Here is a 288,358-nt window from a genome sequence, read left to right as displayed (position 1 = left end):
TGGGAGCGGTGGCCATGCTACCGTGGCACGCTCCCATTCACTTGTATAGGGAGAACACTTGGCGATCGCCGGTGACAGCAGCATCAGGAGGAGGCCACTGAGTGGCACAATGACAGCATGGAGGTGGCAGAAAAATCAGGAGGCCACATAGTGGCACAATGACATAGTATAGAGGTGGCAGCAGCAGCAGGATGATGCCACAGAGTGCCACAATGACTATGTGGAGGTGGCAGCAACAGCATTAGGAGGCCATAGAGTGTGGAGGTGGCTGAAGCAGTAGCATCAGGAGGAGGCCACAGGGTGGCACAATGACAGTGTGGAGGTAGTGGCAGCATCAGGAGGCCGCAGAGTGGCACAATGACAGTGTGGAGGTGGTGGCAGCATCAGGAGGCCACAGAGTGGCACAATGACAGAGTGTGGAGGTGGCGACAGCAGCAGCATCAAGAGGAGGCCACAGGGTGCCACAATGACAGAGAGTGGAGGTGGCAGCTGCAGCAGCATCTGGCACAATGAAAGAGTGTGGAGGTGGTGGCATCAGCATCAGAATGAGTCCACAGGGTGGCACAATGACAGTGTGGAGGTGGCAGCAGCATCAGGAGGCCACAGAGTAGCACAATAACAAAGTGTGGAGGTGGCGGCAGCAGCAGCATCAGGAGAAGGCCACAGGGTGACAAGGCGACATAGTGTTTAAGTTGCAGCAGCATCGGGAGACCACGGAATTACTGACGAGGAGCAGTAGGAGGAGGAGCATGAGGACCAGCATATGATAAGAAGGACATACAGCTCCCTTCGGCTGAGGTGGCAGAGCCTTTACTGCCTGAAATCGGGTGTGGGCCACTGGGTGATGCAGCAGTTGTTGTGGCAGGCTAGACCGCCACATCGGAGCCACGGTTCTCCCAGGACACTTTATGGTGACGCTGCATATGTTGATGCAGGGCCGTGGTGCCAACATTGGCACCCTGGCTATGCTTCACCTTCTGCCCACAGATTCTGCAAATGGCCATGTAGGTGAGTAGGCCATTTTACCCCCAACACTCTACACTGACTGACTGCTACCACTGCTGCTTCTGTGAACCCCTGCACCACTACTTTCTGGGCAGTTAGACTCCTGAAAATAGGGTGGTCTACCCTGGACACGTTTGGCTCTCGACCTCTCACTGCTGCCACCCTGCTGACTCTCGGTCACGCTGAAAACTTGCTGGCTCCGCTGCTGCTTCATGGGAAAACTGCCAACCTCCTCTCCCGATGATGATTAAGCCCCTAATTCACCCAAGTGTGATCAGCTACATCATCATCATTGGGTACTGTCAGCATGTCACTGATGTCCTCCTCAACTGTCTCTGGGTCAGGAGCCTGACCGCTTGCAACACCAGCTCCCACACCACTCTCCTCATTGCTAATTGCCCGCCTACCAGAGGCCAGTAGCTGTCCAATATTTGCTCATCCTTGCTGTATAGTGGAGCTGAGCTCACAGCAGATAATACTTCTCTGGCTGAGAGAACAGAAAAGGACAGAGGCAGGTTGAGGACAGGTGAGGGCACAGTGGCTATGTCTGACAAACCCACCGACTCTTGGCTGGGGTGTCTGATGTCATTTGGGACAAAGTGGATGACCGAGTCAAGCCTTCAAGAACCGCTGGGTTGCTGGTCAAGACACGACTGCTAGATGACACCAGGAAATCAGGCCTCTCTCTGCGACTCCTGCTGCCACACCCACTTATTCTGCTGCAACCTGTGCCTGCGCTAGAAACATTTAGGCCTCAGCCGCTCCCCTATGCAGGGCCTGACACTTCTCTGTCTGACATACTGTTAGATCAAATAAATAAATAAAAAGGAAATTAAAACACCTCAAAAAAGTCTGCAATTTTCTTACTTCACCACACAACCGCTAATAAGCCCTTTTTTGTAATACAAGTCAAAAAATACTTTAGAACATATAACTGCATTGCACAGGGGCAAATAAGACATAATATTTCCGTGTAATAAACCCTGTTAATGGCTGTATCAAACAGCACTTGCACCCTAATAAGAACGGTTTGTTGGAATTACAGAGCTGTATAATGGCAATTTGATTCTGCAGAAAGTGCAGCAAGGTGTAATAGGATTGTTCCTATTACCCAGGCTGTAACCTCCTCTACTGAACCCTGTTCTGCTTCAATACTGTGGAAGAATTGCTCCCTATCCTTTCCCTACACTTCTAATGCTCTTTCCTTGAACTTCTATTGAGCAAAATATATGTTTTTAAGTCTTTCCTAGCACTGTCCCTAGCGCCTGCTAACGTCTCTCCCTGCACTAAGTACACTGGAAAATTGCTGAATCCAAGATGGCTGAGGCTATTTAGAGGGCTGTGACATCACAGGGCTAGCTGCTGATTGGCTGCATGCATGGCATTGTGGGTGATCCCTTATTCCCAGAGTTCCTTGCTCCATGACCTAACACGTGCAGCAGCCATTTTAGGAAAAAATGTGATACGTTACCACAAAGCGTGAGAAAATTCGGATTCGGTGCAAATCAAATTTTTCCTGAAAATCGTATCGAATTCTACTTCGTCAACTTCGATTCGCTCATTTTAATTATAATGATCTATTTATCAATATAAAAATGTTGGTGACTAGTCATGTACAGTATGTTTTTCCTAAGTCTGGCAAAGCTGCGTGCCTGGAGCCTGTTTTAATGTGAATTCAAAAATCAATAATAAATAGGCTTACACAGGCTAAAGGTGGATTTACATGGGAGGACTGTGCAGCCGATTGTCAGGAAGTATTCAGTGAAGGAGACCGCACATACCATGTGCCACTGTATGGTGTGAGGCACTGCGGGGGTCATTTACTATACTGAAATACGCCTAAATTAGGTGTTTTCAGGCGCAGATGGGGTGCAATGGTTAGCTGTGCTGCTATCTGCGACTTCTCCCTGCTCACACCAGGTAAGAAAAGCGTTGGCGTAACAGAAGGGGACGGAACCGACAGGCCCATCTCATTCATCATTCTCTATGCCTGTTTTAGACATAGAAAATTGTCTAAATTTAAGACAGCAAGGAAGCTGTCTTACATTTAGAACTGGTACTGGATGCGCCAAAGTTATGGAGAATGCTGCAACTCTACATAACTTCGGTGGATCCACCGCCAGCACAGGGCCATCTCTTGTGAGACCAGTAAAAGGCTACAGTGGTTTACATTACCATGGTCAGGGCACCAAAATTCTGTCACTTTAGGGACCGAAAGGAGCGTAGAAGAGGCCCCCAGCCATCATTAAAGAGGTTGTGTCATCTCAAATATTAGCAGCTTCCACCTCTGGGACCTGTAGCTATCTCTAAAATGGAGCCTGCAAAGTAAAGAATGGAGGCCCACACATGCACGGCCGCCCTCCATTAGTTTCTATTGGAGTGCTGAAAATAGCTGAGAACCAAATTCATGGAGTCCCATAGAAATGAATGGGAAGCGCACCGCGTAAGAGTCTCTAGCACTATGGGGGCCATAGAAATGAATGGATGGTGGCCGCACACGCATGGTCTTCTCTCCTCCACTTTTAGGGCTTTGTTCTAGACATAGGTGCATGTTCCAGAATTAGGACTTTCTGTAGGAGACCTAGCGATATGCCACAAGTGCTTGAGATGACACAACCCTTTTAAGGGCTCATTCAGGCGGCCGTATGCTGTCCGCAAAAATGCTGATTCGTTTTTTTGCGGACAGTTTAGCATGTCCGCAAAAAAAGGATTGCATTCAATTTTTTTGCTGATCCTTAGACTTCAATAGGACCATGTCCTGATTTTCACGGACAAGTATAGGACATGTTTCATTTTTTTGCTGAGCTGTGCAATGGAAGAAAAGGTCCCTATAGAAATGAATGGGAGAATATTTAATCCGCAAAAAAACAGATCCGCATTTTTGCGGACAGCATACGGCCGTCTGAATGAGCCCTAACCCTAATGCCATCAACCATTCATGTCACAGTTACAAAGGTCCAAGAATCTGAGAGATTTGTTAAGGGCTTTCTATTGTACTTCAATGTGTCATCCATGGTTTTTTTTTCGTGGTCAACAGAAAGAAATTATGAAGAAATCAGATTTTGTCTACCCTGTAATTCAGCTCTCCATATTTGATGTCCTGTGAGTGCATCATGAGAAGGAGGAGGGACATGGTGAAATGAGTCTCACCTAAATATTTGGGTTTTCAGTGGAAATTTTAAGTCTTCCCATCATAACAATGACTTGACAGTTTTTTGAGTGGGGTGTGTAGATTGATCAAGCTTGATCGGACTATAAATTATCTGTAGTAATGGGTGTATTGTGTCATATGTCAATGAGTAACTCCTCAAATGTAATAATCAACTCAGTGAACTGTAGATTCTTCTCCCTTCATCCTCAACTAAAAACAAAAAGTTGGCAATTTATTTTGCTATGAAAAACATTGAGCGTTTCAATAAAGTTTAGAAAATATTTTCAATTTCTTTTAATCATAAATAATAATACAAGCCCCATTGCATCATGGATGATAAAAATAAAGCTATAAACCTGTGCATACAAATATAAAATGGGGTTCACCTGTAGTAGAAGATAGAAGGTACTCAATAATATAATATGTATATATACTAGTAGAAGGAACCCAGCTTTGCTTGGGTATGTTTCATCTATTTCATTTAATGTTTGTGTGTGTCGTTAAAAGATATCGACAGTATCCCCCATAACAGTGACCTCTACAGCACCCCGTCCCTTCAACAGTGAACTCCACAGTCCCCTACCCCTTAACACTGACACTCCCTTCCCCCACAATGCCCCATGTGGGGATTTGCTCTGGTAGATAGGACAAGCGGACGCAGTATAGAGGCAAAAACCAGTTTGTAACTCAAAAACTTCAGTGTTTTAGTCACACTTTTGGCAACAAAACAGTATAACAGTCCATTTGTAGTTTTAGTGTTCGTTCAGAGCAAAACAGTTATCTGTTATCCTAGGTGTTAGTTTACATCCGATCGGCATTGCTCAGGATAGAGCAAACCTCCCAAACTCAGGCCTCCAGCCTAGCACATGGCTCAGATCCCAATCCAGCGATTGCCAGAGCTCCTCTGTCAGAGAGAGAGGTAACTAACACCACCTAACACTGCTGGCTGGGTTTTTTATATAGACCAGTCAAGATCCGGCCTGGAACCTAAGGAGTAGTCACCCACCCAGCACTTTGGCTGCTCCCAGTAAGAGGTGTCCAGGATCAGCTATTACAACTATGCTAAATAGCAAGGTTTTAAACAGCAACTGCTGCTGACACATAAAAACTGGCTCTTACTCCACCGAGGCCAGGAACCTCGGTGACACATACTTTCTATCAACGACGGTCCCTTGCGCCTTCCTACATACCTCCCCCCTTTGTTCAACCAGAAAGTGTACCTGGGACAGGTCATCCCCATTTCCCTGCAAGCAGCCTGCCCTGTGTTCCACTGAGAACTTGAAGTTCTGTAATGAGTCCATCTGGTGGCCCGAGCATTCCTCTCTTTGGCCTGGCTCATCTACTTGAGAGGGGAGTGGTCGATCACCAGATGGAACTTTATCCCAAACAGATAATAGTGGAGAGACTTGGGTGCCCACTTGATTACCAGGCACTCTCTCTCCACTATACTGTACCTGGTCTCTGCTGGGGTGAGTTTGCAGCTCAGGAAAACAATGGGATGTTCCTCCCCATTGATTTCCTGAGAGAGTACAGCTCTGAGGCCTACTTCAGAGGCTTCGGTCTGTACCACAAACTCCCTCTTGAAGTCGGGCGTCACCAAACCGATGACCCGCACAGGACCGACTTCAACCTCTTCCGCCTGGTCAGTCCAGCGGAACATCACGGACGTCCGTCCCTTCAAGAGCCCTGTCAACAGAAATGCTAAAGTGGCAAAATGGGGAATGAACCTCATATAATAGCCCACCATTTCCAGGAACGACATTACTTGCCTCGTGGTGATAGGTTGGGGCCAAATTCCGAATCGCCTCTATTTTTTCACTTGGGGTTTGATAACTCCACATCCAATGACGTACCCCAGGTACTTAGTCTTCTCTAACCCTATCGCACATTTCTTTGGGTTCGCGGTCAGTCCAGCTGTCATCATGATCAGTGTGGGGGGAAAACTCCACACTAAACACAGTAAGGAAGGGGAACAGTGACTGGGTCTGGAAACTATGGAAGGAACAGGTAACCTCCTAAGCAACCCTAATCCGGGCCCTAACTACCTATTAATATGAATAGACTTTGAAGGTAGGAATATTCATATGCTGCATACCTAGGCCCTTATATCCCTATAAGGCCCTGAAATGAGGTTAGGACCAGAGACAACCCATTCCTCCCCAGATGGACATATAGAAGTCTCTGTCTCAGGCCCAAATACAAACAACAGGTAATATAACAAACACAATACAATAAGAAAATACAAACTTAGTTGAAAGTAGAAAACTGCCAACTCCAAAGCACCACAGGATACAACCGACCAGCTTGTTAGAAGTCAGGAAGAAAATCTATAAACCTCACCTCCAAGAGTAAGAAGCAACTACTTATTGGAAAGGTGATTTACCAACAAGCAACACCTGAAGCAAGGGGTGTGGCATTCACCAAAACACAGACACAACAAGATCCACAGGGAACTTGTCAATTTTACCCATGAGTTGCCAATCTCTCTGATCTCCTGGTACCTGCCATGGGAACGTCCGTGACAGTACCCCCCCACCTTCTACAGGTGACCTCCGGGCACCCAAGACCGACTTTATCGGTGTGAGATCTATGAAACGCTTTAACCAAACGATTAGCATTAACTTTGGATGCCGGCACCCAATTCCTCTCCTCCGGTCCATAACCTCTCCAGTGGACAAGATATTGAAGGGATCCGTGGAGAACTCGAGAGTCAACTATTTTCGCAATCTCGAATTTCAAATTACCATCCACCATGGCTGGAGCGGGTGGCAAGGAAGATGTCTGTAAAGGTTCCACATATTTTTTCAACAATGACCTATGGAACACTTTATGAATTTTTTAGCTCCTGAGGAAGCTCAAGACGAAAAGCTACAGGAATAATAATGGCCGTGATCTTATAGGTGCCAATAAACCTTGGACCCAACTTCCAGGAAGGTACCTTCAACTTAATGTTTCTTGTGGGCAGCCACACAGAATCACCCACTCTTAGGTCCAGACCATTCATTTGTTTCCTGTCAGCCGCACGTTTATATTTGTTGCCCATATTTTTCAAGTTATTTTGAATTTTTCGCCATATCGATGACAATGATGATGAAAAACGTTCTTCCTCAGTGATACCAGTAGTATTAGATCCAGAAAATGTGGGTGAAACCCATAGGCCCCAAAAATCATTGACTCACCAGTGGACTCCTGACTACGATTGTTTAGGGCAAACTCTGCCAAAGACAAAAAGGAAGACCACTCCTCCTGGTTTTCAGATACACAACATCTCAAGTAAGTCTCCAGATTCTGATTAGTGCGCTCCGTCTGTCCGTTCGACTGAGGATGAAAAGTCGAAGAAAAGGACAGTTGAATTCCCAAACGAGTACAGAATGCTTTCCAGAATCTGGAAACAAACTGAGTACCACGATCTGAGACCACATCAGAGGGTATGCCATAAAGTTTTACAATGTTGTCAACAAATACCAGTGCAAGGGTTTTAGCATTAGGTAGGCCTGGTAATGCAATATAATGCACCATTTTACTTAAGCGATCAACTACCACCAGAATAACTGTCTTTCCTGAAGAACTAGGTAGATCAGTGATGAAGTCCATGGATACAAGAGTCCATGGTCTTAACGGAATGAGTAACAGAAGTAAAGATCTAGAAGGTCAAGTATGTGTCACCTTGGCACATGCACAGGTACTACAGGCTGACACATAGTCCTTCACACACTTACGCCACCCAGGCCACCAGAATCTACGAGATATGAGGTTGGCAGTGGACCTACTCCCAGGATGTCCTGTAATAACCGTACAATGATGTTCCTCCAACACCTTGTGACACAATTCCGGTGGCACAAATAGTTTCCCAGAGGGACACAAGTCCAGTACTTCTCCCTGAGCCTCTAACACCTTTACCTCAAGGTCAGGGTAAAGGGTGGATATCACCACACTTTTAGACAGTATGGGACTCAGGTTTTCAAAATCACCACCTCCAGGCAAACTACGTGACAAAGCGTCCGCCTTAACATTCTTAATCCTAGGACAATAGGTGACAGTGAAATTGAATCTGGTGAAAAACAGGGCCCATCTGGCCAGCTTCGGGTTCAGTAGTTTCACCGACTCCATATAAGCCAGATTTTTGTGATCAGTAAATACCGTGATAAGATAAATCACCCCTTCTAACCAATGACGCCATTCCTCAGAAGCCAATTTAATGGCCAGCAACTCTCTGTTACCCACATCATAATTTTTCTCAGTGGGGGATATTTTTTTGAGAAAAATGCACATGGTTGCCATTTACCAGGAGATGGGCCCTGTGACAAAACAGCTCCTACCCCCACCACGGATGCTTCCACTTCCACAATAAACGGTTGTGACACATCTGACTGCACCAATATGGGAGCAGAAGAGAAGCATTCCTTAATCGCAGAAAAGGCTTGCAACGCTGAATCAGACCATACAGAGACATCCGTTTCTTTCTTAGTCATGTCCGTTAAGGGTTTTACTATTATCGAATAATTCTTAATACATTTTCAGTAATAGTTGGTGAATCCTAAAAAACGCATAAGAGCCTTCAGATTTTCGGGTCGATCCCAGTCTAATACAGAACGGACTTTCTTAGGATCTATTTGAAAACCCGAAGATGACAGCAGTTAGCCCAAGAACTGCACCTCGTGTACCGCAAAAACACAATTCTCTAATTTTGCGAACAATTTATTATCCCTTACGATCTGTAACACCTGTCTCACATGATTCTAATGTGTTTCCATGTCAGGAGAATAAATAAGAATGTCATCCAAATACACGATCACAAACCTCCCCACCAGATGATGAAAGATGTAATTCACAAAATGTTGTAAGACTGCCGGGGCATTGGTCAACCCGAAAGACATGACCAGGTTCTCAAAGTGCCCTTCATGAGTATTAAAAACTGTCTTCCCTTCATCGCCTTCCTTGATCCTAACCAGATTATATGCCCCCTTTAAGTCCAACTTGGAGAACACCTTGGCACTAATAATCTGGTTAGGCAAATGGGGAATCAAAGGAAGAGGATAAGGATCATGGATAGTAATCTGATTAAGTTCACGATAAATACTTCAATTCACACAGTTTTTTACTCTAGCGCCACCTCGACAGTCAAGAGAAATCGGATACTACCAGCAAAAGTCAAATGCACATTCTCTGACTCCCCACTCACACCTCCGATAGTCAGATGGGATTCAGACACCCCTTTTTGTTTCTCTTTTTGCCGCTGAATGCTTGGACATATATTGACAAAATGTCCCCTTGACCTCAGAAAAATATACTCCCTGCTTGTGACTTCTACTTTTGCAAACAAATCCCGGAGTAGCTCCCCCTAATTGCATGGATTCATCCCCAGGTATAAGTTCAGGAGTTTCTTCACCCAAAGAGTCAAAGGAATACGGCACTTTATGTAATAGAATGTTCTGAGAGAGCGGGCCCTTAGATCTCTCTCTCAGGCGTCTATCAATACGTACAGCCAAAAACATAGCGGCTTCCAAAGACCTTCAGCCTCTCAGATAATCCCTGACAAAACTGGCTACAAAGAGCTGGATCATTCCACTCAGTATCCGTAGCCCACCTACTAAATTCGGAACAATAGATCTCTGCCGAACGAAGGCCACGTAATTTTGTCTCGGGCAGGAAGGTTCGGTCCAGGTCATCGTAGATGAGACCTAAAGCTCTGAAAAATGCATCTACTGATCGGAGAGACTGTGATCCGGTTTGCAGAGAAAGACTGGGCGTCCCCTTAAATCAACAAAATAATCACACCTACTCTATGGCTCTCTTCCCCAGATGAGTGTGGACGCAGCTTAAAGTACAATTTGCACGCTTCCCTGAACCAAATAAAATTATCACTCCCCCCCCCTCCCCGAGAATCTATCCGAGAGAGCAACTTTAGGTTCAGGATAGGGTAGTTAACCACTAAAAGGATCATTCAACAGTGGTCTCTGCATCTGTGAGACAGTCATCCACCTCCAGAGACAGCCCCTGTAGCTGTCCGGTCAGTGCAACGATAACATCCATGGCTGAACTGATACAGACAACAAAATGACGGTTATTTGGCGGTTTATAATGTCACGATCAGTGTGGGGGAGGAAACTCCACACTAAACACAGGAGGGAAGGGGAACAGTGACTGGGCCTGGAAACTAGTGAAGGAACAGGTCACCTCCTAAGCAACCCTAATCCGGGCCCTAACTACCTGTTAATACGAATAGACCTTGAAGGTAGGAATATTCATATGCTGTATACCTAGGCCCTTATATCCCAATAAGGCCCTGAAATGAGGTTAGGACCAGAGACAACCCATTCCTCTCCAGATGGACGAATGGAAGTTTCTGTCTCAGGCCCAGATACAAACAACAGGGAATATAACAAACACAATACAATAAGAAAAGACAAGCTTAGCTGAAAGTAGAAAACTGGCAACTCCAGAAGAACCATAGGATACAACAGACCAGCTAGTTAGAAGTCAGGAAGAAAATCTATAAATTGGAGGCTACTTAGTGGAAAGGTGATTTACCAACAAGCAGCACCTGAAGCAAGGGATGTGGCATTCACCAAAACACAGACACAACAAGATCCACAGGGAACTTGTCAGTTTAACCCACGAGTTGCCAGTCTCTCTGATCTCCTGGTACCTGCTACGGGAACGTCCATGACACCAGCCTTCCTAAGGGAGTCCACCACAGCCTGCACTTTGGGTAGATGACTTTCCCTGTCGGTACTGTGGATGACAATATAATCCAGGTGAGCCGAAACATACCAATGATATGGACTCGGCACAATGTCCATGAGCCGTTGAAAAGTGGCAGGGGCGCCATGCAGACCAAAGGGTAACAGCTTATATTGGTACAGCCCCTCTGGTGTGATGAAGGCAGTTTTCTCTTTGGCAGCCTCCTTCAAGGGTACCTTGGCTTGGCCGGGCTTGGCCTTACCTCTCAATAAGCTCATCCACCCGAGGCATGGGAAATGCATCAAACTTAGAGATCTCATTTAGATTTCAGAAATTGTTACAAAACCGGAGTGTCCCATCCAGCTTGGGTATTAGCACTATAGGACTAGCCCACTCACTTCTAGACTCCTCAATGAAGTCTAGTCTCAGCATTATCTGCACTTCCTCTGAGATGGCTTGTCGCTGAGCCTCAGGTACCTGGTATGGTTTTAGCCGGACTTTCGCCTGAGGCTCAGTGACGATGTCATGCCGAATTGTGGAAGTGCATCCAGGAAGATCCAAAAACACATCCGTGTATTGGCTAATAAACTCCATGGCCTCCTGAGCCTGCTTAGAGGAGAGGCTGTCAGCAATTCTTACTGTGGCAGCCGCTTCCCTTGCTTCAGACAGAGGGGCCGAAACCGCTTCCCCTAGAAAACCTGGCTGCAGGCTGTCTTCAGTACAGGTTTCCCTATCTTTCCACGGTTTGAATAGACTCACATGGTACACCTGCTCTGGCTTTCACCTCCCTGGCTGGTGTACCTTGTAATTTACCTCTCCAATTTTTTCAAGTACTTTGTAGGGCCCCTGCCACCTAGCCAGAAACTTTCTGTCCACGGTCGGCACCAGAACCAAAACCCGATCAACCGGGTTAAATATCCAGACCGTCTGCCGATTATAGATCCGACTCTGGGCTCGCTGAGCGGCCTCCATATGCTCCCTGACAAGAGGAAAAACAGTCTCTATACGCTGTTGTATCTTGGTAACATACTTAAGGACACTTTTTATGCGTAGTGGGTTGCTGTTCCCACGCCTCTTTAGCTACGTCCAACAAACCGCATGGATGTCTGCCATATAGCAATTCGAAGGGCGAGAACCCAGTAGAGGTCTGGGGTACCTCTCGCACAGTGAACATGAACTATGGCAGAAGAAAGTCCCAGTCCTTCCCATCTTTAGAAACCACCCTTTTTAACATGTTTTTTTGTGTTTTGTTAAACCTTTCAATCAGACCGTCCGTTTGTGTGTGGATGGACGTCTGTAACTGTTTGATATGCAGCAACTTACAGATTTCATCACGACCTTGGACATAAAAGGGGTCCCCTGGTCAGTCAGAACCTCTTTAGGTAGCCCCACTCGGGGGAACATCTCCATTAGCTCCTTAGCTATAAGTTTAGCCGATGTATGTGACAGTGGCACCGCATCCGGGTACCAAATGGCGTAGTTTAGGACGACCAAGATGTGTTGGTGTCCTCTAGCGGACTTCGGTACTGGGCCTACAAGGTCCATAGCGATTCGCTCAAACGGTACCTTGATAATCGGGAGAGGTACCAAAGGAATGCGGAAAAAGGTGCTGGGGGCTAGTTGCCTGGCAGGTCGGGCAAGACTTACAGAATTCGTCCACCTCCCTAAACACACTAGGCCAGTAAAACCATTGTAGTATCCGGTCCTGTGTTTTCTGTATTCCCAGATGACCCCCCAAGAACATGTTGGTGGGCTAACTCTAACACGAGTTTGCGATAAGCCTGGGGCACCACTAACTGTTCAATGGGTTCACCCCGCAGCTGGTTTACCCGATACAACATATCCTGATGAACCACAAAACAGGGTAACACCGACTCTGCCTCAGCTTGTTGTGGTTCACCATCTACTATTAATGCATTTTCCCTGGCTCAGGATAGGGTTAGGTCCTGGTGTTGTGCAGTACCAAAATTATCCCCGGAGACATTAAGGTCTACCAGCTCAGGCCCCGGCGGCAAGTCCTCCACGTCTCCCAGCATTACACTCAGTGGGGTTATCTCCCCCTCTTCCATCGAAGTGGCAGTCATCCCTACCGCTGGCCCTTCGGCCTCGGGTTCCCAGGGTTCTGGCCTCCCCCTGGAGCAAGGCTACTCTGCTGGGGTTGCCCCTGTTTCATGGGTATCAGTCACTTTCGTAGCAGGCCACAGTGCGGGAAATCCGGGAAGTCTCTCCCAATTATAAGTTTGCAGTGTAAGTTTGTGGCAACTACCACTTCGTGAGTCCACCTGTCGGCCCCCATGGTTAGAGACACCAGGGCGATGGGATAGTCTTTTAATTCCCCATGAATGGACATGACCCCGACTTTCCGGCCAGTATACTCAGCGGACCGTACCAGGGGAGCCCTTACTAAAGACACCAGACTCCCACGTCCACCTGGCACAAGTGATTTACAGTTTCTGGGATAACCGCTGCACACAGCTTCCTGGCATATAACAACTGACGAAAGCCATAGTTTGTGTCTATGGGATCCACCTGATGTGGACAGTCAGCTTGTACATGGCCAGGCTCCCGACACCGCCAGCAGACTATCGGAGCCGGGTCCACAGGGGGTACATTACGGGCGGATTTGGTTGGCACAAGTCGCCGGGTCTAGGGTGGAGATTTAACTACCCCCCTCCCAAAAGAACACCCCTGTAGATTCCGGGTAGCCTCACAGCATTCCACCTGGTCGTTCATCTCAAGGGCATTACCTGGAGAGACCTGGCCAATCCATTGCTGGAGAGGGAGTGGAAAAGCCCTCCAGAGCATATCAGACAATATTCTGTCCAGCATAGCTATGGGACTCAGCACATCAGCCTGTAGCCACTTTTGCAAAAGGTGGAGTAAGTCAAAATACTGGGGTCTCGCTGGGTCAGCTGGCTTAAACCCACACAGATGTACCCGCTGGGCCCGTACCAACACATTAATCCCCAGTCTTGCCAAAATCTCACCCTTTACTTTGTAGTAGTCGGCCGCTTGATCGTCCGGCAAGTCGAAATACACCCGCTGGGAGTCGGATGCCAGAAACGGAGTGACGTCCTCAGCCCACTGGTCTCGGGGTAGCTTCTCCCTTGTGACCACTTTCTTGTACATCGCCAGGTAGGTTTCGATGTCATCTGCGGGTGTCATCTTAGGAATCGCCGTACGAACTGCCTTCTGGGCATTGTGGACGCTCGGGGTTCCTCCTGCTGTCTACAAAGCCATCAGGTGTTGTAGCAGCAAGTGGTTGGTCTATTGCTACTGCTTGTTAGCCTACCGTTGTTGCAGGCTTGTCTCTCACTGCTGCAGATTAGCCTCCATGAGGGCCTTCACAACAGCCTACATTTTGTCATGGGACATACAACCGTGCTCAAAAATGCAAACCAAAAAATATTTTGCGTTCAGGCCAGCCTCACTGCTCTTGCATGCATCCTCCACCAATTGTGGGGATTTGCTCTGGTAGATAGGACAAGCGGACGCAGTATAGAGGCAAAAAACTGTTTGTAACTCAAAAACTTCAGTGTTTTATTCACACTTATGGCAACAAAACAGTACAACAGTCCATTTGCAATTTTGGTGATCGTTCACACTTAGACAGTTCATACAGCAAAACTGTCATCTGTTATCCTAGGTGTTAGTTCACACCCGATTGGCATTGCTCAGGACAGAGCAGACCTCCCAAACTCAGGCCTCCAGCCTAGCACATGGCTCAGATCCCAATCCAGCAATTGCCAGAGCTCCTCTGTCAGAGAGAGAAGTAATTACCACCACCTGACACTGCTGGCTGGTTTTTTATATAGGCCAGTCAAGACCCGGCCTGGAACATAGGAAGTAGTCACCCACCTAGCACTTTGACTACTCCCAGTAAGAGGCATCCTGGATCAGCTATTACAGCTATACTAAATAGAAAGGTGTCAAACAGCAACTGCTGCTGACACATGAAAACGGTCTCTTACTCCACCGAGGCCAGGAACCTTGGCGACACATACCTTCCGTCAACGACGGTCCCTTGTGCCTTCCTCCAGCCGCCACTTTAAAATAGGACCTCCACAGCAGACAGTCCCCTTAACTTTGACCTTCACAGCGGCCAGCCGGCTTCTTTAACAGTGAGTTTCACAGCACCCCACTCCCTTGACAGTGACCTCAGGGGTACGCCCTCTTAACTCCTTAAGGACCGGGCTCATTTTCACCTTCAGGACCAGGCCATTTTGTGCAAATCTGACCAGTATCACTTTATGTGGTGGTAACTTTAAAACGCTTTGACTTAACCAGGCCATTATGAGATTCATTTTTATTTATAAAAACAAATTGCAAATTTCCAAGTTAAAATTTATCTACTTCTATAATACATAGTAATACCTACAAAAATAGTTATTAATTTAAATTCCTCATATGTCTACTTCATGTTTGGATCATTTTGGGAATTACATTGTATTTTTTGGGGATGATACAAGGCTTAGAAGTTTAGAAGCAAATCTTGAAATTTTAAATACATTTTCAAAAACCCACTTTTAAAGGACCAGTTCAGATCTGAAGTCACTTTGTGAGGCTTATATAATAGAAACCACCCAAAAATGGGCACACGGCAGGGCGCAGAAGGAAAGAAATGCCATACGGTTTTTGGAAGGCAGATTTTGCGGGACTGTTTTTTTTTTATACCAAGTCCCATTTGAAGCTCCCCTGATGCACCCCTAGAGTAGAAACTCCCCAAAAGTGACCCCATTTTAGAAACTAGGGGATATGGTGGCAGTTTTGTTGGTACTATTTTAGGGTACATATGATTTTTAATTTGCTCTTTATTACACTATTTGTGAGGGAAGGTAACAAGAAATAGCTGTTTTGGCACCGTTTTTATTTTTTGATTTTTACAACATTCATCTGACAGGTTAGATCATGTGGTATTTTTATAGACAAGGTTGTCACAAACGCAGTGATACCTAATATGTTTACTTTTTTATGTAAGTTTTACACAATGATTTCATTTTTGAAACAAAATGTTTCCATAGTCTGAGAGCCATAGTTTTTTTAGTTTTGGGCGGAGGGGGAACTACAAGAATCTTGGCCTGGTTCCGCCATGGTTCTTGCCTCATGGTGGTCCAGGTTGTTTCTACTGAATTCTGTGTTTGGTGTTTGTGCTAGGTCCTGCCTGGTGTGTGTGTTTGTGCCTAAGCGTATTTCCAGGATCCAGTGGTAGTGGCATGGACGGCTCGAGTTCCTGTTGCAGCTGTGTCAGGTAAGTGTCTATGTTGTTCCTGTTGACAGTGGTGATTTCTGCCTCCGAAAAATTACCTGTCGTGTTGTTCACTGCTGACTGCTTTCTTCCCCTTAGTCTTGGAGGAATCGGTTGTCTCCACCTTCTGACGCCATATTGCAGGGACTGTTATGGTCAGTAGGGCCCAGGTTCGAGAGTAGGAGCCCCCCTACCATTAAGGGAGGCTCATATAGTCAGGAGGTCAGGGATAGGATTTAGGGTGACTTAGTTGGTCTCCAGCTCCCTTTTCCCTGTTTCCAGCCCTAGCTGCTTCCCTATAATGCCCACATTGTACGGTGAGGGGTTTCACCCACTCCCCACGTGACATTAATAGTGGCCCCTGCCCCTTAACAGTGACCGCCCCTTTAACAGTGACCTCCACAGCGACCTGCCCCTTAACAGTAACATCCACAGTGAACGCCTCTTTAACAGTTACCTCCACTTTAACAGTGACCTCCACAGCTCCCTGCCCCTTTAACGCTAGGGCTACATGATGACGTGACCCGCAACATTTTGTCTCAACAATTTTTAGAATGATAGGCTATGGTGTTGCACTGCAACATGTGACAAGCTGCGACTGCGACACAACAGTCACAAAAATAATTCATCCAAGATGGATTTTTCTGCGACTGTCACATCGCAGTCGCAGCATGTCACATGTTGTGCGACACCTGTATCAGTGTAGTTGTGCCCTATGTGTCGTGCGACTTATTGTCGTCGTGTAGCTCTAGCCTAAAGCTGACCTACAGCAGTGAAGAAAAATGCCTGGGTTGTTAAGGAAACATGGATTAAAACTGTGTGTATGTGGAGACTAAAGGCCTGTGAGCTTCTATTGGCTGATAAGGGACATGTGACCGTGTGTATGGCAGTTGGGATATTAATACTTGCAGGCTTGTATTGGCTAATGCAGGTAATTTTTGGGGAATATCTCAGAAATGGTACGTCCTAGAAGGCTGAGACCTGTTCTAAGACCTTCCTGGACACCTGATGTACCTGTGTGCCGAATTTGGTGAAGATCGGTACAGTCGTTTGGTCGCGCATAAAGAACAGACATGACCCTGATATAAAGTGTATATAAAATGTAACTTTTATTCGTGCTGATTAAAAAAAAAACTCTTGTGAGCCAACAAAAGTTAAAATTAGCTGCATCCAGTGCATATGCTATTAGAAATCATGCACTATACAGATGGTAGCCTGCAGGGGATGTGCATTATCCCCCTAATGCTACACAAATGACCATGTCTGTGAAATGCTAAAGTGAAACTGTGCAAGGATCACCAGTTACTTCACTGGCAATTAGACTCCCTAAGGATAATGCAACACCATACACCAGTTACATATCCATTGAGGCTTTTAGCTAAACTATACTGGATGCTAAAACCTAAAAACTTCTAACTGCCCCCTAACATGTTTCGCCAACAAAATGGCTTCATCAGGGGCACGGGCAGCAATGAGGCTGGGTTGCCATGGGGGGATAATAAGGCCATCCAGTCAGAATGTTAGCTTTGTCATCCAATAGAAAATGCAATTGCTGGACCTGTGTATTGAAAGACAGGTGTCAGTGTATCATACATTCTTACACGTATTTATAACAAATCAATTAAGCACATGGAGTGACGTCAGACGCCAGTGGCGGTGCTTAGACATACATGTCAATCAAATGGCTACATAATAACAAACACAATGAGAACAGTAAATAGATTGACTGTACCACTCAGAAGACCAGTCACCTGTGATTCCGAGTCTGTAAAAAGAAATATTCATTTAGTTGCATGTATTAGACAAATAACACTATTACTACTGAGTGATCTCATAATCTCCATTCAACCCCCTAGGGCGTAATGTGCTCAGGGTGTGAATCCAGTAAGCTTTCCTGCAGAGCAACTCTTTTTTGATATCACCCGCTCTTCTAGGTCTTTTGACCTGTTCGATCACCGGAAATCGCAGCTGTGCGATCGAATGCCGAGAATCATGAAAGTGTGCTGGTATGGGAAGTAACAAATTGCCCGTCCGTATTGTCGATTTATGTTTACAAATGCGATCTCTCACAGTTTGCATAGTTTCCCCAATATAAATTAAACCACAAGGGCATTTTATTAGATAAATAACGTTCGTGGAGTCGCATGTAAAATACCCCTGAACACGGAAGGCCCTACTTGCATGTGGAGGGTAAAACGTTTCTCCTTTAATAACATGTGAACACTGTGCACAATGTAAACAGGGGTACGTCCCCGTCTTCCGATTTTTTAGAAAGGTCTGTCGCGAAACATCCCTCAGGGGGCCAATATCTGCATGTACAAGTTGATCACGATATTACGTTTATTGCAAATCAATAGGGGGTTATTAAATTCCACAATTTGTGGATACGATTTTCTTAGCAATGGCCAGTGTCCAAGAATAATGTAATCAAACCGTTTGTTAAACGTGTGAAATTTATGTGGGAAGACTATCCTAGGACTTTTCTCTTTTGTCTGATCCAGTGTAGGGGTATTCACTGCCTCATTAAAAAAATTCTCGGGATAGCCCCTCACTCTAAATCTCTTAACCATTTCATCTATCCTTTGTCCTTGTATCTCTGGATTCGAGACTATACGTCTCACACGCTGGATCTGTGATTTCAGAATCGCCTTTTTTAGCGGTAAAAGGTGAGCACTATCAAAATGCAATACACTGTTCTTATCAGTTTCCTTCCTAAAAAGGTCATATTATATATATATATATATATGGTCATCTTTAATCACCACAGTATCCAAAAAAAATGACCCTCATCTGATCATAGGTCATAATAAATTTTAAACCGTCCACTGAATTATTCAAATGCTCATGGAAGGTCGAGGGACTCAAGTGGCCAAGAGTCCATTCACACGTCCGTGTGTGCTTTGTAGATCCACGGACCGCACATTGCCGGCACTTAATAGAAAATGCCTAATCTTGTCTGCAACTGCGGACAAGAATAGGACAGGTTCTATTATTTTCGGGAACGGAACTGCGGCCCCGGAAGTGTGGATCCGCAATTCCGGATCCAGGCAGCACATTGTGCGGCCCCATAGAAATGAATGGGTCGGCAATTTGCGGAACTAAATTGTGGACGTGTGAATGGGGACTTACTATAACACAATCTATCTGGAGGTTGAAAATCTGTCAGCAATTTATTCCTTTTCTCCAGGCCGTTAGGAATAACAAATAAATTGTTAGTTCACGTACTGGTGGAAGAGTACTGGACCAGATACACCATATCACAATATAAGAGCACTATCACATTCACATATATCAAATCAAGAAAAGAAAATCTTTTTATTAATATTTAATATGTGGTTGGACTGTAGGCAGCGATACGATACATGTTGTATGGGTGCAATTAGGGGACAGAGCCGGCTTTTGGTGGTGTTTCTGCCCACATTTCTTTTAAACGCCGGTGAGTGTTGAGCGATACTTGATTTGAGTCCCCTCGCACCTGAGATACTGGTGTGACTGTATGTGAGGTATGGTTGAGTTGGGCACAAATTTTCAATCTTAACTATATATGGGGAAGAGGCAGTAAAATATGCTGTGGCTTTCTGTTTCTTTTTTTTTTTCTCCACTGTGACAGAAGACTGCTGGACTCCCCCAGGTTGCTTTAAGAAATGTCTGCGATTAAAGATCGCTATAAGCCCGCTATGTATGGTTAATGTGAGCACCAGGTGAATGGATCTAAGATCGTTAATCCTGCCGTTCTCTGTACCCATATTCGGGAAAGGACGCGTGGAGCGCGTGCTCGCTTCCCGATGGCTGCCCGGACCGTGGGTCCCCGACCTCTGCCCTTTTTTGGATATTGACATGTTAAGTTAGATGCTTTGTGTGGCTGCGAGTCCCGCTCCCCTCTTAGCAAGTGAGATCTCCATTTGATTTGTTCTATCTCCATAAGTATGGTTATTTGTATGTAATTGGTACTAATTATGCTTATAAATCAGAAATTTACGGACTTTAGGATTTATAACACTACTAAGGTTATATTGATATTTATTTTTTGTATCACAAATAAAATAAAGTATAAAAAAAAAAATAAAAAAAAATTAATATTTTAATATACAGCATTGTCACCTGTATATAGTCGTATGGAACTAAAGTATAAAATACATTAAGTACTTAACTAGGGATGAGCGAACTCGAACTGTATAGTTCGGGTTCGTACCGAATTTTGGGGTGTCCGTGACACGGACCCGAACCCGGACATTTTCGTAAAAGTCTGGGTTCGGGTTCGGTGTTCGTCGCTTTCTTCGCGCTTTTGTGACGCTTTCTTGGCGCTTTTTGAAAGGCTGCAAAGCAGCCAATCAACAAGCGTCATACTACTTGCCCCAAGAGGCCATCACAGCCATGCCTACTATTGGCATGGCTGTGATTGGCCAGAGCACCATGTGACCCAGCCTCTATTTAAGCTGGAGTCACATAGCGCCGCCCGTCACACTGCTCTGATTAGCGTAGGGAGAGGTTGCGGCTGCGACAGTAGGGCGAGATTAGGCAGATTAACTCCTCCAAAGGACTTGATTAACTGATCGATCTGCAGCTGTGGATCATTGAGCTGCTGATCCTCAATTGCTCACTGTTTTTAGGCTGCCCAGACCGTTTGTCAGTCACATTTTTCTGGGGTGATCGGCGGCCATTTTGTGTCTTGTGGTGCGCCAGCACAAGCTGCGACCAAGTGCATTTAACCCTCAATGGTGTGGTTGTTTTTTAGCTAAAGCCTACATCAGGGTGAAGCTGTCACACCAAGTGCATTTAACCAGCAATAGTCTGTTTATTTTTTGGCCATATACTACATCAGGGGCAAGCTGCGCCCGTCACCAAGTGCATTTAACCCTCAGTAGTGTGGTTGGTCAAGCTATCACACCAAGTGCATTTAACCAGCAATAGTCTGTTCATTTTTTGGCCATATACTAAATCAGGGGCAAGCTGCGCCCGTCACCAAGTGCATTTAACCAGCAATAGTCTGTTCATTTTTTGGCCATATACTACATCAGGGGCAAGCTGCGCCCGTCACCAAGTGCATTTAACCCTCAGTAGTGTGGTTGGTCAAGCTGTGACACCAAGTGCATTTAACCAGCAATAGTCTGTTCATTTTTTGGCCATATACTACATCAGGGGCAAGCTGCGCCCATCACCAAGTGCATTTAACCAGCAATAGTGTGGTTATTTTTTGGCCATATCCCAGTCTAATTCTGTCACTAAATCCATACCGGTCACCCAGCGCCTAAATACTAGGCCTCAAATTTATATCCCGCTAAATCTCTCGTTACCGCTGTCCTGTTGTGGCTGGGAAAGTTATTTAGTGTCCGTCAAAGCACATTTTTTGTTCTGGGTTGAAATACAATTCCCAATTTAGCAATTAAAAAATTTAGTGGTTTCTGCTGTATCAGAGCTATTTGAAATCTATCCCTAAAAGGGTATATAATATTCAAGGTGCACATAGGGTCATTCAGAATAACTTCACACACCCGCTACTGTGCATTTCCAAGTCTAATTCTGTCACTAAACCCATACCTGTCACCCAGCGCCTAAATACTAGGCCTCAAATTCATATCCAGCTAAATCTGTCGTTAGTGCTGTAGCTGGGCGAGTTATTTAGTGTCCGTTCAAGCACATTTCTTGTTCTGGGTTGAAATACAATTCCCAATTTAGCAATTTCATAATTTAGTGGTTTCTGCTATATCAGAGCTATTTGAAATCTATCCCTAAAAGGGTAGATCATATTGAAGGTGCACATAGGGACATTCAGAATAACTTCACACACCCGCTACTGTGCATTTCCAAGTCTAATTCTGTCACTAAACCCATACCTGTCACCCAGCGCCTAAATACTAGGCCTCAAATTTATATCCAGCTAAATCTGTCCTTAGTGCTGTAGCTGGGCGAGTTATTTAGTGTCCGTTCAAGCACATTTCTTGTTCTGGGTTGAAATACAATTCCCAATTTAGCAATTTCATAATTTAGTGGTTTCTGCTATATCAGAGCTATTTGAAATCTATCCCTAAAAGGGTAGATCATATTGAAGGTGCACATAGGGACATTCAGAATAACTTCACACACCCGCTACTGTGCATTTCCAAGTCTAATTCTGTCACTAAACCCATACCTGTCACCCAGCGCCTAAATACTAGGCCTCAAATTTATATCCAGCTAAATCTGTCCTTAGTGCTGTAGCTGGGCGAGTTATTTAGTGTCCGTTCAAGCACATTTCTTGTTCTGGGTTGAAATACAATTCCCAATTTAGCAATTTCATAATTTAGTGGTTTCTGCTATATCAGAGCTATTTGAAATCTATCCCTAAAAGGGTATATAATATTCAAGGTGCACATTGGGTCATTCAGAATAACTTCACACACACCCGCTACTGTGTATTTCCAAGTCTAATTCTGTCACTAAACCCATACCTGTCACCCAGCGCCTAAATACTAGGCCTCAAATTCATATCCAGCTAAATCTGTCGTTAGTGCTGTAGCTGGGCGAGTTATTTAGTGTCCGTTCAAGCACATTTCTTGTTCTGGGTTGAAATACAATTCCCAATTTAGCAATTTCATAATTTAGTGGTTTCTGCTATATCAGAGCTATTTGAAATCTATCCCTAAAAGGGTAGATCATATTGAAGGTGCACATAGGGACATTCAGAATAACTTCACACACCCGCTACTGTGCATTTCCAAGTCTAATTCTGTCACTAAACCCATACCTGTCACCCAGCGCCTAAATACTAGGCCTCAAATTTATATCCAGCTAAATCTGTCCTCAGTGCTGTAGCTGGGCGAGTTATTTAGTGTCCGTTCAAGCACATTTCTTGTTCTGGGTTGAAATACAATTCCCAATTTAGCAATTTCATAATTTAGTGGTTTCTGCTATATCAGAGCTATTTGAAATCTATCCCTAAAAGGGTATATAATATTCAAGGTGCACATTGGGTCATTCAGAATAACTTCACACACACCCGCTACTGTGTATTTCCAAGTCTAATTCTGTCACTAAACCCATACCTGTCACCCAGCGCCTAAATACTAGGCCTCAAATTTATATCCAGCTAAATCTGTCCTTAGTGCTGTAGCTGGGCGAGTTATTTAGTATCCGTTCAAGCACATTTCTTGTTCTGGGTTGAAATACAATTCCCAATTTAGCAATTTCATAATTTAGTGGTTTCTGCTATATCAGAGCTATTTGAAATCTATCCCTAAAAGGGTAGATCATATTGAAGGTGCACATAGGGACATTCAGAATAACTTCACACACCCGCTACTGTGCATTTCCAAGTCTAATTCTGTCACTAAACCCATACCTGTCACCCAGCGCCTAAATACTAGGCCTCAAATTTATATCCAGCTAAATCTGTCCTTAGTGCTGTAGCTGGGCGAGTTATTTAGTGTCCGTCAAAGCACATTTCTTGTTCTGGGTTGAAATACAATTCCCAATTTAGCAATTTCATAATTTAGTGGTTTCTGCTATATCAGAGCTATTTGAAATCTATCCCTAAAAGGGTATATAATATTCAAGGTGCACATTGGGTCATTCAGAATAACTTCACACACACCCGCTACTGTGTATTTCTAAGTCTAATTCTGTCACTAAACCCATACCTGTCACCCAGCGCCTAAATACTAGGCCTCAAATTTATATCCTGCTAAATCTCTCGTTAACGCTGTCCTGTTGTGGCTGGGAAAGTTATTTAGTGTCCGTCAAAGCACATTTTTTGTTCTGGGTTGAAATACAATTCCCAATTTAGCAATTTCATAATTTAGTGGTTTCTGCTATATCAGAGCTATTTGAAATCTATCCCTAAAAGGGTATATAATATTCAAGGTGCACATTGGGTCATTCAGAATAACTTCACACACACACGCTTCTGTGCATTTCCAAGTCTAATTCTGTCACTAAATCCATACCGGTCACCCAGCGCCTAAATACTAGGCCTCAAATTTATATCCTGCTAAATCTCTCGTTAACGCTGTCCTGTTGTGGCTGGGAAAGTTATTTAGTGTCCGTCAAAGCACATTTTTTGTTCTGGGTTGAAATACAATTCCCAATTTAGCAATTTCATAATTTAGTGGTTTCTGCTATATCAGAGCTATTTGAAATCTATCCCTAAAAGGGTATATAATATTCAAGGTGCACATTGGGTCATTCAGAATAACTTCACACACACACGCTTCTGTGCATTTCCAAGTCTAATTCTGTCACTAAATCCATACCGGTCACCCAGCGCCTAAATACTAGGCCTCAAATTTATATCCCGCTGAATTTGAATACAATACATTGGGCCAAATAATATATTTGTTGTTGTGGTGAACCATAACAATGAGAAAAACATCTAGTAAGGGACGCGGACGTGGACATGGTCGTGGTGGTGTTAGTGGACCCTCTGGTGCTGGGAGAGGACGTGGCCGTTCTGCCACATCCACACGTCCTAGTGTACCAACTACCTCAGGTCCCAGTAGCCGCCAGAATTTACAGCGATATATGGTGGGGCCCAATGCCGTTCTAAGGATGGTAAGGCCTGAGCAGGTACAGGCATTAGTCAATTGGGTGGCCGACAGTGGATCCAGCACGTTCACATTATCTCCCACCCAGTCTTCTGCAGAAAGCGCACAGATGGCGCCTGAAAACCAACCCCATCAGTCTGTCACATCACCCCCATGCATACCAGGGAAACTGTCTCAGCCTCAAGTTATGCAGCAGTCTCTTATGCTGTTTGAAGACTCCGCTGGCAGGGTTTCCCAAGGGCATCCACCTAGCCCTTCCCCAGCGGTGAAAGACATAGAATGCACTGACGCACAACCACTTATGTTTCCTGATGATGAGGACATGGGAATACCACCTCAGCATGTCTCTGATGATGACGAAACACAGGTGCCAACTGCTGCGTCTTTCTGCAGTGTGCAGACTGAACAGGAGGTCAGGGATCAAGACTGGGTGGAAGACGATGCAGGGGACGATGAGGTCCTAGACCCCACATGGAATGAAGGTCGTGCCACAGACTTTCACAGTTCGGAGGAAGAGGCAGTGGTGAGACCGAGCCAACAGCGTAGCAAAAGAGGGAGCAGTGGGCAAAAGCAGAACACCCGCCGCCAAGAGACTCCGCCTGCTACTGACCGCCGCCATCTGGGACCGAGCACCCCAAAGGCAGCTTCAAGGAGTTCCCTGGCATGGCACTTCTTCAAACAATGTGCTGACGACAAGACCCGAGTGGTTTGCACGCTGTGCCATCAGAGCCTGAAGCGAGGCATTAACGTTCTGAACCTGAGCACAACCTGCATGACCAGGCACCTGCATGCAAAGCATGAACTGCAGTGGAGTAAACACCTTAAAACCAAGGAAGTCACTCAGGCTCCCCCTGCTACCTCTTCTGCTGCTGCCGCCTCGGCCTATTCTGCTGCTGCCGCCTCGGCCTCTTCCTCCGCCTCTGGAGGAACGTTGGCACCTGCCGCCCAGCAAACAGGGGATGTACCACCAACACCACCACCACCACCTCCGTCACCAAGCGTCTCAACCATGTCACACGCCAGCGTTCAGCTCTCCATCTCACAAACATTTGATAGAAAGCGTAAATTCCCACCTAGCCACCCTCGATCCCTGGCCCTGAATGCCAGCATTTCTAAACTACTGGCCTATGAAATGCTGTCATTTAGGCTGGTGGACACAGACAGCTTCAAACAGCTCATGTCGCTTGCTGTCCCACAGTATGTTGTTCCCAGCCGGCACTACTTCTCCAAGAGAGCCGTGCCTTCCCTGCACAACCAAGTATCCGATAAAATCAAGTGTGCACTGCGCAACGCCATCTGTAGCAAGGTCCACCTAACCACAGATACGTGGACCAGTAAGCACGGCCAGGGACGCTATATCTCCCTAACTGCACACTGGGTAAATGTAGTGGCAGCTGGGCCCCAGGCGGAGAGCTGTTTGGCGCACGTCCTTCCGCCGCCAAGGATCGCAGGGCAACATTCTTTGCCTCCTGTTGCCACCTCCTCCTTCTCGGCTTCCTCCTCCTCTTCTTCCACCTGCTCATCCAGTCAGCCACACACCTTCACCACCAACTTCAGCACAGCCCGGGGTAAACGTCAGCAGGCCATTCTGAAACTCATATGTTTGGGGGACAGGCCCCACACCGCACAGGAGTTGTGGCGGGGTATTGAACAACAGACCGACGAGTGGTTGCTGCCGGTGAGCCTCAAGCCCGGCCTGGTGGTGTGTGATAATGGGCGAAATCTCGTTGCAGCTCTGGGACTAGCCAATTTGACGCACATCCCTTGCTTGGCGCATGTGCTGAATTTGGTGGTGCAGAAGTTCATTCACAACTACCCCGACATGTCAGAGCTGCTGCATAAAGTGCGGGCCGTCTGTTCGCGCTTCCGGCGTTCACATCCTGCTGCTGCTCGCCTGTCTGCGCTACAGCGTAACTTCGGCCTTCCCGCTCACCGCCTCATATGCGACGTGCCCACCAGGTGGAACTCCACCTTGCACATGCTGGACAGACTGTGCGAGCAGCAGCAGGCCATAGTGGAGTTTCAGCTGCAGCACGCACGGGTCAGTCGCACTACAGAACAGCACCACTTCACCACCAATGACTGGGCCTCCATGCGAGACCTGTGTGCCCTGTTGCGCTGTTTCGAGTACTCCACCAACATGGCCAGTGGCGATGACACCGTTATCAGCGTTACAATACCACTTCTATGTCTCCTTGAGAAAACACTTAGGGCGATGATGGAAGAGGAGGTGGCCCAGGAGGAGGAGGAGGAAGAGGGGTCATTTTTAGCACTTTCAGGCCAGTCTCTTCGAAGTGACTCAGAGGGAGGTTTTTGGCAACAGCAGAGGCCAGGTACAAATGTGGCCAGCCAGGGCCCACTACTGGAGGACGAGGAGGACGAGGATGAGGAGGAGGTGGAGGAGGATGAGGATGAAGCATGGTCACAGCGGGGTGGCACCCAACGCAGCTCGGGTCCATCACTGGTGCGTGGCTGGGGGGAAAGGCAGGACGATGACGATACGCCTCCCACAGAGGACAGCTTGTCCTTACCCCTGGGCAGCCTGGCACACATGAGCGACTACATGCTGCAGTGCCTGCGCAACGACAGCAGAGTTGCCCACATTTTAACCTGTGCGGACTACTGGGTTGCCACCCTGCTGGATCCACGCTACAAAGACAATGTGCCCACCTTACTTCCTGCACTGGAGCGTGATAGGAAGATGCGCGAGTACAAGCGCACGTTGGTAGACGCGCTACTGAGAGCATTCCCAAATGTCACAGGGGAACAAGTGGAAGCCCAAGGCCAAGGCAGAGGAGGAGCAAGAGGTCGCCAAGGCAGCTGTGTCACGGCCAGCTCCTCTGAGGGCAGGGTTAGCATGGCAGAGATGTGGAAAACTTTTGTCAACACGCCACAGCTAACTGCACCACCACCTGATACGCAACGTGTTAGCAGGAGGCAACATTTCACTAACATGGTGGAACAGTACGTGTGCACGCCCCTCCACGTACTGACTGATGGTTCGGCCCCATTCAACTTCTGGGTCTCTAAATTGTCCACGTGGCCAGAGCTAGCCTTTTATGCCTTGGAGGTGCTGGCCTGCCCGGCAGCCAGCGTTTTGTCTGAACGTGTATTCAGCACGGCAGGGGGCGTCATTACAGACAAACGCAGCCGCCTGTCTACAGCCAATGTGGACAAGCTGACGTTCATAAAAATGAACCAGGCATGGATCCCACAGGACCTGTCCGTCCCTTGTCCAGATTAGACATTAACTACCTCCCCATAACCATATATTATTGGACTCCAGGGCACTTCCTCATTCAATCCTATTTTTATTTTCATTTTACCATTATATTGCGAGGCTACCCAAAGTTGAATGAACCTCTCCTCTGCCTGTGTGCTAGGCCTAAATATATGCCAATGGACTGTTGCAGTGGTGGCTGACATGAAGCCTGATTCTCTGCTATGACATGCAGACTAATTCTCTGCTGACATGAAGCCAGATTGTCTGTTACGGGACCTCTCTCCTCTGCCTGGGTGCTGGGCCTAAATTTATGACAATGGACTGTTGCAGTGGTGGCTGACGTGAAGCCTGATTCTCTGCTATGACATGCAGACTGATTCTCTGCTGACATGAAGCCAGATTGTCTGTTACGGGACCTCTCTGCTCTGCCTGTGTGCTAGGCCTAAATATATGCCAATGGACTGTTGCAGTGGTGGGTGACGTGAAGCCTCATTCTCTGCTATGACATGCAGACTGATTCTCTGCTGTCATGAAGCCAGATTGTCTGTTACGGGACCTCTCTGCTCTGCCTGTGTGCTAGGCCTAAATATATGCCAATGGACTGTTGCAGTGGTGGGTGACGTGAAGCCTCATTCTCTGCTATGACATGCAGACTGATTCTCTGCTGACATGAAGCCAGATTGTCTGTTACGGGACCTCTCTCCTCTGCCTGTGTGCTAGGCCTAAATATATGCCAATGGACTGTTGCAGTGGTGGCTGACGTGAAGCCTCATTCTCTGCTATGACATGCAGACTGATTCTCTGCTGACATGAAGCCAGATCGTCTGTTACGGGACCTCTATGCTCTGCCTGTGTGCTAGGCCTAAATATATGCCAATGGACTGTTGCAGTGGTGGGTGACGTGAAGCCTCATTCTCTGCTATGACATGCAGACTGATTCTCTGCTGTCATGAAGCCAGATTGTCTGTTACGGGACCTCTCTGCTCTGCCTGTGTGCTAGGCCTAAATATATGCCAATGGACTGTTGCAGTGGTGGGTGACGTGAAGCCTCATTCTCTGCTATGACATGCAGACTGATTCTCTGCTGACATGACGCCAGATTGTCTGTTACGGGACCTCTCTCCTCTGCCTGTGTGCTAGGCCTAAATATATGCCAATGGACTGTTGCAGTGGTGGCTGACGTGAAGCCTGATTCTCTGCTATGACATGCAGACTGATTCTCTGCTGACATGAAGCCAGATCCTCTGTTACGGGACCTCTCTCCTCTGCCTGTGTGTGTGCTGGGCCTAAATATATGCCAATGGACTGTTGCAGTGGTAGCTGACGTGAAGCCTCATTCTCTGCTATGACATGCAGACTGATTCTCTGCTGACATGAAGCCAGATTCTCTGTTACGGGACCTCTCTCCTCTGCCTGTGTGTGTGCTGGGCCTAAATATATGCCAATGGACTGTTGCAGTGGTGGCTGACGTGAAGCCTCATTCTCTGCTATGACATGCAGACTAATTCTCTGCTGACATGAAGACAGATTCTCTGTTACGGGACCTCCCTCCTCTGCCTGGGTGCTGGGCCTAAATATATGCCAATGGACTGTTGCAGTGGTGGCTGACGTGAAGCCTCATTCTCTGCTATGACATGCAGACTAATTCTCTGCTGACATGAAGACAGATTCTCTGTTACGGGACCTCCCTCCTCTGCCTGGGTGCTGGGCCTAAATATATGCCAATGGACTGTTGCAGTGGTGGCTGACGTGAAGCCTCATTCTCTGCTATGACATGCAGACTGATTCTCTGCTGACATGAAGCCAGATTCTCTGTTACGGGACCTCTCTCCTCTGCCTGTGTGCTAGGCCTAAATATATGCCAATGGACTGTTGCAGTGGTGGCTGACGTGAAGCCTCATTCTCTGCTATGACATGCAGACTGATTCTCTGCTGACATGAAGCCAGATTCTCTGTTACGGGACCTCTCTCCTCTGCCTGTGTGTGTGCTGGGCCTAAATATATGCCAATGGACTGTTGCAGTGGTGGCTGACGTGAAGCCTCATTCTCTGCTATGACATGCAGACTAATTCTCTGCTGACATGAAGACAGATTCTCTGTTACGGGACCTCCCTCCTCTGCCTGGGTGCTGGGCCTAAATATATGCCAATGGACTGTTGCAGTGGTGGCTGACGTGAAGCCTCATTCTCTGCTATGACATGCAGACTAATTCTCTGCTGACATGAAGACAGATTCTCTGTTACGGGACCTCTCTCCTCTGCCTGGGTGCCGGGGCCTAAATATCTGAGAATGGACTGTTCCAGTGGTGGGTGACGGGAAGCCAGATTCTCTGCTATGGAACCTCTCTCCAATTGATTTTGGTTAATTTTTATTTATTTAATTTTTATTTTAATTCATTTCCCTATCCACATTTGTTTGCAGGGGATTTACCTACATGTTGCTGCCTTTTGCAGCCCTCTAGCTCTTTCCTGGGCTGTTTTACAGCCTTTTTAGTGCCGAAAAGTTCGGGTCCCCATTGACTTCAATGGGGTTCGGGTTCGGGACGAAGTTCGGATCGGGTTCGGATCCCGAACCCGAACATTTCCGGGATGTTCGGCCGAACTTCTCGAACCCGAACATCCAGGTGTTCGCTCAACTCTATACTTAACCCAAAAAGAAGCCCTGCAAGCATAGCAAGAGCCAGGATGGCGACCAGTGCAATTAGGATGATGCCCCAGAATGGCACTGTAATTAAGAATAATCTGTATAATGAATCTGGCCGTGCCAATAATTAACATGATTTCAAATAATGAGAAATTATAGTAGTGATGATGGTGGTGTATTAATATGGTAAACAATAGCACAGCGCCATGATGTTTCACACACACACACACACACACACACACACAGCCATCTAAATTCCGCTGCCTTTCAGGTACAGGGATGTACACTTGCCCCTTGGGAGTTTTAATCTGTTTCTAATCTGCTAATTTTCTGTTAGAAATAACTGAAATGGCACCAGGCTGGCAGCCATTTCAGGATGAGTTTGGTTACCTAGGCAACCTGTCAGAGTCTGTGTGAGCTGGATGCAGGCAGCCATTTTGTGGTTTAGTTGAGAGCAGCATTAGAGGAGAGAGCTGTGTGGTAACAGCTCTGACAGGACACAGAAATGTGTGCAGGACTCTAGACATAACCTGAGAGCCGAGATAATACTCATTTAGGAAAGGTATTTTTTCAATGTTAAACCCCTTTTGTTTGCATGTCATGCCCTATGTCTTGTCTACTATTTTTTCTGTAAATATTTAATAAACGCATCTTGTTATGACCGACTTTGTTCCATTAAAAAGAACTATTTCTTTTTAAATGTTTCCTTTTGCTCTGAAATATTAACAGCTTGAGAATCCAACTTCCTTCAGGAGACAATTGGTATATTCCAGTGTTATGGCTAAGATTTAATTGTATGACGATTGTAAATGTATGGGGACTGTCCAATCCAATATGGGTCTTCTGAGAGAAAATTATTGTGTCCAGGAAAGTGACAAATAGGTCTTTTGGTATAGCACCCAAGTGTAAGGCTACTTTCACACTAGCGTTCGGCTGTCCGCTCGTGAGCTCCGTTTGAAGGAGCTCACGAGCGGACCCGAACGCCTCCGTCCAGCCCTGATGCAGTCTGAATGGATGCGGATCCGCTCAGACTGCATCAGTCTGGCGGCGTTCAGCCTCCGCTCCGCTCGCCTCCGCACGGCCAGGCGGACAGCTGAACGCTGCTTGCAGCGTTCGGGTGTCCGCCTGGCCGTGCGGATCCGTGCGGATCCGTCCAGACTTACAATGTAAGTCAATGGGAACGGATCCGCTTGAAGATGACACCATATGGCTCAATCTTCAAGCGGATCCGTCCCCCATTGACTTTACATTGAAAGTCTGAACGGATCCGCTCAGGCATCTTGCGCACTTTTTTCTAAGTTATTAATGCAGACGGATCCGTACTGAACGGAGCCTCCGTCTGCATTAATATGATCGGATCCGTTCAGAACGGATCCGATCAAGCGCAAGTGTGAAAGTAGCCTTACAGTGCAATAGGTCATAGGCGATCGAAAAAGCTATCGATCGGCAGGGAGCAAGTTGATGCTTACTTGACGGTAGATTGGCAACTACAGCATCAAAATCTGTGATCCTCAGGTTTAGTGCGGTTCTCTTTACAAACCTGGTGGCAGCAAATATAGGGTGTGAGGAGTTAATGCTTTGATTTATTCTCGGAACCCATATATTGTCACAGCCGTGTTACGTGGACAGGCTCTTTCCGGCAGGCGCCTCTGTTACCAGTAGCAACTGGAAGTGGTTGCGCCGGGCTTAGGCTACTTTCACACTGGTGTCTCTGGGTCCACTTGTGAGATCCGTTTCAGGGCTCTCAAAAGCGGCCCAAAAAGGATCAGTTCAGCCCCAATGCATTCTGAATGGATAAGGATCCGTTCAGAATGCATCAATTTGGCTGCAAAATCTGACTAGAAGAGCTGGACCTTATATGAGGTTCATCAGAATCGCGTTAAATGAAACCAGCTGTATACTGACTACTATTTAACATGAACTTAGATGTGATTATTTACAGTATACTACGGTAATTATGAACAGTGATGGCCAGTTCGCATTGTTCGCCCGCGAACACATGCGGGCTGCCATCTTTTCTCACAAGTCCGGCGAGGCACAGGTAAGCCCTTACCTGTGCCTGTGCGCGAGGCGGTCTGAAGTCAAATGCGGTCCCCGGGAGTAGGCAGTTCCAAGAACAGCCGCCGGTGGCCTTCATCGGGCTGTTCTCGGAACTGCCTGCTCCCGCTGACCGCATGTCACGGCCATGGTCATGGTCGTGACTCCTGAACCGCATGCGGTTGTCAGTGGTTTGGTCTGTTGTCAATCACAGGTGAGGGATGTGGTATTTGCCTCACCTGTGGTTGCTGTTGGCAACAGTATTTATGTGGCAGCGTAGCAGCCTGAGCTGTATTCTTGCAGCTTGCTATGTTGTGCATGCGGTTGCACTTGGCTTGTGTGTTTATGTATGCACTTTGTATGTCTGGTGTGCACGAGGTCTTATGTTAGGTGTGCACTGTGACATTTCCCTTCACTGTGGCTGTCCGTGGCAACGTTTGGTTTATGTACATGTGATGGCAGTGTCTCGGCCTTCTGGCTGACTCCCAGGACATGGTTGCCACCCATGTCGTTACCTGCGGTAACAGCTCCAGTGTGTTGTGCATTTGGACACTTCCCCTTTAAGTGGTTTCACTTCCCTGGTTAGTCTTGGAAGGGTTAATTCCCTCTCCTTGTGTGTCTTTGTGGGTGTGGCCACTTTGGGCTATTAAGCCTCTTTGGATATCAGTTGCTGAGGGGTTCTTCAGCCATGCTTTGCTGGAGACACCCTCCTGGTTATTCAATCTGCCAGTGGGGGCCACCCTTGTGGTCATAAACAAACTGTGACTCTTAGGTTTATGTTGATGTCCACTTGATGTTTTCCTTTGTTATGTTATGCACCTATGGATCTGGGTTTCTGTGTGTTTGTGTGTGTGCTGTGTCCATTGGTGTTTGGGTGTGGACACTTGCTTGTATTGCACGGGATCCAGTCTGTGTGTCTGTGGCAGGTAGGTGTGGAACTGCTTTTCATCCTCCTGCCATATCCATAGGCTGTGTATGTTCTTTTCCCTTTGCAGCTTGGCTAGTGAGACTCCTGTTCCTCTGTGCCTAGGAGGAACAGGTCGCCTTACCCTGCTCCTTGTTCCAGGGCAATCCTGAGGGCTAGCAGGGACCCCAAGGCATACGGTGTATGAGCCCTCCCACCTTCAGGGTTGACTCATATGGTTAGGAGTCAGGGTCAGGTTAGGGACGCGATAGGAGGTGACCTGCTCCCTAATTCTGTCGTCCTGGCCAAGCAGCGCTTAACATCTTCTGGCATCGCACGGCTGAGGGTTTTCCCCATCCTCAGCCGTGACACCGCATTTGTTTCAGACCGGCTCGCAGCACAGGTACAGGTAAGGGCTTACCTGTGCCTCGTCAGACTTGTGAGAAAAGATGGCAGCCCGCATGTGTTCGCGGGCGAACAATGCGAACTGGCCATCACTGATTGTGAACACAACCACATCTCCAGTTATAGAGATTCACACTTATGCAACCATATTATTTTAGTTTTAATTTTATCTCCCCCCCCCCCCCCCCCAAATTATTTCAATGCACTTTTCAATGCAGATTATGGGTTACATTGAACATGGAAATAAATCTAAAATAATTTGTATTGGTCTGTTTTCAAACCTGGCATTTTAACAGGGAATGTCACCCTGAAGTTGCAGGAAATATGCCAATATATGATCTACAGTAGTTTTTCACCACAATGTTCCTTGCTGGCTCCAAATCTCCGAACCCGAACAGTTAAATTCTTATTTCCCCATGTTACCTATTAAAACCTCTTACTGACCATGGCAGCTTCATACTGGACTGTAAATAATTTTACAGTTACTTCTATTATTACTATTTTTATTATATTATTTTGTAATATAGTTTGCCCAAGCAGTTTACTCAACAATCAAAGTGAAGCTATTATTTAATCGCAGAGAACCCTTTCAATCTGCCGTTGTGCAGCCTACCGCAGGACGTGGTGTAAGTTGCTTGTAAAGTATGATGTTTATTAGACTTTTCATTTTTCCACTCACATTATAGTATGAACCTTACAAAAGCCTGCACAACGGAAGCTATAGCCCACATGATGATAAGGCAACTCAATCACAGTTGACACATTACATGACTTGGAAGCCCAAGTGAGCTGAGAGCACAAATGCCTTGTTCCACTTAGCACCAAAACACAATGAAATGTGATGTTCTCAGTAAACATTTAAACTGTGGGTGTAGGCTCCTGGAAAAGAGAATATCGCTGAAGTGGAAAGTAAAACATGCAGGTAATACAATCTGAACTATAAGTAAGACAACTTCAGTGAGAAGTCATCTTTCTGCTACTTGTTTGGGTCATTTTGGTAGGGGGAGCATAATATCATAAGGTACAGTAGTCCTTCTGTTTTTATTTTTCAGGACTCCTCTTGGCATTAGGGTAGGGCCACGTTTCTGAATGCAGTTTTGGAAGGCAAAGAGTGGATCATAAAAGAAGAGAACATATTTAGGACATATACCACTTTTTGAATTCACTCCTGATCTTCCAAAACTACTAGTGTTGGGCGCGAATATTTGAATCGTGAATTTAAATTGCGAATATCGCCACTTTGAGAATTTGCGAAGATTTAGAATATAGTGCTATATATTCGTATTCGCGAATATTCTAGATTTCGTTTCATCTGAACCCATGATCCGTTCCTGCTTCTTGCTTGTGGACCAATGAGAAGGCTGCAATGTCTTTGTCTGAGCTTAGTAACATCCCTAGCAACCAATAGGAAAGTTGCCTACCCCTTATTATATAAGAACCTCCCCAGCAGCCATTTTCTACAGTTTTTTAAAGTTGTGAGAGAGACAGCAGTGTCTTTGCTGTGCTCTGTGCTTTGCTGTGTCATTACATTAGCTAGTTAAATAGCTTATATATAATACAGATAGTTAGTGGGAGATAGTCAGTGTAGGTTATATCCTGATATAGTGGATCTGCTGTCTATACATACATGTTACAGACATAGTTCTATGATGTCACAACATTACTTAGAGCACCAATCAGTAATATGTAGTCAGACCTGCTAAAATGTGAAGTTTCACGTATTGCGCCAAAATATGCGCATCATTACTTGCCGATTTGCGCAATCGCGAATATATTGGAGCACTCTATCTGCATATAAAGCTATTGCAATGTTCTGCCGTTCCAACCATTTTCTCCAGTCTCAGGAAACTTATAGCAGTTTAAAAAATGTAGCTAAAGTGACCCACGCCATACCCGCATATTACATTGCCGATTTTCGCAATCAAGAAAATAATGGCGAAATCTCATATTTGCAAATGTATGACGAATTTTCACCCAAATATTCGCAAAACATCATGAATTTGAGTATTGCCCCTGCCACTCATCACTAAAAGCGACATGCAGAAACCTGACCTAATCTCTAAATTATTAACAGGTCATAAACACTTATTTAAGCTACATGCTTATCAGTAAAATAAGGAGGTTAGGAGCCGTCAGCTGAGCTGACTGACGGAACAGAGTGAAAACAGACAGCATGGTAGTAGAGAATCTCAAGGCTGTATCAAGAAAAGTGCTCCAAATTTTTAATAAAGACCGATTGGAATTTTTCTAGCTCAAGTTCAGTACAATGCAATAATTAAAAAAAGTGTCCCCCAAAGGTGCAGGTTTATCTGAGACAATTAAAAATCTCAGACAAGGCTCGGAATGGTCATAAAAGGGATTCTATGCTTACCTCTTTCTCAAACTTCAACTGAGAGCTGTGTTTTTTAAGAGTGCGATATGTTAAACATGACACAGCAAGTTCCCAGGACATAGGGGTACTGGATACATAAACGATTGGTTCTGTGGCCAGTTAGCTTCTTTTTTTTTTTTTTTTCTGGGAGAGATTACCCATATATATGCTGTAATAATAAAGGTATAGCTATGAATGCATTGTGTGACTAGGAACAACATCTTAGACACGTTGCATCAGTCGACACTGATGGTGTACAGCCCCACTCATTTGTCTTACCCCCTTGCATTTGCTTCCTAAAGATTTTTGATGCTGGGTTGCCTACTCAAAGTTTATGGAATTTATCAATAAATATGCTTTGTTTTCTTTTTACGTTTATTTTTTTTTTGTCATTATTTTTTTTTGTGGCACTAAAGCATCCATGCAGCAGTGGCAGCAAATCCAGACCGGAGACGCATGGAATGGCACTGGAAAAAGAGGTATGCATAGGATTTCATTTTTCCTATTTTAGACCATTCAGATGCTGAGATTTTTAATTATCTTGGACAATCCTTTTAAGTGACTGAACTTCTCTTCCTGGACAGTCACTGATCTGATTAATCACATTCCAGCCTTGTGTGAGTCTCAATGTATCTGAACCACATCCTTCCCTGATAGAAGGGGAGGCCATTGCACCCATGGCAAAAGGCTTGCAGATTAAAGTTTATCCTGTCCTGAAAAATAAAAACAGAAGGACTACCCTACTATAATATGCTTTCCCTTCTACCAAAATGCCCCAAACACATAGCAGAATGATGATCTCTCAATAAGGTTCTCCTACAAACAGTTCAAATTGTGTTACGTGCATGTTTTACTTTCCACTAAGGCTATATTCTCTTTTCCACGCGCTGCTTTGCTTACACCCACAGTCTAAATATTTGCAGAGAGCATTGGATTTCATTTCATTGGAACAACCAATTTGTGCAGTTCAGTTTGGCCTCCTAGTCATGTAAGGTTTCCGTGTTCCCTAATTCACTGTGAGCATAAGGTTCATACTATAAGGTGGGTGGAAAAATGCAAATAATTGCAAACATCATACTATACAAGTAAGTTACAACGCGACCTATAGTAGCTCACACAACTGCAGATTTAAAGAGGTCTCTGTTATAGATGAGAGAATCGAAGCTGACAAAGTGGAAGTCGATCCGAATTCCAGAATTTTTTTTATTGGCACCGAAGTCGAATTTCTTCGCGCTTCGTGGTAATGAATGTCATTTTTTCCTAAAATGGCTGCTGCACTTGTGAGGAAATAGAGCAAGGAACTCTGAGAAGGCGGGATCACCCATGATGCCATGCATGCAGCCAATCAGCAGCCAGCCCTGTGATGTCACATCCCTATAAATAGCGTCAGCTATCTTAGATTCTGCCATTTGCCAGTGTACTTAGTGCAGGGAGAGATGTCAGCAGGCGCTAGGGACAGTGCTAGAAAAAATGTAATTGTGTAAAAAAAAATAAAATAAAAGATTTTCAGGTTCAGGAAAAGATTATTCAAGGTGTAGGGAAAGAATAGGGAGGAATCATCCCACAGCAGTTATGTAGAACAGGGTTCAGTAGGGGAGGTTACAGTCTGGGTAATAGGAACATTCCTATTACACCTTGCTGCACTGACTGGGGATCCAAATTGCCATTATACAGCTCTGTAATTCCAGCAAACTGTTCTTATTAGGGTGCAAGTGCTGTTTGATGCAGGCATTATTAGGGTTTATTACAAGGAAATATTTATATATCTTATATGCCCTTGTGTGGTGCAGTTATATGTTCTAAATAATTTTTTGCCTTATATAAGTGGGAAAAGGGCTTATTGGCTGTTGTGTAGTGAGGTGCTAAAAATACAGCCCTTTTTGTCTTGAATTAGTGGAAAAATAAAAAATATATTTGCCGCTCAGCGGAGCAGTTATATGTTCCAAAGCTTTTTTGGACGTGTATTAGTGGCAAAAAAAAAAAAAAAAAAGGGCTTATTAGCCGTTGTGTGCTGAAGTGAGAAAATTACAGACTTTTTTGGGTTGTTTGAATTTCATTTTTATTTATTTATTTGATCTAACAGTATATCAGACAAAGAAGTGCCAAAGGCGGAGCCAGCAAGTCGCTAGCGTGGCCGGGAACCCCTAAAAATACACTACACAGCAATTGATAATAGAAAAATGTTTATTGTACAATTACTAAATATAATAAAATACATGTATAGGTGGCTTATACAGACACAGGACAAAACACGGACTACATATACTTGTTATAAAAATATAAACAGTGCAAAATGCATAGAGGAGAGAGTCACCAAGGGAGAATCAATTGCTAATTGTATACAGAGCAATGTAGTCCAGGCCCCTGGCGTGGCCGGGAGTCAGCAGGGTGGCAGCAGTGGGAGGTCGGGAGTCAAACGTGCCCGGGGTAGACCACCTAACTTGCAGTAACCTACCTGCCTGGGAAGTAGCGGTGCACGGGTTCATAGAGGCAGCGGCGATAGCAGTCAGTCAGTGTGTAGTGTTGGGGGTAAAAACACCTACTCAGCGGTGTGGCAGTTTTTTTGTTAAGGAGGTGAACATGGCCATATGTAGAATATGTGGAGCGCTGCCAGGGTGCCAATGTTGGCACTACGGCCCTGCATGCAGCATCACCATAAAGTGGCCTGGGAGAACCATGGCTCCCATGTGGTAGTCTAGCTTGCCGCAGCAGCTGCTGCATCACCCAGTGGCACGCACCCGGTTTCAGGCAGTCAAGGCTCCACCACCTCAGCCGAAAGGGAGCTGTCCAGGGGAGTCGCTAGGTTAAAACATTCGGGGCCTGGGCCCTGGATGTTTTGTCCCATGCCCCGAATGTCCTGCCTGCCTGCTAGATACAACTGTATTGCCGTACACAGAAAGGCAATACAATTGAATCTAATACACTGGGAAGAGATGACGGACCTGTGGTGACATCACAGGTCATGTGATCAGCAAAACAGGCTGTGATAGGGTGACCTGGATGATGTCACCATCATGTGACCAGTGCAGGATTGGACCGGAGTGAAGAGGAGAAGGAGCCTAATGGTGATGTCTGTACATGAGGAGAGGTAAGTGAAGGGAGAGGCAGAGCAATGCTGGGAGTTGTAGTTATTTAACTGGGATGTATGTTAGGGCTGAAGGGAGGGATGGTATTGACATGGAACTCTGTGCTTGAGGTGGCTGGGTGAGGGAGTGATGTTATTTACATGGGACTGTATGTTGAAAGTGGATGGTGGGGGGGAATGATGTTTATGCACATGGGACTTAATGTTTAGGCTACGTTCACACTTGCGTTTGGGGATCCGCTTGTAAGATCTGTTTCAAGGCTCTCACAAGCAGCCCCAAATGCATCAGTTTAACCCCAATGCATTCTGAATGGATGCAGATCCATTCAGAATGCATTCGTTCAGCTCTGTATGGCCCCCCGTTCCGTTTTGGAGGTAGACCCCAAAATGCTACAAGCATTGTATTTGTGTCCGCATGGCCTTGCGGAGCCAAACGGATCCGTCCTGACTTACAATGTAAGTCAATGGGGACGGATCCCTTTGCATTGACACAAAATGGTGCAATTGTAAACGGATCCGCCCTCCGTTGATCCGTATTGGGACTTAGAAATTCAAATCTAATACAAACGAATCGGTCCTGAACGGATGCAAGTACAGGACAGATCCGCACGAACGCAAGTGTGAAAGTAGCCTTAGGGGGTGATGTTTACATGGGATTGTGCGTTGGAGGCGGCTGGGGAGGAGGTGATGTTATTTACATGGGACTGTATGGTGGAGGAAGTATTATAACTGCAGGGGGCACTGCAGATCCAGGGGACATTATAGGCTTATAACTACTGGGGGCTCTATAGGAGGGTCTTATAGATCCGCCTTATTTCTACTAAGCGCACTATGGGGGCCTTATTACTACTGAGGGGTCTGTAGGGAGCTTTATTACCACTGGGGGAACAATAGGGGGCTTTATTTCTACTGGGGACTCTGTGAGGGTAGTATTAATATGGGAGGGCTCTTCTAATAATGGGGGCATTGTTGAGGAGCATTATCACGGTTGGAGCAGTGTTACTAATGAGGGCATTCTAGAAGGGAATTACTATTGGTGGGACTATGAGGAGCACTATTACTATGGGGGGCAGTAATGTTTCTTCAGGATAGTATTTGGGGTTTTTTTTTACACCCGCTGAGAAGGAGGACAAACTGAACTACTATAGAAACCATCCTTTGTAGTCAGTTGGCTGCTGCCTATCTGCACCATCGTCCATCCTCTTGTAAGTCTGACTTCGGGGGGCCTCTGTGCTCACGTTCCTCTGCCATGGCTGCTGTGGCAGGGTGAGGGGGTAGGAGAAGTTCCAGCTCCATCAGCAGCAACTTCAGTCTAGAGTCGTTGATGAGCAGCTTTCTGCACCCACCTAGTGAAGAAACTACTCACCAGCAGCAGCAGCTAGACCTGGAGCAGGACCTTACCAGCAGGTGGTGGCATACTTGGACAGCACCCTGCCGCCCCACATTGAATATCCGCTGGACTACTGGGCAGCCAAAATGAATTTATTTGCCCTGGAAAACCTGTCCTGCCTGGCTAGTAGTGTGGCATCAGAGCGGGTGTTTAGTGTGGGGGGGGGCCATAGTTACCCCAATAATAACTCGACTCTCCACCCAAAATGTGGAGAGATTGACCTTTGTCAAGATGAATTAGGCGTGGATCAGCCAGGATTCCCACCCACCAATGCCTGATGAATCAGACGAGATCATCCATGGTTCCACACCACTTTGACAAAAGAGACCGGTTTCTTCTGGCTACCTGCCTTAGCTACTATTCTGATGCTGCCACCCACCTGATGCCACACATGTGATGCCAAGTCCTCCTTCTTTCCCCCTCCATCTTCAGCTGGTACTGTTATTGCCACTCACTTCCCACTCTGTTACCGAATCACTTTGGGGTCTCCTGATGCTGCTGTCACCTCCACACTATGTCACCTTGCCACTCTGTGGTCTCCTGATGCTGCTGCCACCTCCACACTGTCATTGTGCCACCCTGTGGCCTTCTTCTGATGCTGCTGCTGCCACCACCTCCACACTCTGTCATTGTGCCACTCTGTGGCCTTCTGATGCTGCTGCTACTACCTCCACACTGTCATTGTGCCACCCTGTGGCTTCCTCCTGATGCTGCTGCTGTCGCCACTTCCACACTTTGTCATTGTGCCACTCTGTGGCCTCCTGATGCTGCTGCCACCTACACACTGTCATTGTGCCACTCTGTGGCCTCCTCCTGATGCTGCTGCTGCAGCCACCTCCACACTCTGTCATTGTGCCACTCCGTGGCCTCCTGATGCTGCTTCCACCTACACACTGTCATTGTGCCACCCTGTGGCCTCCTCCTGATGCTGCTGCAGCCACCTCCACACTCTGTCATTGTGCCACCCTGTGGCCTCCTCCTGATACTGCTGCTGCCGCCACCTCCACACTCTGTCATTGTGCCACTCCGTGGCCTCCTGATGCTGCTGCCACCTACACACTGTCATTGTGCCACTCCGTAGCCTCCTCCTGATGCTGCTGCCGCCACCTCCACACTCTGTCATTGTGCCACCCTGTGGCCACCTCCTGATACTGCTGCTGCCGCCACCTCCACACTCTGTCATTGTGCCACTTCGTGGCCTCCTGATGCTGCTGCCACCTACACACTGTCATTGTGCCACTCTGTGGCCTCCTCCTGATGCTGCAGCCACTTCCACACTCTGTCATTATGCCACCCTGTGGTCTCCTCCTGATACTGCTGCTGCCGCCACCTCCACACTCTGTCATTGTGCCACCCTGTGGCCACCTCCTGATACTGCTGCTGCCGCCACCTCCACACTCTGTCATTGTGCCACTTCGTGGCCTCCTGATGCTGCTGCCACCTACACACTGTCATTGTGCCACTCTGTGGCCTCCTCCTGATGCTGCAGCCACTTCCACACTCTGTCATTATGCCACCCTGTGGTCTCCTCCTGATACTGCTGCTGCCGCCACCTCCACACTCTGTCATTGTGCCACTCCGTGGCCTCCTGATGCTGCTGCCTCCTGCACACTGTCATTGTGCCACTCTGTGGTCTCCTCATGCTGCTTCCACCTCACCAATATGTCATAGGTCAACTTTGTGGACTTCTCATGCTGGGCCACTAGTTTGCCTTTTGGCCTGGCTGACATCATCATGTATTTGACCCTTCTTCTGATCTGTCAGAAGGAAGGAAAAATGAGACACAAAACAGATCCGGGCTATGTAACTGCATGACATGGTCCCTATTTTGCATCAGAATTGGCTTATGATTTCTTAGCCAAAAGCAGGAGTGGGTACAAAACACAGAAGACATGCAAACATTCCATTCACCTATCATCTGTGTTTTGGATCGACTCCTGATTTTTGGGGGGCTTTATCAATACTGATGGATTACTGACCAAATGCTGACCGAGTGAAGGCGGATGCTCCGCAGATAGGATCCGTTTTTTGGGGGTTATTGTTCTGATGGATCAGAGGAAGAGCTAAATAATCAGTGACGTCAACAGAAGCTTACTGTCGGGGGGCTCTACTTGTATAAGCGCTTAATAGAACAGGTTCTGTAGACATCTATGTGGAATCGGCTGACGAGGGTGTAAAGGAGTGCGCTTCTTCTTGGTGCTAACATCGACCTGTAAGGCTGAGTTCATACTTGAGTTATTTGGTCAGTTTTGGCCCCGTGACTACCCAAATAAGTGAAGTGTGCAGTGATTCTAAGAGCAACGCCTGTCATCTGAATGTAATACTGACTCACAGTATTGTTTCAATACCAAAGCAGACTCCCTGTGCGTGTTACTGCAAGGCACAGTGTTCTACACCTATAAAGGCTCTGTGCAGCCAGGAAATATACAGTTTTTAACGCGATTCGCCACAAATAAATTTGAATCGAACCAAATTTTTTCTGAAATTTCGGCAAACCAGCCAAATGGAAATTTTGAAAAATGTGCTTATCTCCATTTATGATGCAGGTCACACTAGATAAACATGCAGTATGGGCAACATGTCCACAGGAAACAAGGGAAATAAAACTACTTCCTGGTGGTTACTAGCCTGATTTTGAGTCTTATAGGAATGAAGAGAGAAACTGAATAGAGAAAATCATTCCTGCATCTCAGAATGTCTGTCATAAATTCATTCTATTAATCCTTCAGGTTTTAATTAAATGACAAAATTAAAACTGGTGGAGCAAGATGGCATTTTGACATTTTAGACTTTTAATGGAATTATTCATTTGGACAATGTGATGATGACATTGAACACAATTTAAAGGTCATTTCCAGCCATGGAATTTGCATGGATGGATGCAATCAGCATACTAAACTCTTTAGGAGTTAAAAAAACTGCCATTCTTCAGGGTCTCAAAATGTAGAACCTTATTATATGGTGGAGGATAATTGCCTTAGGGTACTTTCACACTAGAGTTTTTGTTTTCCGGTATTGAGTTCCATCACAGGAGCTCAATACCGGATTAAAACTGATACGTTTTATCCTAATGCATTCTGAATGGAGAGCATCAGTGAGCATCAGGATGCATCAGTTCAGTCCCTTTTACGTTTTTTGGACAGAGAAAATACCGCAGCACGCTGCAGTTGTATCTCCGGCCAAAAATACTGAACACTTGCCAGAATGCTGATCCCGGGCATTAATTTACGTTGAAGTGTATTAGTGCATTAAGTGTTTTGGCAAAGCAGATCCGGCTTTTCGGTCTGTGCATGCGCAGAACTTAAAAAATAAAAAAATTATACCAGATACGTTTTTCCGGATGACCCCGGAGAGACGGATCAGGTATTGCAATGCATCCGCACTTCAATGGGGCAAAGTTGTGCCTTGGTCATGTGACCAATGAACATGATGTGACATGACCTAGACTAAACCGAGAGAAGGCCAGGGGGGGCTACTACGCTTGAGCCTTCTTAAACAGCTGATCAGAATGGGTGCTGGGTGTCACACCCCCACAATCAGATTCTGACGACCTATCCAGAGGAACGTGACAGATAAAAATAATGACTAATCTTATACAATCGGTGGCCTGGTGACAACCAGTTAGCGATTTATTTATAAACTTCCAGCAGGCATCAGTGCTCTGTCCATGAAATATTTTCTCCACACAATCCTTTTCGCTAAGGCGAAATCAGATTTTGCTGCTCCCTTGCTAAGACAACCATAGAAAAGTCATGAGAATATGCAGAAACTTGACTTTATTGAAATAAAAAAGTTTGAGTGATATCATCCAAAAGTAGATGCTTGTTTAAAAAAAAATCTTGTATGACAATCGAAAAAAAAATCCACCCCCTGTCTCCATCAATCTAGTGCAGACTGCTTGGTTTTCTATACATTTAAAGAGTTACGTATTCTAGGAAAACAACTGGGTGCTACCAGTGAAGGGGTGGGTTGTGTTACTGCAAGCCTGACACTGGCAGCACTGACTGGAAAGTATCAGACTGTGCAGGAACATCCTTCCCTCCATTTCACTAGTAACACCCAGTTGGATGTTTGTTGGATGTTTGCATTGGCAAAGCACAGAGTCATAAGGGTAGATGTTGCAGCATTGCTAAAACAGATGTGTCAGAATTGGTGATAGATCCTCTTTAATGAAGACTTTAATACTTTAATTAGTAATAATGTCTTTATGAATATCTGTCAAATTATAAAGAAGTCTAACAAACAGCATAAAGGGAAATACATGTGAGTAGTAAGGGACGATGGTATTTGTCACACTCAAAAGTGACAGGTACCACGCCCCCTTTTCAGTCAGTGACACCTGATCCCAATGACCTTACGGCAGGTCCGAAAATAGCTAGGATACTTTATGCGCAGCTGTTCAGAGCCACAGCCGGTCAGATGACTTTCTGTGATTTTCACAGAATCAGCAATTCTCTTACAGTTTATAATTGTAATTTTACTAAGTTTTAACATGTTTAGAGATAAAATCATAAATGAAATCAAGCTTGTACTATAGTAACATAGTAACATAGTACATAAGGCTGAAAAAAGACATTTGTCCATCCAGTTTGACCTGTCATCCTGCAAGTTGATCCAGAGGAAGGCAAAAAACCCCTGTGAGGTAGAAGCCAATTTTCCTCACTTTAGGGGAATAAAAATTCCTTCCCGACTCCAATCAGGCAATCAGAATAAATCCCTGGATCAACGATATCTCTCTAGTAGCTATAGCCTGTAATATTATTACGCTCCAGAAATACATCCAGGCCCCTCTTGAATTCCTTTATTGTACTCACCATCACCACCTCCTCAGGCAGAGAGTTCCATAGTCTCACTGCTCTTACCGTAAAGAATCCTCTTCTATGTTTGTGTACAAACCTTCTTTCCTCCAGACGCAGAGGATGTCCCCTCGTCACAGTCCTGGGGATAAATAGCTAATGGGATAGATCTCTGTACTGACCCCTGATATATTTATACATATTAATTAGATCTCCTCTCAGTCGTCTTTTTTCTAAAGTGAATAACCCTAATTTTGATAATCTTTCAGGGTACTGTAGTTGCCCCATTCCAGTTATTACTTTAGTTGCCCTCCTCTGGACCCTCTCCAGCTCTGCTATGTCTGCTTTGTTCACTGGAGCCCAGAACTGTACACAGTACTCCATGTGTGGTCTGACTAATGATTTGTAAAGTGGTAGGACTATGTTCTCATCACGGGCATCTATGCCCCTTTTGATGCAACCCATTATCTTATTTGCCTTGGCAGCAGCTGCCTGACACTGTTTTTTGCAGCTTAGTTTGCTGTTTATTAAAATTCCTAGATCTTTTTCCATGTCAGTGTTACCGAGTGTTTTACCATTTAGTATGTACGGGTGACTTGCATTATTCCTTCCCATGTGCATAACTTTACATTTGTCAGTGTTAAACCTCATCTGCCACTTATCTGCCCAAGCCTCCAATCTATCCAGATCCCTCTGTAGTAGTATACTGTCCTCTGTAGTATATATATACAGTATACTGTCCTCTGTAGTATATATATATATATATATATATATATATATATATATATACAGTATACTGTCCTCTTCAGTGTTAATTACTTTACACAGTTTAGTGTCATCTGCAAAAATTGATATTTTACTATGCAAGCCTTCTACAAGATCATTAATAAATATATTGAAGAGAATAGGGCCCAATACTGACCCCTGAGGTACTCCACTAGTGACAGTGACCCAATCTGAGTATTTACCATTAATAACCACCCTCTGTTTTCTATCACTGAGCCAGTTACTTACCCACATACAGATGTTTTCTCCCAGTCCGAGCATTCTCATTTTATATACTAACCTTTTATGTGGTACAGTGTCAAATGCTTTGGAGAAGTCAAGATACACGACATCCATTGATTCGCCGCTGTCAAGTCTAGAACTTACCTCCTCATAGAAACTGATTAAATTTGTTTGACATGATCGATCCCTCACGAAGCCATGCTGATATGGCGTTATTTGCTTATTTCCGTTAAGATGCTCTAACATAGCATCTCTCAGAAAACCTTCAAACAGTTTACCCACAACAGATGTTAAACTTACCGGCCTATAGTTTCCAGGCTCTGTTTTTGGACCCTTTTTGAATATTGGCACCACATTTGCCATGCGCCAATCCTGTGGGACATTCCCTGTCAATATAGAATCTGCAAATATCAGAAATAAGGGTCTGGCTATGACATTACTTAATTCCCTTAGGATACGAGGGTGTATGCCATCCGGTCCTGGCGATTTGTCTATTTTAATCGTTTTAAGTCGCTGATGTACTTCTTCCTGGGTCAGACAGGACACTTTTAATGGGGAATTTATTTCAACATTCGGCATGTCATCTGACAGTTTATTTTCCTCAGTGAATACATTGGAGAAAAAAATATTTAACAGCTTTGCTTTCTCCTGCGACTCCCCCCTCATTACTCTTTAACGGGCCGACACCTTCAGATTTATACTTTTTAACATTTATATAATTGAAGAACATTTTAGGGTTAGTTTTACTCTCTTTGGCAATTAATCTCTCAGTCTCTAGTTTGGCCGCTTTTATTTGTTTTTTACATGTTCTATTTTTTTCCTTATAGTTTTTCAATGCTTCTGTGCTACCTTCCTGTTTTAGTGTTTTATATGCTTTCTTTTTGTCATTTATTGCTTTCTTTACAGTTCTGTTTATCCACATTGGTTTATTTTTGTTCCTTAACCTTTTATTCCCATACGGTATGTACCTCTCACAATGAGATTTTAGGATGCTTTTAAAGATATCCCATTTTGTGGCTGTATTTTTATTTGTGAGGACTTTATCCCAGTTAGTTAGGCCTATGGCCTCTCTTAGTTGGCTAAATTTAGCTTTTTTGAAGTTTGGTATTTTTATTCCTCCCTGTACAAACGCTCTCTTGAATGATAATTGGAAGGTTATTACTTTGTGGTCACTATTTCCCAGGTGTCCCCCGACCTGCACGTCTGTTGTTCTGTCAGGCCTATTGGTTAATACTAAGTCCAGTATGGCCATCCCTCTAGTCGGGTCCTGAACCAGTTGGGAGAGGTAATTGTCTTTGGTTATTGCCAAGAACCTGTTTCCTTTATGAGATACACAAGTTTCAGTTTCCCAGTCTATATCTGGGTAGTTGAAGTCCCCCATAATAACCACCTTATTATGATTTGCCTCCTCGTCTATCTCGTTTAGTAATAGATTTTCTGTGGACTCTGGTATATTAGGTGGTTTATAGTAAACTCCTATTAGTAATTTATTATTGTTTTTATCGCCATGTATCTCTACCCACAGTGACTCCACATGTTCATGTCCCTCACTTATATCTTCACGGAGTGTGGGCTTTAGACAGGACTTTACATAAAGGCAGACCCCTCCCCCTCTCCGGTTTTGACGATCCTTTCTAAACAGGCTGTAACCCTGTACATTAACTGCCCAGTCATAGCTATCATCCAGCCATGTCTCAGTTATTCCCACTATGTCATAGTCCTCCTCACACATCACTAATTCCAGTTCACTAGTTTTATTAGTCAGGCTTCTGGCATTAGTATACATACATTTGAGAGGTTTATGTATCTTTTTTACTCTACACCTTTCCTTCTGAACTGTTCTTCCCCAACACAGCTGCCCCTTCCCCATTGAGGTGCAGCCCGTCCCTACGATAGAGCCTGTAGCCGATAGAGAAGTCGGCCCAGTTCTCCAGGAACCCAAACCCCTCCTTCCTACACCAGTTTTTGAGCCACTTGTTAATTTCCCTAATCTCCCGCTGCCTCTCTTGTGTGGCCCGTGGTACAGGTAGTATTTCGGAAAATACTACCTTTGAGGTCCTTGCCCTCAGCTTTTGACCTAAATCCCTGAAATCATTTTTAAGGACTCTCCACCTACCCCTAACTTTGTCATTGGTTCCGATATGGACCATGACCGCTGGATCTTCTCCAGCCCCTCCCAGTAATCTGTCAACTCGATCCGCGATGTGTCGAACTCTAGCGCCAGGAAGACAGCACACTGTTCGGCGATCACGGTCTTTGTGACAGATTTCCCTATCTGTTCCCCTAATAATTGAGTCTCCCACTACCAGCACCTGTCTGGCCTGCCCTGCTCTCCTGGGCCCCTGCTTACCGGAGCTGGCATTCCCCTGACTGGCAGAGGAAGTGTCCGGCTGCGGCAGTGCCATCCCTGGACTGACATCCCCCTCATCTGCCAAACGTGCAAACTTGTTGGGGTGTGTCAGATCAGGGCTAGCCTCCCTGACACTCTTCCCTCTACCCCGCTTTCTTAATGTTACCCAGCTAGCTACCTCACTTTCCTCAGCCTCCTCTCTGTCACCCTCCCCCTCATCTACCCCAAAGAGTGCTTGCTCGGTGAGAAGCAAACTCTTTTGCAAATTGTCAATGCCTCTCAGTGTTGCAATTTGCCCATTTAGAGACTCGATTAGCGATTCCAAACTGGTAATTTGCTCACATCTTGAACAAAGATATGCACCCTTGAACTCCTGTTCCAGGACTGCATACATCATGCAAGATGTGCACTGGTCTGCGTTGTCAATTGTGCAACACATACTAAATGGGGATTACACCAGCAAAGCAAAAAATACAATATAATGTAGTACTAAGAAACTGGCTAATTACAGTCCCCCACTGAAGTCCCTGAATCTAAAGTCACTTAATCTTAAGTCACACACTTATGCAACCACGCGTCGCGGTCAAACTCGCGTTATATATCTCCTTATATAACAAAATATAGATGCAGCTCAGTACACCAGCCTGGTTTGTTTCCCCTCTGGAATCAAAGAGGCTGTGCTGCTCACACTGCTGAGTTTTTATAGTCTCCTAATTAGACAACCACACCCGAATTAGACAGCCACACCCTAATTACTCACCTGTGCAACCCCTGGAGAAGGAAAAAAAAAAGTGTTATCACAGCATACAATACAGTCAAATACAGCCACTCAATGTCCACAAATAATTTAGCTCTCAGATACTCCCTCACTTAATCTTAAGTCACACACTTATGCAACCACACTTAAATCAACCACGCGTCGCGGTCAAACTCGCGTTATATATCTCCTTATATAACAAAATATAGATGCAGCTCACTACACCAGCCTTAATATCAATACATAAAGCGTCAGCGTCCTTACGCATAGATATTATATGTTATTGAATACAGACTTCCCTGACGCGTACATAAATATTTATAATAATATAATATCTATTTATATAAAAATATATTAAATTAATTTTAATAAAATAACATCTATCTCCCATTATCTATATATCACTTCATATATCTATTTTATCTATTTATCTATATAACTCAGACTATCGCGTAGATAAATATTTATAGTAAAATAATAGCTTTTTATATGAAAATATATCAAACTAATTTTAATAAAATAACATCAATTTTATCTAATATCCACTTATCTACTCATCATAGTGTTATCTATCTATCTACTTATCTATCTATCCATCTATCTACCATTTTATCTATCTATCTATTTATATTTGTATCTATATATCTATCTATTTATCTCTATTAGTGATAAGCGAGCATGCTCGGCCGAATACCAGTTCGATTCAAGCTCAACACATGGCAGTACTCGACCGAGTACCGCATGTGCTCGAGCGCCATGCTGGAGTCTCCTACCCGCACATTTCGTGGCTGCTAAGCAGCCAATAAATGTGCAGCTAAGTACTGCCATCACTGTAATGCCAGTAGCCATGTTGGCTGCTGGCATTACAGTGATTGGCTGGCCGGAACGCATCATCGGGTGCTATATAGGTGCTATAAGTGCTCGGATCAGTCATAGTCAGGGAGAGCAGAGCATAGAAAGGAAAAGGCAGTGTATGGAGCGAAATTCACAGTTATTATTCTAAGAAAGCTTTTCAAAGACCCAAAAGTCTTTTTAAGGACTACTGTGTGTGTGTTCCAGAGCAGCAATATATTTTGACCTGCGCTAAATTGATCAGTTTCAGGGACATCCGTGCCGAGGAAGGGACAGATAGTGCAGGGAGAGAAATTTGCTGTTTTTACTACCAAAGGCTTTTCAAAGACCCCAAAGTCCTTTTAAGGACTACTGTGTGTGTGTTTGACAGCAGCAAGATATTTTTCTTTAATACCTATTAGTGATATATACTGTACATCATCCGCAGACTGTGTCTTTTTGCCTAAATTCAATTAATCAGCACCACATTTATTGTCTATAGTGTGCGTTTAGTACACATCCATGACATATACAGTACGTCATCCTAAAAAATGTTTCTTTAGTGTAAATTTAAATAATCTGGGTCTAATCTAATGTGTTGTTTTCTGTGACATATACAGTACGCCACCTGAAAACAGTTTCTTTAGGGCAAATTTAACTAATATGGGCCTAATATAGTGTCCATATTCTGTGAGTTTCTGTGACATATACTGTACTACATCAGAAAACAGTGTCTGTATTGCAAATTCCAATAATCTGGGCCTAGTATAGTGTCCATAATCTGTGGTGTTCTGTAACCAATACTGCACTATATCAGAAAACTGTGTCTGTATTGCAGAATCCAATAAAATGGGCCTAATATAGTGTCCATAATCTGTGGTGTTCTGTAACTAATACTGTACTACATCAGAACACAGTGTCTATATTGCAAATTCCAATAATCTGGGCCTAATATAGTGTCCATAATCTGTGGTGTTCTGTAACCAATACTTTACTACATCAGAAAACAGTGTCTGTATTGCAAATTCCAAAAACCTGGGCCTAATATATTGTCCATAATCTGTGGTATTCTGCAACCAATATTGTACTACATCAAAAAACAGTGTCTGTATTGCAGATTCCAATAATCTGGGCCTAATATAGTGTCCATATTATGTGGTGTTCTGTAACCAATACTGTACTACATCAGAAAACTGTGTCTGTATTGCAGATTCCAATAATCTGGGCCTAATATAGTGTGCGTGACTAGCCCATGTCTTAAACTTAGTGGTTCAGCGGTTTATCAAAACCTACCCCAATTTGCCAAAGCTACTAGTGAAGGCGTGCCCCGTGTGTGCCCATTTTCGCAAGTCATCCACAGCTTCAGCCGGTCTGTCAACGCTGCAGCAGCGCTTGCGGCTTCCAGCTCAGCAACTGTTGTGTGACGTGAGCATGCTCTGAAACTCCACATTCCACATGTTGGCCAGGCTTTGTGAGCAGCAGAGCGCAGTTGTGGAATACCAGCTGCAACATGGTCGTTGCCTTTTGAGTCAACTGCCACTATTCACAAGCGAGGAATTGGCCTTGATGTCCTATGTGAGGTTTTAAAAAACTTTGATGAATCCACACAGATGGTTAGTGGTGATCCCACTGCTGTGTCTACTTAAACGATCGCTTCTAACAATTAAGGACGACACTCTGAATGTGTGAGATGAGGAAATGGAGGAGGACATTACACAGGGTGATAGCCAGCCCACCTTAAGTTTGTCTTCCTAGCGCGAATCGGACCATGAAGAGGAGGAGAAGGAGATGGAGACAGTTGCCTCTGCTAAAGAGGGTAGTACCCATGGAACTTTAATTCCATCTGTTCAGCGTAGATGGGCAGAAGAGGAGGAGGAAGATGAGGTGATGGAGCGTTATCTTGATGTCGACATCGACGTCTTGCCTGTTGGCACACATGGCGGACTTCATGTTATGCAGCCTTTACAGCGACCCTCACGTTATACACATTTTAGATAACACAGATTACTGGGTGTTTATCCTTATCGACTCCTGCTACAAAGAGAACTTCTCATCTCTCCTTCCTGTGGTGGAGAGGACGAGTAAAACGGTGCAAAACCAGAAGGTACTTGTTGAGAGATTACTCCAAAATGTTCCATCTGACAAAGCAGCCAGCAGAGTCCGTATCTCCTTAGGCAACCGAGGAAGGAAGACAAGGGGAACACACAGCAGTTCCAACAAAGGCAGGGCAATACTCTCCAAGGTATGGGACACTTTCATGACACCCCGCCAGCAACCTCACCCTGAAGCGCGGCATACATAGCAGACCATGTCAGCGTCCTCAATGATCCCTCAGTGCCTTCCGACTACTGGATGTCCAAGCTGGACACGTTACACGAACTTGCGCTCTACACCTTAACCCCTTAAGGACACAGGGCGTACAGGTACGCCCTTGTGCCCTGGTACTTAAGGACACAGGGCGTACATGTACGCCCTGTGCATTTTCAATCACCGCCGCGCGGCCGGCGGCGATCGGAACCCCGTGCCTGCTCAAATCATTGAGCAGGCACTTGGGGCAAATGCGTCGGGGGGTCCGGTGACCCCCCCATGTATGCGATCGCAAAAAACCGCAGGTCAATTCAGACCTGCGGTTTTCTGCGTTTCCGGGTTATTCGGGTCTCTGAAGACCCGATAACCCGGAACAGGATGGTGATGGTGGTGTGATTTCACTCCACCAATCACCATCCAGCGATCCTGAGTGGTGATGGTGACATCACCACTCAGGATCGCTTTCTGATTGGTCAGGGGGCGGTGCGGCGGCAGATTCAAAAGAGGCAGGCGCCCCTCTCCTCCTCCTTTTGTGTTCCAGCGCCGGAGGAGAGAGGAGCTGCCTGCTTGTGTCCACCATCGCTGCCAGCACCCCTGATCTGTGCCCCCAGGACCCGATCTGTGCCCCAGCACCCCATCAGGTACATAGGGACAGCTAGGGAAAGTTTGGGATAGGCAGGGAAAAAAAAGGGAAAGTTAGTTTTTTTTTACTTTTTATTGCATCACCCTAGTTAGGGTGTCTGGGGTCCACAGCACAGCTGTGTGACCCTAGACCCCCCAGGGGTGCTGCCACTTGCCCCCCTCCCCCTGCCACTTGCCCCCCCCCCCCCCCCTTTTTTGGGGTGCTTTTTTTTTTTTTTTTTTTTTGAGTTCGCTGACTGTGACCGGCACTTAGCGTCCGGCCACTGTAAGCGCATCGCACACCCCACCGCTGATCAACTTCGGACGGTTGATCAGCAGTTTTGAATTTTTTTTCCTCACTTTTTTGCCCTTTTTTTTAGTTAGTTTTATTTATTTTTTTCTGTTAGTTTTAGGGTGAGTTCGTGAACACCCGTGCCCCCTCACACACGCACACCAAATAAAGAGTTACACACACGCACATATACACGCAGACACACACTCCCCTATGGCCCGCCGGACGTTCTCGGCCGAGGAGGCATACGCCCAGCTTGCCTCCGAGTCCGAGAGTCCCAGTGAGGATGAGGATGACCCCACATTCCTGTTGTCATCCGCATCCTCCTCATCATCTAGCGATGATGATGAGCCCCCAAGGCGGCGGAGACGCCGCCAGGCGGAGCAAGGGGACCGCCATGTTAGGGACCCTGTGGCCCACACTAGTACGAGCAGCTCTGGGGCTCGTACTGGTTTCCCGGCCCACCAGTTAAATCCACCGGAGCACCCTGCCGGTGAACTTGTCTGGTGTAGCCCAGAGCGATACGAGCCCGTGATTCCTGATTTTGTAGGCCAATCAGGAATCCAGATTTCCACAGTGGGCTACACTGAATATGACTTTTTTTGTCATTTTTTCAGTGACTCACTGGTAAATCTGATGGTGGAGCAGACGAATCTGTACGCCCAACAGTTCGTCGCTCAACACCCGGGCTCCTTTTTGGCCAGGCCCGGTGGCTGGACGCCGGTCAGTGCAGCCGAAATGAGGACATTTTGGGGCCTCGTGCTGCATATGGGCCTGGTCAAGAAACCCAGTGCCAGGCTGTACTGGAGTGGGGACGTCCTATATCAGACCCCACTTTACAGTACGGTTATGACACGCTCCCGGTTTGAGGCCATCAGGAAATGTCTGCATTATTCCGATAATGCAGCATGTCCACCCCGAGGTGATCCTGCCCATGACCGTCTGTACAAGATACGGCCGGTCATCGATCACTTTGGGGCCAAATTCATGGAGGCCTATGTACCTGGAAGGGAGGTCGTGGTTGATGAGTCTCTCATTGCGTTCAAGGGGAGACTCATTTTCCGCCAGTATGTGCCTTCCAAGCGGGCGAGGTATGGCGTGAAGCTATACAAAATTTGTGAGAGTACCTCAGGGTACACTTACAAATTTCGTGTGTACGAGGGGCGAGATTCCCGGATTCAACCACCAGAATGTCCCCCCACTCTGGGTGTTACCGGGAAACTCGTGTGGGACCTTATGTACCCACTGCTGGATAAGGGTTACCACTTGTACGTGGATAACTTTTATACCAGTATCCCCTTGTTCCAGTCCCTTGCCGCCAGATCCACGTCCGCTTGTGGGACCGTGCGGAAAAATCAACGCGGCCTCCCTGCCCACCCCCTCCAGGTACCCATCCCCAGGGGTGAGACCCGTGCCCTTACCACTGGAAACCTGTTGCTGGTCAGGTATAAGGACAAGAGGGATGTCCTTATGCTGTCCACAATTCATGGTAACGGCATCACCCCTGTCCCTGTGCGAGGTACCGCGGCAACGGTCCTCAAGCCCGATTGTATCGTCGCCTACAATCGGTATATGGGAGGAGTTGATCTCTCGGATCAAGTCCTCAAGCCATATAACGTCATGCGCAAAACCCGGGCATGGTACAAAAAAGTTGCGGTCTACTTGGTGCAGGTTGCCATGTACAACTCTTTTGTACTATCCCGAAGCGCTGGCAGCACAGGGACATTCCTCCAGTTCTATGAGGCAGTCCTCAAGGCCCTGATCTTTTCGGACCGGGAAAGAGCAGGCCGGAGTACCTCGGGAACTGTAGGCGCCCGGATCGTCCCTGGCCAACACTTTCCAGGTGTGGTCCCCCATACTGGAAAGAAGGGACGAACCCAAAAAAAGTGCAGAGTGTGTCGCAGGAGGGGGATACGGAAGGACACGACTACTCAGTGCGACACATGCCCCGATCATCCGGGCCTCTGCATTGACGGTTGCTTCAGGGAGTATCACACTTCCATGGAGTACTAAATTTATATCCCAATTTAGGACTGACATGGGATAAAAAAAAAAAATGGTTCTCAGACTTGAGACACCCAAAAAAACTAAAATAATTTATTAAAAGTAGACATAGGTATTGCCGCGTCTGTAATAATCTCCTCTATAAAAATGCCCCATGACCTAACCCCCCAGATTAAGGCTGCTTTCACACTAGCGTTCGGTATTCCGTTCGTGAGCTCCGTTTGAAGGAGCTCACGAGCGGACCCGAACGCAGCCGTCCAGCCCTGATGCAGTCTGAATGGAGGCGGATCCGCTCAGACTGCATCAGTCTGGCGGCGTTCAGCCTCCGCTCCGCTCGCCTCCGCACGGACAGGCGGACAGCTGAACGCTGCTTGCAGCGTTCGGGTGTCCGCCTGGCCGTGCGGAGGCGTGCGGATCCGTACGGATCCGTCCAGACTTTCAATGTAAGTCAATGGGGACGGATCCGTTTGAAGATGCCACAATGTGGCTCAATCTTCAAGCGGATCCGTCCCCCATTGACTTTACATTGAAAGTCTGGACGGATCCGTACTAGGCTATTTTCACACTTAGCTTTTTTTTGCTAAAATAATGCAGACGGATCCGTACTGAACGGAGCCTCCGTCTGCATTATTATGGGCGGATCCGTTCTGAACGGATCCGCCCGAACGCTAGTGTGAAAGTAGCCTAACACGGTCCAGAAAAAAAAAAAAGGTGCAAAAAAAGTTTTTTTTTGTCACCTTACATAATAAAAAGCAAGCGATCAAAAAGTCATATAGCCCCCAAATTAGTGCCAATACAACCGTCATCTCATCCCGCAAAAAATGAGCCCCCACATAAGATAATCAGATAAAAAAAAAAATTGAAAATGACTCTTAGACTTTAGAGATACAAATTTTTTTTTAGGGTATCAAAAAGGATAATATAGTCTAAAACCTAAATTATTGTAAAAAAAAAGTTGACTTATTAGGTATCGCCACGTCCGTAAGAATCTCCTCTATAAAAATACCCCATGACCCAACCCCCCAGATTAACACAGTAAAAAAAAAAAAAAAAAAATAGGTGCAAAAAATTTTTTTTTGTCACCTTACATAACAAAAAGTTTCATAGCAAGCGATCAAAAAGTCATATAGCCCCCAAAATAGTGCCAATAAAACCGTCCGCTCATCCCGCAAAAAATGAGCCCCCACATAAGATAATTGGCTAAAAGAAAATTAAAAAAATTACACTTAGACTTTAGAGATACCCAAAAAAAAAAGTTGTATCAAAAAAGATAATATAGTCAAAAACCTAAATAATTGTAAAAAAAAGTAGACTTATTAGATATTGCCGCGTCCGTAAGAATCTCCTCTATAACAATATCCCATGACCTAACTACCCAGATTAACACGGTTAAAAAAAAAACAAAAAAACGGTGCCAAAACCGCTATTTTTGGCACTTTTCCATTTCAGTCCGTTTTTTCCGGTAAGAAAACAAGGGTTAACAACCAAACAAAAGTTAAAATTTATTACCCTGATACTGCAGTTTACAGAAACGCCACATTTGTGGTCGTAAACTGCTGTATCCGTAAAAGGGAGGCTGCAAAAGGAAAGGACCGACATGGTTTCTGGAAGGCCGATTTTGATGGCCTTTTTTATTGACACCATATCCCTTTTGAAGCCCCCCTGATGCCCCCCTAGAGTAAAAACTCCCTAAAATTGACCCCATCTAAGAAACTACACCCCTCAAGGTATTCAAAAATGATTATACAAACTTTATTAACCCTTTAGGTGTTCCTCAACAGTTAATGGCAAATGGAGATGAAATATCAGAATTTCAATTTTTGGTAACCTTACCTCACAAAAATGTAATATAGAGCAACCAAAAATTATATTTACCCTAAAAATACTCCCCCAAAAAATGCCACCTTATCCCGTAGTTTCCAAAATGGGGTCACTTTTAGGGAGTTTCGACTCCAGGGGTGCATCAGGGGGGTTGAAACAGGACACGGTGTAAATAAACCGGTCCATAAAAATCAGCCCTCCAAAAACCAAACGGCGCACCTTTCACTCTACGCCCCGCTGTGTGGCCGTACAGTAGTGTACGGCCACATATTGGGTATTTCTGTAAACGGCAGAGTCAGGGTAATAAAGATACAGTCTTGTTTGGCTGTTAACCCTTGCTTTGTTAGTAGAAAACATGGGTTAAAATGGAAAATAAGGCAAAAAAATGAAATTTTCCAATTTCATCCCCATTTGCCAATAACTCTTGCGCAACACCTAAAGGGTTAACGACGAATGTAAAATCAGTTTTGAATACCTTGAGGGGTGTAGTTTCTTAGATGGGGTCACTTTTAGGGAGTTTCTACTCTAGGGGTGCATCAGGGGTCTTCAAATGGGACATGGTGTAAATAAACCAGTCCATAAAAATCAGCCCTCCAAAAACCAAACGGCGCACCTTTCACTCTATGCCCCGCTGTGTGGCCGTACAGTAGTTTACGGCCACATATTGGGTGTTTCTGTAAACGGCAGAGTCAGGGTAATAAAGATACAGTCTTGTTTGGCTGTTAACCCTTGATTTGTTAGTGGAAAAAATGGGTTAAAATGGAAAATTAGACAAAAAAATGAAATTTGCAAATTTCATCCCCATTTGCCAATAACTCTTGCGCAACACCTAAAGGGTTAACGACGAATGTAAAATCAGTTTTGAATACCTTGAGGGGTGTAGTTTCTTAGATGGGGTCACTTTTAGGGAGTTTCTACTCTAGGGGTGCATCAGGGGTCTTCAAATGGGACATGGTGTAAATAAACCAGTCCATAAAAATCAGCCCTCCAAAAACCAAACGGCGCACCTTTCACTCTACGCCCCGCTGTGTGGCCGTACAGTAGTGTACGGCCACATATTGGGTATTTCTGTAAACGGCAGAGTCAGGGTAATAAAGATACAGTCTTGTTTGGCTGTTAACCCTTGCTTTGTTAGTAGAAAACATGGGTTAAAATGGAAAATAAGGCAAAAAAATGAAATTTTCCAATTTCATCCCCATTTGCCAATAACTCTTGCGCAACACCTAAAGGGTTAACGACGAATGTAAAATCAGTTTTGAATACCTTGAGGGGTGTAGTTTCTTAGATGGGGTCACTTTTAGGGAGTTTCTACTCTAGGGGTGCATCAGGGGTCTTCAAATGGGACATGGTGTAAATAAACCAGTCCATAAAAATCAGCCCTCCAAAAACCAAACGGCGCACCTTTCACTCTACGCCCCGCTGTGTGGCCGTACAGTAGTTTACGGCCACATATTGGGTGTTTCTGTAAACGGCAGAGTCAGGGTAATAAAGATACAGTCTTGTTTGGCTGTTAACCCTTGCTTTGTTAGTGGAAAAAATGGGTTAAAATAAAAAATTTGACAAAAAAAAGAAATTCTCAAATTTCATCCCCATTTGCCAATAACTCTTGTGCAACACCTAAAGGGTTAACAACGTATGTAAAATCAGTTTTGAATACCTTGAGGGGTGTAGTTTCTTAGATGGGGTCATTTTTGGGTGGTTTCTATTATGTAAGCCTCGCAAAGTGACTTCAGACCTGAACTGGTCCCTAAAAATGTCGTTTTTGTAAATTGCTGAAAAATTTCAAGATTTGCTTCTAAACTTCTAAGCCTTATAACATCCCCAAAAAATAAAATATCATTCCCAAAACAATTCAAACATAAAGTAGACATATGGGGAATGTAAAGTCATCACAATTTTTGGGGGTATTACTATGTATTACAGAAGTAGAGAAACTGAAACTTTGAAATTTGCTAATTTTTCCAAAAATTTGTTAAATTAGGTATTTTTTGGTGCAAAAAAAAATATTTTTTTGACTTCATTTCACCAGTGTCATGAAGTACAATATGTGACGAAAAAACAATCTCAGAACGGCCTGGATAAGTCAAAGCGTTTTAAAGTTATGAGCACTTAAAGTGACACTGGTCAGATTTGCAAAAAATGGCCTGGTCCTAAGGTGTAAAAAGGCTGTGTCCCTAAGGGGTTAAAGGTGCTGGCCTGCCCTGCAGCCAGCGTTTTATCTGAGTGTGTATTTAGTGCTGCTGGTGGCATTATAACAGATAAGCGTATCCGCTTGTCCACTGGCAATACTGACAGGTTTGAAAGGCCTGGTTTGCCCCTGACTTCTCAACTTCACCAGAGGAGAGCTGATGATGAACATAAAGGCAACTTCAATCTATCATTTATAATGTACTCAATCTACTGTAGTGTATTCCAATGCACCTTTATCACCACAAAAAAAGAGTATATGGTTGAATCTTATTTTCTCCTCCTCCTCCTCATCCAGATTGTATATATTCCCTCCACTCTAATTTTTTTAATAGGGTCAGCTCAACTGCAGGCCCTTAAGTCTAATATTTTTTTATAGGGTCATCTCAACTGCAGGCCCTCAACTAAATTTTTTTTGTAGGGTCAGCTGAACAGCATGCATTCGCATATAATGTTTTAGAGCATCAGCTCACCTGCAGGAACTCACATATAATGTTTTACAGCGTCTGCTCACCTGCAGGCACTAGCATATAATGTTTTAGAGCATCAGCTCACCAGTAGGCACTTGCATATAATGTTTTATATGGTCAGCTCACCAGCAGGCACACGCATAAAATGTTTTAGAGCGTCAGCTCACCAGCATATAATGTTTTAGATCATCAGCTCACCAGCAGGCCCTCGCCCCTAATGTTTTAGATGGTCAGCTCAGCAGCAGGCCCTCACATATAATATTTTACAGGGTCAGCTCAACTACAGGCCTTCGCATATGTTTTAGAGCAGCAGCTCACCTGCAGGCACTCACATATAATGTTTTACAGCATCTGCTCACCTGCAGGCACTAGCATATAATGTTTTAGAGCGTCAGCTCACCAACAGGCCCTTGCATATGTTTTAAATGTTCAGCTCACCAGCAGGCACTCGCATATAATGAGCGTCGGCTCACCAGCATATAATGTTTTAGATCATCAGCTCACCAGCAGGTCCTCGCCCCTAAAGTTTTAGAGGGTCAGCTCAGTAGCAGGCCCTCGCATATAATGTTTTACAGGGTCAGCTCAATTGTAGGCCCTCGCATATAATGTTTTACAGGGTCATCTCACCTGCAGGCTCTTGCATATAATGTTTTAGAGTGTCAGATCACCAGCAGGGCCTCGCCCATAATGTTTTAGAGGGTCAGCTCAGCAGCAGGCCCTTGCATATAATGTTTTAAAGGGTCAGCTCACTAGCAGACACTCGCCCCTAATGTTTTAGAGGGTCAGTTCAGCAGCGGGCCCTCGCATATAATGTTTTACAGGGTCAGCTCAACTGCAGGCCCTCGCATATAATATTTTACAGGGTCAGCTCAACTGCAGGCCCTCGCATATAATATTTTACAGGGTCAGCTCAACTGCAGGCCCTCACCTAAAATCTTTTACAGGGTCAGCTCAACTGCAGGCCCTCGCATATAATGTTTTACAGGGTCAGCTCACCTGTAGGCCCTCACCTAAAATCTTTCACAGGGTCGCCTCACCTTCTGATGATGACAGCAAAGTCTTGCCTGTTGGCACACATGGCTGACTTCATGTTAGGCTGCCTTTCCCGCGACCCGAACGTTATATGCATTTTAGACAACACGGATTACTGGTTGTTCACCCTTCTCTACCCCCGCTACAAAGAGAACTTCTCATCTCTCATTCCTCTGGTGGAGAGGACAGGGAAAACGGTGCTATACCAGAAGGTCCTTGTTGAGAAATTGCTTCAAAGTTGTTAGGGCAGACATCCAAATGGATTGTCGCTGTCACAGGGACGTGCAATCGCCTAGAAGTTATCTAGAGTCAACAAAGCGGCAGCAGGCCCTCACCTACAAGTCCAGTCTCACTAGCCAAGAGTCTGGTCAACACAATCCTCACCATGATGGCACACTGGGGGAACGTTGTGGCGGCCGGGAGCAAGTTGGCTGCTGGCACAAGACTTGCCCTCCAATAGATCCTCGTTAACGGAAAGTGTACTAATTCCAGTAACAGGGCCGCCTAGGAGTGCTGTATTGTTATTTATCATCACTACCTCCCCGAGTCGGGAGTGGGTAATTGCCACACGCCTGCTGCCATCCTTGGAATCTTGTGCTTTAATAACTTGACCCACCCTCTCTGGGTGGTTCACAATTAGGAAAAAAAAGTGGCAAGTCAACAACAGCTAATCAGATTTCAGCCATTGACCTCCCTTGGATGTGGTATCCCTTTCTCAAGCTCCCTCTCCAGCATCAAACCCTGATTCACCGTTACCCCGTGATCACCATGGTAGGTGCAGAAAAGAACATCAAAAGTTCATAGGGAAGACATCCAAATGGATTGTCGCTGTCACAGGGACGTGGAATCGCTCAGAGGTTATCTAGAGTCACCAATGTGGCATCAGGCCCTCGCCCCTAAGGTTTTAGATGTTCAGATCAGCAGGCCCTTGCTCCAAATGTTTTTGAGGGTCACCAGCAGGCCATCAATCATAATTTTTCAAGGGTGTGCATGATGCCCTCGGTGTTTTGTAGTGCCGATTTCCTTTCACTTTTATTAGTGAGTAGGGATGAGCGAACCCGAACTGTATAGTTCGGGTTCGTACCGAATTTTGGGGTGTCCGTGACACGGACCCGAACCCGGACATTTTCGTAAAAGTCCGGGTTCGGGTTCGGTGTTCGTCGCTTTCTTCGCGCTTTTGTGACGCTTTCTTGGCGCTTTTTGAAAGGCTGCAAAGCAGCCAATCAACAAGCGTCATACTACTTGCCCCAAGAGGCCATCACAGCCATGCCTACTATTGGCATGGCTGTGATTGGCCAGAGCACCATGTGACCCAGCCTCTATTTAAGCTGGAGTCACATAGCGCCGCCCGTCACTCTGCTCTGATTAGCGTAGGGAGAGGTTGCGGCTGCGACAGTAGGGCGAGATTAGGCAGATTAACTCCTCCAAAGGACTTGATTAACTGATCGATCTGCAGCTGTGGATCATTGAGCTGCTGATCCTCAATTGCTCACTGTTTTTAGGCTGCACAGACCGTTTGTCAGTCTCATTTTTCTGGGGTGATCGGCGGCCATTTTGTGTCTTGTGGTGCGCCAGCACAAGCTGCGACCAAGTGCATTTAACCCTCAATGGTGTGGTTGTTTTTTGGCTAAAGCCTACATCAGGGTGAAGCTGTGACACCAAGTGCATTTAACCAGCAATAGTCTGTTCATTTTTTGGCCATATACAAAATCAGGGGCAAGCTGCGCCTGTCACCAAGTGCATTTAACCCTCAATGGTGTGGTTGTTTTTTGGCTAAAGCCTACATCAGGGTGAAGCTGTCACACCAAGTGCATTTAACCAGCAATAGTCTGTTCATTTTTTGGCCATATACAAAATCAGGGGCAAGCTGCGCCTGTCACCAAGTGCATTTAACCCTCAATGGTGTGGTTGTTTTTTGGCTAAAGCCTACATCAGGGTGAAGCTGTCACACCAAGTGCATTTAACCAGCAATAGTCTGTTCATTTTTTGGCCATATACAAAATCAGGGGCAAGCTGCGCCTGTCACCAAGTGCATTTAACCCTCAATGGTGTGGTTGTTTTTTGGCTAAAGCCTACATCAGGGTGAAGCTGTCACACCAAGTGCATTTAACCAGCAATAGTCTGTTCATTTTTTGGCCATATCCCAGTCTAATTCTGTCACTAAATCCATACCGGTCACCCAGCGCCTAAATACTAGGCCTCAAATTTATATCCAGCTAAATCTGTCCCTAGTGCTGTAGCTGGGCGAGTTATTTAGTGTCCGTTCAAGCACATTTCTTGTTCTGGGTTGAAATACAATTCCCAATTTAGCAATTTCATAATTTAGTGGTTCCTGCTATATCAGAGCTCTTTGAAATCTATCCCAAAAAGGGTATATAATATTGAAGGTGCACATAGGGTCATTCAGAGTAACTTCACACACACCCGCTACTGTGTATTTCCAAGTCTAATTCTGTCACTAAATCCATACCGGTGACCCAGCGCCTAAATACTAGGCCTCAAATTTAATTCCCTCTAAATCTCTCGTTACCCACCGCTGTACTGTTGTTGCTGGGCAAGATATTTAGTGTCCGTCAAAGCACATTTTTTGTTCTGGGTTGAAGTACAATTCCCAATTTAGCAATTTCATAATTTAGTGGTTTCTGCTATATCAGAGCTATTTGAAATCTATCCCAAAAAGGGTATATAATATTGAAGGTGCACATAGGGTCATTCAGAATAACTTCACACACACCCGCTACTGTGTATTTCCAAGTCTAATTCTGTCACTAAACCCATACCTGTCACCCAGCGCCTAAATACTAGGCCTCAAATTTAAATCCCTCTAAATCTCTCGTTACCGTTGTCCTGTTGTAGCTGGGAAAGTTATTTAGTGCCCGTCAAAGCACATTTTTTGTTCTGGGTTGAAGTACAATTCCCAATTTAGCAATTTCATAATTTAGTGGTTCCTGCTATATCAGAGCTATTTGAAATCTATCCCAAAAAGGGTATATAATATTGAAGGTGCACATAGGGTCATTCAGAATAACTTCACACACACCCGCTACTGTGTATTTCCAAGTCTAATTCTGTCACTAAATCCATACCGGTGACCCAGCGCCTAAATACTAGGCCTCAAATTTAATTCCCTCTAAATCTCTCGTTACCCACCGGTGTACTGTTGTTGCTGGGCAAGATATTTAGTGTCCGTCAAAGCACATTTTTTGTTCTGGGTTGAAGTACAATTCCCAATTTAGCAATTTCATAATTTAGTGGTTTCTGCTATATCAGAGCTATTTGAAATCTATCCCTAAAAGGGTATATAATATTGAAGGTGCACATAGGGTCATTCAGAATAACTTCACACACACCCGCTACTGTGTATTTCCAAGTCTAATTCTGTCACTAAACCCATACCTGTCACCCAGCGCCTAAATACTAGGCCTCAAATTTAAATCCCTCTAAATCTCTCGTTACCGTTGTCCTGTTGTAGCTGGGAAAGTTATTTAGTGCCCGTCAAAGCACATTTTTTGTTCTGGGTTGAAGTACAATTCCCAATTTAGCAATTTCATAATTTAGTGGTTCCTGCTATATCAGAGCTATTTGAAATCTATCCCAAAAAGGGTATATAATATTGAAGGTGCACATAGGGTCATTCAGAATAACTTCACACACACCCGCTACTGTGTATTTCCAAGTCTAATTCTGTCACTAAATCCATACCGGTGACCCAGCGCCTAAATACTAGGCCTCAAATTTAATTCCCTCTAAATCTCTCGTTACCCACCGCTGTACTGTTGTTGCTGGGCAAGATATTTAGTGTCCGTCAAAGCACATTTTTTGTTCTGGGTTGAAGTACAATTCCCAATTTAGCAATTTCATAATTTAGTGGTTTCTGCTATATCAGAGCTATTTGAAATCTATCCCTAAAAGGGTATATAATATTGAAGGTGCACATAGGGTCATTCAGAATAACTTCACACACACCCGCTACTGTGTATTTCCAAGTCTAATTCTGTCACTAAACCCATACCTGTCACCCAGCGCCTAAATACTAGGCCTCAAATTTAAATCCCTCTAAATCTCTCGTTACCGTTGTCCTGTTGTAGCTGGGAAAGTTATTTAGTGCCCGTCAAAGCACATTTTTTGTTCTGGGTTGAAGTACAATTCCCAATTTAGCAATTTCATAATTTAGTGGTTCCTGCTATATCAGAGCTATTTGAAATCTATCCCAAAAAGGGTATATAATATTGAAGGTGCACATTGGGTCATTCAGAATAACTTCACACACACGCTTCTGTGCATTTCCAAGTCTAATTCTGTCACTAAATCCATACCGGTGACCCAGCGCCTAAATACTAGGCCTCAAATTTAATTCCCTCTAAATCTCTCGTTACCCACCGCTGTACTGTTGTTGCTGGGCAAGATATTTAGTGTCCGTCAAAGCACATTTTTTGTTCTGGGTTGAAGTACAATTCCCAATTTAGCAATTTCATAATTTAGTGGTTTCTGCTATATCAGAGCTATTTGAAATCTATCCCTAAAAGGGTATATAATATTGAAGGTGCACATAGGGTCATTCAGAATAACTTCACACACACCCGCTACTGTGTATTTCCAAGTCTAATTCTGTCACTAAATCCATACCGGTGACCCAGCGCCTAAATACTAGGCCTCAAATTTAATTCCCTCTAAATCTCTCGTTACCCACCGTTGTACTGTTGTTGCTGGGCAAGATATTTAGTGTCCGTCAAAGCACATTTTTTGTTCTGGGTTGAAGTACAATTCCCAATTTAGCAATTTCATAATTTAGTGGTTTCTGCTATATCAGAGCTATTTGAAATCTATCCCTAAAAGGGTATATAATATTCAAGGTGCACATTGGGTCATTCAGAATAACTTCACACACACACGCTTCTGTGCATTTCCAAGTCTAATTCTGTCACTAAATCCATACCGGTCACCCAGCGCCTAAATACTAGGCCTCAAATTTATATCCCGCTGAATTTGAATACAATACATTGGGCCAAATAATATATTTGTTGTTGTGGTGAACCATAACAATGAGAAAAACATCTAGTAAGGGACGCGGACGTGGACATGGTCGTGGTGGTGTTAGTGGACCCTCTGGTGCTGGGAGAGGACGTGGCCGTTCTGCCACATCCACACGTCCTAGTGTACCAACTACCTCAGGTCCCAGTAGCCGCCAGAATTTACAGCGATATATGGTGGGGCCCAATGCCGTTCTAAGGATGGTAAGGCCTGAGCAGGTACAGGCATTAGTCAATTGGGTGGCCGACAGTGGATCCAGCACGTTCACATTATCTCCCACCCAGTCTTCTGCAGAAAGCGCACAGATGGCGCCTGAAAACCAACCCCATCAGTCTGTCACATCACCCCCATGCATACCAGGGAAACTGTCTCAGCCTCAAGTTATGCAGCAGTCTCTTATGCTGTTTGAAGACTCCGCTGGCAGGGTTTCCCAAGGGCATCCACCTAGCCCTTCCCCAGCGGTGAAAGACATAGAATGCACTGACGCACAACCACTTATGTTTCCTGATGATGAGGACATGGGAATACCACCTCAGCATGTCTCTGATGATGACGAAACACAGGTGCCAACTGCTGCGTCTTTCTGCAGTGTGCAGACTGAACAGGAGGTCAGGGATCAAGACTGGGTGGAAGACGATGCAGGGGACGATGAGGTCCTAGACCCCACATGGAATGAAGGTCGTGCCACTGACTTTCACAGTTCGGAGGAAGAGGCAGTGGTGAGACCGAGCCAACAGCGTAGCAAAAGAGGGAGCAGTGGGCAAAAGCAGAACACCCGCCGCCAAGAGACTCCGCCTGCTACTGACCGCCGCCATCTGGGACCGAGCACCCCAAAGGCAGCTTCAAGGAGTTCCCTGGCATGGCACTTCTTCAAACAATGTGCTGACGACAAGACCCGAGTGGTTTGCACGCTGTGCCATCAGAGCCTGAAGCGAGGCATTAACGTTCTGAACCTGAGCACAACCTGCATGACCAGGCACCTGCATGCAAAGCATGAACTGCAGTGGAGTAAACACCTTAAAACCAAGGAAGTCACTCAGGCTCCCCCTGCTACCTCTTCTGCTGCTGCCGCCTCGGCCTATTCTGCTGCTGCCGCCTCGGCCTCTTCCTCCGCCTCTGGAGGAACGTTGGCACCTGCCGCCCAGCAAACAGGGGATGTACCACCAACACCACCACCACCACCTCCGTCACCAAGCGTCTCAACCATGTCACACGCCAGCGTTCAGCTCTCCATCTCACAAACATTTGATAGAAAGCGTAAATTCCCACCTAGCCACCCTCGATCCCTGGCCCTGAATGCCAGCATTTCTAAACTACTGGCCTATGAAATGCTGTCATTTAGGCTGGTGGACACAGACAGCTTCAAACAGCTCATGTCGCTTGCTGTCCCACAGTATGTTGTTCCCAGCCGGCACTACTTCTCCAAGAGAGCCGTGCCTTCCCTGCACAACCAAGTATCCGATAAAATCAAGTGTGCACTGCGCAACGCCATCTGTAGCAAGGTCCACCTAACCACAGATACGTGGACCAGTAAGCACGGCCAGGGACGCTATATCTCCCTAACTGCACACTGGGTAAATGTAGTGGCAGCTGGGCCCCAGGCGGAGAGCTGTTTGGCGCACGTCCTTCCGCCGCCAAGGATCGCAGGGCAACATTCTTTGCCTCCTGTTGCCACCTCCTCCTTCTCGGCTTCCTCCTCCTCTTCTTCCACCTGCTCATCCAGTCAGCCACACACCTTCACCACCAACTTCAGCACAGCCCGGGGTAAACGTCAGCAGGCCATTCTGAAACTCATATGTTTGGGGGACAGGCCCCACACCGCACAGGAGTTGTGGCGGGGTATAGAACAACAGACCGACGAGTGGTTGCTGCCGGTGAGCCTCAAGCCCGGCCTGGTGGTGTGTGATAATGGGCGAAATCTCGTTGCAGCTCTGGGACTAGCCAATTTGACGCACATCCCTTGCTTGGCGCATGTGCTGAATTTGGTGGTGCAGAAGTTCATTCACAACTACCCCGACATGTCAGAGCTGCTGCATAAAGTGCGGGCCGTCTGTTCGCGCTTCCGGCGTTCACATCCTGCTGCTGCTCGCCTGTCTGCGCTACAGCGTAACTTCGGCCTTCCCGCTCACCGCCTCATATGCGACGTGCCCACCAGGTGGAACTCCACCTTGCACATGCTGGACAGACTGTGCGAGCAGCAGCAGGCCATAGTGGAGTTTCAGCTGCAGCACGCACGGGTCAGTCGCACTACAGAACAGCACCACTTCACCACCAATGACTGGGCCTCCATGCGAGACCTGTGTGCCCTGTTGCGCTGTTTCGAGTACTCCACCAACATGGCCAGTGGCGATGACACCGTTATCAGCGTTACAATACCACTTCTATGTCTCCTTGAGAAAACACTTAGGGCGATGATGGAAGAGGAGGTGGCCCAGGAGGAGGAGGAGGAGGAGGAGGAAGAGGGGTCATTTTTAGCACTTTCAGGCCAGTCTCTTCGAAGTGACTCAGAGGGAGGTTTTTGGCAACAGCAGAGGCCAGGTACAAATGTGGCCAGCCAGGGCCCACTACTGGAGGACGAGGAGGACGAGGATGAGGAGGAGGTGGAGGAGGATGAGGATGAAGCATGGTCACAGCGGGGTGGCACCCAACGCAGCTCGGGTCCATCACTGGTGCGTGGCTGGGGGGAAAGGCAGGACGATGACGATACGCCTCCCACAGAGGACAGCTTGTCCTTATCCCTGGGCAGCCTGGCACACATGAGCGACTACATGCTGCAGTGCCTGCGCAACGACAGCAGAGTTGCCCACATTTTAACCTGTGCGGACTACTGGGTTGCCACCCTGCTGGATCCACGCTACAAAGACAATGTGCCCACCTTACTTCCTGCACTGGAGCGTGATAGGAAGATGCGCGAGTACAAGCGCACGTTGGTAGACACGCTACTGAGAGCATTCCCAAATGTCACAGGGGAACAAGTGGAAGCCCAAGGCCAAGGCAGAGGAGGAGCAAGAGGTCGCCAAGGCAGCTGTGTCACGGCCAGCTCCTCTGAGGGCAGGGTTAGCATGGCAGAGATGTGGAAAACTTTTGTCAACACGCCACAGCTAACTGCACCACCACCTGATACGCAACGTGTTAGCAGGAGGCAACATTTCACTAACATGGTGGAACAGTACGTGTGCACACCCCTCCACGTACTGACTGATGGTTCGGCCCCATTCAACTTCTGGGTCTCTAAATTGTCCACGTGGCCAGAGCTAGCCTTTTATGCCTTGGAGGTGCTGGCCTGCCCGGCAGCCAGCGTTTTGTCTGAACGTGTATTCAGCACGGCAGGGGGCGTCATTACAGACAAACGCAGCCGCCTGTCTACAGCCAATGTGGACAAGCTGACGTTCATAAAAATGAACCAGGCATGGATCCCACAGGACCTGTCCGTCCCTTGTCCAGATTAGACATTAACTACCTCCCCATAACCATATATTATTGGACTCCAGGGCACTTCCTCATTCAATCCTATTTTTATTTTCATTTTACCATTATATTGCGAGGCTACCCAAAGTTGAATGAACCTCTCCTCTGCCTGTGTGCTAGGCCTAAATATATGCCAATGGACTGTTGCAGTGGTGGGTGACGTGAAGCCTCATTCTCTGCTATGACATGCAGACTGATTCTCTGCTGACATGAAGCCAGATCCTCTGTTACGGGAGCTCTCTCCTCTGCCTGGGTGCTGGGCCTAAATTTATGACAATTGACTGTTGCAGTGGTGGGTGACGTGAAGCCTGATTCTCTGCTATGATATGAAGACTGATTCTCTGCTGACATGAAGCCAGATTGTCTGTTACGGGACCTTTCTCCTCTGCCTGGGTTCTGGGCCTAAATTTATGAAAATTGACTGTTGCAGTGGTGGGTGACGTGAAGCCTGATTCTCTGCTATGATATGAAGACTGATTCTCTGCTGACATGAAGCCAGATTGTCTGTTACGGGACCTTTCTCCTCTGCCTGGGTTCTGGGCCTAAATTTATGAAAATTGACTCTTACAGTGGTGGGTGACGTGAAGCCTGATTCTCTGCTATGATATGAAGACTGATTCTCTGCTGACATGAAGCCAGATTCTCTGTTACGGGACCTCTCTCCTCTGCCTGGGTGCTGGGCCTAAATTTATGACAATGGACTGTTGCAGTGGTGGCTGACGTGAAGCCTGATTCTCTGCTATGACATGCAGACTGATTCTCTGCTGTCATGAAGCCAGATTGTCTGTTACGGGACCTCTCTGCTCTGCCTGTGTGCTAGGCCTAAATATATGCCAATGGACTGTTGCAGTGGTGGCTGACGTGAAGCCTCATTCTCTGCTATGACATGCAGACTGATTCTCTGCTGTCATGAAGCCAGATTGTCTGTTACGGGACCTCTCTGCTCTGCCTGTGTGCTAGGCCTAAATATATGCCAATGGACTGTTGCAGTGGTGGGTGACGTGAAGCCTCATTCTCTGCTATGACATGCAGACTGATTCTCTGCTGACATGAAGCCAGATTGTCTGTTACGGGACCTCTCTGCTCTGCCTGTGTGCTAGGCCTAAATATATGCCAATGGACTGTTGCAGTGGTGGGTGACGTGAAGCCTCATTCTCTGCTATGACATGCAGACTGATTCTCTGCTGACATGAAGCCAGATTGTCTGTTACGGGACCTCTCTGCTCTGCCTGTGTGCTAGGCCTAAATATATGCCAATGGACTGTTGCAGTGGTGGGTGACGTGAAGCCTCATTCTCTGCTATGACATGCAGACTGATTCTCTGCTGACATGAAGCCAGATTGTCTGTTACGGGACCTCTCTGCTCTGCCTGTGTGCTAGGCCTAAATATATGCCAATGGACTGTTGCAGTGGTGGGTGACGTGAAGCCTCATTCTCTGCTATGACATGCAGACTGATTCTCTGCTGACATGAAGCCAGATTGTCTGTTACGGGACCTCTCTGCTCTGCCTGTGTGCTAGGCCTAAATATATGCCAATGGACTGTTGCAGTGGTGGGTGACGTGAAGCCTCATTCTCTGCTATGACATGCAGACTGATTCTCTGCTGACATGAAGCCAGATCCTCTGTTACGGGAGCTCTCTCCTCTGCCTGGGTGCTGGGCCTAAATTTATGACAATTGACTGTTGCAGTGGTGGGTGACGTGAAGCCTGATTCTCTGCTATGATATGAAGACTGATTCTCTGCTGACATGAAGCCAGATTGTCTGTTACGGGACCTTTCTCCTCTGCCTGGGTTCTGGGCCTAAATTTATGAAAATTGACTCTTACAGTGGTGGGTGACGTGAAGCCTGATTCTCTGCTATGATATGAAGACTGATTCTCTGCTGACATGAAGCCAGATTCTCTGTTACGGGACCTCTCTCCTCTGCCTGGGTGCTGGGTAGTGTTGAGCGCGAATATTCGAAAAGCAAATTTTTTTCGCGAATATCGCAACTTCGCGATTTCGCGAATATTTCGAATATAGTGCTATATATTCGTAAAAACGAATATTCGTTTTTTGTTTCCCCCCCCCCCCCCACAAAATTACAGTACACATATAATTGATTGTTTCCCAAAGGTCCAACAGCTCAGATCTTACTCACATTGCCTAGAAAGTGATTGAGGCGCGAATCTTCGTAAGGCGATTTTATTAGCGCACATGCGAATATCGGCACGTCCCAGAACAGAGGCAAAGGGCTTTGCATTCATACATTAGTGAATTGAGTTGCGAATCTTCGTAAGGCGATTTTATTAGCGCACATGCGAATATCTACACTTGTCCCAGAACAGAGGCAAAGGGCTTTGCATTCATACATTAGTGATTGAATTGAGCTGCGAATCTTCGTAAGGCGATTTTATTAACGCAAATGCAAATATCTACACTTGTCCCCAGAACAGAGAGGCAAAGGCCTGTGCATTCATATAGTATAGCACCATATTCGCGAATACGTAGAACTTCGTAAAAGTCGATTTACGAATATTCGTATTTTTTATTTTACTTTCCACCTTACAGATTACATTGATCTGTACTCTGTCAACTACTGTCATCACCCCCCACTGTATCTCGATTGATTCCCAAAAGTCTCACATTCCCTAGAAAGTGATTGAGGTGCGAATCTTCGTAAGGCGATTTTATTAGCGCACATGCGAATATCTACACTTGTCCCAGAACAGAGGCAAAGGGCATTGCATTCATACATTAGTGATTGAATTGAGTTGCGAATCTTCGTAAGGCGATTTCATTAGCGCACATGTGAATTTTGCATAGCATATGTATTATGCGATAATTCGAATTATCGCATATGCGAAATAATAACGAATTTGAATAATCGCGAATATTTTACGAATATTCTTTCGAATATTCACAAAATTTCGCGAATTCGAATATGGGACATGCCGCTCAACACTAGTGCTGGGCCTAAATTTATGACAATGGACTGTTGCAGTGGTGGGTGACGTGAAGCCTGATTCTCTGCTATGACATGCAGACTGATTCTCTGCTGACATGAAGCCAGATTGTCTGTTACGGGACCTCTCTCCTCTGCCTGGGTGCTGGGCCTAAATATATGCCAATGGACTGTTGCAGTGGTGGCTGACGTGAAGCCTCATTCTCTGCTATGACATGCAGACTAATTCTCTGCTGACATGAAGACAGATTCTCTGTTACGGGACCTCTCTCCTCTGCCTGGGTGCCGGGGCCTAAATATCTGAGAATGGACTGTTCCAGTGGTGGCTGACGTGAAGCCTCATTCTCTGCTATGACATGCAGACTAATTCTCTGCTGACATGAAGACAGATTCTCTGTTACGGGACCTCCCTCCTCTGCCTGGGTGCTGGGCCTAAATATATGCCAATGGACTGTTGCAGTGGTGGCTGACGTGAAGCCTCATTCTCTGCTATGACATGCAGACTAATTCTCTGCTGACATGAAGACAGATTCTCTGTTACGGGACCTCCCTCCTCTGCCTGGGTGCTGGGCCTAAATATATGCCAATGGACTGTTGCAGTGGTGGCTGACGTGAAGCCTCATTCTCTGCTATGACATGCAGACTGATTCTCTGCTGACATGAAGCCAGATTCTCTGTTACGGGACCTCTCTCCTCTGCCTGTGTGTGTGCTGGGCCTAAATATATGCCAATGGACTGTTGCAGTGGTGGCTGACGTGAAGCCTCATTCTCTGCTATGACATGCAGACTGATTCTCTGCTGACATGAAGCCAGATTCTCTGTTACGGGACCTCTCTCCTCTGCCTGTGTGTGTGCTGGGCCTAAATATATGCCAATGGACTGTTGCAGTGGTGGCTGACGTGAAGCCTCATTCTCTGCTATGACATGCAGACTAATTCTCTGCTGACATGAAGACAGATTCTCTGTTACGGGACCTCCCTCCTCTGCCTGGGTGCTGGGCCTAAATATATGCCAATGGACTGTTGCAGTGGTGGCTGACGTGAAGCCTCATTCTCTGCTATGACATGCAGACTAATTCTCTGCTGACATGAAGACAGATTCTCTGTTACGGGACCTCTCTCCTCTGCCTGGGTGCCGGGGCCTAAATATCTGAGAATGGACTGTTCCAGTGGTGGGTGACGGGAAGCCAGATTCTCTGCTATGGAACCTCTCTCCAATTGATTTTGGTTAATTTTTATTTATTTAATTTTTATTTTAATTCATTTCCCTATCCACATTTGTTTGCAGGGGATTTACCTACATGTTGCTGCCTTTTGCAGCCCTCTAGCTCTTTCCTGGGCTGTTTTACAGCCTTTTTAGTGCCGAAAAGTTCGGGTCCCCATTGACTTCAATGGGGTTCGGGTTCGGGACGAAGTTCGGATCGGGTTCGGATCCCGAACCCGAACATTTCCGGGATGTTCGGCCGAACTTCTCGAACCCGAACATCCAGGTGTTCGCTCAACTCTATTAGTGAGTAGTGACTTGAGCTCCCGCAACTTAATCTTCTGCAACTGCCGCGCCCTCGCAACTTCCCCCTTCAAATTCTCCAGCTTATCTATGGGCAACCTACATTTCATCCGTACCATATCAATTACTTTCCCCCAAAAACTCAATTCTGTGACCAGCACTAACATCTTTTCTACTGCCAGTGGAACACCAAATTACCCGATCAATGCACTCAGCATGTGCAACAACTAACAAACGCGTGAACCCGGGGACCCAATACAAAGGAAATCATCCAAGTAGTGAATGATAGATTCACAACCAGACAAATCCATCACCACCTATTCCAGAAAGGAACTGAACATCTCGAAGTACGCGCATGACAAGGAACATCCCACTGGCAAACAGAGATCCACAAAAAACCCCCCATCCCAAAAACACCCCAACAGATTCAAATAATCCGGATACACTGGAAATAACCTAAAGAGCTTGTTCATACGACCATGCCGTGATTTGCGGTCTGCAAATTGTGGATTCGCAAAACATGGATGCCGCCCGTGTGCCCTTTATGGAAATGCCTATTCGAACGGCCCTTTATGGAAATGCCGATTCTTGTCCGCAAAACTGACAAGAAAAGGACATGACTCATCATTTTTGCGGGGCCACGGAACAGATTAACAGATGCGGACAGCACACAAAGTGCTATCCACATCTTTTGCAGCCCCATTGAAATGAATGGTTCCGCACCTGAGCCACAAAAATGCAGCTCGGATGCGGAACAAAACCACGGTCGTGTGAACGAGCCGTAAACGCTGCTTCAATATCTGTCTTTGCTAGTAACACGCCCTTACCAAACTTTCTAACCCACGCAACTGCCGCCTCAAATCAGGTATAGACCACCGAACAAAAACACGGATAAATACCATCATTGACCTATGATCCATTTGGAAAAGACAGATAACGAATAAGGCGGAATTTATTCACCTCCTTTTTTGGCACAACCCCTAAAGGTGACAAACGCAATTAGTGGCGGTTCCAAAAACGAGCCAGCCATCCTACCTAACTTAACCTCTTTTTTAAATTTTTCCGTAACTACCCCTGGATGTTCCAAAGCCGACCGAAAATTTCTTTTAGCTAACACCGTGCCCGACGGAACAAACAGAATCTGAAAACCTGGCAAAAAACTCTCCCGCAACAAATTTGCGGCCTTCTTATCTGGGTATCTATCGAGAAATGGTTCCACCTTTTCCAGATGAACCGGCTTATCCCACATTGCTATTGGACTCACCCCCTCTATGCCTGCTCCCCTTGTAGCAACGCAAAGCTCCATTGGACCCACAACAAGTGGAGCACTCGTGCATGAATTTGCACTTAACTCCAAATTTGCACGCTCCTTCATTAAACAGGAAGCACAATCCCCTTGTGGACGCTGCCACAATGCCGGATTGACCCCCACCCCCCAATTCTCCCCGAAAGGTCTGCCTGACCTACTGACGCCGTCACTTTCAACCACAAAGCAATATCCCACTTCATGTCAGGGTGCACCGCCTTCCTCTGTCTGAACTGTTCATAGTACCGCAGCCATCCTAAACCCCCATACCTCTGATATGCCTTGCCGATAGAATCCAGATAGCAAAAAAGTGGCAAACAATACTCCGGCGATTTTTCTGCGATCACACTTGCTAAAATCGCAAACGCCTGCAACCAGTTTGGAAACGTATGCGGTATCAGACGATATCTTCACTTTTCCTCGTCCTCCTTCTTGCCTTCATCCTTCCTTGTCCTATCTAAATTAAACTCTTCCAAAGGGAGCAGTGAAAAAATTTCCACATGTCTCCCTTTCCAAATTCGCTCCCTCACCTCCTGCTTCAAGTGCGCCCCCAACGGGCCCTTAAAACAGACATAAACTACCCTCTTGCCTTATCGTCCAACCTCACCGCATCTTCCTCCGCTGAACCACCCGCCTGCGTTTGGAGCGACGCTGTGTTGCCACTTATGCCTAACATGGCTCCACCTACACCTCCGGACCCATTGGGGCCTCTTGTAACTCCCCACACCAGCAATGGGGATGCCCCCACATACTCCAACTTGCTAACAAGCCCGCTAGACCATCCAATAACTGCCCTAAACCCCTTCCTAAATCTGTCGAAGGGCCCCCAACCCCCCCAGTCCCTGAACTCGCCACTAACTGCGCTAAAGGTCCCTACGTCATCTCACCTGGGTGCTGTGACCCCATCAGCTGAAGGTCCTGACTCCTGTTGTCCACTCCACTGCGCCGACCATGACGATCTTGAAGAAGGTAATTCCTGCCGCTGTCCCCCGGCTGGGATCAAGCTGGGGACGTTAACACTTGAGTCAGCTGGGACGGAGACATCCTCTCGCTGCTGGGCTGAAGATAAGGGCCTGCTGCAACCTGCCATCTGACTAGCAGAAGCCCTGTTCCGGCCACCATGTTGATCACGCTGAGACTTGGAAGAGGGCCCACTGTCCCAGGTCCGGATTCCCTCCTGCTCTCTGCCTCTAGCTGAGCGGACTTGAACTGGCCCCCCTTGATCTCTGCCTACCATTAGCATTCCTTCCACGCCTGCGCGTGCAGGATTAAACATTCCCCGCCGCCTGCAGGCGTGAAGGTGTAATGACCGGCAACACACAGGGAGGAAAACAGGGAAAGCCCTGCCCAAGGGAGAGGGAAAGGTGGTGACCCCTAACTCACCTTGCAGCTGGCACCTGCCTGCCCTGACGTCCCTAGATGGGTTCCTCACCCGTGCGGCGATCACGTGCCTAAACCCTGGCTTTCCCTGAAATGAGCCCTAGATAATGAACGGGCCGGTGGGATCGCTAGTCCTCACCACTGCACTAAGAGGGAAACACCAGGGAGAGGACAGACAAACACAGACAAACACAAACACCCAGGTGGACGGCAACAATGTCCACAAAGGTCCAACAGGGATCCGGAGGGTAGCGTTCTAAGGCAACACTCAGAGAACGCAGCAACACAGCTCCAGTGGGTCAGAATAGATGTCTAGGCAGGAAGCTCTATATCTGGCAACCAGAGAAGTGTGAGAGGGGAATATAAGGAGGATTGGGAGTGCTGGACAAGGAACAGCTGAGAGAAGGAGCTACGGATCCCTGAGTGAGCCAAAAGGGTTTGTAAAGCAAACCCAGAAAGCTACAATAAGGAAACTTCCCTATCTGACATAGAGCGTGCAGCCAACCGCTGCGACTTCCTGACCCCGGGTACAACAGAGTCAGGCGTGGCTCTCGACACCCTCGTGACAGTACCCCCCTCTCTACGAGGGGCCTCCGGACACTCAGGACCAGGTCTCTCAGGATGAGAGGCATGAAAAATCCGGACTAGCCTGTCGGCGTTTACCTCAGACGCAGGAACCCACATTCTTTCCTCGGGACCGTAACCTCTCCAGTGCACCAGATATTGGAGAGAGCGGCGGACCCGACGAGAATTAACAATTTTGGATATCTGAAATTCCAAACTACCATCCACGACAACAGGAGGGGGTGGCAGCGGTGACGGTTCTAGAGGTGGAACATATTTTTTGAGTAACGACTTATGAAAGACATTATGGATTTTAAAAGTCTGAGGTAACTCCAGGCGAAAAGCCACGGGGTTGATGATGGCTACAATCTTGTAAGGACCAATAAACCTAGGACCCAGTTTCCAAGAGGGAACCTTCAACTTGATATTCCTAGTAGACAACCACACATAGTCATTCACTCCTAGGTCCGGACCTGGCGACCGTCTCTTATCAGCCATGCATTTGTATTTACCTCCCATATTTTTCAAGTTAGCTTGCACCTTCTGCCATACTGATGAAAGAGATGACGAAAACCGTTCCTCTTCGGGAACCCCAGAAGACCCCCCCTCTTTGAAAGTACAGAATTGGGGATGAAAGCCATATGCACCAAGAAAAGGTGACTTGCCAGTGGATTCCTGACGGCGATTATTTATGGCAAACTCAGCTAACGGTAAATATGACGACCACAACTCTTGGTTTTCAGACACAAAACATCTTAGATATGTCTCCAGGTTTTGGTTGGTACGCTCAGTCTGTCCATTCGACTGAGGATGGAAAGCTGAGGAAAAGGACAAGTGAACCCCCAAATGGGAACAAAAAGCTTTCCAAAATTTAGAAATAAACTGGGTTCCCCGATCCGAAACAACATCGGAGGGGACCCCGTGAAGCTTCACGATCTCACTGACGAATACCTGAGCAAGAGTTTTAGCATTAGGTAGTGCGGGTAACGCAATAAAGTGTGCCATTTTGCTAAACCTGTCCACTACTACCAAAATCACTGTTTTACTCGCAGACAAAGGTAAGTCAGTGATAAAATCCATAGACAGATGTGTCCATGGTCTATTGGGAATGACGAGTGGTAATAGAGACCCTGCAGGACGTGTATGTGAAACTTTTGCGCGCGCACAGGTAGAACAAGAAGACACAAAATCCAATACATCCTGACGCAACCTTGGCCACCAAAAACGACGAGACAATAGCTCTAAGGTTGCTTTACTACCCGGGTGCCCAGCAAGTGCCGAATTATGATGTTCCTTTAATAATTCGAGACGTAGGTTCAACGGTACAAACAATTTCTCTGAGGGGCAAGAGACCGGGGCGTCCCCCTGGGCCTCTAACACCTTCCCCTCCAAAGCAGAGTGTACCGCAGAGACAACCACTCCTCTTTGTAGAATGGGTACCGGATCACTCACATTACCCCCTCCAGGGAAACAACGAGATAGTGCATCAGCCTTGGTATTCTTTATCCCAGGACGATAGGTAATCACAAAGTTAAACCTGGTAAAAAATAGCGACCACCTAGCCTGTCTAGGGGTGAGACGCTTAGCTGATTCGAGGTACAGCAGATTTTTGTGGTCCGTAAACACAGTGACGGGGTGGACTGCCCCCTCTAAAAAGTGACGCCACTCCTCAAACGCAAGTTTAATAGCTAACAGTTCCCTATTGCCAATATCGTAGTTCTGTTCTGCTGCAGATAGTTTTTTAGAAAAGAAAGCACAAGGACGCCATTTGCCAGGAGACGGACCCTGAGACAGCACAGCCCCCACTCCCACCTCTGATGCATCGACTTCAACAATAAAAGGCTGAGAGACATCAGGTTGGACTAGTACAGGTGCTGAGGTAAACCTCTCTTTTAGAGAGGAAAAAGCAACTTTAGCGGCGTCAGACCATTTAGAAAAATCAGTCCCCTTCCTAGTCATGTCAGTAAGGGGTTTTACGATCACCGAATAATTTTTAATGAATTTCCTATAGAAATTCGCGAAGCCCAAGAACCGTTGTAGTGCTTTGAGGTTCTCAGGAAGATCCTAATCCAAAATTGCCTGGACCTTCCTAGGATCCATACGGAAACCTGACGCAGATAAATAATAACCTAGGAATTGTATCTCCTGAACGGCAAAAACACATTTTTCAATTTTAGCATATAATTCATTCGTCCGTAGGACCTGTAGTACTTGTCTGACATGCTCCTCATGTGTTTTCAGATCAGACGAATAAATTAAGATATCATCTAGGTATATTACCACAAACCTTCCGATTAGATGACTAAAAATGTCATTAACGAAATGTTGAAAGACGGCAGGAGCATTGGTCAGGCCGAAAGGCATAACTAGATTTTCATAATGCCCCTCAGGGGTGTTAAAAGCTGTTTTCCACTCATCCCCCTCTTTAATACGAATCAGATTGTAGGCCCCCCTAAGATCGAGTTTGGAGAACCACCTAGCACCCGCAATCTGGTTAAACAGGTCAGGAATGAGAGGAAGAGGGTATGGGTCTCGGATGGTTATCCGATTTAATTCACGAAAATCTAGGCAAGGACGCAGGCCCCCATCTTTCTTTTTAACAAAGAAAAACCCTGCAGCCACGGGTGAAGAAGAGGGTCTGATGTGTCCCTTAGCCAAACTCTCGGAGATATAATCCTTCATGGCTTGTCTCTCTGGACCTGAAAGATTATATAACCTGGTCTTGGGTAATTTTGCGCCGGGAATAAGGTTAACCGGGCAATCATAAGGACGATGAGGTGGTAACTTCTGACAACCCTTTTCAGAAAAAACGTCCTCAAAGTCCGAAACAAATGTAGGTAGGGTAGTTATGGAGGCGACTAAGCAATTGCTATTTAAGCAATTTTCTCCGCACGGCTCACTCCACTCCAATATCTCCCTGGCCTGCCAATCCACCACTGGATTGTGCGCTACCAACCAGGGAAGGCCCAGCACCACCGGAGTGGGAAGCCCCTCCAGAACATAACATGAGAGCATCTCGTTATGGTGGTCCCCTACCCGAAGGTGTAAATTATGAACGATGTGGGTGAGGTTTCTCTGAGACAGAGGAGCAGAATCTATAGCAAATATGGGAATAGGTCTCTGTAACGTACAGAGAGACAAACCCATAGTGCGGGCAAAATGGGCATCTATCAAATTTACCCCTGCTCCACTGTCTAGAAAGAAAGAAACAGTCTCTGTCTTCTCACCAAAAACAATAACCGCTGGCAACACAAATTGCGATGTACGTATGGAGGAAACGTATACCCCCCGGCTGACATCCTCCACACAGCCTGGGGTTAGTAGTTTTCCGACGTTTTTTTTGTTTCTGAGGAAAGAAGGACAGACGTTAATGAAATGACCCCGCTAGTCCTCACCACTGCACTAAGAGGGAAACACCAGGGAGAGGACAGACAAACACACACAAACACCCAGGTGGACGGCAACAATGTCCACAAAGGTCCAACAGGGATCCGGAGGGTAGCGTTCTAAGGCAACACTCAGAGAACGCAGCAACACAGCTCCAGTGGGTCAGAATAGATGTCCAGGCAGGAAGCTCTATATCTGGCAACCAGAGAAGTGTGAGAGGGGAATATAAGGAGGATTGGGAGTGCTGGACAAGGAACAGCTGAGAGAAGGAGCTACGGATCCCTGAGTGAGCCAAAAGGGTTTGTAAAGCAAACCCAGAAAGCTACAATAAGGAAACTTCCCTATCTGACATAGAGCGTGCAGCCAACCGCTGCGACTTCCTGACCCCGGGTACATCGGAGTCAGGCGTGGCTCTCGACACCCTCGTGACAGAAGAGTTCTGAGAGGGGCTTCTGGTCCAGCGTCTGAGCCCTGGTGGGTGACTGGCCCAGGCTGAGGCACGCCGTGGCAGCCGGAGAGAAGAAGACTGAGGCGATGAGGATGCCTCAGCCGCCCCCCGCAACAACAGTTGGATCTGCTCTTGCATCCATCCGGTGCCATGAACCGCCGCCACTGCCCTCAGCTGTCACGGCTGGCGGTGGGGAAAACCCCCAGCCGTGCGGTGCCAGGAGAAGGTAGGGTTACCACTTGGCCAGGACCACAGAGTTAGGGAGCAGGTCACCTCCTATAGCGTCCCTAACGCTGACCCTGTCTCCTGTCTGCATGAGCCGACCTTGGTGGTAGGAGGGCTCATACGCCGGAACCTAAAAGTCCCTACAAGCCCTCAAGTCGGCCCTGAACTAGGGGACAGAGTAAGACGACCTGCTCCTCCTAGACACGGAGGAGCAGGAGTCTCAACGGCCAAGCAACACAGGGGGATACAAAAACAGCTATGGCAGTGGCAGGCAAATGGAAACAACTCATCACTCACCTGCCACAGACAACACAACCAGGAACCCATGTGCAGGTGCTGTAAGTACAAGACAACAACGGACACAGCACACACCAGACATCACACAGGAACCCTGGACCATAGGCTGCAATAACACAATCCCATACACACCTAAATAACACCGTGAAACATAGAATTTACTGACAAAGGTTTTTGACCAGAAGGATGGTCCCCACCAGGCAGATGGAGGAGACAGGAGGCTGCTCCAGCCAGCATGGCTGAGAGCAACCTACTGAACCCAGCCAGGGACTGAGGCTTTATAGGCCAAGTGGCCACACCCAACGGTCAGACCCACCCAGTGACTCACACACACTGGGAAGGGAGTTAACCCTTCCTACACCACAGAAGAGAAGGGAAAACACCAACTTAAAGGGAAATAGCACACACACTCACTCACCTGTTACCGCTGGCAACGGCATGCGTGGCAGCCGTGTCCTGAAGAACAACCAGCAGGCCGAGACCCTGCCACCACATGCACACAACACCAGACGTTGCCGTGGACCACCGCAGGTGAAGGGAGGTGTCCAAGTGCATACAACCAACACAACCTCGTGCACAACAAACACACAAAGGGAGTGCACATAAAACATGTTGCCAAGGGCAACCGCACGCATGCGTGTTATCCGCGGCAACCGCACCTGAGGCAAACCACTAAGTGCCCCCAGCTGCGGTTGTCACAACACCAAAACCGCGGGTAACTGCATGCGGCTCCCAAGGAGTCACGACCAAGACCCAGGGTCGTGACATCAGCTCCCTGATAACCTCCTCAAGCTGCTCCATCTTCCAGGCAAGGTACGGTTGCTGGCTGCTGTTCTTTTCACCCAAAATGGCCCCCTCTTCTCCCTGCCTACCTATTTTAACCCCTAACTCCCCGCCCCTAAAATTAAACTTCCCAATCCCTAACACTCCTGGGGTCTCCTTGAACCAACCCCCTGTCATGTCTGCCTCCCCTAAAGCCTTGACCCCCCCGGTCCGGTTATTTCTAGAGTTTTGTAGTAAAAATGATGAATTGGAAACTACTATATATTGTAACTGCAACACAGAAGTCAGGTACACCGGTCTATGATAAATAAAATGTTTGTAAAAAAAAAATTCAACACTTAAAAAAATAAATGTGCAACTGGACATAGTCTACTACTGTATACAGTAACTGTGATGCAGGAAAACATGTCAGGTCAGTTTAACTAGTAGAGATGGCCTTGCGGTTCGCCCAGTGATCGTTTTGCGGCGAACTTTGCGTGTTCGCGATTCGCCGAACATATGGAGATATTCGCGCCCGCCATATTCTTTTACATTGTGAAGAACTTTGACCCATGACACATCCATCAGGTGGTACAGGACAGCTAATTGAGACGTTTCAGCACATGGACATATCCCCTACCTTATAAATAAACCTGATCTGGCCACCATTTTACATTCAGTATTTTGCCAGTGTAGGGACAGGTTCCTGTGTGGAGCAGGGATAGGCTGTTAGGGACACCAAACGCTAGCTAATAGGGCCACAAAAGTCCTTTTAAGGACTAGTATAGGTGTGCTATCGATAGGTGGGATACACAGTGTGGTGTGATATACCTATAATATACTTTTATAATGAGTCAAAAACACATAGATCTATATAGTGATCACCTGGAATTCAGGGGCATAGGAGCTAGGGGCTTACTAGGGCCATTTGTATATAGGGTAAGTTTCCGGACAGGGTCGCTCTTATCAGGGCGGGTGGTCTGTGGTTAGGCTATGAGGGCCAGAATAGCACCCCCCTGTAGGGCAATATCAGGGACAGTTCTTTGCCCACCCTGTCCTTCAATACCACATTATCATCTAGCCCAGGGATAGATGATTTTTGCTTTCCATCCAGGATTCAATGGATGTGCACTGGAACCCCCTGGATTGTGGTAGGACATATGGTTTCTGATTTGGTGCCGCCAAGCACCTGATTTAGTGCCGGCGAGCACTTGTTATTGCCTACCACATCTATGCTTTTTGCTTAACTTTAATAATCAAATTTATTTTCATTTTGAGGGATATCTTTTCCATTCACATGTCCGCAAAATGGATCCGCATCCATTCCGCAATTTTGCGTCCAACACCAGGCGGGCCGAAACCACCGGAGGTCCGGAGATACGACAACCCCCACTGACTGTACTGATGCGGTCTCAGGTAGGCAATCCTCCTTAGTCATCAACTTATCTTCAAAGTTTATAGACCATACGGTGATACAGACACTTAAAAAGGGTTTCTCATTTAGCCCTGTCAGTCAATTTAACACTTTTCAAATTAATATAGATCTTCAGCAATTTTTCTGCAAAGTGAGATTAAAAGCACATTTTTCTACAAAAGAGTAAGTACAGACTGTATTGAATGCTGACACAGATGATGGTGGTGGAATGGAGATGATTAAATTGAGAAGTCTGGGTTTAAGACTAAGCACTTTTCCTCCTCCAAAATCTCACTATCCAGTAGAGACATTTGTATGATCTGGTAGAGACATTTGATCAGGATTCGGTGTGCTTTCTTAATACGGTAGTGATGAAACATGAAGAGGGATATCTCTATACAGATCTCTATAGGAAGACAACTGATAGGAATAGCATATTACACTACCAGAGTTTCCATCCATCGGCTTTGACGAAAGCTATACTAAATCGCAATATATGAGGGTGAAAAAGATAGTGACAGACTCCGAGATACAACAAAAGAGGATGGATGAAATGACATCTAGATTCTTAGACAGGGGTTACCCTAGGAGATTATTGACAGAAGCTATTGAAAAAAATCGCAATACGCGATTAATTAAATCGCATATTATTCGTGATAATTGGAAAAAATACGAATATTCGATTTCGACGAATATAACACCAATATTCAATCGAATATTCGCGAAATATCGCGAAATCGAATATAGCATTTCCCGCTCAACACTAATTTAAAGTCATTTATCTATCCATTTTTGTTTGCAGAGCACTTGCCATGCTCTTAGCCACATTTTGCTGGCATTTGCAGCCCTCTAGCCCTTTCCATGACATTTTTACAGCCATTTTAGTGCTCAAAAGTTCGGGTCCCCATTGACTATAATGGGGTTCGGGTTCGGGGTCAAGTTTGGGTCAAGTTCGGGTCCCGAACTCAAACTTTTTTGTGAAGTTCAGCCGAGTCCATCGAACCCGAACATCCAGGTGTCAGCTCAACTCTACTCAGTAGCCTCCTTATAGAATACATCCTGAAAATCTCTAATAATCCCAGGAATGGAATCCGCTTTCAGACCCAAGACAGCAAACTGAACTGACAGGCAGTGACTAGAACACTGAGCCCCACTTAATCAGCTGTCCTGTACTCCAAATAGAAATTTGGTGAGTGGTTCTTCAACCAGGGTAACCCCAAAACAGTGTCAGCAGATAAATTGTACAAAACAAAAAGTGAACATTTTTCACAGTGGATCACAACCGTCATAACTAAATCAATAGTCTGTAATTCTATAAACCCTCCGGCCAATGGAGTGGTGTTTACTCCAGGCACCGAAATGGGCTTATGTACTTCGCTCACTACAAGACCCAGAGCAGAAATAAAATCCTAATTAACAAAATTTGCAGTGGACCCCAAATCAACAAAAGCACGACCAGTAACAGTCCTTCCCTGTGAAGATAAACTCACAGGCAGAAGTTTTCTATAACACTTCTCGGGAAATGCAAAGAATAGAGGACAGCGGCTTCTCGGGAAATACCTGTGCATCTGAGTGACCTCCAGGAACGTCACTCAGACAATGAAGTTTTCCGCCTTTGTTTTCACAAGACAGGATCATACTAGTAGAATCACAGTCTGTTCTTTTGGCAATGCTCCCTCTGCTGCTGAGATGTCGTAGCATCAACCTGCATAGGATCCTCGGATTCTTCAGGAGCCTTGGATCCGGAAGGTTTACTGACAGAGAAGGAAGAAGAGGGATGGACACAGACGGACCTCTCATGCTTGCAATCTCTAATATGCTTATCAAGGCAAATTGCCTACCCGTGTTGGAGTTTATGTGTTCGCAGCAAACGTGTGAGTTGTGTTTGTATCCTATTCATTTCTATGCTAGCACTGCAATACTGCAATCTCACTGCAAACCTTGGGCGCAACAGCTGTCTCCTTTGCTGAACAGGACCTGTGGTGACGTCACTCCGGTCATCACATGTTCCATCACATGATCTTTTACCATGGTGATGGATCATGTGATGGATCATGTGATGACCGGAGTGACGTCACCACAGGTCCTGTTCCTGTAATGAATGTTCACCACAGGTCCTGTTCAGCAAAGGAGACAGAAGGAGATGCCGGGCTGCGCGATCAAGTGGACTAAGGTGAGTTAAATATTTTTATTTATTTTTTTAACCCCTTCAGCGCTATTTTACTATGTATTCTGTATTCATAATGCTATTATTTTCCCTTATAACCATGTTATAAGGGAAAATAATACAATCTACAGAACACCGATCCCAGACCCGAACTTCTGTGAAGAAGTTCAGGTTTGGGTACCAAACACGTGCGATTTTTCCCACGCGAGTGCAAAACACACTACAATGTTTTGCACTCGTGCGGAAAAATCGTGCGTGCTCCCGCAACGCACCCGCTCATTTTCCCGCAATGCCCATCTGAAAGAGGCCATACAATCGTGTGCATAAGGCCTTGAAGGGGTTGTGCTATCTCATACATTGGGGGGATATCATTGGACATGCTCTCAATGTCTGTTAGGAGCGGTTCACAGAGGTGGGACCTATCTCTAAAACCACACATACATGGCCACCGTCAATTGATTACTACAGGACTGTTGAAAATAGCCAAGTGGTGTGCTCAGCTATTTTCAAAAGTCCCATTGAAATTAGAAGGAAGCACATTGCGCAAGTGCAGCCACAGCTCCATTCACTTCTATTGGGCTGTCAGAAATAGCCAAGTCAGCACTCAACTATTCTCAGCACTCCTATAGAGATTAATGGAAGGTAGCTGCGTAATAGCAGTGTATCATCCTTCACTTTGCAGGCTCCATTTTAAAGATAGGCGCAGGTTCCACCTCTGTGATATGTATGAGATGACACAACCCCTTTAAGGTGCTGATCAACCTTCCTATGTAGCTAGGCTGTGGATCCCCCTCCTTGCCTGAGCTTCAAGGTTTTCTAGCGTCTAGTAACCAGCTAAAGTGTTTTCTATTGAGTTATTACCCATGCAATGCACCCTGCCTGTCCTTATTACCCATGTAATGCACCTTGCCTTACCAATTCTGCTCCTTGCCACATGGCCTGACCTTGTAACTGCTACCTGGACTATGCACATACTCAGCCTATCGCGACTTTGGGATTGGTATCTGAAATACACACATATTAGTTAGTGGATTTCAGGAATGGTTCCCTGCAGCGGAGTCTAGATCCCTGTACAGGGAATTAAAAGGTGAATACCAAGGAACCACTAGGGCAATGTCTTTAGATTTAGTACAAAGTCAAACTGGTTATTTGGCACAGTCCACACCCACTGTTTGTTTAAGGTAAGCTAGGCTCTTCTACTCAAAAGCGTAGTGGTCATCCATATTTTTTTTTTCTTGGCCAAATTTAATTTGGAATACCTTGCAATAGAATTCTCCACATTTATTGACCTGTGAGTGAAGTGTGTGAAGACTGGGCGCATTGGCTGGGCAGCATGGTGGCTCAGTGGTTAGCCTTGGAGCACTGGGGCCCTAGGATTGAATCCAACCAAGGGCAACATCTGCATGGAGTTTGTATGTTCTCCCTGTGTTTGTGTGGGTTTCCTCCGGGTACTCCGGTTTCCTCCCACACTCCAAAGACATACTTATAGGGACCCCCATTGGGGACAGTTGGATGATAATGTCTGTAAAGCGCTGCAGAATATAGTAGCACTATATAGAATGCATAAAATAAATTGCAAATGGAGTCTCACTTGAATATTTGGGTTTTCAGTAGAAATGTTAAGTCCTTCTTTCATGACAGTTATTTAAGAGGGCTGTGTATTGATTGAGCTTGGAATGCCGGGTTATAAATGATCTGTAGTAATGGGTGTATTGTGTCGTATGTCAATGAGTAACTCCTCAAATGTAACAATCAACTCAGTGATACGGTAGATTCTTCTCCCTTCATGCTCAATTAAAAAGCCGCCAATTTTTTTTATGAGTCTCAACGAAGAATGCAAAAAGCTTTTCAATTTACTTTAATCATAAATAACAAGAAAAGCGCCATTGCGTCATCGGTCATAAATTTGTGCATACAAAAATAAAATGGGGTTCATCTGTAGTAGAAAACAGAAAGCATCCAATAATATGAGCCTACAATAAAGTACATGTGATGTTAAATAGAACCATGTGCAAGCATATAAAGCAATCAGATAAGCAATAATTAACACATAGAAAAAAGCAGTGTGGCCAGCACATGAAAGCTGAGGATGTGACGTGCACTCAAGGGCTAGGACCCACCCCTGGGGGCATTGAAGCCATTAATTGTGTCAAGTATTTTTTTCTCATGAATTACACAAGCAATTTTCACAACTATAGGTTGATTTTGCTGTCACACTTTAAATATGTGTTTATTAAATAACTCAACCTTTTAGATATAAAAAAAAAACTGTACAATAAATTAGTGAGCATTTGATTCCCTTCTGGGAAAGTTCTGCCTTTGTCAGGTTTTGAAAATGGCTGAATTTATCCGTAAATCTGTCCAAGATGGTCCAATAGGTGGAATTACATTTTTTTGGGCTAGTGTCACCAATGTTAATTTTATTTTGAAAATCTGCAATGTCCATCTCCAAACCCCTTCTTAGTAATGAGTGATCATGATTGAAACAAATACCAAGTCCAGATTAGAGTCTCGATCAGTTACTTAGGGTTCTCTCCACACTGAAGCCTTGAGCAGAATTCACCACTGCCTTTTAAAGCATCCTCTTGGGGCTCCACCTTCTGGGTCATGTATCGGTTCTCTACAGTTCCAATGTCCATAGAATGTACTGTAGGTGGTAGAGACATCGGAACATGTGGGTGCTCTGTTCACATGGTAAGAATGTGACCTTCGTTTACAGGCTGCAATCTGTATGATGGAGAAACATGCATTGATCATGTTGGAATGTAGATTTCATTACTGACATTGATATGCACTACAGAGGTTATCTGGGTTTAGTTAGCGATAGCGATCAATGTTAAGATTGTAAGATACTTTAATTTTTGAGTCTCATATCCCTTCCTATTCTATAATATACATGATAGAACATTCAACCTTTTAGCAATATTTGCCGATACATCATCATTAGTGTTGGGCAAGCATGCTCGGCCGAACACCAGTTCGGAGCATCGCGATGCTCGGCACATCATGGTGTTCAGCCGAACACTGCGTGTGCTTGAGCGCGATGCTCGAGTCTCCTCCCCGCACATTTGTTGGCTGCTACACAGCCAATAAACGTGCAGGTAAGTACTGCCATTCTCTGCAAGTCCATAGCCATATTGGCTGCTGGCATTACAGTGATTGGCAGTCTGGAACGTGTCATCGTTTGCTATATGACACATGTTCAGCTCAGTATTAGTCAGGAAGAGCTGGAGAGCAGAAGGGAGAGATAGTGTAGGGATTGAAATAGCAATATTTTAGTTTTTATACTTGTTATAGACCACAAAGTCCTTTTAAGGACTATTATGTGTGGCGGCAATATATATTTTTAGCGCAACCTGCACTAAGTTGCTAAAACCTGTTAGAGACCAAAAAGTCCTTTTAAGGACTATAGTTTTATCTGGCAGCAATTTATATTTATAGCGCAACCTGCGCTAAATAGCTAGCAATTGTTTGGCCGCTGCAGACAGCGACATTATCTGCGTGACATCTTCTGCCTAGCGTGTGCGCAGCCTAAAAATATCTGTGACATCCAGTGTATTTTTTCCGTAGACGGTGTCCGCTGCGGACAGTTACATGACCTGTGCTACATCTCCTGTACAACTTTTGTGTATCCAAAATATCAGCGACATTCAGTCAAATTTTTTTGCTGCTGGTGGCAGCGACATTACCTGTGCTACATCTCCAGTATAATGTTAGCGCATCCAAAATATCAGTGACATTTAGTGTCATTTTTTATTATAACCGCTGGCGACATTGACATTACTTGCGCTCATAGGCTTGCGCATGGGGTGTGCCTGGGCACACCCTAATCAAGCCTCAAAATTGAGGTTCTGTTATCTTCGGCAGCTGCCTCTTAAACCCCGCTGGCTGGCGAATACTAATGAAAAGCTTCCATTTTGGAAGAGCTCATTAGTAACAGTGGACCAGGAAGTGTTGAACGTTAATGTACTTGCCACTTCCTGGTCCTCGACTGTCGGCTGTGCAGGGCTGCGCACAGTGTGAGGCGCTTTGTGATGTCACACTGTGTGCACCAGTTCAGAGCGCACAGCCGAGAGCTGACGTCAGGAGGAAGAAAATCGCGGGCGGCGAGGAGCAGGGGCGTCCAGGAGCAGAGAGGTAAGTGTTTTTTTTATTTTTACAAAATATAAGGCTGCTGGTGGGGGCTAATGAGAGGCATAATGGGGGCTAATGAGAGGCATAATGGGGCAAATAAGAGGCATAATGGGGGCTAATGAGGCATATGGGGTCTAATAATGCATATGGGGTCTAATGAGAGGAATAATGGGGGCTAATGAGGAATATGGGGGCTGATCAGCCATTTTATTTACCTGGGCTAGGTGTTCAACCTCCTTGTCTGAGCTTTGGGTATTCTAGTGTTGGCTAGCCTTAGTGAAGGTGTGCTTGTTCCATCTGTCAGCCCATGCACGAACCCAGCCATGTCTCAGAAATGTTTTTTAGTGGCAATTCCTTAAAGGAATTTTCCGAGAGTTTTATACTGATGACTTGCCCTCTGGATACATCATCAGTATCTGAACAGTGTGGGTCCAACACCCTGGACCCACACCGATCAGCTGTTCGAGAAGACAGCGGAGCTCGCATTAGTGCCACAGCCTTCTCTCAGCAAACCAAGGACAGTGCCGTACATTTGACAGCAGCTGTGCTTGGTATGGCAGCTCAGCCTCTTTCACTTCTATAGCGCTGAGCTGTGCCTAGACCGTATGACCATGAACGTGACGTCTCATGGCCTAGGAAAAGTAACAAGACGACCACGGTGCTACTGTGAGCACCGCTGCCTTATCGAACAGATGATTGGTGGGGTCCCGGGTTTTGGACCCACACCAATCAGATACTGATGATCTATCCTGAGGAGAGATCATTAGTGTAAAACTCCCTCATTAGTGTACAACTCCCTGAAAACCCCTTCAACACTTTTTATTGTTTTCTCCAGGCTATAAGAAATAACAAACCAATGGATAGTTCATGTAGGAAGACAATGTAGCAATATAAAAATAGGCATAATGTAGTTTACAGAAAAAAAAACCTTTTAGTAAAGCAGAAAATATTATATTTTAATATACAGTATTTTCATGTATATAGTCATATGGAACTAAACTGCAAAAGAAATCAGATACTTACCCCAATAGGAAGTCCTAGAAGCACAGCCAGGGCCAAAAAGGAGACCAAGGTAAGCAGGGCGATGCCCCAATTCGGCACTGTAATTAAAAATAATTTATATAATGAATGTGACCAAGTCAGTAATTAATAGTGTTCATCACAAATATTCTAATCACATTGTGAATATTGGCAGTTTGAGAATTCGCAAATATCTAATGTATAGTGCTATATCTTTGTAATCGCGAATATTCTAGATTTTTTTTCATCAGTACCCATGATCCCTCACTGCTTCTTGCTTGTGAACCAATGAGAAGGCTGCAATATCTCTGACTTTAGGAGTAGTGTTGATCGCATATTTTATCACAAATTGTCCGATTGCCGATTTTCGCAATCAAGAAAATATTGACTGGAGATCACGAATTCTAGAATTTATGAATTTCAATATTGCCTATTCTGCTCATCACTAGTAATTAACATGCTATCAAATGATCAGATAATCAGAAATTATTCTCGTATCCCTGTGTCATTTCATTCTCTAAATAACGATGAAAAAGATTTGATTTAAAGGAAATGTGTCACCAAATAATTTATCTGCCAGTTAAAACCAGATAGTGACACATCTCCATTTTTCTGATCTGTTTTTATTTTCTGATTATAGATTTTAATATTCAATTTCCTGAAAATGATTATGGGGGCGGCCATCTTGCCTGAGCTGTTCTTAACAGGGTTTAGAAATTGCTTTACGCCAGCCCCATGGCCCATAAACACAGTGGTCAGGAGTGGACCTCATTGACTTTAATGGGTGAGTTTTCTCAGCATTCTCTGTGACCTGTGCAGAAGTCTATTGTGAATGGTGGATCTTATCTATACACAGAGGTGATATAATTACAGGCAGGATTAGAATGACAAATAAGTAGATAAGTAAGGTAAAGTGATCTGTACAGACCAAGAAGTTGAGCCCATTATTAGGCTCAGTAGCCAGTGCAAAATCTTCAGGGTTTTATGGATTTTGTTTAAATATTGATAGTGACATGAAAAATTAAAAATAATCAAAAATTATAATAAAAAAAAGTGATTTAGGCCTCTTTCACACTTGCGTTGTCCAGATCCGGCGTGTACTCCACTTGCCGGAATTACACGCCGGATCCGGAAAAACTGATCCGTCTTCAAAATGCTTTCAGTGTTACTATGGCACCCAGGACGCTATTAAAGTCCTGGTTGCCATAGAAGGAGCGGGGAGCGATATACTTACCATTCGCGCGGCTCCCGGGGCGCTCCAGAATGACGTCAGAGCGCCCCATGCGCATGGATGACGTGCCATGTGATCACGTCATCCATATGCTTGGGGTGCCCTGACGTCACTCTGGAGCGCCCCGGGAGCCGCACGGATGGTAAGTATGCTGCTCCCCCGCTCCCCACTACACTTTACCATTGCTGCCAGGACTTTAGCGTCCCGGCAGCCATGGTAACCACTCTAAAAAAGCTAAACGTGGGATCCGGCAATGCGCCGAAACGACATTTAGCTTAAGGCCGGATCCGGATCAATGCCTTTCAATGGGGATTCATTCCGGATCCGGCCTTGCGGCAAGTCTTCAGTTTTTTTGGCCGGAGCAAAAAGCGCAGCATGCTGCAGTATTTTCTCCGGCCAAAAAACGTTCCGTTCCGGAACTGAAGACATCCTGATGCATCCTGAACGGATTTCACTCCATTCAGAATGCATTAGGATAATCCTGATCAGGATTCTTCCAGCATAGAGCCCCGACGACGGAACTCTATGCCGGAAGACAATAACGCAGGTGTGAAATAGCCCTTAGACAATAGGTCATTTTCTGATGACACATACCCTTTAAAAGGGTATTTTGGTTGTGAGAAATGAATCCCTTATCCACAGGATAGGTGAAACCTATTAGATCAGAGGGGGTCCAGGGACACCCATTGCTGTCTAGAACAGGGACCCTGCATCCCATTGCCACTCTGACCACTCCACCCCTACGGGAGTTCTGCAGACATTCCAGTACATTGCTTGACTATTTCGAAACTCCCATAGAGATGATGAATGTAGTGCACTCCCTGTAATGTCCTTTGATAGCCCATATTAACAGGCTGGTCATTCTGAGAGTTGTAGTTCTCTCCTGTTGTATACCTACCCATGTAATGTTTACCAATGCCCCATATTAACAGTCTGAACATAAAGGGAACTGTAGTTCTCTCCTCATATCCCTCTCCCTGTCATGTCCACTGTTGCCCTATAATAACAGTCTGGACATGCTGAAAGTTGTAGTTCTCTCCTCATATCTCTCTCCCTGTAATACCCTGATAGTTCATAATAACATCCAAGAAATGCCGGGAGTCACCCATGTAGCAGGTGACCCGGCACTGCCCCCCTTGTCAAAATGGATGTTGATGGGGGGAAAACTTGCAGAGCCGGTGATGGAGCCGGAACCCAGCGAGGAGTAACAGGTAAGTATGGTCACTACAGTCAGTCCAGTCGTGAGGTGGCCCCATGGGTTATGTGGTGGACGCCAGATATGATTGTGGGGAAGTTGCTGAGGTGCGGGCCGTTCAAAAATTATCTATGGAGCCCTGTATTAAGTAAAGTTTAATATTCAGCACTACTATGAGCTCTAGACAACCACTAAAAGCCCTGTGAAAGCAATGGTGTTCATGGATCTCCTGTTGTCTACAAGATTGTCCTTTGCTTTCAATGAGTGTTGACTCTGATGTCTATTAGTAGTGAAACCCTTAGTTTTATCTGCTGTCAGGAGGTGTTCAGCAAATAAAGGGGATAAAGACTGAACAGTTCTATGTGACAAGCATTTACATTTTTCTTAAATAAGAACATTTCTGAAGTTATGTATCTACATTCCTTACCTTGTCCAGGAGCAGCAACATTAATAAGTGCTGTGGTTTCTGTAGCAAATCCTGCAGTAGTAGTGGTGGCGGTAGTAGTAATAAAGGTGGTGGTGGTTATAGAAGTTGCTGCTTCACTAGTTTTTGCTGTAGAGGTGGCTGCAGTAGTTGCAGTGGTATTTGCACTAGGTGATGCAGTAGTTGTAGGAGGTTCAGTTGTAGTCAGTGATGTCATTTTGGGAGGTTCAGTTGTTGGAAATGAAGTAGTTGTAAGAAGTTCAGTGGTAGTGGATGATGTAGCAGTTGTGGAAGTTTCAGTTGCAGTTGGCGATGTAGATATTGTGGGAGGTTCAGTTGTTGATGTAGTAGTTGTGGAAGGTTCAGTTGTAGTGGGTGATGTAGTAGTTGTAGGAGGTTCAGAGGTAGTGGATGATGTAGTGGATGTGGGAGGTTCAGATGTAGTTGGTGATGTATTTATTGTGGGAGGTTCAGTTGTTAAAGTAGTAGTTGTGGGAGGTTCAGTTGTAGTCGGTGATCTAGTAGTTGTAGGAGGTTCAGTTGATAGAGATGTAGTGATTATCGTGGGAGGTTCAGTTGTTAGAGATATAGTAGTTGTGGGAGGTTCAGTGGTACTGGGTGATGTAGTAGTTGTGAGAGGTTCAGTTGAAGTCAGCGATGTAGTAGTTGTGGAAGATTCAGTTTTAGTCGGTGATGTAGTTGTTGTGGAAGGCTCAGTTGTTGGAGATGCAGTAGTTGGGGGAGGTTCAGTGGTAATGGGCGATGTAGTTGTTGTTGGAGTTATAGTGGTTGTGGGAGGTACAGTTGTAGTAAGTGATATAGTTGTCGTGGGAGGCTCAATTATTGGGGTTGTAGTAGTTGTGTGAGGTTCAGTGGTAGTGGATGAAGTAGTTGTGGGAGATTCAGTTGTAGTCGATGATGTAGTGGTTGTGGGAGGTTCAGTTGTAGTTGGTGATGTTGTAGTTGTGGGAGGTTCAGTTGTTGGAGTTGTAGTAGTTGTGGGAGGTACAATTGTAGTCGGTGATGAAGTGGTTGTGGAAGGTTCAGTGGTAGTGGGTGATGTAGTAGTTGTTGGAGGTTCAGTTGTTGGAGATGTAGTAGTTGTGAGAGGTATAGTTGTAGTTGGTGATGTAGTGGTTGTGGGAGGTTCAGTTGTTCTGGATATAGTGGTTGTGGGAGGTTCAGTCGTAGTTGGTGATGTAGTAGTTATGGGAAGTTCAGTTGTTGGAGATGTAGTAGTTGTGGGAGATTCAGTGGTAATGGGTGATGTAGTTGTTGTAGGACGTTCAGTTGTTTTAGATGTAGTAGTTGTGGGAGGTTCAGTGGTAGTGGATGATGTAGTAGTTGTGGGAGATTCAGTTGAAGTCAGTGATGTAGCTGTTGTGGGAGGTTCAGTTGTTGGAGATGTAGTAGTTGCGGGAGGTTCAGTGGTAGTGGATGATGTAGTAGTTCTGGGAGATTCAGTTGTAGTTGGTGATGTCGTAGATGAGGGAGGTTCAGTTTTTGAAGATGTAGTGGCTGTAAGAGGTTCAGTTGTAGTCGGTGAAGAATTGATTGTGCGAGGTTCCGCAGTAGTGGGTGATGTAGTTGTTGTGGGAGGTTCAGTTGTTTGAGATGTAGTAGTTGTGAGAGGTTTAGTTGTAGTTAATGATGTAGTGGTTGTGGGAGGTTCAGTTATAGTTGGTGATTTAGAAGTTGTAGGAAGTTCAGTTGTTGGAGATGTAGTGGTTTTGGGAGATTCAGTGACAATGGGTGATGTAGTTGTTGTAGGAGGTTCAGTTGTTAAAGATGTAGTAGATGTGGCAGGTTTAATGGTAGTGGATGATGTAGTAGTTGTGAAAGATTCAGCTGAAGTCGGTGATGTAGTTGTTGTGGGAGTTTCAGTTGTTGGGGATGTAGTAGTTGTGGAAAGTTCTGTTGTAGTCAGTGATGTAGTTCTCATGGGAGGTACAGTTGTTAGAGATGTAGAAGTTGTGAGAGGTTCGATGGTAGTGGATGATGAAGTCGTTGTGGGAGATTCAGTGGTAATAGGTGATGTAGTTGTTGTTGGAGATGTGGTTGTGGGAGGTTCAGTTGTAGTCAGTGATATGGTTGATGTGGGAGGTTCAGTTATTGGAGATGTGGTAGTTGTGGGAGGTTCAGTGGTAGTGGATAATGTAGTAGTTTTGGGAGATTCAGCTGTGGTCGGTGATGTAGTTGTTGTGGAAGGTTCCGTTGTTGGAGATATAGTAGTTGTGGGGGGTTCAGTTGTAGTCAGTGATATAGTTGTCGTGGGAGGTTTAGTTGTTGGAGATGTAGTAGTTGTGGAAGGTTCAGTGGTAATGAGCGATGTAGTTGTTGTTGGAGATGTAGTGGTTGTAGGAAGTTCAGTTGTAGTCAATGATATAGTTGTCGTGGGAGGTTTAGTTGTTGGAGATGTAGTAGTTGTGGAAGGTTCAGTGGTAATGAGCGATGTAGTTGTTGGAGATGTAGTGGTTGTAGGAGGTTCAGTTGTAGTCAATGATATAGTTGTCGTGGGAGGTTCAATTGTTGGAGTTTTAGTAGTGGTGGGAGGTTCAGTGTTAGTGGATGATGTAGTAGTTGTGGGAGATTCAGTTGTAGTCAGCGATGTGGTGGTTGTAAGAGGTTCAGTTGTTGGGGATATAGTGGTTGTAGGAGGTTCAGTTGTAGCTGGTGATGTTGTAGTTGTGGGAGGTTCAGTTGTTGAAGCTATAGTAGTTGTGGGAGGTTCAGTTGTGGAAGCTATAGTAGTTGTGAGAGGTTCAGTTGTAGTCAGTGATATAGCTGTCGTGGGAGGTTCAGTTGTTAGAGATGTAGTAGTTGTAGGAGGTTCAGTGGTAATGGACGATGTAGTTGTTGTTGGAAATGTAGTGGTTGTGGGAGGTTCAGTTGTATTCAGTGACATAGTTGTCATGGGATGTTCAGTTATTAAAGATATAGTAGTTGTTGGAGAATCAGTGGTAATGGGTGTTGTAGTTGTTGTAGGAGGATTAGTTGATGGAGATGTAGTAGTTTTGGGAAGTTCAGTTGTAATCAGTGATATAGTTGTCGTGTGAGGTTCAGTTGTTGGAGATGTAGTAGTTGTGGGAGTTTCAGTGGTAATAGGTGATGTAGTTGTTGTTGGAGATGTAGTAGTTCTGGGAAGTTCAGTTGTAGTCACTGATATAGTTGTTGTGGGAGGTTCAGTCGTTGGAGATGTAGTAGTTGTGAGAGGTTCAGTTGTAGTTGATGATGTCGTAGTCGTGGGAGGTTCAGTTGTTTGAGATGTAGTAGTTGTGGGAGGTTCAATTGTAGTCGGTGATAAAGTGGTTCTGGGAGGTTCAGTGGTAGTGGGTGATGTAGTAGTTGTTGGAGGTTCAGTTGTTAGAGATAAAGTAGTTGTGAGAGGTTCAGTTGTAGTCAGTGATATAGTGGTTGTGAGAGGTTCAGTTGAAGGGGATATCGTGGTTGTGGTAGGTTCAGTTGTAGTCAGTGATGTAGTTGTCAAGGGAGGTTCAGTTGTTTGAGAAATAGTAGTTGTGGGAGGTTTAGTAGTAATGGGTGATGTAGTTGTTGTAGGAGGTTCAGTTGTTGGAGATATATTAGTTGTGGGAGGTTCTGTGGTAGTAAATGATGTAGTAATTGTGGCAGATTCAGCTGTAGTCGGTGATGTAGTTGTTGTGGAAGGTTCAGTGGTAATTGGCGATGTAGTTGTTGTTGGAGATGTAGTGGTTGTGGGAGGTTCAGTTGTCGTCAGTGATGTAGTTGTCTTGGCAGGTTCAGTTGTTGGAGATGTAGTAGTTGTGGGAAGTTCAGTGGTAGTGGATGATGTAGTAGTTGTGGGAGGTTCAGTGGCAATGGGTGATGTTGTTGGAGATCTAGTGTTTGTGGGAGGTTCAGTTGTAGTCAGTGATGTAGTCGTGGAAGGTTCAGTTGTTTGAGATATAGTTGTTGTGGGAGGTTTAGTGGTAATGGGTGATGTAGTTGTTGTTGGAGATGTAGTGGTTGTGGGAGGTTCAGTTGTAGTCAGTGATGTAGTTGTAGTGGGAGGTTTATTGGTAGTGGGTGATGTAGTAGTTGTGGGAGGTTCATTTGTTGGAGATATTGTAGTAGTGAGAGGTTCAGTTGTAGTCGGTAATGAAGTGGTTGTGGGAGATTCAGTTGTTGGAGATTTTGTAGTTGTGAGAGCTTCCGTTGTAGCTGGCAATATAGAAGTTCTGAGAGGTTCAGTTGTTGGAGATATAGTGGTTGTGATAGGTTCATTTGTAGTTAGTGATGTAGTAGTAGTGGGAGATTCAGTGGTAATGGGTGATGTGGTTGTTGTAGGAGGTTCAGTTGTTGGAGATATAGTAGTTGTGGAAGGTTCAGTGGTAGTGGATGATGTAGTAGTTGTGGGAGATTCAGCTGTAGTCGGTGATGTAGTTGTTGTGGGAGGTTCAGTTGTTGGAGATGTACTAGTTGTGAGAGGTTCAGTGGTAATGGGTGATGTAGTTGTTGTTGGAGATATAGTGGTTGTAGGCGGTTCAGTTGTAGTCAGTGATATAGTTGTTGTGGGAAGTTCAGTTGTAGTTGGTGATGTAGTAGTTGTGGGAAATTTAGTTATGGGAGATTTAGTAGTTGTGGGAGTTTCAGTTGTAATGGGTGATGTAGTTGTTGTAGGAGGTTCAGTTGTAGATATAGTAGTTGTGGGAGATTCAGTGGTAGCGGATGATGTAGTGGTTGTGGAAGATTCAGTTGTAGTCTGTGATGTAGTTGTTCTGGGAGGTTCAGTTGTTGGAGACGTAATAGTTGTCAGAGGTTCAGTGGTAGTGGATGATGTAGTAGTTGTTGGAGATTCAGTTAAAGTCGGTGATATAGTGGTTGTGGGAGGTTTAGTGGTAGTGGGTGATGTAGTAGTTGTGGGAGATTCAGTTGTTGGAGATGTAGTAGTTGTGAAAGGTTCAGTTGTTGGGGATATAGTGGTTGTGGGAGGTTCAATTGTAGTTGGTGATGTAGTAGTTGTGGAAGGTTCAGTTGTTGGAGATGTAGTAGTTGTGGAAGGTTCAGTTGTAGTCGGTAATAAAGTGGTTGTGGGAGGTTCAGTGGTGGTGGGTAATGTAGTAGTTGTGGGAGATTCAGTTATTGGAGATGTAGTAGTTGTAGGAGATTCAGTGGTAATGGGTGATGTAGTTGTTGTAGGAGACTCAGTTGTTGTAGATGTTGTAGTTGTGGGAGGTTCAGTTGTAGTCGGCGATCTAGAGTTTCTAGGAGGTTCAGTTGTAGTTAGGGATGTCGTACTTGGGGGAGGTTCAGTTGTTTGAGATGTAATAGTTGTGGGAGGTTCAGTCGTAGTGGGTGATAAAGTAGTTGTGGGAGGTTCAGTCGTAGTGGGTGATAAAGTAGTTGTGGGAGGTTCAGTGGTAGTGGGTGATGCAGTAGTTGTTGGAGATTCAGTTGATGGAGATTTAGTAGTTGTAGGAGATTCAGTGGTATTGGGTGATGTAGTTGTTGTAGGAGACTCAGTTGTTGTAGATGTTGTAGTTGTGGGAGGTTCAGTTGTAGTCGGCGATCTAGAGTTTCTGGGAGGTTCAGTTGTAGTTAGGGATGTCGTACTTGGGGGAGGTTCAGTTGTTGGAGATGTAATAGTTGTGGGAGGTTCAGTCGTAGTGGGTGATAAAGTAGTTGTGGGAGGTTCAGTCGTAGTGGGTGATAAAGTAGTTGTGGGAGGTTCAGTGGTAGTGGGTGATGCAGTAGTTGTTGGAGATTCAGTTGATGGAGATGTAGTCGTTGTGAGAGGCTCAGTAGTAGTCGGTGATGTAGTGGTTGTAGGAGGTTCAGTTGTTTGTAATATAGTGGTTGTGGGAGTTTCAGTTGTAGTTGGTGATGTAGCAGTTGTGGTAAGTTCAGTTGTTGGAGATGTAGTAAATGTGGGAGATTCAGTGGTAATAGGCAATGTAGTTGTTATATGAGGTTCAGTTGTTGGAGATGTAGTAGTTGTGGGAGGTTCAGTGGTAGTGGTTGATGTTGTAGTTGTGGGAGATTCAGTAGAAGTCAGTAATGTAGTTGTCGTTGGAGGTTCATTTGTTGGAGATGTAGCAGTTGTGGGAGATTCAGTGGTAATAGGTGATGTAGTTGTTGTTGGAGATGTAGTGGTTGTGGGAGGTTCACTTGTATTCAGTGATGTAGTTGTTGTGGGAGGTTCAGTTATTGGAGCTGTTGTAGTTGTGAGAGGTTCAGTTGTAGTCGGCGATGTGGTGGTTGTGGGAGGTTCAGATGTTGGGGATATACAGGTTGCAGGAGGTTCAGTTGTAGTTGGTGATATCGTAGTTGTGGGAGGTTCAGTTGTTGGAGATGTAGTAGTTCTGTTAGGTTCAGTTGTAGTCAGTGATGTAGTTGTCGTGGGAGGTTCTGTTATTGGAGATGTAGTAGTTGTGGGAGGTTCAGTTTTAATGGGCGATGTAGTTGCTGTTGGAGATCTAATGGTTATGGGAGTTTTAGTTGTAGTCAGTGATATAGTTGTCGTAGAATGTTCAGTTATTGGAGATGTAGTAGTTGTGGGAGGTTCAGTTGTAGTGGATGATGCAGTAGTTGTGGGAGATTTAGTGGTAATGGGTGATGTTGTTGTTGGAGATGTAGTGGTTGTGGGAGGTTCAGTTGTAGTCAGTGATGTAGTTGTCGTGGGAGGTTTAGTTGTTAGAGATATAGTAGTTGTGGGAGGTTCAGTGGTAGTGGGTGATATAGTACTTGTGGGAGGTTTAGTTGTTCGAGATTTTGTAGTTGTGAGAGGTTCAGTTGTAGTCGGCGATGTAGTTGTTTTGGGAGATTCATTTGTAGGGGATATAGTGGTTGTGGTAGGTTCAGTCGTACTCAGTGATGTAGTTGTCGTGGGAGGTTTAGTTGTTTGAGATATAGTAGTTGTGGGAGGTTCAGTGGTAATGGGTGATGTTGTTGTTGTAGGAGGTTCAGTTGTTGGAGACATATTAGGTGTGGGAGGTTCTGTGGTAGTGAATGATGTAGTAGTTGTGGCAGATTCAGCTGTAGTCGGTGATGTAGTTGTTGTGGAAGGTTCAGTGGTAATTGGCGATGTAGTTGTTGTTGATCTAATGGTTGTGGGAGGTTCAGTTATAGTCAGTGATGTAGTTATCTTGGGAGGTTCAGTTGTTGGAGATGTAGTAGTTGTGGGAGGTTCAGTGGTAGTGGATGATGTATTAGTTGTGGGAGGTTCAGTGGTAATGGGTGATGTTGGAGATCTACTGGTTGTGGGAGGTTCAGTTGTAGTAAGTGATGTCGTAGTTGTGGGAGGTTCAGTTGTTGGAGATGTAGTAGTTGTGGGAGGTACAGTCGTAGTGAGTGATAAAGTAGTTGTGGGAGGTTCAGTCGTAGTGGGTGATAAAGTAGTTGTGGGAGGTTCAGTGGTAGTGGGTGATGTAGTAGTTGTTGGAGATTCAGTTGATAGAGATGTAGTCGTTGTGAGAGGCTCAGTAGAAGTCTCTGATGTAGTAGTTGTGGGAGATTCAGTTGTTTGTAATATAGTGGTTGTGGGAGGTTCAGTTGTAGTTGGTGATGTAGTTGTGGGAGGTTCAGCTGTTGGAGATGTTGTAGTTGTTAGAAGTTCAGTTGTAGTCGGTGATGTAGTGGTTGTGGGAGGTTCAGTTGTTTGTGATATAGTAGTTGTCGGAGGTTCAGTTGTAGTTGGTGATGTAGTAGTTGTCGGAGGTTCAGTTGTAGTTGGTGATGTAGTAGTTGTGGGAAGTTCAGTTGCTGGAGATGTAGTAAGTGTTGGAGATTTAGTGTTAATGGTCAATGTAGTTGTTGTAGGAGGTTCAGTTGTTGGAGATGTAGTTGTTGTGGGAGGTTCAGTGGTTGTGGATAATATAGTAGTTGTGGGAGACTCAGCTGTAGTCGGTGATGTAGTTGTTGTGGCAGGTTCAGTTGTTGGAGATGTAGTAGTTGTGGGAGGTTCAGTGGTAATGGATGATGTAGTTGTTGTTGGAGATAAAGTGGTTGTAGGCGGTTCAGTTGTAGTCAGTGATACAGTTGTCGTGGGAGGTTCAGTTGTAGTTGGTGATGTAGTAGTTGTGGGAGGTTCAGTTATGGGAGATTTAGTAGTTGTGGGAGTATCCGTTGTAATGGGTGATGTATTTGTTGTAGGAGGTTCAGTTGTTGGAGATATAGAAGTTGTGGGAGGTTCAGTGGTAGTGGATGATGTAGTAGTTGTGGCAGAATCAGTTGAAGTTGGTGATGTATTTGTGGGAGATTCAGTAGTTGGAGATGTAGTAGATGTCGGAGGTACAGTGGTAGTGGATAATGTAGTAGTTGTTGGAGATTCAGTTGTAGTCGGTGATGTAGTAGATGTGGGAGGTTCAGTTGTTGGAGATGTAGTAGTTGTGAGAGGTTCAGTTGTTGGGGATATAGTGGTTGTGGGAGGTTCAGTTCTAGTTGGTGATGTCGTAGTTGTGGGAGGTTCAGTTGTTGGAGATATAGTAGTTGTGGGAGGTTCAGTTGTAGTCGGTGATAAAGTGGTTGTGGGAGGTTTATTGGTAGTGAGTGATGTAGTAGTTGTTGGAGATTCAGTTGTTGGAGATGTAGTGGTTGTGAGAGGTTCAGTTGTAGTCGGTGACGTAGTGGTTGTGGGAGGTTCAGTTGTTTGTGATGTAGTTGTTGTGGGAGGTTCAGTTGTAGTTGGTGATGTAGTAGTTGTGGGAAGTTCAGTTGTTGGAGATGTAGTAAGTGTGGGAGATTCAGTGGTAATGGGCAATGTAGTTGTTGTAGGAGGTTCAGTTGTTGGAGATGTAGTAGTTGTGGGAGGTTCATTGGTAGTGGATGATGTTGTAGTTGAGGAAGATTTAGTAGAAGTCACTGATGTAGTTGTTGTGGGAGGTTTAGTTGTTGGAGATGTAGTAGTTGTGGAAGGTTCAGTTGTAATCAGTGATGTAGTTGTCGTGGGAGGTACAGTTGTTTGAGATGTAGTTGTTGTGGGAGATTCAGTAGTAATAGGTGATGTAGTTGTTGTTGAAAATGTAGTGGTTGTGGGAGATTCAGTTGTAGTCAGTGATGTAGTTGTCGTGGGAGGTTCAGTTGTTGGAGATGTAGTAGTTGTGGGAGGTTCATTGGTAGTGGATGATGTTGTAGTTGAGGGAGAGTCAGTAGAAGTCACTGATGTAGTTGTTGTGGGAGGTTTAGTTGTTGAAAATGTAGTGGTTGTGGGAGATTCAGTTGCAGTCAGTGATGTAGTTGTCGTGGGAGGTTCAGGTGTTGGAGATGTAGTAGTTGTGAGAGGTTCAGTTGTAGTCGGCGATGTGGTGGTTGTGGAAGGTTCAGTTGTTGGTGATATAGTGGTTGTGGGAGGTTCAGTTGTAGTTGGTGATAAAGTGGTTGTGGGAGGTTTATTGGTAGTGAGTGATGTAGTAGTTGTTGGAGATTCAGTTGTTGGAGATGTAGTCGTTGTGAGAGGTTCAGTTGTAGTCGGTGATGTAGTGGTTGTGGGAGGTTCAGTTGTTTGTGATGTAGTCGTTGTGGGAGGTTCAGTTGTAGTTGGTGATGTAGTAGTTGTGAGAAGTTCAGTTGTTGGAGATTCAGTGGTAATAGGCAATGTAGTTGTTGTAGGAGGTTCAGTTGTTGGAGATGTAGTAGTTGTGGGAGGTTCATTGGTAGTGGATGATGTTGTAGTTGAGGGAGATTCAGTAGAAGTCACTGATGTAGTTGTTGTGGGAGGTTTAGTTGTTGGAGATGTAGTAGTTGTGGGAGGTTCAGTTGTAGTCAGTGATGTAGTTGTCGTGGGAGGTACAGTTGTTGGAGATGTAGTTGTTGTGGGAGATTCAGTAGTAATAGGTGATGTAGTTATTGTTGAAAAGTTAGTGGTTGTGGGAGATTCAGTTGTAGTCAGTGATGTAGTTGTCGTGGGAGGTTCAGTTGTTTGAGATGTAGTAGTTGTGAGAGGTTCGGTTGTAGTCGGCGATGTGGTGGTTGTGGAAGGTTCAGTTGTTGGCGATATAGTGGTTGTGGGAGGTTCAGTTGTAGTCGGTGATAAAGTGGTTGTGGGAGGTTTATTGGTAGTGAGTGATGTAGTAGTTGTTGGAGATTCAGTTGTTGGAGATGTAGTCGTTGTGAGAGGTTCAGTTGTAGTCGGTGATGTAGTGGTTGTGGGAGGTTCAGTTGTTTGTGATGTAGTCGTTGTGGGAGTTTCAGTTGTAGTTGGTGATGTAGTAGTTGTGGGAAGTTCAGTTGTTGGAGATGTAGTAAGTGTGGGAGATTCAGTGGTAATGGCCAATGTAGTTGTTGTAGGAGGTTCAGTTGTTGGAGATGTAGTAGTTGTGGGAGGTTCATTGGTAGTGGATAATGTTGTAGTTGAGGGAGATTCAGTAGAAGTCACTGATGTAGTTGTTGTGGGAGGTTTAGTTGTTGGAGATGTAGTTGTTGTGGGAGATTCAGTAGTAATAGGTGATGTAGTTGTTGAAAATGTAGTGGTTGTGGGAGATTCAGTTGTAGTCAGTGATGTAGTTGTCGTGGGAGGTTCAGTTGTTGCAGATGTAGTAGTTGTGAGAGGTTCAGTTGTAGTCGGCGATGTGGTGGTTGTGGAAGGTTCAGTTGTTGGCGATATAGTGGTTGTGGGAGGTTCAGTTGTAGTTGGTGATGTCGTAGTTGTGGGAGGTTCAGTTGTTGGAGATGTAGTAGTTGTGGGAGGTTCAGTTGTAGTCAGTGATGTAGTTGTCGTGGGAGGTACAGTTGTTGGAGATGTAGTTGTTGTGGGAGATTCAGTTGCAATAGGTGACGTAGTTGTAGAAAATGTAGTGGTTGTGGGAGATTCAGTTGTAGTCAGTGATGTAGTTGTCGTGGGAGGTTCAGTTGTTTGGGATAAGGTAGTTGTGGGAGATTTAGTGGTACTGGATGATGCAGTAGTTGTGGGAGATTCAGTGGTAATGGGTGAGGTTGTTGGAGATGTAGTGGTTGTGGGAAGTTCAGTTGTAGTGAGTGATGTAGTTTTCGTGGGAGGTGTAGTTGTGGGAGGTTCAGTGGTAGTGGGTGATGTAGTAGTTGTAGGAGGTTTAGTTGTTGGAGATGTTGTAGTTGTGAGAGGTTCAGTTGTAGTCGGCAATGTAGTGGTTGTGGGAGGTTCAGTTGTAGGGGATATAGTGGTTGTGGTAGGTTCAGTTGTTGTCAGTGATGTAGTTGTCGTAGGAGTTTCAGTTGTTTGAGATATAGTACTTGTGGGAGGTTCAGTGGTAATGGGTGATGTAGTTGTTATAGGAGGTTGAGTTCTTGGAGATATATTAATTGTGGGAGGTTCTGTGGTAGTGAATGATGTAGTAGTTGCGGCAGATTCAGCTATAGTCGGTGTTGTAGTTGTTGTGGAAGGTTCAGTGGTAATTTGCGATGTAGTTGTTGTTGGAGATCTAGTGGTTGTGGGAGGTTCAGTTGTAGTCAGTGATGTAGTTGTCTTGGGAGTTTCAGTTGTGGGAGATGTAATAGTTGTGGGAGGTTCAATGGTAGTGGAGGATGTAGTAGTTGTGGGAGGTTCACTGGTAATGGTTGATGTTTTTGTTGGAGATCTACTGGTTGTGGCAGGTTCAGTTGTAGTCAGTGATGTAGTCGTGGAAGGTTCAGTTGTTTGAGATATAGTTGTTGTGGGAGGCTCAGTGGTAGTGGATGATGTAGTAGTTGTGGGAGATTCAGTTGTAGTTGGTGATGGAGTCGTTGTGGGAGGTTCAGTGGTAGTGGGTGATGTAGTAGTTGTGGGAGGTTCTGTTGTTGGAGATGTTGTAGTAGTGAGAGGTTCAGTTGTATTTGGCAATGTAGTGGTTGTGGGAGGTTTAGTTGTTGGAGATATAGTGGATGTAGGAGGTTCAGTTGTAGTTGGTGATGCAGTTGTGGGAGGTTCAGTTGTTTCAGATGTAGTAGTTGTGGGCGGTTCAGTTGTTGTCTGTAAAGTAGTGGTTTTGGGAGGTTCAGTTGTTGGAGATATTGTAGTTGTCAGAGGTTCAGTTGTAGTCGGTGATGTAGTGGTTGTGGGAGGTTCAGTTGTTGGAGATGTAGTAAGTGTGGGAGATTCAGTGTTAATGGGCAATGTAGTTGTTGTAGGAGGTACAGTTGTTGGAGATGTAGTAGTTGTGGGAGGTTCAGTGGTAGTGGATGATGTTGTAGTTGTTGGAGATTCAGTTGTAGTCGGTGATGTAGTGGTTGTGGTAGGTTCCGTGGTAGTGGGTGATATAGCAGTTGTGGGAGGTTCAGTTGTTGGAGATGTAGTAGTTGTGAGACCTTCAGTAGTGGGGAATAAAGTGTTTGTGGGAGGTTCAGTTGTAGTTGGTGATGTAGTTGTGGAAGGTTCAGTTGTTGGAGATGTATTTGTTATGGGAGGTTCAGTTGTAGTTGGTAATGAAGTGGTTGTGGGAGGTTCAGTGTTAGTGGGTGATGTAGTAGTTGTAGAAGATTCAGTTGTTGGAGATGTAGTAGTTGTAGGAGATTCAGTGGTAATAGGTGATGTAGTTGTTGTAGGAGGTTCAATTGTTGTAAATGTTGTAGTTGTGGGAGGTTCAGTTGTAGTCGGCAAGCTAGTGGTTGTGGGAGGTTCAGTTCTAGTTGGTGATGTTGTAGTTGTGGGAGGTTCAGTTGTTGGCGATATAGTAGTTGTGGGAGGTTCAGTTGTAGTCGGTGATAAAGTGGTTGTGGGAGGTTTAGTGGTAGTGGGTGATGTAGTCGTTGTTGGAGATGTAGTCGTTGTGAGAGGTTCAGTTGTAGTCGGTGATGTAGTGGTTGTGGGAGGTTCAGTTGTTTGTAATATAGTGGTTGTGGGAGGTTCAGTTGTAGTTGATGATGTAGTAGTTGTGGGAAGTTCAGTTGTTAGAGATGTAGTAAGTGTGGGAGTTTCAGTGGTAATGGGCAATGTAGTTGTTGTAGGTTGTTCAGTTGTTGGAGATGTAGTAGTTGTGGGAGTTTCATTGGTAGTGGATGATGTTGTAGTTGAGGGAGATTCAGTAGAAGTCAGTGATGTAGTTGTTGTGGGAGGTTTAGTTGTTGGAGATGTAGTTGATGTGGGAGGTTCAGTTGTTGGAGATGTATTGCCTGCAAAAGTTAGTATTAGCCAATAAATATACAATCTTAATATTAAAAACATATCTACTACATGGGAAAGAAACATTTAAATTACAAAAAATGAAATTAATTTCGCTATAGCAATATGATAATGAAAAGTGCAGTCACTGGGGTTACAAACCGGATTCCCAAAAAGTTGGCACACTATACAAATCGTGAATAGAGTTGAGCGAACACCTGGATGTTCGGGTTCGAGAAGTTCGGCCGAACATCCCGGAAATGTTCGGGTTCGGGATCCGAACCCGATCCGAACTTCGTCCCGAACCCGAACCCCATTGAAGTCAATGGGGACCCGAACTTTTCGGCACTAAAAAGGCTGTAAAACAGCCCAGGAAAGAGCTAGAGGGCTGCAAAAGGCAGCAACATGTAGGTAAATCCCCTGCAAACAAATGTGGATAGGGAAATGAATTAAAATAAAAATTAAATAAATAAAAATTAACCAAAATCAATTGGAGAGAGGTTCCATAGCAGAGAATCTGGCTTCCCGTCACCCACCACTGGAACAGTCCATTCTCAGATATTTAGGCCCCGGCACCCAGGCAGAGGAGAGAGGTCCCGTAACAGAGAATCTGTCTTCATGTCAGCAGAGAATTAGTCTGCATGTCATAGCAGAGAATGAGGCTTCACGTCAGCCACCACTGCAACAGTCCATTGGCATATATTTAGGCCCAGCACCCAGGCAGAGGAGGGAGGTCCCGTAACAGAGAATCTGTCTTCATGTCAGCAGAGAATTAGTCTGCATGTCATAGCAGAGAATGAGGCTTCACGTCAGCCACCACTGCAACAGTCCATTGGCATATATTTAGGCCCAGCACACACACAGGCAGAGGAGAGAGGTCCCGTAACAGAGAATCTGGCTTCATGTCAGCAGAGAATCAGTCTGCATGTCATAGCAGAGAATGAGGCTTCACGTCAGCCACCACTGCAACAGTCCATTGGCATATATTTAGGCCCAGCACACACACAGGCAGAGGAGAGAGGTCCCGTAACAGAGAATCTGGCTTCATGTCAGCAGAGAATCAGTCTGCATGTCATAGCAGAGAATGAGGCTTCACGTCAGCCACCACTGCAACAGTCCATTGGCATATATTTAGGCCCAGCACCCAGGCAGAGGAGGGAGGTCCCGTAACAGAGAATCTGTCTTCATGTCAGCAGAGAATTAGTCTGCATGTCATAGCAGAGAATGAGGCTTCACGTCAGCCACCACTGCAACAGTCCATTGGCATATATTTAGGCCCAGCACACACACAGGCAGAGGAGAGAGGTCCCGTAACAGAGAATCTGGCTTCATGTCAGCAGAGAATCAGTCTGCATGTCATAGCAGAGAATGAGGCTTCACGTCAGCCACCACTGCAACAGTCCATTGGCATATATTTAGGCCCAGCACACACACAGGCAGAGGAGAGAGGTCCCGTAACAGAGAATCTGGCTTCATGTCAGCAGAGAATCAGTCTGCATGTCATAGCAGAGAATGAGGCTTCACGTCAGCCACCACTGCAACAGTCCATTGGCATATATTTAGGCCCAGCACCCAGGCAGAGGAGGGAGGTCCCGTAACAGAGAATCTGTCTTCATGTCAGCAGAGAATTAGTCTGCATGTCATAGCAGAGAATGAGGCTTCACGTCAGCCACCACTGCAACAGTCCATTGGCATATATTTAGGCCCAGCACCCAGGCAGAGGAGGGAGGTCCCGTAACAGAGAATCTGTCTTCATGTCAGCAGAGAATTAGTCTGCATGTCATAGCAGAGAATGAGGCTTCACGTCAGCCACCACTGGAACAGTCCATTCTCAGATATTTAGGCCCCGGCACCCAGGCAGAGGAGAGAGGTCCCGTAACAGAGAATCTGTCTTCATGTCAGCAGAGAATTAGTCTGCATGTCATAGCAGAGAATGAGGCTTCACGTCAGCCACCACTGCAACAGTCCATTGGCATATATTTAGGCCCAGCACCCAGGCAGAGGAGAGAGGTCCCGTAACAGACAATCTGGCTTCATGTCAGCAGAGAATCAGTCTGCATGTCATAGCAGAGAATCAGGCTTCACGTCACCCACCACTGCAACAGTCCATTGTCATAAATTTAGGCCCAGCACTAGTGTTGAGCGGCATGTCCCATATTCGAATTCGCGAAATTTTGTGAATATTCGAAAGAATATTCGTAAAATATTCGCGATTATTCAAATTCGTTATTATTTCGCATATGCGATAATTCGAATTATCGCATAATACATATGCTATGCAAAATTCACATGTGCGCTAATGAAATCGCCTTACGAAGATTCGCAACTCAATTCAATCACTAATGTATGAATGCAATGCCCTTTGCCTCTGTTCTGGGACAAGTGTAGATATTCGCATGTGCGCTAATAAAATCGCCTTACGAAGATTCGCACCTCAATCACTTTCTAGGGAATGTGAGACTTTTGGGAATCAATCGAGATACAGTGGGGGGTGATGACAGTAGTTGACAGAGTACAGATCAATGTAATCTGTAAGGTGGAAAGTAAAATAAAAAATACGAATATTCGTAAATCGACTTTTACGAAGTTCTACGTATTCGCGAATATGGTGCTATACTATATGAATGCACAGGCCTTTGCCTCTCTGTTCTGGGGACAAGTGTAGATATTTGCATTTGCGTTAATAAAATCGCCTTACGAAGATTCGCAGCTCAATTCAATCACTAATGTATGAATGCAAAGCCCTTTGCCTCTGTTCTGGGACAAGTGTAGATATTCGCATGTGCGCTAATAAAATCGCCTTACGAAGATTCGCAACTCAATTCACTAATGTATGAATGCAAAGCCCTTTGCCTCTGTTCTGGGACGTGCCGATATTCGCATGTGCGCTAATAAAATCGCCTTACGAAGATTCGCGCCTCAATCACTTTCTAGGCAATGTGAGTAAGATCTGAGCTGTTGGACCTTTGGGAAACAATCAATTATATGTGTACTGTAATTTTGTGGGGGGGGGGGGAAACAAAAAACGAATATTCGTTTTTACGAATATATAGCACTATATTCGAAATATTCGCGAAATCGCGAAGTTGCGATATTCGCGAAAAAAATTTGCTTTTCGAATATTCGCGCTCAACACTACCCAGCACCCAGGCAGAGGAGAGAGGTCCCGTAACAGAGAATCTGGCTTCATGTCAGCAGAGAATCAGTCTTCATATCATAGCAGAGAATCAGGCTTCACGTCACCCACCACTGTAAGAGTCAATTTTCATAAATTTAGGCCCAGAACCCAGGCAGAGGAGAAAGGTCCCGTAACAGACAATCTGGCTTCATGTCAGCAGAGAATCAGTCTTCATATCATAGCAGAGAATCAGGCTTCACGTCACCCACCACTGCAACAGTCAATTGTCATAAATTTAGGCCCAGCACCCAGGCAGAGGAGAGAGCTCCCGTAACAGAGGATCTGGCTTCATGTCAGCAGAGAATCAGTCTGCATGTCATAGCAGAGAATGAGGCTTCACGTCACCCACCACTGCAACAGTCCATTGGCATATATTTAGGCCTAGCACACAGGCAGAGCAGAGAGGTCCCGTAACAGACAATCTGGCTTCATGTCAGCAGAGAATCAGTCTGCATGTCATAGCAGAGAATGAGGCTTCACGTCACCCACCACTGCAACAGTCCATTGGCATATATTTAGGCCTAGCACACAGGCAGAGCAGAGAGGTCCCGTAACAGACAATCTGGCTTCATGTCAGCAGAGAATCAGTCTGCATGTCATAGCAGAGAATGAGGCTTCACGTCACCCACCACTGCAACAGTCCATTGGCATATATTTAGGCCTAGCACACAGGCAGAGCAGAGAGGTCCCGTAACAGACAATCTGGCTTCATGTCAGCAGAGAATCAGTCTGCATGTCATAGCAGAGAATGAGGCTTCACGTCACCCACCACTGCAACAGTCCATTGGCATATATTTAGGCCTAGCACACAGGCAGAGCAGAGAGGTCCCGTAACAGACAATCTGGCTTCATGTCAGCAGAGAATCAGTCTGCATGTCATAGCAGAGAATGAGGCTTCACGTCACCCACCACTGCAACAGTCCATTGGCATATATTTAGGCCTAGCACACAGGCAGAGCAGAGAGGTCCCGTAACAGACAATCTGGCTTCATGACAGCAGAGAATCAGTCTGCATGTCATAGCAGAGAATGAGGCTTCACGTCAGCCACCACTGCAACAGTCCATTGGCATATATTTAGGCCTAGCACACAGGCAGAGCAGAGAGGTCCCGTAACAGACAATCTGGCTTCATGACAGCAGAGAATCAGTCTGCATGTCATAGCAGAGAATCAGGCTTCACGTCAGCCACCACTGCAACAGTCCATTGTCATAAATTTAGGCCCAGCACCCAGGCAGAGGAGAGAGGTCCCGTAACAGAGAATCTGGCTTCATGTCAGCAGAGAATCAGTCTTCATATCATAGCAGAGAATCAGGCTTCACGTCACCCACCACTGTAAGAGTCAATTTTCATAAATTTAGGCCCAGAACCCAGGCAGAGGAGAAAGGTCCCGTAACAGACAATCTGGCTTCATGTCAGCAGAGAATCAGTCTTCATATCATAGCAGAGAATCAGGCTTCACGTCACCCACCACTGCAACAGTCAATTTTCATAAATTTAGGCCCAGAACCCAGGCAGAGGAGAAAGGTCCCGTAACAGACAATCTGGCTTCATGTCAGCAGAGAATCAGTCTTCATATCATAGCAGAGAATCAGGCTTCACGTCACCCACCACTGCAACAGTCAATTGTCATAAATTTAGGCCCAGCACCCAGGCAGAGGAGAGAGCTCCCGTAACAGAGGATCTGGCTTCATGTCAGCAGAGAATCAGTCTGCATGTCATAGCAGAGAATGAGGCTTCACGTCACCCACCACTGCAACAGTCCATTGGCATATATTTAGGCCTAGCACACAGGCAGAGGAGAGGTTCATTCAACTTTGGGTAGCCTCGCAATATAATGGTAAAATGAAAATAAAAATAGGATTGAATGAGGAAGTGCCCTGGAGTCCAATAATATATGGTTATGGGGAGGTAGTTAATGTCTAATCTGGACAAGGGACGGACAGGTCCTGTGGGATCCATGCCTGGTTCATTTTTATGAACGTCAGCTTGTCCACATTGGCTGTAGACAGGCGGCTGCGTTTGTCTGTAATGACGCCCCCTGCCGTGCTGAATACACGTTCAGACAAAACGCTGGCTGCCGGGCAGGCCAGCACCTCCAAGGCATAAAAGGCTAGCTCTGGCCACGTGGACAATTTAGAGACCCAGAAGTTGAATGGGGCCGAACCATCAGTCAGTACGTGGAGGGGTGTGCACACGTACTGTTCCACCATGTTAGTGAAATGTTGCCTCCTGCTAACACGTTGCGTATCAGGTGGTGGTGCAGTTAGCTGTGGCGTGTTGACAAAAGTTTTCCACATCTCTGCCATGCTAACCCTGCCCTCAGAGGAGCTGGCCGTGACACAGCTGCCTTGGCGACCTCTTGCTCCTCCTCTGCCTTGGCCTTGGGCTTCCACTTGTTCCCCTGTGACATTTGGGAATGCTCTCAGTAGCGTGTCTACCAACGTGCGCTTGTACTCGCGCATCTTCCTATCACGCTCCAGTGCAGGAAGTAAGGTGGGCACATTGTCTTTGTAGCGTGGATCCAGCAGGGTGGCAACCCAGTAGTCCGCACAGGTTAAAATGTGGGCAACTCTGCTGTCGTTGCGCAGGCACTGCAGCATGTAGTCGCTCATGTGTGCCAGGCTGCCCAGGGATAAGGACAAGCTGTCCTCTGTGGGAGGCGTATCGTCATCGTCCTGCCTTTCCCCCCAGCCACGCACCAGTGATGGACCCGAGCTGCGTTGGGTGCCACCCCGCTGTGACCATGCTTCATCCTCATCCTCCTCCACCTCCTCCTCATCCTCGTCCTCCTCGTCCTCCAGTAGTGGGCCCTGGCTGGCCACATTTGTACCTGGCCTCTGCTGTTGCCAAAAACCTCCCTCTGAGTCACTTCGAAGAGACTGGCCTGAAAGTGCTAAAAATGACCCCTCTTCCTCCTCCTCCTCCTCCTCCTCCTGGGCCACCTCCTCTTCCATCATCGCCCTAAGTGTTTTCTCAAGGAGACATAGAAGTGGTATTGTAACGCTGATAACGGTGTCATCGCCACTGGCCATGTTGGTGGAGTACTCGAAACAGCGCAACAGGGCACACAGGTCTCGCATGGAGGCCCAGTCATTGGTGGTGAAGTGGTGCTGTTCTGTAGTGCGACTGACCCGTGCGTGCTGCAGCTGAAACTCCACTATGGCCTGCTGCTGCTCGCACAGTCTGTCCAGCATGTGCAAGGTGGAGTTCCACCTGGTGGGCACGTCGCATATGAGGCGGTGAGCGGGAAGGCCGAAGTTACGCTGTAGCGCAGACAGGCGAGCAGCAGCAGGATGTGAACGCCGGAAGCGCGAACAGACGGCCCGCACTTTATGCAGCAGCTCTGACATGTCGGGGTAGTTGTGAATGAACTTCTGCACCACCAAATTCAGCACATGCGCCAAGCAAGGGATGTGCGTCAAATTGGCTAGTCCCAGAGCTGCAACGAGATTTCGCCCATTATCACACACCACCAGGCCGGGCTTGAGGCTCACCGGCAGCAACCACTCGTCGGTCTGTTGTTCTATACCCCGCCACAACTCCTGTGCGGTGTGGGGCCTGTCCCCCAAACATATGAGTTTCAGAATGGCCTGCTGACGTTTACCCCGGGCTGTGCTGAAGTTGGTGGTGAAGGTGTGTGGCTGACTGGATGAGCAGGTGGAAGAAGAGGAGGAGGAAGCCGAGAAGGAGGAGGTGGCAACAGGAGGCAAAGAATGTTGCCCTGCGATCCTTGGCGGCGGAAGGACGTGCGCCAAACAGCTCTCCGCCTGGGGCCCAGCTGCCACTACATTTACCCAGTGTGCAGTTAGGGAGATATAGCGTCCCTGGCCGTGCTTACTGGTCCACGTATCTGTGGTTAGGTGGACCTTGCTACAGATGGCGTTGCGCAGTGCACACTTGATTTTATCGGATACTTGGTTGTGCAGGGAAGGCACGGCTCTCTTGGAGAAGTAGTGCCGGCTGGGAACAACATACTGTGGGACAGCAAGCGACATGAGCTGTTTGAAGCTGTCTGTGTCCACCAGCCTAAATGACAGCATTTCATAGGCCAGTAGTTTAGAAATGCTGGCATTCAGGGCCAGGGATCGAGGGTGGCTAGGTGGGAATTTACGCTTTCTATCAAATGTTTGTGAGATGGAGAGCTGAACGCTGGCGTGTGACATGGTTGAGACGCTTGGTGACGGAGGTGGTGGTGGTGGTGTTGGTGGTACATCCCCTGTTTGCTGGGCGGCAGGTGCCAACGTTCCTCCAGAGGCGGAGGAAGAGGCCGAGGCGGCAGCAGCAGAATAGGCCGAGGCGGCAGCAGCAGAAGAGGTAGCAGGGGGAGCCTGAGTGACTTCCTTGGTTTTAAGGTGTTTACTCCACTGCAGTTCATGCTTTGCATGCAGGTGCCTGGTCATGCAGGTTGTGCTCAGGTTCAGAACGTTAATGCCTCGCTTCAGGCTCTGATGGCACAGCGTGCAAACCACTCGGGTCTTGTCGTCAGCACATTGTTTGAAGAAGTGCCATGCCAGGGAACTCCTTGAAGCTGCCTTTGGGGTGCTCGGTCCCAGATGGCGGCGGTCAGTAGCAGGCGGAGTCTCTTGGCGGCGGGTGTTCTGCTTTTGCCCACTGCTCCCTCTTTTGCTACGCTGTTGGCTCGGTCTCACCACTGCCTCTTCCTCCGAACTGTGAAAGTCAGTGGCACGACCTTCATTCCATGTGGGGTCTAGGACCTCATCGTCCCCTGCATCGTCTTCCACCCAGTCTTGATCCCTGACCTCCTGTTCAGTCTGCACACTGCAGAAAGACGCAGCAGTTGGCACCTGTGTTTCGTCATCATCAGAGACATGCTGAGGTGGTATTCCCATGTCCTCATCATCAGGAAACATAAGTGGTTGTGCGTCAGTGCATTCTATGTCTTTCACCGCTGGGGAAGGGCTAGGTGGATGCCCTTGGGAAACCCTGCCAGCGGAGTCTTCAAACAGCATAAGAGACTGCTGCATAACTTGAGGCTGAGACAGTTTCCCTGGTATGCATGGGGGTGATGTGACAGACTGATGGGGTTGGTTTTCAGGCGCCATCTGTGCGCTTTCTGCAGAAGACTGGGTGGGAGATAATGTGAACGTGCTGGATCCACTGTCGGCCACCCAATTGACTAATGCCTGTACCTGCTCAGGCCTTACCATCCTTAGAACGGCATTGGGCCCCACCATATATCGCTGTAAATTCTGGCGGCTACTGGGACCTGAGGTAGTTGGTACACTAGGACGTGTGGATGTGGCAGAACGGCCACGTCCTCTCCCAGCACCAGAGGGTCCACTAACACCACCACGACCATGTCCACGTCCGCGTCCCTTACTAGATGTTTTTCTCATTGTTATGGTTCACCACAACAACAAATATATTATTTGGCCCAATGTATTGTATTCAAATTCAGCGGGATATAAATTTGAGGCCTAGTATTTAGGCGCTGGGTGACCGGTATGGATTTAGTGACAGAATTAGACTTGGAAATGCACAGAAGCGTGTGTGTGTGAAGTTATTCTGAATGACCCAATGTGCACCTTGAATATTATATACCCTTTTAGGGATAGATTTCAAATAGCTCTGATATAGCAGAAACCACTAAATTATGAAATTGCTAAATTGGGAATTGTACTTCAACCCAGAACAAAAAATGTGCTTTGACGGACACTAAATATCTTGCCCAGCAACAACAGTACAACGGTGGGTAACGAGAGATTTAGAGGGAATTAAATTTGAGGCCTAGTATTTAGGCGCTGGGTCACCGGTATGGATTTAGTGACAGAATTAGACTTGGAAATACACAGTAGCGGGTGTGTGTGAAGTTATTCTGAATGACCCTATGTGCACCTTCAATATTATATACCCTTTTAGGGATAGATTTCAAATAGCTCTGATATAGCAGAAACCACTAAATTATGAAATTGCTAAATTGGGAATTGTACTTCAACCCAGAACAAAAAATGTGCTTTGACGGACACTAAATATCTTGCCCAGCAACAACAGTACAGCGGTGGGTAACGAGAGATTTAGAGGGAATTAAATTTGAGGCCTAGTATTTAGGCGCTGGGTCACCGGTATGGATTTAGTGACAGAATTAGACTTGGAAATGCACAGAAGCGTGTGTGTGAAGTTATTCTGAATGACCCAATGTGCACCTTCAATATTATATACCCTTTTTGGGATAGATTTCAAATAGCTCTGATATAGCAGGAACCACTAAATTATGAAATTGCTAAATTGGGAATTGTACTTCAACCCAGAACAAAAAATGTGCTTTGACGGGCACTAAATAACTTTCCCAGCTACAACAGGACAACGGTAACGAGAGATTTAGAGGGATTTAAATTTGAGGCCTAGTATTTAGGCGCTGGGTGACAGGTATGGGTTTAGTGACAGAATTAGACTTGGAAATACACAGTAGCGGGTGTGTGTGAAGTTATTCTGAATGACCCTATGTGCACCTTCAATATTATATACCCTTTTAGGGATAGATTTCAAATAGCTCTGATATAGCAGAAACCACTAAATTATGAAATTGCTAAATTGGGAATTGTACTTCAACCCAGAACAAAAAATGTGCTTTGACGGACACTAAATATCTTGCCCAGCAACAACAGTACACCGGTGGGTAACGAGAGATTTAGAGGGAATTAAATTTGAGGCCTAGTATTTAGGCGCTGGGTCACCGGTATGGATTTAGTGACAGAATTAGACTTGGAAATACACAGTAGCGGGTGTGTGTGAAGTTATTCTGAATGACCCTATGTGCACCTTCAATATTATATACCCTTTTTGGGATAGATTTCAAATAGCTCTGATATAGCAGGAACCACTAAATTATGAAATTGCTAAATTGGGAATTGTACTTCAACCCAGAACAAAAAATGTGCTTTGACGGGCACTAAATAACTTTCCCAGCTACAACAGGACAACGGTAACGAGAGATTTAGAGGGATTTAAATTTGAGGCCTAGTATTTAGGCGCTGGGTGACAGGTATGGGTTTAGTGACAGAATTAGACTTGGAAATACACAGTAGCGGGTGTGTGTGAAGTTATTCTGAATGACCCTATGTGCACCTTCAATATTATATACCCTTTTAGGGATAGATTTCAAATAGCTCTGATATAGCAGAAACCACTAAATTATGAAATTGCTAAATTGGGAATTGTACTTCAACCCAGAACAAAAAATGTGCTTTGACGGACACTAAATATCTTGCCCAGCAACAACAGTACACCGGTGGGTAACGAGAGATTTAGAGGGAATTAAATTTGAGGCCTAGTATTTAGGCGCTGGGTCACCGGTATGGATTTAGTGACAGAATTAGACTTGGAAATACACAGTAGCGGGTGTGTGTGAAGTTATTCTGAATGACCCTATGTGCACCTTCAATATTATATACCCTTTTTGGGATAGATTTCAAATAGCTCTGATATAGCAGGAACCACTAAATTATGAAATTGCTAAATTGGGAATTGTACTTCAACCCAGAACAAAAAATGTGCTTTGACGGGCACTAAATAACTTTCCCAGCTACAACAGGACAACGGTAACGAGAGATTTAGAGGGATTTAAATTTGAGGCCTAGTATTTAGGCGCTGGGTGACAGGTATGGGTTTAGTGACAGAATTAGACTTGGAAATACACAGTAGCGGGTGTGTGTGAAGTTATTCTGAATGACCCTATGTGCACCTTCAATATTATATACCCTTTTTGGGATAGATTTCAAATAGCTCTGATATAGCAGAAACCACTAAATTATGAAATTGCTAAATTGGGAATTGTACTTCAACCCAGAACAAAAAATGTGCTTTGACGGACACTAAATATCTTGCCCAGCAACAACAGTACAGCGGTGGGTAACGAGAGATTTAGAGGGAATTAAATTTGAGGCCTAGTATTTAGGCGCTGGGTCACCGGTATGGATTTAGTGACAGAATTAGACTTGGAAATACACAGTAGCGGGTGTGTGTGAAGTTACTCTGAATGACCCTATGTGCACCTTCAATATTATATACCCTTTTTGGGATAGATTTCAAAGAGCTCTGATATAGCAGGAACCACTAAATTATGAAATTGCTAAATTGGGAATTGTATTTCAACCCAGAACAAGAAATGTGCTTGAACGGACACTAAATAACTCGCCCAGCTACAGCACTAGGGACAGATTTAGCTGGATATAAATTTGAGGCCTAGTATTTAGGCGCTGGGTGACAGGTATGGGTTTAGTGACAGAATTAGACTTGGAAATACACAGTAGCGGGTGTGTGTGAAGTTATTCTGAATGACCCTATGTGCACCTTCAATATTATATACCCTTTTTGGGATAGATTTCAAATAGCTCTGATATAGCAGGAACCACTAAATTATGAAATTGCTAAATTGGGAATTGTACTTCAACCCAGAACAAAAAATGTGCTTTGACGGGCACTAAATAACTTTCCCAGCTACAACAGGACAACGGTAACGAGAGATTTAGAGGGATTTAAATTTGAGGCCTAGTATTTAGGCGCTGGGTGACAGGTATGGGTTTAGTGACAGAATTAGACTTGGAAATACACAGTAGCGGGTGTGTGTGAAGTTATTCTGAATGACCCTATGTGCACCTTCAATATTATATACCCTTTTTGGGATAGATTTCAAATAGCTCTGATATAGCAGAAACCACTAAATTATGAAATTGCTAAATTGGGAATTGTACTTCAACCCAGAACAAAAAATGTGCTTTGACGGACACTAAATATCTTGCCCAGCAACAACAGTACAGCGGTGGGTAACGAGAGATTTAGAGGGAATTAAATTTGAGGCCTAGTATTTAGGCGCTGGGTCACCGGTATGGATTTAGTGACAGAATTAGACTTGGAAATACACAGTAGCGGGTGTGTGTGAAGTTACTCTGAATGACCCTATGTGCACCTTCAATATTATATACCCTTTTTGGGATAGATTTCAAAGAGCTCTGATATAGCAGGAACCACTAAATTATGAAATTGCTAAATTGGGAATTGTATTTCAACCCAGAACAAGAAATGTGCTTGAACGGACACTAAATAACTCGCCCAGCTACAGCACTAGGGACAGATTTAGCTGGATATAAATTTGAGGCCTAGTATTTAGGCGCTGGGTGACCGGTATGGATTTAGTGACAGAATTAGACTGGGATATGGCCAAAAAATGAACAGACTATTGCTGGTTAAATGCACTTGGTGTGACAGCTTCACCCTGATGTAGGCTTTAGCCAAAAAACAACCACACCATTGAGGGTTAAATGCACTTGGTGACAGGCGCAGCTTGCCCCTGATTTTGTATATGGCCAAAAAATGAACAGACTATTGCTGGTTAAATGCACTTGGTGTGACAGCTTCACCCTGATGTAGGCTTTAGCCAAAAAACAACCACACCATTGAGGGTTAAATGCACTTGGTGACAGGCGCAGCTTGCCCCTGATTTTGTATATGGCCAAAAAATGAACAGACTATTGCTGGTTAAATGCACTTGGTGTGACAGCTTCACCCTGATGTAGGCTTTAGCCAAAAAACAACCACACCATTGAGGGTTAAATGCACTTGGTGACAGGCGCAGCTTGCCCCTGATTTTGTATATGGCCAAAAAATGAACAGACTATTGCTGGTTAAATGCACTTGGTGTCACAGCTTCACCCTGATGTAGGCTTTAGCCAAAAAACAACCACACCATTGAGGGTTAAATGCACTTGGTCGCAGCTTGTGCTGGCGCACCACAAGACACAAAATGGCCGCCGATCACCCCAGAAAAATGAGACTGACAAACGGTCTGTGCAGCCTAAAAACAGTGAGCAATTGAGGATCAGCAGCTCAATGATCCACAGCTGCAGATCGATCAGTTAATCAAGTCCTTTGGAGGAGTTAATCTGCCTAATCTCGCCCTACTGTCGCAGCCGCAACCTCTCCCTACGCTAATCAGAGCAGAGTGACGGGCGGCGCTATGTGACTCCAGCTTAAATAGAGGCTGGGTCACATGGTGCTCTGGCCAATCACAGCCATGCCAATAGTAGGCATGGCTGTGATGGCCTCTTGGGGCAAGTAGTATGACGCTTGTTGATTGGCTGCTTTGCAGCCTTTCAAAAAGCGCCAAGAAAGCGTCACAAAAGCGCGAAGAAAGCGACGAACACCGAACCCGAACCCGGACTTTTACGAAAATGTCCGGGTTCGGGTCCGTGTCACGGACACCCCAAAATTCGGTACGAACCCGAACTATACAGTTCGGGTTCGCTCATCCCTAATCGTGAATAAAAACTGAATGCAATGATGTGGAGATGGCAAATGTCAATATTTTTTATATGTAATAGAATGTAGATGATAGATCAAACTTTAATCCGAGTAAATGTATCATTTTAATGGAAAAATACGTTGATTCAAAATTTCACGGTGTCAACAAACCCCCAAAAAGTTGGAACAAGTAGCAATAAGAGGCTAGAAAAAATAAATTTGAGCATAACGAAGAGCTGGAAGACCAATTAACACTAATTAGGTCAATTGGCAACATGATTGGGTATAAAAAGAGCTTCTCAGAGTGGCAGTGTCTCTCAGAAGCCAAGATGGGTAAAGGATCACCAATTCCCACAATGTTGCGCAGAAAGATAGTGGAGCAATATCAGAAAGGTGTTACCCAGCGAAAAATTGCAAAGACTTTGCATCTATCATCATCAACTGTGTATAACATCATCCGAAGATTCTGAGAATCTGGAACAATCTCTGTGCGTAAGGGTCAAGGCCGTAAAACCATACTGGATGCCCGTGATCTCCGGGTCCTTAAACGACACTGCACCATAAACAGGAATGCTACCTTAAAGGAAATCACAGAAAGGGCTCAGGAATACTTCCAGAAACCATTGTCAGTGAACACAATCCACCGTGCCATCCGCCGTTGCAGGTGAAATTCTACAGTGCAAAGAAGAAGCCATTTCTGAGCAAGATCCACAAGCTCAGGCGTTTTCACTGGGCCAGGGATCTTTTAAAATGGAGTGTGGCAAAATGGAAGACTGTTCTGTGGTCAGACGAGTCACGATTCGAAGTTCTTTTTGGAAATCTGGGACGCCATGTCATTCGGACCAAAGAGGACAAGGACAACCCAAGTTGTTATCAACGCTCAGTTCAGAAGCCTGCATCTCTGATGGTATGGGGTTGCATGAGTGCGTGTGGCATGGGCAGCTTGCATGTCTGGAAAGGCACCATCAATGCAGATTCAGGTTCTAGAACAACATATATTCAGGTTCTAGAACAAAATATGCTCCCATCCAGACGTCATCTCTTTCAGGGAAGACCCTGCATTTTTCAACAAGATAATGCCAGACCACATTCTGCATCAATCACAACATCATGGCTGCGTAGGAGAAGGATCTGGGTACTGAAATGGCCAGTCTGCAGTCCAGATCTTTCACCTATAGAGAACATTTGTCGCATCATAAAGAGGAAGGTGCAACAAAGAAGGCCCAAGAAGATTGAACAGTTAGAGGCCTGTATTAGACAAGAATGGGAGAGCATTCCTATTTCTAAACTTGAGAAACTGGTCTCCTTGGTCCCCAGACGTCTGTTGAGTGTTGTAAGAAGAAGGGGAGATGCCACACAGTGGTGAAAAGGGCCTTGTCCCAACTTTTGGGGGATTTGTTGACACCATGAAATTCTGATTCAACATATTTTTCCCTTAAAATGGTACATTTTCTCCGTTTAAACTTTTGTTCCGTGATTTATTTTCTATTCTGAATAAAATCTTAGAAGTTGGCACCTCCACATCATTGCATTCAGTATCTATTCACGATTTGTATAGTGTCCCAACTTTTTGGGAAACCGGTTTGTATGTCTAATTTTCTTTTTCTATGTCTTTCATGTCCTGGGCAGTATTAATAATCCAGCACTCTGAGGGTTATTTAACGTTGGCGGCACAAGGTACTTAAGTACCAGGTACAGCCTCCCTCTCCTGAACTTAATTGTATTGCCGCCCTCTGTGATGTACGGTAGTTGAAAACTGCAGTGGGACATGGAAGCCGATCGTTCCCTGCTCCATCTACTCTAGTAAGCCTGATGGCTATGAGGCTGTAAATCCCTGGGCATAATCATTGAACCTGCCTCCAATAGGAAACATTGCAACAACGTCATCACACCTAGTTGCCTGTACCCCAGCATCCCAAGCCTGCATCACAGATGTCATGGGAAGGGGCTTAGTGAGAATTATTTTTTTCTTCCCTGGTCACAAGGGGACATTGCTGTGTGGGGACATTACTGTTCGGGGTCTGTGCTGGCACATTACTGGCGGGTACTATTGTGGTTAAAAAAGAAAAGTGCCACAAAAAGCTGCGTGCAACTGCAACCTAAAGGTTTTTGGGTCACCAAGACTAATTTATATAATCATTTGTTACGTGGACCCCTACAGATCAGCTCGTTTTCTGGTGGGCCCTTCTAACAAAGGTGCAGGGGTAAAATAAACATTTACAAATGACATAGCACAATCTCTGCATGATAATTCTGCCCTGTCTGAGACCATATCTGCATTCTGCATGAAATTTCACCTTATATGAACATACTGGGCATGATTTATAAACTATACAAAAACGACAGGAAGACTGTGGCAAAAAGTATAACCAAGTAAATACATACCTGTTTCCTGGGCACCCAGAAAAGAAAACAAAATATATAGGAATAATGAAAACCACAGATGGCAATTCACTAATACATTCCAGTTACCCTGACCCCATTATATTTGAAAAGGGTCAATTTGAGTAATGAGAAACAAGGTCCACTAGCAGTGAGAGAAGAAAACATAGACAATACATACAACTTTTCAGTAATTATGTTGTAACAAACTTGAGCATTACATGTCATGCAGTAGAAGGATCAGTCTATGATGACTGAAAAAAAAAACTAACAGTAGACAGTAGCCTTCTGTTGGCCATAATAAACCATTGCTTGAGTGTAATTGATAGCCTGTGGCATGTTAGGTAATAGCCCCCTGCAGGATCCTTCGCAATTTTCATTTTACATATTTTTTATTTAAACTAGTTTGTAAACCTTTTTACCCATAGCTTCATCATGTCCCAGCATTCTCATTTCATCTTTGAAATATCTTATGCAGTACCCCAGTGCAGGGGGTATCTGCATATAACTTTGTTATTTAATATTATGTGATACATTGTATACTATGCTATGTAATAAACCAAGTATAGTTGTATAGGGATGGCAAACTCAGGATTAATTGTCCTGGCACTTTTAGGGAGAATCTTGACTGGAGATTCAGAGATGAAGGAAGCAACGTTTATTTGCTCCTTCTTCATAGGCCTCAAGTTCCAGGGGCTAGCAGATCTCTGCATGATCCACAGAAAGTGGGAGAGGAAAGAAAAGGAGAACTTGGAATCTGCATGGCCAAGCATAGGCATCTGTAAGGTAGCCTGCTACTATAGCCATTCAGACCTTACTGCAGTGGAGGGATGCAGGTAAGACACTTTTCACACCTGGACACATCCTGGCCAGAACTGCCATCAAAAACCTATATCCCGCAGTGGACACTACAGCCGCCATTGCCTGAGTAGTATTGTCAGCCACAGATCCTACTGAGAGAGACTTTAGAGAGATAGACCAGAAAGAGGGCCATAACTCCTATCCTTGCGTAACTCCACACACTGCTATCTTGGAGAGAATTGCACAGTTTACAATTGGAACTGTGTTTTGCTATAGTTGGATGTACTCCTACTCCTATTTTGCATTTCAGTAAAGAGAGATGTTTATTCTTCTATCTCTGACCTGGTTTCTTGCCTCCTACCACACCATACTCTGGCCATTGTACTTGACACGCCCTGTACTTTCACACATCCAGGTACCTAACATCAAGAGAACCCCCTGCTACCATCATACAGGAGCCCTAAAATCAGGGTGTGCCCTGAGGGAAGAAAGGGCATGCCCTCCTTTCACTGCACGGCAATAGGGAGCAATGGTGTGGACAGCCACTGTGATTGATTGTGACAGCCAGAGCCATTACCACTCTCATCCTCTGCTCCAATCCCTCACAGGATGCTGCACTTATGCAAAGAGGTATCTCCCAAGGAAAAGGACCATCTCATTAGAGCCAACTTGTGGACGTGGCTCCCTATGAGTCAAAATCCAACATTTAACAAGCTTTGGGATTTGACAAGGTCATATAACCAAGCCAAATATCCATCCATGGATAGCTGTTTGGGGGTGCTTGCCCGTTGTCTGTAAGGGATAGGATTTTGGCTGTCTTGGCAAGGAGCAACCACCTGAGACAGCTGTCTATGTATGGGTATCTGGCTTGGCTCCAATTCACTTCAAAACAAAACTGCCCCAATTCCTCTGAAAAGTCACATATGACACTCTACAGTCTCCGATGATGTTATCTGACACCTTTAAAGCTCTTCAAGAAAGCATTAGTAATGTCAAATTGACAGTGTCATATATGGCTATGGGTAAACAGGATGGCGCAGGTGGTAAAAAAACAGCCTGTTTAATAACACACTGCACTGTGGGATATTAAAAGAAAAATCTTAAAATAGTCCCAAAAAAAGGTCCAAAAATTATCTCTTTTTTTTGTGGCAGATGGCTTCTCATCTGTGTACTGAACTGTAAAATGACAGCCATCATCTTGAGTGATGTGTGCACACCGAATCCAAAAAGTTTCAGATTTGCTAAAATCCAAATCTTTCGAGAAATTCATAACAAATTTGAGTTGTGCTGAAATGATCCTGTATCGTTTGTGTCTTCTTTAAATAAACGCTGTCGCATTCTTTTGATCTACCTTAGATGTGTAATTAAGCAATTATTGTTTTAAATAATAACTACATTTCTTTACGAGCAGCTGCCAAATTACATGGAAGCTTAACCAACAGCATAAAGGGAAGAGCAAGGAATGCATTTGATAACTTGACACAGATAAGAATTCTTCAGCATTAACATGGACAGATCTTATAGAACATTTTTTTTTTTCTGCCTAGAAATTGAATATTTTTTTTTTTATTTTACCCGGGGAAAGGGTCAAAAAGGTAACTAAAATAACAAGCAATAAAAAAGAAAACAGAAAGCACTAGGACAATAAATGGAATGATTAGAGAAATTTATAAAAATTATTTGCTTTGGAGAAAACTGACCTACAATTAAATATGTGGAAAAAGTAAGTGGCCAGTGGTGGTGGGGGGGGGGGGTAAGGTAATATTTTTTTTATTTTTGAATTTTCTGACACATCCTGTCAATAAATATTGGCAGAAATTTTACACAAATTTTTTTGTAACATCTTAAAACATGATACAATACATTTCAAATGCCACAAGGGTAGACACATCATTGATGGACTAGGATTTGTAAAGTAGAAAAGCTATCAGTCCACAATAATGGCCGTTCTAATGAAAAAAAAAAAACTTTTTATATGGCAGTCATTTTGCAGTCTTTTTTTTTCACATTTGAGGTAAGTGGAATATTTCTTAGAACAAAATTCAATTTTCAACCTAATTAAATGAACAGTCTAATAAAAATAGATGAGCAAAGGTCACAATAAAATTCAGGAGAAACGTTATTATCATCTTAAGTTTAGTTGGCTTCAAACCAGGCAACTCTTTATCTTACTTTAAGCCAATATTTTTAACCCAAACTTTATTTAAACCTTCCTACAAATATTTTTTTTGTAGTGGTATTTTACACATTTTTTTTGGTCCCTTGACATTTGTTTTTATAGCAGCATGGTTTGAGTGTAGTGTTATTATTCCTTTTAGATGTTGCCTTATAGATTTATTTAGGAAAATAAAACATAAAAAAAAAAGGTGCGACTGAAAATGGCACAAAAAACACCTGTGAAATAAACTAAAGAAATGGCAGAAAAGATACGTAATGTCGCACCCTAAAAAAAATATCTATGTGGTGTCAAAGAGGTTTTATCACTTAACAAAGGCCTTTTCATGGTTATTCTTAATTTATTATACTTACATGCCAATAATAATAATAATAATTCATATTGAATAATTATAATATACAATTAAAAGGCGTTCTCCGGGCTTTTCTTGAAAACCTTGCTGTGTGTTGACCTGTGGAGGGAAGATAATCTGCTTGGAGAGAGTTTCCATCAGCATTCATAATTTTGTTATACTGTTCCGTTATATCAGGGTTTTAACAGAATTTAGGGACGGAATATAAAACGGAACCCTTTAGAAGCATTCTGTCTTGCTCCATTCTAATACATTTCTATGGGCACAAATAACAGTTCAGTTTTTTTCCATCATACATAACGGAACAAAATGGAACCGTTATTTGTGCCTATAGAAATGTATTAGGATGGAGCAAAACGGAATGCCGCTATAGGGTGTTGTATGCCATTCCCTAAATTGTATTATATTCTTTTTTTTTTTATAACGGAAAAGTATAACGGAATTAGGAACGTTGCTGCAAACCCACCCTTAGTAAGTACCCCTCTGTTGTGCCGTGGATTCTGCCATCTGCATACTGAATTTAGAGTGTGCAGCTGAATAGGAAGACCAAGGAACATATCTGGTCTGGCCCCAAGCAGAAGAGCCTGCAACCAGTCCTACCAGTCACATGAGCACAGCAGATTGGAAAGCTCAATCAAGGGGTAAGTGCTGAGCATCTTCCCTCCATAGGTCAGAACTTGGGATGAGTGAATCGACTTTAAATCGACTTCGGATGAAACATCCGAAGTCAATACCACTTGAAACCGAACCAATTTCGGGAAATGTTAATTTACAGTTTAAATCAATTTCTGAAGTTATTGTGCGAAGTCTCCCAAGACTTCGCTAAGTAATTACTTAGTCTCATTGGAGCCAATACATTCTAATATTGTACGGAGCGCTCGTAGTCAATTCGCTCATCCCTAGTCAGTACACAGCAAGATTAAAAAAAAAAAAAAGATAACTCCATTAATATATATGTATGTAATAATTTTACATTTATGCACATTATATCAGGTAATCATGGTTACAATAGTTTACAGTTTAATATTAAATGGAAACAGTAATATTGCAGTGATGTATATTCTACATTATTATTATATTATATAGATAGATAAATACACAGTAAAGAAAAATGCTATATCTTCTATATTATCATTATTATTATTATTGATATTTATCCTCCACAATATCCATTTCTGGATAAGTTCAGGACTTACCAATCCTGGGCAGCATGGCAAAAATCAGCAAAACACATTGCAAAACTAAAAAATATGAGTTCCCCATCATGTATGTAATAAAAGTCTCTTGGTCCCAGAAAGCATGGAAGGAGGATAACAGCAAGTTCAAATGTGCATAGAATTAAATCCGCAGGGATTTTATTGGGGAACAATGTGAAAAAGGGAAGGGACAAACCCATAGGTGACATTGCTCTGCAGTGACAAACTTTTAATTTTCCTCTCTGTGCAATTAGCTGGAATAGCCGAGGAATTCATGTACAGTGAACTGTGACACATGATCGGAATTAGAAATGAGCAATAATTGGAATAATTTCCAGGTATTCATAGACTGGTTTCACACATAAGTTTTGTGTGTTTTTTGGTGTTTTGCAGTTTTTGGTGTTGTTTTTTTTAATTTATTTTTTATAAATGTTGCATGGAAATCTAGTGGAAATATTAAACACAGCACAAACATATATTTTTCCCCCTCAAGGTATATTTTTTTTTATCAAATTCCAGACGGCTCTGGGTCTGGCATTTTTCTTTTCCCTTATTGCTTGATGTTTTTCCCATACACCCCAATTGGGTATTTCTACAGCTTCAAAAATATCAATTTACAACATATGTTGCCTATTTATTGGCATTTATGCAGGTGGTTTTTTTTCACAGATGTTTTTGTTCCGTACAAATCTCCAGAAAAAGATCCATCACAGAGGGGCACATACTACCAACTCTACAGTGGTAAAGTAAAAGCATTGTAATCGCCGTAAAACAACAGAAAAATATAAAGGCTGAAAATAAATAAAACGTAAATTCAATGTAGCATTCAGCGGGGCCCTCGCTACTGTAGCTGATACAAAAGTCCAATAACATGAAACAATATGGTGATGAAGTTATTAAATGTCCATGCAAATTCACTATGCCAACGATACAGAGCTAGTATCAGTATTGGGGTGCATTCACACAAATTGCTTCACGGTATGCAAAACATGGATATTGGCTGTGTACACACATCTTTTACAACACAACCACACAGATACGTGAGCACACTAAAGATGTTAGTTGCAGAAAGTTGATCGGAGAAGGGGGAGGGCGTTAAAAACTTTGCTATGGGGCCCAGCCTTTTCAAGTTATGTCCCTGCACCCAACTCCATATTAAAGCCTATAGATTTAGAATATGAAGTGATCAAAGGTCCCGCACATGTTAGGTGTAGGTGTCCCAATAGGTTTCTCCATAAGGTGTATGTATAGACATGTAGCCTGGATGAGTCAGTTTGATAGATGGCTCAATTATCACTATACATTTTAAATTCAATAAATGTTGAAATAATTGCAAGACATTCTGTAATTACATCTTCTGTATTTTAGAGTAAAGGATCATAACACTCAGGGTGAAAGGGGGCAAACTGGGTTCTGCCTGGCAGATCGCAGAAGGTTTGACAGTCAGGACTCCAGAGTGGGGGATTTCCCAGCTTAGGAGTCCCTGCTCTGACTAATGCATATGTCCATATATGGATTCAATGTTATGAACATGAAAGGGGTATTCCCAAGCATTGTCATTATGCTTAGGGACACCCTGTGTATATAAATCTAATTTAGACTCTATTTTTGAAATTTCTTTGTGGGGATTTGACTCACAACCTTCTATATTAAAGGCAAGAGCCTTAATCATTGTGCTATAGAGCTCAATGCTAAGTCAGTGCTGAAAACCCTCATAGAAGTTTCTCTTGTATAATAGAAGATAAACTTTTATGTTGTTTTCAACAGAAGAGAAACTTCTATGATGTTTTTCATTGCTAAAATAGCATTGAGCACTATAGCCCAGTGGTTAAGATTTGTGCCCTTAATGTAGAAGGTTGTAAGTTCAAATCCCTACAAAGGCTAAATAAAACTTAGTTACACAAGGTGTTCCCAACAGTGAAAAAAATGGAGAAAAATGTAAAATATGATCAAATAAAAATACCCGTGTTAACCTACACCAACCATTTTAACTTGTGTAACCTGTATTTTTTAAATGTTTCTGTGGGGATTTAAACTCACAACCTTCTACATTACAGGTGAAAAACATTAACCACTGAGATATAGAGCTCAATGCTAAGGGTCTGCTGAAAAACCTCATAGAAGTTTCTCTTGTATAATACAAGACAAACTTCTATGAGGTTTTTCAGCAGAAGCATGTCATTGAGCTCTACAGCCCAGTGGTTAAGGTTTTTAACCTTAATGTCAAAGGTTGTGTGAATGAATCCTCTCAGAAACATTTTAAAAATAGAGGCTAAATGAAACTTAAATACACAAGGTGTCCCCAACTGTGAAAAGTTAGATTTTATTGAAAAAAAAATGGAGCAAAACGTAAAATATGATCAAAAAACACCCGTATTAACCCACACCAGGGGCGTCGTTAGGTCAAAACATTCGGGGCTTGAGCCCCGGATGTTTTGACCAGTGCCCCGAATGTATTGCTGGCACTGGCAGGGCCGGCTGGCGCTCTGACTCTCCTGCGCTACACAGGCCCCGCCGCTCGCCACACTCCAAAACTGTATGTTTAAATAATCCTAATCTCCGCCTGCCCTGCCTGCAGACTTAACTTTTAACTTTAATAATCATCCGCCCCCCCGCGCCGCTCATCTAACTAGATTTCTTACTGCAGCTCTGCCTCCGGTAACAGCAGGCAGTGCAGGCGGCGCTCACTCACTGACGTCAGGCGCCTGCTCCTCCCACTAGGTGGCGCAGGCGCGGGACGTCAGTGAGTGAGCACCACCCGAACTGCCTGGAGCTGACTAGCTGAGAGAGAGACTCTTCTCTGAGTAAGACTAGTTAAGCAAAAGTTAAAGTTGCACTTGCAGGGGAGGGGGATCTGTTGTGGATGGCACTGTTATGGGGAGGGGATCTGTGGTGGATGGCACAGTTATTGGGAGAGGGATCTGTGGTGGATGGCACTGTTATGGGGAGGGGATCTGTGGTGGATGGCACAGTTATTGGGAGAGGGATCTGTGGTGGATGGCACAGTTATGGGGAGGGGGATCTGTTGTGGATGGCACTGTTATGGGGAGGGGGATCTGTGGTGGATGGCACAGTTATTGGGAGGGGGATCTGTGGTGGATGGCACAGTTATGGGGAGGGGGAATCTGTGGTGGATGGCACAGTTATGGGGAGTGGGATCTGTGGTGGATGGCACAGTTATTGGGAGAGGGATCTGTGGTGGATGGCACAATTATGGGGAGAGGGATCTGTGGTGGATGGCACAATTATGGGGAGGGGGATCTGTGGTGGATGGCACAGTTATGGGGAGTGGGATCTGTGGTGGATGGCACAGTTATTGGGAGAGGGATCTGTGGTGGATGGCACAATTATGGGGAGAGGGATCTGTGGTGGATGGCACAATTATGGGGAGGGGGATCTGTGGTGGATGGCACAGTTATTGGGAGAGGGATCTGTGGTGGATGGCACAGTTATGGGGAGGGGGATCTGTTGTGGATGGCACTGTTATGGGGAGGGGGATCTGTGGTGGATGGCACAGTTATTGGGAGGGGGATCTGTGGTGGATGGCACAGTTATGGGGAGGGGGAATCTGTGGTGGATGGCACAGTTATGGGGAGTGGGATCTGTGGTGGATGGCACAGTTATTGGGAGAGGGATCTGTGGTGGATGGCACAATTATGGGGAGAGGGATCTGTGGTGGATGGCACAATTATGGGGAGGGGGATCTGTGGTGGATGGCACAGTTATGGGGAGGGGGATCTGTGGTGGATGGCACAGTTATGGGGAGGGGGATCTGTGGTGGATGGCACAGTTATGGGGAGGGGATCTGTGGATGGCACAGTTATGGGGAGGGGGATCTGTGGATGGCACAGTTATGGGGAGGGGGATCTGTGGATGGCACAGTTATGGGGAGGGGGATCTCTAAATGGCAAAGTTATGGGGAGGGGGATCCGTGGATGGCAATGTTATGGGGAGGGGGATCCGTGGATGGCACAGTTATGGGGAGGGGGATCTGTGGATGGCACAGTTATGGGGAGGGGGATCTGTGGATGGCAAAGTTATGGGGAGGGGGATCTGTAAATGGCAAAGTTATGGGGAGGGGGATCCGTGGATGGCAAAGTTATGGGGAGGGCGATCCGTGGATGGCACAGTTATGGGGAGGGGGATCTGTGGATGGCACAGTTATGGGGAGGGGGATCTGTGGATAGCACAGTTATGGGGAGGGGGATCTGTAAATGGCAAAGTTATGGGGAGGGGAATATGTAAATGGCACAGTTATGGGGAGGGGGATCTGTAAATGGCAAAGTTATGGGGAGGGGGATCTGTAAATGGCAAAGTTATGGGGAGGGGGATCAGTGGATGGCAATGTTATGGGGAGGGGGATCCGTGGATGGCACAGTTATGGGGAGGGGGGTCTGTGGATGGCACAGTTATTGGGAGGGGGATCTGTGGATGGCACAGTTATGGGGAGGGGGATCTGTGGATGGCACTGTTATGGGGAGGGGATCTGTGGATGGCACAGTTATGGGGAGGGGGGTCTGTGGATGGCACAGTTATTGGGAGGGGGATCTGTGGATGGCACTGTTATGGGGAGGGGGGTCTGTGGATGGCACAGTTATTGGGAGGGGGATCTGTGGATGGCACTGTTATGGGGAGGGAGATCTGTGGATGGCACTGTTATGGGGAGGGAGATCTGTGGATGGCACTGTTATGGGGAGGGAGATCTGTGGATGGCACTGTTATGGGGAGGGAGATCTGTGGATGGCACTGTTATGGGGAGGGGGATCTGTGGATGGCACTGTTATGGGGAGGGAGATCTGTGGATGGCACTGTTATAGGGAGGGGGATCTGTGGATGGCACTGTTATGGGGAGGGGGATCTGTGGATGGCACTGTTATGGGGAGGGAGATCTGTGGATGGCACTGTTATGGGGAGGGGGGATCTGTGGATGGCACTGTTATGGGGAGGGAGATCTGTGGATGGCACTGTTATGGATGATCTATGGGGTTGCCCAGATGGCTAGGCCTTTCACTGTAGTTATTAACCACATTCAGCAGTCCCCCATTCACTGAAGGGGGGACTGCTGAAAGGGGTTAATAACTACTGTGAAGGCCCCCCCATGAGGGCGTGGCTTCATTGGATGGGGCCGTGGCTTCATGTGGGCTCGTGCCCCGGATGTCTTCAGACCCTAGCAACGCCCCTGACCCACACCAACCTTTTTAACTTGTGTTACGAGTATTTTTTGTTGGGAAAGTTGGCAACCCTAACAGCCCCCCCCCCCCCCCTCTATAGGCCTGCTCACTGCAGCAAGCTAAGCCTCATCAGGACTAACTTAGTAAAACATTTGTTTTTTCATCGAGATATTCTGACCGTCACGTTTTTATAGTTATGTCCACGGAGATGTGTGGAAGCTCATTTTTTGCGGGACGATCTATAGTTTTTGACAATACCATTTGGGTTGTGTATAACTTGATCACTTTTTATTCAGTTTTCTTGGGAGATAAAGTGATAAAAAAAAATCAAAACAGCATTTAAAAAAAAAATTCTGTTACGCCATTCACCATATGGGCTAACTTTTTAAAACTATTTTAATAGTATAGGCGCTTTTGCATGCAGTAATGCCCATAATTCAAAAAAAATGTTTGTTTCTTTTTATTTTGGGGAATGGGGGTGATTAGAATTTTTATGTTTTTTTATATTTTCAAAACTTTTCCCCAAGTGGACTACAACTTACAATCATCAGATATAAATTGCTCCATTATTCTGTATAGAAATAACTTTATCACAGTTCAGTGCTGCCATCCAGTGGCCTGAACTGGGATATATTAACAATGAGCCTGGAAGCCTAGTACAGACTGCAACTCATTGTTAGAACAGGGTGCTTTTCTTGACCTCCTCTGAGGGAAAGCGCGCCTGAAGAGAAATCCCACGCTTCTGGCTTTAAACACTCTCAGATGTCGTGCGTAAGGGAAACTTATTGCTGCAAGGGGGTGGGGTATGTGGCATATTCTGGGGCCATGAGGGTGAAGAATTGTGCAAGGAGCTTTACGGGGTGTAAATCTGTGAGGGAGCGCCGGAATCGACAGAATGTAACTGTATGGTTAGTACATTAGTACAAGATTTGGTGCCCCTCTTTTGATTTTGCACAGGGCCACATTTTGTCTAAAACCAGCCCTGCTCATGCTTCACTTCCAGCAGTATGAGATCCTAAAAAAGTACTTACAGTTTTGCCTTAAATACCTGAACCGTAGTTCATAGGTCTGTGGTGGATATAACATAAACACAACAGTATCAGGAAGGTTCCACCGTCGATGAGATAAATTCCTGTCCGAAACGTCACAATGAAGAAAACAAAAGCTCTCCAAAAAATGCAATGACAAGATTATTGAAAATTACCCATCAGGAGATGGATAGGAGAACCTGCTGGTAGTCATCTTATGGATCTCCACGATTGACCATGGTCACTTTCATCATCATAGATCATCAGTTCTCAAATGCACAATTGATTACATTTTTTTATCAAGACCCCAGAACGGGTATTTGCAATTATTTATTATGTATTGTAAATTCATCATGTTTTATGTATCTCCTGCATGATTCAGAATGATAAGGTATACTTGGCATTAGAAATGAAACTTTAAATTCCATTCCTCCCATCTCGGTGGGAGTGCGCTGGTTTGACTTCCTGCCAGGAGACGGAGTTCTAGAGAGAATTAGCTGAGCAAGCCAGGAGTGAGGGAGGACATCCATTCTGCTCCTGCTCCAAGGACCCTGGGACTGCAAAAACAGCTCATCTAGAAGGTCCACTACTCTAGGGAGACTGCAGGGTCTCAGGCCACAAGAAGAACAGCAAGCTGCAGCATTTACAGTCAACAGGGGGATCAGCACTAAAGCTATACAGACTCTGCTGAGGGTGAGGGGGTAACAAGTTAAGACACCCATCACCACAGTTTAGGACAGGCACATGCAAAAGCCTATAGAGCCACAAGTGCCAGCCTATTGCTGTTAGTGATGGGAAATCAGGATAGAGAGAAGGACCACTCTAGAGTGCTATAGTCTGCCATCTTGCCTTGTACAGATGACAGCTGGATGCACCGTGATTCATCCTTTGCACTCAGTAAAGAAAGATGTTTGATGTTCTTTTATGTCTGCCTGATTCCTTCACACAACCTTTCCACTGCACTAAACCTCAGGGAGCAACGGCCTGAGGGAGTGCACTGTGAAACAGCATCTCATCAAGGCCACTACCACTCCCATCCTCTGTACCAGTTCCCCAGGGGCTCACTACACTTTTCCAGTTCAGTGTTGTTGAATAATTTAGATGTCAGATGTTTTACTGGTTGATACCTGGATGATATCCAGTATTGCTTAGGCTTAGCTTTATATAGAATACATAGAAAGGAATATTCATTTTTTTCGAATTGTTGCTGTTTTGCCTGCAAGTCAGTTCCTTAGACTTTGAATGGGGCAGCGATTCACATGCTTGACCCTGCTTCATCTATATGGGGAACATTGGACCCTCGCTCTTGTGATGGGGAGGGGGGCTCCCAGCGGTCAGCCATCCTGTAAAATAATCTAGCAGTTATTCCCTATCTAATGGATATAGAATAAGTTATTGTAACCAGAATACCCCTTTAACGTATAACTTTTCGAAAAGCCAACTTAAAGCTCTTGGTCTATTATTTGCCATTTATAATAATGTTTGGGTCTAGCTTGGGATCCAGGGTCTGGGGTCACTACCACATAATGTATAAGTGCCCTCAAGATATCCGTTCTGATCTTGTAGGCCAAAGTGCTCATGGCTTCTGTAGAGGAAATAACTCTCTTTGTGCATGAATGGAGATTTATTTATTGTACAGGTTCCTGATCAGGCCGTAACAACTGCTGCCCAGGAACTAAATGTACCAGCAAGCAGACAAAACCAACTGCAAGAGGAACATGGTGGATTTCAAAATCAACATGATCAGTTAAGCTAAAACTTTGGGGCTGGACTGGGAGTGCCTACACTCCAGCAAAAAGTTGTGTCAAGATTTGAAAAATTCAAATTGATGTATGAGGTTGCACAAAATGAAAGAAATGAATTGATAAAGGAAAAGAACAAAAGAGGATGATACCTGGAACGGAAACTATCAGGGAAGGAAAAATGAGCAGCACCGGCCAAGCGCTGATGGAAGATATTAGTCGGATAGAGCAGAGGCAGAGTTTTGTGGGCCTCATCCAATATATTTTGTCTCCTTGACCTTAGGGACCCGCTATTACATGAGAACCTGGGCCCATCGTAGTATCCTTTGGTGGGCCAGTCCAAACCTGGCATCATAAGTAACCTTGGCCTACAGACCCCTGATGAAAGTGATTAGAGATGAGCGAATTTCTTACAAATTTGATTTGGCTGCTTCGCCGAATTTCAAAAAATTGCTTTGTGACAAATTACTTTGTCACGGAGCGCATTTTTTGTAAGTAGCGGGTGCAAAGACAGAGAGCTACGATAGTGCTGCCCCGTCATTGTACCACTCAGATTCCACGTTCATACATGATCGTGGCATCTGATTTTAAAAAAAGTTTAAAATTAACAATAAAAAACAATTGCATCAAACTTACCGCCTCCATTTGCTCGCGACGGGCCTGGCCGCTGCCATCTTGCTTGAAGATCTCGGTCGATATCCCGTGCAGCGAGAGATCACGCTGTCACGCCGGCTGGCGTGGTGACGTATGACGTTGTCACGCCGGCCGGCATGATGATGTAATCGCGCACCGCACATGATTTCGGCTGAAATCTTCAAGCAAGATGGAAGCTTGTGGGGCTGGTGGCCCGTCACGAGCAAATAGAGGAAGTAAGTTTGAATTTTTTTGTTTTTTATACTATTTCAGGATAAATCGATTCGCTGACACGAAGCACGATGAAATTCGTCTTTTAGGCAAATTGAATTTATCCTGAAATTTAGATCAAATTCCACTTCGTGGGATTCGATTCGCTCATCTCTAAAAGTGATGTTAGAAACACTTAGGATCAGAGCAGGTTAGTTTACTATTAATATTGGGGGCACTATGGGGGAACACTGCTTGACAGTAGCAGTTATTTATGGGAACATTGAACACTTTTAGTGTTATGAGAACAATTGTATTGGAGGCAGTATGTGGCCACTATCATTGCAAGTGGACTATCTGCTTGGTAGAGTTATTTTTGAGGGCACTATGCAGCCACCATTAGTGTCAAATGAAATATCTATATAAAATGTAAAATCCTAGATGTGACGGAGGCTTTATTAAACTCACAATTTAATCATTCAGTTTATAGGTGATGTGATACAGTGAGTTGCTTTGTCTGGGAAAACAGGTATTTTCCTCCCAGCATTTGCTGCTGAGCTGATTTACAGCCAGGTGAGGTCAAATACCGGACCGGATTTTAAGTGCCGATCCGGGTTTTGGCAGCACCTGTTTGTCCTTAAATAGACAGCTGGGCTCAGAAGCTGTGTCTCTGTGTTGGGATCTGGGAGTCTTGTGTGGATGAAGGCTTGTGACCTGTTTGGCGTGAAAACAGGTTGGTGCTGCTATGGTCAAGGACTCTTTGAGGCAGAATTGCCGCATGGTGTGAATTACCACCAACACCGCAAGGTGACTTTTTGTTTGATTATGACTGCTTGTTTTGTCACTTGCCTAAAGTGTGAATAAAACACTAAACTGTTTGATCCAAAGAACTTATTGTTGCCTCTATACTGCGTCCGCTAATCCTGTCTACCAGAGCGAGTCCCCACAATTGGTGGAAGATGCGGACATGAGCAGTGTGTCTGGCCTGAAGGCCAATTTTTGGGGGTTTCTGTATTTTTCAGGCATGGTTATATGTCGTACATTAAACCAGCTGTATTACAACCAGTGCCCAACGCCAAAATGGAGGCTGTTGTGAAGGCCCTCATGGGGGCTAATCTGCAGCAGCGAGAGACAAATCTGTTGCAATGCGAGGCTAATAAGAAGCAGCAGGAGACTACCCAGTTGCTTCTTCAACACGTGATGGCTTTGCAGACAGTAGGAGCAACCCTGAGCATCCACGATGCCCGGAAAGCAGTTTGTGCCGCAATTCCTAAGGTGACCTTCGCAGACGAGATCGAAACCTACCTGCCGATGTATGAGATAGTGGCCATCAGGGAAAAGCTACCCCATGATCAGTGGACTGAGATCATCACTCCATTCCTGGTATTTCGAAAGTCAAGGGGGAGATTCTGGCAAAACTGGTGGTGAATGTGTTGGTCCGGGCCCAGCGGGTGCATCAGTGGAGGTTCAACCCTGCTGAGCCTGCAAGACCCCAGTATTATAACTTACTTCACCTCTTGCAAAAATCGCTACAGCCTGACGTGCTGAGTCCCACTGCTATGCTGGATTGTCTGTTGGCCGATATGTTCTGGAGGACTTTGCCATACACTCTCCAGCACTGGATCGGTCAGGTGTCTCCTGGCAATGCCCTTGAGATGGTGGACCTGGTAGAACGCTATGAAGCTACCAGGAATCTAAAGGAGGGAGGGGGGTCAGCAAATCCCAGAAATCTCCTCCCCAGGCCCGGAGACTTGAGCCGATAAAACTGACCTGGGATGTACCCACGGCAGACCTGGCTCTGATAGTCTGCCTATGGTGTCAGGAGCCTGGCCATATAAGAGCTGACTGTCCCCATCGGGTTTAGCCTAGGGACACTAACTTTGGCTACTGTCCGGTGCTATATGCCAGGAGGCTGTGTGCAACAGGTACCCCAGAATCTCTAGATCATTTGTGCCAGGTGGAAGTGGGAGACACTCCGACGGAGGCTCTGTTGGACTCAGGGAATATTTTGACCCTAGTAAGGGCTACCCTAATGCGGTCCCCTGCGTATACTGGCCAGAAAGTCGGGGTGATGTGCATCCAAGGAGACTTAAAAGACTACCCCACCGTGCTGGTGTCTCTAACTACGGTGGCCGGTAGATGGACCCAGGAGATGGCTGTCGCCGCAAATCTACATTGTGAACTCATAATAGGAAGAGACTTCCCAGGCTTCCCGGTGCTGTGGCCTGCTATAAGAGTGACTGATGCCCATGAGACAGAGGTAGCCCTAGCACAGTGGCCCGGCTCAGAGGGGGGGGAAGAACCCTGGGAACCTAAGACCAAAGGGACAGCGGTAGGGGTGACTGCCACTTCGGTGGGAGATCTGGAGGACTTGCCGCCGGGTCCTGAATTGGCAGACCTCAATGTCTCCGGGGATAATTTTGGTACCGCCCAATGTCAGGACCCAACCCTATCCCGCGCCATACAGGTTTTGTCTGGGAAAACAGGTATTTTCCTCCCAGCATGTGCTGCTGGGGTGATTTACAGCCAGGTGAGGTCAAATACCGGACCGGATTTTAAGTGCTGATCCGGGTTCTGGCAGCACCTGGCTTTCCTTAAATAGACAGCTGGGTTCAGAAGCCGTGTCTCTGTGTTGGGATCTGGGAGGCTTGTGTCTGGATGAAGGCATGCTATCTGTTTGGTGTGAAAACAGGTTGGAGCTGCTATGGTCAATGACTCTTTGAGGCAGAATTGCTGCATGGTGTGAATTACCACCAACACCGCAGGGTGACTTTTTGTTTGATTATGACTGCTTGTTTTGTCACTTGCCTAAAGTGTGAATAAAACACTAAACTGTTTGATCCAAAGAACTTGTTGTTGCCTGTATACTGCATCCGCTAATCCTGTCTACCAGAGCGAAACCCCACAGTGAGTTAATAAAAGTTGATTGGCAAGTAAAGAAACTTTAGCATCTTCACTTCATGTCAAAAAATACATCTCTGCCTATAAAAACGTCTCTGCAGGTTCCTCATTCCTAAGAGGCTCAAGTCTAATAACAGGGATTAGACTGACAATGTTTATTGCGGTTCTTACATAAACAGTTTTATGTGTAAAACGTTTAAATAATAGCAGGTGTAGGTGAGTTTCCTCAGCCAACTTCTATATCACCATACTCCATAGTGCTTTACACAGTGCATTCATTTCCCAATATCCATAAAGAACTTGAAATCTCTATCACTAAACTTATACCTAAAGTTATTTAGGTGGACAAGATCTATAGACTTTGGGAGCCACCAGAACCAGTCCAAGATCTAATTTGACCTTCCGTTGATATCAACAGAAATCATCTAAAATTTCAAGTCATGTTAGCAACCAGGTTCCTGGAATACAGTGCATTTGGAAAATCTTCAGAGCCATTCATTTTTTTATTATATTTTGTTATGTTTCTGTTTTGTGCTAAATCAAAGCGAAAACAGAATTTTAGACAAATTGATTTAAAAGTAAAAAAATAACATTTGAAATTTAGTAGTGATGAGAGAGCACCAAAGTGTTTGTGTGTTCGGACCGAACACATCACAATATTCGTGCGCTCGGCCGAGCAGCAGAGTGTAATGGAAGTCAATGGGAGGCGACCTGGCACCCCCTGCTCGGATGAGGGGAGGGTGCCTGGTTCATAGCAAAAGGTCTGAAAGTGATGGAAACACCTCTAAAATCAATCAGGGTTAGGGTTAGGGTCAGCAGGAGGTCCATGTCTGGAAGCATCTTGGAAACGAATGTCGCTGCTGGGAACCACGTTGTCCGAGTTGTATGCCACTTTTACAGACTGACAAAAAAAGCCAAAAACCCTGCCCCCACAAAAAAAAAAAAAAATCCTTTTTAGAGGAAAAATTGTTAGGAAACATTCTTTGTAGATTCAATTGTATATACATTGTAAGTGCTTACAAGGAAAAAGAGATGCAGCCTCTATATCACATAAAGGAGGGCCTCATTCACATGGTGCTACAATTGTTCAGGTAGTGGGACTCCTACACTCATACAGCCTATGCACCAAGCAAAAGGTGTGCCAAAAATTACAAGGAACAGGCACTCCAATGCACCTTTTATTACACATAAAGTAGGGCATCATACACACCCTTTAAAAATCATTAATACTAGCCTTCTGCTGACCCTCAAAAAACATTAAGGAGCAAGGGCCTGCTGGTTACCCTCTAAAACATTACAGGTGAGGGCCTGCTGCTCAGCTGACCCTCTTAAACATTATGGTTGAGGGCCTGCTGGTGAGCTTACCCTGGAAAACATTGGAGGTGAGGGCCTGAAGGTGAGCGAACCCCATAAAACATTGTAGTGAGGGCCTATAGGTGAGCACACCGTATGAAACAATGGAGGTGAGGGCCTACAGCTGAGCAGACCGTATGAAACATTGTAGTGAGCGCCTACAGGTGAGCAAACCCCATAAAACATTGTAGTGAGGGCCTTTTGGTGAGCAAACCCCATAAAACTTTGTAGTGAGGGAATACAGCTGAGCAGACCATATGAAACATTGGAGATGAGGGCCTGAAGATGAGCGAACTCCATAAAACATTGTAGTGAGGGCCTACAGCTCAGCAGACCGTATGAAACATTGTAGTAAGGGCCTACAGCTGAGCATGCCGTATGAAACATTGGAGTTGAGGGCCTACAGGTGAGAGAACCCCATAAAACATTTTAGTGAGGTCCTTATGGTGAGCAAACCCCATAAAACATTGTACTGAGGGCCTACAGCTGAGCAGACCATATGAAACATTGGAGTGAGGGCCTACAGGTGAGCAGACCGTATGAAACATTGTACTGAGGGCATACAGACGTGGACAAAATTGTTGGTACCCTTTGGTCAATGAAAGAAAAAGTCACAATGGTCACAGAAATAACTTTAATCTGACAAAAGTAATAATAAATTAAAATTCTATAAATGTTAACCAATGAAAGTCAGACATTGTTTTTCAACCATGCTTCAACAGAATTATGTAAAAAAATAAACTCATGAAACAGGCATGGACAAAAATGATGGTACCCCTAGAAAACACAGAACATAATGTGACCAAAGGGACATGTTAATTCAAGGTGTGTCCACTAATTAGCATCACAGGTGTCTACAACCTTGTAATCAGCCATTGGGCCTATATATATGGCTCCAGGTAATCACTGTGTTGTTTGGTGATATGGTGTGTACCACACTCGACATGGACCAGAGGAAGCAAAGGAAAGAGCTGTCTCAAGAGATCAGAAAGAAAATTATAGACAAGCATGTTAAAGGTAAAGGCTATAAGACCATCTCCAAGCAACTAGATGTTCCTGTGAGTACAGTTGCACATATTATTCATAAGTTTAAGATCCATGGGACTGTAGCCAACCTCCCTGGACGTGGCCGCAGGAGGAAAATTGATGACAAATCTAAGAGACGGATAATCCGAATGGTAACAAAAGAGCCTAGAAAGACTTCTAAAGAGATTCAAGGTGAACTTCATGCTCAAGGAACATCAGTGTCAGATCGCACCATCCGTCGTTGTTTGAGCCAAAGTGGACTACATGGGAGACGACCAAGGAGGACACCATTGTTGAAAACGAATCATAAAAAAGCAAGACTGGAATATGCCAAACTACATGTTGACAAGCCACAAAGCTTCTGGGAGAATGTCCTGTGGACAGATGAGACAAAAATCGAAGTTTTTGCCAAGGCACATCAGCTGTATGTTCACAGACGAAAAAATGAAGCATATCAAGAAAAGAACACTGTCCCTACTGTGAAACATGGAGGAGGCTCTGTTATGTTCTGGGGCTGCTTTGCTGCGTCTGGCACAGGGTGTCTTGAATCTGTGCAGGGTACAATGAAATCTCAAGACTATCAAGGAATTCTAGAGAGAAATGTACTAGCCAGTGTCAGAAAGCTTGGTCTCAGTCGCAGGTCATGGGTCTTGCAACAGGACAATGACCCAAAACACACCGCTAAAAACACCCAAGAATGGCTAAGAGGAAAAAATTGGACTATTCTAAAGTGGCCTTCTATGAGCCCTGACCTCAATCCTATTGAGCATCTTTGGAAGGAGCTGAAACATGCAGTCTGGAAAAGGCACCCTTCAAACCGGACACAACTGGAGCAGTTTGCTCATGAGGAGTGGGCCAAAATACCTGCTGAGAGGTGCAGATGTCTCATTGACAGTTACAGGAAGCGTTTGATTGCAGTGATTGCCTCAAAAGGTTGCGCAACAAAATATTAAGTTAGGGGTACCATCATTTTTGTCCATGCCTGTTTCATGAGTTTATTTTTTTACATAATTCTGTTGAAGCATGGTTGAAAAACAATGTCTGACTTTCATTGGTTAACATTTATAGAATTTTAATTTATTATTACTTTTGTCAGATTAAAGTTATTTCTGTGACCATTGTGACTTTTTCTTTCATTGACCAAAGGGTACCAACAATTTTGTCCACGTCTGTATATAACTGTATGGAACAGGAGGAGGAGGAGGAGTAAACAAGATTCAAACATATCATCTGTTATGATGCCACCAGCAGTACTAAATACACGCTCAGACAAAACGCTGGCAGCAGGGCAGGCCAACACCTCCAAGGCGTAGAGCGCAAGTTCGTGCCACGTGTCCAGCTTGGACTCCCAGTAGTTGTAAGGCACTGAGGGATCATTTAGGACGCTGACACGGTCTGCTATGTATTCCTTTACCATTTTCCAAAACTTTTCCCTCCTTGTACCACTAGGCCATGCCTCAGGATGAGATTGCTGGCAGGGTGTCATGAAAGTGTCCCATGCCTTGGAGAGTGTTGGCCAGCCTTTGTTGGAACTGGTGTGTGTTCCCACTGTCTCCCTTCCCCGGTTGCCTAAGGAAGTACGGACTCTGCTGCCAGCGTTGTCAGATAGAAAATTCTGGACCAATCTCTCAACAAGTACCTTCTGGTATTGCACCACTTTACTTGTCTTCTCCACCACAGGAATGAGAGATAAGACGTTTTCTTTGTAGCGGGGGTCGAGAAGGGTGAACACCCAGTAATCCGTGTTATCTAAAATGCGTATAACCCGAGGGTCGCGGGTAAGGCAGCCTAAAATGAATTCAGCCATGTGTGCCAGAGTACCAACAGGCAAGATGTCAACATCAGGATGACTCTCCATTTCCTCTTCCTCCTCCTCCTCTTCGGCCCATCAACGCTGAACAGATGGAATTAAAGTTCCATGGGTACTAGCCTCAGTAGCAGAGGCAACAGTCTCCATCTCCTCCTCCTCCTCCACACCTCCTCCTTCTCCTCGTCCTCTTCACGGTCCAATGCGTGCTGAGAAGACGAACTGTGGGTGGTCTGGGTATCACCCTGTGACATGTCCTCCCCCAGTTCCTCGTCTGCCACATTCAGAGTGTCGTCCTTAATTGTGAGCAGCAATCATTTGAGTAGACACAGCAGTGGGATGGTTACGCTGATAATAGCGTTATTGCCACTAACCATCTGTGTGGATTCTTCAACGTTTTTTAAAACCTCACACAAGTCTGACATCAATGCCCACTCCTCGCTTGTGAATAGTGGCAATTGACTTGAAAGGCGACGACCATGTTGCAGCTGGTATTCCACAACTGCCCTCTGCTGCTCACAAAGCCTGGACAACATATAGAACGTAGAGTTCCAGCACGTGCTCACTTTGCACAACAGTAGGTGAGCTGGAAGCCGCAAGCGCTGCTGCAACGTTGACAGGCCGGCTGAAGCTGTAGACGATTTGCGGAAATGGGCACATACGCGTTGCGCCTTCACTAGTAGCTATGGCAAATTGGGGTATGTTTTGATAAACCGCTGAACCACTAAGTTTAAGACGTGTGCTAGGCATGGGATGTGTGTCAGGTTGCCGAGCTCCAAAGCCGCTACCAAGTTACGGCCATTGTCAAACACAACCATGCTTGGTTGTAGGTTGTGGAGAGAGCCGCAGATCGGTCTGGTCCCTTATACCCTGCCAAAGCTCTACGGCGGTGTGCTGTTTGTCCCCTAAGCAGATCAGCTTCAGCACGGCCTGTTGACCCTTCCCCACAGCTGTACTACACTGCTTCCAGCTAGCGACTGATGGCTGATGGCTGCTGGAGGTGGAAGTGGAGGAGGATGAGGCAGAAGAGGAGGAGAAGTGGGGGTTGTAGCCAGTAACATAGCTGCTGGCGGAGACTCTGATGGATGTAGGGCCCGCTATCATGGGCGTGGGTAGCACCTGTGCCATCCCAAGGTACGACTCACTCCCGGCCTCCACCATATTCACCCAGTGTGCGTTCAGGGAAATGTAGCGTCCCTGGCCACCAGCACTTGTCCATGTGTCCATGGTTAAGTGGACCTTACCAGTAATTGCGTGATGGGCTGGGCTGGGACACATGCTGGTGTAAGGCAGGCAGAACATACCGTAAAATATAATGGCGGCTGGGGAATGCGTACCGGGGGACAGCCACCGACATTAGGCTGCGGAAGGCCTCAGTGTCCACAAAACTATATGGCAACATTTCAAGGGCCAGTAATTTTGAAAGTTGGCAATTAAGTTTTATGGCCTGTGGGTGGGTGGGTATTTGCACTTGCGTTCAAATGAATGTGGTATGGAAATTTGTACGTCGCACTGGGACAGGGAAGTGGATGTTGTTGCTGCTGGTTCAGTCGAAGGTCCAGGTGCAGGGCGAGAGGCATCCGGGCCTGCGTATTGGACAGGGGATTGGACAGCACGTAACACAGGGGAAGAGGAGGCAGTGGTGTGACCCGCAGACCCAGATTGTGGACCCAGGTGTTCGTCCCACTTAGTAGGGTGCTTGGATGCCAGGTGCTGGTGGTGGTGAGGTTGCTAGTGTTCATGCCTCGGCTCATTTTGATACCGCACAGGTTGCAAACTACCACTATTTTGTCCTCTGCACTGTCCTCAAAAAAGCGCCATACCGCGGAACACCTACCTTTTGCTAAGGTTGATTTACACATGGGGGTGATCAATGTAACGGATGCGGGCCTGTTTGATGTGGGACGACTTCTCCCTTTTGCAACCCCACTGCCTCTTCCAGCCTGTTGTGGTGCTGCGGATCCCTCCCCTCTGTACTGCTGTCCTCGCTTGGCTTTTTTTTACCTTTCCATGTTGGGTCAATGACCTCATTGTCCAACACCTCCCTCTTCCACTTCCTCACTCTGATCATCCTCCTGTCTAGACCTAACCACCAGCTCAATGATTGACAACTGTGTCTCATCGTCATCCACCTCGTGAACTAATGATTGACGTTCACCACCGTCATCTTCTTGAGACTGTAAAGGCTCAAGAGGTTGGGAATAAGGGCACAATATGTCAGGTCCCTCTTCAAGCATGCTGGCCGGGAGGGCAAAATATAAAAGTGGAGCTGAAAAGAGCTCCTGGGAGTTTCTGAGTGTGGAATCACTCATTTGGCAGGCCTCTCCATGGAGTAAGGAAGGAGGATCAGAGTGAGTAGTTGGCTGACCAGACTCTTGGCTACAGAGACTGGACTTGGTGGAAGAGAGGGTGGTGCTTAGCCAACTGGAAGCATTATCGTCAGCAAGCCAACTGACCAACTGTTCGCACTGGTCTGAATTGGACAGTGTTGTCATGCGCCCCCTAGCTAAGTTGGACATGAAGCTGGTTATGGTTCTTTTACTTTATTTTTGGTGCACTGGCAGCAGGCACAGATTCATTGCGCCCAGTGCCACGACCTCTGCCCGAACCATCAGCATAACGCCCACTTCCACGTCCCTTAGTGCTGGCGTTCTTCATATTTATGGATTTTTTACTGATTGTGACGCTGTTTTTTTTACTGTCCACAAAAGACAGTTTTCAGATACAGGACATTATATGACACAGAACAGCACAGATTTTGGACAGTATTTTAGCCACAGATTATTGTAATCTGCAGTACAGACACTGTTTTATGATGTTATTTATATTTTTGTCTATTTCATTCCCAATTTATGGGCCTGAAGTGCACAGACGGTACAGAAATGCAGTGCACTGCAATTAACGTTTTAAACCGCAGACAAAAAAACTGGGTGCTAATTTAGTAAAATGTGTATATATACTGATTTTCAATTTCTTCAAATATATAGGATTGAAGCACTCACGGTATAGAAATGCAATGCGCTGCGATAAACGGTTTCTGCCACAGACAAGAAAACTGGGTGCAAATTCAGTGAAATTTGTATATATATTGATTTTCACTTTTTCCCAATATTTGGCATTGAAGCACTCACGGTATAGAAATGCAATGCGCTGTGATAAACGGTTTCTAGAGCAGACAAGAAAACTGGGTGCTGATTCAAAAGTGGTTAAAATTAGAAGTTGGAGGGCACTCATTTACCAGGAGAGTAAATATTTTTTATGAATTCTCAAGCGGTATATTCTTTCCTCATCCACCATTTTTATGGGTTTTAAAGCATTATTCAGCTAGGAACAGTATGGCTGCATGGCAGATACGACCAGTTTACAAGAAAACTGTGTGCAGATTCAGTGAAATTTGTATATATTTTGATTTTCACTTTTTCCCAATATATGGGATTGAAGGACTCAGACGGTATAGAAATGCAGTGTGCTGTGATAAACGGTTTGTAGAGCAGACAGGAAAACTGTGTGCAGTGAAATTTGTATATATTTTAATTTTTTGTGTTGAGCGCGAATGTTTTAATAGCGATTTTTCATCTCGAATATCGCAACTTTGAAAATTTGTGAATATTTGCTATATGGAATATTCGTAATTTTTTTTTTCCATCTGAAAACATGATTCCTCCCTGCTTCTTGCTTGTGGGTCAATGAGTCATTGGCCCACAAGCAACTGAAGCAGGAAGGAATTACGTTTTCAGATAGACATAAAATGACGAATATTCTAAATAACGAATATATTCGCTATATTGCTGTATATTCACTTTTTAGAATATTCGTCATATTCTAAATCAAGAATATTGAATAGTTGTAATTTTCGAGATCACGATTTAAACTCAAAAGTCGTGAACGTAATATGTCCTAGAGCGTGCGCGAGCGTATGACGTCATTTACTTTGCGCCAATAAAGTTTTTTCAAAGAAAGTATTTCCAGTCTCTGTACTCTGCAAAGATTATAAGACACCGCTTTATAAAAGCCGAGGATGAAATCGTGATAGCTGTAAGTAATATTATTTTATAGTACTTTTTTTTATCATATTGCATGCATGTCAGAACAATTATTATATGTAGATCGAGTCTAGCGAAATATTCGTAAGTACGAATATTTGCTATATGAATCAGAATTTTTTTTTCTTATGAAAAAAAAAAGTTTTTATGGTAAGAGTAGATAATAAAGATTGGTGCGCTAAGTATTCTTGTTTCTTCACAGCACTATGTTTGTAGCATGTATGTATGGACAACAGATAATGTCCATTTTCCTGTCACTCAATATATACCACACACTATACACCACTCACTATATACGGTACCATACACTATATACCATACACACACAATATATATAGATTATATTTTATGTCCATGAGCTTTCTTTGTCTCACCGTAAGTATTTGCTGGTTCATTTAGCATTACCCAGGGTGCACCACGGGGATGCGAACCAGCAGTACACCCAATACCGTACCGTCACTTCACTAGACAGGTACATCGCAGCTTAGCTGGCCAATATCCAATTGCTCACATAGACCCCACACACATAGAATCGCAATACAATACGATCTTATAACGGTAACATTAAATCTAATATTTCCCCTTCAAAGACGTAACTACTTTTTGCTGGTTTGTTGAGGACATATTTTTTTAAACTTTGAATGTAAAAAATTGGAATTATATGCTTGCATCTTTATCTTGCAGCGTTTGTTGGTACGGGGATATGCCCTTACCAAGAAGAGAGTGGAGAAGCGGGCCATCCTAAGGTCTCTCTGTGCGATTTATTTATGAAATTCTCCTTGTGGCACAAAGATCGAGAACTACAGAAGAAGTGGTGCGATCTGAAGAGGTATAAGCCCAATCTTGTAAAGGAGATGAGCGAACGATTATGTCCAGGTACAATATTTACATGACTTTTGTATGTCTTTCTACAACACTATGTAATGTATATATATTCAGTTATGCTGCTAATCCATACAGATGTAGTTGGGATAACACACAACCTCTTAACTAGGGATGAGCGAACTCGAACTGTATAGTTCGGGTTCGTACCGAATTTTGGGGTGTCCGTGACACGGACCCGAACCCGGACATTTTCGTAAAAGTCCGGGTTCGGGTTCGGTGTTCGTCGCTTTCTTCGTGCTTTTGTGACGCTTTCTTGGCGCTTTTTGAAAGGCTGCAAAGCAGCCAATCAACAAGCGTCATACTACTTGCCCCAAGAGGCCATCACAGCCATGCCTACTATTGGCATGGCTGTGATTGGCCAGAGCACCATGTGACCCAGCCTCTATTTAAGCTGGAGTCACATAGCGCCGCCCGTCACTCTGCTCTGATTAGCGTAGGGAGAGGTTGCGGCTGCGACAGTAGGGCGAGATTAGGCAGATTAACTCCTCCAAAGGACTTGATTAACTGATCGATCTGCAGCTGTGGATCATTGAGCTGCTGATCCTCAATTGCTCACTGTTTTTAGGCTGCCCAGACCGTTTGTCAGTCACTTTTTTCTGGGGTGATCGGCGGCCATTTTGTGTCTTGTGGTGCGCCAGCACAAGCTGCGACCAAGTGCATTTAACCCTCAATGGTGTGGTTGTTTTTTGGCTAAAGCCTACATCAGGGTGAAGCTGTCACACCAAGTGCATTTAACCAGCAATAGTCTGTTTATTTTTTGGCCATATACTACATCAGGGGCAAGCTGCGCCTGTCACCAAGTGCATTTAACCCTCAATGGTGCGTTTGTTTTTTGGCTAAAGCCTACATCAGGGTGAAGCTGTCACACCAAGTGCATTTAACCAGCAATAGTCTGTTTATTTTTTGGCCATATACTACATCAGGGGCAAGCTGCGCCCGTCACCAAGTGCATTTAACCCTCAGTAGTGTGGTTGGTCAAGCTATCACACCAAGTGCATTTAACCAGCAATAGTCTGTTCATTTTTTGGCCATATACTAAATCAGGGGCAAGCTGCGCCCGTCACCAAGTGCATTTAACCAGCAATAGTCTGTTCATTTTTTGGCCATATACTACATCAGGGGCAAGCTGCGCCCGTCACCAAGTGCATTTAACCCTCAGTAGTGTGGTTGGTCAAGCTGTGACACCAAGTGCATTTAACCAGCAATAGTCTGTTCATTTTTTGGCCATATACTACATCAGGGGCAAGCTGCGCCCATCACCAAGTGCATTTAACCAGCAATAGTGTGGTTATTTTTTGGCCATATCCCAGTCTAATTCTGTCACTAAATCCATACCGGTCACCCAGCGCCTAAATACTAGGCCTCAAATTTATATCCCGCTAAATCTCTCGTTACCGCTGTCCTGTTGTGGCTGGGAAAGTTATTTAGTGTCCGTCAAAGCACATTTTTTGTTCTGGGTTGAAATACAATTCCCAATTTAGCAATTTAAAAATTTAGTGGTTTCTGCTGTATCAGAGCTATTTGAAATCTATCCCTAAAAGGGTATATAATATTCAAGGTGCACATAGGGTCATTCAGAATAACTTCACACACCCGCTACTGTGCATTTCCAAGTCTAATTCTGTCACTAAACCCATACCTGTCACCCAGCGCCTAAATACTAGGCCTCAAATTCATATCCAGCTAAATCTGTCGTTAGTGCTGTAGCTGGGCGAGTTATTTAGTGTCCGTTCAAGCACATTTCTTGTTCTGGGTTGAAATACAATTCCCAATTTAGCAATTTCATAATTTAGTGGTTTCTGCTATATCAGAGCTATTTGAAATCTATCCCTAAAAGGGTAGATCATATTGAAGGTGCACATAGGGACATTCAGAATAACTTCACACACCCGCTACTGTGCATTTCCAAGTCTAATTCTGTCACTAAACCCATACCTGTCACCCAGCGCCTAAATACTAGGCCTCAAATTTATATCCAGCTAAATCTGTCCTTAGTGCTGTAGCTGGGCGAGTTATTTAGTGTCCGTTCAAGCACATTTCTTGTTCTGGGTTGAAATACAATTCCCAATTTAGCAATTTCATAATTTAGTGGTTTCTGCTATATCAGAGCTATTTGAAATCTATCCCTAAAAGGGTATATAATATTCAAGGTGCACATTGGGTCATTCAGAATAACTTCACACACACCCGCTACTGTGTATTTCCAAGTCTAATTCTGTCACTAAACCCATACCTGTCACCCAGCGCCTAAATACTAGGCCTCAAATTCATATCCAGCTAAATCTGTCGTTAGTGCTGTAGCTGGGCGAGTTATTTAGTGTCCGTTCAAGCACATTTCTTGTTCTGGGTTGAAATACAATTCCCAATTTAGCAATTTCATAATTTAGTGGTTTCTGCTATATCAGAGCTATTTGAAATCTATCCCTAAAAGGGTAGATCATATTGAAGGTGCACATAGGGACATTCAGAATAACTTCACACACCCGCTACTGTGCATTTCCAAGTCTAATTCTGTCACTAAACCCATACCTGTCACCCAGCGCCTAAATACTAGGCCTCAAATTTATATCCAGCTAAATCTGTCCTTAGTGCTGTAGCTGGGCGAGTTATTTAGTGTCCGTTCAAGCACATTTCTTGTTCTGGGTTGAAATACAATTCCCAATTTAGCAATTTCATAATTTAGTGGTTTCTGCTATATCAGAGCTATTTGAAATCTATCCCTAAAAGGGTATATAATATTCAAGGTGCACATTGGGTCATTCAGAATAACTTCACACACACCCGCTACTGTGTATTTCCAAGTCTAATTCTGTCACTAAACCCATACCTGTCACCCAGCGCCTAAATACTAGGCCTCAAATTTATATCCAGCTAAATCTGTCCTTAGTGCTGTAGCTGGGCGAGTTATTTAGTGTCCGTTCAAGCACATTTCTTGTTCTGGGTTGAAATACAATTCCCAATTTAGCAATTTCATAATTTAGTGGTTTCTGCTATATCAGAGCTATTTGAAATCTATCCCTAAAAGGGTAGATCATATTGAAGGTGCACATAGGGACATTCAGAATAACTTCACACACCCGCTACTGTGCATTTCCAAGTCTAATTCTGTCACTAAACCCATACCTGTCACCCAGCGCCTAAATACTAGGCCTCAAATTTATATCCAGCTAAATCTGTCCTTAGTGCTGTAGCTGGGTGAGTTATTTAGTGTCCGTTCAAGCACATTTCTTGTTCTGGGTTGAAATACAATTCCCAATTTCGCAATTTCATAATTTAGTGGTTTCTGCTATATCAGAGCTATTTGAAATCTATCCCTAAAAGGGTATATAATATTCAAGGTGCACATTGGGTCATTCAGAATAACTTCACACACACCCGCTACTGTGTATTTCCAAGTCTAATTCTGGCACTAAACCCATACCTGTCACCCAGCGCCTAAATACTAGGCCTCAAATTTATATCCTGCTAAATCTCTCGTTAACGCTGTCCTGTTGTGGCTGGGAAAGTTATTTAGTGTCCGTCAAAGCACATTTTTTGTTCTGGGTTGAAATACAATTCCCAATTTAGCAATTTCATAATTTAGTGGTTTCTGCTATATCAGAGCTATTTGAAATCTATCCCTAAAAGGGTATATAATATTCAAGGTGCACATTGGGTCATTCAGAATAACTTCACACACACCCGCTACTGTGTATTTCTAAGTCTAATTCTGTCACTAAACCCATACCTGTCACCCAGCGCCTAAATACTAGGCCTCAAATTTATATCCTGCTAAATCTCTCGTTAACGCTGTCCTGTTGTGGCTGGGAAAGTTATTTAGTGTCCGTCAAAGCACATTTTTTGTTCTGGGTTGAAATACAATTCCCAATTTAGCAATTTCATAATTTAGTGGTTTCTGCTATATCAGAGCTATTTGAAATCTATCCCTAAAAGGGTATATAATATTCAAGGTGCACATTGGGTCATTCAGAATAACTTCACACTCACCCGCTACTGTGTATTTCTAAGTCTAATTCTGTCACTAAACCCATACCTGTCACCCAGCGCCTAAATACTAGGCCTCAAATTTATATCCTGCTAAATCTCTCGTTAACGCTGTCCTGTTGTGGCTGGGAAAGTTATTTAGTGTCCGTCAAAGCACATTTTTTGTTCTGGGTTGAAATACAATTCCCAATTTAGCAATTTCATAATTTAGTGGTTTCTGCTATATCAGAGCTATTTGAAATCTATCCCTAAAAGGGTATATAATATTCAAGGTGCACATTGGGTCATTCAGAATAACTTCACACACACCCGCTACTGTGTATTTCTAAGTCTAATTCTGTCACTAAACCCATACCTGTCACCCAGCGCCTAAATACTAGGCCTCAAATTTATATCCTGCTAAATCTCTCGTTAACGCTGTCCTGTTGTGGCTGGGAAAGTTATTTAGTGTCCGTCAAAGCACATTTTTTGTTCTGGGTTGAAATACAATTCCCAATTTAGCAATTTCATAATTTAGTGGTTTCTGCTATATCAGAGCTATTTGAAATCTATCCCTAAAAGGGTATATAATATTCAAGGTGCACATTGGGTCATTCAGAATAACTTCACACACACACGCTTCTGTGCATTTCCAAGTCTAATTCTGTCACTAAATCCATACCGGTCACCCAGCGCCTAAATACTAGGCCTCAAATTTATATCCCGCTGAATTTGAATACAATACATTGGGCCAAATAATATATTTGTTGTTGTGGTGAACCATAACAATGAGAAAAACATCTAGTAAGGGACGCGGACGTGGACATGGTCGTGGTGGTGTTAGTGGACCCTCTGGTGCTGGGAGAGGACGTGGCCGTTCTGCCACATCCACACGTCCTAGTGTACCAACTACCTCAGGTCCCAGTAGCCGCCAGAATTTACAGCGATATATGGTGGGGCCCAATGCCGTTCTAAGGATGGTAAGGCCTGAGCAGGTACAGGCATTAGTCAATTGGGTGGCCGACAGTGGATCCAGCACGTTCACATTATCTCCCACCCAGTCTTCTGCAGAAAGCGCACAGATGGCGCCTGAAAACCAACCCCATCAGTCTGTCACATCACCCCCATGCATACCAGGGAAACTGTCTCAGCCTCAAGTTATGCAGCAGTCTCTTATGCTGTTTGAAGACTCCGCTGGCAGGGTTTCCCAAGGGCATCCACCTAGCCCTTCCCCAGCGGTGAAAGACATAGAATGCACTGACGCACAACCACTTATGTTTCCTGATGATGAGGACATGGGAATACCACCTCAGCATGTCTCTGATGATGACGAAACACAGGTGCCAACTGCTGCGTCTTTCTGCAGTGTGCAGACTGAACAGGAGGTCAGGGATCAAGACTGGGTGGAAGACGATGCAGGGGACGATGAGGTCCAAGACCCCACATGGAATGAAGGTCGTGCCACTGACTTTCACAGTTCGGAGGAAGAGGCAGTGGTGAGACCGAGCCAACAGCGTAGCAAAAGAGGGAGCAGTGGGCAAAAGCAGAACACCCGCCGCCAAGAGACTCCGCCTGCTACTGACCGCCGCCATCTGGGACCGAGCACCCCAAAGGCAGCTTCAAGGAGTTCCCTGGCATGGCACTTCTTCAAACAATGTGCTGACGACAAGACCCGAGTGGTTTGCACGCTGTGCCATCAGAGCCTGAAGCGAGGCATTAACGTTCTGAACCTGAGCACAACCTGCATGACCAGGCACCTGCATGCAAAGCATGAACTGCAGTGGAGTAAACACCTTAAAACCAAGGAAGTCACTCAGGCTCCCCCTGCTACCTCTTCTGCTGCTGCCGCCTCGGCCTATTCTGCTGCTGCCGCCTCGGCCTCTTCCTCCGCCTCTGGAGGAACGTTGGCACCTGCCGCCCAGCAAACAGGGGATGTACCACCAACACCACCACCACCACCTCCGTCACCAAGCGTCTCAACCATGTCACACGCCAGCGTTCAGCTCTCCATCTCACAAACATTTGATAGAAAGCGTAAATTCCCACCTAGCCACCCTCGATCCCTGGCCCTGAATGCCAGCATTTCTAAACTACTGGCCTATGAAATGCTGTCATTTAGGCTGGTGGACACAGACAGCTTCAAACAGCTCATGTCGCTTGCTGTCCCACAGTATGTTGTTCCCAGCCGGCACTACTTCTCCAAGAGAGCCGTGCCTTCCCTGCACAACCAAGTATCCGATAAAATCAAGTGTGCACTGCGCAACGCCATCTGTAGCAAGGTCCACCTAACCACAGATACGTGGACCAGTAAGCACGGCCAGGGACGCTATATCTCCCTAACTGCACACTGGGTAAATGTAGTGGCAGCTGGGCCCCAGGCGGAGAGCTGTTTGGCGCACGTCCTTCCGCCGCCAAGGATCGCAGGGCAACATTCTTTGCCTCCTGTTGCCACCTCCTCCTTCTCGGCTTCCTCCTCCTCTTCTTCCACCTGCTCATCCAGTCAGCCACACACCTTCACCACCAACTTCAGCACAGCCCGGGGTAAACGTCAGCAGGCCATTCTGAAACTCATATGTTTGGGGGACAGGCCCCACACCGCACAGGAGTTGTGGCGGGGTATTGAACAACAGACCGACGAGTGGTTGCTGCCGGTGAGCCTCAAGACCGGCCTGGTGGTGTGTGATAATGGGCGAAATCTCGTTGCAGCTCTGGGACTAGCCAATTTGACGCACATCCCTTGCTTGGCGCATGTGCTGAATTTGGTGGTGCAGAAGTTCATTCACAACTACCCCGACATGTCAGAGCTGCTGCATAAAGTGCGGGCCGTCTGTTCGCGCTTCCGGCGTTCACATCCTGCTGCTGCTCGCCTGTCTGCGCTACAGCGTAACTTCGGCCTTCCCGCTCACCGCCTCATATGCGACGTGCCCACCAGGTGGAACTCCACCTTGCACATGCTGGACAGACTGTGCGAGCAGCAGCAGGCCATAGTGGAGTTTCAGCTGCAGCACGCACGGGTCAGTCGCACTACAGAACAGCACCACTTCACCACCAATGACTGGGCCTCCATGCGAGACCTGTGTGCCCTGTTGCGCTGTTTCGAGTACTCCACCAACATGGCCAGTGGCGATGACACCGTTATCAGCGTTACAATACCACTTCTATGTCTCCTTGAGAAAACACTTAGGGCGATGATGGAAGAGGAGGTGGCCCAGGAGGAGGAGGAGGAGGAGGAAGAGGGGTCATTTTTAGCACTTTCAGGCCAGTCTCTTCGAAGTGACTCAGAGGGAGGTTTTTGGCAACAGCAGAGGCCAGGTACAAATGTGGCCAGCCAGGGCCCACTACTGGAGGACGAGGAGGACGAGGATGAGGAGGAGGTGGAGGAGGATGAGGATGAAGCATGGTCACAGCGGGGTGGCACCCAACGCAGCTCGGGTCCATCACTGGTGCGTGGCTGGGGGGAAAGGCAGGACGATGACGATACGGCTCCCACAGAGGACAGCTTGTCCTTACCCCTGGGCAGCCTGACACACATGAGCGACTACATGCTGCAGTGCCTGCGCAACGACAGCAGAGTTGCCCACATTTTAACCTGTGCGGACTACTGGGTTGCCACCCTGCTGGATCCACGCTACAAAGACAATGTGCCCACCTTACTTCCTGCACTGGAGCGTGATAGGAAGATGCGCGAGTACAAGCGCACGTTGGTAGACGCGCTACTGAGAGCATTCCCAAATGTCACAGGGGAACAAGTGGAAGCCCAAGGCCAAGGCAGAGGAGGAGCAAGAGGTCGCCAAGGCAGCTGTGTCACGGCCAGCTCCTCTGAGGGCAGGGTTAGCATGGCAGAGATGTGGAAAACTTTTGTCAACACGCCACAGCTAACTGCACCACCACCTGATACGCAACGTGTTAGCAGGAGGCAACATTTCACTAACATGGTGGAACAGTACGTGTGCACACCCCTCCACGTACTGACTGATGGTTCGGCCCCATTCAACTTCTGGGTCTCTAAATTGTCCACGTGGCCAGAGCTAGCCTTTTATGCCTTGGAGGTGCTGGCCTGCCCGGCAGCCAGCATTTTGTCTGAACGTGTATTCAGCACGGCAGGGGGCGTCATTACAGACAAACGCAGCCGCCTGTCTACAGCCAATGTGGACAAGCTGACATTCATAAAAATGAACCAGGCATGGATCCCACAGGACCTGTCCGTCCCTTGTCCAGATTAGACATTAACTACCTCCCCATAACCATATATTATTGGACTCCAGGGCACTTCCTCATTCAATCCTATTTTTATTTTCATTTTACCATTATATTGCGAGGCTACCCAAAGTTGAATGAACCTCTCCTCTGCCTGTGTGCTAGGCCTAAATATATGCCAATGGACTGTTGCAGTGGTGGCTGACATGAAGCCTGATTCTCTGCTATGACATGCAGACTAATTCTCTGCTGACATGAAGCCAGATTGTCTGTTACGGGACCTCTCTCCTCTGCCTGGGTGCTGGGCCTAAATTTATGACAATGGACTGTTGCAGTGGTGGCTGACGTGAAGCCTGATTCTCTGCTATGACATGCAGACTGATTCTCTGCTGACATGAAGCCAGATTGTCTGTTACGGGACCTCTCTGCTCTGCCTGTGTGCTAGGCCTAAATATATGCCAATGGACTGTTGCAGTGGTGGGTGACGTGAAGCCTCATTCTCTGCTATGACATGCAGACTGATTCTCTGCTGACATGAAGCCAGATTGTCTGTTACGGGACCTCTCTCCTCTGCCTGTGTGCTAGGCCTAAATATATGCCAATGGACTGTTGCAGTGGTGGCTGACGTGAAGCCTCATTCTCTGCTATGACATGCAGACTGATTCTCTGCTGACATGAAGCCAGATCGTCTGTTACGGGACCTCTCTGCTCTGCCTGTGTGCTAGGCCTAAATATATGCCAATGGACTGTTGCAGTGGTGGGTGACGTGAAGCCTCATTCTCTGCTATGACATGCAGACTGATTCTCTGCTGTCATGAAGCCAGATTGTCTGTTACGGGACCTCTCTGCTCTGCCTGTGTGCTAGGCCTAAATATATGCCAATGGACTGTTGCAGTGGTGGGTGACGTGAAGCCTCATTCTCTGCTATGACATGCAGACTGATTCTCTGCTGACATGAAGCCAGATTGTCTGTTACGGGACCTCTCTCCTCTGCCTGTGTGCTAGGCCTAAATATATGCCAATGGACTGTTGCAGTGGTGGCTGACGTGAAGCCTCATTCTCTGCTATGACATGCAGACTAATTCTCTGCTGACATGAAGCCAGATTGTCTGTTACGGGACCTCTCTCCTCTGCCTGGGTGCTGGGCCTAAATTTATGACAATGGACTGTTGCAGTGGTGGCTGACGTGAAGCCTGATTCTCTGCTATGACATGCAGACTGATTCTCTGCTGACATGAAGCCAGATCCTCTGTTACGGGACCTCTCTCCTCTGCCTGGGTGCTGGGCCTAAATTTATGACAATGGACTGTTGCAGTGGTGGCTGACGTGAAGCCTGATTCTCTGCTATGACATGCAGACTGATTCTCTGCTGTCATGAAGCCAGATTGTCTGTTACGGGACCTCTCTGCTCTGCCTGTGTGCTAGGCCTAAATATATGCCAATGGACTGTTGCAGTGGTGGGTGACGTGAAGCCTCATTCTCTGCTATGACATGCAGACTGATTCTCTGCTGACATGAAGCCAGATTGTCTGTTACGGGACCTCTCTCCTCTGCCTGTGTGCTAGGCCTAAATATATGCCAATGGACTGTTGCAGTGGTGGCTGACGTGAAGCCTCATTCTCTGCTATGACATGCAGACTAATTCTCTGCTGACATGAAGCCAGATTGTCTGTTACGGGACCTCTCTCCTCTGCCTGGGTGCTGGGCCTAAATTTATGACAATGGACTGTTGCAGTGGTGGCTGACGTGAAGCCTCATTCTCTGCTATGACATGCAGACTGATTCTCTGCTGACATGAAGCCAGATCGTCTGTTACGGGACCTCTCTGCTCTGCCTGTGTGCTAGGCCTAAATATATGCCAATGGACTGTTGCAGTGGTGGGTGACGTGAAGCCTCATTCTCTGCTATGACATGCAGACTGATTCTCTGCTGTCATGAAGCCAGATTGTCTGTTACGGGACCTCTCTGCTCTGCCTGTGTGCTAGGCCTAAATATATGCCAATGGACTGTTGCAGTGGTGGGTGACGTGAAGCCTCATTCTCTGCTATGACATGCAGACTGATTCTCTGCTGACATGAAGCCAGATTGTCTGTTACGGGACCTCTCTCCTCTGCCTGTGTGCTAGGCCTAAATATATGCCAATGGACTGTTGCAGTGGTGGCTGACGTGAAGCCTCATTCTCTGCTATGACATGCAGACTAATTCTCTGCTGACATGAAGCCAGATTGTCTGTTACGGGACCTCTCTCCTCTGCCTGGGTGCTGGGCCTAAATTTATGACAATGGACTGTTGCAGTGGTGGCTGACGTGAAGCCTGATTCTCTGCTATGACATGCAGACTGATTCTCTGCTGACATGAAGCCAGATCCTCTGTTACGGGACCTCTCTCCTCTGCCTGGGTGCTGGGCCTAAATTTATGACAATGGACTGTTGCAGTGGTGGCTGACGTGAAGCCTGATTCTCTGCTATGACATGCAGACTGATTCTCTGCTGTCATGAAGCCAGATTGTCTGTTACGGGACCTCTCTGCTCTGCCTGTGTGCTAGGCCTAAATATATGCCAATGGACTGTTGCAGTGGTGGGTGACGTGAAGCCTCATTCTCTGCTATGACATGCAGACTGATTCTCTGCTGACATGAAGCCAGATTGTCTGTTACGGGACCTCTCTCCTCTGCCTGTGTGCTAGGCCTAAATATATGCCAATGGACTGTTGCAGTGGTGGCTGACGTGAAGCCTCATTCTCTGCTATGACATGCAGACTAATTCTCTGCTGACATGAAGCCAGATTGTCTGTTACGGGACCTCTCTCCTCTGCCTGGGTGCTGGGCCTAAATTTATGACAATGGACTGTTGCAGTGGTGGCTGACGTGAAGCCTCATTCTCTGCTATGACATGCAGACTGATTCTCTGCTGACATGAAGCCAGATCCTCTGTTACGGGACCTCTCTCCTCTGCCTGGGTGCTGGGCCTAAATTTATGACAATGGACTGTTGCAGTGGTGGCTGACGTGAAGCCTGATTCTCTGCTATGACATGCAGACTGATTCTCTGCTGTCATGAAGCCAGATTGTCTGTTACGGGACCTCTCTGCTCTGCCTGTGTGCTAGGCCTAAATATATGCCAATGGACTGTTGCAGTGGTGGGTGACGTGAAGCCTCATTCTCTGCTATGACATGCAGACTGATTCTCTGCTGACATGAAGCCAGATTGTTTGTTACGGGACCTCTCTCCTCTGCCTGTGTGTGTGCTGGGCCTAAATATATGCCAATGGACTGTTGCAGTGGTGGCTGACGTGAAGCCTCATTCTCTGCTATGACATGCAGACTAATTTTCTGCTGACATGAAGACAGATTCTCTGTTACGGGACCTCCCTCCTCTGCCTGGGTGCTGGGCCTAAATATATGCCAATGGACTGTTGCAGTGGTGGCTGACGTGAAGCCTCATTCTCTGCTATGACATGCAGACTAATTCTCTGCTGACATGAAGACAGATTCTCTGTTACGGGACCCCCCTTCCTCTGCCTGGGTGCTGGGCCTAAATATATGCCAATGGACTGTTGCAGTGGTGGCTGACGTGAAGCCTCATTCTCTGCTATGACATGCAGACTGATTCTCTGCTGACATGAAGACAGATTCTCTGTTACGGGACCTCTCTCCTCTGCCTGTGTGTGTGCTGGGCCTAAATATATGCCAATGGACTGTTGCAGTGGTGGCTGACGTGAAGCCTCATTCTCTGCTATGACATGCAGACTGATTCTCTGCTGACATGAAGCCAGATTCTCTGTTACGGGACCTCTCTCCTCTGCCTGTGTGTGTGCTGGGCCTAAATATATGCCAATGGACTGTTGCAGTGGTGGCTGACGTGAAGCCTCATTCTCTGCTATGACATGCAGACTAATTCTCTGCTGACATGAAGACAGATTCTCTGTTACGGGACCTCCCTCCTCTGCCTGGGTGCTGGGCCTAAATATATGCCAATGGACTGTTGCAGTGGTGGCTGACGTGAAGCCTCATTCTCTGCTATGACATGCAGACTAATTCTCTGCTGACATGAAGACAGATTCTCTGTTACGGGACCTCTCTCCTCTGCCTGGGTGCCGGGGCCTAAATATCTGAGAATGGACTGTTCCAGTGGTGGGTGACGGGAAGCCAGATTCTCTGCTATGGAACCTCTCTCCAATTGATTTTGGTTAATTTTTATTTATTTAATTTTTATTTTAATTCATTTCCCTATCCACATTTGTTTGCAGGGGATTTACCTACATGTTGCTGCCTTTTGCAGCCCTCTAGCTCTTTCCTGGGCTGTTTTACAGCCTTTTTAGTGCCGAAAAGTTCGGGTCCCCATTGACTTCAATGGGGTTCGGGTTCGGGACGAAGTTCGGATCGGGTTCGGATCCCGAACCCGAACATTTCCGGGATGTTCGGCCGAACTTCTCGAACCCGAACATCCAGGTGTTCGCTCAACTCTACTCTTAACTCATTGCGTTATCTTGAAACAAAAGCCATTTAAAAAAAAAATGTAATCGCATTTTGTTTACATAACACGTCTCCTAAAGCATGTGTGTTAAATCTACTACATCCGTATTTCATGCCTTTAAAAATGATAACTTAAAGTATAACTGTCATCTTTTTTTTTTTTTTTTGGAGTATTGGATTGTGGTGATTAATATTTCCTTGGTGGCCCTATTTCAACTTTTCACTGTGTATTCAATTACCCCTTAATTCCACAGTTTTGTTGCCTCTACTGCCTATTTTTACCTGTGCTTAAAATCAGGTTGCTATGCAGGGTCCGTCTATGTGTTGAAGGACGGAGGACGCAGCGTGCAAGGTCAGATTACTGACAGCCAGGGACTGTAAGTAAATGATTAAAGCCAGGTCCTCCCCAGCAGCTGATAACAGTGCCTGGGCTGTGTGCACTTCTCCCTGTCCCTGCGCTTGGCAGACGCTCCCTCACTCAGCAGAGCTGGAGGATGCAGAGCTGAAGCAGTGCAGACCAGGGAAGGGAGATCTGCCGTCTGCTCAGTGTATAAATGAAAGCAACATGTGGTAAGAGGACCCTTTTGTGCTGCAGGAGATTAACCCTTTAGGGGGGAGGGCTCTGGTTACTGACACTTTTGGGGGGTTATTGTTACTGGCTAGTGAGGGCAGGCGGGATTAGCCTCAGGGTGAGGGCAGTGGCGGCCATCTTAACTGAATAGAGAAATTGCAGTTTTATGCAGACTGGTTGCTAAGGGCTGAATCTTATTAAAGGGAACCTGTCACCGGGATTTTGGCCATAGAGCTGGGGACATGGGCTGCTAGATGGCCGCTAGCACATCTGCAATACCCAGTCCCCATAGCTCTCTGTGCCTTTATTGTGTTAAAAAAACGTTTTGATTGATATGCAAATGAACCTGATATGTGTCCTGTATCCGGAGATGAGTCCAGCGGAAAGGAGCCCAGCACCGCCCCGCGTCCTCCGAATCTCCTCCTTGCTGGCTGACGTCACTGAGCTGGAGCGCCGAAATCTCGCGATGCGTGAACTAGCGCATGCGCAGTGTCGGCATCACGCATTCACATTCGCGAGATTTCGGCGCTCCAGCTCTGTGACGTCAGCCAGCAAGGAGGAGATTCGGAGGACGCGACAGTTATACTTTAATACCTGGTGTGACACGTACAAAATCATCCGCTTACATCATACATCTCTACCTCGCTGAGAGTGTATATATATAGTTATACACACCGCGCGGTACAGATGTATGATGTCACTGGATGATTTCATATGTTTCACACACACACACATATATATATATATATATATATATATATACAGTGAAGACCAAATGTTTGGACACACCTTCTCATTCAAAGAGTTTTCTTTATTTTCATGACTATGCAAATTGTAGATTCACACTGAAGGCATCAAAACTATGAATTAACACATGTGGAATTATATACATAACAAAAAAGTGTGAAACAACTGAAAATATGTCATATTCTAGGTTCTTCAAAGTAGCCACCTTTTGCTTTGATTACTGCTTTGCACACTCTTGGCATTCTCTTGATGAGCTTCAAGAGGTAGTCACCTGAAATGGTCTTCCAACAGTCTTGAAGGAGTTTTCAGAGATGCTTAGCACTTGTTGGCCCTTTTGCCTTCACTCTGCGGTCCAGCTCACCCCAAACCATCTCGATTGGGTTCAGGTCCGGTCACTGTGGAGGCCAGGTCATCTGGCGCAGCACCCCATCACTCTCCTTCATGGTCAAATAGCCCTTACACAGCCTGGAGGTGTGTTTGGGGTCATTGTCCTGTTAAAAAATAAATGATGGTCCAACTAAACGCAAACCGGAAGGAATAGCATGCCGCTGCAAGATGCTGTGATAGCCATGCTGGTTCAGTATGCCTTCAATTTTGAATAAATCCCCAACAGTGTCACCAGCAAAGCACCCCACACCATCACACCTCCTCCTCCATGCTTCATGGTGGGAACCAGGCATGTAGAGTCCATCCGTTCACCTTTTCTGCGTTGCACAAAGACACGGTTATTGGAACCAAAGATCTCAAATTTGGACTCATCAGACCAAAGCACAGATTTCCACTGGTGTAATGTCCATTCCTTGTATTCTTTGACCCAAACAAGTCTCTTCTGCTTGTTGTCTGTCCTTAGCAGTGGTTTCCTAGCAGATATTCTACCATGAAGGCCTGATTCACACAGTCTCCTCTTAACAGTTGTTCTAGAGATGTGTCTGCTGCTAGAACTCTGTGTGGCATTGACCTCGTCTCTAATCTGAGCTGCTGTTAACCTGCGATTTCTGAGGCTGGTGACTCGGATGAACTTATCCTCCGCAGCAGAGGTGACTCTTGGTCTTCCTTTCCTGGGGCGGTCCGCATGTGAGCCAGTTTCTTTGTAGCGCTTGATGGTTTTTGTGACTGCACTTGGGGACACTTTCAAAGTTTTCCCAATGACTGACCTTCATTTCATAAAGTAACGATGGCCACTCGCTTTTCTTTACTTAGCTGCTTTTTTCTTGCCATAATACAAATTTTAACAGTCTATTCAGTAGGACTATCAGCTGTGTATCCAACTGATGGTCCCAACACCATTTATAATGCAAGAGATCCCACTTATTAAACCTGACAGGGCACACCTGTGAAGTGAAAACCATTTCAGGTGACTACCTCTTGAAGCTCATCAAGAGAATGCCAAGAGTGTGCAAAGCAGTAATCAAAGCAAAAGGTGGCTACTTTGAAGAACCTAGAATATGACATATTTTCAGTTGTTTCACACTTTTTTGTTATGTATATAATTCCACATGTGTTAATTCATAGTTTTGATGCCTTCAGTGTGAATCTACAATTTTCATAGTCATGAAAATAAAGAAAACTCTTCGAATGAGAAAGTGTGTCCAAACTTTTGGTCTGTACTATATGTCATTATATTTGTTCAATAAAGAATCAGTAACTATCCGCGGGTTTGTTTTGTTGTTTATAGGAGTTTATGGTTGTGTACTGCGCGGTACAATTTGCTGGTCACAGCTTATGTTGGTATTTAATTTGCCTTTACATACTGTGGTTCTATTCAGTCATTTGAAATACAGACATTTTGGGCACAAAACTTTAATTGCGGCCTAGTCTGGATCAAGGTGTGTGAGATACACTCTTTACATACTGTGGTTCTATTCTGCTATTAATAAAACACCCATTTAGGGCAAGATCATAAATTTGAAAAATATGAGGAGAGCGTTAAAAAAATAGACATGGCCCAGGTCCTGATGCTGCTGGTGGAGCTCCTGTTGCAGGGAGAGGACGTGGTCGATCTGTGACAGCTACACCCACAAGTGAAACCCCTTCCTCAGGTGCTAGTAGGCGACAGAACCTGCAGTGGTATTTGGTCGGGCCTAATGCGGTTCTACGAATGATGAGACCTGAACAAGTACAGACGATAGTAGATTGGGTTGCTGACAGTGCCTCCAGTTCCTTTACATTGTCTCCCACCCAGTCTCCTGCTGAAAGATCAGAGTTGGCAACTGCAGCCGATGTCCATCAGTCTTTCAACTCACCCACTTGCAAATCAGCCAAGCAGTCTGAGCTCCAAGTCATGGAGAAGTCTCTTCTGCCTTTTGATGACTCTGTTAGCAGGGTTTCCCAGGGCTATCCACCTAGCCCTGCCCCAGAAGTGGAAGAGATTGAGTGCACCGATGCCCAACCACTTATTTTTCAAGATGAGTCCATGGGAGGACCATGGCAGCAAGTCTCGGATGATGACGAAACACAGGTGCCAACTGCTGGGGCTTTTGAAAGTGTTCAGACCGACAAGGAGGGCAGGGGTGAAGACTGGGTGGAAGATGATGTGGAGGACGATGAGGTCTTCTACCCCACATGGAATCAAGGTCATGCGAGTGACCTATGTAGTTTGGAAGAAGAGGCGGTGGTCGCACAGAGCCACCAGCACAGCAGAAGAGGGAGCAGGGTGCAAAAGCGGAGCGGCCGTCCTCCAGACAGTACGTCTGCTACTGCCCACTGCAGCAAGGGACCGAGCACACCAAAGCCAGCTCCAAGGAGTTCCCTGGCGTGGCAGTTCTCAGACAATGTGCAATCAGAGCCTGAAGCGAGGCATAAACGTTCTCAACCTGAGCACAACCTGCATGACCAGGCATTTAAGTGCTAAGCACGAGCTGCGGTGGAGTAGACACCTCAAAAACCAAGAAATGTCTCTGGCTCCTCCTGCTTCCTCTTCTGCTGCAGGCTCGGCCTCTTCACCCACCTCTGGAGTGAGAGTGCCACCTGCCACCCCACAAACAGAGGATCTTCCAGCAACATCACCACCTGGGTCACAAAGTATCTCCACAATGTCCCACGGTGGCTATCCCACAGTACATCGTGCCCAGCCGCCACTACTTTTCCAGGCGAGCCATCCCTTCCCTGCACAACCAAGTAGGGGAAAAAATCAGGTTTGCACTGCGCAACGCCATCTGTGGTAAGATGCACCTCACTACGGATATGTGGACCAGTAAGCACACTGGGTAAATGCAGTGGCGGCTGGGCCTGAGGCGGATAGCAGTTTGGTGCATGTCCTTCCACCACCGAGAATTGCAGGGCGCCTCGGTTTGCCTCCTGTTGCTTCCTCCTCCTACTCCGCTTCCTTATCCTCTACCGGCTCCTCATCCGTGTAACACCTTCACCACCAACTTCAGCACAAATGAGTGGTTTGTGCCAGTGAGCCTCAAGCCCGGCCTGGTGGTGTGCGATAATGGGCGAACTCTCATAGCAGCTCTGGGACTTTCCGGTTTGACGCACATCCCTTGCCTGGCGCATGTGCTTAAATTGGTGGTGCAGAGATTCCTTAAAAATTACCCCGATATGTCAGAGCTGCTGCATAAAGTGCGGGCCGTCTGTGCTCGCTTTCAGCTTTCTCGCCCTGCTGCTGCTCGCCTGTCAGCGCTGCAGCATAACTTCGGCCTTCCCGCTCACAGCCTCATATGCGACGTGCCCACAAGGTGGAACTTCACCTTGCACATGCTGGCCAGACTGTGCAAGCAGCAGCAGGCGATAGTGGAGTTTCAGCTGCAGCACGCATGGGTGAGTCACTCTGCGGAACAGCACCACTTCACAACCAATGAGTGGGCCTCCATGCAAGGCCTGTGTTCCTTGTTGCGCTGTTTCGAGTACTCCACCAACATGGCCAGTGCCGATAATGCCGTTCTCAGCGTAACTATTCCACTTCTTTGCATCCTTGAAAAAACGCTGCTGGCGATGATGGAAAAGGATGTGGCACAGGAGGAGGAGGAGGAGGAAGAGGGATCATTTCGTAGCGTTTCTGGACAGTCATTCACAAGTGGCTCTGAGGGTGGGTTCCTGCACCCACAAATGCCAGGTACAAAATTGTCCAGCCAGGGCACAGTTCCAAAAGATGACGAGGTGGAGGATGAGGAGGAGATGGAGGAGGACAAACCATGTTCACAGCAGGGTGGCACCCAGACCAGCTCATGGCCATTACTGGTGCATGGCTGGGGGGATACAGAGGACACAGACGATACACCTCCCACAGAGGACAGCTTTTTGTTGCCTCTGGGCAGCCTGGAACACATGAGCGATTACATGCTGCAGTGTCTCCGCAACGACCGCCGAGTTGCCCACATTCTAACTTGTGCTGATTACTGGGTGGCCACGCTGCTGGATCCCCATTACAAGGACAATGTACTGTCCTTAATTCCGTCACTGGAGCATGATCATAAGATGCGCGGGTACAAGCGCACGCTGGTAGTTGCGCCACTGGTGGCATTCCCACCTGACATCGGGGGGCACAGTGGAAGCACAAGGCGAAGGCAGAGGAAGTGGTGGCCTACGCAGCTGGGGTACCCCTAGCACCTCAGAAGGCAGGGTTAGCATGGCCAAAATGTGGAAAAGCTTTGTTAGCATGCCAAAGCAACCAGCATCACCAGCTGATATGGAACATGCATAATAGACAAGTATACCAGCCAAGCCATTGTTATAGTGCAGCGCAATTGCTCATTCTTGTATTTTGGATATTTCACAGAAAAAAAAATATTTAAAAAATGTAAATCATTGTTGGCTACTTCGTCCTCCTCCACCGCCGTTTCCACCTACACCGCTACGTACACCGCCTCCTTAAACTCCTGCTCCATATGGAACTCCACCTCATAAATAATTTTTTTTATTTTTTATTTTATTTTATGTCATTTCACTACTTTGTCAGTTACATTTTTGGTTGAAATTCTACAATTTGTGGGTGTTATGTGCCACTGCTATACCTAGTAGACAGGTAAAAAAAAAAAAAGACCTTACATTTTCGGGTGAAATTCACAAATCTTTGGGTGTAATATACCCCTCCTCTACCTAGTTGACAGCTTAATAAAGTTCAATAATTTTTATTTTACATTTTCGGGTGACAATAAACATTTTTTTTCTGTCATAGACCCCTGCTCTACCAAGTAGACAGGTTAATAAATTTCTGTAATTTTTCTGTTACATTTTTGGGTTGACATTTTACAATTTTAGACGTGAAGAAAACCCCTGCTCTGCAAAGGTGACAGGGAATAAAATTTCAGAAATTCTTCTTTAATTGATGCGCGCCACCTCCTTTTGTTCAATGCTTTAAACTTTAACAAGTTGTCCCACATTTGCGCTTCAATAATTTGTCCCACATTTGCGCTTTACTTATTTTTCCCACATTTGCGCTTCAGCAATTTGTCCCACATTTGCGCTTCAGTAATTTGTCCCACATTTGCGCCTCAATAACTTTTCCATCATTTGTGCTTCAGTAATTTGTCCCACATTTGCGCCTCAATAACTTTTCCCATATTTCCGCTTGATCCAAAAAAAAATATTATATCTCCCTTGGATGTAGCCTCTCCATCTCCATGCTCCGTCTCCGGCGTGGAACCCTGATTCGCCGATAACCGTGATCAACATGGTAGGCTCAGAAAAGAACATAAAAAAAGTTGATAGAGAAGATATCCAAATGGATGGTAGATGTCACTGGGGCACCTCTGCATAGGTGACAGGAACATAAATTTAAAAAAATTGTCTGTTACATTGTCAGGTGACATTTTTCAAAAAGTTGTCCCACATTTACGCTTTAATACTTTGTCCCTTATTTCCGCTCTATCATTTTTAATTTGAAACAATTAATCCTCCCTTGGATGTGGTCTCTCTTTCTCACGCTCCCTTTCTGGCGTGGAACCCTGATTCGCCGATAACCGTGATCAACATGGTAGGCTCAGAAAAGAACATAAAAAAAGTTGATAGAGAAGATATCCAAATGGATGGTAGATGTCACAGGGACGTGCGATCAGGCAGAAGTCATCCTCCTAGATCAAGATTCGGACACAACAGAAAACTGAAACATTTCTTTGCCTCCACTGTATACAGTGCTCTAATGTGTTAAAAGGCCCATTCTTTTACCATCGACACACTGGAAAACCTTTCATAATTAGCGGTTATTTCACGTGTGAAACTGAAAACGTGATATATCTTGTGAAATGCTGTTATGGCTTGTTATATATAGGAGAAAATATGCAGACTATCAAAGATCGCATTTGCAAACATAAGTCTACGATAAGCAAGAAGAATCTATTGTTACCAATACCCTTTCATTTTCACGACTGCAGACACTCTATCTTACAGTTGAGGTATCAGGTAATAGAGCAAGTCCATCCTCCACGAAGTAACATAAAAAAATTACTACTCAGAAGGAAGGCATTTTGGATTCACACGTTGGACACACTCAGGGGCTGACTGGCAACTTTTGGCCCAGGGGGCAAGTAACACCCAGAGGCCCACTGAGCCAACCCCCCCCCCCCCCCAACTTTCATCAGCCATGTAAATTAGAACACAGTAAAACAAAATAAACTAGGCATGCTCCGATATATCGGCCGCCGAAACACATCAGCCGAAAATTGCATTTTTGGTATAATGCCGAAAGTGTCATTTTCTGGCTGATACAGTGTTGCATCCGTGTATTCTCTCCTCCCCGCTGGGCGCTGCTCTGTGTCCCCCCCATGACACTTGATGACTTTTGCAGGAGAAACTGTATATTGTGTGGCACAGTGTAGGCTATATGTGTATAACATAAACATATTTCATTTGAAAACTTACAGTTACTTGACCCTTGGGGATCTCGGACGCCACTTCCACGCTTTGGCCGGGGGCTCGGCGGAGCTAATGTTGTGTTTTATCCTAATGAGAAAGATTTCATAATAAGGATTTGGAGAAGGGGCAGAGGGGTCACAGAGCAGGGAGAGGCTGGGGCTGCTACTAGGGGGTCATACCATGGGGGAGTAATAAAGCCCACCATAATGCCCCACCCCCCAGTAGAGCTAATTCTCCTTATAATAGACAGTGCACAAAATACCCCCTTGTAATATCCCCAGTTGAGCTAATGTCCCCATAGTGCCCCCTATAATGTGCCAGTAGCCAGATAGGGCCCCCCTATAATGTGCCAGTAGCCACATAGGGCCCCCCTATAATGTGCCAGTAGCCACATAGGGCCCCCCTATAATGTGCCTGTAGCCATATGCCCCCCCATAATGTGCCAGTAGCCATAGGTCCCCTATAATCTGCCAGTAGCCATAGCCCCCTATAATCTGCCAGTAGCCATAGCCCCCCCTATAATCTGCCAGTAGCCATAGCCCCCCCTATAATCTGCCAGTAGCCATAGCCCCCCCTATAATCTGCCAGTAGCCATAGCCCCCCTATAATCTGCCAGTAGCCATAGCCCCCCCTATAATCTGCCAGTAGCCATAGCCCCCCCTATAATCTGCCAGTAGCCATAGCCCCCCCTATAATCTGCCAGTAGCCATAGCTCCCCCTGTAATCTGCCAGTAGCCATAGGTCCCCCATAATGTGCCAGTAGCCATAGGTCCCCTATAATCTGCCAGTAGCCATAGCCCCCCTATAATCTGCCAGTAGCCATAGCCCCCCCTATAATCTGCCAGTAGCCATAGCCCCCCCTATAATCTGCCAGTAGCCATAGCCCCCCCCCCTATAATCTGCCAGTAGCCATAGCCCCCCCTGTAATCTGCCAGTAGCCATAGGTCCCCCATAATGTGCCAGTAGCCATAGGTCCCCCATAATGTGCCAGTAGCCATAGGCCCCCCCTATAATCTGCCAGTAGCCATAGGCCCCCCACTAATGTGCCAGTAGCCAGATAGGGCCCCCCCACTAATGTGCCAGGAGTAGCCAGATAGGGGCCCCTCTATAATGTGCCAGGAGTAGCCAGATTGTGCCCCCCTGCCCCCCACCCCCCTCATAAAGTGCCAGCCCAGTAGACTACTGGGCTGGCACTTTATGAGGGGGGTGGGGGGCAGGGGGGCACAGGGGCACAATCTGGCTAGTGGTGGCTACTCCTGGCACATTATAGGGGGGCCCCCCCTAATCTGGCTACCACTGGCAGTAGTAGCCAGATTAGGGGGGGGGCCCCCCTATAATGTGCCAGGAGTAGCCACCACTAGCCAGATTGTGCCCCCTGCCCCCCACCCCCCTCATAAAGTGCCAGCCCAGTAGTAGCCAGATAGGGACAAAAATAAAGAAAAAAAAAAAAAATGTCAGTCAGACATACTTACCTCCCTGCTTCTCTGGACTACTCCGGTCCTGCCTCCAGCCAGGCGCCAGCACACACTGCAATCACTTTACGGCAGCGGCTCAGTTAGGCCGCAGGACCGGCGCAGGTGGCGCGATGACGTCATCGCGCCGATGACGTCATCGCGCCGCCTGCGCCGGTCCGGCGGCCTGTCTGATAGGCTGCCGCAACACGCCTCCACTGCTCCCCTGCTCCCCGTCTCCCTGGCATAAAGCGGATGTTTATTCCGGCCCGGCCGGCCGGCCGGGACAGCAAGCCAGGGAGGCCCGGGGGGCAATTGCCCCCCTGCCCAGTCCGCCCCTGGACACACTACAACCCAGAGGTCTAAATAGGGATTATGAGATTATGTTTTTTTTAAGGTTTTTCTAAAAAAATGTATAATATGGAGTATATTCACTTGAAGATGACAACACTGCGTGAATGTATTGAGATACTTTGTTTCGTCATGAAATGAGAATTTTTGCGAGATGAAATACTCCATCCAGGTTTTTACGTCGCTTCCTGTTTGTATAATTAATTACTTTATTAATGATGTCACTAACACGTGATTTGGTTTGTTACTTATAAAATGTTATCTAGTGCCATTCAGATAATGGTTAAGAAAGGCTGAATGAGCCGAAACGTGTCCAGTTAATGGATATTTTGGATGATTGAATAAAAAATACAATGCAAAATCAAGTACGTCTGCTGGGATTATCTGATTGGACAATGGTTTTGCAATGACAGAAAAAATGTTGATGAATTTCCTTTGATATTTCGCAATGCTCAGCACACCTTAACAGGATCCATACAAAATTTTTGTGGGGAAATAATGTAGCCCAGGAAGGAGACCTCTCTTACTCCAAACTGTTGTAGAATCATAGAACCTCCTAGCACATGTGCGACGATTACTTTAATGGTATACACATAGTGGTCCATTCGGAGGAATTAACGCCTTTTTTCATGTGCTACTAGTATTTAAAACTTCACTTTTATTCAGGTCTCTTTATTAAAATACTTTAACAACAATACTGGAAAGGGTTAAAATTCCCAGTGATTGCAGATCGCCTCCTTCACTTGAAAGCCTGCTGCTGTTTTTAGTCTTGCACAGCAGCATGCTAGCTAGTCATTTCAGCTTTGGCCTATTGCTACATTGGTCAATTGCCTGTGTTGATGCATCCAATATATCGCTGTGCTAGCTATTCATTCCTCCTCTCAAGGAGTCCCCTCTCTGCTAATCACTGTTCTAAAAACACACCCACATAGATCTCCTGCCTCCCGACATGTTTCGCTGGAAAACCAGCGTCTTCAGGGGATCACGCACCTGATTCAAGTGAACAGAGCTTAGCAGCGCCCAGGCTAGTTGATACTAGTCGTAACGTCACTGGGCCAGCGGTAAACAGTGAGAAGGCCGCGGCGCTGCTGGAGCACCGCTGCCTTCTCAAACAGCTGATCAGCGGTGTCAGACCCCCGTCGATCAGATGCTGATAATCTATCCAAAGTAAACAAAGTGCAGAACCCCTTTAAGCAAAAAGCATAGATATGGTAGGCAATAACAAGTGCTCGGCGGCACTAAATCAGGTGCTCGGCGGCACCAAATCAGAAACCATATGTCCTACCACAATCCGGGGGGCTCCAGTGCACATCCATGAATCCCGGAGGGAAAGCAAAAAATATCTATCCCTGTGTTAGATGATGATGTGGTATTGAAGGAAAGGGTGGGCAAAGAACAGAAAAAAAGAAACAGGGGGTGCTATTCTGGCCCTGCTAGCCTAACCACAGACCACCCGCCCTGATAAGAGTGACCCCATCCGGAACCTTACCCTATATGAAAATGGCCCCAGTAAGCCCCTAGGCCCCTGACTTCCAGGTGATCACTAAATAGAGCTATGTGTTTTTGACTCATTATAAAAGTATATTATAAGTATATCGCACCCCCTCTGTGTATCACACCTATCGATAGCACACCTTTACCAGTCGTTAAAATGACTTTTGTGGCCCTATTAGCTAGCGTTTGGTGTCCCTAACAGTCTGTCCCTGCTCCACACAGCAACCTCTCCCTACACTGGCAAAACACTGAATGTAAAACGGTGGCCAGATGGGGTTTATTTATAAGGTAGGGGGTCCATGTGCTGAAACGTCTTGTACCACCTGATGGATGTGTCATGGGTCAAAGTTCTTCATAATGTAAAAGAATATGACGGACGCAAATTTCTCCATATGTTCGCATGTTCGGCGAATCGTGAACACGCAAAGTTCGCCGCAAAACGGCCGCCGGGCAAACCGCAAGGCCATCTATTACGACCAGTAACAGTCCTTCCCTGTGAAGATAAACTCACAGGCATTAGTTTTTTAACACACTTCCCGGGAAATACCTGTGCATCTGAGTGACCTCCCTGAACGTCTCTCAGACAATGACGTTTTCTGCCTTTGTTTTCACAGGGCAGGATCATACTTGATGAGCGGGCTGCCGTAGTAAAAGCACAGTCTGTTCTTTTGGCAATGCTCCCTCTGCTGCTGAGATGTCGCAGCATCAACCTGCATAGACTCCTCGGATTCTTCAGGAGCCTTGGATCCGGAAGGTTTACTGACAGAGGAGGAAGAGGTATGGACACAGACAGACCTCTCATGCTTGCGTTCTCTAATACGCTTATCAAGGCAAATTGCCTACCTGTGTTGGAGTTTTTGCGAGTTGTGTTTGTATCCCATTCATTTCTATGCTAGCACTGCAATACTGCAATCCCACTGCAAACCTTGGGCACACCAGCTGTCCCATGACCAAGATCACCATGTAGCCGAACCCTAACACTATGCTATTCAGAAAAGAGGGAGGGGAAGGACAAAGAGAAGAGGCTTTTAGTAAAGCAGATCAGTGAAGTCAGCCCTGAGCTCACAACAGCCAAGAGCAGCGTGCTGTCAGAATTTATCAGAAGCAGCAGTGTTGTCAACTAGACAAAATTGCTGCACAGACTCTACAACAACAAAATGGCAGGAAATAAAAAATAAAAATAATTCTAAAATGGTAGCTTTGTTCCAATTAAATTTCTAAAAGTTCAGGAAGGACTTTCATCAACCCTAAAAACCTCAGTCATTCATATCACACATATAAGGGTTCAACAAGATACGTTAATGTTGCGCTCCTGTGTGCCACTGTCCTACTTTCCTGAACAGGCGTCGCACCCCCCTTCCCTGTGTGATTTGGGACTGGTGCTCAGTGAACTTCCTAACAGCACTGATAGAGTTAATCCTTTCTCTTGCTCCCTGTCCAACTGCTGATTAGGCCTCGTGCACACAACCGTATTTTGTATCCAGTCAGCATTTCTTTGCAGATTGCACACTGAACCATTCATTTCTATTGGTCTGAAAAAAACTGTGGATGCAATACAGACAAAACACGGACATAATCCATGTTTTGTGGATCCATGTTTTTGTTGCTATAAACAGATATAATCGTGTGCATGAGGCCTTGAAGGGGTTGTGCTATCTCATACATTGGGGGGATATCATTAGGACATGCTCTCAATAGGGATGAGCGAACCCGAACTGTATAGTTCGGGTTCGTACTGAATTTTGGGGTGTCCGTGACACGGACCCGAACCCAAACATTTTCGTAAAAGTCCGGGTTTGGTGTTCAGCGCTTTCTTGGTGCTTTTTGAAAGGCTGCAAAGCAGCCAATCAACAAGCGTCATACTACTTGCCCCAAGAGACCATCACAGCCATGCCTACTATTGGCATGGCTGTGATTGGCCAGTGCAGCATGTGACCCAGCCTCTATTTAAGCTGGAGTCACGTAGCGCCGCACGTCACTCTGCTCTGATCAGTGTAGGGAGAGGATGGAGCTGCTGCTGTTAGGGCGAGATTAGGCAGGGATTTACTCTTCCAAAACACTTAATAAAATGATCGATCTACAGCTGTGAATCATTCAACTTCTGCTATTCAATTGCTCACTGTTTTTAGGCTGCCCAGAGCGTTTTTCAGTCACTTTTTTCTGGGGTGATCGGCGGCCATTTTGTGTCTTGTGGTGCGCCAGCACAAGCTGCACCAAGTCCATTTAACCATTAATAGTGTGGTTTTTTTTGTGCTATATCCTACATCAGGGGCTTGGCTGTGCTTGCTATTTTATTGAGGGGTGAAATACAATTGCCAAAATAGCAGTACCCTAAATCTGGTGTTTCAGCTGTGGCTAGCCAATTGTAATACTGTCTGCTGTCTGGCAAAGGATATATTTTTGTTCTGGGTTGAAATACAATTCCCAACTTAGCAATTCCCTAAATCAGTGGTTTCTGCTGTATCAGGCCAACTTTAAATCTATCCATAAAAGGGTATATTAGATTGAAGGTGCGGATAGGGTCATCCTCAATAACTTCACACGCTACCATGCATTTCCAAGTCTAATTCTGTCCGTAAAAGGGATACCTGTCATCCAGGGCCTAAAAATTAGGCCTATAATTTATATTCAGCTAAATCTGTTGTTACTGCTGTGGCTGGTCAATTTATTTAGTGTCCGCCAAAGCACAGTTTTTGTTCTGGGTTGAAATACAATTCCCAACTTAGCAATTCCCTAAATCTGTGGTTTCTGCTGTATCAGGCCAAGTTTAAATCTATCCATAAAAGGGTATATTAGATTGAAGGTGCTGATAGGGTCATCCTCAATAACTTCCCACGCTACCATGCATTTCCAAGTCTAATTCTGTCCGTAAACGTATACCTGTCATCCAGCGCCTAAATACTAGGCCTACAAATTATATTCAGCTAAATCAGTTGTTACTGCTGTGCCTGTATTAGTGTAATACGGTACCTAAATAGATAGCCAGATAGTGTTAGGTGTCTGTAAAAAAAAGGCCTGAATTTGAATTCAATACATTGGGCCAAATAATTTTTTTCTTTTTGTGGTGAACGGTAACAATAGGGAAAACATATAGTAAGGGACGCGGACATGGTTGTAGTGGTGTTAGTGGACCCTCTGGTGCTGGGAGAGGACGTGGCCGTTCTGCCACAGCCACACGTCCTAGTGAACCAACTACCTCAGGTCCCAGTAGCCGCCAGAATTTACAGCGATATATGATGGGACCAATGCCGTTCTAAGCATGGTAAGGCCTGAGCAGGTACAGGCATTAGTCAATTGGGTGGCCGACAGTGGATCCAGCACGTTCACATTATCTCCCACCCAGTCTTCTGCAGAAAGCGCACAGATGGCGCCTGAAAACCAAGCCCATCAGTCTGTCACATCACCCCCATGCATACCAGGGAAACTGTCTGAGCCTCAAATTATGCAGCAGTCTCTTATGCTGTTTGAAGACTCTGCTGGCAGGGTTTCCCAAGGGCATCCACCTAGCCCTTGCCCAGCGGTGGAAGACATAGAATGCACTGATGCACAACCACTTATGTTTCCTGATGATGAGGACATGGGAATACCACCTCAGCACGTCTCTGATGATGACGAAACACAGGTGCCAACTGCTGCGTCTTTCTGCAGTGTGCAGACTGAACAGGAGGTCAGGGATCAAGACTGGGTGGAAGACGATGCAGGGGACGATGAGGTCCTAGACCCCACATGGAATGAAGGTCGTGCCACTGACTTTCAGAGTTCGGAGGAAGAGGCAGTGGTGAGACCGAGCCAACAGCGTAGCAAAAGAGGGAGCAGTGGGCAAAAGCAGAACACCCACCGCCAAGAGACTCCGCCTGCTACTGACCGCCACCATCTGGGACCGAGCACCCTAAAGACAGCTTCAAGGAGTTCCCTGGCATGGCACTTCTTCAAACAATGTGCTGACGACAAGACCCGTGTGGTTTGCACGCTGTGCCATCAGAGCCGGGCACCTGCATGCAAAGCATGAACTGCAGTGGAGTAAACACCTTAAAAACAAGGAAGTCACTCAGGCTCCCCCTGTTACCTCTTCTGCTGCTGCCACCTCGGCCTCTTCTGCTGCTGCCGCTTCGGCCTCTTCCTCCGCCTCTGGAGGAACGTTGGCACCTGACGCCCAGCAAACAGAGGATGTACCACCAACACCACCACCGCCGTCACCAAGCATCTCAACCATGTCACACGGCAGCGTTCAGCTCTCCATCTCACAAACATTTGAGAGAAAGCGTAAATTCCCACCTAGCCACCCTCGATCCCTGGCCCTGAATGCCAGCATTTCTAAACTACTGGCCTATGAAATGCTGTCATTCAGGCTGGTGGACACAGACAGCTTCAAACAACTCATGTCGCTTGCTGTCCAACAGTATGTTGTTCCCAGCCGCCACTACTTCTCCAAGAGAGCCGTGCCTTCCCTGCACAACCAAGTATCCGATAAAATCAAGTGTTCACTGCGCAACGCCATCTGTGGCAAGGTCCACCTAACCACAGATACGTGGACCAGTAAGCACGGCCAGGAACGCTATATCTCCCTAACTGCACACTGGGTAAATGTAGTGGCGGCTGGGCCCCAGGCGGAGAGCTGTTTGGCGCACGTCCTTCCGCCGCCAAGGATCGCAGGGCAACATTCTTTGCCTCCTGTTGCCTCCTCCTCCTACTCAGCTTCCTCCTCCTCTTCTTCCACCTGCTCATCCAGTCAGCCACACACCTTCACCACCAACTTCAGCACAGCCCGGGGTAAATGTCAGCAGGCCATTCTGAAACTCATATGTTTGGGGGACAGGCCCAACACCGCACAGGAGTTGTGGCGGGGTATAGAACAACAGACCGACGAGTGGTTGCTGCCGGTGAGCCTCAAGCCCGGTCTGGTGGTGTGCGATAATGGGCGAAATCTCGTTGCAGCTCTGGGACTAGCTGGTTTGACGCACATCCCTTGCCTGGCACATGTGCTGAATTTGGTGGTGCAGAAGTTCATTCACAACTACCCCGACATGTCAGAGCTGCTGCATAAAGTGCGGGCCATCTGTTCGCGCTTCCGGCGTTCACATCCTGCCGCTGCTCGCCTGTCTGCGCTACAGCGTAACTTCTGCCTTCCCGCTCACCGCCTCATATGCGACGTGCCCACCAGGTGGAACTCCACCTTGAACATGCTGGACAGACTGTGCGAGCAGCAACAGGCCATAGTGGAGTTTCAGCTGCAGCACGCACGGGTCAGTCGCACTGCGGAACAGCACCACTTCACCACCAATGACTGGGCCTCCATGCGAGACCTGTGTGCCCTGTTGCGCTGTTTCGAGTACTCCACCAACATGGCCAGTGGCGATGACACCGTTATCAGCGTTACAATACCACTTCTATGTCTCCTTGAGAAAACACTTAGGGCGATGATGGAAGAGGAGGTGGCCCAGGAGGAGGAGGAGGAGGAGGAGGAAGAGGGGTCATTTTTAGCACTTTCAGGCCAGTCTCTTCGAAGTGACTCAGAGGGAGGTTTTTGGCAACAGCAGAGGCCAGGTACAAATGTGGCCAGCCAGGGCCCACTACTGGAGGACGAGGAGGACGAGGATGAGGAGGAGGTGGAGGAGGATGAGGATGAAGCATGGTCACAGCGGGGTGGCACCCAACGCAGCTCGGGTCCATCACTGGTGCGTGGCTGGGGGGAAAGGCAGGACGATGACGATACGCCTCCCACAGAGGACAGCTTGTCCTTACCCCTGGGCAGCCTGGCACACATGAGCGACTACATGCTGCAGTGCCTGCGCAACGACAGCAGAGTTGCCCACATTTTAACCTGTGCGGACTACTGGGTTGCCACCCTGCTGGATCCACGCTACAAAGACAATGTGCCCACCTTACTTCCTGCACTGGAGCGTGATAGGAAGATGCGCGAGTACAAGCGCACGTTGGTAGACGCGCTACTGAGAGCATTCCCAAATGTCACAGGGGAACAAGTGGAAGCCCAAGGCCAAGGCAGAGGAGGAGCAAGAGGTCGCCAAGGCAGCTGTGTCACGGCCAGCTCCTCTGAGGGCAGGGTTAGCATGGCAGAGATGTGGAAAACTTTTGTCAACACGCCACAGCTAACTACACCACCACCTGATACGCAACGTGTTAGCAGGAGGCAACATTTCACTAACATGGTGGAACAGTACGTGTGCACACCCCTCCGCGTACTCACTGATGGTTCGGCCCCATTCAACTTCTGGGTCTCCAAATTGTCCACGTGGCCAGAGCTAGCCTTTTATGCCTTGGAGGTACTGGCCTGCCCGGCGGCCAGCGTTTTGTCTGAACGTGTATTCAGCACGGCAGGGGGCGTCATTACAGACAAACGCAGCCGCCTGTCTACAGCCAATGTGGACAAGCTGACGTTCATAAAAATGAACCAGGCATGGATCCCACAGGAACTGTCCATCCCTTGTGCAGATTAGACATTTATAACTACCTCCCCTTAACCATATATTATTGGACTCCAGGGCACTTCCTCATTCAGTCCTCTTTTTATTTTCATTTTACCATTATATTGCGGGGCAACCCAAAGTTGAATGAACCTCTCCTCTGTGTGGGTGCCGGGGCATAAAAATATCTGAGAGTGGCCTGTTCCAGTGTTGGGTGACATGAAGCCTGATTCTCTGCTATGACATGAAGCCTGAATCTCTGCTATATGAACTCTATCCTCTGTCTCGGTGCCGCGGCCTAAAAATATCTGACAGTGGCCTGTTCCAGTGTTGGGTGACATGAAGCCTGATTCTCTGCTATGACATGAAGCCTGATTCTCTGCTATGGGACCTCTCTCCTCTGTCTGGGTGTCGGGGCCTAAAAATTTCTGACAGTGGCCTGTTCCAGTGGTGGGTGACATGAAGCCTGATTCTCTGCTATGACATGAAGCCTGATTCTCAGCTATGACATGAAGCCTTATTCTCTGCTATGGGACCTCTCTCCTCTGTCTGGGTGTCGGGGCCTAAAAATTTCTGACAGTGGCCTGTTCCAGTGGTGGGTGACATGAAGCCTGATTCTCTGCTATGACATGAAGCCTGATTCTCTGCTATGACATGAAGCCTGAATCTCTGCTATGGGACCTCTCTCCTCTGTCTGGGTGCCGGGGCCTAAAAATATCTGACAGTGGCCTGTTCCAGTGTTGGGTGACATGAAGCATGATTCTCTGCTATGACATGAAGCCTGATTCTCTGCTATGGGACCTCTCTCTTCTGTCTGGGTGCCGGGGACTAAAAATATCTGACAGTGGCCTGTTCCAGTGTTGGGTGACATGAAGCATGATTCTCTGCTATGACATGAAGCCTGATTCTCTGCTATGGGACCTCTCTCCTCTGTCTGGGTGCCGGGGCCTAAATATCTGACAATGGCCTGTTCCAGTGGTGGGTGATGTGAAGCCTGATTCTCTGCTATGACATGAAGCCTGATTCTCTGCTATGACATGAAGCCTGATTCTCTGCTATGACTTGAAGCCTGATTCTCTGCTATTACATGAAGCATGATTATCTGCAATGGGACCTCTCTCCTCTGTCTGGGTGCCGGGGCCTAAATATCTGACAATGGCCTGTTCCAGTGGTGGGTGACATGAAGCCTGATTCTCTGCTATGACTTGAAGCCTGATTCTCTGCTATGACATGAAGCCTGATTATCTGCAATGGGACCTCTCTCCTCTGTCTGGGTGCCGGGGCCTAAATATCTGACAATGGCCTGTTCCAGTGGTGGGTGACATGAAGCCTGATTCTCTGCTATGACATGAAGCCTGATTCTCTGCTATGACATGAAGCCTGATTCTCTGCTATGACATGAAGCCTGATTCTCTGCTATGACATGAAGCATGATTCTCGGCTATGACATGAAGCCTGATTCTCTGCTATGGGACCTCTCTCCTCTGTCTGGGTGCCGGGGCCTAAATATCTGACAATGGCCTGTTCCAGTGGTGGGTGACGTGAAGCCTGATTCTCTGCTATGACATGAAGCCTGATTCTCTGCTATGACTTGAAGCCTGATTCTCTGCTATGACATGAAGCCTGATTCTCTGCTATGGGACCTCTCTCCTCTGTCTGGGTGCCGGGTCCTAAATATCTGACAATGGCCTGTTCCAGTGGTGGGTGACGTGAAGCCTGATTCTCTCCTATGACATGAAGCCTGATTCTCTGCTATGACATGAAGCCTGATTCTCTGCTATGACATGAAGCCTGAATCTCTGCTATGGGACCTCTCTCCTCTGTCTGGGTGCCGGGGTCTAAAAATATCTGACAGTGGCCTGTTCCAGTGTTGGGTGACATGAAGCATGATTCTCTGCTATGACATAAAGCCTGATTCTCTGCTATGGGACCTCTCTCTTCTGTCTGGGTGCCGGGGCCTAAAATTGGTATTGGTTAATTTTACTTTATTTTCTTTTTTTTTTTTATTCATTTCCTTGTCCACATTTTTTTGCAGGGGATTTACCTACATTTTGCTGCCTTTTGCAGCACTCTAGCCCTTTCCTGGGCTATTTTACAGCCTTTTTAGTGCCGAAAAGTTCGGGTCCCCATTGACTTCAATGGGGTTCGGGTTCGGGGTGAAGTTCGGGTCGAGTTCGGATCCCGAACCCGAACATTTCCGGGAAGTTCGTCCGAAATTCTCGAACCCGAACATCCAGGTGTTCGCTCAACTCTAGCTCTCAATGTCTGTTAGGAGCGGGTCACAGAGATGAGACCTATCTCTAAAACCACACATACACGGCCACCTTCAATTCATTACTATGGGACTGACGAAAATAGCCAAGCGGTGTGCTCAGCTGATTTCTAATTGAAATTAAAAGTAAGCACATTGCGCAAGTGCAGCCACAGCTCCATTCACTTCTATGGGGCTGTTGGAAATTTCCGAGTCAGCACTCGACTATTCTCAGCACTCCTATAGAAATTAATGGAAGGCGGCTGTGCAAGAGCAGTTCATCATCCTTCACTTTGTGGGCTCCATTCTAAAGATAGGTGCAGGTTCCACCTCTACGATATGTATGAGATGACACAGCCCCTCTAAGGTGCTGATCAGCCTTCCTATTTAGCTGGGTTGTGGCTCCCCCTCCTTGCCTGAGCTTTCAGGTTTTCTAGCATCTAGTAACCAGCTATAGTGTGTTCTCTTGTCTTATTACCCACATACTGCACTTTGCCTGTCTACCAATTCTGCTCCTTGCCAACTGTCCTGACCTTGTAACTGCTACCTGGACTACGCAAATACTCGCGACTTTGGGATTAGTATCTGAAATACACACATATTAGGTAGTAGATTGCAGGAATGGTTCCCTGCAGCGGAGTCTAGATCCCTGTACAGGGGTTAAACGGTGAATACCGAGGAACCATTAGGGCAATGCCTTTAGATTTAGTACAAAGTCAAACTGGTTATTTGGCACATTCCACACCCACTGTACGTTCCAGTTAGGGCTCATGCACACGATAGTATTTTGCATTCAGTATACTGGACATTTTTTAAGTTCAGTATGCGTTTCAATGGTTCAGCAAAAAAAATTAAGTGTCTCCGTGTGCATTCCGTTTCAGTATTTCCGTACCATGAAAAGATAGAACATGTCCTATTCTTGTCCGCAAATCATGGTGCTTGGCTCCATTCGAGTCAATGCATCCGTATGTCTTCCGTATCCGTTCTGTTTTTGCTGAACCATCTATTGACAATGTTCTGCCCAGCCCAATATTTTTTATGTAATTACTGTATACTGTATGTGGCATACGGAAAAACGGAGCATAAAAACGGAAAGGAGACGGAAACACAACAGAAACAAAAAACGGAACAACGGATGCGTAAAAAACGGACCGCAAAACACAGAAAAAGCCAAACGGTCGTGTAAATGAGCCCTTAAGCTAGGTTCTTCTACTCAAAAGCTTGGTGGTCATCCATATATATATCTTTTTTTCTTGGCCATTGGGGGCATTGCAAATGGAGTTTCACTTGAATATTTGGGTTTTCAGTAGAAATGTTAAGTCCTTCTTTCATGACAATTATTTGACAGTTATTTAAGAGGGCTGTGTATTGATTGAGCTTGGAATGACGGGCTATAAATGATCTGTAGTAATGGGTGTATTGTGTCATATGTCAATGAGTAACTCCTCAAATGTAACAATCAACTCAGTGATATGGTAGATCCTTGTCCCTTCAAGCTCAATTGAAAAGCAATTAAAAAGCCGCCAATTTTCAACAAAGAATGCAAAAAGCTTTATCAATTTTCTTTAATCATAAATAACAAGAAAAGCGCCATCGCGTCATCGGTCATGAAAATAAAGCTATAAATTTGTGCATACAAAAATAAAATGGGATTCATCTGTAGTAGAAAACAGAAAGCATCCAATAATACGAGCCTACAATATAGTACATGTAATAAATAGAACCATGTGCAAGCATATAAAGCAATCACATAAGCAATGACAGATATTAACACATAGAAAAAAAGCAGTGTGGCCAGCACATGAAAGCTGAGGATGTGACGTGCACTCAAGGGCTAGGACCCACCCCTGGGGGCATTGAAGCCCTTAATTGTGTTAAGTATTTTTTTCCCAGGAATGGCACAACCAATTTTCACAACTATAGGGTTGATCTTGCTGTCACACTTTAAATATGCGTTTATTAAATAACTCAATCTTTTAGATATTAAAAAAAAAATCTGTACAATAAATTAGTGAGCATTTGATTCCCTTCTGGGAAAGTTCTGCCTTTATCTGTAAATCTGTCCAAGATGGTCCATTAGGTGGAACTAAAATTTTTTGGCTAGTGTCACCAGTGTTAATTTTATTTTGAAAATCTGCAATGTCCATCTCCAAACCCCTTCTTAGTAATGAGTGATCATGATTGAAACAAATACCAAGTCCAGATTAGAGTCTAGATCAGTTACTTAGGGTTCTGTCCACACTGAAGCCTTGAGCTGAATTCATCACTGCCTTTGAAGCATCCTCTTGGGGCTCCACCTTCTGGGTCATGTATCGGTTCTCTACAGTTCCAATGTCCATAGAATGTACTGTAGGTGGTGGAGATATCGGAACATGCCTGGGCTCTGTTCACATGGTAAGAATGTGACCTTCGTTTACAGGCTGCAATCTGTATGATGGAGAAACATGCATTGATCATGTTGGAATGTAGATTTCATTACTGACATTGATATGCACTACAGAGGTTATCTGGGTTTAGTTAGCGATCCATGTTAAGATTGTAAGATATTTTAGTTTTTGAGTCTCTTATCCCCTCCTATTCTATAATATACATGATAGAACATTCAACCTTTTAGCAATATTTGCCGATACATCATCATTAGTGCTGGGCGAGCATGCTCGGCCAAACACTAGTTCGGCTCGAGCATCACAATGCTTGGCACATCATGGTGTTCAGCTGAACACCGCATGTGCTCGAGCACGATGCTCAAGTCTCCTCCCCGCACATTTGTTGGCTGCTACACAGCCAATAAACGTGCAGGTAAGTACTGCCATTCTCTGCAATTCCATAGCCATGTTGCCTGCTGGCATTACAGTGATTGGCGGTCTGGAACGCGTCATCGGGTGCTATATGACACATGTTCAGCTCAGTATTAGTCAGGAAGAGCTGGAGAGCAGAAGGGAGAGATAGTGTAGGGATTGAAATAGCAATATTTTACTTTTTATACTTGTTATAGACCACAAAGTCCTTTTAAGGGCTATTGTGTGTGGCAGCATTATAAATTTTAGCGCAACCTGCACTAAATTGCTAAAACCTGTTAGAGACCAAAAAGTCCTTTTAAGAACTATAGTTGTATCTGGAAGCAATATATATTTATAGCGCAACCTGCGCTAAATAGCTTGCAATTGTTTGGCCGCTGCAGACAGCGACATTATCTGCGCTACATCTCCTGTCTAGCGCGTGCGCAGCCTAAAATATCTGTAACATTCAGTGTACTTTTTCCGTAGACGGTGTCCGCTGCGGACAGTTACATGACCTGTGCTACATCTCCTGTATAACGTTTGTGTATCCAAACTATCAGCTACATTCAGTCAAATTTTTTTTGCTGCTGACATTACCTGTGCTACATCTCCAGTATAATGTTAGCGCATCCGAAATATCAGTGACATTTAGTGTAAATTTTTATTAACCGCTGGTGACATCGACATTACTTGCGCTCATAGGCATGCGCATGGGGTGTGCCGGGTGGGCTTGGGCACACCCTAATCAAGCCTCAAAATTGAGGTTCTGTTACCACTGGCAGCTGCCTCTTGAGCCCCGCTGGCTGGCGAATACTAATGAAGAGCTTCCATTTCGGAAGAGCTCATTAGTACCAAAGGACCAGGAAGCGGTGAACGCTCTGTACTTACCACTTCCTGGTCCTCGGCTGTCGGCTGTGCAGGGCTGCGCACAGCGTGAGGAGGGCGGTGAGGATCTGCGGCTTACAGGAGCAGAGAGGTAAGAGTTTTTTTATTTTATAAAAAATGAGGCTGCTGGGGGCATAATTGAGGCTAATGACAGGCATAATGGGGGCTAATGAGAGGAATAATGGGGGCTAATGAGAAATATGGGGGCTGATCAGCCTTCATATTTACCTGGGCTAGGCGTTCCACCTCCTTGTCTGAGCTTTGGGTATTCTAGTGTTGGCTAGCCCTAGTGAAGGTGTGCTTGTTCTGTCTGTCAGCCCATGCACGAACCCTGCCTGTTTCTCAAGCCTTATTCTTCACTGCTCGCCCTGACTTTGTATTGCTTACTCGTGTATGTATGAATGCTGCCTACCTGACCTTGGATTGCTTTCTCTTGTAAGTTAGTAGGCTGTCTGCCCCAAACTCAGCCTGTCCCTTGACCTAATATGTTGTCTGACTCCTCGGGTCCTTAAACCAGTGCTTATGAACACTGTGGGTCATCTGCCAACCACACTAGGACTACTCCAGGAGGTAGCATCCTGGTTGGTTCCACATCCCTGTTTAGGCGTTAAAAGGTGAATACCAGGGGACCGTCAGTACAATGCCCTTAGGTTTGGCCCAAAGCTAAACAGGATAGTTGGCACAATGGGTCTACACTCACTGTCTGTTCCACAAGTGAATGCAGAGAGCATTCACAGTGAAGCTTCTCCTCATGGACACTTGCAGAACCAGTATTTGGAGAATAATAGTTCAAATTCTGACTATTCCTGACAAGAAAAGCTCTACAAATGGTATAATATATTTGAACGGATCTCCCCAGCCTTTATCGCTTTACATTGCAATAAAACAATGCTATGTCTCAGAAATGTGTTTTAGTGGCAATTCCTTAAAGGGGTACATCTGGATACATCATCAGTATCTGAACAGGGTTGGTCCAACACCCTGGACCCACACTGATCAGCTGTTCGAGAAGACACTGGAGCTCGCATTAGTGCCATAGCCTTCTCTCAGCAAACCAAGGACAGTGCCGTACATTTGACAGCAGCTGTGCTTGGTATGGCAGCTCAGCCTCTTTCACTTCTATAGCACTGAGCTGTGCCTAGGCCGTATGACCATAAACGTGACGTCTCATAGCCTAGGAAAAGTAACAAGAAGACCACGGCGCTACTGTGAGCACCGCTGCCTTATCAAACAGATAATTGGCGGGGGTCCCGGGTGTTGAACCCCCACCAATCAGATACTGATGATCTATCCTGAGGAGAGATCATTAGTGTGAAACTCCCAGAAAACCCCTTTAACACTTTTTATTGTTTTCTCCAGGCTATAAGAAATAACAAACCAATGGATAGTTCATGTAGGAAGACATTGTAGCAATATAAAATTTTTTTTAGTAAAGCAGAAAATAATATATTTAAATATACAGTATTTTCATATGTATATAGTCATATGGAACTAAACTGTAAAATAAATCAGATACTTACCCCAAAAGGAAGTCCTAGAAGCACAGCCAGGGCCAAAATGGAGACCAAGGTAAGCAGGGCGATGCCCCAATTCGGCACTGTAATTAAAAATTATTTATATAATGAATGTGACCAAGTCAGTAATTAATAGTGTTCATCACGAATATTCTAATCACAAATTTTTATCGCGAATATTGGCACTTTGAGAATTTGCAAATATCTAGTATATAGTGCTATATCTTCATAATCGCAAATATTCTATTTTTTTTTTCCTGAGTACCCATGATCCCTCACTGCTTCTTGCTTGAGGGGAAATGAGAAGGCTGCAATATCTCTGACTTTAGGAGTAGTGTTGATCGCATATTTTTTATCGCAAATTTTCCGATTGCCAATTTTTGCAATCAAGAAAATAATGACTGGAGATCACGAATTCTAGAATTTACGAATTTCAATATTGCCTATTCTGATCATCACTAGTAATTAACATGCTATCAAATGATCAGATAATCAGAAATTATTCTCGTATCTCTGTGTCATTTCATTTTCTAAATAACGATGAAAAAGATATGATTTAAAGCAGGCATGCTCAACCTGCGGCCCTCCAGCTGTTGTAAAACTACAACTCCCACAATGACCTACTGTAGGCTGATAGCTGTAGGCTGTTCGGGCATGCTGGGAGATGTAGTTTTGCAACAGCTGGAGGGCCGCAGGTTGAGCATGCCTGATTTAAAGGAAATGTGTCACCAAATATTTTATCTGCCAGTTAAAACCAGATAGTGACACATCTCCCTTTTTCTGATCTGTTTTTATTTTCTGATTATAGATTTTAATATTCTATTTCCTGAATATTATTATGGGGGCGGCCATCTTGCCTGAGCTGTTCTTAACAGCGTTTAGAAATTGCTTTACGGCAGCCCCATGGTCCATAAACACAGTGGTCAGGCGTGGACCTCATTAACTTTAATTGACTTTAATGGGTGAGTTTTCTCAGCATTCTCTGTGACCTGTGCAGAAGTCTATTGTGAATGGTGGATCTTATCTATACACAGAGGTGATATCATTACAGGCAGGATTAGAATGACAGATAAGTAGATAAGTACAGTAAAGTGATCTGTACAGACTTAGTAGCCAGTGCAAAAACTTCAGGGTTTTATGGATTTTGATCAAAAATTATAATTAAAAAAAGTGATTTAGACAATAGGTCATTTACTGATGACACATTCCCTTTAAAGGGGTATTTTGGTTGTGAGAAATGAATCCCTTATCCACAGGATAGGTGAAACCTATTAGATCAGAGGGGGTCCTGGGACACCCATCGCTGTCTAGAACAGGGACCCTGCACCCCTCTGCCACTCTGACCACTCCACCCCTACGGGAGTTCTGCAGACATTCCAGTACATTGCTTGACTATTTTGAAACTCCCATAGAGATGAATGGAGCAGTAGTGCACTCCCTGTAATGTCCTTTCATAGCCCATATTAACAGGCTGATCATTCTGAGAGTTGTAGTTCTCTCCTGTTGTATACCTCCCCATGTAATGTTAACCAAGGCCACATAATAACAGTCTATAAATAATGGGAATTGTAGTTCTCTCCTCATATCCCTCTCCCTGTCATGTCAACTGTTGCCCTATAATAATAGTCTGGACATGCTGAAAGTTGTAGTTCTCTTCTCATATCCCTCTCCCTGTAATGCCCTGATACTCCATAATAACAACCAAGAAATGCCGGCAGTCACCCATGTAGCAGGTGACCCGGCACTGCTGTGGCCAGTTGATGGCTGCAGCGGTCATGCCGCCCCTGTCAAAATTGATGTTGATGGGGGGGGGGGAAACTTGCAGAGCCGGTGATGGAGCCGGAACCCAGCGAGGAGTATCAGGTAAGTATGATCACTACAGTCGGTCCAGTCGCGAGGTGATCCCATGAATTATGCGGTGGACGCCAGCTATGATTGTGGGGAAGTTGCTGAGGTGCGGGCCGTTTAAAAATGATTTATGGAGCCCTGTATTAAGTAAAGTAAAATATTCATCACTACTGTGAGCTCTAGACAACCACTAAAAGCCCTGCAAAAACAGTGGTGTTCATGGATCTCCTGTTGTCTACAAGATTGTCCTTTGCTTTCAATCAGTGTAGACTGATGTTTATTAGTAGTGAACGCCTTAGTTTTATCTGCTGTCAGGAGGTGTTCAGCAAATAAAGGGGATAAAGACTGAACAGTTCTATGTGACAAGCATTAACATTTTTCTTAAATAAGAACAGTTGTGAATTGAAGTATCTACAATCCTTACCTTGTTCAGGAGCAGCAACATTAATAAGTGATGTGGTTTCTGTAGCAAAGACTGCAGTAGTAGTGTTGGCAGTAGTAATAAAGGTAGTGGTGGTGGTAGTAGTAGTAGTAATAGCTGCTTCACTAGTTTCGGCTATAGAGGTGGCTGCAGCAGTTGCAGTGGTATTTGCACTAGGTGTTGCAGTAGTTGTTGGAAGTTCAGTTGTAGTCAGTGATATAGTTGTGGGAGGTTCAGTTGTTGGAGATGCAGTAGTTGTAGGATGTTCAGTGGTAGTGGATGATGTAGTAGTTATGGGAGGTTCAGTTGTAGTTGGCGATGTAGATATTGTGAGAGGTTCAGTTGTTGATGTAGTAGTTGTGAGAGGTTCAGTTGTTGATGTAGTAGTTGTGGGAGGTTCAGTTGTAGTCGGTGATGTAGTAGTTGTAGGATGTTCAGTGGTAGTGGATGATGTAGTAGTTATGGGAGGTTCAGTTGTAGTTGGCGATGTAGATATTGTGAGAGGTTCAGTTGTTGATGTAGTAGTTGTGGGAGGTTCAGTTGTAGTCGGTGATGTAGTAGTTGTAGGAGATTCAGTGGTAGTGGATGATGGAGTAGTTAAGACCAAGGTAAGCAGGGCGATGCCCCAATTCGGCACTGTAATTAAAAATTATTTATATCATGAATGTGACCAAGTCAGTAATTAATAGTGTTTATCACGAATATTCTAATCACAAATTTTTATCGCGAATATTGGCACTTTGAGAATTTGCAAATATCTAGTATATAGTGCTATATCTTCATAATCGCGAATATTCTATATTTTTTTTTCCTGAGTACCCATGATTAGAGTTGAGCGAACACCTGGATGTTCGGGTTCGAGAAGTTCGGCCGAACATCCCGGAAATGTTCGGGTTCGGGATCCGAACCCGATCCGAACTTCGTCCCGAACCCGAACCCCATTGAAGTCAATGGGGACCCGAACTTTTCGGCACTAAAAAGGCTGTAAAACAGCCCAGGAAAGAGCTAGAGGGCTGCAAAAGGCAGCAACATGTAGGTAAATCCCCTGCAAACAAATGTGGATAGGGAAATTAATTAAAATAAAAATTAAATAAATAAAAATTAACCAAAATCAATTGGAGAGAGGTTCCATAGCAGAGAATCTGGCTTCCCGTCACCCACCACTGGAACAGTCCATTCTCAGATATTTAGGCCCCGGCACCCAGGCAGAGGAGAGAGGTCCCGTAACAGACAATCTGGCTTCATGTCAGCAGAGAATCAGTCTTCATGTCATAGCAGAGAATCAGGCTTCACGTCACCCACCACTGTAATAGTCCATTTTCATAAATTTAGGCCCAGCACCCAGGCAGAGGAGAGAGGTCCCGTAACAGACAATCTGGCTTCATGTCAGCAGAGAATCAGTCTTCATATCATAGCAGAGAATCTGGCTTCCCGTTACCCACCACTGGAACAGTCCATTCTCAGATATTTAGGCCCCGGCACCCAGGCAGAGGAGAGAGGTCCCGTAACAGACAATCTGGCTTCATGTCAGCAGAGAATCAGTCTTCATATCATAGCAGAGAATCAGGCTTCACGTCAGCCACCACTGCAACAGTCCATTGTCATAAATTCAGGCCCAGCACCCAGGCAGAGGAGAGAGGTCCCGTAACAGACAATCTGGCTTCATGTCAGCAGAGAATCAGTCTGCATGTCATAGCAGAGAATGAGGCTTCACGTCACCCACCACTGCAACAGTCCATTTTCATAAATTTAGGCCCAGCACCCAGGCAGAGGAGAGAGGTCCCGTAACAGAGGATCTGGCTTCATGTCACCAGAGAATCAGTCTGCATGTCATAGCAGAGAATCAGGCTTCACGTCACCCACCACTGCAACAGTCCATTTTCATAAATTTAGGCCCAGCACCCAGGCAGAGGAGAGAGGTCCCGTAACAGAGGATCTGGCTTCATGTCACCAGAGAATCAGTCTGCATGTCATAGCAGAGAATCAGGCTTCACGTCAGCCACCACTGCAACAATCCATTGGCATATATTTAGGCCTAGCACACAGGCAGAGGAGAGAGGTCCCGTAACAGACAATCTGGCTTCATGTCAGCAGAGAATCAGTCTTCATATCATAGCAGAGAATCAGGCTTCACGTCAGCCACCAATGCAACAGTCCATTGTCAGATATTTAGGCCCAGCACCCAGGCAGAGGAGAGAGGTCCCGTAACAGAGGATCTGGCTTCATGTCAGCAGAGAATCAGTCTTCATGTCATAGCAGAGAATCAGGCTTCACGTCACCCACCACTGTAAGAGTCCATTTTCATAAATTTAGGCCCAGCACCCAGGCAGAGGAGAGAGGTCCCGTAACAGACAATCTGGCTTCATGTCAGCAGAGAATCAGTCTTCATATCATAGCAGAGCATCAGGCTTCACGTCACCCACCACTGTAACAGTCCATTTTCATAAATTTAGGCCCAGCACCCAGGCAGAGGAGAGAGGTCCCGTAACAGACAATCTGGCTTCATGTCAGGAGAGAATCAGTCTTCATGTCATAGCAGAGAATCAGGCTTCACGTCACCCACCACTGCAACAGTCCATTTTCATAAATTTAGGCCCAGCACCCAGGCAGAGGAGAGAGGTCCCGTAACAGACAATCTGGCTTCATGTCAGCAGAGAATTAGTCTGCATGTCATAGCAGAGAATCAGGCTTCACGTCAGCCACCAATGCAACAGTCCATTGTCAGATATTTAGGCCCAGCACCCAGGCAGAGGAGAGAGGTCCCGTAACAGAGGATCTGGCTTCATGTCACCAGAGAATCAGTCTGCATGTCATAGCAGAGAATCAGGCTTCACGTCACCCACCACTGCAACAGTCCATTTTCATAAATTTAGGCCCAGCACCCAGGCAGAGGAGAGAGGTCCCGTAACAGAGGATCTGGCTTCATGTCACCAGAGAATCAGTCTGCATGTCATAGCAGAGAATGAGGCTTCACGTCAGCCACCACTGCAACAATCCATTGGCATATATTTAGGCCTAGCACACAGGCAGAGGAGAGGTTCATTCAACTTTGGGTAGCCTTGCAATATAATGGTAAAATGAAAATAAAAATAGGATTGAATGAGGAAGTGCCCTGGAGTCCAATAATATATGGTTATGGGGAGGTAGTTAATGTCTAATCTGGACAAGGGACGGACAGGTCCTGTGGGATCCATGCCTGGTTCATTTTTATGAACGTCAGCTTGTCCACATTGGCTGTAGACAGGCGGCTGCGTTTGTCTGTAATGACGCCCCCTGCCGTGCTGAATACACGTTCAGACAAAACGCTGGCTGCCGGGCAGGCCAGCACCTCCAAGGCATAAAAGGCTAGCTCTGGCCACGTGGACAATTTAGAGACCCAGAAGTTGAATGGGGCCGAACCATCAGTCAGTATGTGGAGGGGTGTGCACACGTACTGTTCCACCATGTTAGTGAAATGTTGCCTCCTGCTAACACGTTGCGTATCAGGTGGTGGTGCAGTTAGCTGTGGCGTGTTGACAAAAGTTTTCCACATCTCTGCCATGCTAACCCTGCCCTCAGAGGAGCTGGCCGTGACACAGCTGCCTTGGCGACCTCTTGCTCCTCCTCTGCCTTGGCCTTGGGCTTCCACTTGTTCCCCTGTGACATTTGGGAATGCTCTCAGTAGCGCGTCTACCAACGTGCGCTTGTACTCGCGCATCTTCCTATCACGCTCCAGTGCAGGAAGTAAGGTGGGCACATTGTCTTTGTAGCGTGGATCCAGCAGGGTGGCAACCCAGTAGTCCGCACAGGTTAAAATGTGGGCAACTCTGCTGTCGTTGCGCAGGCACTGCAGCATGTAGTCGCTCATGTGTGCCAGGCTGCCCAGGGGTAAGGACAAGCTGTCCTCTGTGGGAGGCGTATCGTCATCGTCCTGCCTTTCCCCCCAGCCACGCACCAGTGATGGACCCGAGCTGCGTTGGGTGCCACCCCGCTGTGACCATGCTTCATCCTCATCCTCCTCCACCTCCTCCTCATCCTCGTCCTCCTCGTCCTCCAGTAGTGGGCCCTGGCTGGCCACATTTGTACCTGGCCTCTGCTGTTGCCAAAAACCTCCCTCTGAGTCACTTCGAAGAGACTGGCCTGAAAGTGCTAAAAATGACCCCTCTTCCTCCTCCTCCTCCTCCTCCTCCTGGGCCACCTCCTCTTCCATCATCGCCCTAAGTGTTTTCTCAAGGAGACATAGAAGTGGTATTGTAACGCTGATAACGGTGTCATCGCCACTGGCCATGTTGGTGGAGTACTCGAAACAGCGCAACAGGGCACACAGGTCTCGCATGGAGGCCCAGTCATTGGTGGTGAAGTGGTGCTGTTCTGTAGTGCGACTGACCCGTGCGTGCTGCAGCTGAAACTCCACTATGGCCTGCTGCTGCTCGCACAGTCTGTCCAGCATGTGCAAGGTGGAGTTCCACCTGGTGGGCACGTCGCATATGAGGCGGTGAGCGGGAAGGCCGAAGTTACGCTGTAGCGCAGACAGGCGAGCAGCAGCAGGATGTGAACGCCGGAAGCGCGAACAGACGGCCCGCACTTTATGCAGCAGCTCTGACATGTCGGGGTAGTTGTGAATGAACTTCTGCACCACCAAATTCAGCACATGCGCCAAGCAAGGGATGTGCGTCAAATTGGCTAGTCCCAGAGCTGCAACGAGATTTCGCCCATTATCACACACCACCAGGCCGGGCTTGAGGCTCACCGGCAGCAACCACTCGTCGGTCTGTTGTTCTATACCCCGCCACAACTCCTGTGCGGTGTGGGGCCTGTCCCCCAAACATATGAGTTTCAGAATGGCCTGCTGACGTTTACCCCGGGCTGTGCTGAAGTTGGTGGTGAAGGTGTGTGGCTGACTGGATGAGCAGGTGGAAGAAGAGGAGGAGGAAGCCGAGAAGGAGGAGGTGGCAACAGGAGGCAAAGAATGTTGCCCTGCGATCCTTGGCGGCGGAAGGACGTGCGCCAAACAGCTCTCCGCCTGGGGCCCAGCTGCCACTACATTTACCCAGTGTGCAGTTAGGGAGATATAGCGTCCCTGGCCGTGCTTACTGGTCCACGTATCTGTGGTTAGGTGGACCTTGCCACAGATGGCGTTGCGCAGTGCACACTTGATTTTATCGGATACTTGGTTGTGCAGGGAAGGCACGGCTCTCTTGGAGAAGTAGTGCCGGCTGGGAACAACATACTGTGGGACAGCAAGCGACATGAGCTGTTTGAAGCTGTCTGTGTCCACCAGCCTAAATGACAGCATTTCATAGGCCAGTAGTTTAGAAATGCTGGCATTCAGGGCCAGGGATCGAGGGTGGCTAGGTGGGAATTTACGCTTTCTATCAAATGTTTGTGAGATGGAGAGCTGAACGCTGGCGTGTGACATGGTTGAGACGCTTGGTGACGGAGGTGGTGGTGGTGGTGTTGGTGGTACATCCCCTGTTTGCTGGGCGGCAGGTGCCAACGTTCCTCCAGAGGCGGAGGAAGAGGCCGAGGCGGCAGCAGCAGAATAGGCCGAGGCGGCAGCAGCAGAAGAGGTAGCAGGGGGAGCCTGAGTGACTTCCTTGGTTTTAAGGTGTTTACTCCACTGCAGTTCATGCTTTGCATGCAGGTGCCTGGTCATGCAGGTTGTGCTCAGGTTCAGAACGTTAATGCCTCGCTTCAGGCTCTGATGGCACAGCGTGCAAACCACTCGGGTCTTGTCGTCAGCACATTGTTTGAAGAAGTGCCATGCCAGGGAACTCCTTGAAGCTGCCTTTGGGGTGCTCGGTCCCAGATGGCGGCGGTCAGTAGCAGGCGGAGTCTCTTGGCGGCGGGTGTTCTGCTTTTGCCCACTGCTCCCTCTTTTGCTACGCTGTTGGCTCGGTCTCACCACTGCCTCTTCCTCCGAACTGTGAAAGTCAGTGGCACGACCTTCATTCCATGTGGGGTCTAGGACCTCATCGTCCCCTGCATCGTCTTCCACCCAGTCTTGATCCCTGACCTCCTGTTCAGTCTGCACACTGCAGAAAGACGCAGCAGTTGGCACCTGTGTTTCGTCATCATCAGAGACATGCTGAGGTGGTATTCCCATGTCCTCATCATCAGGAAACATAAGTGGTTGTGCGTCAGTGCATTCTATGTCTTTCACCGCTGGGGAAGGGCTAGGTGGATGCCCTTGGGAAACCCTGCCAGCGGAGTCTTCAAACAGCATAAGAGACTGCTGCATAACTTGAGGCTGAGACAGTTTCCCTGGTATGCATGGGGGTGATGTGACAGACTGATGGGGTTGGTTTTCAGGCGCCATCTGTGCGCTTTCTGCAGAAGACTGGGTGGGAGATAATGTGAACGTGCTGGATCCACTGTCGGCCACCCAATTGACTAATGCCTGTACCTGCTCAGGCCTTACCATCCTTAGAACGGCATTGGGCCCCACCATATATCGCTGTAAATTCTGGCGGCTACTGGGACCTGAGGTAGTTGGTACACTAGGACGTGTGGATGTGGCAGAACGGCCACGTCCTCTCCCAGCACCAGAGGGTCCACTAACACCACCACGACCATGTCCACGTCCGCGTCCCTTACTAGATGTTTTTCTCATTGTTATGGTTCACCACAACAACAAATATATTATTTGGCCCAATGTATTGTATTCAAATTCAGCGGGATATAAATTTGAGGCCTAGTATTTAGGCGCTGGGTGACCGGTATGGATTTAGTGACAGAATTAGACTTGGAAATGCACAGAAGCGTGTGTGTGAAGTTATTCTGAATGACCCTATGTGCACCTTCAATATGATCTACCCTTTTAGGGATAGATTTCAAATAGCTCTGATATAGCAGAAACGACTAAATTATGAAATTGCTAAATTGGGAATTGTATTTCAACCCAGAACAAAAAATGTGCTTTGACGGACACTAAATAACTTTCCCAGCCACAACAGGACAGCGGTAACGAGAGATTTAGCGGGATATAAATTTGAGGCCTAGTATTTAGGCGCTGGGTGACAGGTATGGGTTTAGTGACAGAATTAGATTTGGAAATGCACAGTAGCGGGTGTGTGAAGTTATTCTGAATGACCCTATGTGCACCTTGAATATTATATACCCTTTTAGGGATAGATTTCAAATAGCTCTGATATAGCAGAAACCACTAAATTATGAAATTGCTAAATTGGGAATTGTATTTCAACCCAGAACAAGAAATGTGCTTGAACGGACACTAAATAACTCGCCCAGCTACAGCACTAGGGACAGATTTAGCGGGATATAAATTTGAGGCCTAGTATTTAGGCGCTGGGTGACAGGTATGGGTTTAGTGACAGAATTAGACTTGGAAATACACAGTAGCGGGTGTGTGTGAAGTTATTCTGAATGACCCAATGTGCACCTTGAATATTATATACCCTTTTAGGGATAGATTTCAAATAGCTCTGATATAGCAGAAACCACTAAATTATGAAATTGCTAAATTGGGAATTGTATTTCAACCCAGAACAAAAATGTGCTTTGACGGACACTAAATATCTTGCCCAGCAACAACAGTACAGCGGTAACGAGAGATTTAGCAGGATATAAATTTGAGGCCTAGTATTTAGGCGCTGGGTGACAGGTATGGGTTTAGTGACAGAATTAGACTTGAAAATACACAGTAGCGGGTGTGTGTGAAGTTATTCTGAATGACCCAATGTGCACCTTGAATATTATATACCCTTTTAGGGATAGATTTCAAATAGCTCTGATATAGCAGAAACCACTAAATTATGAAATTGCTAAATTGGGAATTGTATTTCAACCCAGAACAAAAAATGTGCTTTGACGGACACTAAATATCTTGCCCAGCAACAACAGTACAGCGGTAACGAGAGATTTAGCAGGATATAAATTTGAGGCCTAGTATTTAGGCGCTGGGTGACAGGTATGGGTTTAGTGACAGAATTAGACTTGAAAATACACAGTAGCGGGTGTGTGTGAAGTTATTCTGAATGACCCAATGTGCACCTTGAATATTATATACCCTTTTAGGGATAGATTTCAAATAGCTCTGATATAGCAGAAACCACTAAATTATGAAATTGCTAAATTGGGAATTGTACTTCAACCCAGAACAAAAAATGTGCTTTGACGGACACTAAATATCTTTCCAAGCAACAACAGTACAGCGGTAACGAGAGATTTAGCAGGATATAAATTTGAGGCCTAGTATTTAGGCGCTGGGTGACAGGTATGGGTTTAGTGACAGAATTAGACTTGGAAATACACAGTAGCGGGTGTGTGTGAAGTTATTCTGAATGACCCAATGTGCACCTTGAATATTATATACCCTTTTAGGGATAGATTTCAAATAGCTCTGATATAGCAGAAACCACTAAATTATGAAATTGCTAAATTGGGAATTGTACTTCAACCCAGAACAAAAAATGTGCTTTGACGGACACTAAATAACTTTCCCAGCTACAACAGGACAGCGGTAACGAGAGATTTAGCGGGATATAAATTTGAGGCCTAGTATTTAGGCGCTGGGTGACAGGTATGGGTTTAGTGACAGAATTAGACTTGGAAATACACAGTAGCGGGTGTGTGTGAAGTTATTCTGAATGACCCAATGTGCACCTTGAATATTATATACCCTTTTAGGGATAGATTTCAAATAGCTCTGATATAGCAGAAACCACTAAATTATGAAATTGCTAAATTGGGAATTGTACTTCAACCCAGAACAAAAAATGTGCTTTGACGGACACTAAATAACTTTCCCAGCTACAACAGGACAGCGGTAACGAGAGATTTAGCGGGATATAAATTTGAGGCCTAGTATTTAGGCGCTGGGTGACAGGTATGGGTTTAGTGACAGAATTAGACTTGGAAATACACAGTAGCGGGTGTGTGTGAAGTTATTCTGAATGACCCTATGTGCACCTTCAATATGATCTACCCTTTTAGGGATAGATTTCAAATAGCTCTGATATAGCAGAAACCACTAAATTATGAAATTGCTAAATTGGGAATTGTATTTCAACCCAGAAGAAAAAATGTGCTTTGACGGACACTAAATAACTTTCCCAGCTACAACAGGACAGCGGTAACGAGAGATTTAGCAGGATATAAATTTGAGGCCTAGTATTTAGGCGCTGGGTGACAGGTATGGGTTTAGTGACAGAATTAGACTTGAAAATACACAGTAGCGGGTGTGTGTGAAGTTATTCTGAATGACCCAATGTGCACCTTGAATATTATATACCCTTTTAGGGATAGATTTCAAATAGCTCTGATATAGCAGAAACCACTAAATTATGAAATTGCTAAATTGGGAATTGTATTTCAACCCAGAACAAAAAATGTGCTTTGACGGACACTAAATAACTTTCCCAGCTACAACAGGACAGCGGTAACGAGAGATTTAGCAGGATATAAATTTGAGGCCTAGTATTTAGGCGCTGGGTGACAGGTATGGGTTTAGTGACAGAATTAGACTTGAAAATACACAGTAGCGGGTGTGTGTGAAGTTATTCTGAATGACCCAATGTGCACCTTGAATATTATATACCCTTTTAGGGATAGATTTCAAATAGCTCTGATATAGCAGAAACCACTAAATTATGAAATTGCTAAATTGGGAATTGTACTTCAACCCAGAACAAAAAATGTGCTTTGACGGACACTAAATAACTTTCCCAGCTACAACAGGACAGCGGTAACGAGAGATTTAGCAGGATATAAATTTGAGGCCTAGTATTTAGGCGCTGGGTGACAGGTATGGGTTTAGTGACAGAATTAGACTTGAAAATACACAGTAGCGGGTGTGTGTGAAGTTATTCTGAATGACCCAATGTGCACCTTGAATATTATATACCCTTTTAGGGATAGATTTCAAATAGCTCTGATATAGCAGAAACCACTAAATTATGAAATTGCTAAATTGGGAATTGTACTTCAACCCAGAACAAAAAATGTGCTTTGACGGACACTAAATAACTTTCCCAGCTACAACAGGACAGCGGTAACGAGAGATTTAGCGGGATATAAATTTGAGGCCTAGTATTTAGGCGCTGGGTGACCGGTATGGATTTAGTGACAGAATTAGACTGGGATATGGCCAAAAAATAACCACACTATTGCTGGTTAAATGCACTTGGTGACGGGCGCAGCTTGCCCCTGATGTAGTATATGGCCAAAAAATGAACAGACTATTGCTGGTTAAATGCACTTGGTGTCACAGCTTGACCAACCACACTACTGAGGGTTAAATGCACTTGGTGACGGGCGCAGCTTGCCCCTGATGTAGTATATGGCCAAAAAATAAACAGACTATTGCTGGTTAAATGCACTTGGTGTGACAGCTTCACCCTGATGTAGGCTTTAGCCAGAAAACAACCACACCATTGAGGGTTAAATGCACTTGGTGACAGGCGCAGCTTGCCCCTGATTTTGTATATGGCCAAAAAATGAACAGACTATTGCTGGTTAAATGCACTTGGTGTGACAGCTTCACCCTGATGTAGGCTTTAGCCAAAAAACAACCACACCATTGAGGGTTAAATGCACTTGGTGACAGGCGCAGCTTGCCCCTGATTTTGTATATGGCCAAAAAATGAACAGACTATTGCTGGTTAAATGCACTTGGTGTGACAGCTTCACCCTGATGTAGGCTTTAGCCAAAAAACAACCACACCATTGAGGGTTAAATGCACTTGGTGACAGGCGCAGCTTGCCCCTGATTTTGTATATGGCCAAAAAATGAACAGACTATTGCTGGTTAAATGCACTTGGTGTGACAGCTTCACCCTGATGTAGGCTTTAGCCAAAAAACAACCACACCATTGAGGGTTAAATGCACTTGGTGACAGGCACAGCTTGCCCCTGATTTTGTATATGGCCAAAAAATGAACAGACTATTGCTGGTTAAATGCACTTGGTGTGACAGCTTCACCCTGATGTAGGCTTTAGCCAAAAACAACCACACCATTGAGGGTTAAATGCACTTGGTCGCAGCTTGTGCTGGCGCACCACAAGACACAAAATGGCCGCCGATCACCCCAGAAAAATGTGACTGACAAACGGTCTGGGCAGCCTAAAAACAGTGAGCAATTGAGGATCAGCAGCTCAATGATCCACAGCTGCAGATCGATCAGTTAATCAAGTCCTTTGGAGGAGTTAATCTGCCTAATCTCGCCCTACTGTCGCAGCCGCAACCTCTCCCTACGCTAATCAGAGCAGAGTGACGGGCGGCGCTATGTGACTCCAGCTTAAATAGAGGCTGGGTCACATGGTGCTCTGGCCAATCACAGCCATGCCAATAGTAGGCATGGCTGTGATGGCCTCTTGGGGCAAGTAGTATGACGCTTGTTGATTGGCTGCTTTGCAGCCTTTCAAAAAGCGCCAAGAAAGCGTCACAAAAGCGCCAAGAAAGCGACGAACACCGAACCCGAACCCGGACTTTTACGAAAATGTCCGGGTTCGGGTCCGTGTCACGGACACCCCAAAATTCGGTACGAACCCGAACTATACAGTTCGAGTTCGCTCATCCCTACCCATGATCCCTCACTGCTTCTTGCTTGTGGGCAAATGAGAAGGCTGCAATATCTTTGACTTTAGGAGTAGTGTTGATCGCATATTTTTTATCGCAAATTTTCCGATTGCCAATTTTTGCAATCAAGAAAATAATGACTGGAGAACAAGAATTCTAGAATTTACGAATTTCAATATTGCCTATTCTGCTCATCACTAGTAATTAACATGCTATCAAATGATCAGATAATCAGAAATTATTCTCGTATCTCTGTGTCATTTCATTTTATAAATAACTATGAAAAAGATATGATTTAAAGCAGGCATGCTCAAACTGCGGCCCTCCAGCTGTTGTAAAACTACAACTCCCACAATGACCTACTGTAGGCTGATAGCTGTAGGCTGTTCGGGCATGCTGGGAGATGTAGTTTTGCAACAGCTGGAGGGCCGCAGGTTGAGCATGCCTGATTTAAAGGAAATGTGTCACCAAATATTTTATCTGCCAGTTAAAAACAGATAGTGACACATCTCCCTTTTTCTGATCTGTTTTTATTTTCTGATTATAGATTTTAATATTCTATTTCCTGAATATTATTATGGGGGCGGCCATCTTGCCTGAGCTGTTCTTAACAGCGTTTAGAAATTGCTTTACGGCAGCCCCATGGTCCATAAACACAGTGGTCAGGCGTGGACCTCATTAACTTTAATTGACTTTAATGGGTGAGTTTTCTCAGCATTCTCTGTGACCTGTGCAGAAGTCAGTCTATTGTGAATGGTGGATCTTATCTATACACAGAGGTGATATCATTACAGGCAGGATTAGAATGACAGATAAGTAGATAAGTACAGTGAAGTGATCTGTACAGACTTAGTAGCCAGTGCAAAAACTTCAGGGTTTTATGGATTTTGATCAAAAATTATAATTAAAAAAAGTGATTTAGACAATAGGTCATTTACTGATGACACATTCCCTTTAAAGGGGTATTTCGGTTGTGAGAAATGAATCCCTTATCCACAGGATAGGTGAAACCTATTAGATCAGAGGGGGTCCTGGGACACCCATCGCTGTCTAGAACAGGGACCCTGCACCCCTCTGCCACTCTGACCACTCCACCCCTACGGGAGTTCTGCAGACATTCCAGTACATTGCTTGACTATTTTGAAACTCCCATAGAGATGAATGGAGCAGTAGTGCACTCCCTGTAATGTCCTTTCATAGCCCATATTAACAGGCTGATCATTCTGAGAGTTGTAGTTCTCTCCTGTTGTATACCTCCCTATGTAATGTTAACCAAGGCCACATAATAACAGTCTGAAAATAATGGGAATTGTAGTTCTCTCCTCATATCCCTCTCCCTGTCATGTCCCCGGCATCTCCATGTTTTCAGGAAAGGTTAAAGGACCTTAATATGTATAGCTTAGAAGAAAGAAGAGACCGAGGGGATATGATAGAAACTTTTAAATACATAAAGGGAATCAACTCGGTAAAGAAGGAGAGAATATTTAAAAGAAGAAAAACTACAACAAGAGGACACAGTTTTAAATTAGAGGGGCAAAGGTTTAAAAATAATATCAGGAAGTATTACTTTACTGAGAGAGTAGTGGATGCATGGAATAGCCTTCCTGCAGAAGTGGCAGCTGCAAATACAGTGAAGGAGTTTAAGCATGCATGGGATAGGCATAAGGCCATCCTTCATATAAGATAGGGCCAGGGACTATTCATAGGATTCAAATATATTTGGCAGACTAGATGGGCCAAATGGTTCTTATCTGCCGACACATTCTATGTTTCTATGTCCACTGTTGCCCTATAATAATAGTCTGGACATGCTGAAAGTTGTAGTTCTCTTCTCATATCCCTCTCCCTGTAATGCCCTGATACTCCATAATAACAACCAAGAAATGCCGGCAGTCACCCAGTGCTGTGGCCAGTTGATGGCTGCAGCGGTCATGCCCCCCCTGTCAAAATTGATGTTGATGGGGGGGGGGAAACTTGCAGAGCCGGTGATGGAGCCGGAACCCAGCGAGGAGTATCAGGTAAGTATGATCACTACAGTCGGTCCAGTCGCGAGGTGATCCCATGAATTATGCGGTGGACGCCAGCTATGATTGTGGGGAAGTTGCTGAGATGCGGGCTGTTAAAAAATTATCTATGGAGCCCTGTATTAAGTAAAGTAAAATATTCATCACTACTGTGAGCTCTAGACAACCACTAAAAGCCCTGCAAAAACATTGGTGTTCATGGATCTCCTGTTGTCTACAAGATTGCCCTTTGCTTTCATTAAGTGTAGACTCTGATGTTTATTAGTAGTGAACCCCTTAGTTTTATCTGCTGTCAGGAGGTGTTCAGCAAATAAAGGGGATAAAGACTGAACAGTTCTATGTGACAAGCATTAACATTTTTCTTAAATAAGAACAGCTGTGAATTGAAGTATCTACAATCCTTACCTTCTTCAGGAGCAGCAACATTAATAAGTGATGTGGTTTCTGTAGCAAAGACTGTAGTAGTAGTGTTGGCAGTAGTAATAAAGGTAGTGGTGGTGGTAGTAGTAGTAGTAGTAGTAGCTGCTTCACTAGTTTCAGCTATAGAGGTGGCTGCAGTAGTTGCAGTGGTATTTGCACTAGGTGTTGCAGTAGTTGTTGGAAGTTCAGTTGTAGTCAGTGATATAGTTGTGGGAAGTTCAGTTGTTGGAGATGCAGTAGTTGTAGGATGTTTAGTGGTAGTGGATGATGTAGTAGTTATGGGAGGTTCAGTTGTAGTTGGCGATGTAGATATTGTGAGAGGTTCAGTTGTTGATGTAGTAGTTGTAGGAGATTCAGTGGTAGTGGATGATGGAGTAGTTGTGGGAGGTTCAGTTGTAGTCGGTGATCTAGTAGTTGTAGGAGGTTCATTTGCTTGAGAAGTAGTGGTTGTGGGAGGTTCAGTTGCAGGAGATGTAGTAGTTGTGAGAGGTTCAGTTGAAGTAAGCGATGTAGTGGACGTGAAAGGTTCAATTGTTGGGGATACAGTGGTTGTGAGAGGTTCAGTTGTAGTTGGTGATGTAGTAGTTGTGGGAAGTTCAGTTGTTGGAGATGTTGAAGTTGTGGGAGGTTCAGTGGTAGTGGATGATGTAGTAGTTGTAGTAGATTCAGTTGTAGTCGGTGATGTAGTTGTTGTCGGAGGTTCAGATGTTGGAGATGTAGTAGTTGTGGGAGGTTCAGTGGTAATGGCTGATGTAGTTGTTGTTGGAGATGCATTGGCTGTAGGAGGTTCCGTTGTAGTCAGAGATATAGTTGTCTTGGGAGGTTCAGTTGTTGAAGATGTAGTAGTTGTGGGAGGTACAGTGATAGTAGATGATGTAGTGGTTGTGGGAGGTTCAGTTGAAGTTGGTGATGTCGAAGTTTTGGGAGGTTCAGTGGTAATGGGTGATTTAGTTTTTGGAGATGAAGTAGTTGTGGGAGGTTCAGTGGTAGTCGGTGATGTAGTTGTCATTGGAGGTTTAGTTGTTGGAGATAAGGTAGTTGTGTGAGGTTCAGTGGTAGTGGATAATGTAGTAGTTGTCGAAGATTCAGTTGTAGTCAATGATGTAGTTGTTGTGGGAGGTTCAGTTGGAGATGTAGTAGTTGTGGGAAGTTCAGTTGTAGTCAGTGATGTAGTGGTTGTGGGAGGTTCAGTGTTAGTGGGTGATTCAGTAGTTGTGGGAGTTTCAGTTGTTGGAGATGTAGTAGATTTGAGTGGTTCAGATGAAGTCAGCGATGTAGTGGTTATGGAAGTTTCAGTTGTTGGGGATACAGTTGTGGTAGGTTCAGTGGTAATAAGAGATGTAGTTGTTGTTGGAGATGTAGTGGTTGTGTGAAGTTCAGTTGTTTTCGGTGATGTAGTTGTCATTGGAGGTTCAGTTGTTGGAGATGTAGTAGTTGTGGGAGGTTCAGTGGTAGTGAATGATGTAGTAGTTGTGGGAGATTCAGTTGTAGTCGGTGATGTAGTGGTTGTGGGAGGTTTAGTTGTAGTTGGTGATGTCATAGTTGTGGGAGGTTCAGTTGTTGGAGATGTAGTGGTTGTGGGAGGATCAGTTGTAGTCAGTGGTGTCAAAGTTGTGGGAGGTTCATTTGTTGGAAATGTAGTAGTTGTGAGAGGTTCAGTGTTAATGGGTGATGTAGTTGTTGTTAGAGATGAAGTAGTTGTGGGAGATTCAGTTGAAGTCGGAGATGTATTGGCTGTGGGAGGTTCAGTGGTAGTGTCTGTTGTAGTTGTTGTGGAAGGTTCAGTTGCTGGAGATGTAGTAAATGTGAGAGGTTTAGTTGTAGTCGACGATGTATTAGTTGTGGGAGGTTCAGTTGTTGAAGATATAGTGGTTGTGGGAGGTTCAGTTGTAGTTGTAGATGGAGTAGTTGTGGGAAGTTGAGTTGTTGAAGATGTAGTAGTTGTGAGATATTCAATGGAAATGGGTGATGTAGTTGTTGTGGGATGTTCAGTTTTTGGAGATGTAGTAGTTGATGGAGGTTCAGTGGTAGTGGATGATGTAGTAGTTGAAGGAGATTCAGTTGTAGTTGTTGATGTAGTGCTTGTTGGAGATGTAATAGTTGTAGGAGGTTCAGTGGTAATGGGTGATGTAGTTGTTGAAGATGCAGTGTCTGTGGGAGGTTCAGTTGTAGTAAGTGATGTAGTTGTCTTAGGAGGTTCAGTTGTTAGAGATGTAGTAATTGTGGGAGGTACAGTGATAGTGGATGATGTAGTGGTTGTGGGGAGTTCAGTTGAAGTTGGTGATGTTGTAGTTGTAGGAGGTTCAGCTGGAGATGTAGTGGTTGTGGGATGTACAGTTGTAGTCATTGATGTCGTAGTTGTGGGAGGTTGATTTGTTGGAGATGTAGTAGTTGTCGGAGGTTCAGTGGTAATGGGTGATGTAGTTGATGTTTGAGATGTGATAGTTGTAGGAGACTCAGTTGCAGTCAGTGATGTAGTTATTGTGGGAGGTTGAGTTGTAGTCAGTGATGTAGTTATGGGACGTTCAGTCGATGGAGATGTAGTAGATGTGGGAGATTCTGTTGTAGTTGGCGATGTAATTATTGTGGGAGCTTCAGTTGTTAGAGATGTAGTGGTTGTGGGAGGTTCAGTTGTAGGAAATGTAGTAGTTATGGGAGTTTCAGTTGTAGTTGGTGAAGAAGTAATTGTGGGAGGTTCAGTGGTAGTGGGTGATGTAGTAGCTGTGGGAGATTCAGTTGTTGGAGATGTAGTAGTTGTGAGAGGTTCAGTTGTAGTCGGCGATGTAGTGGTTGTGAGAGGTTCAGTTGTTAGGGATATAGTGCTTTTGGAAGGTTCAGTTATAGTTAGTGATGTTGTGGTTGTGGGAAGTTCAGTTGTTGGAGATGTAGTAGTTGTGGGAAATTCAGTGGAAATGGGTGATTTTGTTGTTGTTGGATATGTAGTAATTATGGGAGGATCAGTGGTAGGGGATGATGTAGTAATTGTGGGAGATTTAGTTGTAGTCGGTGATATAGTTATTGTGGGAAGTTCAGTTGTTGGAGATGGAGTAGTTGTGGAAGGTTCAGTTGTTGGAGATTTAGTAGTTGTGGGAGGTTCAGTTGTACTCGGTGATAAAGTGGTTGTGGGAGGGTAAGTGGTATTGGGTGATGAAGTAGATGTGGGAGGTTCAGTTGTTGGAGATAGCGTAGTTGTAGGAGATTCAGTGGTAATAGTTGATGTAGTTGTTGTGGGAGGTTCAGTTGTTGGAGATTTAGTAGTTGTGTGAGGTTTAGTGGTAGTGGATGATGTAGTAGTTGTGGAAGATTCAGCTGTATTCGGTGATGTAGTTGTTGTGGAAGGTTTAGTTGTTGGGGAGGTAGTAGTTGTGGGAGTTTCAGTGGTAATGGCTGATGTAGTTGTTGGAGATGTACTGGTTGAGGGAGGTTCAGTTGTAGTCAGTGATGTAGTAGTTTTGGGAGGTTCAGTGGTAGAGGATGATGTAGTAGTTGTGGCAGAATCAGTTGTAGTCGGTGATGTGGTTGTGAGAAGTTCACTTGTAGTTGGTGATGTTGTAGTTGTGGGAGGTTCATTTGTTGGATATGTAGTAGTTGTTGGAGGTTCAGTTGTAGTCGGTGATGAAGTGGTTGTGCGAGGTTCAATGGTAGTGGGTGATGTAATAGTTGTGTGAGGTTCAGTTGTTGGAGATGTAGTAGTTGTGAGAGGTTCAGTTGTAGTCGGCAATGTAGTGGATGTGGGAGGTGCAGTTGTTGGGGATATAGCTGTTGTGGGAGGTTTGTTTGTAGTTGGTGATGTCGTAGTTGTGGGAGGTTCAGTTAATGGAGATGTGAAATTTGTGGGAGGTTCAGTGGTAGTGGATGATGTAGTAGTTGTGGGAGATTCAGTAGTAATGGGTGATGTAGTTGTTGTTGGAGATGTAGTGGTTGTGAGAGGTTCATTTGTAGTTTGTGATGTCGTAGTTGTAGGAGGTTCAATTGTTGGAGATATAGTAGTTGTGGAAGGTTCAGTTGTAGTTGGTGATGAAGTGGTTGTGGGAGAATTAGTGATAGTGGGTGATGTAGTAGTTGTGGGAGGTGCAGTTGTTGGGGATATAGCTGTTGTGGGAGGTTTGTTTGTAGTTGGTGATGTCGTAGTTGTGGGAGGTTCAGTTGATGGAGATGTAAAATTTGTGGGAGGTTCAGTGGTAGTGGATGATGTAGTAGTTGTGGGAGATTCAGTAGTAATGGGTGATGTAGTTGTTGTTGGAGATGTAGTGGTTGTGAGAGGATCATTTGTAGTTTGTGATGTCGTAGTTGTGGGAGGTTCAGTTGTTGGAGATATAGTAGTTGTGTGAGGTTCAGTTGTAGTCGGCAATGTAGTGGTTATGTGAGTTTCAGTTGTTGGCGATATAGTGGCTGTGGGAGGTTCAGTTGTAGTTAGTGATGTAGTACTTGTGGGAGGTTCAGCTGTTGGCGATATAGTGGTTGTGGGAGATTCAGTTGAACTTGGTAATGTAGTACTTGTGGTAGGTTCAGTTGTTGTACGAGATATAGCAGTAATTGGTGATGTAGTTAATGTAGGGGGTTCAGTTGTTAGAGATATAGTAATTGTGGGAGTTTCAGTTGTAGTCAGCGATGTAGTGGTTATGAGAGGTTCAGTTGTTGGCGATATAGTTGTTGTAGTAGGTTTAGTTGTTGGAGATGTAGTAGTTTTGGATTCTTCAGTGGCAATAGGTGATAAAGTTGTTGTTGGAGATGTAGCTGTGGGAAATTCAGTTGTAGTCAGTGATGTAGCTGTTGTGGGAGGTTCAGTTGTGGTCGGTAATGTAGTTGTTGTGGGATGTTCATTCTTTCGACATTTAGTAGTTGTGGGAGATTCAGTTGTAGTAGGTGATGTAGTGGTTGTGGGAGGTTTGGTTGTTGGAGATTTAGTGGTTGTGGGAGGTTCAGTTGCAGTTGGTGATGTTTTACTTGTGGCAGGTTCAGTTGTTGGAGATGTAGTAGTTGTGGGAGATTCAGTGGTAATGGGTGATGTAGTTGTTGTAGGAGGTTCAGTTGTGGGAGATGTAGTAGTTGTGGGATGTTCAGTGGTAATAAGTGATAAAGGTGTTGGAGATGTAGTAATTGTGGAAAATTCAGTTGTAGTCAGTGATGTAGCTGTTGTGGGAGGTTCAGTTGTGGTCGGTGATGTAGTTGTTGTGGGATGTTCATTCTTTCGACATTTAGTAGTTGTGGGAGATTCAGTTGTATTCGTCGATGTAGTGGTTGTGGGAGGCTCAGTTGTTGGTGATATAGTGGTTGTGGGAGGTTCAGTTGTAGTTGGTGATGTTTTACTTGTGGCAGGTTCAGTTGTTGGAGATGTAGTAGTTGTGGGAGATTCAGTGGTAATGGGTGATGTAGTTGTTGTAGGAGGTTCAGTTGTTGGAGATGTAGTAGTTGTGGGATGTTCAGTGGTAATAAGTGATGAAGTTGTTGGAGATGTAGTAGTTGTGGAAAATTCAGTTGTAGTCAGTGATGCAGCTGTTGTGGGAGGTTCAGTTGTGGTCGGTGATGTAGTTGTTGTGGGTTGTTTATTCTTTCGACATTTAGTAGTTGAGGGAGATTCTGTTGTAGTCGGCGATGTAGTGGTTGTGGAAGGTTCAGTTGTTGGTGATATAGTGGTTGTGGGAGTTTCAGTTGTAGTTGGTGATGTTTTACTTGTGGCAGGTTCAGTTGTTGGAGATGTAGTAGTTGTGGGAGATTCAGTGGTAATGGGTGATGTAGTTGTTGTAGGAGGTTCAGTTGTTGGAGATGTAGTAGTTGTGGGATGTTCAGTGGTAATAGGTGATGAAGTTGTTGGAGATGTAGTAGTTGTGGGAAATTCAGTTGTAGTCAGTGATGTAGCTGTTTTGGGAGGTTCAGTTGTGGTCGGTGATGTAGTTGTTGTGGGTTGTTCATTCTTTCGACATTTAGTAGTTGTGGGAGATTCAGTTGTAGTCGGCGATATAGTGGTTGTGGGAGGTTCAGTTGTTAATGATATAGTGGTTGTGGGAGGTTCGGTTGTAGTTGGTGATGTTATACTTGTGGCAGGTTCAGTTGATGGAGATGTAGTAGTTGTGGGGGATTCAGTTGTAGTCGGCGAGGTAGTGGTTGTGGGAGGTTCAGTTGATGGTGATATGGTAGTTGTGGGAGGTTCAGTTGTACTTAATGATGTTTTTCTTGTAGTAGGTTCAGTTTTTGGAGATGTAGTAGTTGTGGGAGATTCAGTGGTAATAGGTGATGTAGTTGTTTTAGGAGGTTCAGTTGTTGGAGATGTAGTAGTTGTGGGAGGTTCAGTGGTAATAGGTGATGTAGTTGTTGGAGATGTAGTAGTTGTGTGAAATTTAGTTGTAATCAGTGATGTAGCTGTTGTGGGATGTTCAGTTGTGGCCGGTGATGTAGTTGTGGGATGTTCATTCTTTGGACATTTAGCAGTTGTGGGAGATTCAGTTTTAGTAGGCGATGTAGTAGGTGTGTGAGGTTCAGTTGTTGGTGATATAGTGGTTGTGGGAGGTTCAGTTGTAGTTGGTGATGTTTTACTTGTGGCAGGTTCAGTTGTTGGAGATGCAGTAGTTGTGGGATGTTCAGTGGTAATAAGTGATGAAGTTGTTGGAGATGTAGTAGTTGTGGAAAATTCAGTTGTAGTCAGTGATGCAGCTGTTGTGGGAGGTTCAGTTGTGGTCGGTGATGTAGTTGTTGTGGGTTGTTTATTCTTTCGACATTTAGTAGTTGAGGGAGATTCTGTTGTAGTCGGCGATGTAGTGGTTGTGGAAGGTTCAGTTGTTGGTGATATAGTGGTTGTGGGAGTTTCAGTTGTAGTTGGTGATGTTTTACTTGTGGCAGGTTCAGTTGTTGGAGATGTAGTAGTTGTGGGAGATTCAGTGGTAATGGGTGATGTAGTTGTTGTAGGAGGTTCAGTTGTTGGAGATGTAGTAGTTGTGGGATGTTCAGTGGTAATAGGTGATGAAGTTGTTGGAGATGTAGTAGTTGTGGGAAATTCAGTTGTAGTCAGTGATGTAGCTGTTTTGGGAGGTTCAGTTGTGGTCGGTGATGTAGTTGTTGTGGGTTGTTCATTCTTTCGACATTTAGTAGTTGTGGGAGATTCAGTTGTAGTCGGCGATATAGTGGTTGTGGGAGGTTCAGTTGTTAATGATATAGTGGTTGTGGGAGGTTCGGTTGTAGTTGGTGATGTTATACTTGTGGCAGGTTCAGTTGATGGAGATGTAGTAGTTGTGGGGGATTCAGTTGTAGTCGGCGAGGTAGTGGTTGTGGGAGGTTCAGTTGATGGTGATATGGTAGTTGTGGGAGGTTCAGTTGTACTTAATGATGTTTTTCTTGTAGTAGGTTCAGTTTTTGGAGATGTAGTAGTTGTGGGAGATTCAGTGGTAATAGGTGATGTAGTTGTTTTAGGAGGTTCAGTTGTTGGAGATGTAGTAGTTGTGGGAGGTTCAGTGGTAATAGGTGATGTAGTTGTTGGAGATGTAGTAGTTGTGTGAAATTTAGTTGTAATCAGTGATGTAGCTGTTGTGGGATGTTCAGTTGTGGCCGGTGATGTAGTTGTGGGATGTTCATTCTTTGGACATTTAGCAGTTGTGGGAGATTCAGTTTTAGTAGGCGATGTAGTAGGTGTGTGAGGTTCAGTTGTTGGTGATATAGTGGTTGTGGGAGGTTCAGTTGTAGTTGGTGATGTTTTACTTGTGGCAGGTTCAGTTGTTGGAGATGCAGTAGTTGTGGGAGATTCATTGGTAATGGGTGATGTAGTTGTTGTAGGAGGTTCAGTTGTTGGAGATGTAGTAGTTGTGGAATGTTCAGTGGTAATAAGTGATGAAGTTGTTGGAGATGTAGTAGTTGTGGGAAATTCAGTTGTAGTCAGTGATGTAGCTGTTGTGGAAGGTTCAGTTGTGGTCGGTGATATAGTTGTTGTGGTTTGTTCATTCTTTCGACATTTAGTAGTTGTGGGAGATTCAGTTGTAGTCGGCGATGTAGTTGTTGTGGGAGGTTCAGTTGTTGGTGATATAGTGGTTGTGGGAGGTTCAGTTGTAGTTGGTGATGTTTTACTTGTGGCAGGTTCAGTTATTGGAGATGTAGTAGTTGTGGGAGATTCAGTGGTAATGGGTGATGTAGTTGTTGTAGGAGGTTCAGTTGTTGGAGATGTAGTAGTTGTGGGATGTTCAGTGGTAATAGGTGATGAAGTTGTTGGAGATGTAGTAGTTGTGGGAAATTCAGTTGTAGTCAGTGATGTAGCTGTTGTGGGAGGTTCAGTTGTGGTCGGTGATGTAGTTGTTGTGGGTTGTTCATTCTTTCGACATTTAGTAGTTTTGGGAGATTCAGTTGTAGTCGGCGATATAGTGGTTGTGGGAGATTCAGTTGTTAATGATATAGTGGTTGTGGGAGGTTCAGTTGTAGTTGGTGATGTTATACTTGTAGCAGGTTCAGTTGTTGGAGATGTAGTAGTTGTGGGAGATTCAGTGGTAATGGGTGATGTAGTTGTTGTAGGAGGTTCAGTTGTTGGAGATGTAGTAGTTGTGGAATGTTCAGTGGTAATAAGTGATGAAGTTGTTGGAGATGTAGTAGTTGTGGTAAATTCAGTTGTAGTCAGTGATGTAGCTGTTGTGGAAGGTTCAGTTGTGGTCGGTGATATAGTTGTTGTGGTTTGTTCATTCTTTCGACATTTAGTATTTGTGGGTGATTCAGTTGTAGTCGGCGATGTAGTGGTTGTGGGAGGTTCAGTTGTTGGTGATATAGTGGTTGTGGGAGGTTCAGTTGTAGTTGGTGATGTTTTACTTGTGGCAGGTTCAGTTGCTGGAGATGTAGTAGTTGTGGGAGATTCAGTGGTAATGGGTGATGTAGTTGTTGTAGGAGGTTCAGTTGTTGGAGATGTAGTAGTTGTGGGATGTTCAGTGGTAATAGGTGATAAAGTTGTTGGAGATGTAGTAGTTGTGGGAAATTCAGTTGTAGTCAGTGATGTAGCTGTTGTGGGAGGTTCAGTTGTGGTCGGTGATGTAGTTGTTGTGGGTTGTTTATTCTTTCGACATTTAGTAGTTGTGGGAGATTCAGTTGTAGTCGGCGATGTAGTTGTTGTGGGAGGTTCAGTTGTTGGTGATATAGTGGTTTTGGGAGGTTCAGTTGTAGTTGGTGATGTTTTACTTGTGGCAGGTTCAGTTATTGGAGATGTAGTAGTTGTGGGAGATTCAGTGGTAATGGGTGATGTAGTTGTTGTAGGAGGTTCAGTTGTTGGAGATGTAGTGGTTGTGGGATGTTCAGTGGTGATAGGTGATGAAGTTGTTGGAAATGTAGTAGTTGTGGGAAATTCAGTTGTAGTCAGTGATGTAGCTGTTGTGGGAGGTTCAGTTGTGGTCGGTGATGTAGTTGTTGTGGGTTGTTCATTCTTTCGACATTTAGTAGTTGTGGGAGATTCAGTTGTAGTCGGCGATATAGTGGTTGTGGGAGGTTCAGTTGTTAATGATATAGTGGTTGTGGGAGGTTCGGTTGTAGTTGGTGATGTTATACTTGTGGCAGGTACAGTTGTTGGAGATGTAGTAGTTGTGGGGGATTCAGTTGTAGTCGGCGATGTAGTGGTTGTGGGAGGTTCAGTTGATGGTGATATGGTAGTTGTGGGAGGTTCACTTGTACTTAATGATGTTTTTCTTGTAGTAGGTTCAGTTTTTGGAGATGTAGTAGTTGTGGGAGATTCAGTGGTAATAGGTGATGTAGTTGTTTTAGGAGGTTCAGTTGTTGGAGATGTAGTAGTTGTGGGAGGTTCAGTGGTAATAGGTGATGTATTTGTTGGAGATGTAGTAGTTGTGTAAAATTTAGTTGTAATCAGTGATGTAGCTGTTGTGGGAGGTTCAGTTGTGGTCGGTGATGTAGTTGTGGGATGTTCATTCTTTGGACATTTAGCAGTTGTGGGAGATTCAGTTTTAGTAGGCGATGTAGTAGTTGTGTGAGGTTCAGTTGTTGGTGATATAGTGGTTGTGGGAGGTTCAGTTGTAGTTGGTGATGTTTTACTTGTGGCAGGTTCAGTTGTTGGAGATGCAGTAGTTGTGGGAGATTCAGTGGTAATGGGTGATGTAGTTGTTGTAGGAGGTTCAGTTGTTGGAGATGTAGTAGTTGTGGAATGTTCAGTGGTAATAAGTGATGAAGTTGTTGGAGATGTAGTAGTTGTAGGAAATTCAGTTGTAGTCAGTGATGTAGCTGTTGTGGAAGGTTCAGTTGTGGTCGGTGATATAGTTGTTGTGGTTTGTTCATTCTTTCGACATTTAGTAGTTGTGGGTGATTCAGTTGTAGTCGGCGATGTAGTGGTTGTGGGAGGTTCAGTTGTTGGTGATATAGTGGTTGTGGGAGGTTCAGTTGTAGTTGGTGATGTTTTACTTGTGGCAGGTTCAGTTGTTGGAGATGTAGTAGTTGTGGGAGATTCAGTAGTAATGGGTGATGTAGTTGTTGTAGGAGGTTCAGTTGTTGGAGATGTAGTAGTTGTGGGATGTTCAGTGGTAATAGGTGATAAAGTTTTTGTTGGATAATTAGTAGTTGTGGGAAATTCAGTTGTAGCCAGTGATGTAGCTGTTGTGGGAGGTTCAGTTGTGGTCGGTGATGTAGTTATTGTGGGATGTTCATTCTTTCGGCATTTAGTAGTTGTGGGAGATTCAGTTGTAGTCGGCGATGTAGTGGTTGTGGGAGGTTCAGTTGTTGGTGATATATTGGTTGTGGGAGGTTCAGTTCTAGTTGGTGATGTTTTACTTGTGGCAGGTTCAGTTGTTGGAGATGTAGTAGTTGTGGGATGTTCAGTGGTAATAGGTGATAAAGTTTTTGTTGGATAATTAGTAGTTGTGGGAAATTCAGTTGTAGCCAGTGATGTAGCTGTTGTGGGAGGTTCAGTTGTGGTCGGTGATGTAGTTGTTGTAGGTTGTTCATTCTTTCGACATTTGGTAGTTGTGGGAGATTCAGTTTTAGTCGGCGATGTAGCGGTTGTGGGAGGTTCAGTTGTTGGTGATATAGTGGTTGTGGGAGGTTCATTTGTAGTTGGTGATGTTGTACTTGTGGCAGGTTCAGATGTTGGAGATGTAGTAGTTGTGGGAAATTCAGTTGTAGTCGGCGATGTAGCAGTTGTATGAGGTTCAGTTGTTGGTGATATAGTGGTTGTGGGAGGTTCAGTTGTAGTTAATGATGTTTTACTTGTGGCAGGTTCAGTTTTTGGAGATGAAGTAGTTGTGGGAGATTCAGTGGTAATAGGTGATGTAGTTGTTGTAGAAGGTACAGTTGTTGGAGATGTAGTAGTTGTGGGAGGTTCAGTAGTAACATTTGATGTAAATGTTGTTGGAGATGTAGTAGTTGTGGGAACTTTAGTTGTAGTCAGTGATGTAGCTGTTGTGGGAGGTTCAGTTGTGGTCGCTGATGTAGTTGTTGTGGGATGTACATTCTTTGGACAGTTAGCAGTTGTGGGAGATTCATTTGTATTAGGCGATGTAGTGGTTGTGGGATGTTCAGTTATTGGAGATATAGTGGTTGTGGGAGGTTCAGTTGTAGTTGGTGATGTTTTACTTGTGGCAGGTTCAGTTGTTGGAGATGTAGTAGTTGTGGGAGATTCTGTGGTAATTGGTGATGTAGTTGTTGTAGGAGGTTCAGTTGTTGGATATGTAGTAGTTGTGGGATGTTCAGTTGTAATAGGTGATAAAGTTGTTGGAGAATTAGTAGTTGTGAGAAATTCAGTTGTAGTCAGTGATGTAGCTGTTGTGGGAGGTTCAGTTGAGGTCGGTGATTTCGTTAATGTGGGATGTTCATTCTTTGGACATTTAGTAGTTGTGGGAGATTCAGTTGTAGTTGGCGATGTAGTGGTTGTGGATGGTTCAGTTGTTGTTGATATAGTGGTTGTGGGAGGTTCATTTCTAGTTGGTGATGTTTTCCTTGTGGCAGGTTCAATTGTTGGAGATGTAGTAGTTGTGGGAGATTCAGAGGTAATGGATGATGTAGTTGTTGTAGGAGGTTCCGTTGTTGGAGATGTAGTAGTTGTGGGAGGTTCAGTGGTAATGGGTGATGTAGTTGTTGTTGGAGATGTAGTAGTTGTAGGAAATTTAGTTATAGTCAGTGATGTAGTGGTTGTGAGAGGTTCAGTTGTATTCAGTGATTTCGCAGTTGTGGGAGGTTCAGTTGTTGGAGATGTAGTAGTTGTGGGAGGTTCAGTTGTAGTTGGTGATGTAGTGGTTGTGGGAGGTTTAGTAGTTGGAGATGTAGTAGTTGAGGGAGATTCAGTGGTAATGGGTGATGTTGTTAATGTAGGAGGTTTAGTTGTTGGAGATATAGTAGTTGTGGAAGGTTTAGTTGTGGTCGGTGATGTAGTTGTTGTGGGAGGTTCAGTTGTTGGAGATGTGGTTGTGGGAGATTCAGTTGTTGGAGATGTGGTGGTTGAGGGAGGTTTAGTCTTTGGACATCTATTAGTTGTGGGAGGTTCAGTTGTAGTCGGCGATGTATTGGTTGTGGGAGTTTCCGTTGTTGGCGATATAGCAGTTGTGGGAGGTTTAGTTGTAGTTGGTGATGTAGTACTTGAGGCAGGTTCAGTTGTTGGAGATGTGGTGGTTGTGGGAGGTTCAGTTGTTGGAGATCTAGCAATTGTGGGAGATTCAGTTGTAGTCTGTGATGTAGTAGTTGTGGGAGGTTCAGTTGCAGTCGGTGCTGTAGTGGTTGTGGAAGGTTTAGTTGTTGGCGATATAGTGGTTGTGGCAGGTTCAGTTGTTGGAGATGTAGTACTTGTGGGAGGTTCAGTTGTTGTCGTTGATGTAGTGGTTGTGGGAGTTTCAGTTGTAGTGGGTGATGTAGTAGTTGTGGGAGGTTCTTTGGTAGTGGGTGATGGAGTAGTTGTCGGAGGTTCAGTTGTAGTCGTTGATGTAGTGGTTGTGGGAGGTTTAGTTGTTGGCGATATAGTGGTTGTGGTAGGTTCAGATGTAGTTGGTGATGTAGTACTTGTGGTAGGTTCAGTTGTTGGAGATGTAGTAGTTGTGGGAGATTTATTGGTAATAGGTGATGTAGTTAATGTAGGATGGACCTTTGTTGGAGATGTATTAGTTGTGGGAGGTTCAGTTGGGGTCGGTGATGTAGTTGTTGTGGGATGTTCAGTTGTTGGAGATATGGTGGTTGTAGGAGATTCAGTTGTTGGAGATGTGGTGGTTGTGAGAGGTTTAGTTGTTGGAGATGTAGTAGTTGTGGGAGGTTCAGTTGTAGTCGGCGATGTTATGGTTGCGGGAGGTTTAGTTGTTTGAGATAAAGTGGTTTTAGGAGGTTCCGTTGTAGATGGTGATTTAGTACTTGTGGGAGGTTCAGTTGTTGGAGATGTAGTAGTTGTGAGAGATTCAGTGGTAATGGGTGATGTAGTTGTCGGAGGTTCAGTTTTTGGAGAAGTAATAGTTGTGGGAGGTTTAGTGGTAATGGGTGATGTAGTTTTTGTTGGAGATGTAGTTTCTTTGGGAAATTCAGTTGTAGTCAGTGATGTAGTGGTTGTGGGAGATTCAGTGCTAATGGGTGATGTAGTTGTCGGAGGTTCAGTTGTTGGAGATTTATAGGATGTGGGAGGTTTAGTGGTAATGGGTGATGTAGTTGTTGTTGGAGATGTAATTGTTGTGGGAATTTCGGTTGTAGTCAGTGATGTAGTGGTTGTGGAAGGTTCAGTTGTTGGAGATGTAGTAGTTGTGGGAGGTTCAGTTGTAGTCGGCGATGTAGTGGTTGCCAGAGGTTCAGTTGTTTGAGATAAAGTGGTTTTAGGAGATTCCGTTGTAGTTGGTGATTTAGTTCCTGTGGGAGGTTCAGTTGTTGGAGATGTAGTAGTTGTGGGAGATTCAGTGGTAATGGGTGATGTAGTTGTCGGAGGTCCCGTTTTTGGAGATGTAGTAGTTGTGGGAGGTTTAGTGGTAATGGGTGATGTAGTTTTTGTTGGAGATGTAGTTGAGGGAAATTTTGTTGTAGTCAGTGATGTAGTGGTTGTGGGAGATTCAGTGCTAATAGGTGATGTAGTTGTAGGAGGTTCAGTTGTTGGAGATGTAGAGGTTGTGGGAGGTTTAGTGGTAATGGGTAAAGTAGTTGTTGTTGGAGATGTAGTTGTTGGAATTTCAGTTGTAGTCAGTGATTTAGTGGTTGTGGGAGGTTCAGTTGTTGGAGATGTAGAGGTTGTGGTAAGTTCAGTTGTAGCCAGTGATTTCGAAGTTGTGGGATGTTCAGTTGTTGGAGATGTTGTAGTTGTAGGAGGTTTAGTGGTAATGGGTGATGTAGTTGTTGTTGGAGATGTAGCTGTTGTGGGAATTGCAGTTGTAGTCAGTGATGTAGTGGTTGTGGGAGGTTCAGTTGTTGGAGATGTAGAGGTTGTGGGAGGTTCAGTTGTAGTCAGTGATGTAGTGGTTGTGGGAGGTTCAGTTGCTGGAGATGTAGAGGTTGTGGGAGGTTCAGTTGTAGTCAGTGATTTTGTCATTGTGGGAGGTTCCGTTGTAGTCGGTGATGTAGTGGTTGTGGGAGGTTCAGTGGTAGTGGGTGATATAGTAGTTGTGGGAGGTTCATTGGTAGTGGGTGATGTAGTAGTTGTGGGAGGTTCAGTTGTAGTCGTTGATATAGTGGTTGTGGGAGGTTTAGTTGTTTGGGATATAGTGGTTGTGGTAGGTTCAGTTGTAGTTGGTGATGTAGTACTTGTGGGAGGTTCAGTTGTTGGAGATGTAGTAGTTGTAGGAGATTCAGTGGTAATGAGTGATGTAGTTGTAGGAGGTTCAGTTGTTGGAGATGTAGTAGTTGTGGGAGGTTTAATGGTAATGGGTGATGTAGTTGTTGTTTGAGATGAAGTTGTTGTGAGAAATTCAGTTGTAGTCAGTGATGTAGTGGTTGTGGGAGATTCAGTGCTAATGGGTGATATAGTTGTAGGAGGTTCAGTTGTTGAAGATGTAGCAGTTGTGGGAGGTTTAGTCGTAATGGGTGATGTAGTTGTTGTTGGAGATGTAGTTGTTGTGGGAATTTCAGTTGTAGTCAGTGATGTAGTGGTTGTGGGAGCTTCAGTTTTTGGAGATGTAGAGGTTGTTGGAGTTTCAATTGTAGTCAGTGATTTAGTGGTTGTGGGAGGTTCAGTTGTTGGAGATATATAGGTTGTGGTAGGTTCAGTTGTAGTCAGTGATGTCTTAGTTGTGGGAGGTACAGTTCTTGTAGATGTAGTAGTTGTGGGAGGTTCAGTTGTAGTCGGTGATGTAATGGTTGTGGGAGGTTCAGTGGTAATGGGTGATATAGTAGTTGTGGGATTTTTATTGGTAGTGGGTGATGTAGTAGTTGTGGGAGGTTCAGTTGTAGTCGTTGATGTAGTAGTTGTGGGAGGTTCGGTTGTTGGGGATATAGTGGTTGTTGTAGGTTCAGTTGAAGTTGGTGAGGTAGTACTTGTGGGAGGTTCAGTCGTTGGAGATGTAGTAGTTGTGGGAGATTTAGTGGTAATAGGTGATGTAGTTAATGTAGGAGGTACAGTTGTTGGAGATGTAGTAGTTGTGAGAGGTTCAGTTGTGGTCGGTGATGTAGTTGTTGTTGGAAGTTCAGTTGTTGGAGATGTGGTGGTTGTGGGAGATGCAGTTGTTGGAGATATGGTGGTTGTGGGAGGTTCAGTTGTTGGAGATGTAGTAGTTGTGGAAGGTTCAGTTGCAATCGGCGATGTAGTGGTTGTGGGAGGTTCAGTTGTTGGAGATATAGTGGTTTTAGGAGGTTCAGTTGTAATTGGTGATGTAGTACTTGTGTGAGGTTCAGTTGCCGGAGATGTAGTAGTTGTGAGAGATCCAGTGGTAATTGGTGATGTAGTTGTAGGAGGTTCAGTTGTTGGAGATGTAGTAGTTGTGGGAGGTTTAGTTGCGATCGGTGATGTAGTTGTTGTGGGAGGTTCAGTTGTTGGAGATGTGGTGGTTGTGGGAGGTTCAGTTGTTGGAGATGTAGTAGTTGTGGGAGGTTCAGTTGTTGGTGATGTAATAGTTGTGGGAGATTTAGTTGTTGAAGATGTAGTAGTTGTGGGAGGTTCAGTTGCTGGAGTTGTAGTATTGCCTGCAATAGAAAGTATAAGCCAATAAATATGCAATCTTAATTTTAAAATCATATCTAATACTGGGGAAAGAAACAACATTTAAATTGCACAAAATGAAATTCATCTTGCTATAGCAATATGATCATGAAAAGTGCAGTCACTGGGGTTTTGTCTCATTTGATTTTTCTATGTCTTTCTTAGACTTGTCCTATGCAGTTTTAATAATCAAGCAATCCGAGGGTTTTTTAACGTTGGTGGCACAAGGTACTTAAGTACCAGGTACAGCCTCGCCCTGTGAACTTAACTGTATTGCCGCCCTCTGTAATGTAGTTGAAAACTGCAGTGGGGCATGGAAGCTGATCGTTCCCTGATCAGTCTACTCTAGTAGGCCTGATGGCTAAGAGGCTGTAAATCACTGTGCAGCTGGGCATAATCATTGAACCTGCCTCCAAATAACAGTGCAATGACGTCATCACACTTAGTTTCCTGTACCCTAACATCCCATGTCTGCATCACGGATGTCATGGGAAGGGGCTTAGTGAGATTTTTTTTTTTCTTCCCTGGTCACTAGGGGACATTGCTGTGTGGGGACATTACTGTTGGGGGACTTTGCTGGCACAGTACTGGCTGGTACTATTGTGGTTAAAAAAAAGTGGCACAAAAAACTGCGTGCAACTGCAACCTAAAGGTGTTTTGGTCACCAAGACTAATTTTTATATCATCATTTGTTACGAGGAGCCCTACAGATCAGCTTGTTTTCTGGTGGGCCCTTCTAACAAAGGTGCAGGGGTAAAATAAACATTTACAAATGACATAGCACAATCTCTGCATGATAATTCTGCCCTGACCATATCTGCATTCTGCATGAATATTTCACCTTATATGAGCATACTTGGCATGATTTATAAACTATACAAAAACGACAAAGACTGTGGCAAAAAGTATAACCAAGAAAATACATACCTGTTTCCTGGGCACTCAGAAAATAAAATATATTGGAATGATGAAAACCACAGATGGCAATTCACTAATACATTCCAGTTACCCTAACCCCATTTTATTTGAAAAGGGTCAATTTAAGTAATAAGAATCAAGGTCCCATAGCAGTGAGAGCTGAAAGCATAGACAATACATACAACTTTTGAGTAATTATGTTGTAACAAACTTGGGCATTACATGCCATGCAGTAGAAGGATCAGTCTATGATGACTGAAAAAAAAAACTAACAGTAGACAGTAGCCTTCTGTTGGCCATAATAAACCATTGCTTGAGTGCAATTGATAGCCAGTGGCATGTTAGGTAATAGCCCCCTGCAGGATCCTTCGCAATTTTCATTGTAAATATTTTTCATTTAAACTAGTTTGTAAAGCTTTTTACCCATATCTTCATCATGTCCCAGCATTCTCATTTCATCTTTGAAATATCTTATGCAGTACCCCAGTGCAGGGGGTATCTGCATATAACTTTGTTTTTTTTAATATTATGTGATAGATTGTATACTATGCTATGTAATATACCAAGTATAGTTGTATAGGGATGGCAAACTCAGGGTTAATTGTCCTGGCACTTTAGGGAGAATCTTGACTGGAGATTCAGAGATGAAGGAAGCAATGTTTATGTGCTCCTTCTTCATAGGCCTCAAGTTCCAGGGGCTAGCAGATCTCTGCATGATCCACAGAAAGTGGGAGAGGAAAGAAAAGGAGAACTTGGAATCTGCATGGCCAAGCATAGGCGTCTGTAAGGTAGCCTGCTACTATAGCCATTCAGACCTTACTGCAGTGGAGGGATGCTGGTAAGACACCCTTCACACCTGGACACATCCTGGCCAGAACTGCCATAAAAAACCTATATCCCGCAGTGGACACTACAGCCGCCATTGCCTGAGTAGTATTGCCAGCCACAGATCCTACTGAGAGAGACTTTAGAAAGATAGACCAGAAAGAGGGCCATAACTCCTATCCTTGTGTAACTCCACACACTGCTATCTTGGAGAGAATTGCACAGTTTACAATTGGAACTGTGTTTTGCTATAGTTGGATGTTGTACTCCTACTCCTATTTTGCATTTCAGTAAAGAAAGTTGTTTATTATTTTATCTCTGACTTGGTTTCCTGCCTCCTACCACACCATACTCTGGCCATTGTACTCTATACACACTGTCTTTCACCCATCCAGGTACCTAACATCAAGAGAATCCCCTGCTACCATCAGACCGGAGCCCTAAAATCAGGGTGTGCCCTGAGCGAAGAAAGGCATGCTCTCCTTTCACTGCATGGCCATAAGGAGCAATGGTGTGGACAGCAACCGTCATTGATTGTGACAGCCAGAGCCATTACCACTCTCATCCTCTGCTCCAATTCCTCACAGGATGCTGCACTTATGCAAAGAGGTATCTCCCAAGGAACAGGACCATCTCATTAGAGCCAACTTGTGAAAGTGGCTCCCTTTGAGTCAAAATCCAACATTTAACAAGCTTTGGTATTTGACAAAGTAATATAACCAAGCCAAATATCCATCTATGCTGTTTGGGTATCTGGCTTGGCTCCAATTCACTTCAAAACAAAAATGCCCCAATTCCTCTGAAAAGTCACATATGACACTCTATGGTCTCCTATGATGTTATCTGACCCCTTTAAAGCTCTTTAATGCCAAGAAAGCATTAGTAATGTCAAATTGACAGTGACATATATGGCTATGGGCAAACAGGATGGCGCAGGTGGTAACAAACCTGTTTAATAACACACTGCACTGTGGGATATTTTTACAAAAATCTTAACATGGTCCCAAAAAATGGTCCAAAAATGATCTCTTTTTCTGTGGCATATGGCTTCTTATCTGTGTTCTGAACTGTAAAATGACAGCCATCATCTTGAGTGATGTGTGCACAACGAATCCAAAAAGTTTCAGATTTGCTAAAAATCCAAATCTTTCGAGAAATTCATAACAAATTTTTAAACAAACACTGTTGCATTCTTTTGATCCACCTCAGATGTTTAATTAAGCCATTATTGTTTTTATTTATAACTTAATTTCTTTACGAGCATCTGCCAAATTACATGGAAGCCTAACCAACAGCATTAGGCCGAATGCACACGGCCGTTTTTCACGGCCGTGAGCGGTCTGTGGAACTACGGCCTGGATTCCTGCTGAGAGCAGGAGCGCACAGCGTCATTGGTTGCTATGACCCTGTGCGCTTCCTGCTGCCACCGCAATACTGTAATACACTGGTATAGATCATACCAGTGTATTACTGTACTGCGGCGGCAGCAGGAAGCGCACGGCGTCATAGCAACCAATGACGCCGTGCGCTCCTGCTCGCAGCCGGAATCCAGGCCGTGTTACCACGGACCGCTCACGGCCGTGTGCATTCGGCCTAAAGGGAAGTGCAAGGAATGCATGTGATAACTTGACTTAGAGAAGAATGCTTCAGCATTAACATGGACAGATCTTTTAGAACATTATATTTCTTGCAATCTGCCTATAAATAGAATATTATATTTTTTTATTTTACGGGGGAAAGGGTCAAAAAGGTAACTAAAATAACAGACAATAAAAAAGAAAATGAAGAAACACTAGGAAAAAATATGGAATGATTATGAAAAATGTAGAAAAATGATTTGCTTTGGAGAAAACTGACCTACAATTAAATATGCGGAAAAAGTAAGTGGCCAGTGGTGGTGGGGGGGGGGGGGGTAATATTTATTTCTATTTTAGAATTTTCTGACACATCCTGTCAATAAATATTGCCAGAAATTTTACACACATTTTTTGTAACATCTTAAAACATGAAACAATACATTTCGAATGCCACAAGGGTAGACACATCATTGATTGACTAGGATTTGTAAAGTAGAAAAAAAAGACAAGCTATCAGTAGAGTTGCGCGGACACCTGGATGTTTGGGTTCAACAGGTTCGGCCGAGCTTTACAAAAAAGTTTGAGTTCGGGACCCGAACTTGACCCTGAACCCCATTTAAATCAATGGGGACCCGAACTTTTGAGCACTAAAATGGCTGTAAAAATGTAATGGTAAGGGCTAGAGGGCTGCAAATGGTAAAGAGCATGGCAAGTGCTCTGCAAAATAGGGAAATTACTTTAAATAAAATAAAATACGTAAAAAATTAAATAAAATAATTAAAAATAATAATCTTGATCTAGGAGGATGAGGTCCATATGGAGTAGGAGGTTGAGAAGGCGGTGGATGTGGCGGTGTAGGTGGAAGCAGCGGTGGAGGAGGTAGCCTACACTGCTTTTTGGTTTTCAGACAATTCAACTTTCGATGTTCTTTTCTGAGCCTACCATGTTGATCATGGTTATCGGCGAATCAGGGTTCCACGCTGGAGAAAAATGTATTTAAAAAAATTGGGATCGAGCGGAAATGTGGGAAAAGCTGTTAAAGCGCAAATGTGGGCCAAATTACAGAAGCCCAAATGTGGGCCAAAAGAGTAAAGTGGAAATGTGAGACAGAGTATTGAAGCACAAATGTTGGCCAAAAGAGTGAAGCGGAAATATGGGACAAATTATTGAACGCAAATGTGGTACAACTTGTTAAAGTTTAAGCATTGAATCAAAGGAAGTGACGCGCATCTATTAAATTTTATTCCCTGTCACCTATGCAGAGCAGGGGTTTATTCACGTCTAAAATTGTATAATGTTAACCCAAGAATGTAACAGAAAAATTACAGACATTTATTAACCTGTCTACTTGGTAGAGAAGGGGTCTATGACAGAAAAAAATTGTTTATTGTCACCCGAAAATGTAAAGAAAAAATTATTGAAATTTATTAAGCTGTGAACTAGGTACAGAAGGGGTATATTACACCCAAAAATTTGTGAATTTCACCAGAAAATGTAACTGACATTTATTTATTTTTTTAACCTGTCTACTAGGTATAGCAGTAGTACATCACACCCAAAAAACTTAGAATTTCACCAGAAAATGTAACTAACATTTTTATTTTTTATTTTTACCGGTCTACTAGGTATAGCAGTGGTACATCACACCCAAAAATTGTTGAATTTCAGCTGAAAATGTAACTAACACTTTTATATTTTATTTTTACCGGTCTACTAGATATAGCAGTGGCACTTCACAGCCAAAAACTTGTGAATTTCACCAGAAAATGTAACTGACACATTTTTTTTTATTGGTCTAATAGGTATAGACCAATATGAGGTGGAGTTCCATACGGAGTAGGAGTTTGAGGAGAGGGTGGATGTAGCGGTGCAGGTGGAAGCGGCAGTGGAGGAGGACAAGGTAGCTAACACAGGTTGATGGTTTTAATAATTTTTTTTTAAAAGAGTGTGAAATATCCAAATGACAAGAATGGGCAATTGCACTGCAGTATAACAATGGCTGGTTAGTGCCGGTATACATGTCTATTCTGCACATGTGGGATCCATGCCTGGTTCATTTTAATAAACGTGAGCTAGTTCACATTGGCTGTGGAAAGACGGCTGTGCTTGTCTGTGATGACACCCCCTGCCGTGCTAAACACACGCTCAGATAATACACTGGCTGCAGGGCAGGCCAGCACCTCAAAGGCATAAAGGGCAAGCTCAGGCCATGTGCTCAATTTGGAGACCCAGAAGTTGAAGGGGGTAGACCGTCATTCAGTACGTGTAGGCGTGTGCACACATACTGATCCACCATGTTAGTGAAATGCTGCCTTCTGCTAAGACGTTCAATATCAGCTGGTGGTGCTGGTTGTTGTGGCATGCTGACAAAGCTTTTCCACATTTTGGCCATGCTAACCCTGCCTTCTGAGGTGCTGGCGGTGCCCCAGCTGCGTTGGCAACCTTTTCCTCATCCTCTGCCTTCGCCTTGTGCTTTCACTGTGCCCCCACTGTCAGGTGGGAATGCCATCATCAGCGCGTCTACCAGCGTGCGCTTGTACTCGCGTATCTTACGATCACCCTCCAGTGAGGGAATTAAGGACGGTACGTTGTCCTTATAACGGGGATCCAGCAGTGTGGCCACCCAGTAATCAGCACAAGTTAGAATGTGGGCAACTCGGCGGTCGTTGCCGAGACACTGCAGCATGTAATCGCTCAGGCGTGCCAGGCTGCCCAGAGGCAACAAAAATCTGTCCTCTGTGGGAGGTGTATAGTCTGTGTCCTCTGTATCCCCCCAGCCACGCACCATTGATGGCCATGAGCTGGTCTGGGTGCCACCCTGCTGTGAACATGGTTCCTCCTCCTCCATCTCCTCCTCCTTATCCTTCACCTCGTCATCCTCCAGAACGATGTTCTGGCTGGACAATTGTGTACCTAGCCTTTGTGGGTGCAGGAACCCACCCTCGGAGCCACTTGTGAATGACTGACCAGAAACTGCCTGCTGTCGTTTACCCCTGGCTGTGCTGAAGTTGGTGGTGAAGGTGTTACGCTGCCTGTATGAGGAGCTGGTAGAGGATGAGGAGCAGAGTAGGAGGAGGAAGCAACAGGAGGTAAACTGAAGTGCCCTGCAATCCTCGGTGGTGGAAGGACATGCGCCAAACTGCTTTCTGCCTCAGGCCCAGCAGCCATTACATTTACCCAGTGTGCTGTTATGGACATATAACGCCCCTGACCGTGCTTACTGGTCCACGTATCCATAGTGAGGTACACCTTGCCACAGATGGCGTTGCGCAGTGCACACCTGATTTTGTCTCCTACTTGGTTGTGCAGGGAAGGGATGGCTCACCTGGAAAAGTAGTGGTGGCTGGTCACGACGTACCGTAGGACAGCCACCGCCATAAGGCCTTTAAAACTATCCGTCTCCACCAGACGGGATGACAGCATTTCAAAGGCCAGTAATTTAGAAATGCTGGCATTCAGGGCTAGGGTGCGTAGGGGGGTACTTCCTCTTCCTCTCCAGTGTTTTGGAGATGGAGAGCAGAAAGCTTCCATGGGACATTGTGGAGATGCTTCGTGACCCAGGTGGTGGTGTTGCTGGCAGATCCTCTGTTTGCGGTGTGTCAGGTGGCACTGTCACTCCAGAGGTGGATGAAGAGGCCGAGACAGCAGCAGAAGAGGAAGCAGGAGGAGCCAGAGACCTTTCTTGGTTTTTGAGGTATCTACTCCACTGCAGCTCGTACTTAGCACCTAAATGCCTGCTCATGCAGGTTGTGCTCAGGTTGAGAATGTTTGCACAGTGTGCAAAGCACTCGTGTCTTGTCATCAGCACATTGTCTAAAGAACTGCCATGCCAGGGAACCCCTTGGAGCTGACTTTGGTGTGCTAGGTCCCTTGCTGCGGTGGGCGCGTACTGTCTAGAGGACAACAGCTACGCTTTTGCACCCTGCTCCCTCTTCTGCTGTGCTTATGGCTCTGTGCGACCACCGCCTCTTCCTCCAAACTACATAGGTCACTCACATGACCTTGATTCCATGTGGGGTCGAGGACATAACATCTTCCACCCAGACTTCACCCCTGCCCTCCTTGTTAGTCTGCACACTTTTGAAAGCCCCAGCATTTGGCACCTGTCTTTCGTCATCATCCGAGACGTGCTGTGATGGTCCTCCCATGTACTTATCTTAAAAGATATGTGGTTGTGCATCAGTGCACTCAATCTCTTCCACTTCTGGGGCAGGGCTAGGTGTATGGTCCTGGCAAACCCTGCTAACAGTCATCAAAAAGCAGAAGAGACTGCTGCATGACTTGGGGCTCAGACTGCTTGGCTGATTTGCAAGGGGGTGAGGTGAAAGACTGATGGACATGGGCTGCAGGTGCCAACTCTGATCTTTCAGCAGGAGACTAGGTAGGAGACAATGTGAAGGAACTGGAGGCACTGTCAGCAACCCAATCTACTATCGCCTGTACTTGTTCAGGCCTCAACATTCCTAGATCCGCATTAGGCCCGACCAAATACCGCTGCAGGTTCTGTACTCGCACCTGAGGAAGGGGTTTCACTAGTGCGTGTAGCTGGCACACATCGACAACGTCCTCTCCCTGCAACATGACCTCTACGAGCAGCACCACGACTTGGGCTACATCCCTTATTTGACGCTCTTCTCATATTTCACAACCCTGTAATTTCAAACATCTAGATGCTGCAAGGGCGCAACAATTGTGTATTTTGCCCGAAAAAAAGTGTGTTTTATTAATAGAAGAATATAAGCCCTGTATATACAGGGTATATCTCACACGCCCTGACCCACATTAGGCCGCAATTAAAGATTTGTGTGCAAAATGGCTGTATTTAAAATATCTGAATATAACCCAAATGTATAAAGGGTGTCCCTCACATTGACATCTGCAGCAAAGGCTGCCCAAAAAAAAAAAAAAAAATTGCCCACACGGGTGTATGTTTAATAACTGAATATGACAGCAGTATATAACCTGGAATTTCAAACATCTAGATGCTGCAAGGGCACAACGATTGTGCATTTTGCCCACAAAAGGGTGTTTTATTAATAGAAGAATATAAGCCCTGTATATACAGGGTGTATCTCACACGCCTTGACCCACACTAGGCAGCAATTACAGATTTGTGCACAAAATGAATGTATTTCAAATACCTGAATAGAACCCCTGCATTTAAAGGGTGTATCTCACACACCCTGACCCATACTAGGCCGCAAATAAAGATTTGTGCATGAAATGGCTGTATTTAAAATATGTGAATATAACCCAAATATATAAAGGGTGTATCTCACAATGACATCTGCAGCAAAGACTGCCCAATTTTTTTTTATTTTTTGCCCAAACGAATGTTTATTTAATAACTGAAAATGACAGCAGTATATGACCCTGGAATTTCAAACGTCTTGATGTTGCAAGGGCGCAACAATTGTGTATTTTGCCCGAAAAAAGTGTGTTTTATTAATAGAAGAATATAAGCCCTGTATATACAGGGTATATCTCACACGCCCTGACCCACATTAGGCCGCAATTAAAGATTTGTGTGCAAAATGGCTGTATTTAAAATATCTGAATATAACCCAAATGTATAATGGGTGTCCCTCACATAGACATCTGCAGCAAAGGCTGCCAAAAAAAAAAAATTGCCCACATGGGTGTATGTTTAATAACTGAATATGACAGCAGTATATAACCTGGAATTTTAAACATCTTGATGCTGCAAGGGCGCAACAATTGTGTATTTTGCTCAAAAAAGGGTGTTTTATTCATAGAAGAATATAGGCCCTGTATATACAGGGTGTATCTCACACGCCTTGACCCACACTAGGCAGCAATTAAAGATTTGTGCACAAAATGGCTGTATTTCAAATACCTGAATAGAACCCCTGTATTTAAAGGGTGTATCTCACACGCTCTGACCCACACTAGGCCGCAATTAAAGATTTGTGCGCAAAATGGCTGTATTTAAAATATCAGAATATAATCCAAATATATAAAGGGTGTATCTCACAATGACATCTACAGCAAAGGCTGCCAAATAAAAAAAAATTGCCCACACGGGTATTTGTTTATTAACTGCATATGACAGCAGTATAACACCCTGGAATTTCAAACTTCTTGATGCTGCAAGGGTGCTAGAAATATGTATTTTGCCCAAAAAAGGGTGTTTTATTCATAGAAGAATATAAGCCCTGCATATACAAGCTGTATCTCACACGCCCTGACCCACACTAGGCTGCAATTAAAGATTTGTGCACAAAATGGCAGTATTTCAAATACCTGAATAGAACCCCTGTATTTAAAGGATGTATCTCACACGCTCTGACCCACACTAGGCAGCAATTACAGATTTGTGCACAAAATGGCTGTATTTCAAATACCTGAATAGAACCCCTGCATTTAAAGGGTGTATCTCACACGCCCTGACCCATACTAGGCCGCAAATAAAGATTTGTGCACGAAATGGCTGTATTTAAAATATCTGTGCACAAAATGTCTGTATTTCAAATATCTGAATATAACTCAAATATATAAAGGGTGTATCTCACAATAACATCTGCAGCTGTATTTCAAATATCTGAATATAACCCAAATATATAAAGGGTGTATCTCACAATGACATCTGCAGCAAAGGCTGCCAAATTTATTTTTTTCCCAAACGGGTGTTTGTTTAATAACTGATTATGACAGCAGTATATAACCCAGGAATTTCAAACATCTTGATGCTGCAAGGGCGCAACAATTGTGTATTTTGCCTAAAAAAGGGTGTTTTATTATTAGAAGAATATAAGTATCTCACAGGCTCTGACCCACACTAGGCCGCAATTAAAGATTTGTGCACAAAATGTCTGTGTTTTAAATGTCTGAATATAACCCAAATATATAAAGGGTGTATCTCACAATGACATCTGCAACAAAGACTGCCCAATTTTTTTGTTTTGCCCAAACGGATGTTTATTTAATAACTGTAAATGACAGCAGTATATGACCCTGGAATTTCAAACGTTTTGATGTTGCAAGGGCGCAACAATTGTGTATTTTGCCCAAAAAAGGGTGTTTTATTAATATAAGAATATAAGCCCTGTATATACAGGGTGTATCTCACACGCCCTGACCCATACTAGGCCGCAATTAAAGATTTGTGTACAAAATGGCTGTATTTAAAATATCTGAATATACCCTAAATATATAAAGGGTGTATCTTACAATTACATCTGCAGCAAAGGCTGCCAAATATTATTATTTTTTGCTCAAACAGGTGTTTGTTTACTAACTGAATATGACAGAAGTATATAACCCTGGAATTTTTAACTTCTTGAAGCTGCAAGGGCGCAACAATTGTGTATTTTGCCTAAAAAAGGGTGTTTTATTATTTGAAGAATATAAGCCCTGTATATACAGGGTGTATCTCACACACCCTAACCCACACTAGGCCGCAATTAAAGATTTGTGCACAAAATGTCTGTATTTCAAATATCTGAATATAACTCAAATATATAAAGGGTGTATCTCACAATAACATCTGCAGCAAAGGCTGCCAAAAACAAAAAAAAAACCCACACGGGTGTTTATTTAATAACTGAATTTGACAGCAGTATATAACCCTGGTATTTCAAACATCTAGATGCTGCAAGGGCGCAACGATTGTGCATTTTGCCTAAAAAAGGGTGATTTATTAATAGAAAAATATAAACCCGGTATATACAGGGTGTATCTCACACGCCTTGACCCACACTAGGTCGCAAATAAAGATTTGTGCACAAAATGGCTGTATTTCAAATACCTGAATTGAACCCCTGTATTTAAAGGGTGTATCTTACACGCCCCGACCCACACTAGGCCGCAATTAAAGATTTGTGCACAAAATGGCTGCATTTCGAATATCTGAATATAACCCAAATATATAAAGGGTTTATCTCACAATTACATCTGCAGCAAAGGCTGCCAAATATTTCTTTTTTTGAAAAATATAAACCCGGTATATACAGGGTGTATCTCACACGCCTTGACCCACACTAGGTCGCAATGAAAGATTTGTGCACAAAATGGCTGTATTTCAAATACCTGAATTTAAGCCCTGTATATACAGGGTGTATCTCACACGCCCTGACCCACACTAGGCCGCAATTAAAGATTTGTGCACAAAATGGCTGTATTTCAAATATCTGAATATAACCCAAATATATAAAGGGTTTATCTCACAATTACATCTGCAGCAAAGATTGCCAAATATTTCTTTTTTTGCTCAAACAGGTGTTTGTTTAATAACTGAATATGACAGAAGTATATAACCCTGGAATTTTAAACGTCTTGATGCTGCAAGGGCGCAACAATTGTGTATTTTGCCTAAAAAATTGGCGTTTTATTATTAGAAGAATATAAGCTCTGTATATACAGGGTGTATCTCAAACGCCCTGACCCACACTAGGCCGCAATTAAAGATTTGTGCACAAAATGTCAGTGTTTTAAATGTCTGAATATAACCCAAATATATAAAAGGTGTATCTCACAATGACATCTGCAGCAAAGTCTGCCAATTTTTATTTTTTTGCCCAAATGGGTGTTTGTTTAATAACTGAATATGACAGCAGTATATAACCCTGGAATTTCAAACATCTTGATGCTGCAAGGGCGCAACAATTATGTGTTTTGCCCAAAAAATTGTGTTTTATTAATAGAAGAATATAAGCCCTGTATATACAGGGTGTATGTCACGCCCTGACCCACACTAGGCCCCAATTAAAGATTTGTGCACAAAATGTCTGTATTTCAAATATCTGAATATAACCCAAATATATAAAGGGTGTATCTCACAATTTTATCTTCAGCAAAGGCTGCCAAATATATATTTTTTTGCCCAAACGGGTGTTTGTTTAAAAACTGAATATGACAGCAGTATATAACCCTGGAATTTCAAACGTCTTGATGCTGCAAGGCCTGAAAAATTGTGTATTTTGCACACAAAAAATGTTTTTTATTAATAAAAGAATAAAACCCCTGTATATAAACGTTGTTTCTCACACGCCCTGATCCAGACTAGGCCTCCATTAAATTTGTTTGCCCAAAATGGCTGTATTTCAAATACCTGAATAGAACCCCTGTATATAAAGGGTGTATCTCACAACGACATCTGTAGTAAAAGCTGCCAATTAAACTTTTTTTGCCCAAACGAGTGTTTTTTTAATAAATGAATATTACAGCAGTATATAACCCTTGAATTTCACACGTGCTGATGCTGCAAGGGCTGTAAAATGGTGCATTTTGGGAAAATCCAGATGTCATATATTGCCAAAAAAGTGTTTTTTTTTTACAAACAGAATATGAAAGCTGTATATATTCAACTTGAATTTCACACTTGCAGATCTGTAAATTAGTTGATTTTGGCAAAAAAAAATGTGCTTTTAAAAACCCAGTTGCACACTGACTAATCCTGCAAATGCACCAGATGTTGTAAATTGCAAAAAAGGGTGATTTTTTGCAACCAGATTATTAGTGCTGTTTTTCAAGCTTGGATTTCAATGTCACAAAAGCTCAGATTCAGTGCTGCTGCACTGAGCTTGCATAAAATGGCAACCGCCGCTGCCCACCTAACTTTTTTGGGTCACTGGGTTCAGGGCAGGATGAAAAGATTGTGCCCTGCACCCACACACAACAAAATGTATGTAGATCGCTGAGTTAGATTCACGTTTTGAACAAAGATTCAGTCCTTTTCTCTACCTGAAATCACCAGCCGCATCCTCTCCCTACACTAGTAACAGCAGAGTGACGTGCAGCGCTACGTGACTCCAGCTTATATAGAGTCTGGGTCACATGCTACACTGGCTAATCACAGCCATGTCTTTAGAAGGCATGGCTGTGATGGTTTCTAAGGGCACACAGTTAAACGCTTGTTGTATGTCTGCTCTGCAGCCTTTCAAAAAGCGCAGAGAAATCGCTAAACACCGAACACAAACTTTTACTGAAATGTTCGGGTTCGGGTCCGGGGTACAAAAATCCTAAAGTACGGTACGAACCCGAACTTTACAGTTTGGGTTTGCACAACCTTAGCTATCGGTCCACAATAATGGCCGTCTACTGAGAAAAAAAATACTTTATCAATAGTTTTATATGGCAGTCATTTTGCAGTGACTTTTTTTGCATTTAAGGTAAGTGGAATATTTTTTAGAACAAAATGCAATTTTCAACCTAATTAAATGAACAGTCTAATAAAAATAGATGAGCAACAGTCACAAAAAATTCAGGTGTAATATTATTATCATCTTAGGTTTAGTCGGCTTCAAACCAGGCAGACGACTTAACAAATTTATTACAGTGATTAATCTGTTTCAGAAATCTGGTGTATCTTGTATGCTATTATTTTCCTTATTCCTCCTCTTTATCTTAATTTAAGCCAATATTTTTAACCCAAATTTTTTTAAACCTTCCTACAAATATTTTTTTTGTAGTGGCATTTCACAACATTTTTTTGGTCCCTTGAATTTTTTTTTATAGCAGCATGTTTTGAGTGTGGTGTATTTATTCCTTTTAGATGTTGCCTTATAGATTTCTTTAGGAAAATAAAACATAATAAAAAGGTGCAACTGAAAATGGCACCAAAAACACCTGTGAAAAAAACTAAAGAAATGGCAGAAAAGAAATGTAATGTCACACCCTAAAATAAATATCTGTGGGGTGTCAAAGAGGTTTTATCACTTAACAAAGGCCATTTCACGGTTATTCCTAATTTATTATACTTACATGCCAATAATAATAATAATTAATATTGAATAATTATAATATACAATTGAAAGGCATTCTCCAGGCTTTCTTGAAAACTTTGCTGTGTGTTGACCTGTGGAGGGAATATAATCTGCTTGAAGAGAGTTTCCATCAGCATTCGTAATTTCGTTATACTGTTCCGTTATATCAGGGATTTAACAGAATTTAAGGACGGAATATAAAACGGAACCCTTTAGAAGCATTCTGTCTTGCTCCATCCTAATACATTTCTATGGGCACAAATAAGGGTTCAGTTTTTCTTCATCATACATAACGGAACAAAATGGAACCGTTATTTGTACCTATAGAATTGTATTAGGATGGAGCAAAACGGAATGCCGCTATAGGGTGTTGTATGCCATACTTAAATTGTATTATATTCTGCTAATTTTTTTTAATGATGGAACAGTATAACGGAATTAGGAACGTTGCTGCAAACCCACCCTTAGTAAGTACCCCTCTGTTGTGCTGTGGATTCTACCATCTGCATACTGACTTAAGAGTGTGCAGCTGAAGAGGAAGACCAAGGAACATATCTGGTCTGGCCCCAAGCTGAAGAGCCTGCAACCAGTCCTAGCAGTCACATGAGTACAGCAGAATGGAAAGCTCAATCAAGGGGTAAGTGCTGAGCAGAGTATCTTCCCTCCATAGGTCAGCACTAGGGATGAGCGAATCGACTTCGGATGAAACACCCGAAGTCAATACCACTTGAAACTGAACCCGAGTTCGGGAAATGTTCTTTTACAGTATAAATACATTTCTGAAGTTATTGTGCGAAGTCTCCCAAGACTATCATCGGAGGCAATACATTCTAATACTGTATGGAGAGCTCGCTCTGTACAGTATTGAAATGAAGTTTCATGCGAATCGACTTCGAATGTTTCATCCGAAGTCGATTGGCTCATCACTAGTCAGTACACAGCAAGATTTTCAAGAAAGCCCAGATAACTCCATTAATATATATGTATGTAATAATTTTACATTTATGCACATTATATCAGGTTATCATGGTTACAATAGTTTACAGTTTAATATAAAATGGAAACAGTAATATTGCAGTGATGTATATTCTACATTATTATTATATTATATAGATAGATAAATACACAGTAAAAAAAAGCTCTATATCTTCTATATTATCATTATCATTATTATTATTATTATTATTATTAATATTTATCCTCCACAATATCCATTTCTGGATAAGTTCAGGACTTACCAATCCTGGGCAGCATGGCAAAAATCAGCAAAACACATCGCAAAACTAAAAAATATGAGTTCCCCATCAATAAAAGTCTCTTGGTCCCAGAAAGCATGGAAGGAGAATAACAGCAAGTTCAAATGTGCATAGAATCAAATTTGCAGGGATTTTATTGGGGAACAATGTGAAAAAGGGAAGGGACAAACCCATAGGTGACATTGCTCTGCAGTGACAAACTTTTAATTTTCCTCTCTGTGCAATTAGGTGGAATAGCCAAGGAATTCACGAATGTACAGTGAGCTGTGACACATGATCGGAATTAGAAAAGAGCAATAATTGGATTAATTTCCAGGTATTCATAGACTGGTGTCACACATAAGTTGTGTGTGTTTTTGGGTGTTTTGCAGTTTTTGGTGTTGTTCTTTTTTTTATAAATGTTCCATGGAAATCTAGTGGAAATATTAAACACAGCACAAACATATATTTTTCCACCCTCAGGGTATATATTTATCAAATTCCAGAAGGCTCTGGGTCTGGCATTTTTATTTTCCCTCATTGCCTGATATTTTTCCCATACACCCCCATTGGGTATTTCTACAGCTTCAAAAATATCAATTCACAACATATGTTGCCTTTTTATTGGCATTTTTGAATTATTTTTTTCCACAAATGTTTTTGTTCCATAAATCTCTCCAGAGAAAGAGACATCACAGAGGGGCACATACTACCAACTCTAAAGTGGTAAAGTAAAAGCTTTGTAATCCACGTAAAACAACTGAAAAACACAAAGGCTGAAAAAAATAAAACGTAAAATCAATGTAGCATTCAGCGGGGCCCACGCTACTGTAGCTGATACAAACGTTCAATAACATGAAACAATATGGTGATGAAGTTATTTAATGTCCATGCAAATTTACTATGCCAACGATACAGAGCTAGTATCAGTATTGGGGTGCATTCACACGAATTGCTTTACGGTATGCAAAACATGGATATTGGCTGTGTACACACATCTTTTACGACACAACCACACAGATACGTGAGCACACTAAAGTTGTGAGTTGCAGGAAGTTGATCGGAGAAGGGGGAGGGCGTTAAAAACTTTGCTATGGGGCCCAGCCTTTTCAAGTTATGTCCCTGCACCCAACTCCATATTAAAGCCTATAGATTTAGAATATGAAGTGATCAAAGGTCCCGCACATGTTAGGTGTAGGTGTCCCAATAGGTTTCTCCATAAGGTGTATGTATAGACATGTAGCCTGGATGAGTCAGTTTGATAGATGGCTCAATTATAAGTAAACATTTTAAATTCAATTAATTTTGAAATAATTGAAATACATTCTGCAATTACATCTTCTGTATTTTTGAGAAAAGTATCCTCACACTCAGGGTCAAACTGGGTCCTGCCTGGCAGATTGGAGTGGGGAAATTTGCAGCTTAGGAGTCCCTGCTCTGACTAATGCATATGTCCATATATGGATTCAGTGTTATGATTATGAAAGGGGTATTCCCAAGCATTGTCATTATATAAATCTAATTTAGACTCTATTTTTGAAATGTTTCTGTGGGGATTTGAACTCTCAACCTTCTATATTAAAGGTAAGAGCCTTAATCATTGTGCTATAGAGCTCAATGCAAAGTCAGAGCTGAAAACCCTCATAGAAGTTTCTATTATATAATAAAGAGAAACTTCTATGCAGTTTTTAACAGAAGAGAAACTTCTATGATTTTTTTCAGCACTAATATAGCATTAAGCTCTGTAGCCCAGTGGTTAATGTTAGTGCCCTTACTGTAGAAGGTTTTGAGTTCAAATCCCTACTGAGACTTCTTAAAAATAGAGACTAAATAAAACTTAAATGCACAAGCTGTTCCCAACAGTGAAAAAATTGATTTTATTGAGAAAAACGTTAAGTATAATCAAAATATGATCAAATACAAACAACCCTAACAGCCCCCCCCCCCCCCCCCAACACACACACTCAGGACCTCTATAGGCCTGCTCACTCCAGCAAGCTAAGACTCATCAGGAATCACTTTGTAAAACATTTTTTCTAACTTTGTAACTGTATCGTTAGTACATTATTACAAGATTTGGGGCCCCTCTTTTGATTTTGCCCAGGGCCACATTTTGTCTAAAACCAGCCCTGCTCATGCTTCACTTCCAGCAGTATGAGTTCCTAAAAAAGTACTTATTGCCTTAAATATCTGAACCATCATCGATGAGATAAATTACTGTCTGAAACGTTACAATGAAGAAAACAAAAGCTCTCCAAAAAATGCAATGACAAGATTATTGAAAATTACCAGTCAGGAGATGGATAGGATAACGTGCTGGTAGTCATCTTATGGATTTCCACAATTGACCATGGTCACTTTCATCATTATAGATCATCAGTTCTCAGTTCTCAAATGCACAATTGATTAAAAAAAACTTTATCAAGACCCCAGAACGGTTATTTGCAATTATTTATTATGTATTGTAAATTCATCATGTTTTATGTATCTCCTGCATGATTCAGAATGATAAGGTATACTTGGCATTAAAAATGGAACTTTAAATTCCATTCCTCCCTTCTTGGTGGGAGTGCGCTGGTTTGACTTCCTGCCAGGAGACGGAGCTCTACGGAGTTCTAGAGAGAATTAGCTGAGCAAGCCAGGAGTGAGGGAGGACATCCATTCTGCTCCTGCTCCAAGGACCCTGGACTGCAAAAACAGCTCATCTAGAAGGTACACTACTCTAGGGAGACTGCAGGGTCCCAGGCCACCAGAATAACAGCAAGCTGCAGCATTTACAGTCAACAGGGGGATCAGCACTACAGTTATACAGACTGCTGTGGGTGAGGGGATAACAAGTTAAGACACCCATCACCACAGTTTAGGACAGGCACATGCAAAAGCCTGTAGATCCACAAGTGCCAGCTCATTGCTGTTAGTGATAAGAAATCAGGAGAGAGAGAAGGACCACTCTAGATTGCTATTGTCTGCCATCTTGCCTTGTACAAATGACAGCTGGATGCACCGTGATTCATCCTTTGCACTTAGTAAAGAAAGATGTTTGATGTTCTTTTATGTCTGCCTGATTCCTTCACACAACCTTTCCACTGCACCAAACCTCAGGGAGCAACGGCCTGAGGGAGTGCACTGTGAAACAGCATCTCATCAGGGACACTACGACTCCCATCCTCTGCACCAGCTCCTCAGGGGCTCGCTACACTTTTCTTGTTAAGTAATTTAGGTGTCAGGTGTTTTACTGGTTGATACCTGGATGATATCCAGTATTGCTGAGGCCGAAGCTTTATATAGAATACATAGGAAGGAATATACATTTTTTCAAATTGTTGCAGTTTTACCTGCAAGTCAGTTCCTTAGACTTTGAATGAGGCAGCGATTCACATGCTTGACCCTGCTTCATCTATATGGGGAACATTGGACCCTCGCTCTTGTGATGGGGAGGGGGGCTCCCAGCGGTCAGCCATCCTGTAAAATAATCTAGCAGTTATTCCATATCTAATGGATATAGAATAAGTTATTGTAACCAGAATACCCCTTTAACGTATAACTTTTCGAAAAGCCAACTTGAAGCTCTTGGACATCAGTCTATTATTTGCCATTTATAATACTGTTGTGGAAGATGGGTCTTTGGGTCTAGCTTGGGATCCAGAGTCTGTTGTGACTACCACATAATGTATAAGTGCCCTCAAGATATCCGTTCTGATCTTGTAGGCCAAAGTGCTCATGGCTTCTGCAGAGGAAATAACTCTCTTTGTGCATGAATGGAGATTTATTTCTTGTACAGGTTCCTGATCAGGCCGTAACAACTGCTGCGCAGGAACTGAATGTACCAGTAAGCAGACAAAACCACCTGCAAGAGGAACATGGTGGATTGCAAAATTAACATGATCAAATAAGCTAAAACTTTGGGGCTGGACTGGGAGTACCTACACTCCAGCAAAAAGTTGTGTTAAGATTTGAAAAATTCAAATTGATGTATGAGGTTGCACAAGGAGAAAGGAATGAAATGACAAAGGAAAAGAACAAAAGAGGATGAGACCTGGAACGGAAACTATCAGGGAAGGAAAATTGAGCAGCACCGGCCAAGCGCTGATGGAAGATATTAGTCAGATAGAGCAGAGGCAGAGTTTTGTGAGCCTCATCTAATATATTTTGTCTCCTTGACCTTAGGGACCCGCTATTACATGAGAACCTGGGCCCATCGTAGTATCCTTTGGTGGATCGCAGCATCTGAGTTTAAAAACTGTTTAAAATTAACAATAAAAAACAATTACATCAAACTTACCGTCTCCATTTGCTCACGACGGGCCGGCTGCCGCCATCTGGCTTGAAGATCTCGGCCGAAATACCATGCGGCGCAAGATTACGTCATCACGCCGGCTGGCGTGGTGACATATGATATTGTCACTTTGGCTGGCATGATGATGTAATCTCGCACTGCACGTGATTTCGGATGAGATCTTCAAGCAAGATGGATGCTGGTGGCCTGTCACGAGCAAATGGAGGAAGTAAGTTTAAATTTTTTAGTTTTTTATACTATTTCAGGATAAATCGATTCGCTGACACGAAGCACAAGTAAATTCGTCTTCTAGGCAAATCAAATTTATCCTGAAATTTTTCATAGATTTCCACTTTGTGGGATTCAATTCGCTCATCTCTAAAAGTGATGATAGAAACACTTAGGGTCAGAGCAGGTTAGTTTACTATTAATATTGGGGGCACTATGGGGGAACACTGCTTGACAGTAGCAATTATTTAAGGGAACATTGAACACTTTTAGTGTTATGAGAACAATTGGATTGGAGGCAGTATGTGGCCAATATCACTAAAAGTGGACTATCTGCTTGGTAGAGTTATTTTTGAGGGCACTATGCAGCCACCATTGGTGTCAAATTAAATATCTATATAAAATGTGAAATCCTAGATGTGACGGAGGCTTTATGAGACTCACAATTCCATCATTCAGTTTATAGGTGATGTGACACAGTGAGATTTTTTGTCTGGGAAAACAGGTATTTCCCTCCCAGCATGTGCTGCTGGGCTGATTTACAGCCAGTTGAGGTCAAATACCGGACCGGATTTTAAGTGCCGGTCCGGGTTTTGGCAGCACTTGGTTGTCCTTAAATAGACTGCTGGGCTCAGAAGCTGTGTCTCTGTGTTGGGATCTGGGAGCCTTGTGTCTGGATGAAGACTTGCTACCTGTTTGGCATGAAAACAGATGGTGCTGCTATGGTCAAGGACTTTTTCGCCTTGTGACTGACCACTCCCTTCTCAAGTAAATGAGCCAGGCCAAGGACAGAAATGCCTGGGTCACCTGATGGTTTCTATCCCTACAAAATGTTAAGTTTTCGGTGGAACACAGGGCAGGCCGGTTACAGGGAAACGCGGATGCCCCTTCCCTGGTACACTGTCTGGCGTGTGTTCACCCCCTCAAGGTTGAACAAAGGGAGGGGGTATGTGACACAGTGAGAGGTTTTGTCTGGGAAAACAGGTATTTTCCTCCCAGCATGGGATTTTAAGTGCCAGTCCGGGTTTTGGCAGCACCTGGCTGTCCTCAAATAGGCAGCTGGGCTCAGAAGCCGTGTCTCTGTGTTGGGATCTGGGAGCCTTGTGTCTGGATGAAGGCTTGCTACCTGTTTGGCGTGAAAACAGGTTGGTGCTGCTATGGTCAAGGACTCTTTGAGGCAGAATTGCTGAATGGTGTGAATTACCACAAACACCGCAAGGTGACTTTTTGTTTGATTATGACTGCTTGTTTTGTCACTTGTCTAAAGTTTGAATAAAACACTGAACTGATTGATCCAAAGAACTTGTTGTTGCCTCTATACTACGTCCGCTAATCCTGTCTTCCAGAGCGAAACCCCACAGTGAGTTAATGAAAGTTGATTGGCAAGTAAAGAAACTTTCACATCTTCACTTCATGTCTTAAAATACGTCTCTGCCTATAAAAACGTCTCTGCAGGTTCCTCATTCCTAAGAGGCTCAAGTCTAATAACAGGGAGTAGACTGGCAATGTTTAATGCGGTTCTTACATAAACTATTTTATGTGTAAAACGTTTAAATATTAGGAGGTGTAGGTGAGTTTCCTCATCCAACTTCTATATCACCATACTCCATAGTGCTTTACACAGTGCATTCATTTACCAATATCCATAAAGAATTTGAAATCTCTATCACTAAACTTATGCCTAAAGTTATTTAGGTGGACAAGGTCTAAAGACTTTGGGAGCCACCAGAACCAGTCCAAAATTTGACCTTCCGTTAACATCAACATAAATCATCTAAAATGTTAAGTCATGTTAGCAACCAGGTTCCTGGAATACAGTGCATTCAGAAAATCTTCAGAGCCATTCTTATTTTTAAATATATTTTGTTATTTTGCTGTCTTGTGCTAAATCTGCACTATTCCAATAATGACAAAGTGGAAACAGAATTTTAGAATTTTTTGCAAATTGATTTAAAAGGAAGAAAATAACATTTTGTATAGACATAAGACATTTCAGACCCTTTGCTATGGCACTTGAAATTTAGCTCTGTGGGCCTTCCATTTCTCTTAATCATCTTTGAGATATTTCTACAACTTGATTAGAGTCAACTGGTGGTAAATTCAGTTGATTTTTTTTTTTGAAAGACACTGCCCTGTCCATATAAGATCTCATAGCAGGCAATTCATCAGATCAAAAACCAAGCCATGAAGAGGAAAGAAAGTCGTCTGGAGCTCACAAAGATCCTGTGGGAAAATGGAAGAAACTTCCAGAAGGTCAACCATCACTTCAGTACTTCAGTGTTCAGTAAAATAAATACAAATTTTAGCAAAAAAAAACCACCTAAAGGATTCTCAGACTATGAAAAACAAGATTGACTAGTCAGATGAAACCAACATTGAACTTCTTGGTGTCAATGCTAAGCATCATGTTTGGAGGAAACCAGACACTACAGTGAAAAATGGTGATGGCAGAGTGAAGTACAGAGATATTCTTCAAACCTGATCCACATTGCTCTGGACTTCAGACTGGGTTGGATGTTCACCTTCCAACAGACAATGACACTAAGCACACAATCAAGACAATACAGGAGTGGCTTAGGGACAACTCTGTGAATGTGCTTGAGTGGTCCAGCTGGAGGCCTGACTTGAAAAAAATGTCTGTTAAATTGGAAGCCTATGAGAATAAAGTTGAGGTCAAGCCATGGTGCTTGTCATAAAGAGACTAATGAGATGATGATGATGAGATTTAGTACATGACAATGTTATATAGCATGTCCAAGCATGGGGTATGCTATCATTGACAAGCAAAAAGTTGGTTCCTACTATGTCTGCAGGCTTGAAAATTGAAGCAAGTACCTAGAAAAGCATGTCAGTAATGAACGGTAACTATGTAAAGATGAATAGGATGAGGCACAAATTTATCACATGCCATTGCCAATGTTACATAACATGGTGCTATCTAAAATGCCACCTATGCCCAGGCAATCTGGTGTAACACCAACATTAGTAGAAATGAAAAAGTAAGGAACCTAAGGGACATATGAATTATATCCTGTGAGATAATGATTAGTGCTGAGCAAATTGAAGTTGATGGAGTGGAATTCATTCCGAAATTCAGAAAAAAGTCAATTTGTCAGAAATCCGAAATTACAGGCAATCTATGGTAACTAGGGTTGAGCAAATCTGAACTGTAAATTTCGGGTTCATACCAAACTTTAGGATTTTTGGACCCCAGACCCGAACATTTCAGTAAAAGTTCGAGTTCAGGTTCGGTGTTCAGCGCTTTCTTGGCGCTTTTTGAAAGGCTGCAGTGCAGCCATTTAACAAGCGGTTAACTGTCTGACCTTACAAGCCATCACAGCCATACCTACTAATGGCATGGCTGTGATTGGCCAGAGCAGCATGTGACCCAGGCTCTATATAAGTTGGAGTCACATAGCGCTGCACATCACTCTGCTGTTTCAAGTGTAGGGAGAGGATGCTGCTGGACTTGATTTCAGGGAGAGAATAGAAGAGAATCTAAATCAGCGATCTACATAGAAATAGTTGTGTGGGTGCAGGGCACAATCGTTTTACTCTGCCCTGAGCAAAGAAAAAACGAACTTTTATAATTTTGTTAGTCTGGTGGGCAGCGGCGGCAGCCTTTTTGGAAGCTCAGTGTACCAGCACTGCATCTGAGCTTTTGGGACATTGCAAATCACAATTTTTTGGGCAATCTACAACATCTGGATTACTCAGTGTGCAATTTAAGGTATAAATACACCTATCATTTTCTGGGGTTTTAAAAACTGACTTTTTTGCCAAAAAACAGTATTTTCCTGATCTGCAAGTGTTAAATTCAAGTTTAATATATACAGCTTTTATATTCTGTTACAAAAAAAAAACGCTTTTTTGGCAATCTACAACATCTGGATTAGTCAGTGTACAATTTAACCTAGAAATACACCCCGTTTTGGAACACTCTGTTCAGAATTTAGAGAAGGGTACCATTCGGTATATACTACCTATTCTAGAGGGGTCTCAATTTTGATACATGATAAGATCAAATTTGAGTGTGTTGCATATGAGGCCGACGACTGTGGTAGATACCTCTTTTTACAATGTAATATAGAAGGGGGTTAAAATGGTAATCGCAAATATATATATTCCACCACCATATAAGCCAGACGTCTTGTATGAATTGCATAGATTCATGTTGTATAGACCAGAATGTATAATGATTGCGATGGGAGATTACAATGCGGTAATGGATCCACTCAGGGAAAGAACATCTAGCAGAGGGGGAAGAACACAAAATGTAGATTTGTTTAAACCAGCCCAGGAAATTAATTGGATTGATGTTTGGCGCTTTCAGAACCCGGAAGAAACCATGTATTCCTGCTATTCTAAATCACATCAAACCTGGTCAAGAATAGATATGGCCCTGGGAAATAAAAATCTAATGCCCCAAAATAGGATTAAGATAAAGTATTTGCCTATGGCTTTATCAGATCATAGTGCTGTGGTAATGGAACTGGATTTGAATAGAAATAATATTTTGCCATTGTTCAAGTTTAACTTATCGCTGATTCCAGATAAAGAGAGTATAATGGAGGAATTAAAAATCTTTTTCCAGGAGAATAATCATTCTGCTAGCAGATTGATTGTTTGGGATACTGCCAAGGCATACTTAAGAGGACTGCTGGTTAAAAGGGTGAATTACTGGAAGAAAAGTACTAAAGAAAGAGATAATGTACTGGAAAAAAAAATTAGAAGAAGCAAGAATAGCATGTATAACGCAACCCACTGAATATAATAGGACAGTTTGGGAGGAAGAACAGGAAAAGTTAAAAATACATCAGCTAGATAGAAGTAGGAAAGAATTGCTCTTTCAAGGGATCCGGTTGGTCTCAGAGGGAGAAAAGATTGGTCAAATTTTAGCAAGTATTGTCAAAAATCAAAGAGGGAAATCCTGGATAGGGGTGATTAGAGATAAAATGGATGAAATAATTAGTTCACCTGAAGGAATTAAAAAAGTTTTTGTGGAATATTTCTAGGAACTTTATAAGTCTAGGGTACAATACTCGAAACAGGATTTGGACCTATATTTAGAACAGATTGCTTTGAGAGAGCTATCTCAGGCTCAAAAGGAATATTTAGAAAAATAAATATTGACAGTAGAAATAAACAAGGTTGTGGGTAAGGTGAAACCTGAAAAAACTCCAGGGTGCAATGGCCTTCCCTTTGAAATATATAAAAAAACTTTATCCCAGATGCTAATACCAGAACAAAAAATAACACTGTGTGAGGCTTAAAAAATTTACTTCAATAGGCAGGCGAATTTTAAAACCCACAGGGACTCTTTCTAGCCACAGTAGTGATGGACACCTGGACTGTGGCATGCCGGAGGGGGATCCATGGCAAAACTCCCATGGAAAATTACATAGTTGACGCAGAGTTGGATTTTAATCCATAAAGGGCATAAATCAGCTAACAATCCAAAATTTTTGGGAACAACGTGGTTTAAAACATCCAGTGTGTGTATACGATCAGGTATGATGTTGTATCGATCAGCTAGTGTAAGGGTTACACCCGCTTCACAGACATTGACAGACCAAACTCCCCTTTTAATTCACCGCAAACAACCGCAAACAGTCCATTTGCCCAACAGCAAACTTCCCATTTGCACAAGGTTGGATACCAAGCTAGCCATGTCCCCTTGATGTCATTGAAGGTTTCTTCCTCCACCCAGCCACGTACAACACCAAGGGTCCCGGAAAGCTGAATTGAATTAATTTTTCGAATGGGGAGATGGTTAAAAAAAAACAGCTCCCTCCCCTTTGTTTAATTCCACGCCACGGTCACTGCATCTGCGCCGTACAATTTACTGTCACACGCGATATGAGTGGTATTTTCTGTAGTACTATTCTCATCAGTTTAATCCCTGTTACGTGACATCCCTAATCTGGGGTCCATTTATTAAATAGATTTTTCGAACGGGGAGATGCTTAAAAAAGCGCTGGCTCCCTCCCCTTTGTTTAAATCCAGGGTCACTGCGTCTGCGCCGTGCAATTTACTGTCACACCCTTCTCATTAGTTTAATCCCTGTTACGCCCCTATCCGGGGACGTGTGTCGAATTGATTAATCATTGTCGAATTAACGACATCCTGAAATAATTTTGTTCTGAGCTCTGTACTTGCTTTGTATTGGAATTGATGGGGATTTTTTAAATTGTCTGCATTATTTCTAATAAACTATTAAGAGACTTTATTACGATTTTTTTATTTTATGTATTAAAAACCCATACAACTTAAAACAAAAAAAAAAATGTTTTTTCTATGAAAAATTATCCAGCCAATCGCTTTCAGTCTGATCATAATGAAGCAACGGCCTTATCTGGGGTGTGGCAACATTGCCAACACACTCATAGAGGTGATGATCGCTTCATTGTGATACGCAAGCCCCTTCACCACAACAAGGTACCGATCACGAAGGGGAATTGACACATGTATGTGTTTTTTTTTGTTTTGTTTTTGCAGCCACAGTGCAGTACTATAGGCCAGAAAAATTTGGCATGTACACATGCCTGAAAAATCTGGTATTGTTGCAGCCGCTGCTGTAGTAGCGGCCGGAAAAATTGATGTTTTCCTGGCAGAAAGGTGACTAAAACATTGTGGCTTGAACCCGAGTTGGTGGCGGAGAATTCACGAAAGTCATTCGGTATGCAGACATTAAATACAGCAGCATGGGGACCATTTTGAGGCCAAGACATGTCATCAGGCCTTTTTTTTTGTCAAACGTATCCCCCACTGTCAGTCCCTTCGGAATCCATGCCTCATTCATCTTAATGAAGGTAAGGTAATCAACACTTTTTTGACCGAGGTGACTTCTTTTGTCAATGACAATGCCTCCTAGTGCACTGAAGGTCCTTTCTGACAGGACACTTGAAGCGGGGCAGGTCAGAAGTTCTATCGCAAACTGGGATAGTTCAGGCCACAGGTCAAGCCTGCACACCCAGTAGTCAAGGGGTTCATCGCTCCTCAGAGTGTCGCTATCTGCAGTTAAGGCAAGGTAGCCATGGTTATGGTAGGAGGAAGATTATTTTCCCCTCTTCCCCTGTTAGATTCCCGTTGTGCTGTGACATCCCCCTTATAAGCTGTGTAAAGCATATTTTTTAGTTTGGTTTTGAATTGCTGCATCCTTTCTGACTTCCGGTAATTTGGTAACATTTCCGCCACTTTCTGCTTATACCGGGGTTCTAATAGCATGGCCACCCAGTACAGGTCATTCTCCTTCATCCTTTTTATACAAGGGTCCCTCAACAAACATGACAGCATGAAAGACCACATTTGCACAAGGTTGGATGCCGAGCTACTCATTTCCCGTTCCTCCTCTTCACTGATGTCATTGACGGTCTGTTCTTCTCCCCAGCCACGGGTCCCAGATAGGTGACAACAACGAGCACCCTGGGATGCCTGCTGTGGTCGGTCTTCCTCCTCCTCAAAGCCACATTCCTCCTCTGACTCCTCTTCCTTATACTCCTCTTGCAGCGTTAACGCAGGTCCGACAAGCAATGATGACAAGGCTGTTTCTGGTGGTGATGGTGACCACAACTCTTCCTCTTCCTCTTCACGCTCATCTACAGCCTGGTCCAGCACTCTTCGCAGGGCACGCTCCAGGAAGAAAACAAATGGAATGAAGTCGCTGATGGTGCCTTTGGTGCGACTGACTAGGTTTGTCACCTCCTCAAAAGGATGCATGAGCCTACAGGCATTGCGCATGAGCGTCCAGTAATGTGGCAAAAAAATTCCCAGCTCCACAGAGGCTGTCCTATCACCCCGGTCATACAAATACTTATTGATGGCTTTTTCTTGTTGGAGCAGGTGGTCGAACATTAGGAGTGTTGAATTCCAACGTGTCGGGCTGTCGCAAATCAAGCGCCTCACTGGCATGTTGTTTCGGCGCTGAATGTCTGAAAAGTGCGCCATGGCCGTGTAGGAACGTCTGAAATGGCCACACACCTTCCTCGCCTGCTTGAGGACGTCCTGTAAGCCTGGGTACTTAGACACAAAGCGTTGTACGATGAGATTCAACACATGTGCCATGCACGGCACATGTGACAACTTGCCCAAATTCAATGCCACCAACAAATTGCTTCCATTGTCACACACCACTTTGCCAATCTCCAGTTGGTGCGGGGTCAGCCACTGATTCATTCAGGGCGGACAGGAGTGCTGGTCCGGTGTGGCTCTCTGCTTTCAGGCAAGTCAACCCCAAGACAGCGTGACACTGTCTTATCCGGGATGTGGAATAGCCCCTGGGGAGCTGGGGATTCAGTTGATGTGCAGCCAGACGCCGCAGCAGAAGAGGACTCAGCCGAGGAGGTTATCGAAGAGGATGGAGTAGGAGGTGTAGAGGAGGTGGCAGTAGGCCTGCCTGCAAGTTGTGGCGGTGTCACCAACTCCGCTGCAGAGCCACGCATTCCATGCTTGGCAGCCGTCAGCAGGTTGACCCAATGCGCAGTGTAGGTGATATACCTGTCCTGACCGTGCTTTGCAGACCAGGTATCTGTATGCCAGAGATGCCATGACTTCCTTTTTAATCACTAAGTAGAGGTTTGGGATTCCCTTATTTGAAAAAAAATTTGTCCGGGTACCTTCCACTGTGGTGTCCCAATAGCAACAAATTTTTTGAAGGCCTCAGACTCCACCAGCTGGTATGGTAAAAGCTGGCAGGCTAAGAGTTCCATCAAGCCAGCTGTCAGACGCCGGGCAAGGGGGTGACTCTGTGACATTGGTTTCTTACGCTCAAACATTTCCTTTACAGACACCTGACTGTGGGCAGATGAGATGGAACTGCTGAAGGTGAGAGGCGGAGTGGCGGGTGATTAAGAGGGGGCAAGGAGGACAGCAGTGGTTGACGTGGCTGAAGATGCTGGACCAGGAGGAGGATGGTGGCTTTGAGCTTGTGTGCTGCTTCTACTTGTCATCATGTGTTGATCCCAAAGGCTTTTGTGATGTGCGATCATGTGCCTTCGCAAAGCAGTTGTACCTAGGTGGGTGTTAGATTTCCCACGACTCAGTTTCTTTTGGCACAGGTTGCAAATGGCATCGCTGTTGTCAGAGGCAGACACACAAAAAAAATGCCACACTGCTGAGCTTTGCAATGACGGCATTCTGGTGGTGGCAACAGCATGCGTTGATTGGCGTGCTGTCTAGCTGACCCCGGGTGCCGATACATGCTGTCTGACTGTGCCACTAGCTCCTTGCGACAACCTCCTCTGCTTCCAACTCGTCTCCTCCTTCTCTCTGTCTCCCCTTCTGAACTTTCCCCCTCTTCTTCTTCTCTTCGAGCAGGCACCCACATGGCATCCACGGACACATCGTCATCATCAACCACTTCACTTGTATCTGACACCTCAGCAAAGGAAGCAGCAGCGGGTACAACATCATCATCATCATGACACTGTACGTCCATGTGTGTAATAGTGTTGAGCGCGAATATTCGAATTGCGAATATTTTTCGCGAATATCGTAACTTCGAGAATTCACGAAGATTTAGAATATTTGACTCTGTATTCGTTAAAACGAATATTCGTTTCCTCTGAAGCTAAATCAAATCATAGAAAGATAATTTATTAGGCCCAATGCATATTAAAGAACTCAAATATTATAAGTTTTGTATTTCAGAAAATGTAACTTAATAAAAACCTCCCTATTTCTATTTTTCCCATCACTGTTGTTCTCACAAATAATCAATATTAACTAAGCCTATTAATTGCATCGCAACTGACAACTGCTGTGTTGGATATTCGAATTTGACGAAGATAGTGCTATATTCGGCAATTACGAATATGGCACTATATTCTCCATATTCGTAAATTCTAATCATCAAAGTTCCTTTAACATCCTGATTATTCTACTGCATTACTTTACTCAAATGCTTTTACCAACTAGAATCAAGCGCATAGTATCCCTAAGTATGCGCTTAAATATTATAGCCTAATGGCAATTGGCAAACTGACAATCCCAGACCCATTCTTAATCCGTATATTTCTAATATAGTGCTATATTCGTGATTTACGAATATAGCACTATATTCGAAATATTCCTATTCATTCTTTCATCAGTCAAGCATTACTATGCTCTTGCTTAAAGCTTGTGTGTGATCTGATCCACTCGCATATTGTAAAGACGATTATTCGCAAAGGCTAAGTAATCTTCCATGACAAGCAACCGTGCCGAGAATTCACTTGACATGTCAAAAGTGTTCAGTATCCTTACTCACAATTTAAACACTCAATGTATTTTATGCGAAAATTCGCTACTATCATATTCATAAAAAATTATAGTTCGTGTAATGGTTAGCCCTTCTGAACTACTGTAAACAGCTTATTGCTTAAAGCTTGTGTGCGATCCGATCCACTCGCATATTGTAAAGACGATTTTTCGCAAAGGCTAAGTCATGTTCCATGACAAGCAACCGTGCCGATAAGTATCAATACCCATTTAATTTTAGCACTTTAAATGTATAGTATTGTACGCGAAAATTCGCTGCCATTACATTTGCAAAAGAAAAACTATTTGTGTTATGGTTTTCCCGCCTAAACTACTGTTAGCAAGTATTTCACATATAGCGTATATTGAGAGAATAATTGGCACTCAACTATTACCAGACATCCTATTGTGTACTTACTGAGTGACCCTTCAAATACCATTGCATGTAGCCCATTTTACAACGGTTCTTGTAATGCGAAAAATCGATCATTAATCATTCGCATAATTCTATTCGTATAATGTAAGGTTGTTAGTCTATTGCGTCAGCTTCGGCGAATAGTATAATATTGCGAATTATTCGTAAACCAAATATTCGTATTTTTTTTATTGTATTCCATGTGAGGTGATTGCTAACCCCTCCCTAGTCTTGCTTATAGCCAATGAGAAGGCATTGTCACAGCTTAGCAACAACCCTAGCAACCAATCAGAAAGTAGTCTACCTCTCACTATATAAGGGTCCCTTGTTCATCCCTCTCCTTTGCTCTCCCTCCAATTCTCCGTTGTTTTTTAATGTTTCTTAATGACATGGACACTAACACAACTGGCCCAGGCCAAGCAACTTCTTCACTGACTTCTGGGCTCTGTTAGCGCCAGGACGGTGTGGACGTGCACATGTCGTTAGCGCTGGATGTGAGCAGCGACAATCGTGTATGGGTATGGCCAACTGCGTTACATATTCCTCCTCACAGACACAGGACAACAGAGACACTACTAAACCCTTGCAGTCCTTTATCCCTCTGTCTCAGAGGAATCAGAACACGTTGAGTCATGCTGCGTTAACACAGTGGTCCGCTACAGAATTGATGCGCCTTATATTGAAAATTATGGATGAATGTTGCTGGCATAAAGTATACCTGATTGATTAATTGAAAATAGAGTGTGTTCAAAATGTCAAATTGCTTTAGTAAAAACATTTTTTCAATGTAAATATTTAATTTATTATATATGTTACGACATTACAGTTTTAGACTATGAAATTCAAAATATAACTTGTTTTTATTTAGTTTTGGGTTGTGTTCATGGTCTGATGGGTGGTCCATTCATGAATTCACATTCATGCTGCTTAGTTAGAAAATGATACAATGTAAGGTGTATTATTTTAGTGTTGGTGCTGCCCCTGTTTGTTGGTGGGGCCATTTATGGTAATATGTTGCGGATGCACATTTAGCTGCTCCTGCCGCCTGTCCTGCTGATTTTGTGCCTAGCTATATGTGGGCCTCATTCAATACCATTTTAAAATATCCTCTGTTGGATGCTGCCGCCTGTCCAGACTCCTGATATATCTGAGTCATCTAGGGGCCTAAAAACACTCGATCTACTGCTGCTGCTGCTACATGTCCTGCTGATTTGAGCCTAGCTATATGTGGGCCTCATTCAATACCATTTTAAAATATCCTCTGTTGGATGCTGCCGCCTGTCCAGACTCCTGATATATCTGAGTCATCTAGGGGCCTAAAAACACTTGATCTACTGCTGCTGCTGCATGTCCTGCTGATTTGGGCCTAGCTATATATGGGCCTCATTCCATACCATTTTCAAATATCCTCTGTTCGATGCTGCCGCCTGTCCAGACTCCTATATATGAGTCATCTAGGGGCCTAAAAACACTCGATCTACTGCTGCTTCTGCATGTCCTGCTGATTTGAGCCTAGCTATATGTGGGCCTCATACTATACCATTTTAAAATATCCTCTATTGGATGCTGCCACCTGTCCAGACTCCTGATATATCTGATTCATCTAGGGGCCTAAAAACACTTGATCTACTGCTGCTGCATGTCCTGCTGATGTGAGCCTAGCTATATGTGGGCCTCATTCAATACCATTTTCAAATATCCTCTGTTGGATGCTGCCGCCTGTCCAGACTCCTGATATATCTGAGTCATCTAGGGGCCTAAAAACACTCGATCTACTGCTGCTGCTGCATTTCCTGCTGATATGGGCCTAGCTATATGTGGGCCTTATTCTATACCATTTTAAAATATCCTCTGTTGGATGCTGCCGCCTGTCCAGACTCCTGATATATCCGAGTCATCTAGGGGCCTAAAAACACTTTATCTACTGCTGCTGCTGCTGCATGTCCTGCTGCTTTGGGCCTAGCTATATGTGGGCCTCATTCAATACCATTTTCAAATATCCTCTGTTGGATGCTGCCGCCTGTCCAGACTCTTGATATATATGAGTCATCTAGGGGCCTAAAAACACTTGATCTACTGCTGCTGCTGCTGCTGCTGCATGTCCTGCTGATTTGGGCCTAGCTATAGGTGGGCCTCATTCAATACCATTTTCAAATATCCTCTATTTGATGCTGCCGCCTGTCCAGACTCCTGATATATCCGAGTCATCTAGGGGCCTAAAAACACTCTATCTACTGCTGCTGCTGCTGCATGTCCTGTTGATTTGGGCCTAGCTATATGTGGGCCTCATTCAACACCATTTTAAAATATCCTCTGTTGGATGCTGCCGCCTGTCCAGACTCCTGATATATCTGAGTCATCTAGGCGCCTAAAAACACTCAATCTACTGCTGCTGCTGCTGCTGCTGCATGTCCTGCTGATTTGAGCCTAGCTATATGTGGGCCTCATTCAATACCATTTTAAAATATCCTCTGTTGGATGCTGCCGCCTGTTCAGACTCCTGATATATCTGAGTCATCTAGGGGCCTAAAAACACTTGATCTACTGCTGCTGCTGCTGCTGCTGCTGCTGCATGTCCTGCTGATTTGGGCTTAGCTATATATGGGCCTCATTCAATACCATTTTCAAATATCCTCTGTTCGATGCTGCCACCTGTCCAGACTCCTATATATGAGTCATCTAGGGGCCTAAAAACACTCGATCTACTGCTGCTGCTGCATGTCCTGATGATTTGAGCCTAGCTATATGTGGGCCTCATACTATACCATTTTAAAATATCCTCTGTTGGATGCTGCCACCTGTCCAGACTCCTGATATATCTGATTCATCTAGGGGCCTCAAAACACTCGATCTACTGCTGCTGCTGCTGCTGCATGTCCTGTTGATTTGAGCCTAGCTATATGTGGGCCTCATTCAATACCATTTTAAAATATCCTCTGTTCGATGCTGCCGCCTGTCTAGACTCCTGATATATCTGAGTCATCTAGGGGCCTAAAAAAACTTGATCTACTGCTACTGCATGTCCTGCTGATGTGAGCCTAGCTATATGTGGGCCTCATTCAATACCATTTTCAAATATCCTCTGTTGGATGCTGCCGTCTGTCCAGACTCCTGATATATCTGAGTCATCTAGGGGCCTAAAAACACTCTATCTACTGCTGCTGCTGCATTTCCTGCTGATTTGGGCCTAGCTATATGTGGGCCTTATTCTATACCATTTTAAAATATCCTCTGTTGGATGCTGCCGCCTGTCCAGACTCTAAATACATATGAGTCATCTAGGGGCCTAAAAACACTTGATCTACTGCTGCTGCTGCTGCTGCATGTCCTGCTGATTTGGGCCTAGCTATAGGTGGGCCTCATTCAATACCATTTTCAAATATCCTCTATTTGATGCTGCCGCCTGTCCAGACTCCTGATATATCCGAGTCATCTAGGGGCCTAAAAACACTCTATCTACTGCTGCTGCTGCTGCATGTCCTGTTGATTTGGGCCTAGCTATATGTGGGCCTCATTCAACACCATTTTAAAATATCCTCTGTTGGATGCTGCCGCCTGTCCAGACTCCTGATATATCTGAGTCATCTAGGGGCCTAAAAACACTCGATCTACTTCTGCTACATGTCCTGCTGATTTGAGCCTAGCTATACGTGGGGCTCATTCAATACCATTTTAAAATATCCTCTGTTGGATGCTACCGCCTGTCCAGACTCCTGATATATCTGAGTCATCTAGGGGCCTAAAAACACTTGATCTACTGCTGATGCATGTCCTGCTGATTTTGGCCTAGCTATATGTGGGCCTCATTCAATACCATTTTCAAATATCCTCTATTCGATGCTGCCGCCTGTACAGACTCCTGATATATCTGAGTCATCTAGGGGCCTAAAAACACTTGATCTACTGCTGCTGCTGCATGTCCTGCTGATTTGAGCCTAGCTATATGTGGGCCTCATACTATACCATTTTAAAATATCCTCTGGTGGATGCAGCTGACTGTCCTGATCTATATGAGTCATGTAGGGGCCTAATAAGACTACAATTTGTGCTTTGATGTGTATACTATTTTTCTATTAATTTAACTTCATAGTTTATATTTCAATGCTGATGTCTTACAGGTTTACAATTTATTTTGGCCTTAAATTGTAGCTTTAATACTATTTCTTTAGTACACTTACAAAATTAAATACGTTATTTTTACTAGATAATATTATTGGAGCAACCAAGTTGAAAATTAAGTAATGTGTTTATATATTTTTCTTCTCCGTATTCTTTTTCTTTTAATTTCATAAACAACAATGCAGAAATATACAGTCATGTGAAAAAATTTGGACACCCTTTGAAAGCATGTGGTTTTTTGTAACATTTTTAATAAAAGGTTATTTCATCTCCGTTTCAACAATACAGAGAGATTAAAGTAATCCAACTAAACAAAGAAAACTGAAGAAAAGTCTTTTCAAGATCTTCTGTAAATGTCATTCTACAAAAATGCCTATTCTAACTGAGGAAAAAGATAGGACACCCTTGCCCCTAATAGCGAGTGTTACCTCCTTTGGCTGAAATAACTGTAGTGAGACGGTTCTTGTAGCCATCTACCAGTCTTCAACATCGGTCTGAGGAAATTTTACCCCACTCCTCAATGCAGAACTTTTTCAGCTGTGAGATGTTTGAGGGGTTTCTTGCACGTACAGCCCTTTTCAAGTCACCCCACAGCATCTCAATGGGATTCAAATCTGGACTTTGACTTGGCCATTCCAGGACTCTCCATTTCTTCTTTTTCAGCCAATCTTTGGTTGATTTACTAGTATGTTTTGGGTCATTGTCATGTTGCATGGTCCAGTTCCGCTTCAGCTTTAATTTTCTAACTGATGGTCTCACATGTTCTTCAAGCACCTTCTGATACACAGTAGAATTCATCGTGGATTCTATGATGGTGAGCTGACCAGGTCCTGCTGCAGCAAAGCAGCCCCAAACCATGACACTTCCACCTCCATGCTTCACAGTTGGTATGAGGTTCTTTTCTTGGAATGCTGTGTTTGGTTTACGCCAAACATGTCCTCTGCTGTTGTGTCCAAATAATTCAATTTTGGACTCATCTGTCCAAAGAACATTATTCCAGAAGTCCTGGTCTTTGTCAACTTTATCTCTGGCAAGTGTCAGTCTGGCCTCGATGTTTCTCTTGGAAAGCAAAGGTTTCCTCCTTGCACACCTCCCATGCAAGTTAAACTTGTACAGTCTCTTTCTGATTGTAGAGGCATGTACTTCTACATCAACAGTAGCCAGAGCCTGCTGTAGTTCTCGAGATGACACTTTAGGGTTTTTGGAGACCTCTTTTAGCATCTTGCGGTCTGCTCTTGGGGTGAACTTGCTGGGGCGACCAGTCCTGGGCATGTTGGCAGTTGTTTTGAAAGCCCTCCACTTGTAGACTATCTTCCGGACAGTGGAATGGCTGATTTCAAAATCTTTTGTGATCTTTTTAAATCCCTTCCCAGACTCATAGGCTGCTACAATCTTTTTTCTGAAGTCCTCTGACAGCTCTTTTGCTCTCACCATGGTGCTCACTCTCACTTCAACAGTCAGGAGCACACCAAACTAAATGTCTGAGGTTTAAATAGGGCAAGCCTCATTCAACATGCAGAGTAACGATCTACTAATTATGTGCACCTGGTGTGATATACCTGTGTGAGATCTGAGCCAATTTAAGAGGGAATACATGTGAGGGTGTCCTATCTTTTTCCTCAGTTAGAATAGGCATTTTTGTAGAATTACATTTACAGAAGATCTTGAAAAGACTTTTCTTCAGTTTTCTTTGTTTAGTTGGATTACTTTAATCTCTCTGTATTGTTGAAACGGAGATGAAATAACCTTTTATTAAAAATGTTACAAAAAACCACATGCTTTCAAAGGGTGTCCTAATTTTTTCACATGACTGTATATATTCTGCTTCTGTAAAAATTATGCTTATAATTTACAGAAAAGTCAATACAGTGTCAAGTATCAAACATAGAGCGAAATATTCATAGATTGACCTGAGTCCTAAAATGTGTGTAATAAATGTTATGAACACTTTAAAAAAAATGAAGTGTAGAACTGATAAGTAAAAGGTTGATATATTAAGATATATGTAAATATAAACGTTATTATCCTGATTAGCAATAACAAAAATAAATTTAGGGGAAAAAATCTTGCTAAAACCACAATCAAAATCCTTTGAAATGTTTAACAGTGAAAGTAGGTGCTTTTTTAAAAAGCACAATGAAAAGGGAACTCAAGACATTGGTACTGAACATTTATTTTCAATACCCTTATGAAAAACCATATAATATTTATTTAATTTTGATCTATGAAAAATGTATATGCTAGGGAGCTTATAGATCGGACTCTGGATCAATTTCATAATTTTATGTTGTCGGATAATTCAGGATTTAACATGTTCCAGAGTGATACGCTCAACTAAAAAAGCCCATCATGCCTAGTGCCTACTGTACAAGCCTGTGGGTCCAGTGCTATATTCTGGAGTTGCTACAGTTGTTCGAGTTTATGTTCAGCATTGAGCAACAGTATGTTTTGAAAGAATTAGGTCACAGGACTAATTCAACAGATCAAGTGACCAGGTTAATAATATATTAATTAATGTTTTCTGCCATGATGCCATGAGCAGTCTTCAAGAAGACAATGCCATCATGCATCTTATATCAAATGTGAACTAGTGGTTTAGGGAGCATTAGACCTAATTTTTGAGACCTTTACGACAGTATATATTTTTTTCATAATAGTGTACTTAACGGTTATTTAATTCCCTTATGCGGAATAGTTATGAATCATAACTTTTGAGTCTACATTTTACTACAGTGTTAACTGTTAAACATGAAGGTTATTAATCCTGCGTAGGCAACCAGCATGGATCACTTTTTCTACTTATATATGTACTGTCAATATTTATACAAAGAAATATGTATCTAAAAAATAATATTTAAAAAAAATTTTTTTTTTTTATTTTACTTTATTTAATTTTATTATGTTTTATTTTTAAAAAAATTTAGTTTGGGGCGCCAGTGTTGTGGTTCACGATGTAGCAAGTTGTGGACCGCATGTGGCCTTCCCTTGTCAAAAGGTCTTGTGCACTAAAAATTGTACTGGACTTATTGATGAACCTAATGAAAAATTACGTTTTTTTTATTTTTATTTTTTTTATTTTTTTTGCTACGGATTAAGGTTCGAACATTGTGTTGTCTATTGTCCTGGGAGGGATGACTGACTTCCGTGTTGACCTATCTACATGGTTGGGTCTGACTGGCGTTATACTCATCCGTGTGACAATCCGGTTTTGTTAATGATAATTTGCACATGCAAAATATATGTAGACACAGCTTTAAAAAAATGTAATAAAAAAAATACCTACTATATAATTTCCTCACCAGTTTCTGAATTCTTATACTCTGAGTCATGTAATCACATTTTTCGGTCTGTTTGGCGGAAGCAATGCCAGGATATTTACATCTTTTTGTAATAAGTGCTCTATAAAGGATCCATGCTGTTTAGTTTTTACAACATGCCTTTTTTTATTTTATTTTTTGTGGGGTATCCACAATTATTTCTAAATAAATTTGATATTAGTTCTCAGTCTTATTAATTGAGCTCTTTTAATAATAATAACATTTTTGTTACTAATGATTTAATTGGCTGGATACAAATTTATATTCTTATAACATTCTTATAATATTATCAATCCGTCAAGTTTATGTCAATTTTAAGAATAATGTATTTATGTTGAAAATAGTTATTTCTTGTATTTATAGGTGAAACTTGATGTCTTCAATTGTTTTTATTTTCCCCCAAAAAATTGGATTAACGAATAATAGAGAAAAAATTGTAATTTTCTTTTACACTTAATGCTAAAAACTAATAACATTCTGCTGTCTGTTCCTGCAGAGTGAGTCAGGGCTATGTGTAGACCTTAAACTACAATGTAACCATATGCCTGCTGCTGGTTTGTCAAGATGATTCTGAGATTAACGGTGGATTATAAGGCCTATACCAACCATAAATGCTGATATTATCCAATTGCTTAATAATTATGTGTAGGCCATATACTCAACGATTATCAAGGACTACTGCTTTTATCAATATGCATTGAAGTTCTGTGTAGGACAAATAATGTCCCTTTTATATGTACCTGCAGGTGATGTTTGTCAGTCTACTGATGAGTTTGTGATGGAGTATAGGGGCCTTACTGTAACCTAATGTTTTGAAATTAATAATAAAACTCCAATTAATCAAATAAAAACAAACACACAATATTTTTTAACCATGAAAATAGTATATTAATAACAAATTAACAAAATAAAATAAATTAACAATGTGCCTTAAGGCAAGGCCTTTAGTTGATCATGGAGGTCCATGAGCTCCCCCATGTACTTGTTGTGCTGCTCCTCCAAAACAGCCATCTGGTGGGAGTACTGCAGCCTGATCTCCCTTATTTTTCGGCAGTGCTGCTCCCGGAACTGCCTGATTAGGGTCCTATAGTCCCGTTGAAATTTTTTTTTCAATGCTTTAAGTACTGTTAAAAAAATAATAATTTGATATATAGAGTCTTTACTCTTGAGTAAAAGAGCCATGTATGGTGACTGTGGCAAAGTACGACAGGGTTGGCAGATCGTTGGCACAATAGTGTTCTTATTATAACTTTATTTTTGCCATAATTATTAAAAATTTTATTCAAACAATTTTATATTTAGAAACTAAGGATTGAAGTTGCTATATGCACTGTAGTAAACCAAAGGGGAGAATCAGGGATGCTTGGTATGTCTCAAAGGGAATGTATGCCTCAGGGAGATAATTTACGTTAATCAGTACGTCTGGAATCAGCACACCTGTTTGGTTTCTGGGGTTTTGTCTTTAATATAGATTTTTGAATGGGTTTTAAATAGTTAACATAGACATTGGGTGGGACAGGTCTCACACATACTCCATCCTATGTTCTCATAACGGTGCTGTTAAAAAGGCTGTTAAGATAAAGTATGGACAGGCCATCCCAACACAGAACAATCTGAGAAGGGAACCAGAACAGTGACAGACTGTAAGGAGTGTTGCGATAGTACTGTCTTGTTACCCTGCTTGTAATGAACTGTAAGTGTGGGACTTTCTGTTATCCAATATAACTAAACTAATACGTGTGTGTGTGAATGAGTTTAAACAGCAAAAGCACATATTTACCCTCCTTGTGTGGGGTGGTGACAACTCCGTCATCATCCTCTTCCTCCTCTTCATCATCCTCCAAAATTGGGGGGGGGGACTCTTGTAGGGCTGACGGTCCAGCCTCGTCCTCCTCCTGTGGTGGTGCAGGGGCATTTGTGGGCCCTGAGGTCCCTGGCTGCTCCTGCTCCTCCCCCTCAGACGCAGACACCTCCCACGAATCCCTACTGGCAGGCCTGCGTCTGACAGAGGCAAGGCGAGCACCTATAATAACAAATTAGACTTATGTAAAAATAATCATCACAAATAATAAATGTAACGCAGCATTACGTTACTTTTGTTTATTTCACCAACACTCAGTAATCATTGTACCTGGACAGTGAGTATCCCGGATCTGGCGGATTCTCTCATGATGCCGCCGCTTGAGATCCGACCACTTCTTCAGCATGGCCAATGGGGTGTGTTTCCCACCTTGCACCCTTCTCAGCTCATCAATGATTTCAAGAATGATGACCTTTTTGTCCGCGTGTGAACGGAGGTCATCATATCCTCTCTCTAACAGGCGCTGCGTGATTAAAAAAGGAATCATTTAATCAAAAACATTTAATAAAACTAATATTGCGCAACTTTACAGTATGTATATCCACATGAGTAATTTCAAAAGTTTGCACGTAATCAGCTGTCCTGTACGCCAATCAAAATTTGGTGAGTGGTTCTTCAACCAGGGTAACCCCAAAACAGTGTCAGCAGATAAATTGTGCAAAACCAAAAGTGAACATTTTTTAATAGTGGATCACAACTGTCATAACTAAATCAATAGTCTGTAATTCTATAAACCCTCTGGCCAATGGAGTGGTGTTTACCGAAATGGGCTCATGTACTTCGCTCACTACAAGACCCAGAGCAGAAATAAAATCCTAATTAACAAAATTTGCAGCGGACCCCAAATCAACAAAAGCATAACCAGTAACAGTCCTTCCCTGTGAAGATAAACTCACAGGCAGAAGTTTTCTACCACACTTCCCGGGAAATGCCTGTGCATCTGAGTGACCTCCCTGAACGTCTCTCAGGCAATGAAGTTTTCTGCCTTTGTTTTCGCAGGGCAGGATCATACTTGATGAGCGGGCTGCCGTAGTAGAAGCACAGTCTGTTCTTTTGGCAATGCTCCCTCTGCTGCTGAGATGTCGCAGCATCAACCTGCATTGGATCCTCGGATTCTTCAGGAGCCTTGGATCCGGAAGGTTTACTGACAGAGGAGGAAGAAGAGGGATGGACACAGACGGACCTCTCATGCTTGCGTTCTCTAATACGCTTATCAAGGCAAATTGCCTACCCGTGTTGGAGTTTTTGTGATTATGTGTTTGCAGAAAATGTGTGAGTTGGGTTTGTATCCCATTCATTTCTATGCTAGCACTGCAATACTGCAATCCCACTGCAAACCTTGGGCATAACAGCTGTCCGATGAACAAGATCACCATGTAGCCGAACCCTAACACTATGCTATTCAGAAAGGAGGGAGGGGAAGGACAAAGAGAAGAGACTTTTAGTAAAGCAGATCAGTGAAGTCAGCCCTGAGCTCACAACAGCCAAGAGCAGCGTGCTGTCAGAATTTATCAGAAGCAGCAGTGTTGTCAACTAGACAAAATTGCTGCACAGACTCTACAACAATAAAATGTCAGGAAATAAAAATAAAAATAATATTATAAAATGGTAGCTTTGTTCCAATTAAATTTCTAAAAGTTCAGGGAGGACTTTCATTAACCCTAAAAACCTCAGTCATCCATATCACACATATAAGGGTTCAACAAGATACATTAATGTTACGCTCCTGTGTGCCGCTGTCCTACTTTCCTGAACTACAAAATGTCAGGAAATAAAATTAAAATAAAAAATCTAAAATGGTAGCTTTGTTGCAATAACATTTCTAAAAGTTCAGGGAGGACTTTCATTAACCCTAAAAAGCTAAGTCATCCATATCACACATATAAGGGTGCAACAAGATACGTTATTGTTACGCTCCTGTGTGCCGCTGTCTTACTTTCCTGAACAGGCGTCGCCCCCTGTGTGATTTGGGACTGGTGCTCAGTGAACTTCCTAACAGCACTGATAGAGTTAATCCTTTCTCTTGCTCCCTGTCCAGCTGCTGATTAGGCCTCGTGCACACAACCGTATTTTGTATCCAGTCAGCATTTTTTTGCAGATTGCCCACTGAACCATTCATTTCTATGGGTCTAAAAAAAAAACAGCGGATGCAATACAGACAAAACACGGACATAATCCATGTCTTGTGGATCCGTGTTTTTGTTGCTATAAACAGATACAATCGTGTGCATGAGGCCTTGAAGGGGTTGTGCTATCTCATACATTGGGGGCATATCATTAGGACATGCTCTCAATGTCTGTTAGGAGCCGGTCACAGAGATGGGACCTATCTCTAAAACCACACATACATGGCCATCATCAATTCATTACTACGGGACTGACGAAAATAGCCAAGCGGTGTGCTCAGCTATTTTCAAAAGTCCCATTGAAATTAAAAGGAAGCACATTGCGCAAGTGCAGCCACAGCTCCATTCACTTCTATGGGGCTGTCGGAAATAGCCAAGTCAGCACTCGACTATTCTCAGCACTCCTATAGAAATTAATGGAAGGCGGGTGCGCAAGAGCAGTGCATCATCCTTCACTTTGCGGGCTCCATTCTAAAGATAGGTGCAGGTTCTACCTCTGTGATATGTATGAGATGACACAACCCCTCTAAGGTGCTGATCAGCCTTCCTATGTAGCTAGGCTGTGGATCCCCCTCCTTGCCTGAGCTTTCAGGTTTTCTAGCGTCTAGTAACCAGCTAAAGTGTGTTCTCTTGTCTTATTACCCACGTACTGCACTTTGCCTGTCTACCAATTCTGCTCCTTGCCAACTGGCCTGACCTTGTAACTGCTACATGGACTACGCAAATACTCAGCCTATTGCGACTTTGGGATTGGTATCTGAAATACACACATATTAGGTAGTGGATTGCAGGAATGGTTCCCTGCAGCGGAGTCTAGATCCCTGTACAGGGGTTAAAAGGTGAATACGGAGGAACCATTAGGGCAATGCTTTTAGATTTAGTACAAAGTCAAACTGGTTATTTGTTACAGTCCACACCCACTGTACGTTCCAGTTAAGCTAGGTTCTTCTACTCAAAAGCTTGGTGGTCATCCATATGTATTTTTTTATTGGCCAAATTTTATTTGGAATACTTTGAAATCAATAGAATTCTCCACATTTATTGACCTGTGAGTGAAGTGTGTGAAGACTGGGGGCATTGCAAATGGAGTCTCACTTGAATATTTGGGTTTTCAGTAGAAATGTTAAGTCCTTTTTTCATGACAATCATTTGACAGTTATTTAAGAGGGCTGTGTATTGGTTGAACTTGAAAATGCCGGGCTATAAATGATCTGTAGTAATGGGTGTATTGTGTCATATGTCAATGAGTAACTCCTCAAATGTAACAATCAACTCAGTGATACGGTAGATCCTTCTCCCTTCAAGCTCAATTGAAAAGCAATTAAAAAGCCGCCAATTTTTTTATGAGTCTCAACAAAGAATGCAAAAGGTTTTTCAATTTACTTTAATCATAAATAACAAGAAAAGCGCCATTGCGTCATCGGTCATGAAAATAAAGCTATAAATTTGCGCATACAAAAATAAACTGGGGTTCATCTGTAGTAGAAAACAGAAAGCATCCAATAATACGAGCCTACAGTATAGTACATGTGATAAATAGAACCATGTGCAAGCATATAAAGCAATCACATAAGCAATGACAGATATTGACACATAGAAAAAAGCGGCGTGGCCAGCACATGAAAGCTGAGGATGTGAGGTGCACTCAAGGGCTAGGACCCACCCCTGGGGGCATTAAAGCCCTTAATTGTGTTAAGTATTTTCCCAGGAATGGCACAACCAATTTTCACAACTATAGGGTTGATCTTGCTAACTGTTGCACTTAAAACATAAAAACTTAAAAAAAAACCTGTACAATAAATTAGTGAGCATTTGATTCCCTTCTGGGAAAGTTCTGCCTCTGTCCAAGATGGTCCATCAGGTGGAACTACATTTTTTGGGCTAGTGTCACCAATGTTCATTTTATTTTGAAAATCTGCAGTGTCCATTTCTAAACCCCTTCTTAGTAATGAGTGATCATGATTGCAACAAATACCAAGTCCAGATTAGAGTCTTGATCAGTTACTTAGGGTTCTCTCCACACTGAAGCCTTGAGCTGAATTCATCACTGCCTTGGAATGCATCCTCTTGGGGCTCCACCTTCTGGGTCATGTATCGGTTCTCTACAGTTCCAATGTCCATGGTATGTACTGTAGGTGGTGGAGACATCGGAACATGCCTGGGCTCTGTTCACATGGTAAGAATGTGACCTTCGTTTACAGGCTGCAATCTGTATGATGAAGAAACATGCATTGATCATGTTGGAATGTAGATTTCATTACTGAAATTGATATGCACTACAGAGGTTATCTGGGTTTAGTTTGCGATCCATGTTAAGATTGTAAGATACTTTAGTTTTTGAGTCTCATATCCCCTCCTATTCCATAATATACATGATAGAACATTCAACCTTTTATCAATATTTGCCGATACATGATGACATCATCATTAGTGTTGGGCAAGCATGCTCGGCACATCATGGTGTTCGGCCGAATACGAGTTTGAACGTAAGGGCGCTCTTTCTATCTAGGTGCCCACAATGTTATGTGTTTCCTGAATCTAATGGATATGTGTGAGCAGTATTGGGTATCCACCTTTGCTGCTTCCTGATTCCCCTGATGAACCACGTGGATATCGTCACTTGGGGAAACGCGTCGGGAAGTGAAGTTTGGAGAAGGGACAACCAGAGTATCAGAGGTGTCAGCTACCTAGAGGTGGGATCGCCCCATTTTGGTGGCTGTTCCACATTTAGGCAGGGCTAGTGGTAGGGTTATCTTAGGGAAAGTTAATCTTCCCTGCCACCCCATCTTGACTGTTTCCCCTGAAGACCTGCTGATCGTAGCATTTGGTATCAAGTAACCATGAGTTATGGATCTCACCTAATGCTGTTGCCTTGCTTTGATTGAAGTATACTATCCTGATATTGTCGTCTGGTTGTTCCGCTTATCTGTTTATATATACATGCACCATTTGTATCCTAGCGTGGGCATGTGTCTATAATTATGATTTTAGATCGATTATTTACAATTTATTTTGGAGTTTTTGTGTTCTAATCTTAAATGTATCTAGTAAAAGTAAAATTTTAGGGGTATTTCTTGTCTGTGATTTTTCTAATGAGGCATAAGGGCCGTCCAGTTTAGTATTAGGCGCAGGCACAGTGAGTGAAGGACGCTGGTCTGCTGCCAGACATCCTCACTATGCTGTTCCCGAACAATTTCACTGGTGTTTCCATCAATTTCTGACCTTTTCATGTGAACCAGACACCCTCCCCTCTTCAGAGCAGGGGGTGTGTGGTTTAATGCTCGGGTCTCCCATTGACTTCCATTGTAGAGCATCCGAGTATCCCGAGCACTTTGGTGCTCGACCAACACTAATCATGATGAATGATGGTGACATCATTATGGACAAATCTATCTATTGGATAGGTGGAACATCATCATGTGTCCTCCCCAGAGGCCCTATCCCTTCATACTTTGAGTGTAAAGCAACATTTTCTATTTCTTTACTGCTTCTACTATTTAAAGTGGATCTTTGGTCATTGCAATGAATTATCCAGGTTGCCATGGAACATGAGGAGTCAGAGAGAAAGGTCAGGGAGAAGGAAAGGCTGGATGGAATATCCTCTAAAGCATAGATGACCCCATGACAACATACAGCTACATAGCTGCTGAACATGGCTCCTGCAAAATAGCTATGTCCTGGACTCTATGAAGAAGAATAGGTCAATAGGAGGTAGCATCCTGGTTGGTTCCACATCCCTGTATAGGCGTTAAAAGGTGAATACCAGGGGACCATCAGTACAATGCCCTTAGGTTGGCCCAAAGCTAAACAGGATAGTTGGCACAATGGGTCTACACTCACTGTCTGTTCCACAGGTGAATGCAGAGAGCATTCACAGTGAAGCTTCTCCTCATGGACACTTGCAGGACCAGTATTTGGAGAATAATAGTTTGAATTCTGACTATTCCTGACAAGAAAAGCTCCACAAAAGGTACAATCTATTTGAACGGATCTCCCCAGCCTCCACTGAGTGCTGTTAGCAGTTTAACGTGGTCAAAACTACAGACAGACTCACTTTGAAGAAGACTGATGCAGGATTTTAAGAAAATGTAGACATTCCTCATTATATGCATAATGTTATGAAAAATATATAAAAAGCAACCCAGGACTTGTAGTGAATTATGTCTCATTGCAGCACATTTAGGGAGATTTATCATCTACATGCGACAGAAAACTATTGAAAAATGTCACAAACATCTGGTTTGTGACTTTTTCAAAGCCATTTGTGGAAAACTTTTTGCACAAGTGGTGTTTTGCCACTTTTGTTTTCCACTTTCTGAAAACATGGTTGGGACCGGGTGATTGGTACAGGCAGATTTATCACCATAGATGCTACTTTCCTGGTGCAAATGATGATTGCAATCTATTTCAGCTAGAGGCTGGTGTCGATTTTATTCCAGGTGCATGGACCGCCAGAGGGTGCACTTCATTTATGACGTGGCATGCACCTCATCATAAATGAAGCACATCCTCCGGTGGCACAGGGGTTCAAAATGCTGGTCTTGATAAATCTCCTTGTTTTCACCATGTTGCCATTAGTTGGCTTTACATTGCGATAAAACAATGCTATGTCTCAGAAATGTGTTTTAGTGGCAATTCCTTAAAGGGGTTTTCCGAGAGTTTTAGACTGATGACCTGCCCTCTGGATACATCATCAGTATCTGAACAGTGTGGGTCCAACACCCTGGACCCACACTGATCAGCTGTTCGAGAAGACACTGGAGCTCGCATTAGTGCCACAGGCTTCTCTCAGCAAACCAAGGACAGTGCCGTACATTTGATAGCAGCTGTGCTTGGTATGGAAGCTCAGCCTCTTTCACTTCTATAGCGCTGAGCTGTGCCTATACCGTATGACCATGAACGTGACTCATGGCCTAGGAAAAGATACAAGAAGACCACGGCGCTACTGTGAGCACCACTGCCTTATCAAACAGATGATTGGCGGGGGTCCCGGGCGTTGAACCCCCACCAATCAGATACTGATGATCTATCCCGAGGATAGATCAGTGTAAAACTCCCAGAAACCCCCTTTAACACTTTTTTTTTTTTTTCCAGACTATAAGAAATAACAAACCAATTGATCATGTAGGAAGACAATGTAGCAATATAAAAATAGGCATAATGTAGTTTACAGAAAATAAAAACTTTTAGTAAAGCAGAAAATAATATATTTAAATATATACAGTATTTTCATATAATATAGTCATATGGAACTAAACTGTAAAATAAATCAGATACTTACCCCAAAAGGAAGTCCTAGAAGCAAAGCCAGGGCCAAAAAGGATACCAAGGTAAGCAAGGCGATGCCCCAATTCGGCACTGTAATTAAAAATTATTTATATAATGAATGTGACCAAGTCAGTAATTAATAGTGTTCATCGTGAATATTCCAATCACAATTTTTTATCGCAAATATTGGCACTTTGAGAATTCGTGAATATCTAGTATATAGTGCTATATCTTTGTTATTGCGAATATTCTAGATTTTTTTCATCAGTACCCATGATCCCTCACCGCTTTTTGCTTGTGCGCCAATGAGAAGGCTGCAATATCTTTGACTTTAGGAGTAGTGTTGATCGCATATTTTTTATCGCAAATTTTTTGATTGCCAATTTTCGCAATCAAGAAAATAATGACTGGAGGTCACAAATTCTAGAATTTACAAATTTAGGGTGAATATTAGGCCAAATATTCAGGATATATCGCAAATATGAATATTGCCTATTCTGCTCATCACTAGTAATTAACATGCTATCAAATGATCAGATAATCAGAAATTATTCTCGTATCTCTGTGTCATTTAATTCTCTAAATAACGATGAAAAAGATATGATTTAAAGGAAATGTGTCACCAAATATTTTATCTGCCAGTTAAAACCAGATAGTGACACATCTCCCGTTTTCTGATCAGTTTTTATTTTCTGATTATAGATTTTAATATTCTATTTCCTGAATATGATTATGGGGGCGGCCATCTTGCCTGAGCTGTTCTTAACAGAGTTTAGAAATTGATTTACAGAAGCCCCATGGTCCATAAACACAGTGGTCAGGAGTGGACCTCATTGACTTTTATGGGTGAGTTTTCTCGGCATGCTCTGTGACCTGTGCAGAAGTCTATTGTGAATGGTGGATCTTATCTATAGACAGAGGTGATATCATTACAGGCAGGATTAGAATGACAGATAAGTAGATAAGTACAGTAAAGTGATCTGTACAGACCAAGAAGTGGAGCCTGTTATTAGGCTTAGTAGCCAGTGCAAAAACTTCAGGGTTTTATGGATTTTGTTTAAATATTGACATTGACATGAAAAATTTAAAATAATCAAAAATTATTTTAAAAAAAAGTGATTTAGACAATAGGTAATTTACTGATGACACATTCCCTTTAAAGGGGTATTTCGGTTGTGAGAAATGAATCCCTTATCCACAGGATAGGTGAAACCTATTAGATCAGAGGGGGTCCTGGGACACCCATCGCTGTCTACAACAGGGACCCTGCACCCCTTTGCCACTCTGACCACTGCACCTCTACGGGAGTTCTGCAGACAGTCCAGTATATTGCTTGACTATTTAGAAACTCCTATAGAGATGAATGGAGTAGTAGGGCTTATGTCTGACCTGCCACTTTGTTTATTTTGGGGTGTCCCAAGGGTTACAGGGTCCTCGTTCATGTGACTGGTGGTGGTCTCAGTGGTAGGACCTCCACTGATCTAATAGTTATCCCTTATCTAGTGGATAGGAGATAACATCTCACAACCAGGTTACCCTTTCAACATTTCTGATGATAACTGTCATAAGCAGGTGAAATAACTATATCACCCCGAAATTGCATATATGGCAATATAGGATCAATTTTTGCCACCTCCAATTTCCAAACAAGAACTGTTTAATTCTTACTTCCAGTGTTGCGAATTAATGGCATGGACTGTTGCAGCTATATACTGTAAATTATTTGTGTCTTCTGCCAAAACCAGTGCCATAATTATCAAACAGGCTGTGCCTGGTATTGCTATTTGGCCCAATCAATAACCTGTATGCCAACCTTCGGCCTGGCTATAACCTTTGTTTATCGTCTAGGCCTGGTTTGTGTCTTTTCCCAGATCAAATGTAAAGAGGTTTGCCCCGAAGCTCAATTTTCTTAAAAAAAAACCACAAACGGTTAAAAAATAAAAACAGAAGCCCACTCAGCCAATCACTGACTGTAATGGTGATCCACCCCGATGTATTGATCGGCTGAGAAGGACTTTCCTCCCGTTTCCTCCGTAATGAGCAACGACCAGAAAGTGGAGATGGAAGGGGGACCAGAGAAGTATCTGAACGGTAGCTGCGGGGGATCAGTAAGAGTGAGTGTGGATTATTTTGATTTTAACCCTTAATGGTGCTTTTTTAAGTTATCTCTATGGAAAAAAACGTTATATTTATTTTCTATGATAGGGATTTTTTATTTTATATTTTTTTTATTTTAAATTGTTTTGTTTCATTTCATTTATATGAAGTCATAAAATTGAATCTTTTATGTGTATTCTCTGGCTTTTGAGCTGTAACTTAGGCTAAAGATAGCACTATACTAGGTAACCTGAAAAGGTTCAAGGGGTTTTCCAGGACTTATTATGGATTACATCATTTGGATACGTCATCAATATCAGATGGACTAGATCCAACTTCCGGGGCTCCTGTCAATCGGCTATTTTCGCTAGCATCAAAGCTACACAGCTCCATACACTGTGCAGTGCCTGAGTCACGGCTAATAGGATATTGAGGACCTTTCCTAGGGATCAATCTTCAATAAGTTTGGCCTGTAAAACACCATTAAAGTGAAAAAATAAGACCTGATGTCTCACAGTCAGAGCCGAGACATTTCTCATCATGAAGATCTCGTGACCATTCATGATCCTCAAGATAGAAACAGGATAGGATACAGATGATATAATAACAGCACTGGACACAGTAAAGCCTCTGTTCACATTAGTATCATGGCTTCCATTTCTGAACTTATATGGTTGGATTATGACAGAGATCAATTCATTTAAGGTTCCAGCAAATTTTGGTTCAGAGTGCTGGTATATTTAATCACAAGAAAAACCCATGCCCAAATTACTGGAAACCACTATGGTCTGGCAAAGATAGAAAACTTTCAAGCAGGGGCATAACTACCGCCATAGAAGCTATAGTGGCTGCTATGGGGCATAAACCAGCAGGGGGCCCAGACTGCTAGACCCAGGATGGCAGGAGCAGTAGGAGGACAAATTATTTACTTTTAGGGTCCTTCCTACACACAGAATCTTGTGGAAAAGTTGGGGGGAAATCAATTTTATTGGCAAAAAAGCTCAGAACTGGAGAGAGGTAAGCAGTGGTGATGGACCAGAGTGATGTCATCATCATGTGACCAGTGCAGGAAGAGACAGAGGTTAGCAGTGCAGAGGAGAAGTAGTGATGTCACAATATAAGGGACTGGAGTTCCTGTGCCGTGTATGGAGGGGAGGTTACTGGTTTATCTTCCTCTATAAGTTGTCAAATGCTAGAAGTTGTGGTACTTTCATTATACCCACTCCCTGTAATGTCCTTTGATAGTCCACATTAACAGGCTGGTCATTCTGAGAGTTGTAGTTCTCTCCTGTTGTATACCTACCCATGTAATGTTAACCGATGCCCCATAATCACAGTCTAAACATAAAGGGAATTGTTGTTCTCTCCTCATATCCCTCTCCCTGTCATGTCCACTGTTGCCCTATAATAACAGTCTGGAGATGCTGAAAGTTGTAGTTATCTCCTCATATTCCTCTCCCTGTAATGCCCTGATAGTCCATAATCACATCCAAGAAATGCCAGGAGTCACCCATGTAGCAGGTGACCCGGCACTGCTGTGGCCAGTTATTGGCTGCAGCGGTCATGCCCCCCCTGTCAAAATGGATGTTGATGCGGGGAAAACTTGCAGAGCTGGTGATGGAGCCGGAACCCAGCGAGGAGTATCAGGTAAGTATGATCACTACCGTAGGTCCAGTCACGAGGTGATCCCATGGCTTATGCGGCGGACACCAGCTCTGATTGTGGGTAAGTTGCCTGTGCCCCCCTATAGGTGCGGGCCATTCAAAAATAATCTATGGAGCCCTGTATTAAGTAAATAAAAATATTCAGCACTACTGTGAGCTCTAGACAACCACTAAAAGCCCTGTGAAAGCAATGGTGTTCATGGACCTCCAGTTGTCTACAAGATCGTCCTTTGCTTTCAACAAGTGTTGATTCTGATGTCTATTAGTAGTGAACCCCTTAGTTGAATCTGCTGTCAGGAGGTGTTCAACTAATTAAGGGGATAAAGACTGAACAGGTCCATGTGACAAACATTAACATTTTTCTTAAATAAGAACAGTTGTGAATTTAAGTATCTACACTCCTTACCTTTTTCAGGAGCAGCAACATTAATAAGTGATGTGGTTTCTGTAGCAATTCCTGCAGAAGTAGTGGTGGGGGTAGTAGTAGTAGTTGTAGTAGTGGTGGTGGTGGTGGTAGTAGTAGTAGCTGCTTCACTAGTTTCAGCTGTGGAGGTGGCTGCAGTAGTTGTAGTGGTTGTTGGAGATGTAGTAGTTATGAGAGATTCAGTTGTTGGAGATGTAGTGGTTATGGGAGGTTCAGTGGTAGTGGGTGATGTCGTAGTTGTGGGAGGTTCAGTTGTTGGAGATGTAGTAGTTGTAGGAGGTTCAGTGGTAATGGATGATGTAGTTGTTGTTGGAGATGTAGTAGTTGTGGGAGTTTCAGTTGTAGCTAGTGATGTAGTTGTCGAGGAAAGTTCAGTTGTTGGAGATGTAGAAATTGTGGGAGGTTCAGTTGTAGCTAGTGATGTAGTTGTCGAGGAAAGTTCAGTTGTTGGAGATGTAGTAGTTGTGGGAGGTTCAGTTGTAGTCTGTGATGTAGTGGTTGTGGGAAGTTCAGTTGTAGTTGGTGATGTCGTAGTTGTGGGAGGTTCAGTTGTTGGAGATATAGTGGTTGTGGGAGGTTCTGTTGTAGTCGGTGATGTAGTGGTTGTGGGAGGTTCAGTTGTAGTTGGTGATGTAGTTGTTGTGGGAGGTTCAGTTGTTGGAGATGTGGTAGTTGTGGGAGGTTCAGTTGTAGTTGGTGATGTAGTTGTTGTGGGAGGTTCAGTTGTTGGAGATGTGGTAGTTGTGGGAGGTTCAGTTGTAGTCGGTGATGTAGTGGTTGTGGGAGGTACAGTGGTAGTGGGTGATGTAGTTGTTGTGGGAGATTCAGTTGTTGGAGATGTGGTGGTTGTGGGAGATTCAGTTGTTAGAGATGTGGTGGTTGTGGGAGGTTCAGTTGTTGTAGATGTAGTAGTTGTAAGAGGTTCAGTTGTAGTCGGCGATGTAGTTGTTGTGGGAGGTATAGTTGTTGGGGATATAGTGGTTGTGGGTGGTTCAGTTGTAATTGGTGATGTAGTTGTTGTGGGAGGTTCAGTTGTTGGAGATGTAGTAGTTGTGGGAGATTCAGTGGAAATGGTTGATGTAGTTGTTGTAGGAGGTTCAGTTGTTGTAGATGTAGTAGTTGTGGGAGGTTCAGTTGTGGTCAGTGATGTAGTTGTTGTGGGAGATTCAGTTGTTGGAGATTTGGTGGTTGTGGGAGATTCAGTTGTTAGAGATGTGGTGGTTGTGGGAGGTTCAGTTGTTGTAGATGTAGTAGTTGTGGGAGATTCAGTGGTAATGGTTGATTTAGTTGTTGTAGGCGGTTCAGTTGTTGTAGATGCAGTAGTTGTGGGAGGTTCAGTTGTGGTCGGTGATGCAGTTGTTGTGGGAGATTCAGTTGTTAGAGATGTGGTGATTGTGGGAGGTTCAGTTGTTGGAGATGTGATGGTTGTGGGAGGTACAGTCGTAGTGGGTGATGTAGTAGTTGTGGGAGGTTCAGTTGTTGGAGATGTAGTAGTTGTAAGAGGTTCAGTTGTAGTCGGCGATGTAGTTGTTGTGGGAGGTATAGTTGTTGGGGATATAGTGGTTGTGGGAGGTTCAGTTGTAATTGGTGATGTAGTTGTTGTTGGAGATGTAGTAGTTGTGGGAGATTCAGTGGTAATGGTTGATGTAGTTGTTGTAGGAGGTTCAGTTGTTGGAGATGTAGTAGTTGTGGGAGATTCAGTGGTAATGGTTGATGTAGTTGTTGTAGGAGGTTCAGTTGTTGTAGATGTAGTAGTTGTGGGAGGTTCAGTTGTGGTCGGTGATGTAGTTGTTGTGGGAGATTCAGTTGTTGGAGATGTGGTGGTTGTGGGAGATTCAGTTGTTAGAGATGTGGTGGTTGTGGGAGGTTCAGTGGTAATAGTTGATGTAGTTGTTGTAGGAGGTTCAGTTGTTGTAGATGTAATAGTAGTGGGAGGTTCAGTTGTGGTCGGTGATGTAGTTGTTGTGGGAGATTCAGTTATTGGAGATGTGGTGGTTGTGGGAGATTCAGTTGTTAGAGATGTGGTGGTTGTGGGAGGTTCAGTTGTTGGAGAAGTGGTGGTTGTGGGAGATTCAGTTGTTGGAGATGTGGTGGTTGTGGGAGATTCAGTTGTTAGAGATATGGTGGTTGTGGGAGGTTCAGTTGTTGGAGATGTAGTAGTTGTGGGAGATTCAGTGGTAATGGTTGATGTAGTTGTTGTAGGAGGTTCAGTTGTTGTAGATGTAGTAGTTGTGGGAGGTTCAGTTGTGGTCGGTGATGTAGTTGTTGTGGGAGATTCAGTTGTTGGAGATGTGGTGGTTGTGGGAGATTCAGTTGTTGGAGAGGTGGTGGTTGTGGGAGATTCAGTTGTTAGAGATGTGGTGGTTGTGGGAGGTTCAGTTGTTGGAGATGTAGTAGTTGTGGGAGATTCAGTGGTAATGGTTGATGTAGTTGTTGTAGGAGGTTCAGTTGTTGTAGATATAGTAGTTGTGGAAGGTTCAGTTGTGGTCGGTGATGTAGTTGTTGTGGGAGATTCAGTTGTTGGAGATGTGGTGGTTGTGGGAGATTCAGTTGTTGGAGATGTGGTGGTTGTGGGAGATTCAGTTGTTGGAGATGTGGTGGTTGTGGGAGGTTCAGTTGTTGGAGATGTGGTGGTTGTGGGCGATTCAGTTGTTAGAGATGTGGTGGTTGTGGGAGGTTCAGTTGTTGGAGATGTAGTAGTTGTGGGAGATTCAGCGGTAATGGTTGATGTAGTTGTTGTTGGAGGTTCAGTTGTTGTAGATGTAGTAGTTGTGGGAGGTTCAGTTGTTGTGGGAGATTCAGTTGTTGGAGATATGGTGGTTGTGGGAGATTCAGTTGTTAGAGATGTGGTGGTTGTGGGAGGTTCAGTGGTAATGGTTGATGTAGTTGTTGTAGGAGGTGCAGTTGTTGTAGATGTAGTAGTTGTGGGAGGTTCAGTTGTGGTCGGTGATGTAGTTGTTGTGGGAGATTCAGTTGTTGGAGATGTGGTGGTTGTGGGAGATTCAGTTGTTAGAGATGTGGTGGTTGTGGGAGATTCAGTGGTAACGGTTGTTGTAGTTGTTGTTGGAGGTTCAGTTGTTGTAGATGTAGTAGTTGTGGGAGGTTCAGTTGTGGTCGGTGATGTAGTTGTTGTGGGAGATTCAGTTGTTGATGTGGTAGTTGTGGGAGATTCAGTTGTTAGAGATGTGGTGGTTGTGGGAGGTTCAGTTGTTGGAGATGTAGTAGTTGTGGGAGATTCAGTGATAATGGTTGATGTAGTTGTTGTAGGAGGTTCAGTTGTTGTAGATGTAGTAGTTGTGGGAGGTTCAGTTGTGGTCGGTGATGTAGTTGTTGTGGGAGATTCAGTTGTTGGAGATGTGGTGGTTGTGGGAGATTCAGTTGTTGGAGATGTGGTGGTTGTGGGAGATTCAGTTGTTAGAGATATGGTGGTTGTGGGAGGTTCAGTTGTTGGAGATGTAGTAGTTGTGGGAGATTCAGTGGTAATGGTTGATGTAGTTGTTGTAGGAGGTCCAGTTGTTGGAGATGCAGTAGTTGTGGGAGGTTCAGTTGTGGTCGGTGATGTAGTTGTTGTGGGAGATTCAGTTGTTGGAGATGTGGTGGTTGTGGGAGATTCAGTTGTTGGAGAGGTGGTGGTTGTGGGAGATTCAGTTGTTGGAGATGTGGTGGTTGTGGGAGGTTCAGTTGTTAGAGATGTGGTGGTTGTGGGAGGTTCAGTTGTTGGAGAAGTGGTGGTTGTGGGAGATTCAGTTGTTGGAGATGTGGTGGTTGTGGGAGATTCAGTTGTTAGAGATATGGTGGTTGTGGGAGGTTCAGTTGTTGGAGATGTAGTAGTTGTGGGAGATTCAGTGGTAATGGTTGATGTAGTTGTTGTAGGAGGTTCAGTTGTTGTAGATGTAGTAGTTGTGGAAGGTTCAGTTGTGGTCGGTGATGTAGTTGTTGTGGGAGATTCAGTTGTTGGAGATGTGGTGGTTGTGGGAGATTCAGTTGTTGGAGAGGTGGTGGTTGTGGGAGATTCAGTTGTTAGAGATGTGGTGGTTGTGGGAGGTTCAGTTGTTGGAGATGTAGTAGTTGTGGGAGATTCAGTGGTAATGGTTGATGTAGTTGTTGTAGGAGGTTCAGTTGTTGTAGATATAGTAGTTGTGGGAGGTTCAGTTGTGGTCGGTGATGTAGTTGTTGTGGGAGATTCAGTTGTTGGAGATGTGGTGGTTGTGGGAGATTCAGTTGTTGGAGATGTGGTGGTTGTGGGAGGTTCAGTTGTTAGAGATGTGGTGGTTGTGGGAGGTTCAGTTGTTGGAGATGTAGTAGTTGTGGGAGGTTCAGTTGTTGTGGGAGATTCAGTTGTTGGAGATGTGGTGGTTGTGGGAGATTCAGTTGTTAGAGATGTGGTGGTTGTGGGAGGTTCAGTTGTTGTAGATGTAATAGTTGTGGGAGGTTCAGTTGTGGTCGGTGATGTAGTTGTTGTGGGAGATTCAGTTGTTGGAGATGTGGTGGTTGTGGGAGGTTCAGTTGTTGGAGATGTGGTGGTTGTGGGAGATTCAGTGGTAATGGTTGTTGTAGTTGTTGTTGGAGGTTCAGTTGTTGTAGATGTAGTAGTTGTGGGAGGTTCAGTTGTGGTCGGTGATGTAGTTGTTGTGGGAGATTCAGTTGTTGGAGATGTGGTGGTTGTGGGAGATTCAGTTGTTAGAGATGTGGTGGTTGTGGGAGGTTCAGTGGTAATGGTTGATGTAGTTGTTGTAGTTGTTGTAGGAGGTTCAGTTGTTGTAGATGTAGTAGTTGTGGGAGGTTCAGTTGTGGTCGGTGATGTAGGTGTTGTGGGAGATTCAGTTGTTGGAGATGTGGTGGTTGTGGGAGATTCAGTTGTTAGAGATGTGGTGGTTGTGGGAGGTTCAGTTGTTGGAGATGTAGTAGTTGTGGGCGATTCAGTGGTAATGGTTGATGTAGTTGTTGTAGGAGGTTCAGTTGTTGTAGATGTAGTAGTTGTGGGAGGTTCAGTTGTGGTCGGTGATGTAGTTGTTGTGGGAGATTCAGTTGTTGGAGATGTGGTGGTTGTGGGAGATTCAGTTGTTAGAGATGTGGTGGTTGTGGGAGGTTCAGTTGTTGGAGATGTAGTTGTGGGAGATTCAGTGGTAATGGTTGATGTAGTTGTTGTAGGAGGTTCAGTTGTTGTTGATGTAGTAGTTGTGGGAGGTTCAGTTGTGGTCGGTGATGTAGTTGTTGTGGGAGATTCAGTTGTTGGAGATGTGGTGGTTGTGGGAGATTCAGTTGTTAGAGATGTGGTGGTTGTGGGAGGTTCAGTTGTTGGAGAAGTGGTGGTTGTGGGAGATTCAGTTGTTGGAGATGTGGTGGTTGTGGGAGGTTCAGTTGTTGGAGATGTAGTAGTTGTGGGAGATTCAGTGGTAATGGTTGATGTAGTTGTTGTAGGAGGTTCAGTTGTAGATGTAGTAGTTGTGGGGGGTTCAGTTGTGGTCGGTGATGTAGTTGTTGTGGGAGATTCAGTTGTTGGAGATGTGGTGGTTGTGGGAGGTTCAGTTGTTGGAGATGTGGTGGTTGTGGGCGATTCAGTTGTTAGAGATGTGGTGGTTGTGGGAGGTTCAGTTGTTGTTGATGTAATAGTTGTGGGAGATTCAGTTGTTGAAGATGTAGTAGTTGAGGGAGGTTCAGTTGCTGGAGTTGTATTGTCTGCAATAGTTAATATAAGCCAATAAATATGCAAACTTAATATAAAGAAATATCTAATACTGGGGAAAGAAACATTTAAATTACACAAAATGAAATTCATAGCAATATAGCAATATGATATAGCAATAGCAATATGATCATGGAAGGTGCAGTCACTGGGGTTATGTCTCATTTGCTTTTTCTATGTCTTTCTTAGACATGTCCTGGGCAGTATTAATAATCCAGCACTCCGAGGGTTATTTAATTTTGGCGGCACAAGGTACTTAAGTACCAGGTACAGCCTCCCCCTCCTGAACTTAACTGGATTGCCGCCCTCTGTTGAAAACTGCAGTGGGGCATGGAAGCTGATCGTTCCCTGTTCCGTCTACTCTATTAGGCCTGATGGCTAAGAGGCTGTAAATCCCTGTGTAGCCGAGCATAATCATTGAACCTGCCTCTAATGGGAAACAGTGCAACAACCAACGACGTCATCACACCTAGTTGCCTGTACCCCAGCATCCCAAGCCTGCATCACGGATGTCATGGGAAGGGGCTTAGTGAGAATTTTTTTTTTTCTTCCCTGGTCACTAGGGGACATTGTTGTGTGGCTACATTACTGTTGGGGGACTATGCTGGCACAGTACTGACAGGTACTATTGTGGTTAAAAAAAAAAAAGTGCCACAAAAAGCTGCATGCAACTGCAACCTAAAGGTGTTTTTTTCCTGAGGACTGAAGACTAATTTATATCATCATTTGTTACGTGGACCCCTACAGATCAGCTTGTTTTCTGGTGGGCCCCTTTAACAAAGGTGCAGGGGTAAAATAATTATTTACAAATGACATAGCACAATCTCTGCATGATAATTCTGCCCTGACTGAGACCATATCTGCATTCTGCATGAATATTTCACCTTATATGAACATACTGGGCATGATTTATAAACTATACAAAAACGACAGAAAGACTCTGGCAAAAAGTATAACCAAGTAAATACATACCTGTTTCCTGGGCACCTGGAAAAGAAAAGAAAATATATATGAATGATGAAAACCACAGATAGCAATTCACTAATACATTCGAGTTATCCTAACCCTATTTTATTTGTAAGGGGTCAATTTAAGTAATGAGAAACAAGGTCCACTAGCAGTGAGAGAAAAAAAACATAGACAATACATACAACTTTTCAGTAATTATGTTGTAACGAACTTGGGCATTACATGCCATGCAGTAGAAGGATCAGTATATGATGACTGACAAAAAACAACCTAACAGTAGGCAGTAGCCTTCTGTTGGCCATAATGAACCATTGCTTGAGTGTAATTGATAGCCAGTGGCATGTTAGGTAATAGCCCCCTGCAGGATCCTTCGCAATTTTAATTGTAAATATTTTTCATTTAAACTAGTTTGTAGACCTTTTTACCCATATCTTCATCATGTCCCAGCATTCTCATTTCATCTTTGAAATATCTTATGCAGTACCCCAGTGCAGGGGTTATCTGCATATAACTTTGTTCTTTAATGTTATATGATACATTGTATACTATGCTATGTAATAGACCAAGTATAGTTGTATAGGGATGGCAAACTCAGGGTTAATTGTCCTGGCACTTTAGGGAGAATCTTGACTGGAGATTCAGAGATAAAGGAAGCAACGTTTATGCGCTCCTTCTTCGTAGGCCTCAAGTTTCATGGGCTAGCAGATCTCTGCATGATCCACAGAAAGTGAGAGGAAAGAAAATGAGAACTTGGAATCTGCATGGCCAAGCATAGGCGTCTGTAAGGTAACCTGCTACTATAGCCATTCAGACCTTACTGCAGTGGAGGGATGCTGGTAAGACACCCTTCACACCTGGACACATTCTGGCCAGAACTGACATCAAAAACCTATATTCCGCAGTGGACACTACAGCCGCCATTGCCTGAGTAATATTGTCAGCCACAGATCCTACTGAGAGAGACTTTAGAGAGATTGACCAGAAAGAGGGCCATAACTCCTATCCTTGGTAACTCCACACACTGCTATCTTGGAGAGAATTGCACAGTTTACAATTGGAACTGTGTTTTGCTATAGTTGGATGTACTCCTACTCCTATTTTGCATTTCAGTAAAATAAGATGTTTATTCTTCTATCTCTGACTTGGTTTCCTGACTCCTACTACACCATACTCTGGCCATTGAACTCTATCCACACTGCCTTTCACCCATCCAGGTATCTAACATCAAGATAACCCCCTCATACCATCAGACAGGAGCCCTAAAATCAGGGTGTGCCCTGAACAAAGAAAGGCATGCCCTCTCTTCACTGCACGGCCATAGGGAGCAATGGTGTGGACAGCCACCGTGATTGATTGTGACAGCCAGAGCCATTACCACTCTCATTATCTGCTCCAATTCCTCACAGGATGCTGCACTTATGCAAAGAGGTATCTCCCAAGGAACAGGACCATCTCATTAGAGCCAACTTGTGGAAGTGGCTCCCTATGAGTCAAAATCCAACATTTAACAAGCTTTGGGATTTGAGAAGGTAATAAAACCAAGCCAAATATCCATCCATGGATAGCTGTTAGGGGGTGCTTGCCCGTTGTCAGTAAGGGGTAGGATTTTGGCTGTCTGGGCAAGGAGCAACCACCCGAGACAGCTGTCTATGGATGGGTATCTGGTTTGGCTCCAATTCCCTTCAAAACAAAAATGTCCCAATTCCTCTGAAAATTCACATATGACACTCTATGGTCTCCTATGATGTTATCTGACCCCTTTAAAGCTCTTTAATGCCAAAAAAGCATTAGTAATGTCAAATTGACAGTGACATATATGGCTATGGGCAAACAGGATGGCGCAGGTGGTAACAAACCTGTTTAATAACACATTGCACTGTGGGATATTTAAAAAAAATGATCTTAAAATGGTCCCAAAAGATGGCTTGTCATCCGTCTTCTGAACTGTAAAATGACAGCCATCATCTTGAGTGATGTGTGCACACCGAATCCAAAAAGTTTCAGATTTGCTAAAATCCAAATCTTCAGTTCATAACAAATTTGATTTGGGCTGAAAATTTTCCTGTATCCTTTATGTCTATTTTAAATAAACGCTGTCGCATTCTTTTGATCCACCTCAGATATGTAATTAAGCCATTATTGTTTTGATTTTGAATTAATAACTACATTCCTTTACGAGCAGCTGCCAAATTACATGGAAGCCTAACCAACAGCATAAATCGAAGTGCAAGAAACGCATGTGATAACTTGACACAGAGAAGAATGCTTTAGTTGGCTTCAAACCAGGCAGACGATGTACCAAATATATTACAGTGATTAATCTGTTTCATAAATCTGGTGTATCTTGTATGCTATTCTTTTCCTTATTCCTCCTCTTTATCTTACTTTAAGCCAATATTTTTAACCCAGAATTTATTTAAACCTTCCTACAAATATTTTATTTATAGTGGCATTTTACAACATTTTTTGGGGTCCCTTGACATTTTTTTTTATAGCAGCATGTTTTGAGTGTGGTGTCTTTATTCCTTTTAGATCTTGTCTTATAGATTTCTTTAGGAAAATTAAACATAATAAAAAGGTGCAACTGAAAATGGCACCAAAAACACCTGTGAAAAAAACTAAAGAAATGGCAGAAAAGAAACGTAATGTCGCACCCTAAAAGAAATATCAATGTGGTGTCAAAGAGGTTTTATCACTTAACAAAGGCCATTTCACGGTTATTCTTAATTTATTATACTTACATGCCAATAATAATAATAATACAACTTGAATAATTATAATATACAATTGAAAGGCGTTCTCCGGGCTTCCTTGAAAACCTTGCTGTGTGTTGACCTGTGGAGGGAAGATAATCTGCTTGGAGAGAGTTTCCATCAGCATTCATAATTTCGCTATACTGTTCCGTTATAACAGGGTTTTAACATAATTTAAGGACGGAATATAAAACGTAACCCTTTAGAAGCATTCTGTCTTGCTCCATCCTAATACATTTCAATGGGCACAAATAAGGGTTCAGTTTTTTTCCGTCATACATAATGGAACAAAATGGAACGGTTATTTGTGCCTATAGAAATGTATTAGGATGGAGCAAAACGGAATGCCGCTATAGGGTGTTGTATGCCATACTTAAATTGTGTTATATTCTGTAAAAATAAAATGATAACGAAATTAGGAACGTTGTTGCAAACCCACCCTTTGTAAGTACCCCTCTGTTGTGCCGTGGATTCTGCCACTGCATAGTAAATTTAGATTGTGCAGCTGAAGAGGAAGACCAAGGAACATATCTGGTCTGGCCCCAAGCAGAAGAGCCTGCAACCAGTCCTAACAGTCACATGAGCACAGCAGATTGGAAAGCTCAATCAAGGGGTAAGTGCTGAGCTGAGCATCTTCCCTCCATAGGTCAGCACTAGGGATGAGCGAATCGACTTCAAATCGACTTCGAATGAAACATCCGAAGTTAATACCACTTGAAACCGAACCCGAACTTTTACAGTATAAATCAATTTCTGAAGTTATTGTGCGAAGTCTCCCAAGACTTTGCGAAGTAATAACTTTGTCTCATCGGAGCCAATACATTCTAATACTGTACGGAGCGCTCGCTCTGTACAGTATTAAAATGAAGTTTCATGCGAATCGACTTTAAATGTTTCTTTCAAAGTCGATTCGCTCATCCCTATTCAGCACACAGCAAGATTTTCAAGAAAGCCCAGATAACTCCATTAATATATATGTATGTAATAATTTTACATTTATGCACATTATATCAGGTTATCATGGTTACAATAGTTTACAGTTTAATATAAAATGGAAACAGTAATATTGCAGTGATGTATATTCTACATTATTATTATTATATTATATAGATAGATAAATACACAGTAAAAAAAACTCTATATCGTCTATATTATCATTATTATTATTATTATTATTGATATTTATCTTCCACAATATCCATTTCTGGATAAGTTCAGGACTTACCAATCCTGGGCAGCATGGCAAAAATCAGCAAAACACATTGCAAAACTAGAAAATATGAGTTCCCCATGATGTATGTAATAAAAGTCTCTTGGTCCCAGAAAGCATGGAAGGAGGATCGCAGCAAGTTCAAATGTGCATGGAATCAAATCCACAGGCATTTTATTGGGGAACAATGTGAAAAATGGAAGGGACAAACCCATATGTGACATTGCTCTGCAGTGACAAACTTTTAATTTTCCTCTCTGTGCAATTAGCTGGAATAGCCGAGGAATTCATGTACAGTGAACTGTGACACATGATCGGATTTAAAAATGAATAATAATTGGATTCATTTCCAGGTATTCATAGACTGGTGTCACACATAAGTTTTGTGTGTTTTTGGTGTTCTGCAGCTTTTGGTGGTGTTGTTTTTCTTTTTCTTTTTTTATATGAATGTTGCATGGAAATCTAGTGGAAATATTAAACACAGCACAAACATATATTTTCCCACCCTCAAGGTATATTTTTATCAAATTCCAGAAGGCTCTGGGTCATTTATATTTTCCCTCATTGACTGATGTTTTTCCCATACACCCCCATTGGGTATTTCTACAGCTTCAAAAATATAAATTTACAACATATGTTGCCTTTTTATTGGCATTTTTGCATTTTTTTTTCCCACAAATATTTTTGTTCCGTAAAGCTCTCTAGAGAAAGAGACATCACAGAAGGGCACATACTACCAACTCTACAGTGGTAAAGTGAAAGAAAAATACAAAGGCTGAAAATAAATAAAACCTAAAATCAATGTAGCATTCAGCGGGGCCCTCGCTACAGTAGCTGATACAAAAGTCCAATAACATGAAACAATATGGTGATGAAGTTATTAAATGTCCATGCAAATTCACTATGCAAACGATACAGAGCTAGAATCAGTATTGGGGTGCATTCACACAAATTGCTTTACGGTATGCAAAACATGGATATTGGCTGTGTACACACATCCTTTACGACACAACAACACAGATATGTGAGCACACAAAAGATGTGAGTTGCAGGAAGTTGATCGGAGAAGGGGGAGGGCGTTAAACTTTGCTATGGGGCCCAGCCTTTTCAAGTTATGTCCCTGCACCTAACTCTATATTAACCTGTCGGGGACACATGACGTACCGGTACATCATGATGTCCCTTTACTTAAAGAGGACCTTTTATTGGTCCAAACATTGTAGGATAATTATCAGGCTACGTAGAGCGGCGCCCAGGGATCTCACTGCACTTACTAATATTCCAGGGCACCACTGCGTTCACCCACTGTGTCCTCTGGTATCTTCACTAAATTGGTTCTACTAGGCGGAGTCTGCCCTGCATCACCCTGGGCGTTCCATCTCCCAGGCTGTAGCGCTGTCCAATCGCAGCAAAGAGTCTACAGCCTGGGAGGAGAAGGAATGCCCAGGGTGAAACAGGGCAGACTCCGCCTAGTTGAACCAATTCAGTGAAGATACCGGAGGACACAGCAGGCTAACGGAGCGGCGACCAGGGATAATAGTAAGTGCAGTGAGATCCCTGGGCGCCGCTCTATGTAGCCTGATTATTATCCTACAATGTTTGAACAGATGAAAGGTCCTCTTTAAGGACACATGACGTACCGGTACATCATGTGTATTTCTGATCACCGCCGTGCGGTCCTGTGACCCCCCCGTATCGGTGATCGCGGCAAACGGCAGGTCAATTCAGACCTGTGGTTAGCTGCGTTTCCAGGTTATTCGGGTCTCTGGTGACCCGATAACCCGGAACAGGATGGTGATCGGTGGTGTGATAATAGACCACCAATCACCATCCTGCGATTTTGAGAGGCAATGGTGACATCACCTCTCAGGATCACTTCTGATTGGCTGCAGGGCGGGCGGAAGATTTAACTTGCTGCAGCTCTCCTCTTCCTTATTGTGTCCGGGAGTGAGGAGAGAGGAGCCTGCATCAGATCTCCTGACTCGGCACCCTCATCTGTGCCCAGCACCCCCTTCTGACCCTCCACAGTGCCATCTGGCACTAAAAGGTACTTAGGGAAAGGTTAGGGAAAGGTTAGGTTAGGCAGGGATATTCAGGGATAGTTTAGGGGGAAAAATAAAAAATAGTTTGATTGTTGCATCACCCTAATCGGGTGTCCGGGGTGCTGCAGCTTACCCCCCTGCCCCCCCACACACATTTTTTGGAGTGCAAGCATTTTTTTTTTCTTTTCTGCGTACGCTGACTGTGGCCGGCACTCTTAGCGTACTGCCACTGGTAGCGCATCGCACACCCCACCGTTGATCAGCTTCAGAAGGCTGAACAGCAAGTTTGAATCTTTAATTTTTTTTTCTGTTTTAGGGATAAGTACGTGAACACCCGTGCCCCCACACACACGCACACTAAATAAAGATTTCCACACACACCGCTATGGCCCACCGAAAGTTCTCGGCCAAGGAAGCATACGCCCAGCTTGCCTCCGACTCCGAGAGCCCCAGTGAGGACGAGGATAACCCCACTTTCCTTTTGTCATTCGCATCCTCCTCATCATTAAGCGATGATGATGAGCCCCCAAGGTGGCGGAGATGCCGCTAGGCGGAGCAAGGGGACCGCCATGCCAGGGACCCTGTGGCCCAAACTAGTACGAGCAGCTCTGGGGCTCGTACTAGTTTTCCGGCCCACCAGTTAAGTCCACTGGAGCCCCCTACCGGTGAACTTGCATGGTGTATCCCAGAGCATTTTGAGCCTGTGATTCCTAATTTTGTTGGCCAACCAGGAATCCAGATTCCCACAGTGGGCTTCACTGAATATGACTATATTAGTCTTTTTTTCAGTGACCACTTTGTGAATCTGATGGTGGAGCAAACGAACGTGTTCGTCCAACAGTTCATTTCTCAACACCTGGGCTCCTTTTTGGCTAGGGCCGGTGGCTGGACTGCGGTCAGTGCAGCCGAGATGAGGACGTTTTGGGGCCTCGTGCTGCACATGGGCCTAGTAAAAAAAAAAAGTGTCAGGCATTATTGGAGTGGGGACATCCTCTACCAGACCCCACTTTAGAGTATGGCCATAACACGTACCCGGTTTGAGGCCATCCGGAAATGCCTGCATTATTCAGATAATGCAGCATGTGTCCCCCAAGGTTATCCTGCCTATGACCGCCTGTACAAAATCAGGGCGGTCATCGATCACTTTGGGGCCAAATTTTTGGAGACTTATGTACCTGGAAGGGAGGTCGCAGTTAATGAGTCTCTCATTGCTTTCAAGGGGAGACTCATTTTCCTCCATTATGTTCCCTCTAAGCGGGCGAGGTATGGCGTGAAACTGTACAAACTTTGTGAGAGTACCTCAGGGTACACTTACAAGTTTTGCGTGTACGAGGGGCGAGATTCCCGTATTCAACATCTAGAATGTCCCCCCACTCTGGGTGTTAGCGGGAAACTTGTGCGGGACCTTATACACCCACTGCTAGATAAGGGTTACCACTTGTATGTGGATAACTTTTATACTAGTATCCCTTTGTTCCAGTCCCTCGCTGCCAGATCCACGTCCGCTTGTGGGACCGTGCAAAAAAATCAACGTGGCCTCCCTATCCACCCCCTCAAGGTACCTATTACCAGGGGTGAGACCCGTGCCCTTACCAGTGAAAACCTGTTGCTGGTTAAATATAAGGACAAGAGGGATGTCTTTGTACTGTCCACAATTTACGGTAACGGCATCACTCCTGTCCCTGTGCGAGGTAATCAGTCGTCAAGCCCGATTGTATCGTCGACTACAATTGGTATATGGGAGGAGTTGATCTCTCTGATCAAGTCCTCAAGCCATACAGTATAATGCCATGCGCAAAACCAGGGCATGGTACAAAAATCGTCCCTGGCCAGCACTTTCCAGGTGCGGTCCCCCATACTGGAAAGAAGGGACGGATCCAAAAAAGGAGCAGCGTGTGTCACAGGAGGGGGATACAAAAGAACACCACCACTCAGTGTGACATGTGCCTCGATCATCCGGGCCTCTGCATTATTGTTTGCTTCAGGGAGTACTATGGAGTACTAAATTTATAATCCCCTTCCCCAATTTTAACTCTTGTGGAACACCTGAAGGGTTAGGAAAGTTGGTAAAATCAGTTTTGGATACCTCGAGGTGTGTAGTTTCTTAGATGGTGTCACTGTTATGGAGTTTTTACTGTAGGGGTGCATCGGGGGGGGGGGGGGGGCTTCAAATCGGACATGGTGTAAATAAACCAGTCCAGCAAAATCTGCCTTCCAAAAATCACACGGCGCTCCTTTCTCTCTACGCCCTACCGTGTGCCCGTACAGTAGTTTACAACCACATATGGGGTGTTTCTGCAAACTACAGAATCAGGGCAATACATTTTTTGGCTGTTAACCGTTGCTTTGTTACTGGAAAAAATGGATAAAAATTGAAAATTTGCCCAAAAATTTAAATTCTTACATTTCATCTCCATTTACCAATAACTCTTGTGGAACACCTAAAGTGTTAACAAAGTTTGTAAAATCAGTTTTGAATACCATTAGGGGTGTAGTTTCTTAGATTGGGTAACTTTTATGGAGTTTCTACTCTAGGGGTGCATCAGGGGTTTTTTAAATGGGAAATGGTGCCCAAAAAAAAAATTCCATCAAAATCCTTTTTGGGTGGTTTCTTATGTAATCCTCGCAAAGTGACTTCAGACCTGAACTGGTCCTTAAAAAGTGGGTTTTTGAAAATTTCTTAAAAATTTCAAGATTTGCTTCTAAACTTCTAAGCCTTGTAACGTCCCCAAAAAATAAAATGTCATACCCAAAATGATCCTAACATGAAGTAGACATATGGTGAATGTAAAGTAATAACTATTTTTGGAGGTATTACTATGTATTATAGAAGTAGAGACATTGAAACTTGTAAATTTGCAAATTTTTCCAAATTTCTGGTAAATTTGGTATTTTTTTATAAATAAAAATGATTTTTTTTACTCCATTTTACCAGTGTCATGAAGTACAATATGTGACGAAAAAAATCAATCTCAGAATGGCCTGGATAAGTAAAAGCGTTTTAAAGTTATTCACATAAAGTGGCACTGGTCAGATTTGCAAAAAATGGCCTGGTCCTTAACGGGTTAAAGCCTGTAGATTTAGAATTTGGAGTGATCAAAGCTTCCGCACATGTAAGGTGTAGGTGTCCCAATAAGGTGTATGTATAGACATGTAGCCTGGATGAGTCAGTTTGATAGATGGCTCAATTATAACTAAACATTTTAAATTCAATTAATTTTGAAATAATTGAAAGACATTGTAAGACATCCTGTAATTACATCTTCCGTATTTTTGAGAATAGGATCCTCACACTTAGGGTCAAACTGGGTCCTGGCTGACAGATCACAGCTTAGGAGTCCCTGCTCTGACTAATGCATATGTCCATATATGGATTCAGTGTTATGAACATGAAAGGGGTATTCCCAAGTATTGTCATTATGCTTAGGGACACACTGTATATATAAATCTAATTTAGGCTCTATTTTTGAAATGTTTATGTGGGGATTTGAACTCTCAACCTTCTATATTAAAGGCTAGAGCCTTATCTATTGTGCTATAGAGTTCAATGATGGGTCAGTGTGGAAAACCCTCATAGAAGTTTATCTTGTATAATACAAGAGAAACCTTTATGCTGTTTTTAACAGAAGAAAAACTTCAATGATGTTTCTAAGCACTAACATAGCATTAAGCACTATAGCCCAGTGGTTAATGTTTGTTCCTATAATGTAGAAGGTTATGAGTTCAAATCCCTACTGAGACTTCTTAAAAATAGAGGCTAAAAAAAACTTAAATACACAAGATGTTCCCAACAGTGAAAAAAGTGATTTTTATTGAGAAAAATGCAATATATAATCAAAATATGATCAAATACAAACACCCATATTAACCTACAGTCACCAACCATTTTAACTTGTGTAACCAGTATTTTTAAAATGTTTCTGTGGGGATTTGAACTCACAACTTTCTATATTACAGGTAAAAATCTTAACCACTGGGTTATAGAGCTCAATGCTAAGCTCTGCTGAAAAACCTCATATAAGTTTCTCTCGTATAATACAAGAGAAACTTCTATGAGGTTTTTGAGACAAAGCATAGCATTGAGTGATGTATGACGTAGTCACGCCGGCCGGCATGATGATGTAATCTCACACCGCACGGGATTTCGGTCGAGATCTTCAAGCAAGATGGAGGCTGGTGGGGCTGGTGGGGCTGGTGGCCCATCACAAGCAAATAGAGGAAGTAAGTTTGATTTCTTTCGTTTTTTATACTATTTCAGGATAAATCGATTCGCTGACATGAAGCACTAGGAAGTTCGACTTCTAGGTGAATCGAATTTATCATGAAATTCGGATCGAATTCCACTTTGTGGGATTCAATTTGCTCATCTCTAAAAGTGATGTTAGAAACACTTGGGGTCAGAGCAGGTTAGTTTACTAATGATATCGGGGGCACTATGGGGGCACACTACTTGACAGTAGCAATTATTTAGGGGAACATTGAACACTTTTAGTGTTATGAGAGCAATTGGATTGGAGGCAGTATATGTCCACTATCACTGCAAGTGGTAGAGATATTTTTAAGGGCACTATGCAGCCACCATTGGTGTCAAATGAAATATCTATATAAAATGTGAAATCCTAGATGTGACGGAGGCTTTATGAGACTCACAATTTCATCATTCAGTTTATAGGTGATGTGATACAGTGAGAGGTTTTGTCTGGGAAAACAGGTATTTTTCTCCCAGAATGTGCTGCTGAGTTGATTTACAGCCAGGTGAGGTAAAATACCAAACCGGATTTTAAGTGCCGGTCCAGGTTTTGGCAGCACCTGGTTGTCCTTAAATAGGTAGCTGGGCTCAGAAGCCGTGTTTCTGTGTTGGGATCTGGGAGCCTTGTGTCTGGATGAAGGCTTGCTACCTGTTTGGCGTGAAAACAGGTTGGTGCTGCTATGGTCAAGGACTCTTTCATTCAGAATTGCTGCATGGTGTGAATTACCACCAACACCGCAGGGTGACTTTTTGTTTGATTATGACTGCTTGTTTTGTCACTTGCCTAAAGTGTGAATAAAAACACTAAACTGTTTGATCCAAAGAACTTGTTGTTGCCTCTATACTGCGTCTGCAAATCCTGCCTACCAGAGCGACACCCCACAGCGAGTTAATGAAAGTTGATTGGCATGCAAAGAAACTTTAACATCTTCGCTTCATGTCAAACAATACATCTCTGCCTATAAAAAGTCTCTGCAGGTTCCTCATTCCTAAGAGTCTCAAGTCTAATAATAGGGATTAGACTGCCAATGTTTATTGCGGTTCTTACATAAACTGTTTTATGTGTAAAACATTTAAATAATAGGTGTCGGTGAGTTTCCTCAGCCAACTTCTATATCATCATACTCCATAGTGCTTTACACAGTGCATTAATTTACCAATATCCATAAAGAACTTTAAATCTCTATCACTAAACTCGTGTCTAAAGTTATTTAGGTGGACAACGTCTATAGATTTTAGGAGCCACTAGAACCAGTCCAAGAGCTAATTTGACCTTCCGTTGACATCAACAGAAATCATCTAAAATTTCAAGTAATGTTAGCAACCAGGTTCCTGGAATACAGTGCATTTGGAAAATCTTCAGAGCCATTCATTTTTTTTTTGTGTATTTTGGTATGTTGCTGTCTTGTTCTAAATCTGCACTTAATACTCAATAATGACAAAGTGGAAACTGAATTTTAGAATTTTTAGCAAATTGATTTAAAAAGAAAAAAATTACATATTGTATGGACATAAGAAATGTCAGACCCTTTGCTATGGCACTTGAAATGTAGCTCTGTGGGCTTTCCATTTCTCTTAGGCTGGGTTCACACTTGAGCGTTTGACAGTGCGTTTGAACGCCATACGCTCAAAAAAGTTCTTGAGCTTCTTTGGGGCGTTTTGTCGCACGTTTGTGGCCATAGGATTGCATATGTTATTTTGCGCGTTTGTGACCAGAAAAACGTGCGTCCGAACGCGCGTTTGGCACATAGCAACAGTCAATAAAAGGCCACACCCTA

At 44.4% G+C, this 288,358-nt stretch overlaps 4 protein-coding genes across 4 annotated transcripts; all 4 read right to left on the bottom strand.

Moving 5' to 3' along the window:
- Window positions 1-90,982: 90,982 nt before the first annotated feature.
- LOC122946662 (mucin-2-like) lies at window positions 90,983-96,948 on the bottom strand. The gene is made up of 4 exons (XM_044306422.1): window positions 94,659-96,948; window positions 94,047-94,184; window positions 91,197-91,273; window positions 90,983-91,009 (listed from the first exon to the last, which is right to left on the bottom strand). The coding sequence occupies exons 1-4, from the start codon at window positions 96,946-96,948 to the stop codon at window positions 90,983-90,985; spliced, it is 2,532 nt and encodes an 843-aa protein (XP_044162357.1).
- A 1,170-nt stretch (window positions 96,949-98,118) lies between these two features.
- On the bottom strand, window positions 98,119-173,196 carry LOC122946660 (mucin-2-like; the record flags this gene model as incomplete). The annotated part of the gene is made up of 4 exons (XM_044306419.1): window positions 173,159-173,196; window positions 172,861-172,992; window positions 101,764-105,205; window positions 98,119-99,798 (listed from the first exon to the last, which is right to left on the bottom strand). Coding segments are annotated over exons 1-4 (5,292 nt in total), but the record flags the coding sequence as incomplete, so codon positions are not given.
- A 13,381-nt stretch (window positions 173,197-186,577) lies between these two features.
- On the bottom strand, window positions 186,578-262,339 carry LOC122946657 (mucin-17-like). The gene is made up of 10 exons (XM_044306415.1): window positions 262,224-262,339; window positions 259,011-259,236; window positions 258,363-258,555; window positions 258,107-258,254; window positions 216,116-218,041; window positions 214,472-216,019; window positions 206,177-214,210; window positions 202,302-205,942; window positions 188,358-188,990; window positions 186,578-186,615 (listed from the first exon to the last, which is right to left on the bottom strand). The coding sequence occupies exons 1-10, from the start codon at window positions 262,337-262,339 to the stop codon at window positions 186,578-186,580; spliced, it is 16,503 nt and encodes a 5,500-aa protein (XP_044162350.1).
- Window positions 262,340-269,406: 7,067 nt separating this feature from the next.
- Window positions 269,407-274,667, bottom strand: LOC122946656 (mucin-2-like; the record flags this gene model as incomplete). Its single annotated transcript, XM_044306414.1, has 4 exons — window positions 269,407-269,555; window positions 269,654-269,704; window positions 269,783-273,438; window positions 273,532-274,667. Coding segments are annotated over 4 exons (4,992 nt in total), but the record flags the coding sequence as incomplete, so codon positions are not given.
- Window positions 274,668-288,358: the final 13,691 nt, after the last annotated feature.

This window comes from Bufo gargarizans, chromosome 9 (assembly GCF_014858855.1).
Source record: "Bufo gargarizans isolate SCDJY-AF-19 chromosome 9, ASM1485885v1, whole genome shotgun sequence".
NCBI lineage: Eukaryota > Metazoa > Chordata > Amphibia > Anura > Bufonidae > Bufo > Bufo gargarizans.
The sequence above is the reverse complement of the archived record's forward strand: the minus strand, read 5'-3'. Positions and strand labels throughout refer to the sequence as shown.

Coding starts and splice junctions, on each gene's coding strand:
- LOC122946662 (XM_044306422.1), bottom strand. CDS start 96,948: ATGTCACTGAATACAACTGAACCTCCCACAACCACTACATTTCCAACA. Junction 94,185..94,658: donor CACAACTACTACATCACCCA/GTACCACTGAAC, acceptor CAACTACTGCAG/CCACCTCTACAGCAAAAACT. Junction 91,274..94,046: donor TGTTGCTGCTCCTGGACAAG/GTAAGGAATGTA, acceptor TTTTAATTACAG/TGCCGAATTGGGGCATCGCC.
- LOC122946657 (XM_044306415.1), bottom strand. CDS start 262,339: ATGGACATTGGAACTGTAGAGAACCGATACATGACCCAGAAGGTGGAG. Junction 216,020..216,115: donor GAATCTCCCACAACTACTAC/ATCTCCAACAAC, acceptor ACCTCTGGCAAC/CACTACATCGCCGACTACAA. Junction 214,211..214,471: donor ACAACTGAACCTCCCACAAC/TACTACATCTCC, acceptor ACCTGCCACAAG/GAAAACATCACCAACTAGAA.